At 41.3% G+C, this 210,981-nt stretch overlaps 1 protein-coding gene and 1 non-coding gene across 2 annotated transcripts; one reads left to right on the forward strand and one right to left on the reverse strand.

Annotated features, from left to right (window-relative positions):
• Window positions 1-462: 462 nt before the first annotated feature.
• On the reverse strand, window positions 463-184,113 carry SYNE2 (spectrin repeat containing nuclear envelope protein 2). The gene is made up of 118 exons (XM_035551299.1): window positions 184,008-184,113; window positions 170,126-170,241; window positions 159,352-159,413; window positions 158,306-158,401; window positions 157,962-158,039; window positions 157,778-157,870; window positions 156,328-156,509; window positions 155,173-155,369; window positions 154,597-154,694; window positions 153,716-153,817; window positions 152,842-152,979; window positions 151,783-151,947; window positions 150,051-150,163; window positions 149,217-149,373; window positions 147,095-147,191; window positions 146,708-146,895; window positions 146,374-146,538; window positions 145,551-145,724; window positions 143,616-143,774; window positions 143,174-143,347; window positions 142,102-142,236; window positions 141,791-141,946; window positions 140,398-140,609; window positions 140,066-140,141; window positions 138,813-138,931; window positions 138,090-138,213; window positions 137,066-137,223; window positions 136,460-136,607; window positions 134,432-135,030; window positions 133,396-133,575; window positions 132,706-132,856; window positions 130,453-130,611; window positions 129,598-129,759; window positions 127,002-127,103; window positions 125,466-125,666; window positions 124,463-124,628; window positions 123,737-123,849; window positions 122,450-122,652; window positions 121,926-122,045; window positions 121,550-121,838; window positions 120,533-120,702; window positions 117,691-118,000; window positions 116,767-116,931; window positions 115,672-116,028; window positions 115,021-115,155; window positions 114,230-114,391; window positions 112,789-112,941; window positions 109,606-109,761; window positions 108,945-109,210; window positions 105,631-107,746; window positions 104,045-104,367; window positions 102,910-103,054; window positions 102,009-102,224; window positions 101,353-101,618; window positions 100,389-100,545; window positions 98,191-98,346; window positions 95,717-95,857; window positions 95,184-95,366; window positions 94,642-94,779; window positions 93,042-93,227; window positions 91,465-91,587; window positions 89,342-89,524; window positions 85,393-85,518; window positions 82,802-82,996; window positions 82,127-82,201; window positions 80,943-81,062; window positions 80,394-80,501; window positions 76,978-77,208; window positions 73,016-73,183; window positions 71,876-72,001; window positions 71,252-71,364; window positions 70,680-70,821; window positions 69,605-69,736; window positions 68,862-69,014; window positions 68,385-68,594; window positions 67,125-67,226; window positions 65,932-66,051; window positions 65,571-65,771; window positions 63,874-64,047; window positions 63,140-63,271; window positions 60,923-61,119; window positions 59,746-59,878; window positions 58,626-58,808; window positions 58,038-58,181; window positions 56,166-56,342; window positions 54,265-54,420; window positions 52,490-52,639; window positions 49,970-50,140; window positions 48,539-48,672; window positions 48,011-48,215; window positions 45,452-45,631; window positions 44,655-44,783; window positions 44,160-44,314; window positions 43,672-43,819; window positions 42,353-42,447; window positions 40,751-40,985; window positions 39,162-39,356; window positions 38,290-38,415; window positions 36,158-36,313; window positions 32,342-32,500; window positions 31,193-31,359; window positions 19,155-19,317; window positions 15,366-15,553; window positions 15,065-15,215; window positions 14,384-14,566; window positions 13,615-13,752; window positions 12,527-12,721; window positions 11,395-11,677; window positions 10,965-11,033; window positions 10,026-10,162; window positions 8,905-9,034; window positions 7,452-7,663; window positions 4,495-4,695; window positions 3,984-4,112; window positions 3,159-3,350; window positions 2,393-2,482; window positions 2,136-2,182; window positions 463-1,353 (listed from the first exon to the last, which is right to left on the reverse strand). Exons 2-118 carry the CDS (start codon window positions 170,202-170,204, stop codon window positions 1,128-1,130), a joined length of 21,054 nt encoding a protein of 7,017 aa, XP_035407192.1. The 5' UTR covers window positions 170,205-170,241; window positions 184,008-184,113; the 3' UTR covers window positions 463-1,127.
• TRNAL-CAG (transfer RNA leucine (anticodon CAG)) lies at window positions 122,743-122,825 on the forward strand. Its single transcript has one exon. It is a non-coding gene; the product is annotated as a tRNA-Leu (tRNA).
• Window positions 184,114-210,981: the final 26,868 nt, after the last annotated feature.

Below are 210,981 nucleotides of genomic sequence, written 5' to 3' on the forward strand. Positions count from 1 at the left end.
TGGCTTATACGGGTGTAGAAGGGTCAGCACTGTTGAAACACACCGCTGGTTGACCCCACGCTAGACAGACCAATAGTCCCTGCAGACATTGGCAGAATTTTAATGAGTACTTGAACTGTACAACCAAGAAGTAATGGCAAAGCTGACTGTACACAATGTTTCTCTAGCCGTTGCCTAAAGTGTTAATTTCATTTGAAAGGTGGAGAATCTTACAGTGAATTTATAAAAATGCACAATTCTCTCTCAAGATACTGTACACTATTCAGCAGGTTAAAAACTGAAAAAAATCTTTCATTAAAAAAGTCATTACATTATTTGTATACATCAGGGATAGTCTACACAATCACGTTCATCTAGAAAATATGTGCATTATAAACCATTTCCATGCAATGTAACAATTTCTTATTTCAAAGGTGGTATAAAAAGACAACACAGCAGTCCTAATTACTAGAACACTACATGTAAAACAAAACAAATGTGCATCCTTTTATTGAATGTGTTAGATGAATAAAACACAATAACAAAGATTCATAAAGATGCAGAACTCTTCTTTCCACCACGTGACTACAGTACCGAAAGATACAGGTTTAATGTGAAGTGTGTGCAGTAATCATTTTAGGCAAAGTGCCTCTTCAACTGCTTGTTCATCATGCTAACCCAAGACAGACTGTTGTGTTTAAGATTATTGTGAAGTAGTTTCTGCATCTAATAACTCAGTATTTGATCACCCTGCAAGCTTAAGAGCACTGCAGCTATAAAATAGTGTATCTATTGCATCAAAGTATAAAGTGTGTTGCTTACAGTTTAAAAATCTATAGAAAAAGTTTGTTTTCCGTACAAAAATGTTGAAATTTTGTCAAGATATACATTTTGAGATGTGAAATTTAACACATTCCCTTCAACAAGGAAAGGAGCTTATAAATGTGAGGCATTATTTAGCTGCAGCAGAGACTTGGGCAGCGGTGCGTAGGACGTCAGGGTGCTGTAGTGGCTAGTTTAGGGAACTAACACAGCATAAAAGTTTGTGTATTTAATTACGTGATATTAGTGTTTCATTGATACCAGCAGCATAAAAACAAGCACCACAAAGAGTGTTTTGGTGTAACTGAAGATTCTTAGGCTTCTTTCTAAGTTGGTGGAGGCCCATTGGTATATCGCAGCATAGGATAGAAAGAACGGGCAAAGTTGTTTGCCTGGGTGCAGCTGTAGTCTTGCTCAGAAGATGGAATCATGCAAGCCAGAAGTAGAAGCAGTAGAAAGAACAACTGAAGGGGTAAAGCTGCTCGTAATACACGGTAAAAGAAGGAGGGGGACCGAGGAACTACTTTAGTAGGCTGTGGATGGCTTTCAGCTCTGAAAAGAAGACAAGAAAAAAAAATAATTCAAGCTCTGAAGTGCTTTTTTAAGTAAGTCATTTAAAACTGCTTCTCTAGGGTTCACACTACCCCTCCATGATGCAGGGCTGCATATCTACAATGCATATCTGCACTGCGCATGAAACACTTCAATTGTAACTTCAAAGCATGCAAGACTGCTCAGTAGGAAGCCAGCTGACATTCCTTCTCACTGAAAAAGAAACATCTTTAAAATAGGGTAAAAAGTTACTCCTTTAAGCTATTTTTGGGGTTGCAAAGTCAAGTTTTCCCAGCAGACAAACAAGCCACTCTAACTACTTGGAAATGCACAATGGAAAACCACCATTCCAAACTGTTTTGGCTCTGTTCTCCCTGCGCATCATTGCAAACAGTCCTTTGAACAGACCCTAATGTACCGGGGGTGACGTTTTAGCTTAGTCCTTCACATCTGTTTTTAAGAAGTGGCTCTAAGATGCAAGTTTCTTCGTCCAGATAGGCCGGTGGGATTAAACAAAGATTTAAAACACAAATATTCCCAAATTTGTTACAAAAAAAAATTTTCTCAAGTGCAAAGTTGAGTGAAGGCTGCACATCAATGCAGAGGTTTAGGAGCAGGGGTGTTAAAGGAAAGCAATTCACTGAAGTGCAGCCCACAGCTGGTACATAGAGGAGATACTGCACACTGAAAGAAATCCCCTCCAGTGTGTTAACTTATGAGGAACAGCTGCCCTCTCTCATTTTCACTATACTTCATGAGATTAGATGATTATAAAATAATACCTTGTGCTGCTGTTGTTTCTGCCACCTACAGTTCTCCTTACTGTGATCTGTTGAGAGAAATAGTTTTTATTATCCAGGATTCAGAAACTACAATTTCTCTTTCTCAGAAAAGACAGTTGTAGACTTTAAAGTTCTGTTGTAAATTCTGTAATGCGGAACATGCATTTAAAAGGTAAAATGATTACACTTGAGGAACCTTCAGGCTAAAAAAAGATACACTATATGCTGATAGCAAAATATTAGAAAAGAAGACTTGCCTTCTTCACAGGAGGGCTGGATTTCACTGTGACTGGATGATAGGCTCCTGAGTCCAGGTCATCTGGAACTGGCAGGAATGCTCTGGTATCCTAAAAGGTAACCACACCTTCCTATTTAAAATGCATGCTCAAAACTCTAAACAGACGAAGTGCAAAGACCCACCCTCCCATTGTCTCTCTACAGGTGCACAGCCACATTGCTTCTTTAGCTGTGAATAACTAGCAGTAAACAGGTGCTCCAGTGTAATAAAATATTCTACTATGCACAGTGAGAAGGAACTGTGACAGTGCAGGTGCAGGTATTATCTTGAAAACACCTCTATCTGCTATCTCTCAGTGATAAGCAGTGTATTGCTGCAGACTACGGAACTCCTGTGTGTTCATTACACATTCCTGGCTTGATATTTGGTATAGACCATAGGATAATTCAGGTTGGAAAGGCCCTTAGGAAGTTTACCTAGTCTGACCTCTTGCTCAGAGCAGGGTCAGCTATGAGATCAGGTCAGGTCATTCATGACTTCCTTCTGTCTTCTTGAAACTCATCAAGGATGGATACCGTACAATGTCACAGGGCAATCTATTTCAATACCTGACTAGCCTTGTGGTACTAAAGCTTTCTGTTATATCCAGAGTTAACTGTTCTTGTTTCAGCTTATGAAGGTGGAAGTACCTGAGTTTTAAGTTAGTATTTTATAAATACTTTTATTCTTAATCTGTTATTATATCTCAGTAAGACCCACAAACTAGTATTTAAACTCTGACTCACCAGATTTCCTTGTATCGTCTTTAAGTCATGTGAAACTTGCTCAATAAGCTGTTTCAGTTTCTTTCCAATTACATGGACCTTCTCTTCAGCTTCAATGTAATCCTCACCATCTGATTTAAGCAGCAGGTAAGCACAGAGTTCTTGAAGAGAGTTTACTTTAGGCTGTTGTTCCAGTAGCTCTTTCTCCAGTTGCTTAGAACAAACAAACAAAAACCAGTGCAATGAACTGCTACTTTCAACTTTGAGGATGTTCTTATAAACAGATGAGCTTTGGAAGGCTTTAAAGAACAACTCAGCCTGCCTATTAGTCCACAATACATAGGAATGGCTGTTACAGCTACACATGAAATGAACTTCGCTCTTTAAGAGACTGGTTGCACCTACTTGAACTAACATTTAGAAACAGTTGGATGTGGGCAGTCATATTTCAGCATAAAGACTGTCCATCAGGAACTTGTTGAATCATAGAATAGCCTGAGTTGGAAGGGACCCACAAGGATCATCAAGTCTAACTCCTGGCTCCACACAAGACCACCCAAAAATCAAACCATATGTCTGAGAGCATTGTCCAAACACTTCTTCAATTTTTTGCTGCTGTGACCACTTTCCTGGGGAGCATGAACTTATATCTGATGCATAATTATGGAAAAATGCCTCAGTCTCTTAGTCCATTCAGAAACTGATCCCATGCCTGACTGATTAATATAGCAGGTTCAAGGAAAGGCTATCAACATCCTGAGAAATAAACAAATTGCTCTTCATTTTGTGGTGAGAGCTATTAATTCATTGGAAGAACTGAGGTGCTGTAGTTACGTCCACACTTACCATTAGCTCCTTTTGGCATTCCAGTATTGTATGGGGATCAGCATTTGGATCTGTGATTTGTGCTTCATTCCTTCGGCTGTCAGCACTAGCTAACCACAGGATTAGTTTTTGGCTCTGATCATGGAATTCCTAGAGAAATAAGGGAAGGTTTGTACATAAGATAAAAAAACATTTTAGCAGTGCTTTCACCTGGCTTTGCCTACAAAAGAAACGAACAGCCCAGATTATTAGAAAGAGCTGACAACGTATTCATGATTAGTGAGGCTTTAGCAATCTTGTTGAACTATTGCATCTATATAATAAAAAAGTATTATCCAGTTCAGAGATATTTTTACCAAGCCTTTTAAAACCAACAAAGTCAAGATTATAATGAAAAGAGTACGCTTGCTTTGGATTCTGAGTAACCATTCTACCAACGGACAGGAATTACCCCTTTGCTCTCTCTCCTTATCCACCCCACAGAAGCATCCCAAAGAGGAGTTTTCCCATATAAGCTGCATATTGTACGCACCTGGCAATGCAGTAGGGCTTGTTGTAAACCTTTCCTCCAGTTGTCCAATGCATGAGTTGCTTTCTCCCAGCGCAAGTTCACTTTCCGAAGCCTGTTCTGAAGCTCTTTGAACTCTGTGCTCTCCGCTTTCTGGAATTCTTTGCTGCTCAGGTTAACTGAAAGCACCACTGCCTTGTAGTTATCAAATGCTTTAAGCATGTCCTGGTAGGAAAAGAAGATTAGGAGCTTGTATGAATGATGGTAAAACATATTGGTTATTTAAAATAAAACAATGTCCTCAAAAAAAAAAAAAAAAAGAAATCACAGTTATTAGGGAAAGCTGTTTGAATCTGGTGGCTTTTCAGACACTGCTGAGGAACATATTGAAGTAGGTAGCCTTTTTTTCATTAAACAAAAACAAACAAACAAAAAAAAAACCCACCATTCACTTAGAAGAAAACAAGTCTGGCTGGCCCTGCGCTTCTCCCTCAGTTATAAGCATTGTGTCTTAATTCACCTCTGCCATTCATTCCTGAGCTTAGCATTTCTGTATCTTTTCCTGACATTTGGACAAATATTCCCATATGTCATCACATGACATTTCTTCTTGATGTTAAAAGGCTTAGCCACCTCAGAATCTTAAAATAATGCTGAAGGTTTGTAGTCCATCCTCCTGTTCAAAGCAGGGCTAACTTCAAACTGAGAGCAGGCTGCTCAGGGCCTCAACCAATCAGATTTTGAGTATCTCACACGATGGAGATTCACTCTCCCCTCTGAGCCTCTGGTCCCATATCAGGCCACCCCAGTTATGAGAAATTCTTTTGTCTTCTCTCTAGTCAGAGTTTCAACCCATTTCTCTGACTTGTCACGGTCCCTCTGAATGGCAGCCCTGCTTGCGCTCCCTCTCTCCCTTAAAATTGCAGGGTGAAATAATGTGGAATTTGCCAAGTCATTGCTGTATCATATAACCACCTTATGTTAATGTAGAGCCCACATTTTTTATTTTCTTAAATGAATGCCAAACAACGTCTTGTACCCTCAATAAGTTTACAGATTGAATCAAGGGTATTCAGTCTTTTTCAAGTTGTGGGCTCTTGCACTAGAAAAGTAAGAACTGCAGGATGAGCACTGCTCTGATTGCTTTTCTTAGTAGCCTTTGTGAGTAAGAATCTCAATCTATGTATTCTCAAGGTCTGCAGCCCACTTGTTGAAAGCCACTGGTCTAAATTACATTTTGCCCAACAAAGAGTTCAGTCTCCCTCCAAGCAGCGAAATTTCTCTCAATATCAGACAATACAAATGGTCCAGCACAGACTTTTAACCACCTGTAAGCCGGCCTGCAGACAGACTGGCTTTATCATCATCTAGGGCAATTGGGATGTTCTGACATCACATGAAATTCATGGTCTTATACAGCATGCTGGCTCTTCTAGAGATCCATAGAGACCCAAGCTGTCTACAGAGAAGATTTTTAGCCATCTGGACTCCTATTTAGAAAATTCACAGGAGAAAAGCAGAAGTGAAGCTGTGTTCCTCAAAGAGGTGAGACACCCAGATCCAGCTTGAGGGAAAGCACCTCGTTCCACTCACAAGACATCCCTTGAATCTTTCCTAGAACTTGGTGCCTAAGCCAGGCTGGCACATAGGATCAGAGTTGTTCTTAGTGGAGTCACACACTGGAGCACAGAGTCATTCTCCTTGGCCTAATGACTGCTCAAGGCCTTGTTGACTTCTGTGTAGTCTTAAGCATCCTTTAAACATGCCTCATAAATCCCTCCCCTGGTCAGCAAAATGTCTCATTTGTGAGCATCACCCAGAGTGTGACACCAAGTTGATCAGTAGTCTTGCAATCTGGGTAACTCACACGAAACTGCTGGCAGGAGGCTAAGCATACAGGGATTTTGCACTCCTACCAGTGTTTGTAGCACTTGTTCTCTCAGGGTTCTACCAGAGTCTGAACGTAGCACTTAAAGGTACCCTGGTAACCTGCTGGTTCCACTTGCAGACTTTGCTTAGTTCTAATTAATTTATGGAAGCTGAGAGTCATAGCAGGCAACACAACATGACCTCACATGCTGATGAATGTTCACATTATCGTGTCTCTAACTGGTTTATTACTTGGCTGAAGATTAACAGAGACTGACTAATGAATTTATTTTGCTTTCTCATTTTAAATTAATATATACTATTCAATGAGAAGTCTACATTTGTTAATTGAAAAATACCACTGCATGTTTTGAAATTTTTGTATCCTTCAACTACCTGACTCCGGGTATGACAAAAGCACTATTTAGAGCTAAGATATTTTGCAAATACCATGTTGCTAAAAAACAGAGCTTTAGAGCAGATCTTTCTCAGTCACCCTTTTGGAGCTACAAAAAACAAAACAAAACAAAAAACCCATACTAATTCAATTAAAAATAAAAATCAGCCTAAATCAGCCTAGACTTTGCAGTCTGTAGACTTGGCTAATTTGCAATCCTTTTCTGGTTTGTGTAGAGGAGAAATAACACAGAACAGGGAAAAATGCCAGTATCATTGCTCAGAATACCCAACCACATCCCCCAAGACGAGGCCAGACACCTGACATCTGGGGAGTCTAAGCTTTCACTTTTTTAGCCTTTATCTGTGTTTATTTTCTAAAATATATGGCCTAAAAAGCCATGTTTGTGGTTGAATGTTTTTGTTTTGAGAGCATGAAGTTCCTTGGTAAGAAAACAGAAAGGGAGGGGTTTTTACTTCAGCCTGTCTGCCTGTTGTACCCAGGCATACTGACTGCAAATCTCTACAGATGAAGACAGAAGCACCTTGCTTAACCAGCCTCTTTAGTCCTATTAGCGGAAAACAGCTTAGCTCCTCCGTGACATACACACATTGTTATTAGAATTCATGCTGTTGACAAACCATAGGAGCACAAAAGACAACAACAAAGAGCATCAGCATTTTGAAATCCTGCTTCTCAATGTGCTACAACTTACTTTCAATTTCTTGACCCTTTGTTCCATCGCATGCATGCCGGTTGGAGGTTTCGCTTTTTGCAGCTCCTCCAGCTCTTCCTCAGTTTTATCCAGCCAAGCAGAGACGTCGCTGAGATCAGAGTTCAGCTGCTGCCACTGCTGCAAGTTCTGTTTCATCCTGAGTTTATTTCTGAGGTCTTGAGCTTGAATGAGCTCCCACCTACCAATAATGCCTACAAGTGACAGAACAAGAAATGTTTACATCTTCAGTAAGGTGAACAGTCCATAAAACAGATGCAAGGAGTTTCACAAGTAAATTACTCTCCAACCTACTTAAGGCCAAATAATTGCTACCATGTAATACTTAACATCTTTTTACTTGAGATTATGGAGTCTACACTTTCACGTTACTGGTCAAGTTATCCACAGTAATACTACACAGGATTTTAAGCATGTTAATCATAGAATCACAGAATAGCTCAGGTTGGAAGGGACCTCAAAGATCACCTATTTCCAACCCCCCCACCATAGACAGGGATGCCACCCACTAAATCAGGTTGCTCAGGGCCTCATCTAACCTGGCCTTGAACACCTCCGGGGTTTGGGCATCCACAGCCTCTCTGTGCAACCTGTTCCTCACCACCCTCTGAGTTAAGAATTTCCTCCTAATCTCTCAGTTTAATCTCCCCTCTTTTAGTTTAAAACCATTCTCCCTTGTCCTGTCATTATGACACATTATGATACTCTGATTGAACAAAGAGTTACTCTCCATCTTTATTAAGACTTTGCTTTTGTAGGTTTACCTATTCACCCCATGTACAGAAATCAACCCTGTGATATTAGAGGCGTAAGTTAGGTAAGCTGGTGTGTATAGCTGCATTCTTTTTTACCACTGATTCGCTTTTATGATTGCAGTATAGATGTGATCTTCTTACAACCTCAAGCGCGTGAAACCAGGATTGAGGTCTTAAAAGGTTACGAGAACCAGCTTGTTGGCCTACTTTGAAGACAGGACCACAGTGAAGACAGTAAAGAACGGAGTACACAACTAACTTTGACAAAACTATTTTGTAAATGGGAGCTGTAGCATTTTGTTATACAAAGTACCAACAACTAAGAGAATGAAGTATGGCAATCTTGGTTTAGACAAAGAAACACACTTCTTTGGTTTGAAATTTGTGAAGCATTCAGTATCCACACAAAAGTGTTTCCATTCATTCCAATCAGCAAAGAGATATATTATGAGTAATAAAAAAATCCAGATTCTGGCAGAAAAAGTAAAAGGTTTGAACAGAAAACTTGTGTTGGACAATGCCAAGTGAAAAGGCAGCTCAATGAATTTTGCCAAGATATATTGATTTAAGTTCCCAAGTCAAATGTGTTGTCTTTGTGCCATCTCTGCTTTGTTGCCCCAAGAACCACAGGTAAAACACCCCACCACCTAAGCCACTCCTAGTGCCTGAATGCTCTGTACCTGACTGCTTCTCTGCAGCTGCTATATTCACAAGCTCTTGGTCATCCTGGGGCTCTTCATCACTCATGTTAGCGGACACAATGTTCTCCTTGTTGACACTGGTGCTGCTTGCAGAGCTGAGCTGCTTCACCTGGAACGACATTTTGGTGCGTGAGCCCTGCACATTAACAAGCCATCAAAGGTCAAGCTTCATTTATGTTAAAGTGGGGTGTCTGAGCTGAGCTCCTGCATGTCAGATATCGCACTGGGCTTCTGCTTCTTTGCTAACAGTTTATGCTGGCTCTCCGTGCCTTCTCAGCAAACAAACAAACAAACAAATACCATAGTGATGCTAATTATCACAAGACTGGACCTGGTGGAGCAGTCTTGTAATGTCTACTGGACATTACATGACGGTACATTATGTGTACTGGACAAACTACATTTGCTGAAGCTCTTTGTGGGATTCTGGGTTTTGGCAATATTGACTCTAAGGCTCCAAGACTGTATTAGTGGTGACAAAAGCAGCCGGATACCAGTACCACCGTGCGCCTGGGAGAGTGCTGACAACAGGTCCAAATCCAGAGCCTGTAAGTTGCTGGTGAAGGCCACAGCTGGGACCGCTGGGAACCAGCCACCACGGCTGAACAATCAACAGACAACAAGCACTTTTTTCAGTGCTACTGCCACTGGGCCTTTTTTTGAATGCCCAGAAACAGATTAAATGGTGAGCTGCATGCTAGAAAAGGACGCTCCAGATCAGTTTGCTTAGCAAAGGGAGATATATAAATACATATCAAGGGAGGGTATTCACAACCCCTCCTTGTGGAGTTAAACTCTCCTAGAATCATCCCATGACAACAGAGGATGTATTTTCCTCCTGACACTGTCTCTGATCAAAAGCTTAACATACTGCTCTGAATTGCTTTAGAGAAGCTTTTCTAGTGAGTGAACAGATACTCTCACTGGCTTCCCGAGCCACCAGAAGTAATAGCCAAGTTTGCATACATTGAACAACCTCCCCCTCTCCCAACCAATCTTTTCCTTGATGCTGGAGAGAAGAAGATGGAGCTATACAGCTTCCTGCATAGCTGTACAGACAGCATAGTATAGGTTCAGTGCCCGCAAAGCCTTGAACTCACATAGCCTGGCTTATAGGGGGTACTCGTCTCTGGACCAGACAGCACATTGCCAACCATCTCTGCCTGGCTGTATCGGTGTTTCCTGCAGACAGGGCTATCTGGTGAATGCCAGGGATGAGCTTCTGAAACAGACTTTCCTGAAACAAATAAAACCAAAGCATATGACATAAGTGCAAAATCCCACCTCCACAAGGAAGCTGTTGCTTTGTATTAAGTTAGAAAGCGCTCTAAATAAAATGGCATCGTTATGGCATAAAAACAACAGTTTTGCAGCTTTCCTTGCAAAGCATGCACATTTGCAAAACGTCAACAGTGTTTCAAAGGTAATGAGATGACAGCCATGCAGTTATGAGACATTCTGTTTTCTTCTGGAAAATGCTTGAATACACAGATGAGTTAAAAAACAAAAGGCTGCACTGTGGTTTTGGAAAGTTTGCATCCCAACAATACTATCACATATCTGCAACACATTTCAGCAGGGACATGTCTAGACATGTCCTGATCTGGAGAACATTTGTTCTAGATTTAACAGACAGGACACACATGGTTCTGTCATGCACGATGCAAAATACAAAAAAAAAAAATACTTGCAGAGTTGGAACTATTTCTCCCAGTAATTACATAATTAAAATTAGAAACGACCAAAAAAGTGATACTACCCAGAGCAAACCACCAAGAAAGTACCAAAAGACTTTGGATCAATACAATGAAATGCACGTTAACCACCTCGGCATTTACCAGGCAAAATCTAAATGGCATGTTCTTGACTGCTTTGTAATGTAAATGTGAATACTGCAGCGTAAGAACACCATGGCAGGATGAGACATGGTGTCCACACAAGGCAGGAAGTCAGACATTACATATGAGAGAGGTTGAGGAATATAGCGTGCAGCACAGGGAGATTGCCATGTTCAGACACATGCATTAGCAGGTGCCTACCAGAAGATGCTTTCAAAGTTTTTGTGGTCATTTTAAGATATGCCTCAGGATTTTCAGTGATTTCTACATCTGAAAAAAGAATAATGTCATTTTCCTCACTATGCAATATTTTCCAGATATTAAAAACAACTGAAACAATAAGGGACAGCAAAGACAAAGAACAAAATAAAAAGTTGTTGGCACTGTTTTCATCAGTCTTTTTTTAAAAGTAAGGTTGCTAAAAACCTTGTGTTCTGCAAATATAAGCTACGTTTAGACAATACCATTCCCTTCATCAGGACACTTAAGAGATGAGACTGCTCACATCTATTAATAGTACTTGAAAACCAACCAACAACGTCGAAGCAAGACCTCAGTCCCCCTCCCTTCCCACACAGGGACATCCTGCAACTGTCCATCTCAAAACAAACAGCTAGCAATTGGTTCTCACCTGACAAAGCACTGTAGTATGTTGCTTCTTCTTCGTCCTCGTGAGAGGAAGAGCCCCCCACGTCACCTGTGTGATCCCACTCGAGTGGGATGGAATCAACACTGACAGGGGTCTCACAGCCTGATCTTTCGTGACCTTGAGTGGGTGGCATAAGGTGGCAAAGGGACTGTGGGGAAGACGGCCCGTCACCGATGGCCTTCTTATGCCAGAGATCATTCTGGATTTCTCGGGAGTCTTCTGGGTCCGTCTCATTTTCAGAGGTCTCTTTTTCATCATCCAAACCCTAAAAATAAATAACAATTATGGCATGTTAGTAAGAATTAACATACACTCATAATTAAGATCTACACTGCTAAATGAGCTAACGATTAAGTCACACAGTACTACTGGGAAGTTTTGTGGTCTGCTGCAGTAATCCAAGCCACATATCTAAAATTAAGGAGAAGCATTTCTTCCTCCTTCTCTTTTGCCAAAACAGTCCTCACATCAGCAGCTAACTCTTTTCTTTCAAGACACTCAACCACTACCATAACATCTCTCTGCAGTTTACAGAGAGGGGTACCCCGTTCCAAATGGACTACACAGGTCAGCAATGAAGTGATTGTTTTTATTCAGGGTGAACAGCTACACTTAGATGTTCATGTTACTTCTTCCACTTGGCTTTTTAATAAATGTTCTTTTTTTCAGAGCCAAAGTAAAATGAGAATCAGCTAAATGTTCCCAGTGAAAAGTAAAGAGCGTGCTGTTCCCCATCTAGGGTTGCCACAAGAAAGTGGACAGATGGAGCCTCACAAACAAATCCATAAAGAGAAATTCTAAGCACGTTATTGAAATTAAAGAAAACAAAGTGATATAAAAGGCTTTTGAAGCCCTCAAGCCACTACTATCTCAGTATTAACCCTGTGAATTACTTCTGTGCTATCATCCAGATTCTGCAGATAGAGACCCAACAGGAGAGACGTGTGGAGCCATGACTGATGACAAAAATTTAGCAAAGCTGGTACACCTACTGAGGGAGTTCCTGACCCCTCTGAGCTCAATCTACTCACTCAGGCAGCTAGGGTAAGCACTAAGCATTGCACTTCAAACACCACAGTCATGTCAAAGCACCAAAATAACTGTTGCTTCTTACGGGATGCCTTGAAGTCAGTCTTTGATGGAACCGGGCAACTCGCCCAAACACTTCCTGACAGTATCTATGAAGTTCTTCCAATTCATCTTCAATCAGGGTAGCATCCAAAGGCTCACTCTTCTGAATCAACTGCTCCCCAAAAACGATTAGCTGATCAATCTTATTGGTGTGTAGTGTTATTTCCTGCTGAAAACCCTATTTGGGACATACAAGAAAATAAGATCACTTCTTCAAATCCCCTTCCTAGCCTAAGGTTTGTTCTTCATTTCTTACAGCAGTAAAAGCAAAAGCAGCAAGTGACACTGCTGCCTAATTTCATTTGGCAAATATCTTTTTACTCAAGAGGTGCAGTAGGTAGCTTTATTATCAGGATTACAGTTCCAAATGAAGTGGTATTTTCCACACATGCGTACATCAGTATGACTGCAGTGTCCTGAGCCTGCAATGGTTCAGGACATGAGAGTTCAGATAATCAGAGTTTATTTTTCTACTGGGTACATGTGATTTTTTTCTCTGTAGGAAAGAAGTTTGGCTGGTTGGGCCTCCAGGCTACATAACAGCAAACCTACATCCCAAAACAATTCATAGCATAGGGGAAAAGGGGAAAGCAGCACATGAACAGGTTGCAAAGAACCAGGATGTTCTTTAGAATCACTTCACATGCATGCTGTCTTATTTCTGTTTGAAAGTCCCAGTTACAGCCAATGCATTCAGGGGAGAGATTCTACCTTAAAGCCAATTCAGAACAATTCTCCCTAGAAAAGAATGCCTGAATTGAGGAATGTAGCTTTTACTATTAACCCACATGTGCTCCTTTCCAGACCAGATATCACTGTTACTGACACTACAGTGTTTGAAGAAAATGGCAGGATAGAACTGAGTCTGAACACTGAATCTGAATACTGTGCAGTTTAAAATTGATTCAGAGTGGGACTTAATAAATTACTGATGTCTTATAACAAATACAGGCCTACAAAGATCTGTTAGCTGTTGTTAAGTTCCAGAAAAGCAGATGATTCTGTCAAGACAGAGCAGCCTGATAGAATCAGTTTGGTTCTATTAAACAACTGATTTAAAAGAATACATACATTTAGCTGGCGCATTTTGTCATCAAAGTTACTTTTTGAGAAGTGCTCCACATTTGTCAGCTGGAGGTCCATTTCTGTGAGCCAAACAAGGATGTTCTCCCTTGTCGCCTCAAACTCATCTCTCCGATTGGTGAAGTGCTGAAAAGGAAGAAGGGACCCCCTGTTTATAAGAATTTATCTACTGAAAAAGATATCGCAGAAGCCCCCTGAAAAAAAGTTTTGTTTCAAAGCTGCTGTTCACCTCAATGGCCTTCAGGACACAAATGACAGCATGTCAGGTGTAGAAAATGTCCCCTAGGGATGCTGGTTCAAAGTGTCCTACACTGATGAACTATTCTAACTGGAGTGGGAATAAAACTTCAGCAGTGCAAGTCCTTCTTATAAGAAAAAAAATCTTGCTTCCACGCTGCAAAACAAAAATACACTCTCTGCTAACACAATCTCTGATAACACAACACTGCTGATGGGAAGCAGTGAATGAATTCTTTGTTTTGTTTTGCTTGAACACATGGTTTTTGCTTTACCTAGTGAGCTGTCTTTATCTCAACCCATGAGTTCTCACACTTCTACCTTTCTGATTCTCTTCCTGATTCCACCTGGGGAGAGTGAGCAAGCAGCTGTGTAGCTCCCTGCTGGGGTTAAACCACAACTAGTAATTCAAGACACAAACCAACACAAGACAGTTGCTCCCAAGTGTGTGTTTTGCCCTTGGTAACTCCTAGAGGAACCTGTGAGTACTCCTTAGTCTCTCACTCCACTGTGCAATTACCTTCAGTCTCCTCAGAATGGCAGCGACTCTTTTCTGGAGATTATCCCAGCGCTGGTTGCCTTCATGTACCATCTGCTTCAACTTGCTGGCTGAGTCAGTGCGGTTCTCGCGGGCAAGGCGCCTGTACTGCTTATTGATCAGCTCCAACTGAGTGAGTCGTTCGTGAACTTGCCGTTGGAATGCCTGTAAGGCAAATCGAGAAACTCAGTTCCTTTGCTGGTAAGAGAAAGGATCAGTGTGATACAATCCATCAAGAGGAAGGATGATGCCCTCTCCCCTTAAAGAAAAACAAAACCAAAAACAGACCTTTCAGCTACAAAATTAAATCCAGAGAAAGATCCATATTTTAAATCATTTGCTCAGATTTTAGGAAGAAAAAAAATCAAAATAAAAATCAACCCACAAAGGCCTCTTGCCTATAGCAAGCAAATCTTTAACTTAAGCAGAATTATGTCAGTTCAGAGTACTGTATTCTCCACATTAAAAAAAATGGAGAAAAATAAACCTGCAAGATACCTGGCAGCCATATATGGCTATATTATTTATGGTCACTATACCATAACTTTGAACTGCAGAACATGTTTTTCAGTGATCCAGGCATTTCACACAGACAATAAGTATTCAGCAGTCTGAACATCCAGCCTGCTACTAAGCATAAAAAGATGAAGTTAAAAAATTCACCTCAAACTTCTTCAGCTCCTCCTTTGCATGTGTATACAAAACCTCTGAGGAATTGGGGCTAGCTGCTGTCCTTTCAGCTGATTTTAGCCAATCTTCAAAGCGAGAATAGTCATCCAAAAACCTCTGCCATAGGCGCCAGGTCTCCTCAATTCTGGCAGGGAGATGCAAATATAGAAGAGATTTATCATAAGCTTATCATTTTTTTTTCCTTTCTCAAAACTTGGTTTGTGGCAAAACCAAAAGCATTTCTTCAAAATGCTTCCACAGACTTCTTTAGGAGCTGTTGGATAAAGAGACTTACTTCATTCGCCTTTCCATAGACATGGCACAAATGTTTCTCCACCGTCTGTCCAAACTCCTGCTAGTCTGCTGGATGGAGTCACACTCTGTCTCATTAGCACATGCATCTGAATCGTGCAGCAGAACTTCACAAATATTAAATACGGACTCCACCCCTGCTGTGTGTTGCTCTATGTCTCGTTGCAGGTCCTGCATTGACAAAAGAAGAGTTTTAGTGGTAGGCAACGTGCTTGGCTAGATTTCAGACATACCCTTTCAAAATACTGCAGAAGATGGAGAAAGAGCGATTTGTGAGTCAGTAAAAGGTTACTTAGCTTTAGAAAACAGACTTGCAGGATGAGTTGTGCAGATGACAGACTGACAGGTTAGGACAGAACTGCCATGCAAAAAGGGGTTGTCCAGATTGGCTTCTCAATGAAAGCTCAATCTTTTCATTAACAGTCTGGACAATTTTAAAGTGCATTCAAAATCCAAACCTTACACACACTGTAAAGGCATACTTACTAATTTTGACTGTACCAAGTGACAGTATCTCCTGTCAGCTTACTACTCTACAGGACTTGACAGAGAGCTCATGGTACAGTTCCTGTACTTTGCTGATTGCATGATCACCGACTGGTATCACAAACTGCAGAAGCACAACAAAAGGGCAGCCCATGTTTTACTGTTTTTCTTATCCCCCCTTTCAGAGCTCCTGTTTTGACAGCCTGTTTTAAAGGGTCTGGCAAAGACCCTTTGCCTTATCTACATGTTTCTTCTCCAGAGCTTGCAGGTCCATCATATTCTGGCAGCTCCTTCTGTACCTGTAACTGTTCTTGAAGTCAATGCTACCTAGATATTTCTTGTTGAAAAAGCATCTCTGTACAATGCTACCAACTGTGACTATTAATGAAATGACAATGCCCACTACATTTCCATTTTTTCAACCCACTCCTGGCTCCCCCAATGAAGGGTACAGATACTGTAACCAGAATAACACAGCAACAACACCAAACACTAATGAGTATTTTACTGACAACAGCAAAAAGAACTCCCATTTAAAGAGTATTACTGATTTCAGTGAAAAGATGAAGCAGAATTGGTTTTGCCCTAACCTTAAAATAAACAAACAAAAAAAGACAGATGAAAAAATCCAGACATGGCTCGTAGGAAATCCAAGATGAGTTGAAGGAAGGTCTTCCCGGAAATCAACAAGGTGCAAAGAGTTGAGTATCACCCCATGGCAGTCTTCAATGGTGTTATATGAGTACCTGAAAGAAGGGCTAAGCCATAAATGGTAAAAATTTGACTTGCCGGATTTGTGATAACACAGCTTTAAAGAAAGTAGAAGCCAAAATCTTTGCATAGGTGAGAGACTGCCAGAAGCAGACCCAGCACCATTTCAATAGCTTATTAAGGATCCACAGATGTTTTCTGAGCAAGAGGCAGCTGTGTGTTCTTAACATGATCTCTGCTTCTCAAAGCAGGCTCTACCTTACTGCTGTTAGAGAGACCCTACCTGGAGAGACTCTCCTGAATTCATCAAATTATTCTCGATTTACAGCTGTATTGGTGAAAATGAGAATTTGGAACACAGGTTATAAAACCGTCTTACTTACACTATAGTAAGTTGCTGACACTGTTTCATTACTTTCGGTCATGCCTGGGTTCATATGCAATAACCCTAGGCAGAATTCTTGCTGTTTTCCCAGCTGTTATTCCAAATGACCTGACTGCATTATGGTGAGACAAATACAACAAACTGAATAATGGGGCCAAGAACATATACTGAGCCCAGAAAGGTACTTTTCCTTCAACTCTGCACAGCATTACCCAGCAAACTTAAAGAGACTACATGCTGCTAGAATTCTGTAGTGCTGAAATGACTTTGAAATCTTCAAATGAATATTATTCACATTTCAATCTTCATCCTTCAACTGAACAAACATGCCATAAAGCATCTCTGTAGATGCACTATGCTTTTAAATGTCATTATTCAAGACTGAGCAGGCAAAGTTTTTCCAGTCATGGATGTCAAATGAAAGACACCTGTAGGGCATATTTCTCACCATCACTATGCGCTTCCTGGAATAATTGTTCGGATAAAACCAGGAAAGATCTTTTTATTTGTTGTGTTTAGATAAAGGTTTCTCTACCGTGGAGTGAAAGAAGCTTTTTTTTTTTCCCTGTGGTCTTTTGGTCAGTACAGACTTCTCATATTCAGCCTGCTAAAAGGTTACAGTAGAAGGAGTCTAGAGGTGCCCACAGGTCTGCATTTGAAACAGAATTCAAACAACAAAGCAGTAAGTAGTTCTGAGCAGCAAAAGATGGCTCTTGCAGTGAGTTGAAGCTTGAACGCTCATAAAAATAAATGAATTTGGACACAAGTTCTTTGTGCCCCACATTCTTCTCTGCCTGGCAATTCATTACAGCCTTTGAGAAATGCAAAAGGTTTGGATGGGGAGAAAATATCTCCATGTTGTTTGTGTGACCATTCACAATGCAGATGGAACCATCAGAGGCACTAGACCAAAGCTTCTGATGTATGACCAGCTCCTGGAGTGCAGCTGGTAGGAGCTATCCCCACTCTTGTCACAGAGGTGGTGGACCTTCCCACTACATCTGGGACATGAGCAGATGGGGAGCCATACCAGCCAGCAGAGAACGCAGCCCTCAGGTCTGGGTCATTAAAGGATCTTTTCTTGGATAAGAAAGCAACAGCCAGAGAGACAAACGATGGGAAGGATGGGGAGAACACCTATATGTGTGGAATCTTTAAAGGCAGATGCCATAAAGTTTCCACAAATAACAGCTTTACTTTTGATCCTCAGTTTTAGGGTAAATATTCTTGTTTTACACAACGGCCAAAAGACAGCCTTGGTGATTCTCGGCCTTCCCAAGGAGGCACTTTGAACCTGGGCACAGAGGAAAAGGTGACACAGGTTATGCCACTCCACCTGCGAGTCTGCACTTAGGAAAAGCTCCTTTTCCTTCCCTGGCTGCTGCAAAGAGAAGTTTTATTCTAGGACTATCCAATTCATCCCACACTTCCATTTGGCTGGAATAGCTAGCACGATCAGTTATGCCCAATCCTTGCCATCTTCAGCAGTTTAACACAGATTCTCAGGATTCCCCTGCTAAGCCACTGTCTTGGGTAAATGCCTACTTGCACTCGACCAATGCCCAACAGTGCTAGATTGGTTCATACTTATGCCTCATCAGGATTTATGCACCATCTCACACTACCCTGAGGGGATCTTCAGAGCCTGCCTACTGGATCAGGACTCAGTCAAAGGTGTGTTTGCACAAGTCCATCCTTCAAAGCTCAAACATCCTTCTCTGCCAAGCTTGCTCTGCTGTTTGCAAGGAGGGGAAGAGTGAGCTAGTGAGGACAACACCTCGAATTACAGCACTCACATCTGACACAGCCAGTTCGCAGGAGACCCAGTGTTCCGACCTTGCAATGCTGAGCCTAGGTCATCTGTCTTCCTGGATTTTGTCCACTGTGCCCTGCCTAGCCTTTATGAAGTCTGTTGTACATAACTGGGCAAAAACTCTGAAATATAAAAAAACCTGTTGTCTGTACCTGGTGGGTATTTAGGGGTGGAGGGGAGAAGGGGGGCAAATCAACATTTACAATACTGAAATAGCAGCAAGCAAATAAAAGTTTTCCATGTAACACATCTTGGCAGGAACATGCAGTGAAAGTTAGAAGGCCTGGCTAAAGAAAAGAAACAGGTGATTTTAAACTAGGACCAATTGTAATCAGCAACTTTTTAGCTCATTCACTATGGCTGCTCCTATTTCCCACCTGCTGTTCCGCCAGTCTCTTCTGTATTTCTTGGTCATCACAGATGTCATAAACAACAGGTTTAGAAAGCTCTGACTCAATCCGGGCCAACCAGGTGCGAAGGTTACTCATGTTTTTGTCCAAAAGTTGTATAAAAGCAAATGTTTCCTTCAGTTTCTTCACCCTAAGCAAACCAGGAAGAACATTTTGTTACAAAGATCTGTAGTCACTGGAAATGAGGTTAGCAGAAGGTGACGACAGGCGTGGCTTTATATAGGACTTACTGTCACACCAACCTGTTGTCTGTAAATCAGAGCCATATTTTAGTCAAAAGCTACCTAAGCTGGCTCAGCAAGCCTCTGCTCTACAGCTGCAGGAAGGTCTTGTGTGAATTATTTAATGAAACTAAATGAGCAGCGTGAATTTTTTAGCTTCATTCATCTGCTGGTGAGCTCTTCAGTCAGTTCCTGGACTTTTTTCTAAGTGGATGTCTGCACTGTAACATTTCTCAGTTAAACTAAAACAGGTATCTATGACCTGATTTGCCTGCTGTGAATGACGTTCAAGGTTTTCTTCAACAACCACCAGGGCTACCAGGGAGGTACCGCTCCACCAACGGAGACATGACTGTGCCCACACAGCAGGTCAAACATTTTGGGAAACGGATGCTGACAGAAGAGGAGAAGGCCTGAGCAATAGCAGTTTCAGGCCTTGCAGTGCTGCAATGACATTAAAAGATCTTCTGAACAACAATCTGAAACGTGTGAAGAGGCGCCAGATTCTCCTGGTTGGTGAAAATAAAAAAAACAATGCTGAAAAGGGGGAATATCCAACAGCTAGAGAGAGGCATAACAGCAGACAAGCAAATGAACTGCAGAGACCATTCATTTTTTGTTTACAGCTGTTGTAGCACAGCTCTTGAAACACAAACTTTTCTATATTCACAGCCCTTACAGTATATTCCCACGTCAAAGTCCTTTATCAGTCCCTCATACTATCCAAGCAGCATGTTTGTACATTTTGGCAAATTTGTTCTCATGTGTTGGAGGAATAGCTGTTAAACCACCTCACTGCTCTTAAGTCTCTCCTTCAAATTCTCACTTATTCTCATTCCACCCCCCAAAACTACTAAAAAGCCCAACACTGGGGCTGACTTCAGATTGATACCAGAGCTTGCAATCTAGGTAGTTAATGCAGGAGAAATAAATACATCTAGATCATGATTTTTCATCAGACCTGTTTTAAACATTGAGATTACAAGATGGGAGCAACTGTACCAAAAAGCATTCATTTCTCTCCATGAACTATAGCGGTCTGTAATGCAGTACTATAAACATCAACACTTCAGACACTGAAATCAGGCGAAAAAATTCCACCCTGCCCTAAGGAGAACCCATCTCTTAGCCAGCATCATTTCCCTATGCCATCCTTCCCAGCCTCTTGCATCCATCTCTTTACTGTCTCCCTCTGTCCCCGTGCCCTGGGATGGATTTTTTGGACCTTGCATGGGATTTTTGGAATGCAAATTTCTGAATGAAACCTTAAGTGACTGTCTGGTTTAAAAACTGCTCAAATGAGCCTCATTGTCTAAACCAAGTGCAGTGCAAAAAGTTAAATATGAATTGTGAGAAGGCCAGAGCATTCTCGTTAGCTACTATGACCAATTTGTCAAATGTGGCAGGGAACTGTCACCAGCTAAACAAAACCAGCAGCTGGGACTGGAAGGGCAGCTTGTACAAGGGAATCGCTACACGTCCCAAATGCAGGGGACTGCTGGGAGGTCCGAGATGAACCCTAACTTATTTGGCTACAGCAGCATTGTGCAAGCTAGGAATGGGGGGGAGGACACATGCAGGGACAGATCACATCGAGGGAGAAGTGCCCTGACAGGGTACCTGGACGCTGGCTTCACACAAAGGAGCTGTCCCTCCTTGCAAGTAAAAGGAGGAGTTTCCTGGCCCACTGTCCTGCTGGGATGCTGGGCTGTCCTAGCAAGTCCTAGCAAGTTTTAGAGGAGAGGGGTCCAAACTGCCTGCAACTGAGTGGGTTTTGCAGCTACTTGTAGGATGATACAATAACAAGAGATATTTAGGACAGATAACCTACGAAGAATATACCACTCTGAGCAACAACTGATCTTATTAGCGATCTTAAGGTAATCAAAGAGGACACGTATGCCAGCTAGACACTGTATTTACAGAAAACGCTTATGAAGGGGATGTGGGAATGATCCTGCTGGATTTGTTCAGTCCTACTGATTATTGCAAAGATACAGAGTAAGGCCAGGAAATCTGAGGTCTCGTATGGATTAGCAGCCTGGGAAGCAGTTTCCCCTACCTCTTGTCCCAAGAGGGCTAGGCAGTACCTTCAGGTAGTTTTACAAGGTGGGTAAGAGAGTGATACTATGGTAGTTTTCTGGGCAAGTATTTAGCAACTCTGCACTTTCCAAAATGAAAAATTAGTCTTGTCTGGTTGATGTAACCCTACAAGCCCACCTGAAGGATCTGCCCCAAGACTGTGGTCCACCCACAAAGCCACCAATACTGGTGCAAAGTGCAAAGCAGCTGTCTCTGCCTTTTACTCTGATGGTGCTTTCCACTGCTGCAGCTGACAGAGAGGAAGCCAGTGGATGACAAAAGCATTTAGCTGGTCATGCTTTTGTTAACAAGATCTTTTCAGAGCTCTGTTCTCAAGTTCAGCTCTGTATGCAGAAGGCATCTGGCTCCCAAGCGAACAGCTGCTATATAAATCTTCCTGCTCCTAGTCCCCCTTCCATTAAGCAGTACTCAATGAAGATGTCATACTCCATACGGCACTTTCTTGTGCTATCACGAGCTGGCAGTAATTCACCCAGGAAGACCTAATTCTCCCTCCACCCTGTCCCTGCTCCTGTCCCACCAGCCGATGTTGATCCAGTTGGTTATAACACTCAGCAGGGCCTGTGGCTCACTGAAGGCAGGTAAGCGAGTTGGGAGCCCTTCTTGCTGGAAAGATGGGACAACACCAGCTCTGTGTTGACCACTGAAATGAGGAAGCACTAGAAGAGCCAGGCCTGAGGAAGAGTTTAAGCCAAACAACACTGTTGCACTGTTAATTCTGCATGACTTCAGAGTAGTTGGAAGGAAACAAAGAGCAACCACTGCACTGTCCACAGCTGATCCCAATGTTATTTATTCACTGCACATTCTGTGAAGCTCCCCAGGTTTGTAAGTATATCCCTCCCAACTGAGCCACCTGACCCAGCCTGCTTTCTAGAAGGAGTGTGGCCCCATGGACCGTCCCTGCTGCCAATGCCTGTCACATACAGATCTCTTTGACTTGGCAGTGCTAGGTTAAAGGCTGGACCAGATGATCTTAGGGGTCTTTTCCAATCTAAAAATTCTATAAACCCCTTAAAAATGAATGGCAGGTGAAACAAATAACATCATTCAGAAAACAGGAGTGTAAATACGCCAATGTACTGGCATAAACATGATGACAGGGACCTGTCTCAGCACTCATCCACCCTTGACTTCCACAAGGGACAGATCAAAGGACAAACTTACCAGCACAACCCTTCTGTTATCACTATGGTTATATCCAACTTTTGAGCAACTACTACTGTTCTTCTGCGAAGGTAACCACTGCTCTCTTGGACTAACGCTTTGGAAATGACTCTGTAAACTTGCAAGAGATGTACATGTTGGGAGCACCTAATACCACAGCTGACCTGCTGAGACCACAGCTTCCTGTGCTGCTCAGTGTTGTCCCTCTGCTTCCCTGTACTCCTTTCTCTGTCTGTATCCACCTGTGTTCTGCCTTGAAGTTGCATTACAGAAAAATTTATGTGTTACAGGCCAACTTTCTTCAACCTACATATTGGATAACAGGTAGGTGATATTAGATTATAATTAAACACCTTTATGAACGACAGCACATTCAATAAATAAGAAAAGGAACAGCTTTAGAATCCAACTGTTTTTTTATGTAAAAAAAAAATCAAGAATATTATTTTGGTTTAGGTATCACTCTAAAATTCAGGTTATCTATATTGCTCTAATATATGGGTCTGTAGCTACTATCAACAACAGTCTCAAAGAGGGCATTGCTGCAGTACCATGAGCTTGTATTTGTTTCCTAGCAGTTGCCATCACAGGCGCGCCAATGTAATTATCTAATTTAATTCGTACATATTGTGGGTAGAATATGGCATTTGTCAGTCATTTAACCACCCCTAATTCTCTAGGTCATTAATCTCAAGCTTCAGCTAAGCAGCCAGAGAAGAATAAAAAACCTAACAGAAGTTCACATTAGTGCAGTTTGTAAATAGAAAGGCAGCCTTCTCCAGATGTTCATGCTGGCTGATTTGTTCTTGTTGCAGTCAACAGGCGCCAAGTCCAAGATAAAGGGGAGGGATCTAAACTGAAGCAACAGGTGAAATGATGAGAAAGTCGAGCATCCTCATTAAGCACCTCAGCTTGCAGAGAAGTCAAAGGGAACTTCCATTTCTCTGGCTAATGCTCCAAGAAGGTGGTAAAAAAAAATTCTACTTACATCCGTAAAAGTCTTATACATGCAACAGCCACACTGCTGCATTTCTACACACTGCGAGTGTTCTTGCAAATTATCTGCTATTTGCATGAGAGAAACCTGATGACCTCTTTTGAGATGCATCCTGGAAGGACAATTGGTGCAGAAAGACAGGCCTCCTGGGAAATAGGAGGGGCTGTGCAGCCCCCAAGCCTGGGGGCAAAAGCTCCCCCCAGGTCCAGGTGAGAACCACAGATCACACAGTGAATTAACAGCAATAAAAGCTCAAATGCAGCAGAGGAAAGGAGCTCCTCCCAGATACCCAGAGGTGCCACTGCTGTTGACTGAATTATTTCTCTACAAAGTACCATTCTCAAGTGATATGGTCAAACAGGTAAAGCTTCCTGTTTACTGGAAAAAAGCCTAGTTATATGCAGCTCACTTCTCAATGAGAACTAACCTGCCACCTTTCAACATGCTCCCTGAAGCAAAAAATTATATATATATATATATAAATCCAACCAATATCACATCTAAAAGAAAAAAAAGAAAACAAGGCACAACAAACTCAAACATATCTTGTACTTTGCCATGGGACCAGCTTAAAAGGTATCCTGATTCAAAACACTGCTTAGAAACGTGCATTAGACACATGGGATAAGCCAAACAAAGCCAGCTTCTTGTGTCTTGATCTTTCCACCAAAATATCTGTGGCAGAAAAAGAACAAAAGTAGTCACTTATAACTAATAGCCAGCTGCAAAAGTGAACAGAAGGACTAACTGACCTGACTCGCGATTGGATTTGGCTCTTAATGCCCCTGCTGAAGCTGCCAGCACTGGGTTATGGGAGAAGTGCATAAGGGTCATTGCAGGCTGAAGCACTGCACAGCCCCAAGAAGCAGCAGAATATTTTGTAGTAACTGCTCAGGAATTATCTAACGTTATAAGGTTGACTGAAATGTGTTCATGCAGACATAAAGGATTACAAAATGCCTGCCAGCTGCATTACATTGGCTGTCAAAGTGCAGGAAAAGACACAGGAGAGCTCAAAAGGCAATAAATAACATTCAAATTTTAGCGTCTAACAGAATGAAAAACATCCTGATGTATGTTCCAAGCTCTCATTCACAAGCACAAATGTCATTCTAGCCAGGCAGGAGAAGATACTACAGACATTTATTTTTATCTGCAGAGGGGCTGAAATTGCCGTGCCAGCTGGCAGGATTGTTTACTACCCTGCACAGCAAATGAGATGCACAAAACCCGGAAACCTTTGTTCAGTAAGTTGCAGGCGAGCTTAGCCATGTGAGGGACAAAAGACCCGATTTGGAGAGGTGATGTCAGCCGCGAATTTTAGGCCTTGATATAAAATACGAGGAGATTTCTCTGTAGAGCAACCGGAGCTCGTAAAATGACAGGAAGCCCCTGTGTTTGTGGCTTGTGTTAGCACGGTGAGCAGAGCAAACAGGGGTGTGCTGCGGGAAGGCTTTCCTTGCATCCCCCCGCCAGCCAGACCAAAAGGTTGCTGCTGCAGATCTCCGCCACCTTGGGTGCAAGACCCCAAAAGCTGGCTGGTTTTAACCAAGAGGCCCTGAGCGCTGTTCCTCCTGCTAAAGCGCCGCGTCTCCTGCTCAGCACCACCGGCTCACTCATCCACTTGTCCGAGGCGAAGTGCGGTGAGGCGCTGGCGCATCCACGCTGCGGAGCCCTCCCCGCCGCCGCCCCAGGCCGTAACCCACCGCCACCACCGAGCCCGGCGCCGCTCACCCGGATGGCACTTACGGTTCGCAAGAATAAACCATTCCTCAGCTCGCAAAGCCCAAGCCGCGAGGGGACCGACCGCCTGGGCAACCACGGCACGCGTAGGATGAGGAAACCCCTCCTCCACAGATGCCCTATTTATTCGCCGCTTTAGCATCCCGCGTTGAGAGGGGGAGGCTCGCCCGTCCTCCTCCCCGACCCCCCGAAGCTGGGGGAGCCACCACGGTGGCTCTTCCCCTGTTTTAACCCCCCTGCGTTTTTGTGTTGGCATTTTACCTGGCAAATGGCCGCATCCCTCCTCAGAACAAAACCACGAGAGCTATATTCTGACACGAGAGAATTAGCACGCCAAGAAACGCACGCAGAGCGGCTGCCTGCGGCTGGCGACAAAAAGGTTGCAGGCTGGAGGCTTCGGCACTGAGAAAGGTGGATTCGGTGCTCATTTCGTCTCTGCTTGTTGGAAAGCAGGATTTGAGCCTCAGACCCGGATGATTTGCAGCAGAGTAAAATTGAAGCGAGCCCAAAAAATCAAGAAAATGTACATCCACACACAGGCACCACGCACACAGATGTATCCTTACTTCCACTGTGCTCTTCTTTCTCGCCTTTAGCATTATATCCCAGGTATTTAGTACGAATTAAATCTCCCACACACTGTCCTGTCCTCTCTTTAACCTTCCAGTGCAGGCAGAAGGCCTTCAGCGCAAGGAGCCTGTTATGCTGAGGACAAAACAACCCCTGATCTTCATTTATGATATCATTCATTTGTGGAAAAACACACTGTCGTAATTTCTGAGTGTTATGACTGCCAGAGATCATGGGGCGGGAGAATAAGGCAGAAGTCAGAGAACCTTGGATTAAAAGTCACTCCCTACCCAGCAAATACCAACAGGAAAAAAAAAAACAAACTGTGATAATCCCACCAAAAATGCAAGGAATGGGTTTCAAATCAAAGGCTTCTCAGTGTTCAGGTCTTCTGCAGACCTGTATTAGCTTGCCAATCGCTCGCATTCGATACAGGGCAGAATAAAAAGTGCCTGGGAAGACACCTCACACCTTGAGAGGCATTCAGACGTTTACACAGTTAAATCATATCCAGGCTCCAGTCACTGTGACAGTTTAACCTGATTCTGGCCCAGGTTTGAACACATTCAGGGCGGTAGAACTGAGACACAGACCCAGGACGTTGCCCTCCTGCCTGACAGGCGAACACAGGGAAGGGCGGCAGCACGCAGAAGACCCGGACTTTCCCAGCATGGCCAGCTCCCCCCCCGGCTCCCAGCACACCTCAGCATGCATTGCGTAACCAAAATAAGCCCAGCCATCCTGCCTGATACGATAATGAGTCCTGTCACAGCTCTTGTGCCAAACAGAAGCATAATCCCTAAAGGACAGGGAGCCCGGAGAGCACGGAAAGGAAGCAGGCACCTTGAGAGTGAGATTTCAACTGCGCTGATTTTTTTTTTTCCACCAAAATTATTATAAAGAATGAGATTTTACAGTGGTACTGCCACAAACCAGTATCATTCTCCTGTATTGTTTACCCGGAGGCCCGACTGCAGCACACTTTGCTTCGCTTGCTGTGCAAAACCCATCTGCAGCAATTTCGAAGACCTTTGAGCTCGGAGTGCACCCACACCGAAAGGCTGCACGACTGCAGCTGCAACGGGGTAGGACAGCACGCCAGCACGTGGTGCCTGACGGCCTGCCCTGCCAAAGGGCAAGCAACGTGGCAGAAAATAAACACAGAGAACAACTGAGAGGAGGCAGGAACTCGCTCGCCCCCTGTACCTACAAAGCCGGGGCCCACTGCCACTGGAGCAGCCATCGGGGCGGCCCAGCAGCGGTGAGGAAGAAGGGATAAAGGGAAAGCACAGAGCAGCAGCTCACTGGAGCTCCCCAACAAATCCTCTGTGGCATCTCGCACAGTACAAGGTTTGTCACTGGAGAGCTTCAATTCATTCCTGTTTTACTGCCAGCTGAGCTGTTGCAGACTGTTTGGGACTTTCAGCTGGTCTACTCAACAAAACTGTAAAACAACTTGTATCTCCTTGTTCAGTGTGGGAAAGAAGGGGCTGACTCTGGTCATTGCAATTTAAGGTTCTTGGAGCTGACAAGGAGGGCTGTCAGCTTGCAAACACAGGGAAAAGACCTAATTGCCAAGGATTCATATTTAAAATGATAAGGAGGCACTTAGCCCTGCTAGCTTCCCTGCATTTTCATGTTTGCAATAAAAGTCAGTCATTTTAACCTATTCCTGACACATACACAAAAAAAGTGCCTTTCTCCATGAACCAGAGCCACCGCGTAAGAAAACACACCACAGTGAGCCCATAGCCAGAGCAGCTTAGAAATGGCACCCCTCTTCCACAGCTTCACAGAAAGACGAAGAGCTGCAGGATGCTGGGAGGTACCGAAAGGCATATTTGATACTGTACAGACCAGTCTACAGACCCAAAACTGCCTGAGGCAGCCATGGATGAAGATGGTGGTGGCTTTCATGAAGGCTCAAGCACCACCCCAGACCATGCAGACACCCTCCTGTGACTCGTGGGTGCTCGTCCAGTCTGTCAGCAGGCACGGTGCACGGCAAACCTTTCCCCGCTGGGCTGGGAAGCAAAGCACGAAGTTCATATTGCTGGCAAACGGGCTAGGGAAGGATAACGAGGGACAGGACTGTGTCTGTACACAAAACAGCCTGGGAGCACTGCTCCAGAGCACGCTGGGGATGTAAATCCCACTCCATGGGTTTTTGGCTGTCTGCCACCCGCATGCAGCCCATGCACTCTCTCTCTCCTGCTGTTGCAGGCCTTCACTTGGGTGGATGTGCAAGCACGCGGTGGTTTCTCTCACAGGGAGCTGCTACGAGACCAGGGACCAAAGAAGAAAAGCAAAAGTTTTGATGCCCATTTTCAGTCAACACAAGGCCTTCTTTCTGCCTCTCAGTATGTTTATATTCCCCCTTTATCAACAGAGACTTTGACACGAGAACCTGCACTGATAAGAGGATCTTCGGAGCTGAACAGAAATTCATTTGCTCTCCTTCCCAGGCGTACCACCGTCTTAGTGGTTATTTTGTCCCAGTAAAATTAACTTTTTGAGGCCTTTCCAAGTTTGCACCAAGCCACCCCCTGGCTGCAATGTATGCAGCAAAGCTTTTGTGAGCACACAAGCTGAGCACACGCATACAATGAGCGCATTAAGTCCTACAAGTGCTGCCATATGGCAAATCTGAGCTTGTCACCATGAACTAAGAGAATCACTTCAAGGACTAAATGAAGAGCTCACCTAATTTGCCCATCTGTCCCAGGACATTTATTAGTTTAAAAAGGTGAAATAAGCTATCAGGTGGAATGTTCTGTACTGATAGATTAGCTTGAGACTTCTTTGCTTTCATTTGGTATCCCACAGACACACACACCTTGTAATAAAGGAAAGATAAACATTACCCAAGCTGCTGGGTCAGCCACGGAGATATCTGAAACCACAGAACTGAAACTGCCTGCAAATCCTAGTTGGACTTCCTTGTGGATATGGGCTGTTCTACACTCGCTAACCACAGTGCCATATAGTGCTTATCTACCAGAAAGATTCAGTGTCCATGATGGAGGGTCAACTTTCAACACAAAGCTATTCAATATACACCTTCTCCTCTTACTCAGTGCACGGCTCTGTACTTTACTTACTGCCCATGCCTTGGCCTGCCATGAAGACAGTATGAGATTTGGTCCTTGCCCCTGTGATGGCCAGGGAAGCAATGCAGCAGGCTGTTGCATGCCCACAAGGATAAATAAAGGCAGCAGCTGCTTATGTTTTTAATATAAAGTGCTGAAGTCATCATAATTGTCCAAAAAAAAAAAAAAAAAGAAAAACCAAGCAGTCACAGATTCAGCACCCAAAACCCCAGAAAATTTTCAATTCAGTTTGCTTTCAGCAGCTACTGACCTGAAAAGACTAAAGCAAAACCACCTCCTGATTTCACTTCAGCTCTTTCAGGAGCAAGACAAGATTGCCTCCCTGACACAGCAGAAATTAACAATATGCCTCCGGGCAGCATTCTCCTGTCTCAACAACAAGACCTTCAAGGCCCTCCAGTATTCCTGTCCTGGAACATTTGCTTCATCCCTTTTATCTTCCCCAAGAAATGAAGCAGTGCCCAAGACAAAAGGCTTTGTCCAGGTGTGCTGCCATGGGTGGTAGCTGTGCTGTGTTGCAGTTTCTCCTCCACTGTGCAGCCATGGGTGTACAACCCCCGTACCATGCCCTACAGCCTCCAATCTCCCCAAAGCCAACCCATCCCACGCAGTGAATGAAACTGGTGATGGCTGATATCTGAGATAGTGCAAGGACACATGGATTGTGATGTCTTCATGCAACAGGGCCCAACAGAACTTTTGCCACCACACTGTTTTCATCTGCTCTTTTAATACAGCTTCATTTTTATTTTTTTAAGGGATTTTGCAAAAGAAAACTTAAAAGAAAGGAGACAGACTACCAGCATGGGGCATCACAACCCTTGCTCACAGGTCATCTCACTTACAGCCCAAGGCTCCCTGCTCTGCTCCCTCACAGAGAGGCCCAGCTTGTGTGACATCCGTGATCAGTAGAAGCACTGCTTCCTCCCCAGCACCTGAGCTTAAGAGAGGCTACCCAAAAACACAGGAGGGGCCTCCTCTTTGGCTCCCCAGAGCATACCACAATGTTAAAAACAGGGCAAAATAAACTCAACCTGGTGCGAGCCTGGTGGGTACTTATAACCAAGACCAGCCTAGCTGCCAGCCCTGCTGCACACAGCAAGGCGAGGGAGGAGATGCACTACACATCCATGCTGCAAAACAAAGCCATACAATGAACCACCTCCATTACACGTTAAGTCCAAGAGGACCAGCAAAGCCCACTAGGCAGCCTGATAAACTTGGACCTGCTGCTTAAAACCACATTTTGCCAGTTCATTACCCTGGTCCTGAATGCAAAGTTGATAGATATCACAAGTAGAAGCTGGTATGCTCCAGACCTTTAGGGATAAGAACACGGGAACTGTCATAAAGCAACACACCAAGTCCCCAGTGGCTGCAATATCCTGGCATATTCCACATTGGGAGCTACACTCATGTTCTATGCTACACTAATGTAACTCTAAGCACCACCGTACACTTGTCTGAATGTAAAGCTCATCATAGTGTAAAGCCCATAAAGACATCCCAGGTAGAAAGACAAGTGCTCTGTTGGCAGAGACTACCTGAATGCCAGATCTCTCTCTATACATCCCATCAGTTCTTTAGCATGTTTTCCTAAACATTACTAGAAATGTGCCAGGTTTATCTCAGTTTTAAAATACTATGTAATTTAATCTGCATTTAAAAACTGCTACAATTCATAACTTACAGTAAAACTAATACTGCAAGACATAAATGATCATAAATGTGTTTTAGAAGTGGCATGTTACCGTAAAATGAGAACAGAAAAAGTGCTGTTATAAAAGAAAAATGTTCTTTCTTACACCATACCAAATACAAATATACCTTGAGATATATACCTTGAAAGACTTTATCTGCAGACTAAGTGTTAGATCTTAAGAAGGCAGCTTCTGCTTAATCATTCATGGCTCATGTGTCACCATTAATTCAGATCCCATTCCCAATTAAGCACTAGAACTATGTTTTCACAGCACAACCACCCGCTTTGTCAGACCCAAACATTAACCAAGCCAGAGACCTTCTGCAGGGAAGTCTTTTTAGCAAAGAGACTGACTTTTATCTCACGTAAAATAGTGAAAATCATTTTCTTACCGTGCTCCAATGACATCAAAGAGATGCTGCCAGCGATCATTGATTTTGTTGAGTTTATCATCTATTTCAGCAACTCGGGTCTTGTTGCTAGCTTTGATTAGCTGGTCACCCATTTGTTTCAAGTGAAGCTTATTTTCACTGAACAGGTTTATTTCTTCCATGCAATCCTGATAAATACATACAAACATTGCTCAATTTATGGGCAAAGCAAAACAAAGCTATCTGTTTCTTTCCCAGCATCTATGATGTGAGGGCAGGTTTGGCTTGTGATGGCTGAGGTTTCTGTATTAAAAACTTCTTTCACTTAAAAACAACAACAAAAAGGGAAAAAAAAAAAACTCAGTGGAAAAGCATTCTTAAAATGAAGTCACTATGAAAAAATAAGCAGCTTAAAGACTTGTAAGTGCCGGGACTAAGTACTCCTAAAAATAGCAGTGTAACCTTCTATATTTGCCTCTGCTTTCCCGATTTAATGTTTCAATCAACCTACCACAAAAGAACCCAAAATCAAGTCTAGGATGGCTTTATTTTGCTAGTATTCTTATCCAAAGGAGATCTGGGATTAGATATTGAGACCTTTAAGCCATGGTAAGAACAGTGCAGGAAAAAAAAAAAAAGAAAAAGATCCATTTAAAATCAAACTAATTCAAAAGTATTACAAACCACTAACTGATTTTTTTAGCTTTTATTTTTGGTTATGGTAACTTCTCATTTGGCTGGCATAAGACCTCTGACTCCCATCATTCAGTCTTTTCTTTGCCCTCTGTCCACCAATTTCATAAACGCTGGCATGGGAGAAAGGGCTGATGCTCCCCGGACATCACCGATCCGTAGACAGGGAAGCTGTAGGCAGTGCTGTAGATGTGTGTGTACCCAACATCCACAACAACCCAGTCCCTCACCACCTCTCTCACACATCACACTCACGCCTAAATGTAGTTAGGTGGCATTTCTGTTTTGCATTTTGTTCCAAGCCTGAACATCACAAAGATACGAGCTTAGAATAGAGCAGCTCATCTTCTCACAAAAGCCTGTACTTGCTGGTTTTGTATCATCCGTCACTTTTGGGAGGCAAAGAAGAGATGAGGAACAGCTGTTCTATAACCAGCTATCAGGCTACAATTGAAGCAAAGCAGTGTTGCTACTCACCTTCTGCAATTTGTCTATCATGTCTTCAATGCTAACATCTGCAGTCTGTAGCACTTTACTTTCCATTTGTACCAGCCAGGAACATAGCTCCTTATTCTTTTCATTGAACACAATCCAGGCATTGAGTCTGTCCTCGATCTCCTGTTTACGCAGAGACACCTATGGATAAGCACACACATTAACTGCTGGCAACATCTCTCTCAGGAAGGAAACCAGTGATTATAAACCCTCTAATTTCTAGCCTGCATTTGATCATGTTCCATTCTGCAGGAGCACTTATTAAATATCTCTAGCTTTTTTTTCAAAGCCAGCAAGCAGATTGTTATTACATGTTATTTTGGATGGCGGGGCCAAAAGGTGACTAGCAAACACCAGATTCTCTCCCTCAGAAGAATTAAACTGAGTGACAGCTTTATAAATAATGATTATATAACAATTTAAGTATTGCTCAGTGAAAACCTCAAAATGTCAAACAAAGAAGTAATATATATAATTACCTCGCACTATTTAATATGGCCCCAAATATAACACAAAAGAAGTTACACCCAGGTAAGCTCTTTTTTCTGTAAGAGAAACTTTGTAACTATTGACTGCAAAGTTTTTTTTTCTTAATCTCTATAAATACCTGTTTTCTTTCCATTTGTTCATCAGGTCTTGAAATAAACCAGCATCAAAAAGATCTAACTTTTCTCTTGAAAACTGTGGATTTTTTCCTCAAAGTTACATTTGCCACAATGGATAAACAAATTGTCTAGACAGGGAAATTAAGGCCTGATGCTACCTGAACCAGCAAAGTTAGTATTACTGCTCTACCATCTCAGAAAGGAGTAGGGTCAGTCTTCTACTAGCTAACAGCACTTATTTCTTGCCTAGGGGTTTGAAATATATATTTATATTCATTTATCCACTTTGGTGGATTCCTGTAATAAGACATACGGGAGAAAGAAAGTAAAAAGTGGTAAAAGTTCTATCAAAACAAACAGGAAACCTCTTGTCCTCACCAATACACTTTGTGTAAGTAGGACTGAACATAACAATTCGCTCATATTGGTTACAAATAGATACTACAAATACCATCCTACAGCAAGAAACATTTAGTGTGTATCCCCCTTCAGATTTAATGTGCACCTTATACAATATATGACTCCTGAAAATGCTGTTACTGATTCTCTTAGTCTAATCTCTAGCACTATTTTGTACCTCAGAGTGAAGTTTAAGTGTTTAGTGCAGAAGCACTAAAGACCAGCTCCAACTAACACTGGGATCGAAATGCGAGGCACCAAGTCATCTCCCATCATATTGCTCTTGTCCTTTCAATTCCGACTTTTATTTTTAAGGAGGGATGGGGAAGTGAATCAGATTACTAAGTCTTTCATGCTGAACTCAGTAAAGAGATGAGGGCACTGTCTTGGGGGGGGGGGGGGGGCAGGGAAACAGTCTCCAAAGTTCATATTTGGAAAAAGTCTCCTGGAGACCCCAGGTACCTAAGAAAGTCCCCCTAAGCCCTAGGAGTGCCTCTGCTTCTGGGGTGTCCACTTGTATCCTCAGCCTCAGAGGTATGAAGGGAAATCTCATCTTTCCTCCATGAGTTGCAGCATCCCCTGTGTGTGGAGGTTAGTTAACTTCATTAATAGAAGAGACTATGCATGTCAGCACAACCATCGCTAAAGCCTGAAATGACCCCAACTCTGTTTTTGCTTGCTAAGCCTGAGGCAATGCAGGATCTTCAAAGCAGAAAACACCTTTTGGTTGGTGAAACAATACAGATTGGGGGTAAAACAGGAATAAATCAAAAAATCCCAGACAAGCTTCTAGGAGCGTGAGCCCTTCAAGCCATGCCTTGCTTTGAGCACTTTCTCCTGAGACCAGCTGCGCCGGTACCAGCTCCAGTTTTGCATTCACGATGCGACGCAGGAGCTCTCTGGGCATTCCCAAGGGAGGCTAAAAGTATATCAGGGATCCGTCCCATATGCTAGCAGTTCGCTAGGACAGGATACTCACCCATATGAACAGTTAAGTCTTTGACCTACATGTACCTTGCAAGGGCAGCTATGTAAACACTAATCCCTTGAGTGCATCTGCTCATTAACCGTGTTTGTGTCCCAGCCCAGGCATCTGGCTGCCCTGCTCCCATGGCCGTGACAGCTGCAGTCCCGTCTAGCAGCACTTAAAGGCTTTCACATCTTTCCATTTATACTGCAGATTGTTTTCACACAATACATCTTGACTCCTTTAATTTGATAGCCAAAACAAAGCAGTTGTGCTAGCAGCAGGACCCATAAAGTCTGCTCTCTTACACTCATGACCAGTGCTGAGCATCGATGCAGGCTCTCCAGAGGCTCCTTAGAGCTGTGCAAACATTTCAGCATGTCTCTCTGCTGCAGCACTGAATAGATTTCCTCCCACTATAGATTTCTATGTATCTAAAACTTGAGTAATATTTATGTCACCCCTTTCTTCCCTCCAAGATAGACTGGCCAAAACATTGTTCCCTCAGGAAATCCAAGCAGAAATTTTGAATCTGAACTGAAATTACTACATCCAGAAGGATAGGCTGTCGTTGGGTACAGCTGAGGTAGCTCAGTTTTCAGGGCTGTTCACCAAACAGCAGGCATTTGCAGTTCAAAAAAAGAAAAAAAAAAGAAAAAGAAAAAAAAAGTTATCTCATTTATAAGCTTAACTACAGATTTCCATTAGGAAAATGGCTCAGGCATTACAATTTAAAACTAACAGCCTATACTTCTTGGGAGGGGGCGAGTGTCTGGCATTATTTTCAGAGCTCAGAAACAATACCAGAGAAAACGCTGGTTGTAGATTAACTGTCTAGTTTAAAGCAAAGAGTCTAAATTCTTCTTTCTCATTACAAGGCCAAAAAGAAACCCAAATAACTATTTCATCACACCAAAGTTTGTGAAATAAGTGTAGTTGTTCATTCCTTACTGTGGCTGTATTCCCACCAGCCTTGCTTTACCTTTGCCTGAGTAAGGGCTGGACATGAAATGCTGGGTCTAACTTGCTTCAATACTTCTTTGTAAACTGTGAAATAAAGCTATGGAGTTGTGAGTAACGAGAGGCAAGAATTTGGCTTGCTGACATGTAGAGCCATCCAGAGCAACTTAAGACCCTGAAGTATTTTGCTTCCAATCCTGTTAACAGGGCAAAGTAAACACACATTCAAAGTGCCTAATAACCTAATGAATCAAGTTCATGTGACTTTGCTGGTAAATTCTCCCCAGCAATTTTACATGGATCACTAAATTAAGTGTAATAAAAACAAGCCACAAAGAATGCAAATGTTTCACAGTCTTTTACTGCAACAGAAAAGACAAGCCAGTTCTTAACGTGTTTAATCCCAAGAAGTAAGCATTTAAACACATTTAAGTTTCCTTTATCAACTCTTCTGGCATTCTTTCACATCAGATTGCAGAGACCTCCCCTTCCTTTCCCTGTCTCACCCCCTCAGGCAATTCCTGTGTTTATCTCTGTCTCCCTCCCCCCAGCCCCTGTCCCTTTGGCAGCCCAGAACAAAGCCACCTATTCCAGTAAACAGCTGCATTTGGGCTCCATGCATTTCAGGCACTTACTAGTTACAAAGACTTTGCAAAAAAAAAATTTAAAAAATCACAGCACTGTGACTAGGAAACAAAGGGTAAAATTCAGCCCTGGTCAGCTGTGCCAGGAGAAGCCCCATCCCCACCCAATACTGCAAAAGTGAGCCAACCCCAAAAGAGATCCCATTTGCTAGCCTACTCCCCGTTTACATCCAGGCCCTCTGAATACCTTGCTATAAAAGCCCAGAGTACCCAGAAAACTTACTCGTAAGCAGAGTTCTTCCCACTGTCTGTGCAAGTGTTCAACTTGTTCCTTGAGCACCATCATGTCCTCGGTGAGGATGCAGTGCGCCAGCTCCACCTTCATGGCCCGCAGCTCCTTCATGTTGTGGGCCCAGTCCGCCAGCGACTGCTCCAGCTCCTGCATGGAAACACACCCAGAACAAGCCTTGGCACTAAGCTCCTCTGGTTTCCAAACCTGCTCGCTAATCCCCTGCCTGGCCTGTGGGGGAGGAGAGGAGGGGAATGTGCAATGCTTGTGCAGCACTCTCCGCCTGGACTGGACGGGGTCCCCATGTGTTTGGCTCCGGGCCTGACTCAGAGCCCACTGGAGCCCAGGGCAGAGCTGCTGCTGCTGAATTGCTGCAGCAGCAGCCTCTGCTGTGCTCGGAAGTGCCCAAGTGCTGCTTGACCCCAGCAGCTCCCCATGTTTCAGGACAGTGTTTGGGGTTTCACATCCAAGAAGAAATGTGACCACTTTTTTTTTTTTTTTTTTTTTTTGTCCATGCTGCTTCTACCTGCATTTGTTCTGGTTTCAGGTTATTTATTTAAATGCTAAGAAAATAAATTTGGTCCCCTTTGCTAATGAATGACTTCACAGCCACTTCATCAGATTTCTCCGAAATCCGGAGCTTTAATTGCTCATTTACAAAAACACACTTTCTCTCTTCTGCTTCCTTCCCCCAGCTCCCCTTTCCCTTTATAGCAGGGTTATGCACTTTCCCAGTCAGTGCGAAAACTGTCTCCTGAAAGAGACACCACTGCATACAGCTGGGAAACGGCATATTCCATGAGGCATTAGGTACCTTTTTGCAAGGTAGTCGCTGTCACTGGCTCCTCTAACATGAAGAGCTCTCACATAGAATCCAATTTATCTCATTGTAAAGGAAAAAAGTGTGAGTGTTTGCATCAGGAGAACTGTGCTGGGTCTAAGCCGTGTGAGTATTTTCACAGGTCTTTTGATCCAGTCTCTTATCTAAATCCTAAAAACAATTTCTGATCTGCTTCAATATTGGGGGAAATAAAAAATTGAGACTGAAACATTTACATGAGTTCACAAGAAATTACTGCTTACAGATGTGCATACATGCATTTATTTATCTTGAGAAGTGTTGAATCCCTGCATTAATGAAGCCAATGCCAGAATTTGATGGGATTTTGCTAGCCTCACATAAGGTCTAGCCCTGAAAGAAAAACAAGTTCATTCCATAAAACATGGAAATGCAGAGAGGGGAAAGGTGCTTTCTCCCTCATACCATTTTGGTCCTGTATTTTATTCTATTGTGATATCTAAGAGGAGCAGCTGCACTGGTACTGTCTCACCCTGATGCCTCTGTGGCCGAATTTCTCTTGCTGGAGTAGGAGGCAGGAGCTGTCCGCTGTCATTTCACAAATAGTTCAGGACTACAACAAGACTGCTGCTGTGGGAAATGCAGCCTGCACTCACAATGAAGATTTCAGACAGCTGATAATGAGTACAAAGCCTTGGCTCATTAATAAGCTTATTTGTTCCCACTACATAGGTCAACAATTCACTTCATAAAAGAATGATGAAAGACTGACCAGTCCAGACATAATGTCTCCTATCCCTTGGAAATGCTTTCCTTGCCATTTAATTTTCACGGTGTACTATGCACTGCAAGGGCTTTTGCCACTCCCTTACTCTAATTTTCTTTCTCTTTAATTATTCTTGGATCCCACAGGTGTGCATGGTGCTTTGCAGACTTACAAGGTCTCTTGCCTGAGGAGCTCCCTGTCCAAAATGAATTGGAAAACAAAAAGGAATATTCAGCCATTAGGATGGCAGCTGACTTGAGCTGGGACCAGGGAGTTTTAACATCTTGTTTGAGGAACAGCTTATTTTATAAATTCAGATGGTGGAAATGTAGCAGAAGGAGGAAAAAGTACTAAAACAACAATATTTTTTTCACAGCAATGATCTTCCTCATACACGCAGATTGATCAGATGGACTTTGCAGATTGGCAGCAATCAGGATGGTGTAAAGGAGAGAAATTCAGTGGCACTGAAAGAGCAGCTAAGATGGAAAATTTACTTTACAGGGATCAGGTGCTGTGCAAAGACTACATCTATATAAATCCAATATGCCTGTTCAATACCTTCATGTGTTCCTTAGCTTTGTAGAGTTCTTCATTTTCAACTGGAAGTGGATCTTTTATTTCATCCTTCAGCTCTCGCAGCCTGCTTTCTAATTCCTTCGTTTGCTTTTCACAGCAGTTCCAACTCTGCTCAAGGAGACCCAAAAAGTTACAAAAGGTTAAGATACTTTATCATGACATACTGTATTATATGGATAGGTGAATAGCATCTTCAACACACTGAAGTAAATAATGGTTATTTGGATTTTCTTTTTGATACATATCATGATCCACAAGAATTCTGTGCATGGATTTACAAAAAAACACCTTGCACCCTCTGTTATATTTATGGTTTGCCTTACAGAGTATTTTGTTATGTCCAACATGAAAGAGATTTTTAGCATAAATTTGAGGCTGGGGATCCTATCAATTGATGGTATTCAATTTTAAGACATACTTATATGCTGTCTAGCCATAGAAAGAAATGTATTGCTCTAAGGAAATAAATATCATCTATCCTTTTGTTTAGAGGAGGAGCAATGTGTCATGCTAACTCCATCTAGGGCTAAATATCAGGTCAGGCTTCATACCTCAAAGCAAGAGGTCTGTTCGGTTCAGGCCATGGGGAGCACGAAAGCAATCAAAGTGGAAACTTCTATCACAGAAACAAATAGATGTCAACCTTATTTGCTTTTGGAGAGTGGGAACCATACTTTTAGCTTCCCACAAGCCCTGATGGCACATGACAGGTGCTTGCCTCAGAAACCCTCTGCAGTGAGCAGCAGCTCAGTGCTTGCTGTGCTGCTACAGAGCTCAGCCCTGGGGATGGTGGGACAGGGAAGCTCTTGAGAGAAACATGGGTGCTGCTCCTCCCTGGGGAGGGCATTGTCTACCTGCAGGACGCTGCTGAGCTTCATTTTCATCTTCTCCAGCTGGACCTGGGTGTCCCCCCAGTCCTGCTGTAACTGGCTGAGCTCCTCCTGTATAACAGCGCTGGTCTCAGGATCGGAGTCAATGCGCAACTTCTCCCCAACATCAATGACTGAGGAGTACATGCCTTGCCACCTCTGAAGAATCACTGCCTTACTCTTTAAAAGGAAGAAAAAAAAGTTTACAAGCCGTTCTTAGCAAGCTTTAGAAACCCTTCTGGCATTTCACCTGAGAATACGTGAAGACTCAAAGACTCGCAAAAAATTACAAGGCAATACTTTGTTCACATTTATAAAAGAGTAAATACAGATCTTCTCCTATCTGCTTTTCTAATTTCAGAAAAATCAGAATCTGATCTACAAAATTCTACAACATTTTTTTACAGACTGAATCTATACAGTGAAACTACAGCAGTTAATAAAAGATGAAATTGTAGTTGTATGAGTTATTAAGAATAAAAAATTAAGTTCTATTAGCATTATATTAGCACCTCTAGCATCAATAACTAAAACAATTTTTTGAGAAACAACAGCCTTGTTAGTCATGATGTACTCCAAGTAAGGCATCAATTTTAATTTACCTACAACACAAATTAATCTATAACAGGAGCAGATAATGAGCATTGTTTCTTTCTGTAAAGCAACAGCGGGAGGGAAAGGCAATTTGGAGTAGGAGGGAGAAGACATTCTGGCTTTTCTCACTAAGGAAATGCATGGGTATTAACTTGTAAAATCTACTGAAAATAATCTTTACAGAGTAGGAAAAAATAAAGAAATAAATAGTGCGAGCACCAAATGGAATACTGGCAATGTGTTAATTCATCAACATTAGGTGTGTGGAAACGCGATAAACCTTGGACGGTACAAATAGAGGAGTTCAATAATACATTTGGAAAGGTTTTAGGTTGCCTTAAGCAACCACCAAATTCACTACTAGTTTTTATTTTCTTATAAAAGAAGGAGGTGCATAATTAAACGGTAAACCAAGACACCGAAAACAAAGGGAAATATATTTTCCACTGTACATAAAATGCGTAACAAGCTGCCCTGAAGAACTGCTTCCTGGATCTGTGCATCCTGGAGTGGTGGTTCCAAGGACAGACCCGCTTGCAAGTGCTCTATGTTCTGCTCCTGGCACCTCCTGTCCATCCATGCACGTGTGGGACCCCTTTGGACTGTCTTGCCACATATGCACCTGCTTCCTTCAGGAAAGCTGCAAGGCCTGCAGTCAGGACCCACGTCAGCAAGATGCATGCACACCTAGAGGATACCTGCTGACCATGTCTAATCTTCCGGATACCCTGGATTTCCATGTTCATATCAATATTTTTAAAGCATACCAATTACAACATTTATCATGAAGTTTGTTAGTATAATGAGCCTTTCACAATGTCACTGTTTTCTCATCCATGCTTAGCTTTAAGAAAAAAGACAGCAATTGGTTTTCCCTTCAAAAAAGAGGTGATTTTAAAGCTTTTTCCCTTACAGACAGAAGTTAATTCTATCTGAGAAAAAAATACAGATTTTAGATTTATCAAAAAGAGAGACAGTACCTTGAAATCCTGAATTAGGTTTCTGAGGTGGTAAAGGCTATAGCAGTCCTGGCTCTTCACAGCTAGGAGGAAGCTGTTTGTATCAGCAAGGAATCTGCTGAGACTCTGCAGGGAACTCCTGAAGATCTGCCACTGGCTCACAAGTCCATCGATATCTTTCTTCCTCTGCTGAACCAACCGGATAACATTCTGCCACTGCTCTTTCAGCAGTGTGAGCTTGGAAATGAACTCTGTCCTGAAGACAACAGGTGATAAGTGTTAAACTACTTTGACCTTAAAATACTTTGGCTGTGTTTTCCAGTAACTGTGATGGATTTACATTTGCAATATTGTAAAATTCCAATTATAATACCCAACTAAGCAAAAGGTGCTATGCATCCATAAGCTCAGCTCTGCTCTATGCATTCCATCTTTTAAGCAAAGCAAAAATTTTACATGACGCAAAAATTGACAATGCAAGTCATTCTTGCTATTGTGGTATAGCAACATACGCAGTACAGAAATCACAGAAACAACATGTACTAAACACTTATCCAAAGAACAAGAAGTGTGACAAGATCTCTCATTATATTGCAAAAATTGATTTGTGCTTTTAACAGGCTGTAATGGGAAGTTCAACCAGCACTGTATCCTACAGCAGTAGGACATAACTGCAAAGTGAAAGGGCTCTGTGTTGTTACTGAACCCATTTGAGCACTTTTTTTGCTTCTCCTACAACATGTTTAGATGATCCATCAGATCTGGATGGAATGGTTAAGACAGCCCCCCAACTATCCCTTCTGCTTCTCTGCAGGAGGCCATGGCTCCTAGATTAGCTCTTATACAAACAGATGTGTTTGTGGGGTTAGCTTCAACAAAAAATCTAGCAGCTTTGCTTAGTTTAGCCCTACCTTCCCTGGCATCTTTAAGCCAAGCTATGGACTTTACACTGAAGTGGCTGAGGTGAGGGCAGTTTTGTCCTGCCAACTCTGTGGAAGCAGCAAGCTCTAGCAGAGAGGAGTAATGTCTTCACAGCAGAAATGCCTGAGGCAGTTGTAGCTCTGCTCACAAACATTATATGCCTCTTCTTACTCTACATTGATTAAGAGAAAAGTATAAGATCATAATAATAAAAAACAGGTTTAGCTCTCATGTTTTGGATTGTATGGCCAATGACTTAATGCACTGTCATTTGAGCTAGCAGCAATGTAAATAGAGTCTCACACCTCTGCACTTCAAAAAGTGGAGAGGTCTGGGAAGAGAAAAAGGGACCTTTATATGCAGCATCCTCATTATTCTCCTGCAAGATGGTGGATTTTCAACCACGCTGTTTTAGCAAATGCAGGGAAGCAGCATACAAGGAAGCCTCATGGCCAGGACCAATTATTTTTTTTTGGCAGAACATCCAGTTACTATCCAAAATGGAGTTTGAGCACCTGTGTTTCTTTCTCTTTGCACCTCCTCACACTTTTGCAAAATGTGCCAGGGGGTAATTTAAAGAGCAAATCTGGTCAGGAATTTGGGTTTGCATTCTCTAGAGAGCAAATGTTCAATACCGACTCCAAGGAAGACAGCCTATTTACTGAATTAGTAAGATCTTAGGGAGAAAAACATGTGGAATACCTTTTTTCTGCTTCTCCAGATTCCAAGAAGAGTAGAACTTTTGCTATGATAGAATTAAATGTCTGCTGATTTATGGAAATCTCAGTTTGCAGCATCTGAAAATACCATGAGAACAACAGTTTTAACTATTCATTGAATAACCTTTGCTGTGAAAGCTGGTTCTGCTCCTCTAGAGTGACAAAACCTATAATTTTAAATGCTGTAAACTCAATTATTTTCAAGTGCTATCATCCAATGCATCCTAAAAGATTCCACACTTTCTTTTTACTTTTTGGGTAACCGAACCCAACAGAAGCTATATGTTACAGTTAGTTTGAAGCCTTAAGTTTGTTGGACTTGTTCATGAGAAATGCAGTCTAGACAGAAACCCACCGGAAAGGTATAAAAAAGCTACTATAAAGCTGTATTTACTCTTTACCACGCTTGTTTTATAACTAATTGTATTTCAATGACTGAATTGCTTTGGAGAAGTATAAGTAAGAGAGAGCACATAACTTTCTATGGATCCTAGTGAATGTCATTAACATGCAGAGCCTTAACATCCAGTGGAATTAGCAGCAGTACTTATGGTGTTGTGAAGCTCTGGTCCACTGCAGTAGCAAAAAGCTCACCCTAAGAATTCGTGATGTTAAGCATTTATATGACTTTTTTTACCTCTATTTTGGCTGCTTTTCCATCTTCCTTGCACTAGGACGAAGCCTGTAGGACACTTTACTTAGAATTGCATCCACATGCTATTGCTAGTATGCAATGTACCCATCCCCTCTGAATGGGCAGCCATACACGTGTGAAGCACTCCCTCTCAATAACAATAGCAAGTGCTTGGAAAAATGCCAGTGAAACAGATTTTCTGCACAAATCTACCAGCTGGTCAAAAAATAAATATTCTGTGAAAATGTTTTCTTTTAAATGTAGTCCTTCCAGAAACTGGTGAGGTTCCTGCCAGACCGCCAGTAAACTGCCTAAGCAAGTTGCCATTGACAACAGGTGTCTGCACTGTGGGACAGGCACACAGGCAACTAACCTAAGGATTGGAGAAGTGTTGGACTTCCACAATGCAACACTTGAGGATACACTCCTGAAGGCTTGATCCATACAGAAAGCGATCCTTTCATTTTGGAAAATGATTTTCAAATTTCAGAGTCTTTCTCTGAATAAGTACAAGGCCACATTTCAAAAGAATGAAATGCTCCGTAAAACTCTGCCCAGATCTGATTTCAAAGGGAATAGTATCTTCTAAGGATTTCCCATCACCATTTAAGCTATTTCCCATCCCATTTAAGATATTTCAATTTTTAGAGCTAGCTTTACCGCTTTACCTCATATACTCTCTGTTGCTCCTGCAGTTCTTCAAACCGTCCTGGAATATTTGTCTTCAAGGCCTCTTTCATTTTTTCTAGGAATTTTATCCAGTTTTCACATTTCTGAAAGAATTTCTTTTCGTCATTTTGAGTTCCCTCATGCATACTGTAAAACAAAAGAAACCATCAGAAACTATTTGGCTGGTGGTTGTTTTTGTTCATATGTTTGCATATAGTCTAATGTGGTAGTTAGTAATACAATAGTTGAACAGTAGGGTTTTGCTTGGCATTTTGCTACCTTCTTCACCTATGGCATTTCAAATGACTTGGAATAGAACTATCCACTAAATACTCTGGAGAAAACTGGAATGGCAGAAATCCAACTTGAAAAGTCCCTGAAAAAGCTGTGAACAGCTTGAAATACTTCCCGTGCTTTAATTTGATTTTCATTTTTTCCTCACAGGAAAGGAAACGTTTTGTAGTGATTTTTTGTTTACAATTCAGACCTGCAGAGTTCCAGAGCAGTTGCTGTTTTCTGACTCCACTGCCGAGTCAAGCTCTGCATTTTCTTTAGGGTGAAGTCACTGAGGGGCAGCTTAATGCTTGCTTCATTCAAACTCTCTATGCTTGGAGAAATGGCAGCAAGCTCCAGTGTATGATTCTGGAAGTAAAAAGGTAAATTAATTGCAACCAAAATGCTAACCCAAAGAAACAACATTTCTATGTTAACAAAGGGAATAAAAAAGTTACAGTTCCCTTACAGGGGGCCCCCTTTTCCAACAGTATTGAACAGATACTCAAGAGCTGGTATTTGCAGATTCACTTTGTACCCTACATTTAGGGTGACTAGGTAGCCGCGGAACAAAGCTGAGGAAAAGTATCTACTCATGAGGAAAAGTATCTCATGCAGTCTGTTTGGCCTGCAATGCACATCTAGAGTTTTTTATGTACTTAAATTCTATGGATAGCTAACTCCTGAGTACTTAGGAAACTGAACATACCATGACCAGTTCTGAGTTGTCTGTTTCTGCCTCTAGATGGAGGCTATCAAAGGCATCTGTGCAGTTCTTGACATGACCCTCCAGAGTTTCAAGACAGTTCTTAAAATCCTCCAGTTGTAAAAGATTGAACTAGGACAAATATTGCATATTTACATTAATTATGAGTCAGTTTAATCTACATATTTACTATAGAAAAAGGAGCAATAAATAATAACCTCAGGAAAACAAACAAATGTTAAATCCAAATTCCAATGTATTTGTAAATTACTTAATGAACTTTTTCACTGTTTGTACTGGACAAGGGCAACATTTAAGCCAAAGCAGATATCAAGAAGCAGAATCTCTAAATCTTGAGAGATTCATAGATATATGAATGTAAGAAATGTGGGCATCTGAGATACCTTTTTTGTAGATTTGGGTTGGTTTTAGATACATTGTGTTCATTCTTATCAAAGCAAACTGAAGCCCTTGGGTTTGTTCCAAAGCATACATGAGAAAGTTTATAACATACTTCAAAGCTCATAATAAAAAAAGTAATCATATAAGGATATCATACTGCTTGGCTGTAATAGGTCCACTTACAAGGGCTTGTTACAGCAACTGCCTGAAGTTAGGCAGGTAGGAAGGGTGAAACTCGTGTTCACCTGTCCTTTTGGCTTCATGTATTATTTTCTTTACATGATTGACCATACCATCAAATTTTATTTTATTGAAATTTCATTTCAATTCAAGAACTACAGGGCTCTAGTGAAGACGTTATCTCACATTGACAGCTAATTCACTATTCATAACAATACCTCAAATTCATCTAACTTCCTCTGCAACATCTTTTCCAAATAGGATGCTCTCTGGAGCGGTTGCAGCTTCTCCAGCAGAACGGTTTGTGCAGCTGTCCCAGCTTGCTGTTTTATCTGATCAGCCAACTCTGAAACCTGGGAACGGCATCCCACTATGTTTTGAAGGCCATGCTGTAAATTCTGATGAGAGAAGGAGAAATAAAAAAAAAATAATAAAAATAAAAAAAAAAAGTCAGCAAATGAATCAGATCTTCATTCATGTGCCACTTTCATTTAGCATCTTTTGTTGCTGTAACTAAGCTCTTTTTGTTGATCTCCTCTGCGAGCCAAATTCAGCTATGGTAAAAGCTTCAGTCTTTTACTCAGAGGATAAAGGGAATTGGGTCCATTGACTCTAGTGCTGGGAAAGGCACAGTTTGAAGTTCAACAGAACACCAGTGACTTCAGGCAGTGGGCTTTATTACTGCTACAGAAGAGATTAGGGAGAGAAATTAGAATATCCCTTTCTACAGACTTGATTTACACTAGCAGATGAAGAAACTAGCCCGTGCTGTAGATGAGAAATGGTATTTTGGTAAGAACATATCAGTACCTGAGATCCCTTAGTGACTAAGGACTATGTTTTTATTTGTACTACAGAAGTGACGCTATGAGATTAAATTCTAAAGGCAATACAAGGGAAAAAAAAGAAAAACAAACCATTTTATACTTGTTCAATGCGCTTCATTATTTCTTTTGACTTGGACAAAGAGGGGCAAGATGTCATCTTGAAATCTACTAATTTTTACAACTGTCATTTACTTTTAGTCATGTGACCCTAGATTTTGTCACTGTATATTGTCTTTTCTGTGAGTAACAAACAAAGGTTTCTGGTTGATAGCAAAGAGCAGACATGCTTCCCTAAAGACCAAACTGGCTCTTAGTTCCTGACCCTTGCCTTTGGAATCGATCACTCTGTAAACTACTGCTTTAGCAATTTAGCAAATCGTAGAATCATAGAATTATTTAGGTAGGAAAAGATGCTTAAGATCATCAAGTCCAACCATCACTCAACACTACCAAGTCCACCACTAAACTATGTCCCAAAGAACTACAACTACACATCTCTTAAATATTTCTAGGAATGGCGACTCCACCACTTCCCTGGCAGCCTGGTCCAATGCCTAACCACCCTTTCCATGAAGAAATTATTCCTGACATCTAATTTAAACCTCCCCTGGTGCAACTTGAGGATGTTTTCTCATGTCTACCACTTCTCACATAAGAAAACCCATTTTGATTTCTTACATTGTATATTGAACTTTATCTGTATTCATTGTGGTGACAAGTTCAATAAAACCATCTTTCCTAATTTATACTATAGGAAAAGATAAGAGATTTTAAAACATATTTATTTAAATAATATTTAAAATGCACATGTACTTTCAAATACATGTAAGGTACACCACATCACTGTTCCCCATTCTTCCAACCCACCACTTTCAAAAATATAATAAATTGTGTGTCCTATCCATGTGTGTCCTACCATAGTAGGACAGGATCTACAGTGCTAATGGCATAGTAGTGGTGATGCCATGCTTAGTAGCTGCAAAACTCTTTCAAAAAAGTCCAGAAATTGTGATGCCTCTTTACTGACATGTTTACAAATTTGTGTCACAGCCATTCATAGATCAGAAGAAAGTTGAAAGAAGTTCTGGTCTAAGTTTTGCTGCTGTTAGTTGTTTCTGATACAGAAAGAACTATACACGTTCTATTTCCCATAATGTATATTTTTTTAATTGGCCACATGCAAAATGGGATACTTTGGATTTCTTCCAATATGTGGCTAGAGATTCATAAAGCATGATGAATCATTGCTCTGTCCTGAAATAAGGATTATTGTATTTCTTTATTGCAGTCTGAAGAAACCAAAAATGTCAGAATCTAACGACAGCTTTCCTACCTAAAAGAGACAAATGTACCCTCTGGTCTCAGCATGAGTTCTCATTTACCTAAAGTCAGAACTGTCTGGAAGGATCTAATGAGCTCAGAAGTCTGTGCACTTATCTGACCAGGTCAAAAAAAGGACCGAAATCAAATAAAAACAATTTAAAGAAGTCTGTAGAAGACCTCAGGATGGTCCTATGCGCTGGAAAACTGGTCTTTTTTGTCAGATATTGTTCTAATGGATGTCATCTCTCCTCACAAGCAGCGCCCCATAGATTTAAATAATTTTTGGTTTAATGATACTTTCTAACATAGGAATGATTCTTCGTAAAGCAAAAAGGGACTAAGATGGTAATATTATTGCTCCCCTTTGCTCTCTTCTCATCCTATGCTAACACTGTAGTTTGGTTTGGCCTCGGAATCTGGTCAAAGTATTTAAAGGAAACACAAAGGTGTCTGTTAATGGAAAAAAGTCAGATTTTAGGTTTTCCATTGAGTGGACTTTGGAGGGGTCAGGGTGGGCAGGGGAAAAAGAAGAAGGTGTTCTTTTGATTTGTTGTTTTTGTTGTGGTTGTTTGTTTGCTTCTGTAAATACATACTGGCTTGTATAAGGCAGCAGAAACATTCATGCACCTTTATATCCTGTATCCTCAGCTTCAGGGTTTCTACCAGATTATCCTCAGGCATGTGAGCATCCAAGAGCTGAGTGCACTGCTCTTCGTGCTGTTGTAACTTGGCTGCAGCCTCAGTACATAAAATATCAAAGGGCTCCCAGAGCTGCAGGGTCACTTGTGCTGTCCGCAGTTGATCTGTGATGTCTTCATTTACTGAGCTCCACCTGCCAACATATCAAATTGTAATAAGAGTATTTTCCTTGTAGATTCCCTTCATGGATCAGAATGTGATCTGGTGTAAGGTTCCTGGGGGAGTTTCCTTGCATTCACAGTCATGTTACTGAAAGCCAGCTGACAGCACCATTTTGTGCTCTGTGATCCATCACAAAACAAGCAGTAGCATCAGCTACTCTTCACACAGGTACTCTTAGACAGCAAAGTATTGCTAACAGAGATACAGAGATTTAAAAATCTGACATACATTCAAGTCCTACTGAGCAACTCTTTTTTAAATACTAATAACTGGGGGTCTTTTTCTCAAGTGTACCTGGTGTTTGCCTCTGTGCACTTCTGGTCAATAATGTCTGCAAAGGACGGGGAGCAGTTCTTCTTCAGATTACTGGCAGCTACCTGGAACTTGCCCCAACTTTCTTCACTGTTCTCCAATTCATCTTGAAGAGACTGCAAAATGGATTATTGTAATTAGTTGTGGAGACGAATGACCTAAGCATAGCTTCCCCTTTAGATTGGAAGGGATAGGGTAGCAATAATGATACGCATTTGCAGCACAGACTAAAATGTCTGTGAAAAACTTAACACCTCATCCTAAAAATTAAAAAATTAAAAGAGAGGTGACATGGTCCAAAATAAAAAATTGTTCAAGCAGCCTATTTTAAACTCAGGTCATTTGTTGCTCTTGAGGAAACAGCTCAGTTAAAAAACACATCGACTTGAATTTATAAAACTAATTCACTAGAAATCAAGATGTCTTCTTTTAGGCTGCTGTTTCATGGAAATTTTTATTAGCAGTAAAGTTGGCTTGACAGCACCTGTTCCCACCTGACCAAAGCCACAGTTTTTGGGAAGTGCAGTCCTGGGTCCTGACCCCCAGCACTGTTTATATGAGGAAAAATGCTTTAATGCAAAATGTGCCAGCGATCGCTGGCACAGTGGTTGGGACAATAGTACACTGAGGGCAGCATTCAAGTCACAAATCTAGAGACATAGTCCCTTGTCCAACTTTCTCCCACATCCCTTTCATTTCCACATTGTGGCCCAGCATTGGTGCACGGGCATCTCCTTCCAGGTTATGCTACAGCCTGATGGCATGGCATTTCCTTGGGAAATGCAAGTGAAGGGGCAATTTTCCTTTCGGCCAACGAGCCGAGAACCAACATCTTTTACCTCCTTGGTGAATGGTGAGTAACCTTTAGGTAAACAAACACAATGACTGCATTACTTTTTCCTTTGCGTCTGCACTTTCAGCCAAACTTCCTGCTGTTCATGTGGGTAAGACAAGGACTAAACAGACTTTAGTCAGAGAGCTAGTGGAGGAGAGCACATGTCCCATCTGGACTCTGCAGCACAATGGAGCATTAGGACCCAGTGCTTCATATGGGGATGCCTCCTGGAACGTGCAAAACTGAATAAAAAAAATCAAGGGATCTTTGCAATCCAAAATGGAAGCTTTGCTAGACCACAGTAAGGAGTAACCTGTTCTTCTCTCTTAAACCTTGGTACCTAAATTGCACCACAGGTGAACTTATGGGCTAAATAAAGTTAGAAGTCTAAAAATAGGCCTCAGTGCCTCTGGAGGTAAAAATAAATAAATAAATAGATTTCCACCAACTTCAGTGGCACTACAATAAAGAGTAATTTCCTTGAGAGAAAAACGTGTGGTTCTTTTTCAGTGAATTTTGTTTGTTTGTTTAAAGACACAGAAGGAAGCACAGAACTAAGACAACTTTAACAGATTTACCTGCAGAGTTTTAACCTGCTTTTTCAAAGCTTCCAATGACAGCACAGAAGGTTTGCACTGGTCTATGCAGTACAAATATCTTGTCATCATCAGGCTGACTTCTGCATAAATTTCATCATACACTCTCCACTGTTCCAGTATTGACTGCATAGAGGTCTTTAGCTGTGCAACCTGCAAACAAACCATTTTTGTTACTGTCTCGCATATAAATCACCTTTAAACTGACTTAAATCTCAGCTCAATGCTCCATTTGTGACAATCCACAAGAATTTCACAACTTGAAGTATTCTTCTACTTGGTAATGAATTGTGCAGGCTTCAAACCAAGCAGTAAACGGTATTTAGAGAGAAGTAAAAGAATTTGCTGGAAATAAAAATTTTACCTGATTTCAAGGTAGCACTTTTCTGTCATCCACAATTCCGCGCACCCCCGCCCCCCCCCAAAAAAAGTAAGAAGTACCGAAACAATCTACTGCTTATTCTTTCCTGCCAAGATCAACCTAAAGTAGGAGGAAGTTGAGAGCCTTCATACTCTTAGGAAGCAGACAGTTTGATCCACAAATCAACTTTCATTTACTCAAAATTTGAACAGAAATCGTTTTATATGGAAGGAGATGCTACTAAAACACTCCACAGAGCTATCACCCCATGTATGCCATTGTGCTCTAAAAATATAGGCCCAACAGAACTACAATCTAGGAACTATAGCATTTTCTTACACAATAAAATGAGGGATATCCTCTTTGTTTCTTTCATCATTACAATCATTTAATCTGCATTGGGGCAAGCAAGTTTTCCATTTGCCACATACTGCTAGACGTTACAAGTACAAAACCACAGTTCTTCAGAGTGACTCGTCATTTTTACCTTTCTGTGTCAGGTAAGCACACAACACATGCCCTGGGTTAGACAAAACATTCATCTAGTTCAGTATTTGCTTTCAGTCATGCTAGTACCAGATGCTTTGAGAAAAACATGCAAACCAGGAAAGGAAAGAAGCATGTTTCCATGGGACCTGGCAGTCAGATGCCAGATTTCAGTTCTAACTATGCATCCACTCAATGGAAGATGAGGACTGTTCTAAACCATAGTGCGTGTTAAATAGACTGCATTAATCATCGTATCTTACTATCACAGTTCCAGGCACGCAGGAGTAGATGGATTAATCAACCTTATTCTCATTTGAATCATGGAGGTGGGAGGAAACTCTAATTGCTTTTTGTAGCCCGCAGCTAATTACTGCCCACACAAAGAAGATGGAAAGACATCATGCTCGTGAAATGTCTCTGGGCCACAGACTCACAGTCTCAAGATCAGCCTACAGACAGTACAAGCAAGGTATCACACCTCCTTAGACCTGTATTTGAAGTCACAGCCTGGCTCCTGCTGAGGCCAGTCAACCATGGGAAGAAAGCTACACTCTGCGTTTCATCACACATGCAGACAACTAGTTTGTAAGAACAATCTGCAATTTCTAATTTCAATACTTAAGTCACAAAAATACTAACATTGTGACTGTAATTAGAAAAAAAACACTAGGCTGCTTAATCCTGACAAATTCAAAACCCCAGCTCCTCAACAAAATGAAAAACTTTCCTTTTTCATCATATGCACACACAAAAATCTCTCCGTTTTCTAGCTGTGGAACAGCCACATCATCTCTGTTTAAACATAAAACAAAGAGTAACCTCATCCTGGACTGACACCTCGTGTGGAAGCGTTCAAGCGAAAGGGCTCATGTTTCACAAAGTTCTGAGGAGCAAAAGGAAAGTGTTCATAATAAAAAGTGTAAGGGAATCTTAACTACAAACACAATCACTGGATCACATATAATCCTCTCCAATATATGGCTATTTATTATTACAAATTTAAATCCATAACTGTAGTCATTATTATGTCTTCTGTGTCTGCCAATTATATCTAGATAGAAAAGATCAGTTCCAAATATAAAGCTAATATAACTATATATGCAGACTGCCGGGGAGCCAGTTTGCATGGAAAAACAATCTGCCTTGACTCTCCTTGAAGCCTCTGGGGACTACGTAGGGTTTGAGCTATGGAAAGCCATCCAGGTTTATAGAGGAAAGAGTAGTTGAGAGGTAGAAAAGCTCCAGTGAGAATGACAGAGGTGTAGGCAGCTTCCACTGGCATACTCCAGAGGAAGAAGGCCAGAGTATTTTTTCGAAAAGCAGATTGAGTCAGAAAGCTTAAGATGTCCATTTTTAACTTAACAGAAAAATACCAATGCAATTTCTTTATTTTCTTAAACTGCAGGTGCAGGTCTATCCTTTCTCCCCCTGTATTCAAACTGCTTTGAAAGCGGACTTTTTTCTCTCTCATCCTTGGAAACAGATTAACTTTTGGCATGGCAGAGGCTTTAGAGGAAGTTCTTAGGCAGGTTAAGTTCAAGAATACTTAGCAATTTTTTTGCACCAGCTCCTGCCATTTCATGAAGAAGATTAATAATACTGGTGGAAAGAATACATATGTGAGGAAACCTGAATGCAATCAAACCCTTTACCTGGCTGACAACGTTGTCCCTCATTTCACACAGCTCAGCTATCCTGAAAGGCGCAGCTTCTGGGGTTTGTTCTGCACTTCCATTTAAGGCTACAGTCTGTTTGAGCTCATCGAGCATTTTGGATTTAGTTGCAAGCTCATTTTCTAGGTCCTAAATGAAAAAAGAGAGAGAGAGAAAAAAAAAGGAAGATAAGATCTTCTAATGAGACTATAGAAAAACTCTTCTATGTGAGGAGTTTAGATAAACATGCCTTCTTTAAAACCAGCCCTGTGTAATTCTTCAGCCATACAACACCAACCACCACCATTTTAGCACTGATTCAGAATGACTTCTTTACAGGAATATAAAAGGACAGTGGCTGCTTTAGGCAGTCTACTACAGCTAGAGCTAGAACCAGTCCATTTAGTGTCAGCATAAGCACAGGACATCATGCCTGGGAAGGAAATCAGCAAGAGCTAATTCGTCAGCCACTATGCAGCCTCTCTGTACCTCTCTAGACACAGAAAGTTTTTACATTAATGCAGATGAACTTTGCCTCAGGTTGGTTAGCATTTGGGTCCTCCTCTGCTCCAGGAGACCCAGGCAGATATTGCAACTGACATTGCAATAGGAGCAAAGTACCCAACATCCTAACAACTTCTAGAAAGTTATCCTCTGCTTGCCTGCTTAGTCAGGGACTCTCTCTCATGGGAGAGAAGCCACTAAAATCAATGCTTGGGAGAATAACTTCCTCAACACAGTCAGCAAGATTCTTAGTCTTGACATGCTGGGTAAAGCTCATCAATGACTTTTTCACAACATGAATAAATACTCATACACACTACAGGCTATAGCATTTCCCTGTAATACAACACATTAAATTATGACCTTTTCCCCCCAACTACTGTCCCCAAAACATAATCAAATTTTGATCTCATTTTTATTGAGCAAAAAATTGTAATTAAACATTTTAGCCACCTGCATCTTAGCACTGTATCGTGCTGTGAGCAGGGTGGTATTTTAGTCAAAGATACCCTGTGCCTTTCTTCCATTTTCACCCCTTAGTGCATTTCAGAGTGCTTCAGAGAGACGAGTAACTCAGTGTATAACAGAACACTCCGGGGAATAATAGCAGCCTACTATGAGAGAGAGACATGTAACCATGGAAATGAAAGAACAAATATTCAGCGTAAAAAAACAGAAATGGAATACTGTACTGAATGAAAATAGCAGACTGCCAGAGTAATAGGATCCAGTTATTAGCTGGCTGCACCTGTTCTAATTTTGAGGGAGCTGGTGCCTAGAAAAATTCAACAAAACCGAAGTATACCTAGAGGCTGGTGCACAGAGATTACATTCTAGGGCTGGACCATAGACAGTTACTACTTTACCAAATGAGACTGTGCAGTTCCCACAACAAAACCACCACAGAGCTCTTCAAACTAATGGAACAATAGCTTTATCCATAGCTGTGCTGAATTGAGAGAACTATTTCTTTTGGAGGCATCTCAGAACATGTTCTATAATATTGCTGCACGTTCCAAACACCATGAAACAACAGTAGATGCGTCTTCAAATGGAGGAAAAAAACATAAAATGGCAATTCACATCATTGGTGGGTCTAGCTCTTTATTGCCAAAACTTACCATGCTTTGAAGTTACACCATAATACTCTTCTAGGAAACGGCAACTTCCTTTACATTTTTTTCTGTTAAAATCCGTGCAGTTCTTTAGGCTGGATTCAGCAAAGTGTTACATATGTTTTGTACAATAATATCCCACATATAATGCTTTACCTTGCAATCATCTAATGTGTTCTGTGCAGAGATCAGACTTTCTGGGGTTTGTAAAGATCTCAGTCGATCACTCTGAGCTTCCAGCCAGTTGCGTAGAGTCTGTGCTTTGTTCTCATTTTCAGTAATATCTTCCAAAAGGTGTTCCAGGTCTTGTATCTGAAAGTTACAGAAACATTTTAACTTACTTAAATCTAGAGGTGGGAAGAAACAGGGTTCCCCCTTCCATTACTAAATTTGAGATTACGGTATTTTGTCTAAATAATACCTTGAATGTAAACATGAAAAGTATTCAAAATATAAATGTTTTGAAAGGGAATAAGGCATTGTGGAATCTGGAGCTGGCAGCCTGTGGACGTGAGAAGCTGGGGGCTTTGTCTACCTGGGCACGTTCATACAGAGTATGAAAATCTCATTTGCCCTAAAACCCACTGCCAAAGTTACTGATAAGCAAGGGACCTTAAGTCTCATATCTTCAGTTTTAGCCCTGAGAATCCACTAAATACTAGAATGCAGTTTCTTGAAAACAGTTAGAGAAGATAAATTTTTTTCCCACAAAACTGAAATTTCATCATTGTGCAGGAACTGAATTTTCCACTTGGAAATGTTTCTGGAAGACTTTCAGAGTCAGAAAAAAATGGGAATTTTCTGTTTGAACAACAGCTTTTGCATCAGGGAGGGCAGCTTCTCCCAGTGTCCTGTAAGCCTGGGAGAGGAACAGATGAAAGAGGAACATGGTACAAGGATTCCATTTGCATTTTTGAATGCTGCCCTTCCCCTAGTCTTTTCCATGCTGCATGAGTCACACTGGCTTTTCTAGGCACTGGGGCACCCAAGCACTGGCATCTAATTCTGAATATATGGATTATTTCTAGCCTCACCAGAGCAAAGGCACTCCCAGAAATGTATTTTCTACAGAGAAACACAGAAGATGCACTGTTATAATTAGCCTGCACCTTGAGTTTGGCTATCAGCTGCTGATCTTCAAAGCACCCCACTGGGAAAGCGGTTTTCATTACTGCAGAAGGAGGACAAAGACACAGAGCAACCTGTTTCCACTGACCCCCGAAGGATGGAGCAGGGCTGGGAACAGACCCCCGGCTGTGCCTTTTCCAGCACTGCCATACATTTCCATCTGAACAGGGCTGTCAACATAACTTAATAATTACTTTTTAGGCAATTCCAACAGCTACAACAGGAAAACGGGTGGTAGCTTAACAGATCTGTATTTCTCATTCCCATCCTATGGCATGTGGAGGGGATGTTTGTTTTTTTGGTGCTGTGTTTGCTAAGCAGGGTCTGGCTGTTTGTACGAACCAGTGTAGTTTACTCTCCATTCTGCAAACCACCCAGTGTTTACTCTCCATTCCACAAACCACCCAGTGTTTTCTCCCATGAAGTTTTTAATGCCCCTACTTTAACAGCACCCCAAAGCTTCCATTTAATTTAACAGATTTCTCTAAGAGATTCCCCTGCAAACACTACTCTGAATTCTTCCTTCTTCATAATTTTATCATTCTATGTGTTGACACATCACTGATTGTATTTTCTTCATCTGAGAAACCTATTTTTCTCCACCTAATATAGACAACTGGGGTAAATCCCAGGCTGTCCTGAAGACCAGATTTTGTCTATTTTCCATTCTTTTAATTTACAGGGGAGTTTGCTCTCCCAGACCTTACAGAATTTTAGATACTCGGACACTACCTGGTAGCTGATGCACTAGACTACTCCACAGGCTTCCCATGAGACAGCAGGATGGCCAAACAGCAGAGAGCACAGGGAGCCTCACTGTGTTCAACAGTGCTTTCAGACTCAGGGAGAAATGCTACTTGCCAAATACAGAGCACTGGCACTGGCAAGATCAGAGTTGCAAGAGAGAAAGCAATGAAATACAATCAAACCTTTCTGCTCAGAGAAGCCTGCAGCCTGTGCCACCTCAAGTTCATCTCTCCGAGACACTCAGCAAATTCCGTCCTTTCGTACCGCTTACTTTCCACATCACAAGTGCTCATTTGCAGGAGTGACTGGTTAACAAAATCTACCATCCACTGTTTAAAGTTCATTTCCATCATATATTCCTGGAGGTATTTAAAAACAAACAAACAAACAAAACAAAACAAAAACATAAAACAATTAGTTCAGCAGTTTTAACCTGATCAGTTCCAATGATGCTTCGAGGCAAAGTTATGAGACACTCATAGCTTATTATTCTGATCCATGGCCTAAATTATTTTTCTGAAATGGATCTGACCAGACATGGCTGTAGGAATGATTCTCCATTTTTACCTTCTATATTTGTGTAGCTACTTCCATTCACTGAAACTTTTGCAGGAAATCACTACCATTACATGGGTAGCTCAAGATGAGAGGAAGCTAATGCCAGGGCGGGAATGAAACCTAGGAGTACCAGACCCAGTATTTTATCCATTAGACAATACCATCACACTGCCACGGGTCCAGATTAGGCTAACACCAAGGCCTTTCTATGCTCCTGAGACTCATAAAAGCATGGTGCAATAAGAGCTTGTGCTCCTTAATCAGAGTAACTGATATCAGAACAAAATATCAGAATACCTGGGAAGAAAGTGTCCTCCAGTAGCAGTGGCCTTGCCTGTAGAGACAAGCCAGAAACTATGCACACAGTGAAAACAACATAAAGGAATGCATTTTTATTTTTTTGAAGGTCTTTTAGGGCAGGGAGATAGGTGAAGGGAAGAGCTCTTCATTGTATCTAGTGGTACCCAAAAAATCCACCAGGCAAAACTGCAGTAGAGGTACAGCCTTAGCTGCTTGCTTGTGGGAATTTGTGACCCTGTACATCCCTACATTGCTGACAAGTACAGAAGTCGCATCTACAAACTGATCTCTAAATATCCAAACGGTTAAAAGCAGAACCTCAATATGTTCCAACTTCCAAAACTAACTGATAATGAAAAAAAAAAAAAAAAGCTAAATATCTGCTAAACTAAGGTACTTTGAAAGAAATGTATACTTTTTGTATATTATACACCTGCATTATGTGCAGTATAAAAGCATCTGAGAACCACAGCCATCACAGGCTGGGAACTGCTGTACAGTCTAAGTTCAGAGAATCATTTGGTAGCTCTGCAAGGCCAGAGCAAAACAGATCTCTGTAGGATTTGTGCCTTGAGGTCCGGCTCCTGGACATCTACAGAGGTACAAGAATGGCTTGAACCCTTCCTGTGGTTGGAGCAATAAGCCTCTGCCATTAGAGCTTTAGCATCTAAACAGAGCCAACAGCCTGCTTCAGCGTCTCTGCAGAGACATTCATCTGATTTCTCTTTCCTAGCAGATTATTTCTTTTGATGAAACATAATATTCAAAATCCTTGTTCTCTGGCTAAATAGATGCTGACTGTGTAGATCCAAAATTATGAGGTATTCCTTGTTGAAAACGCAGACTAAAACACAGCACAAATACAGAGACTAGCTTCTTAAGTAAGCAAAGTTTTCCTACTCAACACATCTAGTAACCTGAATGTAAGAGAGAGAATGAGTGAGACAGATGGGATGGAATGAGGAAACAGAGAATACAGCACAGCTGGCAGTAGCTATGTCATAGGGCAGACAGCATTTTGTGTGGCATGGAAACAAAAGGGTTTTATAATGGAAGATGTTAAAGCACCTTTGAGGCTGTTTGGGGAACCCTCCTGAGCGCAAGGGTAAGGATATAACAGTGCCTATAGGCTGCTTCCATGCTTGTGACAGCAAAAGAGTCACAAGCTAACCCTGGACTTTCAGCTTCCCATTTACCTTGTACTTCTGAAGGAGACTTCTGACATGGGCAGCACTGCTTTGTGAATTTACTGGTTCTTCGTGTCCCTTCTGTTCCACGTGGTCCAGCCAGGTCATTAGTTCAGTAATAGCTTCCCGCGAAGAAAGTTTTTCCATCTGAAGCTAGGGGTAAAGCATATAATGAATCCTCCACATTCTGCTTCTTAGAAATATCAAGGAAGATGACATCTGTATTTTTAGGAGGGCTCAGACATTATAATTGCAATTATCAGGGTATGAACTTGAAAGTGAGCTCTGTGCTCCAGAGGGGGATATGACTTAAATTTAAAAAAGTTAGAGAACTCAGAAATTTGAAATAAAACTATTTCTAATTATAATGGACTTTCATATAAAACTGTAGAGATGATAGATATGTGCATAACAGCATAGGAAGAACACTGCAATAATTAAACTGCAGTATAACGTTGGGGATATTCTGAAAGCAAGACAGCTAATTAAGAAAGAGGTGCTTTGCAGATCTTATACAGCAGCCAACTGAATGCTGGTAGCAACATTTTAAATAAATTATTTAGCTTGAACTCAGAGATGGCAGCAGTTTCTCCTCACCTGGTGAAGCTTTTCTTGGATAGCTGGGAGCTGCGTAATCAGTTCTCCCCATTTTTGCTCGAACTTTGCCAAAGATGACCTAAGTGCTGCAGTATCAGCTTGCTTCACATGAAAGAGCTGGTTGGCAGTGCTCACCACAGATGACTTCAGGGAAGATTTTTCATCAACTTCCTTAGAGAATGTCTGAGGTGCATGGGAGAATTTTAAGAGAGGATAAATATTTATACATCTATTTAAATAAAGAAGACAAACCAGGTTTTGAAGTCACGGGATGAACTGTTTCAACAAATGGATTTTAGCAAGTTTGTAAAGTTCAGAAAACCTAAACTCAACATGTTCTGTAAGGCCCTTTTCTGCTCATCTAGATACAATGATGAATACTACCTCTTGCTTGCTCCATGGGGATCGGGAATATCACCATCTCCACTTCACACAACCTCAGTCCTCAAATCTCTGTCCAGCTCACACCTACCTGTCCATCTTTCACAATGCTTTGCTTTCCCACTGTGCAAGACTCCCTCTGTCAGGTCTCACACTGGGGCTCAACCTCCTGGCTAGTCATACGAGGGGAGCACAGCACCAGGGAGCAGGCAAAGACATGAAATGCAATTCAGAATCTGCTTTTTTGTAGGGTTTCTCTTCCCTGACTTTGGCTGACCAACCCCACAGACCTATCCACTTCATTCCTGCTCCCTGAGTCTACCTCTGCTGGTAAATGGCCCATCAGCTGGGCTGAACTCCTGTATCCGATATTTGGTATCAGGAGCAAGAGGGAAACCATGCTATTATGCTACGCATGCATAAGAGATCCTGACTGGGCTGTGATATGTTGCAACTGGGAACTCTCTATGAGAGGATCCCATTCTGATTTATGCACTCTGGCTGGCCTAACTATCTGAAAGAAGTTTTTTTGTGGCCTCCCATCCTCCCGGTTCCCCACCCAGGTAATGGAGTGTCTTTGGGGCATGCAGCCATTTTGTGTCGTATTCTGCAGGCAGCTTCTAGGTAGGTCATGGCAAATACAAAAAAAATAAAAATAAAATAAAAACAAAAATAAAAATGGTCATTTTCGTTGGCAGTCATGCTATATCATCTCAACCTGGTAGGATAACAGACTTACAAACAAGCTGTTGATGTTATCCCTGATGGTGGTAAGGTCTTGTGACACACTGAGAGACTGTTCCTTCCAAAAATTCATTCTCTGCTGAGCAGAATCCAGCCATTTCATTAATTCCTCTGAGTCTCTGTTGTAGCTAAAAGGAGAAAATAAAACACACATTTATCTCCTATCTGAGTCTGGGATACCTTTCTCATCCTCCAAGTTGTCCTCTCTGTGACATTCTGACACCTGTGCAGCTACATAACTCTTACAGGAGCACAGCACCAGCATGGGCTGATGTGCAACACAGCAGTTCTTCTGCAGATACACAAGAGTCTGTCCCTAGCAGCACTTTTCAGTTGGTCTGCTCTTTCTGAAAACATCCTCTTTCCATATTCTTTCACCCAGCAGATGTTAGGACAAGCTCACGTGGGTGAAAACAGTTTTGCTGGTAGTCAAAATCACTTGCACATACTGCAAGATATAGTGCAGATAGAATACCCAGCAGGACCAATAAATCCAGGAATGCTCTATCTCCACTACTGATCCAGCCAGATTGAGCTCAGAGCACACAGATTGGGTGCAGGGAGAGCTGTGCTTGGTACATCGCCTGGTGGATGGGGTTGTAAAGCTCCAGACTGCCTCCACCTGAACTGCCAGGACTGCACCGACAGTTAGCTTGGGCCTTGTGAAAGCACAGAGCATACTTGGGTCTTTCCCCTTCAGGGAGCTCAAAACAGCAGGGTGAGGCAGCATTTCTACCAGGTCTTGAGAGTTTATAAGGGGAATAGTGTACATGCGGAGTGGCACACTATGCCTTTGTATGGGAATAAAGGCTCACTTGCATTCATAGCGAAAATGCTTAGGGCAGCATGGTCAGAGCTTCTGTTAACACTTTCAGTATAGGAACTGCAGCATGATGCAGCTAACTCACCTAGATACACTTACTTTGCAATGATAGCAATCAAAACAGCATTCCCACAAAACTAAATGGGAAGTGAAGCGAGTGCAAGATCAGCTATGTAATACAATACCTCTTTTCTGATCACTACCGCTTTTTTTTTTTTTTTTTGAGTTTTAAGTGAAAGGCAGTATAACATTTATTAATTTTATATCAATATTTAGAAAATGCAACTATAGAAGGTTACAAATCAATTTCTAGCTGATACCTCAAATTGCTTTCTGAGTTATAACCCACCTGACCAAGAGCTGGAGTAATGTTTGAAGTCTGTGTAGTTCATTGCCAATTTTTTTGGTTAAGGACAACCACTGCTCTTCCAGCTTCCGAATCTGACTTGTGATTTCTGGACAGCTCACTGCAATCAGCAATTTCTTCCCTTCTTTCACCATCTGGTATAGCCGGGCATGCTTTCCATCAACACTGCTTTTGATTTGCTATCAGAATATGGGAAGTTTGCAAAACAATAACATTTTAAAAATCAAAAACATGGCTAGCAGAATACATACCATTTGTTCTAACACCTTAACCTCACATTTCCTCTGCCATGTATTTTGTTTTCCATTATGAAGCAATCTGTACTTCATTACATGTAAAAGGGATATGGCTTATTTTTTTCAGTTCCCTCTCGATAGATCAAAAGAGATCTCAACATAATTTTATGCATTAATCAGAACGATTGATATGATTTTCTGTACCTTTTTGACACACGTAAACTTCAGGCTATGGATGAACTGTATCTATCAGACCTGGCTGCATTGTCTGAACATATGACTGTCCCCAGCAAACATTATTACCCTCCTGTTCTTAGTAGGGCTTCTGTCTCTATCCTATTTTTAAAACATTGCCAAAGTTTTGAAAGAAGTTGTTGGGGTAATTACTGAATAATGGTGGTAGGGAAGAATGAAGAGTGAACAGTGAAGACGTTAAGTCAAAGTCATAGGAGTGGCCTGGATTGCTCAGAGAGCTGAAAAAAAACAAAGCATCATTTTACCATTACTACACTTCACTGGAAAGTCGAAATAAGAAGAGGGAAAAAAAAAAACAAAAAAAAAACAGGAAGTAGATCAGTCCTAGGGAGAAGGCAGAAAGGAGCAATTGTATGATACGCAAGTTTCTCACTTCTTTCCAGACAGAAGTGGTTATACAATATTTATTATTAATAGGGACAATTGTCTCACACGAATTAAACCCCAGAGAATTTTATTCTGCTCTGTCCTTGAAACCGCAAAGCTCCACTGCTGGGAGTCATCCCAAAAGAATCTTCTAAAGCCTTACTACTTTGTTTCTGATGTCATTAAAGAAAAATAAAGACTTAAGAGTGAAGGGCTAGTTAAGAACTTAAGAAACAAAGGAAAGCAAACAACTTCACAATGAATGGCTATGCAAGTATCACGTCTCCCGTCTCACTGTGACAGGCATCTAAAGCACCAGAGGGCCACTGTGGTTGTCATTATCTACTGCTGGTTTATTTCAAAAGATAAACTGTAGCTCAGAATTCTCTGGGAACATCCAGCGATTTCTTTTATGCAGTCAGCTACATTAAATCACAGTAGTTCTCTTTGTCTTTAGAGTCTATAAATCTAAATATCAAACTGGACTTATTATAGACCCAAAGACTCAGTAATTCCAAAAATTCCAATAGACTAGGTCCTCTGAAGACATAAAAGGTCAAATCTCTGAAGAATGCAAATCACTCTGAGGATACATCACTTTATCAAATCCTATTTCTTCTTAATTTTATAAAACAACCATAAAGATTGTTTTTATATCTTTATATGTTTCAAAGGTAGATAAAATGTTTCAAACTGGACTTGATATTCTAAATAAAGATATAGCTCTGCCATCAGAGATGCAGCTGGGAACAAGCCAGTAGCCTATTTGCCATTCTCTGCAAAAGGAATTTATTCTCTTTGGTCAGAGGGAAAACAGGATATTTCATTTTGAATAGTCAGAATTTTAGAAGGAGCTGTTAAAATCAGTAGACCTTCTATTGCAACCGGGTGTACAAATATTTGAAGGCACTGGCTTGATTCTCCTCTTCCACAGGTTTTACATCATGGCAAGAAGATCATTCCTGAACTACAGAGAAGTGGCTCTGCGTTCACCCCAAAGCTCCTGGCTGTCCTTGTGACTCGTAGCCCGTGTGCCATCTTTTCACGCTGCTCTGCCTTTACGGACCATTCCCAAAGATTTGCATTTAAGACCAAGTTCTAAAGTAGCTATAGTCATTACTCCTACTTAGATGAACTTACAGACCCTGGCTGAAATTAGCTGCCCAATCCCTCACTACTTTTAAAAGGAATATGGAAATTTTTAGCATGCATCCACACACAGACGTGGACACCAAGGAAACAGTGCCCTGCAAACTGGCATCTCCTCATTTCTAATTAATCTTTCTTTCTAGGCCTAAAGATCCACTAAGAAAACCAGTCAGACAGGCAGACACATCAATACCTGGAGAAGTGCAATCCTTTCTATTAATCTTTCTTCTGTTTCTTCAACCAAGTTCACAGATGGCAATGTAGAGTTAACTGCCTCTAACTCCTTACTGAAAGCTAGGCATTCATCATCAAATTCTGTCCATTCCTAAAAAAATACATTGTATCATTAATATAATACATATCTATCTCTGCATTTTTCCTACATCAGACTGAGACCTTAATACTTATTCTAGCATCAGTAGCTCTTGTTTCAATGAAACAGAACATGTAAACTGATAAATGTGAAATAATATGGAAATATTAAAGTGAGACGTGATTTTACCACAATATTTAGAAAATGCAACTATGAAATAATTCAATGAATATCTTCAAGATTTCTAATTTTAAAGAGGTATACTTAATTTTTCATTCTTTAGGCGTTTTAAAATCATTTTTCAGATTTTATTTTTAAGCAGTACTTGTATTTTTACATCCTAAAAGGCTCTACTGTCAGCCCAGGCACTCCAAAATTACTGCAAGTCAAAGTCCCACCCACATCAGAGTAATGGATTGAAATGTCCGCTTTCAGAGTTTTTTAAAAGAAATAGCCAGTTTACTGATACACACAGAACAAGTTGTCATTCAATGGAGATACGAAAGGAGAACTACTTCCACCCAAAGAATCACAGGTATGGAAAGACTTCCCCTATATTCAATCTGTCTCCTCTTTCTCCCCAGCTTTTACCCTGGGTTTCTTTGGTTCGTTACCTTTAACAGGCTCTCTAAGTGTATACCATACTGACTGGCCTTCTGCTCCAACAATCTGACTTCATTCACCAGCTCTCCCCAGAATTTTTCTCTCTTCTGTAGGATGGAGGGAGACACTTTCTCGGAAAATGCTTGCATGAAAGCCATGTGGGTCATGAGGTTGTGGAAAAAGTCCTGAAAAAACAAGTTAAAGCTGGCTCTTTAAGAGAAATCATTCAGGAGTATGGAGAAGGTAGAGAAGACTCACTGAGAAGAGCAGCCAGCTTCAGGGCCTCTCAAAGCTGGGAACAGGAACCCTCTACTCAAACTCTGCATCAACGCAAGATGGGCAGTTACTGATGATTTTACAGTCAGTCAATAACCAGTGATGAGTTGCACAGATTACTTTCATTTATACATTTATAAAAAAAAAAAAAAAAAAAAAGATCTACATTTATACCTTCAGTTCATATGGAATACAGAGATGCTGGAGGAAAATGATGAAGGAAGTTTTAACTATACACAAGTTGAATGTAGTGTGAGGTAATTATCATCATCATCAGATAGCCGTTATTCAGTTTGTTTCAGTTAGATGGGAGATGACTCCAAGCATCAAGGGTTTGATCAGAAGTAGTAGGTAGGGCACATAAATATTTTGGGATAACTGCAAGGTAACAGTTTGATTTAGTTATGGCTCAGCTGAGCCCCCAGGAAAGGGATGAATCTCAGTAAGATACTTTCTTCCACAAAAAAATCTTTGAGTATGCAAGATCATACTCTTCAATCAAGACCTTAACTAAGAACTAATATCTAGTACACGAATTTCACTTAAGGACTGTAACCCTGTGAGCATCCTGGTAAGTCTTGATAACTAGGGCAGGAAAAATTACTCTTGCTATTTTCTTTTATTTTTGTAAATCAATGTGTGTAAATTTGGAGTGCAAATACATTCTATATATTTGATTTCCTTTGTAAATAAATTCCTAACATTTTACTCTGCTAAGGGCAATTTCTGAGTAAATGACAAAACATCATTCCTATGATTCCAGAGTAGTGATTTGCAGTGCTTGGCATCCTGAAGCAATTCTTTAAGGAGCTTGAGCTACGTGAAGCAGTTAAATCAAGACATTGACATGACAGAGACATCTCCCAGTGATTAGTATTGGCCAGGGCTTTTTGCCAAGCAGCAGAACAGTGAGGATGCAGGTGCATTCTTAGGATCTTCCATCAAACATGTAGCAGCTGGGTACAGGGGACACCAGACTGCCAAGGGCAGGATCTAAACTATCCTCCCTTCAGGAAAGAGCTGTTAGAGCTAAGTTTCCTCCATCAGATCATGAGGGCACAGAATGCTGGAAGCAAAGCCCCAGCTTTCAGTTGCTAGACAGCAGATTCAGCAATCTCATTACCAAAAGTCAGAAGGACATGCATTTTCATCACACATCAATATGTCCTGAGGTAAGCCACAACAGTAGTATTAAATAGACTGACACAACTGATATCCCAATCTTAATTTATTAAGAAAACTAATTGTAATAAACTGTCCTTCTTAGAGAGGTCCCATTTTGGTCAACTGAAAGCTTTTCATCGTTTTCTGCAGGTACTCCAGTCCCTCTCCTATGAGTTATTCTTCTCCATGACAGTTGTGAGAAACCAGTTGCAGAAAATAATGCTCCTGCTATGCTGATCTGAGCACTACTGTGATTAGCATCCCATACCTTGTGATTTTCCAGGTGAGACTGTAGAGCCACCCTGCTTTTCGTTAGCTGCTTTGCATCTTGTGCAACCTTCTCTTGTCCAATAGCAACTAACTCTGCAAACCCACGAAGTAAGTCCTCATACTGGTTCTCACTGATGGAAGGGGAATTCAGCTCCACATACTTTGCTTTCAGAATCCTCCACATGTCATCCAAAACATCCTACAACATGAACATAGTTTAGTTCAGACAGAAATGAATCTTACAAACCAAGCACTCATTCCCAGAATGCAAAATAACTATCAGTCTTTTGATGCTAAAAATACCTTGCACAGAAAGATCAAACCTTGCTGAATAAGTGGAAACTGTACTGTGTTTTTACCTCTAATTTATAAACTTCCTGGATTAAGGTGATAGGTAACTGAAATCTTTCCCCATAGCCTCTCAATTTTGCTACTTGGTTCTCAAAGTTTTGCAGCTCCAAAGCACAGGCATCAGTTTTCTGAAATTAAAGACAAAATGAGGTATTAGAAAGAGTTCTGTTCTAGACTTTACATTATCACTAGCTGTGCAGCAGATCCAGGGGATCTTCAGGATCTCTGCTGTGTGACCACTTCATAAATTGACAATGACATACAGTAATCTAACAAGTTTATGAGCTAAATAAGACAAGACTGTTCATGACACAGCTCATTGGGTTTACATGACACAACCAGGAAGAGAATTCAGGTCTTGTGTCTCAGTACAACATTCAACATGCATTACAGCAGTCATTAAAAGGAATCATGGCCTCAGAAAATACCATTTTCTTGCATGAATTGGAAAGATTCAGTCAGAGATGGACTGGCACAAGTTCTGTCTGAATGAAGGGAAGTTATGTACTGCTGGCATTCCTTTTCCAAGAGTGGTTATTTCACAGGATATACCTAAAGCAACAGCTCCTACCTGGGGCTTCAGAAGTTCTGGGCATAGCTTTCAGCCTGGCAGAAAGTCATGCCTGTAAACACAGTTATGAGCCTGTAACAAAAATGTTTTGGGAACCCCTCTTTGCTCCACCAGCAAGTAGATAGATGGCTCATGACCATTCTGGGAAGGATATGCAGTCTGCTCATTTTTAATTCTCTACTAACCCCTACAAATTTTGCAGAAAATCTTAACTGGTCAAATGCCATACTAAGATAAAGTGCTTGTAAGTGCTCTTAATGAGTGGACTTAAATACTCCAGTCCTATTCCCGTGACAAAAAGCTAGAGGTTTGCAAATAAAAAGGCATAACATGTTAAGTGCTGTATTTTGTGTAGCTTTTTCTCTTCCCTGCTATAGTGTGGGGTGTATTTGCTCCGAGAGGTTGTGGAGAGACTGGTTCCTCCACTCCAGCTGCCAGAAGGAGTGGAATTAGGTCCACCTATGGACTGGGATGTACTAAGAAAAAAAGGGGTAGCAAATACTGAACTCTCATTTCCCCATTCTTAAAACCTAAGTGAAACTCAAACTTTAGAAAATATGAAACTTAGTAAATTGTAGAAATCTGGAAACATTAGATAGTAAGTTTTTCTTTTCCTTTGAATGAAATTACCTGAAGCTGCTCAGAAACATTATGGCCACATATTGCATTCAAACATTGTTGTAGAGTAGCTTTTTTCTCAGTTAACTGATCATAGAGTAGTCTGACTTCATTCTGCAAAAGAAACATCAGAAGTATATCACACATCAGGAGTATAGTAATGAATAGACAAAATTACACAGTAAACAAAATGGCTACCTCTTACAGCAAAAGCACTTTTGCTCTTTAAAAAACAAACCAAAAAATATACATTAAGGACTCAAAGCAGTAATTTAGAGAGGGAAATTCTCTGGTCTGTGAAGTATAAGAAAGGAGATTACTCTGTCACAATGATCCTCTGTGACTGTAAAGATCTGTGAAACTAATAGAGAAACAAATTCTTCTCCTCTGAAAATGAGGAAATAAGCCCATTACCGCCAACTGATGGAACTCAATGGATTCTACATCGCAAGACCAGCCCTGCTCCTGTTTGGAGACAACATCCCAGTGCTCTTCAAAGGACTTATTTTATTATTCAACAGCACAGAGCTAGCCTGACTTGCAGATGATGAGCATACTGGAGTTCTGATGAACAGTGGAAACCGTATTTCAAAGACTAGGTTATTCTTCCCTTTCTTCAGAAAGAATACTTGATCTGAATATTTTTCAGCAATAGCTAGAAGATTTAGTCCATCACAAGAATCTATAGAAAACTTTTTCATTATCTGCTTTTCTGAAGAACGACAAAGGAAATGCACCTTTACAAAACTATGGCTACTGTTACTGTGGCACATAATCTCAAGGAACAGAAAATACCAAGAGTTAAATCAACCTCCAATGCAAAGCCATAAGCAGCTCAGTGCCAGACATTACACCAAGAGGGAAGAAGCTTGTCCCTCATAATAAATATTCTGTGAACAACAGAGTTTATGGCACCATACTAACTCTGATCAGTCCTGAGTCCACAAAGTAGCAGAAAGAATATACAAACCCCTCCCCGGCCTAATCCTTTCCCACAGAAACTTGCTTTAGCCTGTACATTAGCATACATAGGATCCCGAGTTACTTCTATCCTCTCTGCATGCAAATTTTCTACTGTGAACAAGGCCTCTAAGGCAGTCAGCACTGTAAACAGCAAAATAAATTTGCTTCTTAAGAGACCAAGTTTGTTTAGTACCAAAAAAGAAAAAAAAGAAAGAGCATTATAGATGGCTCATTTGTAACTCAAATGCATTAACACTGACATGTCTAACAGGTGCTGTGAAACAAGATGTGTATTTGGCAGTGGAGTACCTGATAATTGCTATTGTGATCCAGCCCAGCTTTCATTGAATTGCTCCTTAAAGCAGTGGCAGCTTGAGTTTGTTCCAGCCGTGCCTGCAAGTTGCTAAAGCACTCACAGAACACATCTGTGCTCCCACCAGCGCAGGTAATAGACTTTAAAAGGTCGTCCTTTTTATCACTCAAATCAGCGTGAAGTTTTTGCAGCTCGATAGAAAGAGTCTAAAGGGTTGGAATAAAGATAACATGAGTGAAAATGGTCTCTGTCCAAGGAGTCTTGTCTGTAAAATGCACTGGAATTCAAGCTGCTAATTGTTGTTAAAAGACAACAGGCCCAAATCTATGCACCAAAGAGCCCGGTTATATCAGTCCTGAGTAATACCAGTAAAACAGAAAGGAAATGTCAGGCCATATATATATATATATTTTTTTTTTTTTAACAGAAATCCACTGGGTTTCCTCCTTGCCCAGATGCTCTAGGGAAGTTACCTCATAAAGAACCTGCTGCATGGCCGCCTCTTCAGTGGAGAGGACTGAGGTGTTTAACATCTCCTCCATATTATTCAAACACCGGCTGATCGCCAGAAGCAGCTCAAACAATTTTCTGTCCAAATTGGAAGAGACTTCCTCTGCCACATTATCCTGTGTAAAGGCAAGTCAGAAGTTTTCAGTACTTTCACCCAAGACACAGCTAAGATTTGTTCACTTGTATAAAGTTAGACGTTTAGTCAGCTGATAATAATAAAACGGAATTCATGAAATACTGAGGGACAGTCTTGGATGAGACAGTTACATGCATGAAGTACTCAGAGCTGCTAAGGCCAAAGCTGAGAGTGACCCTCTGTGCATTAGGAGTGGTTACGGTTTTACAGAACTCTGATCTCAGGAACAGGCACAACACAATCTGCATTGTCAGTTCCAATACTGCAGATTTACTGAAATCAATTCACGGGCTCCTCACTTAACACAGTTTGAGGAATAATCATTACCCAAACTAGCATGTCTTTGCATTCAGGTAGCAGAAGTATCATAGTTGAAACTTGAAATGTTTCCTCTCAAAATGCTACGCTGATTGTACATAATACTCCATAACTGACACAAAAGCTATACTACTATATACTACTACTATGCCCCATTTGCAATAGTGATTGTCTTTATTTCTCAGTGCCCAAACAGTGTCTCGTGTCCAGAATCCCTTTGTTTTTTGCAATGCTAGAACATGCCATGTTTACCTGTGCATGCACCACATTTGCTTCTTGGCTTAGGTCTCCCAGCTGGACAGTGTAAGTTTTCAGTTCTTCGACAGTTGGGGTTCCTGCACTAGCAAACATGCCCCGGGGCAGCATGTTCAGTTTCGTTGTAATCTAACATTGGGAAAAAGAACATTGCAATTAGGTGAACAGCTCAAATGAAGATTGGGCTATGGGCAACTACATAACACTGCTTTTAAAAAGCATTAAAATAAAGGTTCCAAAGCATTAGTATAAAGCACTTGAATAGCAGGGTTCCCTTTTTGCTAGAAACAATGAATTGGTTAGGCTATGTCCTGATGGGAGTATGACTGAAAAAAGTGCCTCTGGTTCCCACGTTTAAGGGCTACAGGACGGGGTTTGCATTAAGGCAGCCCTGCTGCAGTGTAAGTCTTGCCTGAATAAAAGCAGATATTCATCCTTTTACGTGATCAATGTTCTTCCATGTAATGCAGTAATTTCTGAGAACAGAGAATCTAGACATTCTAATTGAATGTGAACAAAATCTCTAATAAAAGAAATTATACTTTGTCCAAACAGTAAAATTCTGCAGTGTGTTCTAAATAAATACATAGCACTTTCTTGTTGCAGTGCAAAACTTCTGATATGTCAAAGAGAATGTTATGGTGAATTGAAGAACAAAATTTAAGCCAGAGATTTGTTTTGACCAAAATGTTCTCACTTGCAAGAACTGGGACGTGATCCACATCCACAAAAATCAGCTGGGAGCTTGCTGGCTAACTCTCTTAGTTCCCTTGAAAAAATCAAGCAGGTAACATCAGGTCTGAAGGTTAACTACAATTCACCTACATGCTCCCACACTATACTTAATAGTCACAGCTCCAGAGTCATTATCTACCTCAAAGTAAAATTAAAAGACAACAATGAAAATAGTATGCATTAACAATTTCCTCTGGAGAGCACTTGCAGATTTCAGTTATCTGATGAAGAAGGGACATGAAATGATGATGCAGGAAGATATCTTAATTGCTATCTTCAACACAACCAACAGCCTGCAAAAAGAGTGTTAAGAGAGTTTTACTGAAGTTAAACAGACCTGAGGTTCTACAAGCTGGTAGAGAGGAGATTTCATCTTTGATGACAGCTCTTGTTGTAAATATTGCCATTTATTATCCGTTTGGTCCTTTGGAGATAAGGTGGGATCAGCCTGCTTGCTTTTTAGATCAGATTCTCCATTGCTGCATTCAGAAAACATTATTAGAATGGCAAATACTGAAGTAGAATAAACAAAACTAGATTTGTAAGACTTCTTGTGTAAAAGTAGTTTCTATTGCTCATGCCCCCAAACCAGAGTGCAACCAAGTGCATGTCGGAGAACAGAGATACCCAGCTTGCCTGATTGGGAATGCTTCAGTTTATGGCAGGTGTAAGTCCTGCCTGATATCAAGACTGACTGAACACTGAAGTCAGCCCAGTATCAAGGAGGTTGTCACATAAATGAGACTCCATTTCTCTAGACTGGTGACTGCAGAAATCTCCCAGCTCCCGCAAATTTTTCATCTAAAGGCACATGTCCCTTCAAAGAACCACTGGTGCCACTGCAAAGTTTCAGCTGGTTTGGGCAGTTTTACATAACTGAATCTGGGGAGTGATTTTGTTATTTTGTACCTTGGTTCTAATTTCTGAGTCATGCTGTCCTCAAACTGTAGCTGCATTTTTTCCACGCACGATTCAATGAAGTCAATAAGGTTTTTCTGCTCAGCTGCTTTTACTTTCAGATCCTGTGAACAGAGAACAGAATGAACAGTAAAATCAATTGTGTGCACTGTATTACTCTGAAATGACGATTGTGCTTTTCCAATCACATTTTACATGAATTCATTTAGCAAAGAAAATATGAATATGTCTATCAGAATAGCAAACAGGTTATATGTAAACATGAAGTTACCAAACAAACAGTTTTCTAAAAACGTGTATTTTTACAGAATATATTACAGCCTGAAATGAAGTTTCAGAACCAAAACCCCTCAGTCAGAAACAAATTATGCAAGGGTACCATCCAGCTTTTTAACATTAACAGACATTTTGGACAAAAAAATCTGTGATTTCAGGGGTTGGAAGCCTTTCTCCATTCTCATGAACTCTCCTAATACTGGAGGAGAGGGGTGTCTGTGACCTGCCCTTGAAAGATTTATCCCACATTGAAAATTGCAGCAAGTAATATATGTTGCTTTCCCCTAAAGCCACAGCAGATGTAGAGCAGGCTAACTATTGGCCAGACAGAAGAATTACCTGTGGGTACTGGAAACCATTGTGCTGGAGGAATGGCTGTTCAGCAAGGGCAAGCTGGGGCACACTGGAGTCATTTGAGTGCAGGACCTTGATGGACTCTGGATCAGTCCTTTCCCTGTTTTGAATCTGTAAAGAGAGACCCATTCTGGGAAGGCTTCCAGACTTGATGAGAGAGCAGAACCTGCCGGTGCAGTCCGGAGAAGTGGCCTGGACCACTTGTACACAGAATCTGCAGTGCAAACACGGTTGCTACTCTTGCAAAAAAATCTGTACAGTTCCATTTATTGAAAGTTTGCTACGTTCTAACCTGCTGCAAAAATCCTAATATTTCCCTTCCTGGCAGTGACAAGGCTTTGTTTTGTTTCTCCTGTTGGCAAATTAATTGATGCTAACTCTCCATTCTTATTGTACGACCAAATTATAGGGATGTGCAATTTATGCACCTCGATTTTCTGCCTGTGTTCATGGAGATATTTCAACACAAGCCTTTACCGGTGCTAACTCACTCATGGGCCCTGTCAGCTCCCTTTTAGATTGTTCTCTTCCAGCACTCCACGAGTGTGCAAATTAGCTCTAAAGCTGGGATTTACTGTCTCATTCATTAGGAAACTCAGCAAAGAGGTCAAGCACAGAAGGGGTTCACAGGACAACCTGTTTTGCCACCATTGCAGGAATCCTGTCTGGATCTATCTGGGGGGCTATGGCACTGGAAAGTTGGCTGAGTCACTGCCTGTGCCTCTTACTTTTTCTTCAAAGAGCGAGTTACTACTTTAAGGCCTCAGCTGTGATACTGTTACAAACAAACATCATGGCATTTCAAAGGCATTAAAAAAAAATAAAGGACAAAAAACCTACAAACTTTTTATCCTTTTCCTATATTCCTCACAAAATCTCAACCAACTGAGCACTTAAAGAAGAAAAGATGTTGCTCAAAGACTCGTTACAAATCCCACTACTTACTGCAAACTACAAATAATTATACAGCAGTGCAAACTGGAATAATAGCAAGTCTGACATTTCTGATTGACTCTTCTCCCTTCCTTGCTTCATGTGGTGAGCTCCAACTCTTCTTCTGTTACTATAGCACATTAAAACACCATGACTCTTATTCTTGCTCTGCATAGCATTCATATGCTTTACCTGCTCTTCATTGTATTTGTCTTGAAGCATCATCTGGACCTTTTCCAAATTGCACTTCACTTCCTTCAGCTTCAGAGAAAGAGCCTCTGTCTCTTGTTGGTGACCTGCACTGTTTCCACAATCTTCCAGTAAAGAAAGGACCTTTTGTTCAATCTCTGATAACATCACCTAGAAGGGACAGGAGTCAATTATTCGTTCTTAAAAGTACAACACTCCTTTCCTGATAATGTCCTGAAATCAGTGCTTACGTTTACCCTGTCTGAAATGAATAGACGCATACAGGCAGAAATAGAAATAGCTGCACCCCCCCTAGATTTTCTCTATATAGTCTCTCTTTATTTTGAACAATTAAGTATATTTTATACAATGTTAAAGACAAAACTGTTTCAAACAACAGCCTCTGCTGGAAGTTATACTAACTCAGACACTAAGTAATCAAAGAGGAAAGCAGAAATGATAGACTACATTTGACTGAACCAAGAAGACAACACACCCAAATGGTGAAGGAGGTAGTGCACAGACTGATTTCATCACCCTTGGAAGGGTCGAGTTGCATGGCTGAGTCTAAGGCACACCTAAAACTATGCAAAACTATGATAAGTGAGGAAGAAATCCTTGAGCTATTGTTCACAGTGGGGTCAGTTTAATTTATTCTAACCCCATCAACCAGAAGCAAGGTGGCAGTTCTCAAATTATGAGGCAATGTTACCAGTGTATGGAAGTGTAGTCTTGCAAAGGAGAACATCACCTGTTCTAAAAACAATTTTGGCTATTGACAGAAGGTTGACAGGTCATTAGCACTGAAAAACTACACACTAATCTTGCTTTGATGGTTTAAGGAATTAACTCTACCTTTCTATCCCCCTTTAGGGAGCTTGTTGCCTCCACAACAGAATGTAGTGGGTGTATGTGGCAAGGTTCTGGTAGCAGAGGGCTGCATGGGTGGCCTCTGTGAGAAGAATTCAGAAGCTGCCCCAAGCTAGATAAGGGTCAGTTTCAGCTGGCTCCAAAAAGGACCCGCTGCTGCCCAGAGCCAAGCCAATAAGCAATGTTTGCACCTCTGTGAGAGCAGATTTCAGAAAGGGAAAAAAACTGCTGTACCACAGCAGCTGGGAGAGTGAGAAGTGAGAAGCAGCCCTGCAGCCCCCAAGGTCAGTGCAGCAGGAGGGCAAGGGGTGCTCCAGGCACAAAGCAGCAGTTCCCCTGCAGCCTGTGGAGAGGCCCCTGGTGGAGCAGGCTGTCCCCCTGCACCCATGGGTCCCACATGGAGCAGATCTCCACGCTGCAGCCCGTGGAGGAGCCCCTGGTGGAGCAGGTGGATGTGGCCTGGAGGAGGCTGCGGCCCATGGAGAGCCCCCGCAGGAGCAGGCCCCGGGCCGGAGCTGCAGCCCGTGGAGAGGAGCCCATGCAGGAGCCGTGGAGAGGAGCCCACAGGCTCAGTTCAGGACGGATGGCATCCCGTGGGAGGGACACCACGGGGAGCAGGGGCAGGGAGTGACCATGGTGGAGATGAAGCATCAGGGACTGACCGCAGCCCCCATTGCCTGTTCCCCTGTGCCACTCGGAGGGAGAAGGTGGAAGAGGGTGGATGGGGGGAAGGTGACTTTAGTTTTTTTGTGTTTTGTTTTCTTTTTCTGTTTCTTACTCTCTAGTTTGTTAGTACTAGGTAATAAATTTCTCTAATCTCCCTACACTGGGTCTGTTTTGCCCATGACAATAATTGTTGAGTGATCTCCTTATCGCAACCCTTGAACCTTCTCCATCGTATTTTCTCCCCCTTTCCCTTTGAGGAGGGGGAGTGAGAGAGCAGCTGTGGTGGAGCTCAGCTGCTCAGCTGAGTAAAACCACCACACAGAGTCAGCAAAACGTCATGTCCATGTCTCAGCTGCATGAATTTATAACCTGTTAACCTAGTTTAAGAATACAACTACTTCTGTGACTATTTTACCTGAAATGCCACTGGGCTTTTAGTGAAGTGACTAAGAGGAGGAACATGCATTCCCTATTGCCAAATCAAGCTGAGGACAGTAGTCACCAGCACAGCAAGGACACAGTAGGTAACTTCTTTACCCACTTCAACATGATTTCTTACAGCTTCCCAGACAATAACTCAAGACACTCCATGCTCTAAGATTTAGCTTGGCTCCAAGGCTGATACTAATACACATCCCAAATGCCATAGCCAGCAGACAAACACTGTGCAGAGAAAACAACTTTTTCGTTTGAATTTATCACCATGTATTTTGGATCTGATATCATAAAAATCCTTGAATAGGCTGTGTCAGAGGAGCAGGACAAATCGAGTAAGCTCTTGCAAGATAATCATAGAACTGAGGTTGGAAAAGACCTTCAAGATCAAGTCTAATTCTCAACCTGACCTACTGTGCCCCATCAACAAATTGTGTACCTTAGTGCCATGTCCACACATCTCTTAAATACCTCCAAGTATGGGGACTCCACCACTTTCCCGAGCTGCCCATTCCAATGCTTGACTACCTGCTTTGTGAAGAAATTCTTTGTAACATCTAATCCAAATTACCAAAACACAGTAACATTACCATGTGTCAGCCAGACCACTGTAAAAAGTTGGGATCTGGCTGTTGATTCACCCTGCTGTGAAATCAGATTGAATCTCTGCATTACTTTAAACTCATGTTTTGAAGGTTGAATGAGGAGACAGGTACGGTGACTCAACTGCAACAAATTAACTGATTTACACCTTATGTTTATATCTAGAGATTGCTCCTGTTTTGTGCAATGGGCGTTTTTGTCTGTAGATCTTGACGAGGTTAGAAAAACATTTTTTCCTCCTTTCTCCCCCTACAAGTTCACAGCCAAACTGTTAAAACCCAGCAGGAATTCAGCAGGGCCTGCTGTTGCCTGAGGCATGCTTGTTTTTACTGGTTGCAACTGCCCTATCAAAACCTACACTCACATGAACCTTGAATGGGATCAAGATACAGCCAGCTACTTAGTGTACTCAGCATCCTAATTCCCAGAGTTCAGCAATCAAGCACCCGGCTGCCTAAACCCAGAGGCACTTCTTGGTGCGGACTCATTCCCCATTAAAACAAACAAAAATATATCTGAAAACATCTTCTAGTAATTTAAAATTTGCTACTGGCTCCTTTAGAGCGAGTGAATCTGGTTGCTTTAGGCAGGCTCAGATCTTGAAGCAGATCAGTATATCATCCTGGCACCACAGGGAACTCCAAATTGGCATGCCTGCACATTTTCTTTTAATCTGCATGCCAGAGAAAAACAGCTGTGCCAGGACTCCCACCCACTCCAGCCCCTCATTCCAGCTCTGTTTTGCTCCATCCGTTTCTACCAACAGGTAATTCTACTCCTTTCCTTCTGCGGCTACCTGGGGCAAGAGGCTGCCCTAGACCTATAGTAGTACTTCCTCATACCACTGCCACACAGAGTGGGCAAGGGAAAAATCTCTACCTTTCCCCCTACACTGGTAGCTTTGGGGGCCTAAAGTGTAAAATAAGGACTTAGCAGTTCAGAAGTTATTTTACATTGGTCTTTAAATCATTCGAACAGAAATCGAAAGTGAAAATGTCGAAACAAAACAAAACCCTTTATTCTAGCAGATTAATCATGATAGAGGGCAATGAAAACCTGCCTTTTGATCAAAGATTCAAACTGTTCTGAGTCGTATTTCCAAAAATAAACTAAATAAAAACAAAGATTTAAAAACTCTTGGAGCTCTACCTATATGCCCAAGATACATAAAGATCCCACTGTGTACAGCCCTAAAAACAGGTATTTTAACTAAGCTGTTGGAAAGCTGCACCTGAAACTAAAGCCAAGCAGTTACCTGTCTTGTGCACAGTGTAATGAAGCCGATTAAGCAGGGAAGGAAAAGCAGTAAACTGTCGCTTTTCTGCATTCACAAATCCCGGGGAAGGGTGACTCATTTGGATGGCAGCAGCAAACTGACTGCTCGGTCTTACCTGGCAATCACCAAGCTGCAGTTCCACCATCTGCTGCATTTTGGGGGTCTGGGGGTCTGACCCCAGGGACACCTTAGTTTTGTCTAGCCATTGTTCCAGCTCGGCAACCTGGGCCTGGCACACCTGGAGGATTGTTTCCGGCTCAGGCCTACTGCCATCCACCGCTTCCTCCGAGTCTCCTGTTTTCCCTGGAGAGCACCGGGTGGCGTTGAGGACAGGAGGCGTGTCACTCTGAAGCAAAGCACAAGAAAAAAAGCAGTTATCTATCTTTTTCTTTCTTTCTTTCCCCACCCCTTACCAGTGAGAAATGTTTAACTTTCACATTCACAGAGCTCAGAACCAGCTCTGTTACCGTCTTCCCAGTATTAAAAAAAAAAAAAAAAAAAAAAAGATAAAAGAAAAAGAAAGGGAAACTGGCAGCCAGGCGATCCTGGGATCTGGTGCAACAGGTTTCCAGGCAGCGATTTGCATTTGCCCAGGTATACCTGGGCGCACAGGAAGCGAGATGACTCACCATTAACCAGTTCTCCCCTGAGGAGAGATGTTTTTCTGAGGGAGTTAGATGTAAAAGCGCTGCAGTTTACAGCTGCAAAGCAAGCTGTTGTGCAACGCTTAGAAGTCACTTGTATGTATTTGGTTCCAACAGTCGAATGAATGTGCTTTATTTGGGCTCTAGGTCACACCAAAAAAGAAATCTGTATTTTAAGTATATGTTGTGTAATTCTTTCCTCTGATTTGCACTCCTTTAAGAAGCAGTAGTGTACACTCCCATAATAAGAAGTCTAAAGTGCTTGCAGATATTAGTTGCTTAGAAGGTTATACAGGTCTGTATATACCTCAACACATGCAAATACTTAGTAAGTCAGTGAAGAACAGCGCCTCTACTACAAAACCTGTAACACTCCCAAGGCTCTAGAGCATACACACAAGCAAATGAGATGGTCAGAAGTAGTGCATAACCTTCATGTTAAAATGAGATTTGACAGAAAATCAGAGAGCCAACATGAACTGTTTCAGCTATCAATGTCTTAATTTAATCATTACTTTTCTTATTTACCTCTCAGATATCTCATGACAGTGCCATTAAGCATAGTAAATCTGAATGTGCAGATCCTGGAAACAGCCTAGGTATGTCTGTTGAGGTATATGTGATTGAAGGTATAAAAAGAAGTACCAGTTTACTTCAACCTCCATCTGAAATTTCTGACTCTAGTTCCAAGCCTGTTTGTTTTAGATTGTCAATATTTTGCCAGTTAGAGCAGAATATTTTGTTTGTTTGTTTTATTTCAACAAGACATGTAAAACATGTTGGTTCACTAGAGTAAATGTGTTTTGATAATGCCAAAAAATAACCAAGCTTTAAACATTTGTAATACTGTTCATGACATACACATGTACATAAGCATTTAGTTTTCACTTACGGTATGCTCTGCCCCTCCCCAGGCAGACACTGTTACTGCAGTAAACTTTATCCCCTTCCTTTACAAAAATAGAGACTCAGATATACAGTCAAATCAGTTGAATAAAAAAATCAGTTAAATACACCTGTGCGGGTGTAACTATGTTCAGCTTCATGCACACATCATACATTCATGTTCCAAGACTGAGACCACAGAGGACATGCAGTAGACAGTCACCAAAGCTCAGCTGACACACAGTAATTCAAACATGTTTCTGAATCCTAAATTATGTTTTAGGCTGCTGTAACTGAATTTGCATAGGAAGGACAACATGCCAGAAGGGGGGAAATGGTATCGTTTAGCAATCACTGGGATAGTGGGAATTATTTAATTTTAGTGTGCACTTAAGTTCTAAATGGAGAACATAAATATAACCGTCTCCATATATCTACACTTAACCACATCTCTAGGGGAAACAAATGAATTTAGCATTTATAAAAATAAATGTCTTCCTGTCTCCAAGTAGTAATTGATCACACAAATAAATCATTTAACAACAACAAAAAAAATCACTCCCTATAGGGAGCTGTACAGCATATGGAAATAGCCCAGTGTACCAAAACATGGATGTGGTAAAGATGTTGCAGGCAAAAAAGCTGTGTGCCATGGTTTGAGGAAGGGAGCTCTTAACATTCTCTACAGGAGCAGAGAAGGACTCTGGTTCACAGCCTGACAGCACTCTCTCCACAGACCACAGAGCAGCCATGTCAATCTCAAGACACTGCTCTGCTCAGCTTTTGTATTACTGGGTTCAACGGGCTGTGAGTGTCCCTGAAAGACAAGAGGCTGACAAAATACAGTTGTGGCACACAGAGGTACCAGCAGGGCGTATGTTGTCTTGTAAAATGCCTGGGTACCCAAAAAGTTCACCTGAAGATTTAAGTCTCTTGAATACAGGTGTCTGAATACCCATTACACTCATCTGAGATTTACTCAGTGCAGCTCAGCCTAACACGTAGGAGCAGTGAGAGCTCAGCTGGACAACTTTCTGTGCTTGGGGACCGCAGTGACTACATCTCCTTTGCCTGCAAAGGGAGCTTACAGACATCCTGCACATGCAAAGACCAACACCACCGCAGCACAGCAGAGAGAAAGGACACAAAGAGGTCATGTGTACAGACAGGTCATATGTAATACACTCACTCACATGAGGCAGAATGCTATTGCTTATAATATTAATACAGAACTAATACCAATACCCAGCTTCTGACTGGTCTTAATAGTTAGCTATGTACCATTGCAGAAATGTGAAATGTTTTTTAACAAAGCACATCTCAGATTCTCCCTCCAGCTCTTTTTCTTTCCTTAACTATAAATTAAAGGATAAGTTTGATGGAAGCAGTTAAGGAACAACGGGAGGCAAAATAACCTGGGAGCCTGCTCCTGCCTCATGCAATGATGAATTCTGGCTTGTTCCATGCACTAAACCCAGCTAGAGCTGAGGCTGCTCTGCTACCAGTCTGCTGCTCCTGGTCTTGCTGGACTAATCAAAACTGTCCCCGTATGTTCTTTTGCATATAAGCTATAGGCTGCTGCCCATTGCTCCTTAAGCTAGTGCTTGCATTCCACAAAGCAACAACATATGGGAGTGTCATTCTCATTAATTTCTCCTTTATCTAACACTTAAAAATCCATAGTTGATCCAGACCTTTATCATTTAAACCCTTCCATTCATGGCTGTATGAATGCCAGCATCTTTACTCCTGAAAATACTCCAACTTATTCCCCAGTAAACTTTATTTTCAAGGAGCAAATCAAAATGTATTATTCATTTTCACCCCAAGCAGCAATATAGAGAGGCCCATAAAGGGTTGTAGGTATCCTACCATATCATTAATCCTGCCACAAACTCCAGTAGCATTATCATAACCAAACAGGGCCTCTGCCCAGTAGCTGGGTTATGCAGTGAGCCCCGAAGGTCACCTCATTCAGCCTACTTCAGGCTTTCAAACTCACCGTGGCTTGATTTCCTTGTCCTGTGCCAGGGTCTTCAGTGTTCTGCAGAGTTTGCAAAGACGTTTCCTCGCCATGTTTATTGCACGATCCCATTAGCTCAGCAGCATCCTGTAGAGTCAGAAGCAGCAGTGGAAATGTTGTTATCATTTATTGCCTTCTTGTGCTAGAGAAGCCTCAGAGGGCAGCAGCCATTCAACCCATGGTATATGAGACAATCTTTTCATGTACAAAGGGAACCTCTTCCACAAATCATCCCCTGACAAAATGCACTTTTGATTGCCTTTCCAGGAGTTAGTGAAATGAATTGCTGCTAACAAGTATGCCTTTCTATCTTTGGTGTTTTTGTCAGGCTTCATGAAATTCTTATGTACAATAGGAAAGAACACTTAAGGCAAAATTTAGTTTGGTGCAGAAGAAGGAATTATCTCAGTAAGGCTATCCTGAATTTCTACAGTCTCTTACTTCAAAGACTTCAACACCTAGGACTTGTGCAGATCCTTTCCACAACGATTAGTTCCTGCCCTGTGGAGATAAACCTGAGTGCGTTACCTGTGAAACGCCATCTGACAAGGTACCAGAAGACCAGGAGTTTGCGCTGTCTTCCTTATGCTTTTCACCGTCTTTTTCTGAAGGCCAAAAGCTCACATCTGTCTCTGCAGCTGTATTTCCCTTTGAAAGCAGCAAGAGCTCAGCATTAGCTTGTGAAAAGGAAGCTCAGATGTTTCTTCAGGCAATGTAAAGTACTGCAAATCTTTACTAACACTTGGCTCTATTTCTGCTTTGTTTATCTATCTTGTGTTTCCCTAATCCCACCTCTGCTTTGCTCTAAAGCTTTGCTTGAAGATGAATCGCAGCTGGGTGACACTGACAGATTTCTCCAGAGACCTTAAGTGTATTCTCAGTTTTTTCATGCTATTCCAAAACAAACAAGCAAACAAAACACCTCACCAGCAAATCAATCCTTCTCCTGTCCTGTCCCCTAAAAACAAAACAAAATATCTCCCAACTTTTGTATGCAAAGAAAACTTGCATCAATAACGAGCAGGTAGCTAGGCTACAATCTTGTCAGCATTTCTGCACATTCCTGATTTCACTTGAATGACTTGCACGGATTTGTCCCTCTTGGGAGGTTTGCAGAGTTTTGTGTTTTTTTTTTTTCCTTTTTCCAAAAGCTATTAATGTCAGCATGAAAATTTACTCCCAGCGTTGGTCCTCTCCAGTTCATCTGGGCATTCATACTCACCAGATTCACAGCAACCTGTTGAGCAGTATCACCCAGCTTCTCCCATTATCCCAGAAATCTCTCCTACCTTAACTTCTTCCCCAATAGTTTGATCATGCCTTTTTTTCTTAAGCTCAAACATACAAGACGTTTTGGTTATTTCTTTTTTAATTTTAGCACTTCAGAGGCTGTATAATTTTGTCTGAAAGGAAACCCACATATAAACATTGTTTTTTAGGCCCATGTCTTGCCATTAACACTTGCATAAAGGGGGTATTACTGTATAAGCAATCCCATCAAAAGCAGGATCACACATTGCAGAATGAGTTGCTATGTAATATTGGTAAGCTGACTCGACTGCAGTTTCTTAGTATATTTTCTTGGTGTGACAAACTTGGCTTCCATTTGTTCTAAATTATTTCAGATTTACACATTTTTCATAATCTGTCGTGTAACAAAATCTTGTACCACACATATACAACTGTATATATAAGATATATATTGAACTCACCTTGCTGTCGATAGAATAGTCTTCTGACTCTTCATCTAAACAAGGCAGAAGAAACACCATTCCTCTTTTTTTCAACTACAAAATACACAAAGAGACAGCCTAATTATTCATGACAAGAACAGTAAAAGCCTCTTCTCTTCTGCCTATACGCTAAAAGAAAGTTACCACTTGGGGTCCACTTTTGGAGAACCAGTGAGCATCTGCCACCCTACATTAAAGTAATTGAAAGCTGCAGGTACTAAGCACTTCTGAAAACTGGGACTTTTAACTATGTTTTAATGTTTCAATATCACAGCTATAGTGGGGCAAATTTCATTTTGCTCCATGAAAACAATTTACTGAAAATTCCAGAACAACTGCTTATCAATAAAACTATACACCTAGCATTTCGCTGTTGATTGCTTAATGTGAACTTCACGTTGGATCTGCTCATGCTAAAAAAAACCTAAGGCACACCTCTTTCCTGCCTTCTCATAGGCATGCATTATACCCAGTCCTTACAGACTCATTCAAAAGCACACCATTCAAAAGCACAAAGGAGAGGAGAAATAATACTGGTTCACAGCTGGAGGGATACACTTCTCTCACATGCTCATCTTTCTGGAAGAAGAAGGGCTATTTACCTTCCCTCTTCATCTCTTGGGTAACTGATCACAATATTGGTTCCCAACTTACCTGCAGATCAGAAACATTAGTCCCGATTGAATCCGTTTGTGCAAATACAGAGGTTGGGAGTTCATCTCCTAGGTCAGGCACTTCTTGCTGTAAGCATTGGTGAAGCTCAGACATTGAATTCTTCATCCCAGTAAGAATATCTTCCTTTCTCTGACACAGTTTGATGATTTCTTCTTTTACAGCTTCCATTTCTCCCTAAAGAGGAACAACATTTGTAATCAGACATTTCTCTTAGTTAACCAAATGGTAATGTAACAGATGACACTTGTGATACATCTTACTGGGACTGGGACTGGATCTGTTTGCCCTTTTTCCTTTCTCAGGGCTTTGGGACAGTTCCCCATCGTTACTGCAGGAGACGTCCAGACACATACAAAACAACAGCAACAGATTCAGCTCAGGACAGCACTTGATACCTATAATGCATAAGTTGGTAGTCTGGAAACAAATGTGAAAGGCTGGATAAATGAATTTAACTAGGTCTTGCATAGCCATGGGGATACGAGTTTCCCTCAGGACAGAGGGAATGCAGCTGAGTTACATTACTCTGAGTCAAAGCAGGTTATGTTACTTCCAACTACCTTCTCTGGCAACCTGACACAGAACAGTTGGGATAGCCTAGATGAGAGCAAATACAGCTAGGAGTAATTCAGGGCTAAGTCTTCTTTGCAGAAGCTGATCTAAAAGAAGCAAATATAAACCATTTGGAGGGTTTTAGTGACACAGCTAGGTACTAGAATTTTCCCATATCTTTGAGCGTGATACCAGAGCAATGGTCCTCAAGAAAGTACAAGGAAAATATTTAATGTTCTGCAGGGATTAAACAATAACTCAAGTAACTCAGCACTAACAAAGAGGGAAATAAATCTGTCTTGCTTTCCCCCTTGGCCATGACTATTGCTCTAGAGCCTTTTGCTAGGGGCCTTCCCTTACCATTTGGTCACCAGGTAAGCAAAGAAAGCACAAGCAGTAACAAACCAACACAGGACAAGGAATGAAATGACTCACCTCCTTCATTACTGAAAGTGCTAAAGCTCTTTGAAGCTTTATGGCTTTGAAGCACTATGGCTTGATCAGAAAACTGAGAAATGGCTAAAAATCCCAATGCAGACTGGGATCAGTCCATCAGAGCAAGCTTTGATGCTAGGCTTATAATAATAACAGCATTGATTCCAGAGTCTGCTCTATCATAGTGTGAATAAAGCTAAAGAAGTAATAAACTGTGACAGATGAAAGCAGTAAGACTGCTGGTTTTGTCTCAAATACAGCTTCCTTTGTCAACAATGCTAGCATGGCTGCATGACTAGGAAGGTGGAGGCAGGAAACCCAGAAGATTTTCAACAGTTGTGGAAAATCTACTCAGACAATGATGCTTTTTCCTTTTATACACTGGAAAACACAAGGTGAAATTTTCCAGAGGTAAAAGCAAGAAATAGTCACTGGAACAAGGAGATGGCCATCTATGAGAATTTACTATATATTTATAAACATTCACTAAGAATAGTATTTCTGTTGCTTTATTGCAGAAGCAGATCACACCATAAATTTACCAGCTACTGCTCTGCAAACTTAACTAGCCAAAAAAAACCTCCTCAGAAACCAAATCTTTATAGACATCACTTCCACATTTAAAGACCCCCCAGTAAGATGGGCAACTCCATTGCCAATCCTATCAATGAAATGCTACAACTGTGAAACAGATTTTCTTCTAAAACAAGAGATATTAAACAGAAAGACCTATACTCAAAGACAAAAACAAGTAATAATCAGGAAATGAGTCATGCTTAGTACTAGCATCAAGTCTCTAACATCCAACCTGAGAGCAGAGCAGCTATGTACTTAGGAGTTACCAAGTGATTATAGTTATTAAGCAAGTACAAGGTATGTTTATTAACTTTATTGTGACTGACTGTAAAAAGCTGAGCATTTCAGAGGCACTTTATGAACAGTTATTATACTTAATAAGTCATTTCCTGACTTCTGCAGGGCTGTCTTTAAAACACATCTCATTTTTGCATTAAATAAGCAATTCATCCATTACAGAAATCAGCCAACTGCAGGGAGAAAAACAGCGTGTTATCAGTTGATGAAAACACAGCATGTCAGCAAGGACAAGGAAAGGAGTTTAAAGAATCTAACCCTAGCTAGAATCACGTGAAGTACCATTGCACGGTCAGTGATCAGAAAGGGACACAGTGCTCTCTTCATGCACTACCCCAAGCTGCTACCTCAGTAATGTGAACTGCCACGTTAGCCGGATGAGGAGCACAGGCAAACAACAATGCTGCATATTGCTTCACCAAAATTTTCACTTTTCACTTTAGATTTTTACTGGAAGTTGATAAGGGTACAAATGCATATCAAAATCAACAAGGAATATAATATGAAAGACACGCTCAACTTGCAAACTAATAATAATTATATCTCCTCGTATATAGCAACTTATGCAAGTGAAGTCACACCACGGTATTCAGTTGCCTGCTTGATTGCATCAGGGAGGGGAAGCACACTCCTATTTCTCAGTGCTACGTGTTGTCACGAGTAGCCTCAGAACAAGTAACACACATAAGAGAGAAAACAATGAAACCTACCTCTGGATAAGAAGTCTTCTGAGCCAGTGGTTGATTTTCATGTGATATTTCAACCAAGTGGTTCTTTAAGAATTGTTTCCGCTTTTCAATTTCTTGCTCGCATTCTTCTGTTTTCTTTAAAGCTTCCTGTGACATTATAATCATCACAAATAATTTTGAATTTACTTGGATGTAAACAAACTAGTCAGTAATGCAACTAACTTGCATCAAATAGAACTCAATCCTCTTTTGCATCTGTAGTTACATGTAAAAAGAAACTGTGTTTGTCCTCCTAACTTTGCAGAACTCCATCCTCACAAAGTTTATTCACTTGCTAGAGACAAACAAACTCTGCTCTATTCATAAGCAGTATGGTGGAGAATTCTGCCTCGGAGCATACCTTTGCTTACTCTAGAGTAGGACTGAATCTAAAACGCAAAGTGGAACATATTTAATCACATTCACTACAATTTAGAAAAGGTTGAAAATAAAGAGAAATTACATGTTCGGTCCTTGTTCTCTGTTTCATATCGAGTTAGAAAGCCTACCTGTTTTTCACTGGTGCTCAAGTCTTTATTGCCAGCTAGTTCTGCACTGACCAAAATTGAACTGTGCTGTACGCCAGGCAAAAACTGCAGCTCAGAAGATAAGCCAACCACAGTTTCTAAAAATTTGAATACTTCCTATAAAATGATAAGTATTTCCACTATGTGTGAGCTTCCTCTTCTTACATTACTTACAGAAAGCCTACTATGTGTTATAAACAGCCAAATTTACTTTTATTCATTTGACAGTGACAGAAAAATCTCACCAATCCCCATGCTTCATTGTTCATGCAGAAATCAGCAATCTCCCCATACACCTTGCTAATGTTTGTCAGCCACAGCCTGACACAATCACTCAGGTAACTAAGAAACTATACATATAAGAATATTTTGTGAATACATTTCATTCACAAAACATTTGGTGGTTCTGTTTTCCAACCTCTGGGCTGCGAATCAAAGAATATATATGGAGTATTCCTCAGGTACAAAAGGTGAAGAAGAAAATGCAATTACCAACAGGCTTAAACTTACAGCCTGGGAGGCTGATAACCTTGTCTGCAAAGTGTTCACAGACTTGGCCTTTCAGAGCAAAGTGTCTCTCTGGCTATGAACAACAACAACAATCCCTCCCAATAAAACACATACTACTAAGATTCTGCATGATTTTATTTTTTTTTTAACTTACAGGTTTCAAAAGGAAGAAAGAAGTATTTTCCCTGCTTTAAAAAATGCCAAATTGAAGAGGAAGATATTTAATTGTAGACTAAAAAAAGTAGGTCTTCTCCTGCTCAATTTTGACAAGAAACTAACAGTCCTTCCAAAAGAGAGATTCCCTTACCCATTCCTACACTCTCACATTCACGTGACTGTTCAATAACAAGTAAAATGTGTAATATCTCAAATTTCCTTGACTAACTAAAAAATACTAATACTCTATATACAGACTCCTATTTCCTCTCTCAAAAAAGGCAAAAAAAAACCTTACATATCCTTTTTCTTAATTTAACATAAATCGTACCATATTTGTGGGACTGAATGTCTACATAGAAGTGATGCCTCTCTCTTGAGTTACTTCATGCTTAAGTTTTGCTCTTTACTTTTCATACTGAGTAGAAAACCTAACCATGGAAAAGAACCAGCTGCCAGTAGCATGAGGGCAGGCACTAAAAAAAAACACAGTAAAACTTCAAATACGCAAATACTGCCACTCCCTTGCACAGAAAACTGATAAAGCTGCTGTGACTTCCAGGTACTCTTCCTGATGTGCAGTGTGCTCTAGGTGATCCTGCTTGGCAGGGGTTTGGACTAGATGATCTTCAGAGGTCCCTTCCAACCTCGGCCAGTCTGTGATTCTGATGGTGTTATTTAGGTAGTGATAGGTGTGGTACTTGACTGGCCAATAAAAAAATGAAGGCAACATTCAACACACGTATAAGCCACCTAAAATCCCACTCCAAAGCATTTGCAGACCCTGTTACAGGTTTTGTTTCCGTTATACTTTTACAGGTGTTACACTACAACTTAATTACACAGAAGTTACTAGTGCAAGATCCTGTTGCATCATCGATAGCAAATATGTGCAAACACATCCAAACGCTAAAATGTCAAACTGATCCTCAGGAAAAAAAAAAAAAAAGAGATCTGCATGGGTAGCTTGTCTCCACTTTGGTTTCCTCTCGGAATACTTAGTACCTTTATAATGGAGCATTAAAAAATGCCATCCTTTAATAGGCTTATCCTTTGTTACGTCTTAGGTGGTGACAGACTTTTATTGTAGTACTGCTGCCTTCGACTCACTCAATAGGACTGGAAAGTCTTTTTTGCACAGTTTGATATCCCTGCTGCCAAGAATTGTAATTTTTCCAATCTGTTTTCTCACAAAGAAATTTCACTCAGCTACAGATTGTTGGATATGTGTAAGATAAAGGCAAATGCTGAGCAAAAATGATTACAGCTATTCCAAAAAGGCGAAAAATACAAACCTTGGCCTAATGCTCTATATAAATGATTTAAGAGTCTCATGATAATATTTTGTAATTGCAAAGCACCCTGATTCCAACAGCTTAAAAGTGTTTTGAAATTCTTGAATATTTAATCTGGTAACTCCTTCCCAGAAACATGTGTATTTAACTACATCTATTTTTCAGACATAAGTAGTTATGGACTAAAAACCCAAAATGTTTAATACAGATCCATGGAGTCATTACTTTTATTCAACTCCAGGTGTGCATGTCTGTAGCATGCATGCAAGCATGTAGCACGCCTGCGTTTTCCTCCTCGTTCTCATAGAATAGAAATAGAAATAGAAATAGAATAGCTTAATTGGAAGGGACCTTCAAAGATCATCTCTAGTTCAACAGCCTGACCTCTTCAGGGCTATCCAAAAGTTAAAGCATGTTACTGAGGTCATTATCCAAACGTCTCTCGAACACTGACAGGCATGGGGCATCAACAACTGCTCTAGGAAGCCTGTTGTGGTGTTTGAGCACTCTCATGGTAAAGAAGCTTTTCCTAATGTCCTGTCTGAACCTGCCTCGGTGCAGCTTTGTGCAGTTCCCTCACATTAGGTCTTTGGTTACCAGGGAGAAGACACCCGCACCTCCTTCTCCACTTCCCCACTCATTACAACCCTCTGAGCTCTGCCGTTCAGCCAGTTCATCACCCAGTGTACCGTGAACCTGCTGATCTCACAGTTGGACAGTTTGTGAGGAACAGTATTGAAGTCCTTACTAAAATCCAGAAAGGTTACATCCACTTCCTTCCCTTCAGCCACTAAGCAGGTGATCTTACTGTAGGAGATCAAATTATTGAGACAGGACTTTCCCTTCATGAACATGTTGACTCTGCCTGATAATACTTTTGCTCTTTGAATGCCTTAATTTCACAAACAAAGACAGAGATGGAGATTCACATTTTAGCTCCCACTTTTCTCTGCCTGGCCTCCAAAATGCTTAGTAAGAAGTTATGTGCTCTAAAGCAGTCTGCTTTAGGTCTGGAAAACCTAAAGCTTGCAAAAGACCTGAACATGATGTGAGCACCTGCAAGTAACACTGGATTTCAATCATCAGTAGTGCAAGACTGAGTTGTAAGACTTGTAAGACAGCAATGCCTTCATTTTTCTACAATATTGTAAAACAAATAGTATCAGTTGTGACTGAAATAGTCTTGAAATTCATTTGAGTTTTGTAACTAGCGTGGCTTGTTGTAGCAACAAATTACACAGGGAAGAAACAAACACAACAGAACAAAAAAAAAAAAAAAGCCCCAAACCATTACATAGAAGATACAGTAGGTGCATTATATGCCTGTAAAGATAAGATTATCTAGTGATCAAAATGATTATAAAGTAAAGGTGTTTCAGATGACAGCTTCAAAATAAATAAATAAATAAATGGAAATAAAATAAGTGGATGCAAATCAATTACCTCCAGCAGCTCATTTTTTTCCTTAGTAATTTTTTCTAATTTTTTCAATTCTCTCAAAAGTTGCCTTGCTTTTTGGAAGACTGAGAAAGGTTGTATTTTCACCCCTGGTAGCTGAAGTGCTTCTTCATAGGACTGTATATGAACAATGGTCTTCTGCATAGGACCAATGTGGTCAAGTATAACCTATTAGGATACAGGATAGATCATGGCTGTTAATAGTTGGAAAAATCAACACTGAAAATTTACACTTTTGTCATGATGTGCAAGAGTTTTCTTTGGTGATTTTCCCATATAAGAACAAAGAATATTTTAAACCTAGAACAAATAAGTAAGTGAAAATACATGGTGAGACTGTCAAAAGCAAGAAGAAGATATAATTTACATTTACATACACAAAGCTTGCTCAGTGACAAAAAAGGGTCACATTCAGAGTAGTTACTATTTTACTAACTGCATCATTTCAAATTAATGAATCTTTGGCAGTGAAGACAGTTTTAAAAATCGCCCAATCCTTCTGCTGTCACTCTAGGCAACTCAGGTTTTCCTTTTTGGCACTGCAAACCAGTCATGAAATGTCATATAATAAAGCTAACTATTTTCCAAAGGTCCTATAAAATGTCTTATCACAGCTGAGAAGCACTGCTGAGATGATGACGAACAGGAATGGAAGCCAGGAGAAACCTCTGAAGCCAGCTTTCCTGTCAGCTTCTCATATCACTACACTGAGTGGATGTATAGTTTAGAATCAACTTTATCAGTTTTGGATGATCAGAAACGTGCCTAAGTTGATACCACAATACATGTTTTATGGAAGACTCGGTGATCAACTTAGCAAAGACAGAATGGTAACTCCAACTCATAACTTCCTGGTTATCCTGAAGACATACCTAGGCCTTACTAATACTTTTGTTAAATTTCCTCTTGAAGAGATTTCATTTAAATAGCTACAATTGGAACATAGATGCTTATCCTCTCATTCATAAGCATCTGCATCAGGAATTTTTTATTATTTGCATACTATCCAGACTTCAATTTAAAATAAGGCAGTGGGTGAACATCATTTTACAGAAGAAATATTACTTTAGTTTTTCCATATAATGTAGTCATTACAAAACTGTTCGAAGAATAATAAAGCTTTGAGTGGTTTGATAACATTTTTATCTCTCCCCTGATGCTCAACCCATGCTTTTTTTTGCATTTCAGTCAGCTAACAATATGGACTGCAGCTGATATAAAAGATCAGATACCATAACGCTTTGCTTTATTTTACTCAAACAGAGAAAGAAAAACCATCTGGCCAAGATATCTTTGCAATGAAGTCTCTGCATGCGTGAAATGGATTTGTGGTGAGTCACTCCAGCCTACGTTTCTAGAAGCATCTGCTGCATTTTGCCTCAATTTTTGGAAAATAGGGCCTGATCTTCAGACCTTCAGATTACTTACTGTTTGATGGTAAGTGCAATGATGAGCAGTGAGTGTCTTTCTGAAAATCAAATCATAAATTTTCCAAAAATGGAAGTACTTAAATATGGCAAATATGTCTGAAATTGTATGATTTAGTTACATACTTGAGCTGTCTATTGGCATGTTCTTAACAGTGCTTTTGTTTCAAATATTTTATGTCAGACCAGGACTGTGCTTCTTGAAGGGATATCGCAACAGTCTTACCTTAGAGTTTACATTCCACACCTGTCTCGGAGCATGTAGATTCAATTCCTTTCAGCTGATACTAAAGCAGAAGACGCTCTCCAGAAGAGAGAACACTCCCAGCCATTAATGGATGTCTAGTCTACAGGACTAGACTGAGGGCTAGTCCAAAGTAAGCCCCCAAGACACATACAGCACAGACATCAGGTCCTCTGAACTGTTTTTCCTACCAATCTGCTCCTTTTGGATTTCACTACTTGCTACTGTAGTCATGCAGCTGAAATCATGACTGAAATAATACTTTCACCCTTTGACCTGAGAATTAGAATATGTGTAACACTAACATGTCAAAATCATACATTAAAAACTTACTCATTGTAGTATGCAGTCACAAAACAGTCTTATGCTTGTGAAAGCTAGTAATTTATGGATAAATATATAGGGGGAAAAAAGCTTTTATGGGAGTTTTCACTGACCTGTCCGTGTTTAAGTTGGTCTTTAGGAGAAAATTCCAACAGATCTTCTGATGACAGGATTGTCTTCATTTTCACAATATCCTTCTCAAACACTTTTACATGAGATTCAATGGCACCCAGTTCCTAGATTTGGGGAACAAAGAACATTTGTAGATAGCATAGTTTAGAAACTCCCTTCAAAAAACAAACTCAGCTTGAATTTCTGCCTTTAACTCTAAACTTAAAAAGAAGAATGAAAAACAGATGCAGCATATGCAGGTCATGTTCAATTGGGTGCTGCTGATTGAAAGGCTAATTATTATAAATTACACGCGATCGTAACTTCTAAATAATTAATTATCTGTGGTCACCTAGTCAGTTTTAAAAACGGAGTATGGAATTGAAATACCCTTGAAAAGTCACATTATAAATTACCAGTAGTGACAACGGTGGTATTTACCAGTGTAAGAAACTAGTCTAATTATACTTTCTATAGGAAGAGACTTACGTCAGATGGGAAAGGGAACCACATACAGTACAGCTCCTAGTTAACTCTCATGGAGACAAAGTCACAAAATAAATTACACTGGAAGGGACCTTGGAAGGTCTCTGGTGCCCCGCAGAGCAGGTCGCATGGGGCCTGATCCTGTTGAGATTTGGGTATTTCCTGAGATGGGGATTTCACCCCAACTTGGGACCCCTGATCTAACGTTTGACAAAAAAAAAATCTTCTTAATATGTGGATATATATTTCCCTTCTTATAATTTGGATCTGTTACTGCCCATCTCTTCTCTGTACACCCCTAAGAAGAGTCTGGCTCCATCTTGTTTATAGTCTTCCATTACGTAGCAGCAGAGAGTGGTAACATTTCCCTCAGACCCATATCTTATCCAGCCTGGACTGACCCAGCTCTCCCAGACTTTCCTCCTATGCCCTGTGCTACAGCCCCTCAACCACCCTTGTGCCTCTTCCTGGATTTGCTCCAGTATGTCTACGTCTTTCTTGCTCTAGAAAACCCAGACTGGGCACAGTACCCAGATGTGACCTCACAGGTGCCAAAAAGAAGGGCAGGATCATACTCTTGGACTTCCTGGCCACACTTGCTCAGGTAGCTCTGGATGGTGTTGGCCTTCTTGCTGCAAGGCCATAGTACTGCATCATGGTCAACTTGTTGTCCACCAGGACCCCCAGCCTTTTTGGGAAGGCTGCTTTCCAGCTGGTTGGCCTCCAGCTTATATTGGTATCTGGCACGGTGCATTTGCCTCTGTTAAACTTTGTGATGTTTCAGTCAGGCCATTTCTCCAGCCTGTCCAGGTGCCACTGAATTGGAGTCCTGTGCTCCAGCAAGATAAGCTTTTTTAATCTGTTGGTCAACAAGCCCTGCATTTCTTTTTCTAAAAAGAGGGTTCATCAATACTCTTGAACTTTATAGCTTCATTAGATACCAAACAGCTTCTGCAGGTTTGTTTCCAAACAATTCATTTACTCATTGGCAAACCTACTAAAATCCACACACCTTTTTTCTATGCAGACAATATAAGCTGTATTTCGTAACATATGGTGAAGCTAAATACACTTAGAGATCACTCAAACTTACATCAGCCACATGCTGGATCTGTGGAAGAATCTCTGCTATCTCATGTTGTAAAGTTGCTACTTGATCATCTGCTTCATTTAGCTGTTGAATTACACTGTCTGTTTCAAAAACTGGTGTTAGCTCCTCCAGCTCCAAGTAAACATTGTGCAGAAGATTTTGCTTTTGCTCTGAGTCTTCCAAAGCCATCTATAGAAAAAATAAGACATTAGTTTGCCTCCATCATGGGTGAACATCAAAGTTTTGCAGAGGTTTGGACCTGAAGGAATCAGGTTTAATTTCCTGTACATCACTGACCATTGCATATGTTCCCAAAAGCTTAGTTCAGATTAAAACAAAGGACTCTTAAGGGAACTAATCTGTTGCATCCTGCAGGCAGAAAAACAAGAGGCTGCCACCATGATTTTAAGGAAATCAATTACATAAAATGAGTCCACATGAGCATGACAAGAGTTGTGAAGAGAAAGGTTTCAAACTTGGCGAGAGATCCTAACCCCAAAATAGAAAAGTATGAGATTGTGGAGAAGATTCCTCCCCAGCTCTTGTGCAGTGGCCAGGCTGACCCCAAGTACATGAATAAGATGTGTCAGACAGACACATGTAAAGGGTTTTCTGCACACCAGCCAGCAGATGAAAAAAAATGCTGCAGAAAATATCTGGCCAATTGTACATGATGGAAAGATTCTTCCCATCTCCTGCAGATAACTGGATAATTTTCTGGATTAATTACAGCACATGTCTTCATGCAGAATTAGTGAGTGTTGCAAGCCATACTTGTGATCCATTCACCTCTGTAGCATGTGAAGGAAAGGACTGAATATAAGTCTGAACTCTAATATAACCCTTGGGTGCATTTCCAGATCCACAAGCTTCCCAGCCTAGAACACATAAAATGTTCCAAACCACAAATGCAAGAGGCAATTGTCAGGAAAATGTTTGATTTTGTTAATCACAATCTCCCCATTGTGGCTATGTGATCTGTAACATATCAGTCCAAAACAGTCAGCTACTTCTTGTAACACAGGAAAGGAATTCTTCAGACCATCAACTTTCTCTGTTGGCCTAAGTCAAGAAGTGGACAGAAAAACTATTTCATGTATGAAATTGCCAGAAACTCTTGGCATTTGCCTGACTCTGACCTTCCCTGTAACATTATGAATGTTTCATTCTTGAAACTATCAGTCAGAATTACCTTCAAGATACAGTAAGAACTGCCTTCCAAATCATAATTCACTCCAAAGTTTCCGTTAAACACACTGACATCAAATCACCGCTTTATCTGCTTTAGATCACACACACAACACAAAACAGAAAGAGCGGTATATATTCAAGCAGTAAAAACTTATTATAGCCACGCAGCAGGGTACCAGAAGATAGTCACACATTTTTGGAAGACAGTTGTACTACAGTTCAGCACTTTCGCAAGTCCAACACCAAAAACTACCTATCTGTATTTCATGCATATAAACCATAACTATTTTTCACTTAAATGATTTATTGAAAATAGGTAAGTTATTTATGTCAGTAAGACTTAAGAATGCAAAATCATGCCTTTAGAGAACATCTAGTTCTAACAAGACTATATATGGGCATTAACACTTACCTGAAGGTCATCACTGTATTTGTGTAGGCTTTTTGCAGAGTCATTTTGAGCATCTTCTCTTAGCAAGCAGTTGGTGTTCTCTATCCAAACCTTCATATTCTTCAAGAGTTCATCATATTCTTCCATCTTGCTGGCAGCCTAGAAAATTACAGGATTTTATAAAAGAGAACAAATACATTTCTATTCACTGTATAGCATAAATTCATATATGGGCAAGATTAAAAGAAAACTGGGTGCATTTTATCAAGGTCAGTTGGATTTTGCTATAGCAAAAATCACATCACTGATCCAGGGGCATGTACTTCCAATGTTAACTCCTGTCAACTCTGGTGCAGAGCTGGTCCTTTGGGATGGTAGCTGGAGGCAATTGTCAGTCCAGAATTTCTTAGCTACAAAAAGCCAACGCAGCTACAATAGGCTTTTGGCTCTTCATTAGCTTGAGAACCTTTGATGATGTTTTGTACAAAGCCTTTATTATTGATTTCTTTCTTAACAGGAAATGATTTTTTTCACATTTGGGTAACTGTTACATTTGCCTCTACCTTGTTTAAAATGGCAGTTCTCCGCTCGGCAAGTTGTGAGACCTGTTGGTACTGTTGAAGGGGGGTCACTAAGATATCCATCAACTCCTGTGCGTGGCAGGAATCCTGCTCTACTATATCATGCACTTCTGCATCCAGCTCATTGAGTTTATAATGCCAAAGGTCCAGCATATCCCAGATTTGCTGCATGTGAAAAGAGGAGAAATGAAATATAAGGTCAGACGCAAAGATAATAGCAGAATTATTTGTACTTTATGTGGGTCATTTGGAATTGCAAAGATTTCCGAACTGATACAACAAGAACAGAACACTCTGCATCTACCAGTGTGATTCATAGCTGAAAAAAAAATAAAAAAAAAATTATTTTTCTCTGAGAAAGAATAGGTAAATATTCATCAGGTAAATGCTTGCTGGTACTTTTTCTTTTACAGACAAAGAATGAATGGAGGGCCACTTTACATTCCTGCTAAACCAGGCTCTGTAGAAACAACCAAAAATCTTCTAACACTCACAAAAAATTTTGGCAAAATTACCTTCTGAACTTCTTTGGCTTTCGCAATGTTTTCGCTCTTCTGTTGTAACATCTTTTCAATTGCTTGAAGGCCATTGTTAATAGTCTCTGCTTTTCTTTTCAGCACATACTCAGGAGAGCTCTGCAAGATTTCAAAGCTAACCTGTCACAGTAAAGAGAAAACGACAGTGGAGATTACAAAGATCTGCCTGTTTCTGTGCACCCCTTCACCAAAAATATTAGAATTCTTTTTATGTTTCTCTTGATGAATCGCTTCAAAACACAGGAATAGGATTACATTTCCTGTGAGAAGCATTAATGTGACCAGGTTCAATGTTCACATCTTGTTCAATAATTTCCCCTTACCTGATAATAATTACCCTTACTACTGGTCAAAAAAGGCAATCCATGAATTAAAAAAACAACAATGCATTGCAACTCCCTGGGTATTTTGCTTCGGCTACCCCTTTTCTAATCTGTAATAGATGCTAATCATTACTGCATTGTGGAAAGGGTCACATTCTTGTAAGAACCCTAAAATGGCACCATTATCCTTCAACTATTTTTTCCATGTAAGAAATATGGAAATGCATCAGTATATAGTGAATTCCTAAATATAAATTTAGGAAATTTATAATCAACATAAAGAGCTTCAAGCCCCATAAAGCATGTGGAACTTAATTTTATTCTTCAGAACTCCTCAAAAATGAAAAAATCAAAATACTGAAGGGCCTGATTTCCTATGTAAAGAGAAAAACTCTCAAGTACGCTGAAGTTGAGTAATAGCCTAAGCAGAGAACACAGTGAGGTACCAAGTTACCATGAACAAAATAAACTGCAGGGAGAGAGAAAGTCCTTGCTTGCCCAAGGTGACAGCTTTTCTTACTGAACCCTGTTTGCCATTAGGGTCAGCCAACTACCAGTGAATTGTTAAATCATGGTAAATTGTTTGTGTGCTGCAGCCCTAGTATTTATGGGACTCAATTACACATGCACATTGCACAGCTTTATGCTGTGTTGATACAAAAGATTTCTGTTTTACGAGTTATTCTGGTTTGCAACTACATACACCAAAATACTTCATCCTTTTGTGGGGAGAGGAATGAAGAACATTATGTATTTAATAAATGTTGTATTATTTTTTTTTTAATTTCTTTATTTGTTAGTTTTATTCACGGTATTTATTTACAAATTCTGATGGGCACTGTCAGAACAACATAATAATACCCATGCTAAGGTACTTTATTGATAAAATTACATTAACTAAAATAAGTTTATAGCAAAAAGAACTATAGTCCTCCTCTCAAATACTCCTGCTTATAAAAAAAATGTTTTCTTTAGGCATTTAAAAAAAATCCAAGACAGTTTGTATTGTTTTCCACTACTCAAATATGAAAAGTTTCCAGGATCAGTTCTTTCACTCCAGCATGTAATATATGCATTGGGATAGTCTTTTATCTCAGAAATTGAATAAATACTGTTTTACTCCCCTTCTCCTTCTCTCTCCTAACCAGTTGTTGGTTCTGGAAAGAACGGTTCTATTTTGAAATAGAAACTATAAAGTTAACCTAATTAAAACTAATAAGCAGTAATGAATGTCTCTAAATATTTAATGGAACGTCAAATGAATAATTTGATAGACAGTAACAAGTAACTAGATTGAAAAATTGTTTTATTAAACTTTCAAGTTGCATCAAATTAACTGATATTTAGCCTTTAAAATTACCATTAAACATTATTATTTCTGCAGGAAGGTAACTGAAAGGTTTTTTTTTTCTTTTTAAAAATAACACAAAAGAAAAAATAAAAATGAAATTAATTATATCAGGCTAAAATTTCACTCCAAACTTACAGGATTACTCTATTTTCCTTTCATTTTGTTTTCAGTTAACTGTTTGTACTCCCTGTATACAAAAAACATTGCAAAATGCCAAGGCAATGTTATTTAGTTACCTAAATTCTCTGCCTGCTTTTAAAGGCATGCAACTATGTCCCGAGGAGTGATATAAAGAACCACACCATGATGCCCTACCATGTGTGAAAGTTAAACAAAAAGAAAAATTGTTTTCAAAGGTTTCATTTGACTCAGTTTTAAAATCTCTCAGTAAAGCTAAGCTAACTTCCCAATCAACTTTGACTACTAGTTCAGTTTAAGAATCAGAATGGACAGAAGAGAGCAACCATATCATACCCAAGACCATATTGCTAGCGACTCTGCCATGCCTTGTTTGAACAACAGCAAAAAAAAAAATAAAAAAAAAAATATATATATATATATATATATATATATTCACAGTGCTTACTTCAGATTATTCTAAAAGAGGACAGTTAACAAGACGATTTTTTTCTCCTGCGTAGCCTTTCACCAAGAGGAAGAACACAAATGAAAAATAACTGTTTCAAGTTTAAGTTCATAGTTATAACATTCATCAAATCTTGCACCAAATCTTTACTTCATTACAAAGAAGTATATACGAAAATCACATCAACAGTTACCTTGTCTTCTAGGTCTTGTAATGTTTTCTTGCAGTCCTCCAACTGTGCTTCAATTTCTGCAGGAACTATTGTATACTTTTCAGAATATTTGATCCGGAGTTTTTCCATGATATCCTTAAGAGTTTGACTCTCTTTACCAATCACACTCCGGACTTCCTACAAAATTAAGAGAATTTCAGCATTTTACCCAGTTTTTACTGAGTACATGTACATGCATGTATAGATTTATATGTGTATATATATATTTACATCCATATATGTTGTGGTTTGTATTTCCTACCATGACTATGATTTGGAAAAGTTGTTTTTGTGATATAAAACCTACTTTGACTACCTCTGCAAGCAGATTAGTCTTGAATAATACTCGCTCATTTAATCAAATGTTGCTTTTCACTCTGTAAGAATTAACTAAACTTGATACTACTCCTCCTCAGACAACTGACACATGGATGTTTATTGACTGGTATAACAATGAAATCGTATGAAGTGCTCCTATGACTAAATGTTAACCTTTGTGCTGTCCCTTTTGCCAAAAGCGCATTTCCTCTTTGAAAGATGTTTAATAGCCAATGTTCATTCCTTCATTATTATAAACAACACAAAAGCCACAGAAATCAACAGGTTTCAAGCTGAAGTGTCTGCTTTCAGGCAATTATGCACAGCAGCACAGCAGGCTCCGTTCAAAACAGTAGTTTCCAGTTCTGCATGAAGAATGTAGGTTTTATGAGATAAAAGAAACTTGAACAACTGTCTAGAGCCTGTGGCCTAGAAATAAAATCTGATCTAAGTCCTCTGAAAGAAGAAATTCATTTGTTCTGAAGGTTTTCTAGAATTTAAAGTTGGAATTTTCTGTTCTATGATTCCTTTTCCCAAAGTTTGAGAAACTCGAATGTTAGTCATGTTACTGGGGAAAAATCTCCTACCAGGCATTAAAATTAACATCCTTTTTTTCTTCAGTCAGGAGTAACGGTAATCCATTAACTCCCAGCCTTTGCTTGAGAATCTTTTCCCTCACACAAACACAATGCACAGAAGATGTATGTAAGAGCCTGAAATTGATTTGTTTCCTGTCATCCCATGATAATTGGCTCTGATACTAAAAAAAAAAAAAAGGGGGGGGGGGGGGGAAGGGGGAGGAAGAAGAAAACCAAAACCATGAAAAAGCTGCATGCCTAATTCTACCACAGAGAAAGTTGTTGTACAAATTAAGATTGTGCCAAGATTTATAGGAGTTTACAGATGCCCTAACTTGAATTCACAAGAATCAGTTACAGCATTAGTCTCCAAAGCAAAAGACTTTCTGTATATTAAAGTATGCTCACATTCCATAGAATATTTAGCCGTAAAGCACTTGCCCATCAAAACTGCCCAATTTTTTTTCCTAAGGGACTAGTTGATATCACTTTTCCATGTGCATATTCTTCTATGTTGTGAGCTGAAACTTTGCCAACCAACTAACTTAGATTTGTCATCTGGAAATGAAATAGGCATTTCCATTTACTAAACACACGGGAACCCCAGATAATACTATAGATTTTATAGAAACCAGATTTTCTGTGGAAGTAGGGATGAATTTGCCCTGCAGATTTTGGCTTGCTGGTGTTTGAATTAGGTAAAACTAAAAAATCTTTCAATATTTTCAGCTGAATGTTCCCCAAAGAAACAGGCCCGTTGTGACATACTGCTACTAAGAAATCATCTCATAGAGCCAACATTCTCTACAGACATTAGCAGGCTAGAATAAATAAATTAAAGTTGGTGCAGAGTTAAGGCTGGTGAGGACTATGTTCCTCATCACAATTTGATTTCTGAAAAGCATTTACCAGCATTATCTCTACAATGTCTGCAGAGAATCTGTGGAACATCAAATCCAGAGCATCTGAAGCTGCCCTGGCTAGGTAGGGGAGGAAGATGTGCGGGATGCATACTAGGCAGTCATTCCTAAAAGGCACACAACTGGCTGTGAATCTCTTTGCAATCTGAAAACGCTTCTGTGCCTGCTATCTGAACCACGCAGAAGGAGAAGAACACAAACCAACCACATGGCAGGGCCAATCATATCCTGCTGAGCTGGATTCATTCTCCTGTAAGTCAATGTGCATGTACTTTGCAATAAATTTCATTTGGAGCAAGTTCAAGCCCCAGCACAAAAGACAATATATTCCAAATGTCTCTACAGAATAAAAGACACTACCAACCTCCAGTTGTCCTGCCTTTCCGCCAGCATCTTGGTCTAACATAGATGCAGCATTCTGTAATGCATTTTTCACAGCACTTATTTCTTCACTTATCTTGCTCCTCTCTTGAATTTCAGATTGTACCAAATCCTTATGGTCTTGAGTCTTTTCATACAACCTATGAAAAATTTCCAGCAAGAATACATTGTGTTAGACTCTACACTGAGTAGAACTTATCAAATAACATGCTTAATACAGGAATTGTTATATATATCCAGAACCGCATTTGCCTGTATTTTGATATTATTTTGTGTAACTAAATCTCTGAGTTTCTGCCCTTCACTGCCTCAGTTTCTTCAAAAGGGAGTCTTCAGATATTGCTAACCAAAGTATGTTTAGTAAATCAAACCAGACAGCATGCACATTTAACCAGGAATGATGTTCCAGAAAACAAAAATCAAAATCTCAGGAGTCTGAAAACCCTGGCAGAGAAAAAGACATTAACAAAGATTTCCATGTCAAAAAATAGGCATGGAAAATGGCAAGTGCAGTCACAGATTTGCAAAAACCTTTTGAGGTAAATTTTAAACAGTAGCATTCAGTAAGGTAAAAGTTGCATTGGGCAAAATGTGCAAGGTCTGATTTTCAGAAGAGTAGAAGACCCACACATCTCATTCAAGTTCACAAGAGCTTGGAGCCTCCACAATGAATCATCAATCCTTCTGATTTCTGATATATTTGAACAACAGTTGCAGCCCACACATGACATGGCCAGGCTCAGGTCTTCTCCCCAACTAGTATCTCCTATTGCCCATGCTAGAGACAGCAGGTCAGTTAGATGGACCACTGGTCTGACCCATTAGGGCTTTTATTATTTTTTTTTACGTACACTACACCTTTCACATATTTTTCAATAACCAAAAAAAATGCTGTGCTCCTAAGTAGTCATATGTCATAACTTCCACAAAAATTTTCCATCACTTACTTTTTACAGCGGTCCTGCATTGTCTTTATCTCACATAAGGCAGGAAGGACAGCTTCTGCCTCAGTATTTTCAGATGTATTCAGGATGTTCTTTATTCGGTGAAGAAGTAAGAGTAAGAGGAGCTGTTGTCGGTTGATGTTTTCCTCAAATGAGTTCACAAAATCTAGTAATTCTACCAGTTCCTCTCTGGTGGCCTTTTCTTTCTCTTTAAGGCTTTCTGGCTGTTCTTCCTGGAGCTTATCAAGAATTATTGTTTCTCGTTCCAGCTAAGTAAACAGCATGGCAAAGAATGAGATAAAGTGCTTTTTTATTCCATCACCTTAAATCACATTATTCATTTACTCATACACATAACTAAATACTGGGAATTGCATAGCCAGAGAGCTTGAAACTCTGAAGTGTGCCACAACATTTGAGTTTGCTCTAACAAAGCACCTAACTACACACAAGAGTGATGCTGGGTTCAGGAATTTATTCTATAAACATCCCTGTCATATCTGACTCCAGGTTCAAGAAAGTCTGGAGGTTAACTGGCTGATCAGTGGCTAGGAAATGATGTTCTGTTTTGATCTCAGTCCCTTAACATGTAGTTTTACTATACGACAATCCCAGCTCTATAACATTCCCCCAAGCTTGCAGTTTGTTAATCAACTCACCTCTTCGTTGATGAATTTCCATTCCTGTTTCAGTTCTTCACAGTTAATTTCCAGCTCTTTCGCTGCCTCAAGCAAACCCAGCCAATTTTCCCACAGCGCTGTTACAATCCTGCCCAGGGCCTTGTCATTTCCCTTGTGTAATCTCATCAGCTCTCCTGAGATCTGCCTTAGCTTCACAAGATCACCTTCAGCCGAGTCAATGCTGGAGACTAAAATCTTGTATGAAAAATAAACAAGCAAATAAATAAAATACAGGATTCTCTACTAAAATGGCTATCCCTCCACGGAGCTGGCTAAATGAAGTTTTAATGAAGGAATTCTGTATTGGCTAAGACTGTGAAGAAAGTTAGGGTAAATAAAACAAGCAAAACAATCAGAACAGTGTGCACAATATACTAGGTTACTTTCACTTTATGGTTATTTGGAAGGGAAAGGAATGAGCTGGAGTTACAGTTACATAATATACAGAGTCTGTAATATGATGAGTACTACAAGAGCAGACAGCAGAGAGGTTCATTATAGCAGAGTTATCATAGGGAAGAAATAAGAGTCCTGGCTGGGGAAATAGGAAGTTCTCTGACTTTCCCATCTGAGGGAAAGCAACAGCAATGTGAGAAATCTGATCGGTCTTGGTCCTGCAAAGAAGAAGTGAGGGACCTGAACAGAAATGCAACGCTATCTTAAGCACAGGTAATGTTTGATTTCTACAGCAATAAGATGTACTCATTTTACTTGGCATATTATAATCTGGTCTTCTTATAGCTATATAAATATATTTTGTGGTTTTATATATACATAAATACAGGATAATTGCACTTCTTCCTACTCTGGTATCATATGCTGTGCATAACTGTACCACAGTTTTGCATGAGTTTCTCAAGTTCTTCAGAGCCTCTCTTACCTTGCTTTCTTCTAAGTTCTCCAAAGCTTCCTTATAAGACATTGGTATTTGGGACAAAGACTGAATAAGCATCTTTTCCAGTTTGTTAAGATCATCGCGCACCTTATCTTTGCTTTCTGTATATCTTTTGTATTTTTCAAAATACCTGTAGGAAACGATTATTACACCAACAAAAATTTGTGGTTACTTGTCTCTCCAATCATAATGCCTACTAGAATAAAAATAAATAAATAAACTTCTCAATTAGTAGCCATTACTAATTATTTTCCAATTTTTCTTCAATTAGCATTTTTTTACACACTTCAGGTCCAAAATCTGAGACACTATAGAGATTCAGGTACAAATGCTCCACAGTTAAAGAAATGTAGGTATGTATACCATATATGTGCCAAATAGCCACTCTAAAGAATTTTATGTCTTTAAGTTTCCATCTTCCTCAGAGATTCCCAAAACTGAGCTCTCAGTTTGTAACACACATCCTATTTGTCCCTACAGTGTGTGATGCGTACAACTGTAATTTCTTATTTCTATTGCTTCTCATCTCTTTCCTATTACCAAAGCCTTGAAAGTCATCCAACTCATTGATTATAAAAGATTTTAAGATTATGCTCAACAGAATCAGAAGCACTGGATCATCAGCAAGCAATTTAAAAATCCTTTCTATATCTCCCAAACTTGTTCTGTACATTTATCTGAAGGCTTTTCAGATCTCTTCTGTACCTATATTTGAAAGAAGGCTGTGGCTATGGCCTGTGTTGTTTGGTCTTGATTTTCTCAAGTCATATGAATAGTTCATGGAAGACATGGATATATGGGGCCCTCTGAAAACTGTTCTAACCTGCACCAGCACTGAACTAGAGACTGTGAAAATGTGCTTTCTTATTATTCTGGTACCATATAACATTCAGTCCAGCCCCATGCATATTTTCTGGAATATATTAAAAATGAATGCACTGTAAATTACTAGCAATATGATTATTATCTGGTAATTTTCTTTCCATCACAATCACACCTGGGGAAAACAGAGTTGCTTACAGCTCTTTCTGCTGAATTACCTGGTTCTATCAGAGAAAAAACAAGACTAGACTGCATTTAACATCATAGTAAGGAATATGATCTAGGAATATGAACCTACCTCCGTTCATCAGCCTCCTTTCTCTGAACCTTCTCCCTTAATGCTAAACTCTTATTGACAAGTTCTCTTAAAGTATTTTCCAGATTTATTTTGTCTTCTGGTTTCACTAGTTTTTTCAGCTTGGAGTTCAACTTTTCTATGTCAGCCATTGCAGAGTCAAACCCTTCTTGTTTCCACTGTGGGGTCTGACAGGCCTCATCTGAGCTACTGAGCTCTGCTGTGGCAGAGTATACTTGAGCTTCATAGTCCTCAAGGAACTTGGCAGCCTTCTGAACAGCCTCGGTATAAAGCTCACCAGTCTTACATGCATCCTGCAGAGCACTCTGAAAGTGTTAGAAAGAAAAAAAAAACAACAATCCAATCAAGAAAGATTGCTGTGTTCCTCTGAATGACCAGGTGGCTTTCTCAGAATTTCACACGTGGTTGGTTGTCTTCGAGACCAAAACTCCCAGAAGTGGCCTGAGGTGACAGAATGCATGGCAAATGCACTCTGCTACCCAGGTAGTCATACAGTGGTGCAATAACGTGTGGGTTGATTGCTCTCAAACACAGGGAGAGGGGGTATGAGGTAACTACCAATTCTGGAAAACTCTGGAGTGAAGGATGGTAGGACACAAGAGTCATAGGATACATTACAGAAATGGAAGTACATGTCCTGTACAAGGAAAACCCACATACTGATGATTATAATCTGCTCCAGAGGCTACCTCCCAACTATGACTTGCCAAACTGCTTCTCACTAAACCCTCTTCTTATATTTATTTATACACAGAATGATGTGTGACTTGGCCAGCTCTTGGGATTCCCACAAGGCAGACAATTTTTGGCATTATGCTTCAAACAAGATACCCAAGCAGTGAAGGAGAAGCACAGCAAATCATGAAATGTGGCAGCAGGATCACTACCTGTATCAGGGTCACTAAGTCCCTTCCCCTGTTATCAGCTGTTACATCATATTTCCTCATTTGTATCCACTGATGTCTTGGACACAGTCAGGACACAATTCCAGAACCTCTCTGCTATGAGGGTTACCACTCTTCTGGTTTCCAACATACTCATGTTAAAGCCTCAGATCCCAGTTGCCTTTCCTTTGCTCACCCTCCCTGAGGTGCAATCACATTTGTTCAACATGCACTTTATTCTCCATGAACGTTCCCAACTGGTAAGCTTTCTGTTTGTAGTAGAAACAGAAAAAAACAGTTCTGTTTTTTTCACCACTGTCACTACTAAAAATGTTAGATAAAATCAGTTCCACGATAGTTACAAGGCAACTGCACCCCGTCTCTTTTCAGCTTAGTATTTCAATACAAACTTTTCTCTCTTCCTCTTTACCTTTCCCTTCTTGTGCTAATCCCCACTAGTTGATTATAAATAAACTGAATACAACTAATTTTGTTTGTATCTTTAGTTTCTTATAATGATTCCCATCATACCCACCAATGCAGAGAAGATATTGGTCCAATTCAGTTATGAGAGTGAAAGGAAAATGTAAGTCAGGGAAATACAAACACTACAGTCTCAGACATCTAATCCAATTCTTGGGAGAAGACATACAGCCATACCTTACTTTTATTAAATATACTTACAACACGGGCAGCAATGTCTGTCTTCAGTTGTAGTTCATGATCTTGCAGTGTCTTCAATTTTGTTTCTATATCAGCAGCAAAAGATTTTTCTTCTTCATTTTCCCTCTCTTTTTCCGTTAGATATTTAATAGCAGAAAACTCTGCTGTCACCATATTCTGAATTGCTTCCCATCGCATCTTTTCAAATTGCATCATTTTCATGTCTACTAGAAGTGGCTGCTGGAGCTCTAACTGAATATGCTTTATGGTGTGGAATATATGCTCTACCTCATTCTGGATATCTTCCTTATTTACACACTGGAGACTAGAGATCAAGTTTTGAAGAAGCTGAATCAATTCCTCAACATCTTTCTCCAGGCTCTTTATTTCTTGCCTCTTCGATTCTTTGAATGGTGTATCAAAAACCTCATTTTTGTTTATTTGATTTTCTACCTCCTGTGTTAAGTACAAAATTTGTTGAACTGTCTGAAGCAGTATTTGTGCAGATATAAGATTTTCAGCAGCAGAAGAGCTAGAACTATCATTTAGCTTACTAGCTTCTTTTCTTACAGTGGATGTCATAGTCCAGATTTCATTTAGCAACGAATGAATATTATCCCATTCTCTAACAACATTATCAAAGTGCATTAGCTTCCCTTTAATTTTATTTTTAATCTTTAAAAATTGAGTTTGCAATTCATGCAATTCATCTAGCTGCTGTGAATCCCAGTTTAGACCTATGCATTCAAAGATTTCTCTGTACTTCATCATTTGTGACAAATTAGACTGAAAACATAATACTTTTTCTTTAAGTGCTTTGCATTTATTCTTCACTTCTTGTATGGCACCTAGTAATTTATCTTCCAGGTTGACTTCACCACACTGTAGGTCATTAAGATCTTGTTGCAATGAAGTTATTCCTTCAGCAAACTCTCTGTAAACTGCTATTTTTTTTCCCACTTCATGACATTTATTCTGAATTTGCCTCTGTGTCTTCCTTGCTCTATTCTTCAGACTTCTTAATTGGTCAATCAAAAATAATTGTTCAGATAGGCTCAGTTCCCCAGCTGTGATCTGACTCTCTTCACAATGGGATGAGATAAGCCCATCTATCTCTTGTATGTCCTTTAAAATCTCCTTTAAAATGGCTTGTTGATCAACTAATTCTGACCATGTGCTGGTTTGGTTCATGTCAAGCCTGGCAAGTGTCTCAGCATTTCGAAGCTGACAGTGAACTTTTTCTATTTCTGCAGTAAGTCTTTGCCTCTCCTCCAGCTGGAGCTCTAGGTGCTGTAATCTTTGAACTGATTTTAAAACCAGAGCCTTGTATGAATTCTGTAATGCTTGTAGGAGGAAGGTCATATCAGAGATCTCCTCTGGCTTCAAGTTGGGAATGATGTGCTGGAGCTCTTTATCCATTGATTCAATCACAGGCTCTCTGTCTAGAACTTCAGTCCTCATAAGCTGACAATTTCTGATCTGTGATTTAACATCACTGGGGAAAAGTGCTGCTTTCTGATCAAGAGAGGACAGTGAACCTTTTACCCATGAAATATTTTCTTTCAGCTTGTTCATCACTTCTTGTTTCTTCAAAGCAGGACCAGTGATCTGAACATCCTCTTCAGGCGTTCGTTGCTCTGATAATGCTTCCAGTTTGCTCTGCAAATCATGTATACAGTTCTCCAAAGCCAGCTTTTCTTGATCACTCCAAATTCTTTTCATTTGCAGTTCAATCCTTCTCTTTAACAGAGAAAGACCATGTTTAATGTCCTGTAGCTCTGTGGTCCAAACTACAGGGTAATTGGCTTTTTCTCCAGCTGAGGAATGTAACTCTGTTTGTAAATATTGTTCTTGTATCAGCCTCTGAATATCCTGTGCTTTATTCATAAGCATGTTAAATTCATTGATTTCTGCCACCACTTGATCATGCTTCTTTTGCACTGTTTGTTCCATGTGTTGCCACCACTGCTCCAGTTGCCTCATTTGGCTTGCTGTTAACACTTTATCCATGCATGTTAAGTGCTGAGATAAACTTTCTTGCTGAGCTTTCAGCTGGTTTAAAACATCTCTCTCTTTATGTAATGCCTGTACACATGCTTTAATTTTCTCCAGAAGAACTGTGTTATTCATAGGACCCCTGTCAAAATATGAACAGGTTTAAATAAACGACAATAACAAAAAAACACAACTTCTAAAACATGGACTGTACATACTTTAAGAGAATTTTGTCACACAGAAAATGATTCACTCACTTTATTCACTTAATCATATATATTAACATTCTCTCACAAACATCCTAACAATCACTGCAATATGACTTTCATGCTTTTCTGTAGTGTTAGTTATTTCTAGATATCTCTGCAGGTAAAGGTACATTCTAACGTATATTCTCTTAAACAGCAGTATGTACTAATACAGAATAGGCCATTTCCTATACATTTTTTTAAAAAATTGGCAATAGCGTTAAGTCATCTCTAAGTGAATAAACAACATTTTATAGTAATTTCTGATTTACAATGAAAATGAAAGTTAGAAGAAAAATTTCAAACATTCTCATTCATTCAGGATTAACCTGGAGGTGTGCACCTACCTCTCCTTTATTTCCAAGAGTATTCTGAAATTACCACCTAAAATACACTTAGCAGCTACATTTTTATTCAATCCTTTCCATCTCTTTGCCACAAATTAACAATTTCACAAATCATTTTAAAAGGTTTTCTAATTAATGTGATACATTATTGTGATAGATAGGCTAGCTCCATGTTTTTGAAGGCTAATTTATAAAAGGTACTAAACATTTTGTGTGCATTGGTTACCTTTGGACTGGTACTGCAGTTATTTATTGCTACAGAATGCTGCATTCTTACTATCAAATAAGCTGAATCATTGGAGTTATGACATATTTAACTTAGCAAAAAATTAGAATTGATGAGTCCTTAAAAAGAAACAGTGCTCCACTTTCATAGCTTATTCATCCTAAAGAAAAACTAATATTTCATATCTGACATATTTTTTCAAAAGTATTTTAATGCGGCATTCACGTAGGTATTTAGCACAGCAATCATTTCTTTGTATTGCCTAAAAAATAAAATGAGTAGATATTGCAACCACCACTAATACTTCTGTTAAAATGCTTTAGATGCAGTTTTAATACCACCTTACAAACCTATGAGAGTTCTGCTACCTAACATTAATGAGATGGGTAAAACACTGTAGGTCTCAGCATTATTGGAGCATGGTACAAAATTCAGTCTAGGCTACTTGCATCAGCACTATTAATTTAAGGATCATATTTGTTCTGCTACCTATTAACAGAACCCCTCAACTATACTTACATTTTTATGTTATCTTTTTCTGTTGACAAATTTTTCATTGAGGACTGAGCAGCAGAAAGGTTTTTCTGGTACTCATTAACTAAAGAGTACTGTTGTTGCTTTACTGTCTTAACAGCATCTAGTTCTTGAAGCAGCTTGTCCCAGCAGGGCACCACAGGCTCTGAGGTTTGCAGCTCTGCACTGTTCGATCCTGTTGCATTGGGACATGCTTCTTGACTCAGACACAAAGATTTTGCTTTCCACGTTTCCAGTTCAGTCTGTAAATTCTACAATCAAGCCCACCATAGAAATAGGATTAAAATAGGATTTTAACCACTTTCAGCACAAAATACAGTTAGATACTGATACATCCACATACATATGCTTGCTTGGTCACATGTAAAGAGCACACATGCTTGTGCATGTTACAGAGGCACATATGCAATCATAGGTGCACTATAATCACTAGTACAGTCTAAAAGAGCAGTACAGAAGATGGCATTCACATAGACATATCTGCATTAAGGCAGTGTTTGTAGATTACCTGTTATGCAAATCGTCTAACACAGAGTCAAACCTCAGTCAAGATAATATACAACAATTTTGTGTTGTCTGAGTGAATCACACTTCTGTGAGTGTATCACTACATTAACAATGAGGAATGGCTTTGCAATTTCCATACCTCCAGCTCTTTCAGTTGTTCATTTATGAGCACGATATCCAGTTCAGCCACTTCATTTTTCAGCTCATTGACCTTTTGTTCCTCCTCAAAATACTCTGTGTTTACTTGCACTCCAGGAAGTAGTTCCTTTTGGACAACCACTTCTGCACCTTCTTTCTGCAATGCAAAATAGTATTTTTATTCCTGAAGAATTTCTAAAACAGTAAGTTTTCTGACTGCAACACTTTGTCTCGTGTTTAAACCATGATTAAATCCTGCTGTTGCTTCCCCCATAGCCTCTGTGGATCACCCAGGACCCACAGGCTGGGCCCTCCATCACTACCGCAGAGTCATTCTGGCCTGCCAGCACTGTTCAGACAGTTGGGAAATCTCTGTTCATCACTGGGAGTTTGAAACTCTGACATCCCCACCTTTAAGTAACATCCTTCCTGTAGCCACCTCTGTTACTGATAACTCAAATTCACAGGTCTATCTTGTCTTGTCCCCCTCTGCTTCACACATTCATGGGCATTTAATCTCTCCTCAAACCCTGGTCAGCACCTGCATCAATATACTGCTGTGCCCCTCACTGGACCATATCTTTTACTTTTCTTCACGGGGCAACTCATGCATGAAGAAGCTTGGTTGGGACACAAAACCATTACTGTGCCTGCTGTGAGTTCTATTCAGAATTAGAGGTAAGATGAGAGGCATCAGGGAGCCGTCTCTCAAATGGAGTGAGAAGAAAGGGAATGGGGGCTCCAGAGCCATTCCCTGGCATTGCTATCAAGTCCCACAATGACAGAAGGAAATGCCACTGGGGGTATAGCCAAGTTTAACAGCCCATCAGCTGAGCTCAGGTTGCTGCCTAAGTGGATGCTCTTGGCTAGCCCCAGTTCAGATGCAAAACATAATCCTTTAAATCACCTTCAGCTATTGTGGAAAACAATATAAATAAAATTGCAAAGACTCATCTGGATCACACAGCAATACCTTAAAAATCTTTCTGTATGCCCATTTCCCAGTAACTGTCTGGTGTAAACTGTGATCTGTTCCAGATACAGACTTCATGTGAGTGAATGCATACAAACAGAGATATGACTACAGTGTGAGCTTCTTCATGGTACCAACATATAAAATGAGCAATAATAAATACTTCTGTATTGATGCTTTAAATACTGTTTTACTAGGAAGCAGCCAGCTGTCCCTGCTGCCATATCACTTCTTAGCGGTCACTGTTCTCTGTCTGTCTCTCTGTGGGTCATGAGTTATCCAGAATGTACCTGCTTCCAGGTGTGGAAAACACGCAGCACATTGCAGACATTACCCCAACAGAATAATTCTAATTATTTGAATTCTTCTGGTTACTTTCAGTCAAAACTGAAGGGGCTCACTCATGAAATAGTCAAACAACTTTTCCATTTCTCTGTGTACACATTTGTAATAGTTGTATCAATTCAAATGTAAGATTTCATCTTAAGAGACTTTGAAGTGCCATAGAATCGAAGCAGAAAAACTCAGCTAGCTATTACAGAGTGAGGAAGAAATCCACTTTACCAGACCAAAGTATAAACACATCAAAACACATAAAAAAGTAAGTGTCCTGACACTCAGGAAAAAAGATGTCCTGCAGGTACAAACTCAGGGCTCCTCTGCTGACTTTTCACAGTGCAGGCCTGTGGGAACCTGTCAATACTGCGGTATATGCCAAACATGACTTTGGCTTCAGGCTAGGGTGTAGGCCACAGTATATATCCCTTTTTCTTATCCAGACATGCATACCTTCCTCAGGAAAACAGCAGAACCTACTTCCTCTCCCTTTGCAATGTCCAAAGGGACACAGAGGTAGATCAAAAACTGGCTGAACGGCCAGGCCCAGCAGGTGGTGGTTGGTGGTGCAAAAGCAAAATCTAGTTGGAGACCAGTAACGAGCAGAGTAACCCAGGGGTAAATACTGGGTCCAGTCCTGTTTAACATCTTCATTAAAAAGAGACCTGGACATACTGGAAACGTCTCTCCAATTGGAGGCAAAGATAATTAAGGGACTGGAGCACCTCTCCCATGAGGAGAGGCTGAGAGCTGTGACTTTTTAGACTACAAAAGGGGAGTCTTAGGGAGGATCTCATTAATGCCTATAAATACCTGAAGGGAGGTTGCAGTGAAAATGGAGTGAGGCTCTTTTCAGTGGTGCCCAGTGGCAGGCCAAGAGGAAATGGGCACAAACAGGAAAACAGGATGTTCCATCTAAACGTCAGGAAGCAGGTCTTTACTGTGCAGGTGACAGAGCACTGGAACAGGTTGCCCAGGGAGGTTGTGGAGCTGCCATGCTTTGAGATCTTCAAAAGCCATCTGGATATGGTCCTGGGCAACCCACTCTAGGTGGCCCTGCTTAAGAAGGGAAGTTGGACCAAATGATCTCTAGAGGTCCCTTCCAACCTCAACCATTCTATGATTCTGAATACAAACACTGCCATCCTCCCACAGATCACTTTTAGAAGTGCAAATCAGTCAATTTGTTGGGATTTCCAGTGACAGCAGAAGTGTGAGTCCTAGGTAAGACCTGCCAATGAACAGGTCTGCTACAAACCTGCCTATACATTTAACTATGAAGACTAGAACTGATTTCACCTTGAATTTAGGGATGTAGTCACCAAAGATCAGCAATCACAGAGCAGAGAGAATTCTGAGGAACACCACTGGTGATGAAACAACTTTACTCTTAAAGGAGAATAGATTTAGTAATGTCATTTAGTAAAATACTTTGTTATTCATGCATCTTCAGGTAACTATTCCTTATTTTATTTAATTTATTTTCTTATGTTGGATCACCCTTGAATTTCAGTTTCCTGATTTCCCTTATGATGGCAAAGTCTATCACAGCTAACTACAGTAACATGGAAAGTTGTACTGATTAATGATTTAGAGAGAAACTCTAGATATCATTAAATAAAGCCTGATTACAATGATTCTGAAAACCAATATTGTCCTTTTGAACAGAACCACTGAAAAAAAATGTGTGGCGAGCACTTCAAAGAAAGTTCAAAACTACTGCGGACATAAAGCAGAACTCTGTACAATAGGCTTGATTTTGGTGTGACAGTAATTGCCTCTTCATTTATAACAGAACTTCAGCTGAAGCCCACGCTGTAACAAAAATTCAGTGACACTGACAAACGCCACTTGAAATACCAGAACATGGTTTACCTCACGTGCAGAAACTGGAGAGTTAGGTTCCAGACCCTCATTCCCAGCTGCTACAGATTTCAGGACTTCATTCTTCTGGCACACACTTTGTTGAACCTTCTCCATGTCTTCTCTTTCGGACTGAGTCTTGACATCATTAAGTTTCTCATTTTGCTGTAAAAAAAAAAAAAAGAAAAAAAAAGAAAGAAACAAGTAACCAAAAAGTCCTAATCAAACATGCTGAGTAGTAATTACAGTGCTTGACATGGCAAAGTTACAAAGCCCACGATTACACATAAATGAGGAAAACCATAATTATATCACAAACTTATTGTGGGCAAGGTTATGGCAAAGGAAACCATTTAGAAGGAGTAGTGCTATAATTTTGTTATAAGTTTTAGTAAAAATTGCAGATTGCAAGTGTTCTTCCTCTGACCTACACTGTTCACGCTTCATTATTCTAAGCATGGACTTTGAACTGTGTACCCCTGGATGCAGTCTTGAATGCATTTTTAAAAGGTTTAGCTTCCTCCTGAGGCTTCAATCTTGTACTTGCACTGTAGACAGAGTGCCTGCGGTTCGGCACCCAGCCAACAACCAGACAGGATATTCATAGCCAAAATAAGGAATGGCAAATACTTACAGCAAGTCCATGATTGAGAGCACAGAACTAGTGACTTGTTTGTGCTGCAGGGATACCTGAGCTATTGGCTGCAAGTCAGATAAGATACGTACTGAAAGTAGTCCACTCATAACCCAGAATGAGATACTTTACCCTGATTCTCAGCAAGTTCATGAGTGCACACTGTGTTCTGTCTTGTCATGACTATGCTGTCTTCAGTATCTCAGGCAGTTTGCTAAAACTAAATGTCTGAGAAGAGTCTGGCTCTGTCTTCTCTGTAACAACCCTTCAGAGAGATTATGATGGCAACTAGACCCCCAGATTAGCCTTTTATCTCCAGCAAGAACTCCCATACATCATGGCTCCAGCCCTTAACCACTGCTCCAGTTTGTCAAAATTGCACTTTTATCAGGGTGCACAAAACAGGACACAGCATTCCAAATGCAACCTCATACATGCAAAGTAAATATATAAGTAAGATATCTAAATAAATGAAAAAGATTCAAGGAAAATAACAGAATTCAAGGAAAATTGTTAAAAGGCATCACAAAATGCCCGGGTGATTTGGAATGCAATGTCCTCAGAAAACCACTTTGTGGCAGCCCACAGTAATAAAAAAAAATAATCCTCCCTACACATTTTAAAGGTACATGAAAGGATTCAGAGAGTTAATGCATACTAACTGTGTGTACACCACACATCAGTCAAGAATACCTCAGTGTAACTTATGTTTGTATAACTTTTATTATTAATTTATTGGTAGAATCATCACCATTCCAGCTAAACTGTACACATATATCCTCAAATTCAATCACTCACTGTCATTTCATGTCCACTTACTTCCACTGGACATGTTTCCTTTCTTGTTTCATCGCTATCAATACCAACACCATCCTGATGCCTTTCTAGTTCTGCTTCACCACCCTGAACCGCACTGTCCAGAAGGTCTTCTTGGACTCTATCACATTTGTCCATACTTGGGCTCTCTTTATCACCCTCCTCCTAGTTTGAAAAGTACAAAATGTTCACAACCAGTACAAATCACAGTCCAAAAATCTATGCTTATCAAAGAACAATGTACTCCACAAGCCTTTTACTTGTTCTTCAGTCTAGGTTAACGAATGGAGGTATCCCAAGCCCACAGTCTCCTTGGGACAGCCTCCTCAGATTTGTTTGCCAGATCAGGACCTTAAGTCGCTACAAAACAGTTTCAGGAGAAACCAAACAGGAGTTAAGTGTCCATGTGATTTTTAACACTGTTGTAATAGTTTCTCCTTAGACACATTTGGCAACCCTAACTACTAATCTTGCTCCTTCTCCAGAAATCTCTGTACAGGTGGATTCCGCTCTGATATTTTGATGGTCATCTCTGCATGCAATTGCTGTTGCTGCATGATTATATCAATGAGGGAGTTCTCCAAATCATCCCTTCAACTTTGCACGTGTGAAGTTATTTATGGTGTAAATGGCCTGAGATGGCCTTAACATCACCAGTTCCAGGTTAGTGATCTCAATCACTCATTACATATGTTAGGCCTGCCTAAAAATTTTGAGGAATTAAATACGTGTTTCTATTCAACAGACACACATATATATACACTGACATGAATTAAAATGTATTTGTCAGGCACCTGAGCAGTTTGCCCAAATTTGTCCTTTCCTTGATGGATACCCTGTAACGGGCTGTTCGACAATACACTGCTTTCCTCCAAAAGTGGATCATTTTTCGTTTCTTTCTCTGACACATTCCCATTTACATCTTGAGCCTAAGAGAAATAAAATAACATAAAACCTACTTGTGTGACTGTAAATATATTTTAATATCAAACCTCTAAATGGCAAAAAATTGAATATATGAAAACAAACAGGAAAAATATTGTTTTGCGGTCCTAAATATAAGTCTTACTGGTTTAAAAGAAGCTCTCAAAGTTCTGAAACTACTGCAAAAGAAAGGACTATGTTTTTTTTTGACAGAGGCCTATCTGTAATTTTCTTATCTACACACCTATTCCCTCTAAAGGACACCTGCTCTAATTACATTGCTTGAGAACGTTAATAAGCAATTTGTGCTTAAATTGAAAGTTGCAGTTTCCAATAGACTTATTATAACAAGCTTAGGGAGTTCTTCTCCACACCTTTGAATTATACACATGTACTTACAGAAGGATTAATTTCAATGAAGTTAAAAAAGCGATGTAGGATGCAATATACAAAAGGCATTTGAGAGACAGATGTCTCTTTAACAAGTCTTCTACTGTCATTACTGTCAGAACTATACTCACATTATGCATTTCCAAACACTCCTTAAACTCTACTGTTGTGAAGCTCTCTTCTGTAGCAACAGGAGTATCAGAAGTGACCTGAATCTCTCTCTCTAGCGTTGTATCTGTCTTATCCTCCATCTGTATTTCATCAGCAAGCTCATCTTTTAACTCAAGGGCTTCACTGAAAATATTTTCTTCCTTTTGCTTGACATTTTCAAGTCTTTCTTCCAGACTCCTATGTTCACTCTGAAGTGTTTCAATCTCATCCTTAATAAACTTCTGTCCTGGTGAAGAAGTGCTTTGTTTAACAGTTTCTGCTAAAACCAAAATCTTCTTTAACATGTCTTCAAATCGACTAAGAGGTGCTTGTTGTTCCTTTAAACAGGAAGAAAACATTTTATTGAAACATGTCTTTACTCAATATACCTAATGCTAAGATCTAAAGTCAATCATGAAAATCATAAATATTTGCTGTGAACAACAAACTGTGCTGAGAAGTACATGAAGACCTATTTGCTGCAGAAAGTCAAATACTAACAGAGAGCACCTGAAGCTACATGCATTAAGACGATAATCAGGTAGCATTCTGTGAGGTGCACGGTGATCTTCCCAAGTTTGAAAAAGATAATTGCTTAATCGCTTCCTCTCCTATTTCCTATTACTCTTTTTGTTTGTTTGTTTGTTTTTAGTTTGCTAGAAGTATAGCAAATTCTGGAGGAAGGGGAATTGCAGCAATCCGTATCTGAGTTACAGTTTCAGCTTTCAGTAGCTCCCTATACTCCCAGGTATAAGATTGTTCTCAGTTCTCCCAAACCGCAGGAAAATGCCTATCTATGCATTAAGGACACTTCTTAAAATTTGATGAAGTCTGTATGCTTGAGGTGAGGACATTTCTACCTTCAGTTCAATTAACAGCAAAGGTCCACTAAGTTCATTAAGAGTGGTTTCAGGCCTACAATTATCTTTATAAAAGGAACACAACATATACTTCATATAAGTGTTTCTTAGTTCTTCACTTTGACACAAGTAGCTCTTCTCTTATATATCTGATTATTTCTACAAGCCCCCAGGGCACAGACCCGGTTTCTCCATAATGCAAAACCTGCAACATACCTGTGATTTCAACTGCTTTTGCTCAGAGGATGGTTGTTCCATTGCTGGACTTCCACAATCAGCAAGCTTTTCAGAGAGAGTTTTTAGCTCAGTGCTCAAGCCTGTCACCATATCCTGAAACTGCTGGTGCTCTTGAACATGTCTTTCCAGTGTCTGCACTGTGGTCTAGAAACCAAGGAGTTAAAGGGATTAGTCCACTTTTAACTCACACAAATACAACTTATCCACAGACTGACAGATCTTTTCCAGGACATCATCAGTGCAAAACACTTGCTTGTTTCCCATAAAGTATCCAGTTAACCACAGCTGCACAGATGTCTTCCCTTCTTCCCAGCATACCATGGACTTCACCATGAACAAAATCCTCATTAGTAGCAAGAAATAGAGGAGTTCACATTCTGTAAGAATATACTTGTAAAAGGGACGTTTCCCATCCGAAACGGTTGAAAAATTAGATGCAGAATACCACAATGGGTGCAAAGGCAGTTTACTGGTACTAAACTGGGTGGAACCAATAAAAAACATGCAAGAAAAGTAATTCACCCTTCCAAAAGGAAAAAAAAATAAATCATGTGGCTTGGAGAACATAGGAACAAATGCTTCATATTAAAGATATCTAAATCTGTTTATACAGGTGCAAATTTTTATTCTTCACACTTACCTTGCTCTCATTTGATTTAAACATTTAGTCTTCTGCAAAGCACATGGCAGTGAAAAATATGAACTTCTGGTGCTCTTTTTCCCATGGTAGGGGGGAGAGAGAGATAGAGGAATTCCCATCCCTTTTACAAAGGAACTTTCACCACTCCTAGTTTTACCCATAAACTTGCCAGTTGAATGAGACTACAGGCAAACAGTGAGAACTGCAATCAAACAGACATTTTGCATGAACATTCTCATGAAAAAAGAGAGTGAGGTTCCAACCTGTAGCTGGCTGAGCAGATTTTCATGTTGGTGTTTTAATTCCAACCACGATTCCTCTGTGAAGTAGGGATTCTCAGTGCAGCTCTGTAGGTGATCCTGGCTTTCCAATTCATTAAATTGGGAAGTTAATTCTTCTGCTTTCTGTAGGAGATGGGCATAGCTTGTCAACTGAGCTTGCTTCTCCTGCAAACCAGGCTGAAGGGCAAAACCCATCTCTTGTTGCTCCTTCTTCAGTTCATTCAGAGCCAGTCTCAGACTTTCTTTGCTTTGCTCATATTGCTCCCTGGTGAGCTGAAGTTGCTCTTGAGGGCTAAGAAAACATATTGGTTTTAATAGTATTAAAAAATGTTGCATTCATTACCTAAAAAAATGTCAAATTGTGAGCAAGTCAACAATTAGAACAAACACCAGCATGCTGAATACTTTTCTTTCTGTTTTAAATTAATGACCTGCTTTAGACTGGAATTTTCAAGGGGATGAAAATGAAAGACACTTAAGTTAGTTCTGCTGAACTGAACTTAAATGCAGGACAAGTGACTAACTCTCTCAGATACTCCTTAAATCTCAACCTATAAACCTATAGTTTCTGGCATCTGAGATGTGATGCTAATGCATCAGAACGCTAATGTTTCAGAAATACAGTATGACTACAAATCTATTTCCCTGAAAAACTTCTTAAGACAGCCTCCTGAAAGGGAATGTTCTGGAGTGAAACTTTGATTTGGTATAAATGGGGGTAATGGGGGAGTGCTGGTGAGAGCCTTTCAAATATACAGAGAACAAAACCAGCATATGCAATATGGGTTGTATTATCACAGTCCAGTGCCTGCTTCGCTGATCTTGACATTAGATTTTGATTTGTTTGCTTTATAAACATGCCCGCTGATTCACTGAAGGTGAACAGGTTGCGTTTGTCCACAGGAAATATGCAACTATAATTAGTGAGACTAAAGGCCATTAAATAACATTTGTATGTTCACATTCAGTGATGATGTTCCAATACTTTCCAGATGGAACTTAAATGCCAACATTTGAAAATATGATCCCACACAAACAAATCCAAATAAATACAGTCTGGTTATAATTCTATGAAGTACAGCAGGGAAAAGAGGAGAAAAGTAAAGCTTAAATCTCCTCAAGATTTGTATTTTTGGCAAATGACAAATAAAACATAGCCTCACATATGTTAAGCACTCTTGCCATAAGCTCCCTATTCCAGCTTCACACTGCTGGATGCATCAGGTGTGGTGTATCACATCTGCTATTCACAGGTCTAATGCTGCAAGGTCCTGAGCATCTCTTCAGATGTCCTGAGCACATCATTTCCTGTCTTCAACATGCTGTGAAGAGGGTGCTCTGCATTCTGTTATGTTGGATCCAATGTAGCCACTGCTCTTTCTTTCTGAACACCGCTTGTACTGCTTGCGTTGAGTGCTCAGTAATAAGAGAAGGCAACTGAATATTCTCAGAAGTACTTATTTTTTAATAATTCCTTCCCTGGTCATTTTTAAAAAGTATACAGTAGGTCTACTCTAGCTTTCATTGATCCCAACAGCAAATTTCCCAGTGATTTTACTCAACTACGGTAACATTCAAGGAGACAAACATCTTGAAACTGTCCTCATCTGCACAATGAGAAGAACTTTAGGTTATGTTTTCACCACTCACCTGGAATCATCTGACGTGTTTTAGATAATCAATTTGGCTACCAGACACAGTCATGACAATGCCACAGACACTAAAGTGCCTTTTCTGACCAACCTATGAACAGACCTTGACAGAAAGTAATTTGTGCCATTGCCTCACCACCCTCACAGTAAAGAATTTCTTCCTTAAAAAACATGACAAAATTAATACGGAAAAAGCAGTTAGTTGCTTGCCTTCTCTAAGTCTAAATGCAATGGTTAATAGATGCATTTTAAATTTCCAAAGTACTCCCCTGAAAATAACTACATAATATGAGAGGTCTGTACTTATCTTAATTAAAGAGAACAAAGCTGTGCACTCCATGGTGGCCTGACATATACAATTAGTGCCTGAGTTCGATTAGTTTCCAACCGCTATAACCATCTCATCAGAGCTCATGATAGGACTGTCAGGGGTTTTTATTAGTATCTTGCATGACTGATGCATTTATACCATCTTGTAAGAGCCTGTTGTTCCTTTAGTATTCATTTCAGGTATAAGGTTACTTAGAACACTTGAAATTCACTGGTTCAGAAATCGACCAATTCTCAGTGGCTGAAAATTAATACCAGAGTTTTCAATGAAGGATCCACAAATGTGATGCTCAAAGCAGAGTTTATTTCATAACTTGAAGTTTACCATTGGCTTAAATTTTGTAAAGAGGCTTTTTCAAGTTAGAAATGTGAATGTGAAAGAGAACTTAAAAATAGCATTAACAAGTGTTTTAGCTCTGTAGCTATCTTCAGGAAATTTAAAAAAAAAAAAAGGAAGGGCCACTGCAGCAGTTAAATCAGTGCACCCTTGCTGCACAGTCTAAGAAAAACAAGAAGCACATACTTTTGTTTTTGTTTTTGTTTTTTTTTGTTTTTAAACAAGACTGGCAGAACTGCTGCAGTATCAAAAGGGAATCTGAGCCAAGCTGGGCAGACCTCATCAGCTGTCCTGCTACTCCTCTTACACATCTTGGCTAAACCCTATAAGACCGTTCAATCTGAACTGCGACCTGCTCCTCTAGAATACTAAAGCACAAGTACTTTTGTAGGTGTCTTGTTTTGCCCCCAAAGAACAGAAATTCAATGTAACTGGTGCAGGAAGAAGAGACGAAAATCAATATAGCAATGTGATCCATGCCACCCTTCGCCAAATTCCACATTACCTTCTATATTTGGTGGCTAACTGACAGGTGCTTTCCCACTGGTTCTTGAGCTCAGATATAGTCTGCTGAACCTCCGGCTTCTTAATTTTCTCATTTCTCATTAACGTTTCTCCTAGAGCTACCATGCTCTGTATTTTGACATCTCCTGCATTTTTGAGAGCTGTGATTTCCTGTATTAGACAAGAAGCAGAAGCAGTAACAGTACAAATAAAACTATTTTTGGTTACAGAATAAAAGGTATTACCAATGAAATCTTTCATTCTTTGTACACCGCTGTTCAAGAAAAAAGAATTCTCCTTCCAATATATCACATAGCCAATATACAAACGGATAGATCATCTAATTTTACAAAATTTGGGATAATGAAGCTGAGATTTAATAATTATTTTCTACTAGATTAGACAAAAGCACTATCGGGCTAACACAATAGAAGAATAGTTCCAAATCTTAAGAAAATATATTTGTCACAATATTACCCCTTCCACAGAAAGAAACATGTGAATCAGAGCAGCCTCATTTCTGGCTACACTGTTAGGAGACCTCCTAATTCATTGGAGGGAGGAGACAGCAGAGAGGATGTAGGGGCCTGAGAGACGCACCCAGACTGTGGAGGAGCCCAGCCCTAGGGCACTGCAACACACTCAAGAATCCACACATTCTGTGGAGGCTCTCCAGGTGTCCCACCTATACTACTGACCTCCCCCTCCACCTCTGGAGTAGTTTGTGCTGGGAAAATGCATGGCCACAAGCACCCTTCCCTGGGCTATGAGTTCAGTATTGCTCTACCCAGAGGTGCAGCAGAAAATCTCCTCATATGTGCTTAATTAACTATGCAAAACAAGCAAACAAACAAACAACAACAAAAAACAACAATCAAACATTTACCCCAGACACACACCGAACAAGCCACAAAACCACAAGCAATCGCAGTATCCTTCATAACGTACTGACTCATCAAGCATTACTCTGATAATGAGTGAGTTGTGAAGTGCAATAGGAACATATTTAACACAATACCTTTATCTGATTACTTCTTTCGTCTGGTGGCAACTCACTTTCCTGTGATCTCAGGTTATTAACGGCCTTCTCAAGCCTTTGGATCCAGCTAGACATATCCTGGGCAAGCTCTTCAAAATTTTGTCCTTCCGCTGGAAGTCCCTGAGAATTCCCTGCCATTTCACTTACATTGGTCACTAGTGTATGATATCTACTGATAAGACCACTGGTTTCTGAAATGGTTCCATCTTCTGTCAGCCCAGCCTCCCTCAAGGAATTTGCTAGCTGAGCCAAGGAGTCAAATTCTTCTCTGAAAAACACAACAAATGAACAAACATGTACTCCTTGTAACAACATCGAACAATCTTCTTTAGGTAGAGCCCAAAGACAATGGTACCTTTGCATTAACAATGTTTTATACAAGTCTTCAAGTTTAGTCTCATCTTTTTCGATCTCTTGTAGTTTTTCCTCCTGAGTGATGAGCCATTCTTCCAAGACAGTGCTGCTTTCTTCAAGGCTAAAGAGAGAAAAACACAAGTGCAGCTCAAAATGAGAGGCACTGCATGAGTAAAACCTGCTGACAACAGTATTTTGCTGAAAAAGTAACCTAAATATCAAGCACATGATCAGACTCCTACTTAAAACTTAGCTTATGGATAGTTTTAAGTATCCTGGTTCATGTCACTGAAACACATAAACACGTGCTCCTAGGAAACATATAAGCATATGATCCTATGTAATACTGATTCTGCTATGAAGAGAAATGACACTTGAAACATACAACAAAAAACTCACTGACCTTTATTAAAATATCACCTTTAATAAAAAGCAGGGTTGTTTGCTGTTCACTATGGCTGTTTAATAATGAATCATTTTATATCATTTGTGATTAAAATGCCAGAATTGACATTAGTTCCGTACCTACTGAGCTGCTGGAGAGATGCAACAACTTCCTTTTCCTGTTTCTGACATTTGGATATCAATCTCTGTAGTTCTGCTTCTTGATCTCTCACACGGCTGTTAAGCTGGTTAATGCTCGCTTTAGGCAAGTAATGCTTCACTTTATTCAATAAAGTCTTAACCTCTTGGATATCTCTGTCTTTGCCTTCGGAAGTTAAGAAGTGCTGAATAAGAGCACAAACATGCATTTGTGAATTTGTGAATGCATTTCACATGCATTTGTGAAATTTGCTGCTGTGCAACAGAACAGCACTGTCAGAATGGCCGAGCGGTCTAAGGCGCTGCGTTCAGGTCGCAGTCTCCCCTGGAGGCGTGGGTTCAAATCCCACTTCTGACAAGTAGCTATTTTGTCACTCAGAGGGTTGTGAGGCACTGGAAGAGGCTGCCCAGAGAAGCTGTGAATGCCCCATCCCTGGAGGCGTTCAAGGCCAGGTCGGATGGGGCTTTGGGCAACCCGATCTAGTGAAAGATGTCCCTGCAGGGGTGTTGGACTAGGTGATCTTTAACGGTCCCTTCTGACCCAAACCATTCTATGACTCTATGATATTTAAGAGATTTTGACCCATTATCTCCACCAACTTTTCTACAGCAATTCCAGTTTCTGGATATGAATGTATGTTAATTTATAGTTTGCTGATTATTCCACCTGCAAATGAAAAGTTGTTGTTTGCAAAATAAGGAGAAAGTAATGAAGACAATTTGATTTTTTTTTCTCTACAGCACAAAACCACAGAGAAATAGGCAAAAGCAGTGTTCCAATCTAGGACTGACATCACTGTCTTCTGCTAAACTGTGATTACTTCTTGCAGATGCTGTGGCCCTTCTATCTCTTGTCTGTTGATTCTGTTTGAGTTAAGAGTGAAAATCTGGCTACAACTAAGTGAATGCAAATTTTTCACATTTGAATCCAGTGGGGGGTCAGAATTGTATTTTAATCTCTACACATTTGACTTTCTGCATATTTGCACACTGAAGTATGTGGTCAGGGTCCATTTACTTTTACTAACTACCGCCCCATCTCTTACTTGCCCAAATATGCTCTGAACTTGAACACTGGTATTTAATTTTAACTCAGTTTTATTTTCATTCCACTTATTGTCCTAACGCTTTATGTTACATGAAACGCTCTTTCAGCCTCGAGTTACAAACTACAGTACATGAATTCACTCCCAAGAACAGTCTTCTGTATAAAAAAGTAAAATTTCAAGAAGAACCAGCTTTAGAGATCAGAACATTTTAATAGTTTACCTTTAGCCTCTGCTGTCTTTCTTCCAGCACCTGTTTTGTTTCTGAGGGTTCAAAGCAGTCCTTCAAAGACAGCTGAGTGCTGCTGAACCAGTCATTAAAATTCTTGCACTGACCTGGAAAAAGATACATTCCAATTTTCTTCATTAATTGTATTCTGTAAAAGAAAATCCCTATTTAACATGAACATTTCAGACAATTTGTAATTACATTTATTTATTTATTTCAGTAAATAAGGCCTGAAATAGCGTATTACCAATTTTTCTCATTTATACACACACACAAACACTATTCAAAAACCTATCTGAAGACGAGATTACCTTTGGGCCTGCTTCTAAACTGCCACAATACTGTGGCTGCATAAAACAAAAAGGAATTAATAATGCTATTCATTCTCATATCTAAAATTATATAAAAATAATTGGAAAAAATGAAGAAGTTTGATTTTTTGTATTTTTTAAACTGTTTTTCTATTAATTCCTGAATGATGTTTTATACTTCTTTTATCTGTTTTTAAAATGTAAAAATAAGAAACAAAATACTTTGGATTTAGATCAAGTGATTTGTTGGAAAAAAAAAAGCCATTTTTATCCAAATCTTTATCTTGTTTTTTAGCAATAAATTTGTTTGTGATACTAAATCAAAAATCAACCAATTTCATGACAAAACTGATTAAGACGGTACCCACAAACCTAGAAAGCTATATAAATGTGAAATGTGTTTGCTTACGATTCAAAACACCAATGAAATGGTCTTGAAACACATCTTTCTTCTTATTAAACAAATCAGTGACACATTTAAGCTGCTTATTTAATTCATCCACATCAGGACAATCTGTCTCTTCTTGGAGTAATGTCACATGGTGTTTTTGTTGTAGAATTTTCTGATGTATCTCCTAAAATTAAAAAAAAAAAAAAAAAGACATCTGTTAAAAGGAAAAATCTGAAGTGCAAGTAGAAGTTTACTATACAGGGCTGCTTTAGTACCAATCAGAGTTTTGTCCTGCCTATATGTCAAAATGATTTCTTACAAGAATATTGACATTAAGAAAGCAATCAATAGGTAGAAATAAGCACTCAACTCTCCTTAATCAGTGTGCATACAACTCTATGCATATGTAATCACCCATTCATATGTATTTTGACATCACACAGGATAGATATGCGAAGGGCACAATAATACCATATGTTCCAGTGAAGCTGGGAGAATTAATTAAAAAGTACTTCTTTCTTCCAGTACCTGTGATTTCACTTTCCCAAATATTAGCAGTCTGATACATTCGCTGCTCAATAGGACATTTAAATTTTGACAGCTGTGAACCTCCAAGCACAAAGCAGCTCTTTCTTCACCTCTCCCCTGGTGTAGAGGACGGAAAGTTGGCTTAAATTGCCTACTGGGAGCTCTCCTTGCAGGCAGACTCAGGTGGCACAAAGACATCTGTATATTACCCAGTCCTGGCAGACACACAACCCAGTACCCCATCATCTTGGGTGGTATACTGTTGTTGTGCATACCACTAACCACTTTCAGTAGCCGCAAAGATTAATTAACTACATATGATAACATCCATTGAAAACACGCTTTTCTTCTGGCAGCTTTACGAAATATTCAAGTGAAGCTCTTTACTTCAGTTATTCTAGAAGCTTACAAATGTACAGACACTTATGAAGACATGCCCAGGGTAGAAATAATTAACAAAATTATAAAAGATGCTTAATTTATGGTACACTACCTCTAATTTAGTAAAGATCTCTAAGGTGTCAGAAGGAGATAATGCTTTTAAAAGTGATTCAGTCATTCCAATCTGTGTCTTGGCCAGATCGAGGTCACCTTTTAGCTCTGCTGTATTCACAGCAAGTTCACTGGTATGCCGCTTCATTGACAAAAGGTCTTTTATTAACTCCATCTTTTGCACAACAGATGACCTGATAACCTTAAAATTGGAAATAAACAAATGTCAGAAATTATATTGGATTGATTTCCTATCATGCTGTAGAACTGCATGACAGACATAAAAAGCAATGAAATGATCTGAAGTCCAGACACTTCAATCACAGTTTATCCCAGTTTTTTTCCTTCCCACTCCACAAACTGAAAGGTAATAATATTTAAGCCCTTTTTTTCTGAGGAAGAATGATCTGTTCATTTTCATTAGTGATGCATTTACTGATGCTGCTTCACTAACAAATTTATTTGTCAGTCTACTATAGTGTCTACTCTCAGCTGGATAAAAACCTTTCATGCCCTTCAGCCACCAGGGGGAAGAGAGTTCAAGCTCCTCTCTACAACACGCCTTCCTGCAGAGATCCCACTGGGGCAAGTTCCCCACACTGACCCCAAAACCAAGGAAGGAGAGCAGAGAGGCGGGAACTTTGGCTCAAGACTAGTCACTAAGGAGCAACATAGCCTTAACCTTATCCTTAAGTCTTCTGCAGATTTGCATGAGACAGCAACTCAATGGGATTGTGGCCACATGCTGAAAAACCACCCTACGTGGCTGGGGGTGTCTGGTGCTCCCCAGAAGCATAGCATGCACAGCATGGGGTTGCTGAGTCTGTTTCTAAGCTATTTTGATCACTTTAATCAATCAAACTCCTCTGAATTCAATGGTTGTTGAGGATAAACACATAAATAGCCAAACCAGGTCAAGCTCAAGGTGCATCTGACAGACACCATGAGCAGAAGCTTGCAGAACTGGGATAGGATCAAGCAAGGTAGGCTCGTGGTCTCAAACAGTGGAGAAAGACTTTGGTTTGTGAAGTTAACACAAAAAGATAAAGATTTCCTTGTGATATCCCAAAGGAAAACACCATATTAAACACCACTCTGTGTAAATAGCTACATACTACCAAGCTACTTTAAGCCACGTCCAGGTAAAGGTACAGTTTAAAATAGACCAGCAGCACACTAAGTTGCTGGGATCCCCAAAGGGATGACAAAGTCCCTTTGTGCCTTGCTCTTTGTCAATAATGAAAGGCCAGACAGATATTGGCATCTTCAAGCAGGACTGCAAAACAGTTGGGTCAGGTCTGAGCCCTTATAAGGCACATGACAGAGGGAAGCCTTTGTGTTTAAAATGACAAGCTTGGTTCAAACAGCTTGAGAAAGACATCAAATGAAGTGCCAGTGCTAACAGCCAACAAAATATCTGCAATTATCTTTAGGTAGATTTAAGTCAAACAAAGAAATTATTGTGGCAAAGATGATGCTAGAAGCAGGGCTTTTAGTCATGAGTACCAGCATCTTGGCTGTAAAAGCTTCTTCCCACCTGTAGCTCCAGTGGAGGTTCATTACTATTCAGAAGTTCTTCTATCTCGGCCACTGTGTTGTCAAATTTCTGGAGTTTCTGCTCTTGGACTCGTAAGCATGCCTAATGGTGAAAAAAACACATCTGTAGCTATATTGCTTTCTCTCAAATTAAATTTCCATGCTTCTGTTGGAAAAAATATATTACTCCTTTTCTAATTCTTCATTTTGTCATATACAGCTCCTACAACCAGTCCATTTCCTCATTGTCATTCTAGCAATTTAGACAGACATTTTTGTCCTAGAGTCAGAAACATTCCAAGTTTCTCAGGCAAAAGCAGTAGTCAATGCAAATCTAGCACAAATTTAACAATCTTAACTATTTTACTTCTACATTAATCCATGCAAAGTTGGAGGAAAATAATCTTTGTTCTGTATTTATTTATTACTTCTTAAAAAGGTGTAACATATGTTAAAACATTCTCAGATATCATACACAAGTCACGAATTGGCATCCTGATGATACACTTTGGTAGTGATGTGACAAAACACAACACTTCCTCTACATGCTTTTTTAAAGTAAATCCCTTTGTATATGAAGACCTCTACTCATCAGAATGGATTTTGGAACAAGCTGATAACATGACAGTAAAATACCAGCTTCAACTTATGAAACAGGATACGTCAAAAACAGTCACATTGTCTCAGATTCCCAAGTCAAGTTTCCAAATTCCCTCAGGACAAAATATTTCTTTGCAATCTCTACACAAGGAATCCTCAACACCCATTCACCCACTGCAGCCCTTAAAAGAGCTCCCATTTCCAGACTGGCAACAGAGGAAAGCAGGACTTCTCTCATGTTATTTATACTGAAACTATCTCTAAATATACAGTCAAATAATTCATTACTCAGTTTTTTGTGATACATTTCTTGTAAGCACATGCACCTGTGCTCTGCTGAGTGGTCACAAAGGACCCTGGGTTTCAACCCTATGTAATGTGATACATATTGCAACAGTTGGGGTTGTAATTAACATTAATGTTATGTTTCAGGACCCACATTAATGTTTCAGATTAATGAACCTAACCCTGACTCCCACTGGAAACTTTAATCACTTTATGAAAATACAAATACACTGAATTCAGTTTTCTCTCCCATTCCACTTTTACAGCAGCTCATGGGAAACAGTTTCTCTCCTTTACCCTTTCCCTCCCTCTCTTTTGTGAATTATTCCCTTGCATAAGAACAGCAGAATAACTCTGTCCCAGTCAAAACCCCAAGCCACAACACCTCAGCACAGCCACCTCCAGCACAGCCTTTCCAGAGCACCGCTAGGAAGGGATGTCAGGGGCATGGTCACATCGCTATGGGCCTCAGCAGTTTCTAGGTAACAAAATGACTTTTAAGATACAGTCACCAGCTAGTGCATTTTTAGTGTAGCCCTCAGGGACCTGAACTACCCCAGGTCAGCTCTAACAATACAGTGGTAAAGAAAGTAACAATGTGATAAAATATCCACCTCTACACAGCTCGTATGCTGCTGTTTCACTGGGAAGATCTATATAAAAAGAACACCTTGCCTTTCTATTGCTCTGCAAATTAAAACAAATGAACAAATAGGAGTAGCAGTAGTGCTGCAAATAAGCGTAAGGAAAAACAGGGCATTTGTAGCATGTAAACACTGAGAAAAAGCTGCCTGCATAATTTCAAGCTAGTGGATAGGGTATTTATTTATGTTTCAACCCCACTTAAGCTGGAAATTATTTCTGTTTAGTAGAGAATGGCTGTAACTACAACAGAGCAGTGCAGCTGTTTGATTATGGCCTTAGAGTCAGAAGTTAAAATATTCACCCCTGTATACGAAGTTCTTCAATGGCACAGAGCTAGTGCATGTATTTCTACACCCTACTGCACCCCTGCTTGTACAGTTAATGCTGTAACCTGTGTGGAAGAGGCATGGGCAGGTCTTGCCCAGGCTTCGCTGATGTCTGCCTGTATGCAGCCCCTGGTGACCCGTAGCAGCCAGCCGCTACTATTAGGATCACACTAAGTTACACTGGGAAGCATACCACTACAAGGATCCCAGAAGCAAATAAGCCACATCTGCAAACTCTTCTTGAACTGTGCATTGCCCAGCCATTTCTGAGGCTCCACAATCTTCACTGACAGATAATTTCTAGCTAGAAAACTAATCATTAACCTATATACACTCTCTTTTCTTTCTTCTCTACGTACAAGGAAATATGTGCACCACTATATTTAGACTACAAGCTTTCCAGGCCTTCTCTTTGCCTTATGTTTGTACAGCACAAAGGGGTGAGGGTGCATTTGTAGCATAAAGCAGCATTTGTAGTGCTGCATTAATTTAAAATAATTTTGTATATCCACAGAGCCTGTACACACATATACACATCTCTATTTTTTAGTTTCCAAGACCTGTATCCCCTGCACATTATGCAATATCTTCAGTGAAACTGTCCAGGCAGATACAATTGCAAATGCTATGACTTCCTCTGCTTTTGCAGTGCTGATATTTCTTTGTGATGTGCATGCTTATAGTCAGAAGTCCATACCACTATAACATGAGCTTAGGCTAAAGAATTTCCATTCAAATTACCTTTAACTGTGTAAGGTCCTCTTCAGTCAGACAATGGTCTTCGATGTTCTTAAGTTCTGCATTTGCCCAAGCGTCGATTGTGCCAGATAAATTAAGAAGTTTGTCCCACAGAGCCTGAGCTCTTCCCAAATTATCACAGTAGTTTTCAGTCTTTTCATTGATCTACCAAGAGATTTATATACAGAAAATGCACACAGATTTCAAAAATGTTAAGTTATATTCTAAAAACAAAAGCAGCGTAATACAATCTGAGCGAGATGAAACCACCCGCATAAACAACAAGTGCAGCAAGGGAAAAAATCTCATGTGTCTTCACAGCAAACTGGTCATGGAGAAGATATTTAAATCCCTGCTACACGTGTCGCTAAACACACCAATCACAACGGCAGCTTGCCAGTTTTAAGGCAGGTTTAGGAAGGAGCCTTGATCATTAATGTTTATCTACTTTCAGTAAATACCATCTAATCTCAGTACTGATGCACCACTTATATCAACTATGGCAAACATTTCTCACCAACAGCATCAGCATTGTAATTCTCTTGATTGTCTCCAAAGTCTAAATACACTGAAGTTATTATGGAAGCTTACAGATTCATGCAGAAAGCAAAATATTGCCTTTCTGCATCACCCAGAATTACTTACTGTTAAGAGCACCAATGATATAAACTACCTGACACATCAAAAGCATTACACCAATAGCCACTTGTAAGCTTTGCTCTAGTAAACACTTGGATTTCTCTCTTAAGAATCTACCATATTGCACTTAATTTATTCCAAATATTACACATGAGTCAGAATCAATTACTATAACGCATAACAGATATGACCACCCTGATAACTTGCTTTTTTACGTACATCCAGCCATCTGTCCACAATAATGTTAGCCTCATTCTCAAACGGAGGCTCCTCAAAGCTTCTCATTTTATTGAGCTGGAATTGAAGGTTTTTGCAGATCTGATTTATTTTGTCTACATCTTCAGAGTGATCATGAAATTCCTCTTTTGCCTCTTCAATCTGTGAAAAAGACCAAGTGGATATTTACAAGCATGTTTACTTAAAACGGTTTCTTCAATAAAACATTGTAAAGTGATGTGCTATTCTTTTTAGTTTAGAGAAATAACAGCATTACACAAAATAATCATTTTAATGTAATATGATGAGACTAGGAATGTATCCTCTGCCATTATATCCCTGTCATGCTGATAGGAACAATTCCCTGTTAGAAATCTGTATTGTTCTGTTACTGGCTGAAAAACAGCTGAGTGGGAACTACGGACAATATACTTCTGACTACAAGATTCAAAACCACAGTTTGATTTAAAAATAATAATCACAAGATCCAAGGGGACTGTATATCCCCATACACAGTACCTCAGTTACAAAAACAAACAATGCACAAAGTAATAAACTCTAAAAAAATATAACCTGGAACTTTTGAGGTTTTGAACTACTTAAAGAAAAGTGCTTAGATCCTACTTAAACATAGCCATTGTCAAATATGCTACTAACAGAAACAGAAATGTCCTTTTTTTCTATTTTCTCGTTAAGCACTAGACTGCTTCTTTGTGCTTGTTTGCAACGTCAGTGTTTACAAACATGGAAGTGTACTGGAAATGAAACGCTGACCTCTAGCGTTAAGCAGTTTGATACTAAAAGCTCCTATTTCCCAGAGCCGACAAGCGTCTTCTCATACAGACACTGTCAACTGCTGAGATAAGGGGAGGGATGGCAGTTACAAACCAGAACAAGGCAGACAATCTTCTGTTACTATTATATATAATTATAAATAACAAATCATCGGTACTCCAGGACAAGTCTGTGCTATGCAGCTGCTCTTGCAGACTGCAATTCTGAGAGTAGTAGTTGCAAAACTCAGGGTGGGGTGGAGGGCAAATGATGCACATGGACACCCATCCCATTGCCTGAGTATTACATTTATGCTCCTTAAATTTAACCATCCATGCACCAGTTGAGAACAAATGTTCCTGAATAGTATGGTTGATGCCTCATCAGATAGCCTAAAAATGGCATCTGAACAACTTGTCACACAACCCAGCCAGGGAAGGTGAGAACTGTGCAGTAGAATGGCCACAACGGAAATGCTGCTGTTCCCTAATCCATTAGCTGCGGACACCTATGTCCAGTGGTTGTATTCATATGGCTAAGAAGAATGTAGCTAGCAGTCAACTTTTTGTCTGACCAAGAAGTAACTTTTGAAAACAGGGGAGTGTTCAGCAGTACTTGCTCGTTCAGTCTCATCACCTAATGTATAAGCTACTGTAAATGTTTAACTGCTATCAAAGACAGCATGGAGTAGATGTTGTTTAGCGAGGCCAAACCTCTTATACAGAAGGTCTGTCTTTTAGGTAGGATTTTAGCAGAGGAGAGGAGGGAAATATGTTACTATGGCTTCTAACCGCAGCACAGTTTGGTCAGCAGTCACAGTAACATCAGAGATTCATATTGCAAACAGAGCCAGCTCAAGGAAGTACTGTATTGTCAGCCCACTCAAAACTGTTTTGGCCTCCAGAAGCCCACATTCCAGTGCAGCAGCATGCTGGCAATCCTGCTGGCTCTAAGCAAGGTGGCAATGACATGCAGCAACATACACACGTTCCAGCCCGGGAAGCATTAGAGTTGCATTATATACTATTTTTGCTTGAAGTGGTACAATGTTTTAAACTATCCCTTTAGGAGTGAATGAATTTCCTGCTTTTGTATATTTGCAAACTACCTACTAGAAGTAGAAGAAGGAAGAATGTTTCTAACTTGGTAGAAAATAAAGAACTATTCTACTGGGTATGTCTGAAATAAGTCTTGCTGAGTTCAACGTGTGTTTTCGGTAGGACAGGATTTCATCTTATTTTGGTATTAGATCAAAACAGTTTTTCTATTTTAGATCAAAACCCCCTTAACAAGTCCTTGATTCACTAACTTAGACATGAACTTAAAACCAGAGTATGGACCCTAAACATAGTTTGGAAGCCAAAGTGAAAGCAAGGACTTCACATTTATCCTGAAGCTCAGGCATACAAGGTCAGCCCTGCACCTGAACACTTTTTTGTTTGTTGTTTTTTTTAAACTTTTCATTAAGTTTCTTTTACTCACCTTTGTTATCAGTCTGTTCAAATTCTCCTTCCCCATGTAAGAATTTTGCTGTGAAAGGACAATCTCCAGTTTCTGGATGATGCTGGTCAGACTACTTTTGCAGCTTTGATACTGCTTCAGGAGCTCCAGAGCCCTTGCACACTGCTCCTGGCTATTAAAAAAAAAAAAGAGATATACTATTTATTGGCTATGCATAAAGGAGCAGCCTAAGCTTCCTGTCCACTTCCTTCTCCTATATTCAGACATGTGGGGAGTTTGACTATTATGTTCAGAAGAAATTAAATGGGAGGGATAAATTACACTGGCACAAACTCTGTAACACTGTGTGACACCTGCTGTGGTAAATGGACAGTTTTTTGGAAACAGAAATGCCAGTCACCATTCTATGCCTCTGATTCATATTTAACCATTCTTCTGGATACCAGTTATGTTCAACATTACACTGCATACCTGCTAAATGCTAGGATTGTGATTTCTTAAAAATAAATACAATTAATGAGCTTTGGCTGCAAAATTCTAGGTGCAATTCTTGGCATTATGATCATTTATAGCATCATAATAGTAGCATTTCGTACTGTACCAGAATTTCACTTACTTCAAAGTATGGTCTAAGGCTTTTTTGATGTTTCATTTTACAAGCAAACTTCTTACTTGTACGATACTATTTTAAAACATAGCTTTTCTTCTTACCATTCAGCAAGCAAGAGTTTTGTATCCTCCCATAACCTCTCGGTAACTCTGCACTGCTCATTTGCTTCCTCTGCTTTTTCCTCTTTCATCTGCAGGAGCTTATTAGTGATTTCTTGCATAGATTTCATTTCAACAGCAGCACAATCTAATTCCTTTTCCAATTCCGTTAATGATTTTACCCTTTATTAGAAAAAAATGAAATATAGACTTATATTAAAGCAAGTCTTTGATATTTTTTCACCAATGTAATTACTAAGTTCTCCAGAAATTCATCCTGAGCTGCACATACTTACTATATTAAATGACACCATAAAAAATGTAATTTGACACAGTCCTTTAGATGAGTTACACTGACCTCTGAGCTGTTTGAGAAAGTAATCCAAAATCCTAAAGGCCAATTGGATTTGTATGAATATAGTGTATTAGTTTTTATTAAAATGTTAAGCACATTCTGGCTATCTTAAAATAAAGTCTAAGAAAGGAAGTTATGCCATGGTGTGTGGGATTTGACCACACAAATAAATAAATAAATAAATCACAGCTTAAAAACTCCTCTCCCTTCCCATTTTCCCCACACACAGTTTATTCATCCTTTGCATGGCTGCAAAGAGCTCCTCTGAAACAGTATCAGAGTGATACAAATTATGTTAGTGACTTTCTCAGGGTATGGTAAAATAACACAAAGCTTCTACAGCTCAGGGGTTTAGATCACGTGTCACTGCTCACCGAGAAGATCTGTCTCCCTGTTTGAGAATTATCTTACTGAAAACTAAGGTCATAACAATCAACTTCCTTCTATTTCATCAGTGCTGCTTCAAACGAGCACCTACATAGTATTTTAAAAGAAAAAAAATCAGAGAAGGCTTCCTTATTTAGGTTATAAGGCAGAGAATAAAAGACAAACTCACAATTTTCTTCACTGCTACAAAGATGCTTTAAGACACATTCAGGTTTCAGTGCTCTACCACAAAGGGGCCATAAGCCCTCTGAGTTCACTGAAATTATGAAATTACAAGAGTTTTGAAAAAGAATTCACCTTTGTTGTATAGCTGGAATCGTTGGATCCTTCAAGCCTATTTTGTTAATTCTATCACGTAGATCCTGAATGTTTTTAAGGAGTTCACAATTTCTTGTGGAAAATATCTTGTATAAATCATTTTCCTCTGTAAGCATCTGATCACTTGAGTGACCACAAGTCACAGTTAGCTCTTCAGATAAATTCAGAACTAGTTTTTCACACCAGGTCTCTCCCCCACATTCAGCATCTTCCAGGCAAATATCAACTGCTTTCAAGCGTTCATCCAAATATTTAGCTTCTTTTGCCATATGAGAAACTTCTTGTGCAGCCTCTCTCAATGCTTTTCCCTGTATTTCAGGTTGGCCCGAGGAATCTGTGAGATGTCTTATGGAACTCTGAATCTTCCTCAATGAGGCCATAAAAGCTTCCAGATCTTTAAGGACCGTCTCTCGGATCTGCATTTTATGGCTCATTTCTTCAAGCTGGTTTTGATAATAAAACATAATTTTACTTGCAGCTTGCAGATCTATTGGATTAAATTCATCTCTTGCTGAACTGTCTAGATGCTCCAATTGTTTGCACACTTCAATCTGATTTAATATGGACCTCTGTAGCTCCTGAAATTGAGAGAACCACCAACAGTGTTAGCAAGTGAAAGAAAATCTTTATCCTATATTCAAGCTGAACCTATGACTGAAAAACAAATTATACTGAGACAAATAGAATATATGTATATATTGTTAAAAGAGTGGAGGAGATCGTTTTTAAGATTTGGGTGTTTGGAATTTTCATTGCAATTTAGGACTGCTATGAAAACAACATTAAATGCAATTGAGTTTACTAAATCTGAATCATTACGCCTATACATTCAATTAGCCATTTGCTAAGAGATAATATCATATTACGAACAGACATAAGCCACTACAAGGCAATCAGATTAAGGCAGAATGACTTCGTCATGGAAATACAGTAAATATGCTAAATAGGGTGGTTGAGAAAGAAAAACATTTTTCCTAGTCTGGATATCGGTGGAGAAGGGGGGATAAAAAAGAAAAATCAAATAAAATGGTATTTCACAGACAAGGAATATGATCTGCACTATAAAAAAACACAATTCTCTTGCCAGCAACCTCAAAAATAGGAGAAAAAGATTATGAGAGTCCTGGGATTGAAACCAGCAAGCCCCCACAGTGGACTGCTACTTCTGCCACCTCTTAAGTTCTTTTTTGTGATATTCTTGGAGGAGACTTACACACATGTAAAAATCTCTCAGTGAAGCCTGCACACTATCTGGTTAAAGGATTACGCAGCCCTCAGGCAAACAGCAGCACATCAGTGTTGTGAAACTTAGAAGTGCAGTGCTAGGAAAAAATGCAGGACGCTTCCAGACAAAAAGAGTCATTTCAGACAAAGAGTGCACATGCACTCTGCCCAAGAGCTTAAAAGACCTAAACCCTATTCAGCTTGAGAGCCAAGGGCAGACAAACACAAACTTTCAGTGCTGTGTAGCAGTCCACATGTTCAGTGGGGACACAGTATCAGGAAAAAAACAACATCCACTCTGCCTAATAGACAGACCAGAGTCTAGGCACAAGATACTGATAACAGCAGAATAAATTATTGCATACATGCAGACCTTCCAAAGCCATCCTGGGGCATGCTCAGATCCCTTAACAGATGTGACGCAAGGCAGCTTAGTTTTGCTCAGTAATTAACACTGCATTATTTATATCACTCCACAAAGTGACATAAAGCCAGGTGGGAACAGCATAAATCTGTAACGAAGAAAAGTCCTAAACTAAGATGAAATATTCACAGCTATGCTTTTTACAGTGGAGACTATCAAGGGCGCACACTTGACTCTACAGGTGCAATGGCATTTGAAGTGAATGGATTAAAATGCTGTTAGATGTCAGAAGTTTTGGGAAGTCTTGTGAATTGTCCTAAGTCCTAAGAGAGAAATCCCATGAAGTTCACTAGTTCCTACAGATATTAAGAACTATTCTGGTTAGGGTGTTGCCTCTGCCTCTCTGCCTTTTCCCTTACCTTTAGCTCCCTGTAAGCAAGATCACTATTCATCAGATTAAACTGCTGGATGTCCTTTTTGTTCAGCCGCTGATCTAATTCGCATAGAAGAATGGATTCATTTTCTATTGGCAAAACGATTTCCAAAGCAGTTCTTAAAGAGTTCGTTCTACAAGAAACAAAGAAACACAAACTAGGAAAGCCAGCAAGAAAAGACACTTGACATTTTACAGCACAGAAAGCCACAGAGATATTGTAATTGACTGCCTAATTGATCTAATCCTCCTCCTCTGGGGTCAAAGGAGTTTTTCTATTGATTAGTAATAAAAGCAGTGTGAATCCCGGTGCATTTAACCAGAAGGTTGAAGGAAATAAAAATAAGCTTGGGAATACTGCACAACAATGTTACAAAGATCTGGCTCTGAGCTTCTTGGAGAGATCCACACTATCCGCAAGGTATATATGAACCATGTATAATTAAGAAAAAGAATAATTTTATGCAATTAAAAAAAAAAGGGAATTTAAAATACACAGATACTTTCACTAAATTACACTATTTCCTCCACAAGTATCCTTTACTTACAATGAACTATTCCTTTGCCAATATCATGAAATACTGTTTTATACCTGGTATTTATAATATCCTGAAGTTCTTTCCATTCTCCTTCTAGCTTGCTTCTTGTCTCAGAGATAGCAGCCCTCTCCACTTCATCCACAAGGTTTTCTAAGGCAGATGAGATGTTTCCCAATTGTGTCCAACCAGAAGTGATATCATTCTCTATCACCTAAAAGATATGAATAGTTAATTGAATTAATACGATTCTGCATTTTACAACAGACTGGCCAGTTCATAAAATGACAATCACAAGAGTTTCTGCAGAAAAAGTTGAAAATGTCAGCTTTAGTTAAGAGTTTCTTTTTTTTAAAGACCCAATTCAGCTGTGTGTAAATCTCCATCAGCTTTTTATAATGAAATTTTTTATGTCAGATATATGCCTGGGCTACATTTTATAAAGGTTCAATAAATATGGTTCGGCCATTTTTACCCAAGAATGAATGTAAAATATCTCATTTTAGCTGTGTTCAAAAGAACAAAAAACAAACTTAGAACTAAACCAAGATCTAATGTGCTAGATAACCTTTGTGCTCCATTCTATGGAAGACTTGGAAATTTTAAAATAAAAGTTCCAACATCAATTATGTGCCTTTTAACACCCCCTTAAGTTTCTCACAAACCTAATTAAATTGTAAGTCCTGGAAGAGTTTCATTCTGCACATGAACCATTGGCATTTGATGGTTCAACTTTGAAGACTTCTCCAGCCCCGGGTTTGCTCCATCACTTAACCATTCCCACTGACAACAGAGCTGTTTTCCACAGTTATTTTTTCCATTAGATCCATTTCAGCCTGCAGATCATGAACTGATAGCCACCAATTTCTTCTTTCAGCAATACTGGCAAAACTCCACTGCTAAGTTGCAATTCAGTTCTGCTAAATGCTGAACCTTTCATTTCCCTCTACTTGTAATAAATCTGTTTGTAAGGATGCTCCTTACCCCTTGGCAACACTCATAAGACATAGACGGTGATGGCTCCACATGAAAAAATAACAACTTAGGCACCAAATATGTTTTTAAAAGATGAAGACTTACTTGTAGTTCATGCAGTTTATTCTGAAGACATGAAGTATCTTTAATTTCATCAGCAAAGACAGATGCTACTTTCTCTCTGCTTATTTGTAAAAGTTCCTCCAGGTTACTTCTTTTTGTGTTATAGCTAAAGAAAGATGCAATCACTTTCAGATAGAGTATTACTTCTAATTTAAAGGAACATGGCAGAGGTTGGGACTTGCTAGCCAAGACTGCCATATAAAATTAGCAGATTCTATTGAAAACGCTTATCATTACTTAAGTCCCAACTGAATGGGCATAAATGAGCAATATATATAAGCGCTGAGAAGTTGCTCACCTGGCTAATTTTCATGTGGGAATGCCTACTGGCATTCTCCAAATTCAGTTTTATGAATGTAAAGATGTCAGTTCTTTAAAAACTTGCCACATCTTTTATTTTACACTATTTGCAGTTATCAGTAAGGCAGATTTTTGATGATCCAGATTTTTCTGTCCCAATAAAAGAGCAGAAAATTCTTTTTTTATAGATTTTTTTCTTCCTACAACGCCCTGATGTTTGAAATTTTTACCTACTACAGTGTTTCCTTATTAATCGCAAAGCAATATTAAGTAAACTGTAGTAGAACAAGAACAGATTTTTGCACAATTAAAGTGTGCCTTATGTTTGACACATTCAACTAATTTATGAATGTCTAGCACTGTATCATCTCTAAATACACATACATTTTATCTTTGAAAAATTACCTCTCTAATAAATCTGGTGAGGGCAAACCACCGTCTTCCTCAAACATCTTTTCACAGGTTTCTCCATTGTGATGTTCCACATCTGTCTCCAAAACTGTTTCTGCAGCAGGTATTGATGTCTAAATAAATATTAAAAAGGTAACAATGACATTTGCATCATGCTATGTCAATACAGACCAACAGGCAACTGTGAGCTTCTGAAAGAAGTAATCACTTCATGTGTGCCAAAGATGAGAGATAACCATTCATGAATACAAGATGTGTTTTAACTCAATGATGAACCAAAAGAGCAGATTTTGGAAGACTTGCTGCTGTTCATTCCTTCCACACTAATGTTGGGTCTCTGCACTCACAACCACCCCATCATAACTTTGGCAATCACAAGCTACGTGTGTGAATTTTTGCTGCAGCTCCATGGATATCCTTGGGCAACCACAAGGCACTGCCTTTTACAGCTTTGTCAGGCTGCTTACACCAGGTAGCTTCACATGTCCCTTGTCCTTGATTCCAGGATAGACTCTCCTCAGTTTGAGACCAGCTGATGTTACGTTACACACTTCATACTTCGATAATCCGTGAGGGAACAGATTTATTGTTGAATCAGGGACCAATATCAGTAGCCTAGCAAGAAATCTCCCTTGATAACAGACACTTCCTCTGTATCTTCTAACATAACGTAAATGCAAAGGGTCCCTTCCAATAAACTACCAGTCTGGATGCTGTCTGATGAACTATCTGCAGCCATACTTCCATGAATGTTTATCCCAAATGAGACATCTTCTGTGGCATCCAAATGATAAAGAGTAATATTTTCCCTCTCTGAAATTTGATCTAAGAAATTACATGTATTCTGTTTTTCCCCATATTTTTCTAAAGTAAATGCCTCCAACTCTTCATTATTTTTCCTCTCTGTGTCATTTAAAACTTGTTCAAATTACTGGGCCACTACATGGCCCATGCTACGCACTTGAACAAAGCTTCACATATGGCTCTTTCCAGATGAAAAGCATTCTTTAGCAAAATATAGTGCAAGGTTGGAAATTCACATCTTTTCAGGATGCCTAGGGCTGTTCCCTGCGTGTTACTTTTAATATTTACTTAGTCTAAGTTCCCAAATAGAATGGGTTTTTGCTCTGTGACCAGAGGCCTGAAGTCCTGCCACAGTAAGAGTAGAAACGGAAATAATCAGTTTTTCCTTTTACCAATGATCTCTCTAGACAGAGCGGTGTTTCTTAACAGTATTGACTTCTTACCTCCTGTACTGAAAGTCTATCAGTTTGTTGAGAAGAACTGGGCTCTTCTCCATTCTCAGAAGCAACAATAGAGTCCCTATAGTTTAAAAGAAATTTTGGCTTAAGAACAAAATATGAAATACAAAGGGAAGAAAAGAAACTTAAGCTAATGATTAAAAACTAATAGCACAGCTGTGCAGGAAAGTTATCAAACATGCTAGTTTATGAAACTTAATATTAAATGTTTAGAAAGTACAGTTGCCCGTAGTAATGTACTTGTTAGTACCTTTACATGTCACAACACCTACCGATACATCTGATTTCTATGAGTCTACAACACATCATGCACTCACCGTTTCTTAGACAGCTCTCTTTTTCCAGCACGAGACAGTAAGGCTGTGTGAGTATCTGACACAATTTGTTGAAGCTTTTCTAGCTTTTGTTCACAGTCTGCACAGTCTGCCTGTATGTCTGGGACAGTTTCTTTTGCTAGTCTTCCCAATATTTTAAGGTCTTCTAATGACTTGCTAAGTTCTCTCAGGCTGCCTTCATGTGAAAAAAAGGCCTAAATAAAGAAAAACAATAGAATAAACTTATGTTAAGGCATAAGGATATGCAATTCTAATTATTTACATATTTTTTTTTCTTTTTCTATTGTCTTCTTGGATGAATGCACTTAAAGTGTAAGCTGTCAAACCAAGAGAGAAACATTTACTTTCCTTGAATCTTTTTCAAATAAAGCCAGGAAAGAAACTGAGATTTCTGGGAATGTGTTCCCCAGCTGCATTCCCAAGACTATACTGACTCCTGCTTGATTTTGAAACTCCTTTTATTACTACAATTCTATCTACTTTTGATCCCAAGTCCTCTGCACACTTATATTGAAAATACATGTTCTATTGACTACAGAAAAAATAGAACTGGAAAATGTATTTAAAGTATTCCCCATCAGTAATTCTACTTTTGAGTGTGAAATTAATATATTAAAAAATGTATCAAACATATGAGCAGAAGGAATGCACCTAAGGTTGCTTACTTCTCTTTTCTCTTGCATATGTAATATTTGTTCAGAACGTACCCATGAGAAGCAAATACAAAAACTACACTTAATTCAGCAAAGACCAGAATTTCAACAAGAGCATTTTCTTACCCTTATAAGTGGTAAACTGGCTGCATCAATGCGTATCAAAGAGGGTGGAGGAAAATACTAATAGCAATGAAGTAGAAAAAACATTGCTTACGGAATATGTAAGATTCGCTATGGCTCACCCCAGTAAGTAAAGAATGAAAGTCTTATGTCTAATTGGATAATTTGTATGTGGCACAAACACAGAGGTAAAGTGGGACTACTGCACTGTGAGAAGTTACTCTCACTTGAAGGCACCTAAACCAGCTATACAACTGTAACAAAATAACTGTAACAAATCAAGAACACAGAAACATTTCTTATTTTTACACTTTGCAGAGATAAATCTATTTTATGCTCCAAGGCTGTACTAAAAAAGAAATGAAAAAGATACCACGCATGCAACAAGGAGATAACTCTAACAAAGAAGCTAATATCTGCAGTCAGAAAGGCAATGAAATAATTTGGGTGGCCTCTTTGTTCTGTGTTTACATAACACCAAGCACAAACTTCCACAAACACAGGCTGCAACACTGTATATTAAGGAAGCAGGAGCAGGAAGGACAGACAATGCATTCAGAAAGAGAGGTAGGTGAGCAGAAAAGGAATGGGTCAGGTACCTCATGTTCCTTGATAAGCCCTTTAGTTTTATCCATACTTAGGAGTTTCTTCTCTTTACCTAGTTGCTTATTGATTTTTTTTAAGGTTGCGTTAAACTTCTTTTTTTCCCTTTCTAACATGAGCTGGACACAGGACATAATTTCATGATGAACTGCCTGCAAAATTCAGAACACATTATCACTATAAGATGGGCAGACAGTATTATAAAGCAAACAAAAGCCTCAGAACATACTGTGGCAGAAAATTGTTTTTCCAAGATGCCAGGCCTAATGAGAACAGACAGTGGATTCTCCTTCCTGTATTATCTCACCTCCCATCTTTTACGAACATCTTTACTCTTTTCTTCTACTACCAGCTTTTCATGATCAGATGAAATATTTTTCAGTTGTTCAGCTGCTTTCAAAAATTTGTCAAGAACTTTATTGTCCAGCGCATTAAAAGCTTCCTGCAAAAAAGCACCATAAAGAAAAATAAAAAGAACCAAACGTAGCTTATGTATCTAATAAAATGACTTGACATAACATATAAAAAACATGTATAAAGCACATATGAATGGCATGTGTGGGCTACGATCACCCTTGCATGGATGAATACAAGGGCATTCTCCACTCTAATATATATGCCAAAAAGTTGCAGATGACAACATCAGTGTATGCTTTTTGGAGAAAAGCAGATGCTGTTTCTGTAATAACTTCTTTAAGGGCAAATTTGGTAGCAAACAAGAACGATTAAGGTTCCTGAACTCTGATTCATTTCCAGGGAACATACGTGGCCATGTCCCACATCTGCCCAGAGGCAAGTGAAAGGTCTGCACAGCTGCAACAGGACCCCATGAGCAGTCCCAGAAGCTCTGCACTGCCCCGGCCTACAGCTGCCCAGGACTCACTGTGCAATGTAAGGCAGTACAGATTTTGGGCACTTCAATTTTTCCTGCCTCAATAAGGACCTCTTTAAGAGATCTGAATTCTGAGATCAGACACTTTCTTTACAATTTACTCTCTGGAGAAAAAAAAATGGAGATTCAGCATTTATAGTCACACTTCCATGACTTGACCAAGAATTCAGACATATGATTCAAGATGGGAATTTTATTTATTAATCAGGCAAAAAAATGGCTGTAGCTCGGAACAGGAATCTGTGGATGATGCAATAATTTAAGTTAAGACAGGGCACTGACTATACTGGTAAACAGCTTTATATTTCCTCATTCAAATAGTCTGCCAAGTCAGCATAGGTTAAAATACTAAACCAAAAAGTTGAGAATAAAACATTAATAGCTACCAAAAAAATCTCTCTTTTCTCATTGTGGTACCTTAGCTTTTCAGATGCCAAATAACACAAAAAGAAATACTCCATTCAGCTTGTTCAGAAAAGGAACCTACCTCGTATCTTGAAATATGCTCTTCAGGACTTAATTTTTGACTGACAAGTTGCACAGCCTTTGAAATGGAGGCCTCAAGATCTATCTGTGATTCTTCAAAATTGAGCAAAGCTTCCTTTTCTGAGGGACTCTTCTCAGATTTGGGCAGGATGTTGTTCATGTCACCCATGACAGCCTTGGAAGAAAGAGATTTTTCAGAATACGCACAAGTTTCATTAATTACATAATGTGATTGCTTCATTACATCACTCAAGTTTTTCAAGTTGAGATACTGATCTTTCAAATGATCTAATTTTTGCCCCTGGCAAGAGTCTGGGAGCCTGATTCCAATAGTCTAAAACCTTTTTGTCTTACACGAAAGAAAAGGACTCTTCCTAATCAAATAATGCTAAAATTAGAGATGTCTGTGTATACAAAGTCTAATAACAATAAAGAAGGAGTACCTCTATTTTGTCTCTGGCTTCTTTAATTCGTGTCTGCAACCCGGTGGTGTGAGAATGCTGTTGGGACACCTGATCCGAAGCATTTTGCATCAGGGATTGCAATATTTCTTCTGCTGCTGCAATTTGTTCTTGGCACGAGGTTCCCCTTGCAGCCAAGCTCTGGTTAAATGAAAAGCATTAGAGTCTGCACAGTATTTATGTTAAAAGAAACTGAATGAAAAAGCCAGTATTGATCACAGACAGTCAATATTTGGTCAAAGAAAAATCTTATATTTCAATTCTGGTCAGTGTATCCCACCGCAAAATTTCGATGTGGAATAAAAGAAGTCTGCTGCCATCCACAGGGGATTCTGACTGCTGACACATTCTTTCTGTCAACACGATATCTTCAGTACTTTGCCTCAGAGTCAATTAGAAGTATTTTTTAAACATGCTCTCTCACCTGAACAGCTTTCCAAATGAATGTACAAACCACACATTTGGATATGCATCATCTGATTTGCAGACACCCAAAATTAAGTGCATATCAAGACTCAGATTTTCTAGTGGTATATTGAATCCTAACAGGCAGGAAGCAGCTGGGTATTTTGCATGCAAAAGTAGTGTGCCATATTTGAATATTTATCATGAGAGTCCCTATTAGGGCTGTTTTGATCTATGAATATTCAACATGTTTTCCTGTTAGAAGTTGTCAGTTAGCATTCTTTAAATTAAAATCAGTGCTTTGTTCTGGATCTTGACCTATTGTAATGCAGGCAACAAGGAACCTGATCTCTTCTGCTCACAGACACAAAGACACATTACCACTCACATTTTGGAGGCTATATTTCAGGGTGTCTTTTGTTACGCCTTTGTTTTTAAGGAACTATTGTCATACTGCAAAAGAGGCTTAATTTATAAACATATGCTCACAAAAAGATGAATATATTCTTTTCATAACCTCATACTTCCTAATTTTGTAAACTAAACACAGTGCAAGAAGGCACAACTCAAAGTAAACTAGCACAAGGACTGGTTTGCAGTTACTGTACGTGGATTTAATGTACTGAAGAACCTCTGTGTTTAATCTTAGCACTTGGACAGAGGAACTCCAACAAAACCTGCTTCTGATGGTCACCTTCCTACCATTAGACTATCTGCCACTGTTGCAGAAACAGCAAAAGGGAACATAAGACAGTGCTTCAGCTTCTCCAGCGCAAAGCCTGGTATCTCTGTTCAATCTCACCTTCACTGGCTAGTGAAGAAAATAAATCAGACTTTGCACTGAAGCTGCTGAGTTAGATGTATATATTTCAACCTGCCATTTGCTGGGAAGGAACAATAATCTGTGTAAGAGAGACACAGGAGACAACATAATGGAAGTAACAAAAAAAATTCATCACTGCTCATTGTGGATCTTTAGAACAACTGCCTATAAGCTGAGATACACAAATTACCTAGCATGCTGCTGAAAATACTTCCAAGTATTCTGTTTTTTTGACACGTAAGCCTTGACTACAGCCAAGCCATTCCAAATCTCCTGCTCGAATGGGAAAATACATGATAGAAAGTACTGTATGACGAGGGGAAATTCTAGTCTCAGCACCTTGCAAACTTTTAGTCTGCTGTGAGTGCTGTGTGGACAGGAGCAATTAACACCACTAGAGAGCACGCTGCTGATCAACAGTACCAGTGGCACTTCATTGGCACTTGCTTGTCATCTGGATACACTGATTCTGGAAGAGTCACCTGTAGCTAGCTCGTATGGGACTGATCCGGGGAAATAACATCAAAATACTGAAACTGGCTGACTTTTTACCACCTTGTGTTACAGCACGAAATCCACATTCATTTCTGCTTCACCAATGAACATGTGTTTTACTCCTGCAACAAATCTGGGCCAAAAGATGAGAATCTGATAAATGAGTAGTTCAGGCTGTGTATTTCCATTTTCACCTGCAAATATTCCTCTGTCTGAGGTTCCACGGGCGCCTTGCGACCGATCTCACCAAGCAGGCATCCAACCTCTTCTGCCCAGCTGTCCACCCCTCCAAGGAGCTCTTCAATTTTCTCCACGCTCCCTGGAAGCTCCCTGGCCTTTTCCACAGTATCTGTGCTCTCTTCACCAAGCTATGATCAAAGAGAAAAATGCTGCATTTTTTTGCCACCATTTATCATCACAGCAGTAGCGTTACTAAATGTCACTGAAAGGCCCAACTTATAAAATTAAGAGCTCTAATAGTCCCAAGCAGATAGGCAATGTTGTTCTTGTGTAAGCATTCTAGGAAATGTAATATATGTAACATTAAGCAGATTGTATAAGAATTTACAGCCAGCTAAAAACCTGTCAAGTGAACTGGTGTGAAGTTGCATAATCCTAGAAATACCTATGCAGCATTAACTACTTTCTTCTAGCTGAGGCAGAGATTATACAATTTAGCAAAGGCTCACAAGCTCTCAATATATTGAGTACATCCACCTCTAGAACTAAATAAAGAGTTTTATCCTGCAATAAAGGATCCCTTTGTAGGCGGTTTTAAAATTTCGATTTAAAAAATTGAGTATTTTCCAGAGTGTTGTAAAGAGCATTTAACTGAGTTGCAAAGACTTATGAGTGGGATGGGATGTCCCCATGTATTCTCTGTTCCTCCTGTTTTAAAACTGGCAATACTGAGTTGACTGAAAGATTTATTGACATGTGATTAACAAGCTGGTAACTTTAGAAAAGATAATTTTGAAGGCTGCTTGTTGAAAGAGTAGTATGAAACTGGTGACTTACAAAGTGTGTCCTCTTGATAAACTTAGCCCACCTCCTGTTCAGTTTCTTGAGCTCTTTGGCAATATTTGATCTGACTTGCTCTTTGCCGACTTCAATGAGATAGTTTCCAGCTTCATTTAAGGAACTATGCACTGAATTCCAGCTTGCCAGGATCTCAGCAGGGGTCTAGAGAGAGGCATTGAAATAATTTCAAGCAGAACCCTGCCACGACTTTACTTCCAAAACGAGGAATGGAAAAACAACAACAACCACAACTGTCACGTATAATGCTTTCCTTCCAGGAGGCTTCCAAGTACCTCTGTCTGCCATGACAAAAACAAATCCGATGGCGTACCTCTTTTGGATGCTCATTTCGTTTTTCTTCCAGCCACGTCTTTAGTAAGTGGAGATTTTCTGTATAATTACTCCAGGAAGACAGGACTTTCTGTAGGGTAGTATTTACATTGGAAATATAATCTCTGCACATAGAAATCTTTGACTCCACCATCTTAAAAAGTTTGCTAATTTCTTGAGGATCACCAGCTAGGACATCAAAAAAGAGACACCATTATACATTTGGAAATATATATATATATATATATATAGCCAGTATTTTACACAACACTTAAATGGGAATTAAAACTGGTTATGGCACATCAGTTCAAAATAGAGTTTTTTTTATCAATTTATCAATAAAAATTTTTTATCAATAAAAATTATCAATTTTTGAGGAGGAACTTACCTAAGCCAGGACTGCTTATGTTTTTATTTTTCAAATCTTCACAGATGTGAGTAGCAGTTTCTAGCTGTGTTTCAAGTCTCTTTTCTTCAACGAAATTCTGCCCAAAGTGAAAAGGAATTGGCATGGGTAACACTGACCCACATAAAATTTCATGGTAGGAAATACAGCTTGGGACATATTTTTTTTTTGATATGTGCCTACAGCCTGTAGGTTAAATGTAAACTGAACCAAGCCCATCCAGCAGCTCATCTGTACCTTTTAGTCTGAATTTGACCCATTTGTTTTCTGCTCATGCAGAGAGTATCTTAAATGGGAAATATTAACTCCTGAATAGCATTGACTGAGTCACAGTCCTGCATGAGTCAGAACTACTTATTTCAAAACATTAAGGATGTAGGGCAGTACTGAGAAATGACACCTAGAACAATTCTGGCACAATTTAGTCCCATAAGTCAAAAAAGTAATGGAAGTAAAAGGTGGGTTTTCTTGCATACACAGAAATATCATTGTGCATAGCTCCTGACTCAGATTAAGTAAAATCCAAACTGGGGACAGAAAGGGTCAGGAAGAAAGAAATGGGAGCAGAGGAAGAGACTTGTGGTTTGAACATTCACTCAGGGAATGAGAGGGTTGGTCCTCAGCCCCTATTAATCTAAGGTGCGTAGCTTCTCACTCCTATAAATGTCTTATCTAGCAGGCTATAAACCAACCTATTCTGCTGTAGTGACAAAAACTGGGCCACCACTTAGAAAGGACTGCACATCATGGGGCCAGTAGAGCCAGCAGCAAACCTTACATTCCTTGGGAAAGTTCCCTATATTTTATCAGCTTGAGAAAGACCATAAAATACGCCCATAGAAATAACATGATAATAAGCATTTATGAAACCAACTGAATCAAGAAACTCAGCGCAGATTAATGCTGTACTCCCACCTCACCACAGAGTAAAGTTAATACTACTCAAGAAAACTGAGATTTTATGTAACTTCTTATTGCCTCCTTCTACAGTTCTGATGCCGGTGAAATTCCACTAGAGATTTTCCAGCTTGAAAAGTTCTCAAGCAACTTTTTAGAAACTCCACACTTTAAAAGGATGTTAAAGAGGTGCAGGTCTCTTCTCCCTGGTAACCAAAGACTGAATGCAAGGGAACTGCACAAAGCTGCACCAGGGCAGGTTCAGACAGGACATTAGGAAAAGCTTCTTTACCATGAAAGTGCTCAAACACCGGAACAGGCTTCCTAGAGAGGTTGTTGATGCCCCATGCCTGTCAGCATTCAAGAGACGTTTGGATAATGACCTCAGTTACATGCTTTAACTTTTGGATAGCTCTGAAATAGTCAGGCGGTTGGACTAGAGGTGATCTCTGAAGGCCCCTTCCAACTGAGCTATTCTTTTCTATTCTATTCACTAAGATGGAATTCTCAAAGAGTCCTGTTAACTGGAGATGGGGCAAATTTTTTAATCTCTCAGCCTCTTGATGCATCTTTGGCAGTACTTGGGGTATGGTAATTCATCCCCATCTATAGCCTCTATAGGCCTACATGTGGCATCATTTTGCCATATTTTTGCACCCCAGAAGCTGGGCTAAGCATAAAATATAACTAAACAAAATAACTTATATTCACCAGGAAGCATAAGGAGGTAAGGAAGCTGGGAAAAGGAAGAGGCAACAGCTACAGCAGAATTAGCTAGCACTGCCAGTAATAGTTGTGTTTGAAAACAGTAACTACTGAACTACTCCAGAGCGGTTTGTACGGATTTGAGCTAGGAAAGAGCTGCTACTGCTGGCTCTATAAAAAATCCAGAAAGAAAGAAATCTCCCCAGTAAAGAATTGAAAAGGGCAGTGAGAAAATTACAGTCACAGTTGTATCCATTCCTCTAAACTGAAGAAAGAATGTTCATTCAGAACATAACTGGAGGACACAAGGCGAAAGAAAGCTTCTATGGAATCTATGCGCCCTCCTTTGTCTAAGTCCCAGAACTCAGAAACCTACCATGTTTCTACCAACTTTCACGGTACCTTCATATGAGGACAGACACATGTTTAAATCAAAAAGAATGGACAGAAGAGGAAATATTGTCAGGGTGTGATTATGAAATATGTATTATTTTAAACTTACATTCCAATTTTCTAGCAGTGATTCCACGGACTCTTTTGTCCCATATTTCATGTTCCATATATTTAGCTTTAACATCACCTCATTGGCAATGGCTGAGCACAGTCCATAGTGATAATCAAGAAGGGTGTTGGAGTTTGTGAAACACGTATTGCTGAGTCTGCAAACAGTGAAATGTTCCAAAAGTTGACTCAAATCATTAGATGTAGAAGGCATTAATGTATAGGGGTTTTAGCCTAAAAACTCTGATTTACATATATGTAAACATCTATTTTGTTATGGTGGGAGTAAAATTTTAAGATAACTGTTCACTTTTTTTAAGTAATAGCAATTTTGAGTCAATATTGACTGCTAAATTTATGGAAAACCTTAAATGGTCAGAAAAGGGGCATCTGCTATTTGTATGTCAGTGGATCTCAGACTACAGACACAGATTCACTAGTAATTTTTTTAAAAATCCCCCAACAGCTTAATACGGTTGTACAACCTGTAAATCTTGGTGATTGCAAAAAGTGGAAATTTAAAATTGGACAGAGAATCTCCACCCACAGAAAAATCTTTACATTCAAAATATTTGTGTTTCCTCCCCACACTTGCATAGGGCACCTGAAAAGCTCCCGCTAATGAGCTCCATTTTGCACACATAATTAAGACTTTCATTGGACCAATGACTGGACCTGTCTGCTCTGCATGACAGTCAATCTGTGCTTAAATGGAAAATGCTCTTTTTCTTCAAGGCATGGATAAATTATGTGCTTTGTTCACAAGAAAAGAGGAAGTCATTTGCAGAACTAGACCACAATATAGTCAAAGTAGAAGGAATTTGAGGCTCATAACCTTCTTTTCATTTCCTCTAGCTTTTCAGGAACTACTAGCGGCATATTCTTCTCATCTTTATTCTCAAATGATTGAAGGGTGTCCAAGTGAGAATCAAAACAATCCATCAAGCCCTGGGGAGAAAGGGAAATAGTAAGTCATTCATTTCAATGCTAGAGTCACCTAGCATTGAACCTTGTTTGACTCTGCAAGCCACCTGCCATTAGAGTAAGAGCTATTAAGAACCAGTCAGCACAAGGCAATCTTTCAGTGTCGTTATCCATTAAAGTGCAATGAAAGTATTTATCTCATCCCCTTCTAAAGTGGATATTTACAGCAAAGCATAATCTCGCCTATCCCTGGGCCTCTAGTTAAATATAAGAAACATGGAACTATTCTACCTAAGCTATCGTTTCTTTTCCCCACTTTTACTACCATCTTTAGAACAAAAATGAGTCATTTTAACAGTTTCAGGATATTGTTATTCTTTGCTATGTGATAGCAAATAATGACAGCAAAAACTGCTGAATAAATTTATTATGTCACAACTGCTGAATCCTTTATTTGAATGTCCAATAAATTCCATTTAATAGCATGCTGATAACATGTCACATTAATTAGTTGTGAGCATTGGTGGGTAATATCCTGAATCTTGAGAGAATGTACAATTTCCATCATGAAACACCACTGTAGCCACAAGACCTATATACAAGCCATATAAATAAGACTGGTTTAAAGGAAGGAGGAGGAAAAAACTCTCGGCAGAATGTCTTCCCATTCCATCAAAACAGATTTGACTGGAATTAAGTATCTTGGGCTTCTTCTTCTTAAAAAAAAAAAACACAAACGATTTTATGTACATGTTCAATAGGGAAAAAAAAAGAAAATCCTAAACCCACATCTTCCTCTGTCTCATTCTTACAAATGCTTTAGCTGCTTATTCTGAAAACAAAAATCATAGATCAAACGGCTAACGTTTGGCAAAGCCATTATCAGTAAAAAAAAGCCAGCTCTCATACCAGGAACTAAATAGCAACAGTACAAAAGAGTGGTGTTATCGAGCCACTCACAAGACCCTCTAGATCCCATTCTTTCAAAATCATATCAATGACATGTCACAAAAACATCCAACTTACCCTTGTTCATACAAAAAGAAGTACAGAACCACGATGATCAACCCGGCATTGACACACCTATGCTTTTTAAAGTTTTCAAACTCAAAAGGACATTTAAAATATTATCAGTGTAAAGATTTCAAGATCAGAATAAATAACTTGCACGGTACTGAGGTATCAGAATACCTCCCACTGCTTTGAATGGAGTAACAGAGTGATTCAGCAAATACTTAACTTTAAATACATAAGCTGTGTGAACTCAATGGAATGTAACCCTCAGCCCAAGTGCTTTTCTGAATAGATATGTATTAGGCATAGATTTAAAGATAAGGATGCAATTACCCTGTGTTATTACTTAACAAACAAGTTGCAGGAGCCACATAAAAAAGAATGCCATAATTTATTCATTCAGATAGTATTCAATTTTAATCTCACTCCAGTGAAGTCAGAAAACTTCCTTATAGACGCATGTAATTATTTAAATAAACTCATCAAAATCAAAGATATCTTCAGAAGGGCTTTTCATCTTCAGAAGATAAACATATCTATACTACCTCCTAAAATGTCAAACAGCAATTCCATAACAAGTGCTTTGCTAGGTCAGACTGAAGCAGAATACTCCTTTGTGAGCTGCTTACCTTAAATATCACAATTATTTCTCTGAAGAGAGACATTGCTTTAAATGGGTCCTGCAAATCAGGCAAATCTTCTGCTTGCAGATGTTCTACCTCCTGAAGCCAGGCCTCAATGCCATCCAGAGGTGGAGGCAACATCTGGTCCAGCTCTGCTTTCCATTCATTAATCTTTAAAAGGAAAACAAGTGATTAAATTTGTCACCATTATTTTCTTCCCCATCCCCAATATACAGGCATACGTTCTGTAAGCTGATGCTTTAGACACCCCAGAAAATAAAAACAAAAAAATCTGTCACCAATCAGAAAAGGACCTTCCAGCTGAGTCAGCTGCAAATCGGCTATGTTCACCTGAGACCCACGTTTTCTCAGCAGCCTGTAATCTCTTTAACACTACAGAGAACTTAGTTATTATCCTCAGCTGGTGGCCAGCTCAAGGCCTGGCAACAGAGATGCTTGCAAAGTGAAGGAGAACAACGGATGCTCTGGACAGCTTTCTACCCTGGGAACTGACAGATGAACATCTCTTCCATAAAGAGCTATTACCAGCAAGACCCAATGCATCCCCATTTGCAACAGATGGAGGCAACACTGCCAACCTCACTGAAAAGCACTGACCAACCAGATCTAACTGTATCACTACCTGTGCCATGGGGAAGAGGGTATTATCACACTTCTCCTGGCTGCACATTATCTAAGCCATAATTATGTCCCAAAAGACATCTTTTTTTATCTTATCATTATCTTTTAAGCATAAATAGGCCCAAACCTTTGATGTGAAGACTGAAATAATCAGAAATAATCGGATGCCATTTTTTGCAGACCTCTCACAGTCCTGATGCTCAGGAGGCAGAAGGGTAATACACAGCCTCCTTCTTACTCCTCTTGGGCACCATACATCAATCAGCTTGTCAGAGCTTCAGGTTCAGGGTCAATGTTGTTTTTTTCAATACAAATAAAGTATCACCTCCCCACTTCTCCTTGTGCATATTCCTGGGGTAAACTTAGGCTTCTTCACCAAACACGTTCACATTGGTAACAAGGTGAGCTAGAAATGCCTCTGACCTGAGCGACCAGTTTACTCCACTCTTCTCTCATCTGCTGCTGGCCTTCACTCAGCTCAGCTTCACTTCTTTTTGATGACAACAGGGGCAGGAACACTTTTTTTTCTTGGTTAAATGCTTCCATAAATGACATCATTTCCTAGGGATAAAAAGGAACAGTAATTCATAGAAGACTTAGATGGAAACTCATGAAGCCAAGAACTGGCTTTGAACGTATTAGTATAAATTCCATTAACATCAAAGGTCGTGATGCATGGAAAGGCAAGAGAGTAGGTCTGAAAGTATAGGTGCCATTCACTAGCAAAATTTGTGTTTAACATAATGTCAGTGCCATCAGGACCTGGGTCTCCTCTCCCACCAAGAGAAAGAGAAAATTCCTCCCTTAATGGTCTTCTGCAGACCATTTTATTACAAACTCTGACTACAGTATAAACCAAAGGACATTTTACTTCAGGTACAATCTATAGCCAGCATTTCTAGTAATCCTCTATTTCATTAGCTGGGAAAAACCTATCATTATTGTTATCACAGGAATAGAGAAGCTGACTCTGAAAAGGGCCTAGGAGTTTGAATCGTGTCCAAGTCTCAAACTATGTCTTTTAACTAATAAGACATTACTGTACTCTCTTCAAAAACCCTGTCTTTGCTCAAAAACCAAACAGCATACATCTGTTTTCTAAGAGAAATAACTTTATCCTATCCTTCCCTCAATCATTTGAGAGCATTTACCAAATTCATTGTCAGATTTCCAACTCTTGTTAAAAAGTTTATTTAAAATTTAGGTTTAGGCAATGAATGATAAAAGAGTTTATGTTTCTGGGAATATTTTTATAATTTATTTTTGCAAAAGCAGTTAAATACAAAATGCAACTTACTTTGTACTTCTGGTAATGTGTTTCATTCTGTGTGTCCATCAGCAACTTCGCTAACTTCTTCCCTTGTGCAGCCAACCAGCTCATAGCCTCTGTTAATTTTCCCTAGTAATTAGAGCAGAAAATTTAATGTTTCCATTTTGCAAGCCTTGTTTTTTAATTCACATTGTGCCATAAAATAACACATATTGAGTATTCAAAGCTACTGAGAAACAAATAATATTTCCTGGGGACTGTAACAAGTTTTGGGTCAGCCACTATTATAAAACATGACCAAATTTTTAAACTTGGCTCCTGGATATATGAACACATCTTAAATAAAAGAAGAGACTGATTGCAGCCCTGTCGAAAGGAGATTATCAGTATGAAAATATGTCAATAGGCAATTAGTATATAAATTCTAATAGGAATATACAGAGAACAGGCACCTTGTTTTTCCAACCAGCACAGTCTGTGAGTGATGACTTCTGTCTGCTCTCAGCTATTAAATTTAAAGCTGGTTGTTCTGTACATTTGCAAATCTGTCTTTGTCCTCCCCAATACTTACATACACACTTGAGAGCGCACACAAAGACAGGCTTAAAATGTCCTCTTCAATAATTAAATGAAAAAACAAACAAACAAACAAACAAACCCAACAGCCTGCACAGCATTTCCATCAGTATCGTCAAAAATCTATCACACCGAGTGATAGCTACCATACAGGAGCATCAGAAGGTTCAAGCCAGTTCAGCCCTGTCAGTGGCTGAATCAGAGGGTCCAGCCATGAAGGACAACTGTTACTGAGTCGTGTTAGAAACCGGGCAACAAAAAGTACCATTATTCTTAGCATTCATGATGCACATTAATTAAAAAATGCCCCAGTGATAAACCTCACGACATACCTGCATGTCTTCAGTCTCCGGCATATTTCTGGAGTACTGCAAAAACTGAGCCACGTATGTCATAATTGATTTTTCATCCGGATTCGTAATGTCAATATCTATGAGAGTCAATATGCCATTTACATAATTATGCAGCCCTCTAGACTTGATCACATAATTACACACTATATTGCAGTTATTAAAACACATTACCATAAACATGTTTATTTTGCAGTAGCTCAGTTAACATACCACTGACAGAAATTAATATGTAATGAACATTTTTTCCTTGGGAATACTTCAGTATAACACGATGAGCTAATGAACAAGTTTCTCATATGAATGGGAAAGTTTTATATTCTCTCTTCAACATATTATTCCAGTGTAGGCTGCCAATTCAAATATCCTAAAAATCCTAAGTACACTCTAAATTATATAATAAAGAACCACATTAGAGTTAGAGCATTACGGTAATGATCAATGTTTCATTTCAAACTTGAACACAGGCTTACTTTTTCCTGTATTACAAGTCAACACATGCAGGATTATATTAACCTCACTCCTTAGAGCAAAGACATAAAAAAGCAGATCACTTACCTTCAGGTTCAAGAAGCCGTGGAATATTGAGCTCCAATTCTGCAATTCTGAAAGCCTCATCCAGGTTTTCCTTATTACTTCTAGCTTTTGCCTTCTCCAAATCAACTAGGCCTGGTCTTAAAGCATTGATGATAGCTAAAAAAGGCAGTCCGCTTCTCCAGCTTGACTTGAAATCAGTCACACTGATAGAACCATGCCTATCCCAAAAACGATTACAAACAAAATGTCACAGCGAGTTTACTCAGATGTCCTAAGTACAAATTTAGAAATACAAGATAAATTTGGTAAAATGGGGTAGAAACAAATCGAAGGAGTTACAGAGAATCTTGCCACTAAATTTCCGCAGAAGTTGGGTCAGAAAACAATACAGACAGTACTACCAATCACTGCAACCATATATATATGTGTGTGTGTATAGTTTTATATATATATAGTATACAAAAAAGAAAATATATACATTACTTTTTTGAAAAATTAGAGTGTTTCTATCCTACATTGCATTCTGAACCTACAGCCTTAGTGTTCCAATATCCTTTCTGAATATCACCTTTGCTCTCACTTTTCTACACATTCTATAATCTACAACATATTCTACACAATGGAAAAATAAGCAAAGCACTGAAGTTGCTGCAATAGATGTTATGCTGTTATGTTCACTAGAATCCTTCTTGGCAGTCGTGCACTGTTTTGACAGAATGTTTGTAATTCTGTTTGTCTCAAGTTCCACATGAGATGTAGGAATCCTAGAAATGCTACAATTTCCATTTTTAAAAAATATAAATAATTATTGAAAGTTTGTTAACCAATGCCAACCATAAGGATTAAAACTAACAAATCATGTAAGCATTCTACTAGACTTATCGCACAGGAAGCTGTAAGTCCCTGAAAGAGAAAAGCGAAACAAACCAATTTACATTGTGGTGTTTTATTAGTAGGATTAGCCTCACTTCATTACATTTAAAGGGCTCTTGTCAAAACATTTAGGGCCTGATTGATGCTAAAAGTTCTGATAACATCATACAAATTTGAAAGCACTTTCTGCTAAGCTGTCATTAAGTAATGTTAAAAAAAAAGGGAAGGAAAAATACCACATCTAGAGAAAAGTAGTAAACACAAAACGTAACACACTATTTGTGAGACTTGGACGGAACTTACAGTGAACACTGATCTTTTGCCCACAACAAAAGAGCCTTTGTAGCAGAGATCTTCCACCGTTCCTTAATTTTAGCACTTTTTTTAGCTGATCTGCTTGCCTTTGGAGAAGAGTCAACAGTACTTGAACAATCAAGAGAAGGCTGATTGTAAGTGCAAGCAAGTGTCCTGGCAAGTTCTTCAATCTATCAGGAATGATGGGAGAGTTTAATCAGGTTTCAGTGAAAACTTACCAAGACAGCAATGGCAGTAAACCCCAGAGAATTAGAAAGGACTCAATTACAGCTGTAATAGCAGTCCTCTGCACCCAAAGCTCAGATCAGGTTTCCCAACCATTGCCAAATTTTATCTGTTCAAGATGAATTATTTCATGCTTGATCATTAGTTGATTTTTTGGCAGTAAATATTCACCCAAGATATCCATGGGATACTGTGGGTACCAGCACTGGCATCAAGGCACCTCCTCAGTCAGTGCACTTTCCTACTTCTACCAGTAAAAGTAGCCCTTGGCAGCTGTGTTTTGTGCTGTCATGCCTTGTACTAGGCATGTTAAGGCCTGCTCACTCAGAGTGCAGGAAAACCTAATCAATTGGCCTCAGAGATCTACAGTTGGTTAGAGAGGCTTGGCTTAGGTAAAAAGATAATGTATACAGCCATGTGCAGCACAAGAACCATCAGCACCAAAGCACCCTTACCAAGAAAAATACGGGCTACATCTACTACAGTCAAATAACTTTGCTTCTTGACTCCTTCCTTAGCCCCTGTCACCAGCTCATCCCCAGTGCACCTATGTTAATTCACTGTGGGGCTCTTGCTAGAAGACAGTTTAGCTCCATCATTCTCTGCAGTTCTACAACAGGATTCCAGCAAGGCCTTGTGCTTTTAAACTCCCTCCCCTTCCGCCCCATAACTTCATGCCATACAAGATGCACGTGCAGTATCTTGTATAAGAAACATCACTACAACAGTTTTCATATTATTTCAGGTACCTGGTACTAAAAAAAAAAACAAATAGCAAGAATTACAATAGCAAGAATTGTGAGCACAGTCAATACTGAATGAAGAGGGGTCTGCCCCTGAGGGAGATGGATGTGAACCACTTTTCACTACTTGCTCTATTTGGTGCTCTATTTAGAGCTTAATCGTTACAGGCCTTAGACATATTAGGCAAAGTTTAGCCCATTTTTTAACTAGTTATTGAAAAAAATCTCAGTATGCTATCATTTTCAATTAGATGCTGTTCATCAAGCTGTAATGGTATCAGTGCATTGGAGAAGCCACTCAGAGACACAGGCAAGATGCACTGGTGCATCTCTTCTCTGAGTTGTCACTTCAAGATGTCAGAAAATTATCTGCTTTGTACTAATTCATCTTTGGGCAACCACGTATGTCAACACATTTTTGTGCTCTTTCCCTCTACTGAAATACTCCCTTACATTGCTGAAATACTTACATGAAAATGAAATATAATTGTCCAAATTAGACCAAGCACAATGGAAGGTTTTCCTTCAATAATGTCAGCAACATGAATATTTATGAGCTTGAGCTAGTGGGGAAAAAAAAGGACCATTGTTAACAAAGAAAATGTTCCACCAGCTAAGCGGGCTTTACTTGTGAATTTTTAAGTTAATACTCACTGATTTGCTCCTTAAAAATGTCAAGGCATTTTCTATGTTGCTTCTGCACTGAAAGGTATTAAATCCTTTTTCCCGTGGCTGTGAAGCAAAAAGAATTTGTTACAATCTCAGCTGTAAAAATTCATTTTATTTTCATTTTGATAAGGAAAGTCTTGCAATGATTTATGAATGGCTAGAGTAACTTCTTTCAGTGTGTTTCAGTGTCAATGATGTAAGATTAAGTTACTTGCAAATAGTTCTGTGACTCCAGAGGGATTGCTCATGATCTCACAACTTAGCATATCCAAAATTCTCTACTGGGTTTGACAAAGTATTGAGTTCATATTTTTATTGTTCTGCCTTACCAGATGTTGGCCTGAAAGCACTTCCAACAGATCCAAAAGCATATGTCCTTGCTGTATGTCTGTATACAGGTCTGAGATAACAGAAGGAGGTGTGTGCTGCAAAATAAATTTCAGAGCTGGTCACACCATCTTTAGCCATTTTGAATTCACCACACTATAGAACATGTCAGATTGTTCTACTTTATTGTTAAAAAAAAATGTTTAGCATCTTTTTGTTCACAATAAGCTGAAATATAAATCCTGCATCTAATCAGCTATATCCTGCTCATTGTAACCCACTATTACATTTGTTTCTTACTCTCTCCTGCCCTGTCTCTGAGTTTTCTAAGAGTTATATTAGGCCTTATTTTCCAGTATATATTGTATTTTTGAGGAGGTATGTTGCAAAAAACAGTAACTTTTACAAAAGGAAAGTTATGAGCAGCAGTTAATTCATTTTTTGACTTCCTAATCAATGTACCCTGAGTACAAGTTTGACTATAGTGCTTAATAACTAAATCCTCACTCTTTTCACACACTTGCAAACAACATAAACCTATCACGAGCTCAATGGCTTCCGCTCAAGTATAGACCAAACCAGGATTTTTTACCTGAGCAAGTCAGAGCCCCAGCATATGCTGCTCAAACTGCTTTGTGAATACAGAATATCAGGCTGCCTGTATTAATAGATACTAGTCCCCCAGGTCATCCCATTAAACTCATGTTCTTGGATTGTATAAGAGAAAAATAATTCTCTAAACACAGTAAAACTAATCATAAATATAGAACCTCATAAAACCCTGAGACATGTGCCACAACCTAGCAAAAGGATGTTTCTACACAGTGAGAAAGATACTGTCATCTACTTACAATCTCTCTTAAAAATGTCTTTGGACTACTACCAATGTAACACCTATTAAACAAATACTTTCCAGGAGATTCTTTTTCCAGACACTACCTAAAATCTTTAATTAATTTTGTTTATTCCAAAAAATGTTAATCTCCACAAAGCACATCCGAAACAAAAAAGCAAAAAGCATGTCTTTCCTGAAGAATACCATTCTTACCTTTGACAATATTGAATTTATCCAGGTAGTGAAGGTTTTCTTCTGAGTACACTCTCGTTGCACTGTGGAAAAAAAGAAAAGAAAAAATAGTTTAAAAAAAATTATTTGTTTTTCTTTTCCAAAAATCTAAGATCTCTTCTTCCAGATATGACACTAGATACAGTTTAGTATTAGTTTTCCTCAACTCGTATTTTAGTGGTGATATTTGCTTGTTTGCAGAGACGACAACACAAGGATCTCTGCAACCATCAGCATCTACTGGATGCAGCAAAAATCTCAGCAAATAACAGTGGTGTGAACACATCATCCTACAGAGCAATCCATCTAGAATAACTCCATTCATTCCTAACTGTTCCTTAAAAAACTCAGAACAATCAGTACAACAACCATTCTTGAAACTCAAGAAAATCTGTGCATGGGGCTGGGTAATGAGACCAGGAGGGATTCTAGGGTTAGGTGATACATGCACATCTGTAGGTGAAGCCATACAATGAGATGTCTTGGCTAACTGAAGGGATGGAGAGAGATATTAGGATGTCGTAGGGAAAAATACCCTCTAACAGCATTTCTTTCACTGATGGGCCCTCGCTTGAGTACAGAGATCATTAATCTGGCCAAACAGGAGCACCTGGGACCTTAAAATAGGAGGGAGTAGGAAGGAAGTGCTTGAACTTGTGCTTTGGTGAAGAACAATGAAATGGGACACAGAGTGTGACCAGGCCACTCAGGGATCCAGCTCATCACCCAGGTCCTGTAGGATGTTATGCAGTGAAAAACTACCAGCAGTTGTGAAGGGAGATAAAAATTGTTAAAGCCCTAGTTTCAAAAACTGGAATATTTAAACCATTTCTCACACAAAGCTAGAATTCAGAAGTAGGGGAAGCCTTTCTCTGTGGTTTGTGGGTGACAGAGATAAAGAAAAGGGATTTCTTTGCCTGGTTTCACTTCGCTGCAGATATCAAGCTGCTCATCCCATTCCCCAGATAACACAAAGGCTGAGCAGCACACAACCAGGCAAGCCCCCTGTGGTGGATTTACTCAGGTGGGCAGCCGAGTTCCACCACGGCCGCTCTCACTCCCCCTTCTCAAAGAGGAAGGGGGAGAAAATACAACTCAAGGTTTGAGATACAAAATACAAGCTCAAGGTTTGAGATAAGGATGATTTAATTAAAGGGAAAAGGGAGGGGAAAAAAAAAAAAAAAGCAAAGGCCAGTATTGTGCAGCAGTAGACACAACACTGGAGTGATACCAGTGCTGTTCTAGCTACAAGTGCAGAGCACCACACTGTATGGGCTGCTGCAGGGAAAGTTAACTCCATCCCAGTCAGACCCAGCACACCCCCCTATCTGCCTCCAGTCACATCCTGACCATCACACAATTCCCTCCCAAGAAAGACGTCCTTCCCCATCGCCACGAAAAGCATAAGTCCCTGCTGTCAGTGTGCACACAAGCCTGAGGTAAGGGCAGGTGTTGGCCACAGAGCTGACAGCCTTTTGACCCTCACTGCTAAGCCAGGAGCTGCACAGGCCCTGCTGCCTGCACAACCCACAGCGCGTCAGCACCAGCCATCCCAGTGGCTCTGCGCGTGAACACAACCTCCTTTTTCTCTCCCCTTCCGCATCAGCTTTGACTGTAAGCATTAGGGTTGGCTGCTCAAAAAGCAGGCCAAAAAGCACTGCCTGCCCCAGGGACCTGCCTGGAGCTGCAGAAGGGCGGTCGTCTCCTCCCTCTTCCCTTCCCCCTTACCATTTGAATAAACACCCAGAAGGCTGCACTGGTTTCACATAGACACTACAAAGCACATCAAATAGACTGTTAACTGAGGGAGGGCAAGCTTACACTGGTACAGGAGTTGATGTTTAGGTCGCTTAAGCCACCACCTTCAGCCTGTGCCAGCCACGCAGCCCACCCATGTGTCCCCTTCCCCTGCAGCTGAGGCAGACGCCTGGCCTGACCCCTCTGTGCATGGCTACACAGCTGCCCCACGCATGGCTCCTGCCCCTCCTGTCTGCTTGCCTCTAGCCTTCCCCTCAGGCAGCAAGGAACCAAGGAGTAACTGGTAGGAGAGATGTAAAGCAGAGAGAAAGTGCGAGGCCTCTCCCTGCTGCTCTGGGCAGCCAGGAACAGAGGATGGGGCTTTGGGAGCTGCAGTCAGCACAGTGCTGATGGGTGGTGGGATGCCAGTCCACTGCCCAGCCGGGGAGACATGAGAGGACATTATGTGTCTCACCATGGTGAGAAACCAGGCCTGGGTGCAGCTCTAGCCTCACCTTATAGCTCCCTGAGGACTGGCGAGTGGTGGGGAATGCTGAGGTAAATCCTCCCGCTGGGGCGGACAGGCGACAAGAGACTCTGGACAGGGAGTCAGCTTGCAAAAGAAACTAATCTGGGGGGATCAAGTGAGGTTGAATAGCCTCTTCTACCCCCAAAACCATGCCCTTGCACAAAATATTAATGTGAAGGGATGTTTAACGCTCTAAGAGAAGTGCAAAACTGCTCAGCAATAGATACGTGTATTTGTGTAGGCCGGGATGGACGAAAGATACAAAATACATCAAGCACCTTGTGGGAAAAATAAAAAACCCATCACTGCTCCGACCATAAAAATGAAATGCCACTTACAGGGAAGCACCACACGTTTAATTAGGCTCAGGGAATTTGGCAAAGACAAACCCAAGTCCTGGGTGGCTTCGCATCAGCCGAGACAGCCTGTATGGCTGCGTGCAAACTCACAGTTTCATCGGCTGGCAGAGCAGAGAGAGCTGCTGAAGAAGATGGCAGCATCCCGCTCCTAACCTTCCAGCTGACCCAAAGACCTCCTGGCTCACCAGGTGGGTGAACAGCAAGAAAAACATTCATGCATCGCACACATCAAGTGCTGTTGTGCATCTCAGAGCTGACATGTCTTTTAACACTTCTCCTTTAATCTATAATACCACAGTCCTGAGGGAGCATGAAGCAGTCGATTTCCCCTGCTTGCTCAACTGTTTTATGCTTCTTTCTAAATGACACGGAGATGGTGGTGAACAATTAGATCAGGGTAGTCTTAAAGACATGGACAAAAATGCGATCTCAAAATTCAGTGTTGTTTGGAAAACAGAAAGTTATTGCAAAAGTGCCACACAGGCCAGTCATCATCACAATGCTAGCCTACAGGACATAAATAGCATGGAGTTAGTGCATTCGTGTTAGCACAGGACCCAACCACACCCTCTGGTTGAATACCCATGCGGGAGCCATTCCAATTACCTAATGAGTGATTATTGAGTAGCTGCGCTCAGTTTTTATCAGGAAGGCAAGACTGGTATTTCTGGCACTTGAAAAGGGGCAGAAAGCAAATATTAAGTACTTTGCCTGACGTCAGTGACTCTCCAGCTGTAGCTCTTGCCAAAGGCTGCTACTGATCTGGAGAACTTGCTTTTGGGGTTGGTAATAGAAAGACCATCAGGATGAGGATATTTGGTCTTGTTTTGGTTGAATCTCTCCATATTAGCATGCAGACACGTTACAAAACGTGGGCCAGATACTGCAAGTGTTGATTCACACGGGCGGCTCTCAGGCAAACGTCTCATGTGGTGAAAGTATAAAGCGATTATTTTGCTGCACACACCTAAGCACAACTTACACCCCCATAAACTACAGTCGCTGCTTAATGCAAACACCAAGCTGTCTTTCTGGCAGCCTCAGCTGAAGCCTGGCTTATTTCACTACCAAAATAAAAATATATATCCACATGAATCAATAACAAAAATCAATGCCTGCCAATACCTCCCCAGACTGCAGTGCAGCAGTCCTTCTCTTTCCATCTAGCCCACACAACACAGCTCATTACAGATGTGTTTCTGGCACGGCGGCAGGCGGTTTTATTTCAATTTTCAGGCTGCGTGTATTTTCCCCTCCCAGCTCCCCCGACTTTACTCCCCAGAGGCTCTAATGATTTAATCAAGGTCTCAAATTCTTATCTCTACCACGTGGTTAATTAATACGGATTTTTATTTTTATGAGGATGAATGGATTCTTTGTCAGGCCTTTTTATAGGACTCTAAGTGACCTTGGTTTTATCTTGTCCTAGTTTACAAGATATCATTGACCCAGAATAGAAAAGCTATCAAAAAATCCTGATCATTTACTTCACTTTGGGCCAAAACTCACCAAGACACAAAGTAGATCTGAGAGAACAAAATAAGAACCTGCTAATCTGGAAACATCCAAAATCTATCACATTTCACTCCACATTTTAAAGCTAATCTTCAGAACAACTCTTCAGAAAGGAATGACATAGAAGAAGTGTGTCACACAGACTAGCTGAAAATCAATAGGTTCTGCTGGACAATGACTGTTTTATCCCGTAACAAGCTATCAGCCAGCGCTACAAAATAGGCTAATCGTTAAGAGCTGGAGCACGGGACATGACAGGGACTGCAGCAGGGACCACAGCGGTGCTGAGTTCTCCCAGGAGGAAGAAGAAGAGAAGGCAGAAATGTCGCCAGCCATGGTTTCGCTCTCAGCCTTCCTCTAAGAGTGATACAGAAATGCCAGAGTTAAAATTAACCTCCTCTCCACAGCTGCCCTTCAAGCCTTCTTTCCCGACCTGGGAGATGACTCCAAGGAAAGTGCTACCTCTCCCTCAGCAGCAAGCTGGGGGAAGCAAACCATGGCACCACAGATGTAGCCTGTCCATCCACACCTGTTAAAAAACATCAACAAACAGCAAAGAGGTTTTCTTCTATCACGAGGACTGGTACCTCCCTGCCAGTGAACCATTTACAACTGCATGGCCTTATTTCTTTTAAACTCAAGCAATTATTTGAAATTAATGAACACAATTCTGTCACCCTCCCATCTCTGTTTTGAGGGATGGAATTACCACTTGTGTATGCTATTTTTGCATCTTCCTTCCACCCTTCAGGTCACCCAAGGCTGCATCCATAGGATCAAGCGATACAGCTCAATGGGAGCAGGAGATTAGAAGGTGGTCAGAAGCTGGAGTACCCATGTGTGTCAGTGTAAGAAAGTTTGTGCTCAACCAGCTCTAGCTTGAATGCCCATGGATAGCCGGGGTATCTTTTTGGAGCATATATTTCAGTTTCATCCAAAATAACCATTTCCACACTCTGACGATTCAGCAAAATAAGCTAGAGGATGGCCAGCAGGAATAACTTGGAGAGCTCCTTCCAAACACCACTCCTACTATGATCTAGAACACCCAGCAGGTACATGAGTAAATGGTAGGAACTATCAGAAGGATTGTTATGTATTTGCCAGCCTGGAGAGAGGGTGAGGAATTCACCCCCAGCCCATTACATTGTTTCTTCCCTTCCACCCCGTAACACAGCTTCATTTACAGCAGACAGGAAAGCAGGGGAAAAAAGAGTTATTTCCAGCATTTATGTTCTGTGACATGGTGTTAAGCAATTAAAAACAAACATGGTATTTTTTTTCCTCAGGATTTAGTGGTTTATCCAAAGTCCAATGAACGGGATGAAAATACCTTTACAGAAAAGGATCTTTTCAAATCCAAATATTGTATAAGCTAATTAACTACTACGTGTCTGTGCAGCAAGTGGGACCTTTCCTTTCTATGCTATCTCCTTTCAACCTCCTTTTTCTTTTGAAAGCAAGTTACCCAGTTTATCGAAAGTGTTACTAACTCAGGAAGCCTGTTCGAACTGAATATCGCCCTCCTGGATTTCTTAAATATTTTTGTTCCTCTCATTGCCAGGATCCTGGAGCAGCTCTGAGTCACCGCTGTGTTTACTACCACAACAGCCCCTGGAGTGAGGCACTGCAGTACTCGGGGACACAGGCGGAGGCTGTAGGTGAAATTCTTCAAGAAAATAAGTCACATCATTTGGATATCAACACACCTTTACAGATAAGGGCTTAAGTGGCTTTTCTAACATTTTTTTAAGCAATTCAAGGTGGAGCAGAGACTTGAACATAAGTGACCTTCAGCATCCTATAGTGGTGCCTCAGAAGCGACCCACTCCTTAGTCACTGCAATGCCAGTTTTTAACCAGTTATGCACCTGATAATGCCTTTAACAAACTGAAATTTATCCAACAGGGAACACATTTACCCAACAACGCCATCTATTTTTTTCATTAGGCATGATAAACAGACAAAAATAATACCCATGAGTGATGTTTTTTTTCAAGCCAGTCTCATGTGTTGGCTGCCTCTCCAGTCCCATCAGCCCTGTCACATGCCATGACGCCACGCAGCTACGGGAACTGCAGACCAGCTCCTCACCCAGGCAGCATAAACAGGGCGTAAATTGCAGTGCAGCTCCTATGGGAGGTTTCTGATTTGTAAAAACCCTTGAAAAACCGTAAGCATGGACTTTTTTGATCATTCTGGTTTAAAAAACAACAAGAAGCAACAAACAAATGTGTTCACCAGCCTCAACAGATGAAGCATAAAGCTGGAATGAAATTAAAAAAGAAAAGGTTGGGTAAGAATTATTAGTATCCCTGACCTCTGGAAGAATTAAGCATGCCTCAGAGAGATATCCTCCTTTAAGTCAATTACTTGGAGATAAGTGAAATCTACTACAAGTTCCACAGTAAAATCCATACATAACATATCACCGCATTTAATTTCAGTTGAAGAGAAAATGGATTTTTGATCATTCATAACGGTATGACCTAACTGCATGAGAATAGCATAATTTACTTATCTCATTAAACATTCTTCAAAAACAGTCTCACCGGCCACTTTCTTATGTTATCCTTTGGGTTACAAACAGTAACATGCACACAGGTCAATAAGCAGAGCCAAAAATTAAGACCCCTGCAATTAATCAAACAGTCAAGCAAGTACATGCCCCAGACTCTGAGAGCTAAAACACACGCTCTTGTGTCTGAATTAGCTCAGCAAGTATGGAGAGAAAATGGAAAACATTCTGCACAGGCTCGGTGGAAAAGGCCACACCTAGGGTCTGTTTGCTGTCCCAGGCAGGAAAGGGAAAGGATTTGTGCATGGGGGGGAAGGTGAAGGTTGCATCGTCCCCCAGGTAAACAGATTTAAATCCTGAAAGCAAAAATATCTCCTGCTCCAGAGCAGGACAAACCTGCTCAGTTTCTGATGTAGCCACTCAGTGGCTGCACAGTCCCCTCGCTGCAGCCCCATGATCACACTTGTCAACAAAGCAGTCATCACATCTCCAACAGCTCTCAAAATGCCAAAAGCCTTTGTCTTAGCAAAGGAGAGGTTTCTCCTCGTTTCAGGTAGCTGAAAACAATTTTGGACCCCAACTGTGCCTTTTCCATTTAGAGAAGGCTAACCACCAGGCTGGACGTGTCTTTGGGGGAAGCTATGGGAGGAGGAGAGACAGGACAGGACTCTTGCACTACTCCTGTGCTCATGGCCAGCCAGCCCCTGAGCTCCTGCCTGCTCCCTCGGTATCCGCAGAAAAAGTGGCTTCGGGTTCCAAAGACATGCCACAAAGGAGGAAAGCATCCTCTGTTCACCAAAACATTTGCAGCCTCCCTGGCAGGAGCAACCCTTCCCTTAAATATTTCCCCACAGAAGGCACCCAGAGCGGATCCCGCTCCAAGCTTTTTGCCTGCACCGTTAGGTGGCTGTGAAAGGACACGAAACAGCTTTGCAGCAGCCCTAAGTTCTGCTGCATCAGAAAACTGGGAGAAAGCAGAAAGGTGCTGGAGGAAAGGGCACAAATAATGTTGATCTTATTCTAATTTCATTTTATTATCTAGGAAAAAGGGAAGGAAAAAAAGAACAGAAAAAAGGAGCTCAAGTCCTGACATCATGCAATTTCAGTTTTCTTGGCAGGGAGGAAGGAGGGTAACTGTTTCTCTTCTGGCTGCTGAGATCATCTTGAAAAGTGGAAAAAAGTTAAAGAGCTATACATAAATCTTTAAAGATACATATATAAAGGTTTATACTCTTGCTGCTCTTACTTCAGCCTCATGATTTTGCAACTACCATCATCATTTGGAAATGTCTGGAGTTGGGAACATTAGAAACCGTATTGTTTTCATTTCTTCACCTATTTTCCTCATGTTTTTAAAGCTTCATTACACCTCCTTAAATATTTAGCTGGAAAGAAAGATGCAGTAAGAACAAAATTTGCATTTTTACTTCTATTCCAGTGACTGTCTTTATTGTGTTTTTTAGGCTGAACACTATTAAGAAAAGTGAATGTTCATCCTTGAACGCTCTTCTACCTGAAAACCCACTAACAGAAATCCCACTAAAGCAGGTTTGTACAATTTTAAGCCACTGGCATTAATTTAATAGGCTTTGTATAATAATTAGATCTACTAAGAAGTAACCTCTTTATTAGTTATTTTAAGGTGGTGGTTCTTCCCTGCTTCCCTTCCTTTTCTTCCCAAAAGTGCACAGGTCTCCTCACAGAAGTTTTTGACCTAAATCACAGTCAGATCTTACCTAAACAAAGTGTTTGGTTTTACATACAGTAGAAAAAAAAACTAACCATTTTGTTACATTTTTAGGCGTGTAACTTCACAATTACAAAACTGAATGGTTGATTAGGACAAGATCCACTGAATGTGCCAGACAAGCATGGTAACACCCCTAGATGCCATTTAGAAATAATAGAAGATTGAAGAATTCAAATATGGAATAAAATATGAACAATCCAGACTAAAACTCATGCCTACTTTTTTCTCCTGTGTCAATTATTACACATAACTCCAGTTATGCTATTATACAACAATGAATATACTCTCAAGTTATAACCTAACAACTTGAGAAGCAGATCATAACCAGTATTACAAAAACCTTTAGTCACCCACTAAGTGAGCTGCTTTTCAAGATAAGAGCAGCCTTCTCATGAATCCGACATTTCTCTGACATCTGTCCTGGTGAACCTGACGATTTACAGTAATCAAAGTCTGTCTGCTTTACAAATCTAATCCCAAGATTCTTATCGTGTAAAATAACAAACAAAAAAACACAGCTTTTCATTGAGCGACCCTATTATTATTTGATCTTTTCTACCATCGATCTGCAGGTAAGTTTACTAATGGTTTCTGTATGTCATGTCAGGGAACATGTTTTCTGTGCTTCATCACAGCTGCATTTCCATTTGCCTATTTGACCCAGACACATGCTGCAGTATCACTGCTCCATACATCAGATGTGTCTGCACCATTTGTTGCATCTTCAGTCATTAGAAAAATTGCTTATGCCACTTATAAGGGAACTCTCCAGCATCCAAGCACACACAGCTTGGCTCCAGATTTGCACTGTGTTCATGTCAGCATAGTCTAGGAGCTCAAATTATTACAGCATAGAAGTATTACTTAGTCATTTCAATTTTAATAAGCAGGGCTCTTTTAATTTAGATTTTGATCAAAAAAACACTACGACATATTTGACTTTTCAGAAAATAGCATTATAATCTCAAAATAAAACTTTTGTCTAAAATCCCAAGTAACTAATTTGTTATCTACTGCCTTAAAACTAGACAGTGTTTTCCAAATGCATTTCTTGACTACCAAAAACCGAGTTTGACAGGCACACGAAATGTGCATCTGTCTGTGCTTGGTGCTACAGCCAGACTTGCTCCTGCTAGGAGTTTTTGCTTGCTCTCCTGAAAACATAACACTGAAACAAATGGAAGAAAATTCACCATTAAAGACATTTGGCTTTAGAGCACTGTTAACACTCACTCATCAAAACACATGGCTTCAATGACAATATTAGTGCAAATATGGATTGTAAGGGAGTTGTAAGAATATTCTTTTGCACCATCTGTCTTAAACATTTACTCTCAACTAAGCACCATAGTCATTTCATTGAAAGTGATCTAAAAGGAAATAGTTCTGTGGAAACATGACTTGGCCCATCCATCTTAAAACCACCAGGCTTTAAACACGTTCAAAACAGGCTTTCCAGCAGTGCTCATCCTGCTGCCTAGACTTGACTCCCCGATAAAACCTCCATGAATATTTTCATGAGTACATTCAGAGCAAAATCAGTCTTCCCAGGAAATTCTTATAGAATAAAATTAAACAGGAGATTAAGGAAAATGCAGAAAGACTCTCCGATAGGCCAGTTCTGATGCACTGATTAGCTCTTAACTGTACCGGTAGCTGCCATTAAAATAGAACAATTAAAAATCACTTTGTGAGTGCTTGCTTCACTCAGTCAGTAAGTGAAAGCAAGCAAAAACAAGATACAGCTCGTTGCAGATAAGGATGAATGATGAAAGACTTTGACCTGTAGGAAATTTGTTTAGAAGCCACAAAAATTTTCTGCTTGTTTTGGCCACATGCTATCTTTCTACACATGCATGTGATAAAGTAATAAGGCTGAAAAATAAATAAAACGAAAAAAAATGAAACGAATTGTACCGTAGTTAATAGCCTCATTAAGACAGCTCAGTGCAACCAACTAATTGTCAGCTAATTGAAAACAAGGAAACTAATCAAATACCACAAATGTTTTCATGCTGGCAATTCCCTTGAAAACAGTTTACAGTAACATATATTCTGAGTAACAAAGCATAAGAACCAGTGAGAACATCTGCACCAAAAAAGGCAACAGCTCTGAAAGTACCATGAGAAAGTACTACGAGAGCTGTAATCTTTCATTTCTGAGCTGAAATGTTTTTCACCAAACAGGAACATCAGAAAAAAAAACGGTGCCAAGAACAAACTACACTGATCATAACACTAGTTTTGTATTTTAACAGGTTTCTCAGAATTTCCTTCAACCTGTGCATGGTCACAGGTTTTACCAAAACTCCACATTATAAAAGGCACAGAAAACTACAGTCACCTACCTTGCAGCGATAGATGGAGATCATCTATTTCGGAGGAAGCCTGCTCCTCTGTTGAGGGAGATGACTGCATTGATGCCATATTAAATCCTATGGAGATTCCTCACTCAATTTCCAAACTGAAATTATAAAGAATAAATAAATAAACAAACAAATAAACCAGTAGAGTTTTACATTAAAATTGCTGATATCAAAGATAAGGCATACACAGAGACATGGGTTTTGTTTGGGGTTTTCTTCCCTTGGTTTCTGTAGCTCACACGTAATAAAGTGTGGTAACGTTCCTACTGCATGAATCAAAGTTTTTGTCCCTTGGCTTGCTCGCTTTATTTTTAATGGGGGCCAGCAATACTCCACAGTACAAATCACGGACGTAAGTTCACCTAGCCATCAAAACAAAAGCACTATGATCAGGAGAATTTAAACTTTGTCACTTTCTTTAAGAAAGCCCGATTGGCAAAGGTGCACAGTGCCTTCAGCAGATTTGCTACTGACAAACCTTCAAGGTTTTCTTTAAATCTTTGTACTTTTCTTCCTGCCCAGATGATTGTTGTAGAATGTAAGCAATGAATGCAGAATCTGCAAAGATTCAGTTGAAATGAAGAAGCAGCAGTTAACAAAAGCGGATAATCACAACTGCTGACTCTACCTGGTACTTTTGTTACTTCTCATCCTCTATGAGGGAGTCTTTTTCTAGCTCCTCTATTTTCCTCTTCCTGGATACGTTCCCTATCTCCAATGTAATTTCTGTGAATGATATGCTCTGTCTTTCTTAAAAGTATAACACCATTTCTGCTACTGCAGTAGTAATATTGCTCAATTTGCCACTGTAGGATACTGAACTAGAGGCTCTTTTTTTTTTTAATGAAGAACTCAAAAATTAATAAAGATGAAAATTAAATAAGGGCTCAACTTAAACAAGCTTTGTTACCTAAAAACCTATACCCTTTCCATCAGAAGTACTAGGATTAATACACCAGATGCTAGCAATTCATTCATACATCAAAATACAGGGTGTGAATAGATGAGTAAAGAAATACAACGTTAAAGAATGCCAGTGAAATTTTCATTCAGTCCCTTGTGCGTATGATTCATGATGCAGTCTCTGGTTACTCCACTGTATACTATTTTTCCTCACTCCCTGCACAGAAGGAACACCACTCATTTAATGAGGAGCTATTCAATGCTTTGTCTTCCTCTTCCTGAACAATGCACATCCTTGTGCTTTATTCAAGAGCTGCTTTGATGACAGGATTGTTAAGTTCCTCACAAGATTCTCTGTGGCATTCATCACCACAGTACCTGCACACTTCACAAACATCAGTCAATTCACATTTACAGCACCTACCGAATCAGGGGTTATTGCCCACATTTTATCAATGACAAGCAAAGGTACAGAGAGAATAAAGGGGAAAAATTTGCTAATTTGACTCTGGTTTTCCAGTGAAATAGATGCTATTTCATATGTACAAAGTACTGATTCCAACTGTGGATACACACTGTTTCTGCAAGTCACCGCTAACTTAAGAGTAAAATTCAAGCCACCAGATACCAGAAAAGGGAAATCTAGCTGGGGTAGGTAAAGATAGGAGCTACCTAGATTATCAGAGAAAAAAGAAAAAATAGTTTAGAAGAGTTCAGCTTGCTTAGCCTAGCAAGAAGGGGAGGAAAAGGACTTCTTAATTTCTGGCAGGCACAAGAACAAAACAGTATAAATAAATCATGCCTTGAGGTTAGGATGGAAATCGGAAGAAGATTACTACATACTGGGTTCTAACAAAGGCTCCCAACACATGCAACTGCCACAAACGCCTTACGTGATTTTAAAATTGGAATAGTTCAGAAATGGACAACATAATGTGATTGCTTTTATTAAAGGACACTGGTACTTGCAGTCATGGAGATCTCTTAGAAGTCTTCTGTTCCCAAGCTATGAGTCTCAAGTCAGACAACCAGAAAAAAAGCACAGTTAGCTGCCACTGATAAAAGTTGGGGTTTAAGTGCCAGAGCTAGCATCTCACACGAACTCAAGGGTAGGTGTTGGACAAGAATCCAGTTCTCCCAGCAGCACTGCCTATGCCCAAGGCTATGCAATCTTTCCTGGGAAACTCCTTCCTTTGCCTCTCAAGATCAAGCAACACAAAACCAAATCCTAAAAATGCAAAATGTCAGGCAGCCCTATTATTTTGTGGTTATCGCTGTATGTCTTGAATTTGATTTTGTGATTAGCCACCTGGAAGGCTACTAAGTAAGCAGAAAGAGCCAAACTGGGGGGTATGTAAACGAAATCCAAACCGCACCATCAGACCTGTTGCTGTTTGCTCCCAGGGCACAGGCAGTTACCCGCATTCCTTCTGCCTTAAATTTTCCAGTGACAAAGTGTAGACCTTCAGAGATATGTAAGAAATAGAAAAGCTGGGCAACAATGAATCCACAAGTGAAAGCAATGAGCCTGACTGAATTTGGACCTAGGGTGTTTCGGGTTTATTTGGCAAGGTTTTGGTAGCAGGGGGCTGCAGGGTGGCCTTTGTGAGAAGAATCCAGAAGCTGCCCCAAGTTAGATAAGGGTCAGTTTCAGCCGGCTCCAAAATGGACCTGCTGCTGGCCAGAGCCAAGCCAATAAGTGATGCTGTTTGAGGCTCTGTGAGAGCAGATTTAAGAAAGGGAAAAAAAAAAAAAAAAAAAAAAAAAAGAGTGAGGAGTGAGAAGCAGCCCTGCAGCCCCCAAGGTCAGTGCAGCAGGAGGGTAGGGGGTGCTCCAGGCACGCAGCAGCAGTTCCCCTGCGGCCTGTGGAGAGGCCCCTGGTGGAGCAGGCTGTCCCCCTGCACCCATGGGTCGCACATGGAGCAGATCTCCACGCTGCAGCCCGTGGAGGAGCCCCCGGCGGAGCAGGTGGATGTGGCCTGGAGGAGGCTGCGGCCCATGGAGAGCCCCCGCAGGAGCAGGCCCCGGGCCGGAGCTGCAGCCCGTGGAGAGAAGCCCACGCAGGAGCAGGGGTCTGGGGGGAGCTGCCGCCTGTGGGGGACCCGTGCTGGAGCAGTTTGCTCCTGGGGGATGGACCCCGTGGTACGGAGCCACGTGGGAGCAGTTCTTGAAGAGCTCCATGAGGGAGCAGCGGAGATGAAGTGTCAGGGACTGGCCGCAGCCCCCATTCCCTGCTCCCCTGCATCGCTTTGGGGAGAGGAGGTAGAAGGTAGATGGGAGGAAGGCGTCTTTAGTTTGTTTTTAGTTTCTCACTGCTCTAGCTTGTTAGTAATAGGCAATAAATTACATTAATCTCCCTATGCTGAGTCTGTTTTGCCTGTGACAAGAGCTGGTGATCAATCTCCCTTGTCCTTATCTCAACCCTTGAACCTTTTCCATCGTATTTTCTCCCCCTTTCCCTTTGAGGAGGGGGAGTGAGAGAGTGGTTGTGGTGGAGCTCGGCTGCCCCGCTGGGTAAAACCGCCACGTAAGGTTATAACTCGGATTGGGTGCCCATGTAAAGGAAGAGTGATAGGACTAGAAGCACAAATACTGACACATCAGCATAAACTAGAATTAAGTCCCAAAACCATGAATCAGCCCCTGCAGCTCTGGAGCATGCACTCAATACCAGTTACAATGCATGTTCTCTTTCTCTTTAACATAAGTTTATTCCCATTTTTAACCTTATTTTCAAGTAAACACTGCTTAAGGGTTTTCTTTTAAAGGCATGCAATGCAGCACAAAATCACCAACGGCGAAAACACACATATGTTTAATGCATCCAGATCTGAGATAGTGACATAGGCAGAGCCAAATCATGTTCACCTGCCTTGCATAATACTAAAGTCATTGGGAGAATAGTCCAGAGAAAAGGAATGGGATCTGGCATGAAAATTCCTCTATGATAATAGGAAAAGATGCAAGAGCCATGAACAGCATCGATGGAAGTTTCAGGGAAAAGAAATAATGCAATTTTAACCTTACTGTGACCATTCCTCCTCTGTCCTCATCCCTTGCCAGCTACAGCAACCACATAGTTGATTTTACATCCTTTTATGTCCTCATATGGAACTTAATGTGATAGGACCCCAATATTAGTTCAGATCTCTGGACATTAAATTGGTAAAAGGTAATAAGGTTTTCAGGTTTTAAAGAAGAAAATATTTTAAATTTAAAGCATTAATGCTTTGAGCAGGGAATGTCAGACCAGATGACTTCCAGAGGTTCCTTTCAAGTAAATTATGGCACATGATCATAGAATACACATAAATGGGAAAAAAAAAAAAAAGCATATGCTCCCATTCTGTTTTACGGACAAATAAAGGCCTCCCTCTTTATCCAGAGAACGGAATACACTTATACATCATCTTTTTTTTAAACACAAAAATCCACTCAACAAATCCTCAGTGCAGGTTATAAAACTGCAGAGTTTTCACTGCCCTGAAACCATCCTTTCACCATCTAAAACAGCACACACATTTTACCCTACCTCCGATTCCTGCCCTGCCCCAGCAGAAGACTCCACAGCTGCTTTGAAAGGGAAATGCACACACTGCTAGAGGACATACCTGCAAGGATTAGTATTCTTTAAGAGGTACACGGGGCAGATTGTCTGAGACGGGATTACATGGGGACAATACGCTAGTCCCTTTGCCCTCCCCCCCAGTAACTCATTCAAATAGAGCATGTTAAATGTAACTATATCATATCCACCTCCAAAGAGTTTAAAACTGTCAAGATATTGGTAAAAATGCCTAGGAACATTTTTCATAGGCTTTACAAACTACCACCTTCTCTACTTCATATTTCAGTTGATTATATTGTTTTATAACAACTCGATGAACCTGAAGAGCTAAACCAAATCCTTCAGTCCCATGAAATACCAAGTAACTCTGAAATATGTATATCTGTAGTGCTGAAAACAAAGTGCATGCTTTCAAACGAAAACATGCCCTTTCAGGGAGATAAAACCAAAGGTGAAGAGAATGCCCTCGTCTTTCCATCTTTCTGAAGAGTCTGGCATTAATACAGGAAAGCGTTTAAGTGCTTACACCTTGGGATAGTCCATGAAATAACCTGTGAAGAGCACAGAGCCAAACAGACAGCTCCAGGAATGCTGGGACCTTGTTTCCAATGGGTTTGTTTCTCGTTGATTAACTTTAAGTGAATTGCTCCTTAGCTGTTGCGTGAGCTCCTTCTGTCTTGGACATACGAGTAGTCACGCAAGAAAGGACCATTACACATGTCCTACTCAGAGGAAAAGCTTTTAACTGGTGTTTTCCAAAGGAGCAATTTCTTGACCACCTGAGCTCAACCTGCAGTTCAAACGGTTCAATCGCCAACAAAAGCCTTCCCCGTGACAAGGACACTTGCAAGATTCAAACCCAGGCTTTCCTCTAGTGGGTATGGGTAGGGAACTTCTTCCCCTACCTCCCTAGCTGCTCTCACAATAGACATCTATGAACATTGGTGGAAATTGGATCAGCACAGTCATATCGCATAATTTCAACCTAACTTCCTTGGAATCTCTCTTCATTTCTCATATTCAGCTGAAATTATTCAGACAATTAAAAAAATATAATGGGTATTAACACACAGACATAGGCACACTGACAGAGAGACAAAGAAACCTATGAGGAGGGACCAGACTGGAAATCTCAAGAAACTAACCTAAAAATAATCATACCTCAGCCTTAAATTCCAGAGAGATCATCATGAGAATAGACAATACTGATTTAAATACCACATCTCCAGTAAGACTTAAGTCCCAATGAGACTTAAGCAATGCTCTTCTTAATCAGTCTTTTTAAAACCATGCTTGTCTCAGAAGAAAGAGGGGAAAAAGCTTCAGATGGATTTTGGTAGATTCACTAGCAAGGATTTCATAGCCTTAATGTTTCAGTTTGGATCAGTGTGGATTACAGATTTCATCCTTCAGTTACTCCAATCACAGAATATAGTAGGATTTCACCATATTAAAAAATAAAATAGCAGTTTAAGAGAATGCTCCTCTACAGTGAAACTACTTCTGTTTTCAAAAGAATGTGTACATCTGCAGTTAAAATATAAATGCACATTTCATTAATTCTGAAAACACAAAAAACAGTAGTGCACCCTAACAAGGAAGCAAGATAAACTAGCTGGCGTGATTTCCACACTGCCCCATGTCCACAGAGAGTTACAGCCACATCCTGCACGTCCCTGTACGCGCTGCAGCCTGCTGCACAGCTGTACCCTCAGAGTCCTCCTTACAAGCCAAACTCGGAATCCCCTTGCATGACTTAGCTCACAAGCGCACTCCTTAGAGCTGAAAGCAGCAGCTACTCTGCAAACAAGCCTGTCTAGAGGCTGGTGAGCATTATAGCCCACTGCCGGTAAGTCCCTACTTCGATATTTTTGCCTTTGCAGACACATGCCCTATATTTCCCCAGTTATGTTGGCTACACATTCTCCATCGGTGTTGCAAGAGGAATTCCAGTCGTCTTTGCATGGCATCTCAAACCGCTTGTTTTTACTTTTCCTTCTTTGAAGTGCCACTGGTTATTTATGACCTACTCTGGGACTCCAAAGCCTTTCCCTCCATAGAGGCCTCCAGATGTAAACTGGAGGCTGCTCCTAGCAACAGATTATTATTACTCATGTCTCCAGTCGAGCCAACATCATGACTCAAACAGCAGATTTTTATCTTTGGTGAACGGGCCCAAAGGAAGCAGAGCTCCACAATGCAGGCTGACTGAAGACCCTTTTCCTTATTAACTAAGACCTTAGTTTATTTGGCATTCAGGGAGAAGCAGTAACATTCAAAACTGCAAGTCCCAAGCCTTGCAAAGTACTGCTGGACCTTCTTTTGGCAAGCAATCCTTCTGTAAGTCTGTCACTGTCTCCTTAAAGGCAAATTGCTGGGATCCAACTCATGATAATATGAGCTGAAGAATTATCAAAGAAAACCTCTTTGATCAAGTCTGGGTTTGGGTTGTGTTTTTGTGTGTGTGTGTGTGGTTGCTTTTTTTTTTTTTCCCCCATTTGTTTGGTTGTTTTGTTTTCACAATGTTTGTTATTTTCCCCTCACTTCCAAAGTGCTCATACTGCTCTTAAGTCAGAGCACTTCCCACAGCACTGAAGTTCGACAGCCACACTTCCTACCCAACCTCCTCAACGGTTTCACCATTTTTAAGTACCAGGTTTGGGGCTGTGGGTGCCTGCATTTTCCAGTATCTTTCCACTAAGACATTCTCTCTGCTGAAAGTCCGAAGTGAAGTTCATCCCTTTCACATTTAAATTGCTTGCAAATGTTGCTCTTGTGGGTGGCCTCAGATTGCATTCACGTCCACAGCTGGAACAGGATCACCCTGCAAGCACATTGATCCCCTTCTCTTCAAAGACAGATCCCCAGGTAGGAAAAACCAGAACACCATTGATAGATCCGTCCTGATTTCCACTACTCGAGGAGCTGACTACTCTCTCATAGAAAAAAATAAATAAATTCACAGAATCACTGAATGAGGGAATGGCTGAGGTTGGAAGGGACCTCTGGAGATCACCTAGTCCAACCCCCCTGCCAAGCTGGGTCACCTAGAGCATGTCGCACAAGGTGGCATCCAGGTGGGTTTTGAATATCTCCAGGGAAGGAGACTCCACAGCCTCTCTGGGCAACCTGTCCCAGTGCTCTGTCACCCTCACAGTAATGAAGTGCCCCCTCGTATTGAGCCGGGACCTCCTGTGCTCCAGTTTGTGCCTGTTGCCTCTCGTCCTGTCGCTGGGCACCACTGAAAAGATTTGTCATCATCCAGTAAGTGGCACATTCTCTGGGCTTTTCTGGAGGAAAAAGGTGGTCTTCCATTAGGTTTCCATGACTTTCAAGGCGATAGGGAAAAGAGGCTATAGCTTTCTGATCCCACATAATACCCTACTCCCATCAGACGGGTATCAGCCAGTCCTTTAAGAAGTGGCATTAGAGACACGCTGGACTGCCTGGGACAACGCTGAAACCAGTCCGGTCATGGGTGTTGCTAAACTATCAGTAGCAGGAGATGAAGGAATCAAAAAAGAAAAAGTTTGGAAAAGGCTGAACAACTCTGCTCAGAAAAAAAAAAAAAAACAAGCCCAGAGAACATTGGATCTGCAAGAAATACAGAGATAGACACAAAACTACACCCCATTGCCATAGAAATAGTCTTAACTCATGTGAACCGACACGCTGAAATTATATGCACAAGTAAGGACTCCTCCAAACAGTAAGAGCTGAAAGACCAAGACATTTCTTATTAGTTTATTTATGACAACCAGCAACAGCGCATTTTTCTTATCCAGGGACTTCCAGTGATCTATTTATAATCTTGAAAATGTGCCAGGACAAGCGCATGAGTATACAAAAGCAACACCACTTTTTAAGGCCAGCAAATGTTGCTGGTTTGTCTTTGATTTACACATCTGTAATACTTCCTGCTACAGAAGCACAATGGATCTTCTCATTGCATTAATCAATTCCCAAACGCGGTTAGAAAAGTGTCTTTCCTGACCTTTTCTGTCTTTTGTGGGTGGCAATATATCAGTCATCCTGGTACAATTACACAGTTTGAAAATGGCAATAACTCCATGCTGTTGTTAACACACACACAAATGCTTTTATTAACAGAGCTAAGCCTTGTTCACACATGCATCATGCACCTCCATGGGTCAAATTTTACAAATTTGCTTGCACTCAGAACAAGAGCCTGTCTCACATTTATCTGTTCCCAAGTGGAAATGCAATGCTGAAGCATACTTTAAAAAGTTGACGAAAACGTGAATTTTTAACTGGTTTCCAAGATTTCTGCATCATTAATAAAAACAAGAACTGCTTAGAACTCAAAGTCACAACTGTTCGTGCAAAAAGAGAGATTGATAGGGCTCGGAAAGGGCTCAGAAGGCCAATGCCATGCCCAGCACACTGCTACTACGTAGGAAGCCAAAAATACCATGGTGACTTCATGCCTTCACTAAAGTCACGGGCTAGGATGACAATTCAATCCCTAAGTCACAGCCCAAAAGCACTCCCCAGCCCAAACCTAGCTGTGCACTGCCCCAAAGTCTCCAACTAGGTGCAAAAAACCCATGCCAGCCATATGGTGCGTTGCTGCTGCTGCCACACAGCCCGAAGGAAAAAGCTTTTCTAAAGCAGGGCATGGTCGCACGCTTCCCTGCCGCTCCACGGGCTGCCCGTGCCGAAGCTCCAAGGCCACCTCCCGCAGATAAGAGTGCTGTGGGGAAGAATTATTGTAAAAATAACGTGAGAAACACAATGTGGCCTCAGATCTGGACCTGGGAAGCACATCCAGTGCATACACGCCTCTTCCTACCCATGCCGTTCGCTACCCTGGCGGGCACGCTCCATCCTGCACTTGCCATGGGACCTGCTGAGGCTTACAACCGCAGGAGGCCTCGATGTGACTGTTCCTTGGCCATGACCACGAACAAAGGATGGTGCTGCCTTAAAGCAGCTACGCACTGTAATCTCTCATGGGGAAATGATGGATCACATCAGAGTCCAAGAACAGCATGGTAAGGAATCCGAGTTTGACTACAAGTCAATCATTTTAGCTTACAAATACAATGGCCGAAGAAAAAAATGTTGTGGAGTAGCTTTTCCCCAGCTCAGCTATGGTTCAAGATCAACTAATGTTACATCAGCCCTCCTTTGTCAGCGGGCAGCAGGCAGAATGGGTGAGCACCAACGGGCACTCCCTGATTGTGCCTTGGACCCTGCAGCCTGGGCTCCGGGCAGCACCAGAAGTGTCCGTGCCAGGAGGGACCAGAAGGGCAGGCTTGGCGGAAGATCCCTGAGGGGATGTGCATCTCAGGGCTGACCCTTTGAAGAACAAGCTCGCCCTTGGGCAAATGCCAACGAGGGAGTAGGGTGAGTAATTTACTGTAGGGGGTAATTTGGAAGCCCACAAGTGGATTTAGACACCTACCAGGACCCTGCAGGAAGTTTCAGGTGAACCTTGGCCATTCTCGCATCTTCACTGTTCCTATTGTAGCAAATTCTGTTGAAATCACTGTGTTAAATTTGCTGCTGATCAAACGCAGATTAAGTGCTGTTAAAACCATGCAATCTAACCTTGCTATTTACAAAATAAATCCTAAACTGCTGCTACATTCAAGTTGTGTAAAATCTTTTCCGCGCCCCACAAGATGAGAAGCATCGTCGTTTTGCTCCTAGAAGCCCCTCTCCAACCGCAGATGAAAGCTGTCCCTGCGTGACGGCAGCGAGGAGCAATCCCTGGGCTCCTTTTGGCAGTGGGTGCACCGCAGCCACCGCAGTCCCAGCGCCGTGGGGCACAGGCAGACCTCTGACCTTCGGGCGTGCTGCTCCCACCCTGCCAGTGAACGGCTCCGCAAGCAGCTCATCGCAGCCCTTCCTCGGCGCTTCCTGGACCCGGGTCGCTTCTCACAATTGGAAGGGAAGGGGCAGGGCATCGGCTGCCATCACAGCAAGTTTAACTCTCACCGAGGGGACTGCCTGGTTTCACCAAGCGCACTGCAATAATTTTGTTCTTTTATTTATTTTACTCATCTTTCTTTCCTTCAGATTGCAACTGAAATTCTTTGCTTGGTGTCTTTGTAGAGACTCATAACCAGCCTCCCATTAACGCTGAAACCACTTTACATGGTGTAAAAGGTATTTAAAATAGCACTAAGTAGTAATTACACCCACTTTGTATGAATGACATTATATTAATGGGAATCGGGCTCCTAGTAATATTCTGCCTTTGAAGGAACACAAATGTTTCCTTCCCACTGCCTTCCTAATTCCCTTCTTCCCTGAATAAAGGAAACAGTCAGATGGTTAACAAGCAGATTATGCTGTTGAGTGAACCTCGCCTAAGCAATAAAGGCCTGGAGTTTCCCAATTAAATCATAAAGCTGTTCTCAGTCAGGAGGATCTTTCTGAAAAGCAGTAAGCTGCTTTTTCAGGACACTAAGAGAAGGGAAAGGTGGGGATAGCGGTGATCTAAATGCAGGAGTTTTCGCTGGGGCAGGGCTTGCTCTTACAGCAAGATCACTGGAAATGGCAGCGCAATGTTTGCACAACAGACCTCGGCAGACAGATCCATTGACGGTGTCAGGAGAGGGAAGGAAAGCGAAATGCAATGTGTGTTTGGGAGCCAAATGAGACAGGGCTTGTCTCATGCGAGTCCTATCTGCTTTGGCAGTATTCCTGTAAAGATCACGGACTTGTTTTGATCACTAAATATAGCAGAGAAGAGGAATCCTGCTGCAAGTAGCTCTCCGCCAGCGCTTGCTGCTTTATGCAGACGGAAGGGGAACACAAAAGAGAGGTTTGTCCAGCAAACGGCAACTGAAGCTTGCCAGCATCTGAAGGGCAAATTACAATTTTAATGATTGGTCCTAGCCTGGCAGCTGTGAATTCATCAGATTCTCTCTCAAGCACGTCCAGCCCGGGCTGCAACAAGGCAAATTGCTGTTTTTCCCCACGCACCTCTGTTCTGACCCGAAGGGGCTGCCTCTCCAAAGAGCGAGCTTCTCACTTCCACGTAATTCTTTCAGCTGAAATTTCCCTCAGAAATGCTACTGGGGGTCTTTTTAGGCACCTGCCTGTCAAAACCTGCATGCTCACATGCCTGTGTGGGTTTGGGACATGTGAAAAGAGCCCTTCGACCACACTTTCTCCCGCACTGGATGTTCAGGGACCCTCCGTGGTAGGAGAAAATCAGCACTTCGCTCCGCGAAATGGAGCACTTTTGTTTTCTGCTTACGACAAAATGTCTTTTGCTTTGCTTTCAAAGAATTAGTTGCTTTAGGAAAAAAGAAAAAATCCACACACAAGGCCAAATCTCTAATTTATAGCATAGTTCCAACCTTCAGAATAACTTTTTGTGTGCAGTGAAAACCAAGCCAAACACCCGTATTCCTACCAGTGCTGCTGCCAAAGAGGACCAAACAGCCAAACTGTGCAGAGAAAACCCAGGAGAAAGAACTTGGTGCTATACGCTAACCTGCTAGAATAAATCACAATACCAACAAAACACAGTTGCAACTGCAAAACCAAGGACTCCAAACTGGAAATAGCTCAGAATGAAGGATGCCTTACTTGTTTCGTGCACTCCCCCTCTGCATGTGCAGGATGAGAAGTCTTCTCGCCAGGGCCCGAACCACGGAGCTGCCCAGCTCGCTTTCTTTTAGAATCAGGATTTCTTACACCGGAGACAAAACAGGATGAACGCCTGCGAGCCCTGCGCATCTCCCTCGCTGAAAGGCAGCAAGGTTACTAACACCGAGTTACTTATGGACAAGTTCAGTCAAGCAACAGAGAACGTGCATTGCGCAAGCACTGCCGCTGCGCCACGGCCAAGCAGGTGAGGTAAGCCACGAGCCACGTCTGGCATCCCTGGCCAACCCCAGCACACCAGCACGTGTTTCGGTACAGTTTTCTCCCGGAGACACCATCCCAGATGAAAGTCCAGTAAGGAGCTGGCATGTGACCACGAACACGCGTCCTTGGCACGGGATGTGCCTCGGTTTCCTTATAATCCCTGCACAGCTTTCAGTACAGTGAAATGGTGGGCTGGCTTTTCTGAGAACCTTTCCAAGAAGAAACGCATTAACAGTCCCTTCCAAACCATTCAAAGGGGAAGCCTTCGCCTGCAAAGGATACCTACAAAGCCTGCCTGCAGCACCAGAAAGGCACAGCCGCCCTGCAGGAACACCGTCCGCTCACACCTTCGTTGCGCAAGTATCTGCTTCCTGCCCCTCAGAAACTGCTGGGGTGCCCCTGGCACATAAATTGGAAGAAGATTCAAGTTTTTCCCTACTCCAACATGCAGCCAGCTGTGCTCTTACTTCCCTCTTACAATAACAAGCTCTGCCTCCTCCATCCCAGGGGTATTTCATCACCAAGATCCCACCCAGATCTGCGTAAGAAATAGTTTTGCAAACAATCTATCAGAAACCTTTCTTTCCCTCCCCTTTTTTTAAAAGAAAAACCTGTCAGTCTGCTATCTTTGAAACCACTTGTTACAGTCCAAGTGGTTGATGAAGCAGGATGACAATACCAGGAAATACCTGGAATTGATCTTCAACGTTTATTTTTGGAGACTGGCTTTTCTCCCAGCTCTTATTTAATAGGTTGCTCCTTCCCTCCTCTTCCTTTTTGTGCTCCCTGGAATCAGATTGCAATTCGCTTCACCTCTTGGAGCTCAAGCACGGACCCCCTACGCAGAACTTTAGGATTTAGATCCAGGCTCACACAATATGCTCTTTCTATTCCCCTGCTATCATATTCTTTCTCTCTTATCAAAAAGGATAAGGGAACGCTCTGGTATTTGTCTGAAACTGGAGATGCAGCCGATCCATTTAACGCTCAGTACTTGCCTGTACTCCCTCTCTCCGTTACACCAGCAAATTCCTTCAGCAAATTCCCCTCCAGACACTCAGCTCATTTGGCAAAGGAAGTCTTTCTGCTGCAAATTAGTTCTCCACACAGGAGATAGTTCATCCTTACCCTACGTGGTTCACCTGTGCAGGTAAGTTAAGCTTTCTCCAGAAGAGCTAGTGCTTTTTTTTATCATGCCACTAAATAACACAGCAGCAGCAACCACGCTTCAGAGCGGACCAGGTCACAGCTCCCTGTGAGCCTCCAAAGCTCTCCAAGGTCCAACAGTATGTTTAATTGCAAGTTTCATATAGGTCAGTTTCAAGAGTCTCCACAGATCATTAAATAATCCTACAGGCTGCCTTAGGCTGCTGCAAGCCTGAAGTGAAGCAAATTTAACCCTGAAGGTTAAACCCTAAGGTTTCACCATTTAAAAGCACGCACGCAATCATTCACACCAGCCCAGCGGACACACGATAATTCAGCTGTATTAACACCTATGACATTTTGCTAGCTCCTTTTACAAAAGGGATGGGTACCTACCGGGTGCCATCCGCCACCAAGAGCCGAGCAGCCGGTGTCCCCCCCAGGACAGTGGCAGGTCGCGAGGCAGCCGCAGGGCGCACCTCTGGGAGCCTGCCGTCATCGCCACTGCCTCCACCTCTGCCGCCAGCCTGCTGGGCGACCTTGAAAAAGCGCAAATCCCCCTTGGCCCCTTATTTATAGCAGAAGATTGTCTCTTTCTGAATCCGCTGAGTGGCCAGGGGGGGAGGACGGCGCCGTGTGGGACATCGCTGCCCGCTCCCTGCTCCCAGGTACAGCCTTCCAGGCTCCACCGCCCCAGTCCACGCAGAGGCTGGGTCTGGCAGAAACGAGGACACGAGCAGCCCTCCCAGAACCTGCGCTGTGGTACGAGGCACTCTGGCTGAGGATCAGCCCTCCTGACATTAAACAGCTACAACAGAGATGCCTCCGTGTGCCTCCATTGTTTGGACAGTGGAGAAACAATGGAGAGAAACAGGCACTTTTAGGGCAGTTTGTCCGGTGTATTTTTAGACGTCCAATTCAGCGCGGATGAATCATGGCCCAGAAGTGTTTGTTCCTCTCTGGTGACTATGAAAGGAGTCTGGACAACTGTCTCCCATGCGGACAGCTATGCTGTAGTTCGGTGAGACGAATCTCACACTTAAGTTGGGGGAAAGGACATAAACAAAGAAGCACGCCTGGCTTTCCACAGGGGTGAGAAATATCGCCTCCACTGGAGACACAAGGTGCAAGTGCCCCATGCTTCCCTCCCTCGTAAGCTTCTTGCAACTCAACAAGATGCGGCCGCCTTTGCTGAGAGAGCTTAGCATTGCTGGAAGAGTCTCGTTTAATCGCTGAACTTCAAGCTTTCATGGAATACTCCCACAAGCAAAGCTCCACGTTGCTCACTGCACGAGAGTTTCCCAGAAGCAGGGCACGTTGCTCGTGGGGCAGCTTTCATTTCCCTCCCTGTATCAGTGGTTATTAGGTGGTTATTACCAGCACAAACCAACCCAACCCAAAACAGAGCTCTCACTAACACAAACCAACACAAAGCCATTTCTGAAGCTGTCCAGTTCCAGCATCTTTACAACCTCTTTGTGGTCAGTTGTACATCAGCCGCTAGCCACAGACCCACAAGGCACAGTCAGCCGTGCGTTCTCCTCTCTGCCTCCACCTTTTACCTCATCATTCACCAGCTTCTTGTGTTTCTCCTGGCAACCAACAAGTCAAATGACCCAGAAAGTAAAACTTCTTCCTGTACAACCCACATTTCTGCCTCCTCCCTACACTTTCATGAAAGTAATTACAAGTGCTTTGTTTTCCATCTTAATTGTCATTTCCTTCGATAGAACTCGCAGCCTGAGCCTTAAAGCTCCAACACTTCATACTATTCTTTCCTCTTTTTCCCCATCCCCAGCCACAAACAGTACTGCTTGTATCAGGGTCAGCAATTCCTTCAAATCATCTCGAGCCAATCTGCACGGCTGCATTGTGTGGGGAGTTATCAGCAGGCTGCAGGAAGGCAAGAAAGCAAACATGCCTCCCTGCGAGACACCAGAGGCATGGAGTGGAGCTCTGCCCCATTTCCCCTCCTGTGGGGAGATAACAGCCTACCAGCCCTTTCCCCAGCACAGATTTCTTTTCCCTTCCAGCGTGCTCAGCTAAGCGAAACACAGGTTTTTCCCCACTCCCGCTTCTGCCCCTGTCCTGGCCCTGTAGCATATCCATAGAAGCAGCTTTCTTCATCTCCTGCTGTGAAAACGGTGAGCTAGGTGATCCGTAGAGGCTGTCTTCTTCACAGCGTCACCAGCACCAGGACTTGTGTCCTGCGATCCATGAGGACCCCAGGAAGCTGGCCAGAATTCGCAGACCCTCTTTAGCCTTCCCATCGCCACTCTGCAATCCTTTTGCAAACAAAATGCCCCAGACATCTTCCCCCTCCTGGCATTACCCCAAGCCAAAACGTGTTCATCCTTCACAGCAGCAACTCGCTGCTGACACCCTTCACGCTCCACGGGACACAAGTCAGTCCAGGAAGGGTAGGCAGTCAAATCCATGTTCTGTGGGGTAATATACACTATCAGTTTATGATCCATGGTCCAGCAGCTGCAGGTGCTGCTGTAATTGTAATTTCCTCCTCCTCCTGGGCAAGCAGCAGGTCTGCACAGGAGGGAGCAGGGTGAACATGGCCTGGACATGCCACTTGTACTCTCAGACATGTATTTGTGATCCAGACCAATTCAGCCTTAGCTGAAGTAATAACCTACCCCAGACCTAATCCCAGTATCGACCCTCTCCACAGAGCACAGCTGACAAAACCCAGATAAACCTGATCTCCCAGCAGCTGCGTGGCCACCTCTGTCTCAGTTACAGGAGTCTCCCACCCACACTGGTCAGGGATGAAACTCAGGCGAAGGAAGATTAGGTGAGAGGTATATGAAATGTCACCTTCCCTTTAATCACGGCTTATAGATCCAGTCCCAAAGCGTTACTCATACTGCTCCACACTCCACACATATAATCCCACCGACTAATCCGACTGCTTGTTCAAACAGGCACGTTGCTGGGAGTGTTCCCTTGCGATCGCTGGCTCCCTTTCCAGTGTTTCTCCAAGTTCGCAAGCAGAGACTACATCCTCTCCCACATCTAAAGCCCCGTGACAGTTCAAAACAAACTGCAGGAAAGCTAGGGAAAGTGCGGTGGCACACATGGCACACTTTCAAAACGAGAAACTTCGCAACCAATTGGTAGGTTCTCTCTCCACTGCTGCCAGGTAATGCTGGGGAAACACTTCAGTTGTGGTAAGCAGCAGATAAGCATCTCTTTGCGCATATACATATAAGCATCCCAGCTGCTAGACTTTTAAAACCAGTATTCACCGTGCCCCAGGGAGGAAAAGGAATGGGGTAGACTGGCTGAAAGGCACAGCTTCACTAGTAAGAGTCTGGATCATCCCTTCGCATCTCCCTATACAAAACCGGCCATTGAGAGTCCAGATCTAAAACAGAGTCGCAGTTGCTAAGAAAACAGCGCTGCAAACAGATGTCAGGAGATGATTCATGAAGTAAGGGCATATCCCTGTACTACAGATAAACCCAGATGAATGGGGCTCTTTATACCTGATCTTTCAAGCTGTGCCTCTTCTTGCCCTCTTTGGGATTTCTTCTTTCATTCATTTCTATATTCAGATGGCGAGGAAACTAAACAGAGCTGAACTCGCTGTTTATGGAATTAATTACTGGTAAAGGGGAGTTAAAACGCTTACAATGAACTTCGTAAAAGGACTAAACTGTGCCCATTTTTCCACCCAAACAAAGACTTATCAACACAAGAATCAACTGTGCCTAAAACCTACCAAAAGAAGTAACATAAAATCCCCAGTAAAACACTGCAAAGGAGGGAACAGTAGCAATTTTCCTTTTGCTACTTTCATTTTTAATACGAAACTAACAGCCAGGGAGATAAAGCATTTTAAACCTATTAGATCATTAAGGCATGCTGCTTCTTGAATTACTTTATTGTGTCTATGCTTAAAATCTTTGCCTGACAAATAAACAAAAAATAGCTAGCACACTCCGGGACCGGCTGTGTGCTGACACCAACAAAGTTCTCATTTACTTTAATGAACTTTTGATGAGATTTAATTAGAGGAGAGAAGTTCCTTTGCTCCTCTTAAACTGTCCTGCTCAGTTCTTACTAAGGTCTGGTAGCAATGGCACTTAAAAAGCAGTTTTCCGATGTTATTTGCAAACAGCCGTTTAAATAAAGGAGCTTTGATACAGATAGCTGTATAGCTTTGCTTAGATAGCTACAGTAAAAAGCCAGTTATCATTCGTCACCCTTCGTGATGAGGAAGAGAAGAACAACCACCATTTATACACTTCTGAATACGTATTTGTACAGCATCTAGCACAAGGGGAACCCAAACATTGCCACAGTACGAATCGGCACAGTGCTCACTGCAGTCACTGCTAGTTTTTCCCTCCAAGCTCCCGTGTGCCACTGCCTATCCCCCTGGTCCTTGCAACCCATCCCCATCCTCGCTGGCAGGTGCCGGGGCCTCCGCTCCCCTTCCACAGCAGGTCCAAGTGGCCCCACAGCACCCCTCCGCTCCCACCACAACGTGCCCTGCTTTGTCCTGGCAATCTGTTACTTCAGCTGCCCTGATTTGGACATGAGGTGGCTGTGTGAGTGCCCGTGGCGTGGCGGGTACCGTTACTGTGTGCAGAGTTAGCAGCTGCCAGCGTGCTCCTTCCCAAGCTGTAAAACAGCCGCAGAGGGGGCAGGAGCCCATGGCTCAGCTCACCAGGCGCCAGAGGTCACGAGCGTCCCTTTTTCAGGTATCGCGTTTCGACCAGAGGCATAAACAGAGGTTTTGTTAGCTTGGCCAACAAACAGTCACAATAACTAGCCAAGGTCCTGCACATGGCACTTCCGTCTTTGCTTGTCCTGTGATGGGAAAGTGCTCCTGACAGCAGAGATGGAGAAAAACAAGCGAATGATGGAAAGAGGGGGCAGAGGATAGGTGGGACACGGGGCACCCTGAAAGGGGAAAGCAGAAGCACAAGGAACACGCAGCCACTGAGCTGACAAAGGATGGAGAGGCGGTGAGAAGCCCTCAAACAAACTCGCCCAAAGTTTTCTGTCTGGGTGTTTCGAGGAAGTCGAGAAGCACACACCTGCTCTGCCTCCCTGCTCCTGTGGCAGCTCTCAGGCAAAGAGAGGGGACAGAAGAGTGTTTGGCGGGACAGGGAGGGGACCGAGCCCTGGGTTTCTCACAGAGGAGTCTTCCCTCGGAGCCCTGAGCCTGACACAAGTCAGTGCCAAGCCTGGGACCACCATCCCCACATACTGCACCCCGGGTGCAGCGGGGCAGTAATTAGTGACTCCTGCAAGAGCAAGCAGGGGGTGCCCGGGAGCAGGGATGGAGGCGAGGACGGAGAAGAGAAAGGAGCCCACGAGCAGCGCGGGAAGTGCAGACAGGGCTCGGCGCCTCACCCAGGAGAGCAGCACAGCCCCGGCGCCAACAACACAGAACCCCTCACAGCACATCGCTACTTTTCGCTCTGGAGACAACTTCGCCCCAACGAGCACCCACAGGGTCTCTCCGCACCGACTTCAGGCGGGACGCCCCCCGCCGCCCCCCGTCCTCCCCCCGCTCCCCGCCGCCTCACGGCGTCCCGGGACCCGCCCCCCCCCCGGCTGTCGGGAGCCGAGCTTTTGGGCGACAAAACCCTCCCGCGGCCCTCCGAGGGAACAAAGGCGGCGGGGAACAAAGGCGGGCAGGTACGGCCGCGGCGGAGCCCAACCGAGCCGAGCCGACCGAGCCCAGCCGCCGCTCCCCACACAAAGGCGCGGCCGCGCCGCAACTCGGGGTGCCCGGCGGGGCAGACTCACCGCGGCGGCGGATCCGGGTGGCGGCGCTGAGGGCTGGGCGGCGGGACGAGGAGAAGGAGGAGGAGGAGGAGGAAGGGGAGGAGGAGGGCCCAGGCACCGGCCGCTCCCCGCCCGCGGCCGGGAAGGCGGCGAGGCCGCAGCCCCCGCACCCCCGGGGCGGTGCGGCCCGGCCCCTGCTCCGCCTCCACAGCCGCGGCCGGTCGAAGGAGGAGCGGGGCCCCGCTGGGCTGGCCGGCCCCTCAGGGGGTCTCCTGCCCTCCTGCCAGGCAGCGGGAGCTGTTTTCGTTTCACGCGGGTTTGTTTTTGCCTCCCATCCCGGCCCGAGCAAGCTTGCTCCCTCAGCAGCACTTGCACCCCTCAGCTTGCTCCCTCACCTCGCTTGCACCCCTCGCCAGCCCCAGCTGTGGGACTTGCCCGTGTTTTGTCCCCCGAGCTGAGCAGGGCACCGCTGTTCCCCCTGCCCCAGCCGCTGGAAGCAGGCAAGCAAGGCCACAGTGTGTGTGTGTCTGTGTGTTTGGGGCGAAGGGTCGCGGTGGAGGTAAACAAGGGCATGGAAGACGTGTCTGTAATGATAAGAACCGTTCTCTGGTCTGGGATGGTCTGGGTTCGCAGATGATACAAAGAAGTAAAACACTTTTGCATTGCCACAAACGTGCAGCACCCTCAGATCGTGTTTAGAAGATCAGAAACCTAAGCAGGCAGAAATTGGAGACCTCTCCAGCTCCTACTCCATCCTATGTGGCCGCAGCATCCTTCCCCGCACTCAGCTCCCTGCAGCCGCACACGGACATCCAGCCTGGTCTCAGGGGCACACCACCTGCCTTTGCCTAGCCAGAGCTCTCAAAGTGTAAATGGGGACCACTTATGTGAACATGGAGCAACTTAGGTGTTTTTTTACAAACTTCAAGGAATGGGTTTTGTTTTGTGGGGGTCGGAAGGAATTCCTTATTCCCTTTGGGACTGGGTAGCTTTTGGCTATAGACTTTACAAAGTGAGAAGATACAGCTAGTGAGAACATTAGCTTTATGCACTCGGAGTTCAGCTAGCTATCCACAGAAAAATGTAACCCACTTCCTGCCAGTGCCAATGCATCAGTTTTCTCATGAATCTGTGCTGATAAAACACCAACCAACTTAAATAAGTGGAAACAAGCAAGGTCCTGTATTGAAAGGCTACAAAGCCAAATGTTCCACTCCTTCCTGCCCTCCTCCTTATAACTGCAGATGCATCTAAAGAAGCTCTGCCAGATTTGGACTCCTGATTTTCCATAAGATTTTTAATTATTTTTTTTTCCTCCAGGCAGAAATGAATCTTGCACCTTTCTGAGTGCTATTTTAGTTGGAGTCAAAGAACGCAACGTGTTGCAGGAGCACCAGTCAAAGCTGGTTACAACCTGACTGCCCTGCCTTGGCAAAGACCTGCTCTGATTCATGCTGCCTTTGTGACAAATCAACCCACAAGTGCTTTTTGTGAGGTTGCTGGGGTTTCTATAGCGTTTGCATAACGGTGGTGTTGACTTTGATATTCCACGGACACCGATGAAGGCAGAGGGATACATTCAGGCTGTCTGCCGCAGTTTCCTAACTTCTGTGTTATGGCTACTGTAGCGCATTGCTCGGAGTGAAAAAAGCATTTCCAACTTATTTACTACCCTTGACTGCCAAATTTCAGTCTGGTGTTTAAGTAAAGGAGAGAAGAAGATGGAACATCAAAACTAAGCTCTGTTCCTTCAAGAATTATTCCAAAACTCCTCTTGCTCACTCGGAGACTCCTCCCCACCCCATGAAATTCAGCAGAAAATGTCTCATGGAGTCTCGACCTTTTGTGCCATGGAGCATTATCGCTCCATGCTTTTCCCACTGGCTTAACCCTGCCATGAATCACACAGTTCCTCATTCCAGCTTACACAGTGCTGCAGCTATCTGTCATGCTTTGTCAAACACAAGCACAGGTCCCAGCCCAAGGTGCTTGTTTTCACTTAAATTATTCATTTCATAATTAGCTTGTAAAGCACTTTGAAGACACTACACAAAGTATTATTAATGCTAAGTGGTATTATTGGACAGGCATAATGCAGGCAATTAAATAATAATACTGTCAGAAAAATGGTGTGAGACACAAAGGTAAAATTAAGTCGTAGATGCCTACTTTATATCCAAATCTTCCGGCTGTAGATTACTTGGTACAACCTGAAACTCTGAAAATAAGCTTTCATCTCTCTTTTTATACCCAGCCCTCCAGCTAGGAACTGGAAGAGCCCTGTGCTCAGACTAATGCTCTGACAGGTGTATGGGTGCTACCAGTGACACTAGCAAGCTGCTGCTGTGGATCAGTCTTTGTGGAAGATGAGCAACAGCTGGAAGCTGTGTGATCAGAGCTCTCAGCTACCGCCCACAGGTGTCCAACATGAGCTGACAGGTTCCTAGGGCACTGGAGAAAAGACCCACAGAGCAGCATTGCAGGCTACAACCAGCAATGGTGAAGCTAACCACAGTAGGCACGATAAGCTCTTGCAACTCCTGTGTGCCTTCTGGGTGAGCGTACGATCGGTTCTGCAGTGTGTCCTGCCTCAGTGTTTCCATACCACTCTGCCCAGCAAACTCACGGAGCTGGGTGCTGCAGGATATGTCTCACACAAGGCATCCAGGTATCTCACGCTTGCAGGTTCCACGTGGGAGAAGGGCACGAGCTCCGTGGCAGGACATCCCTTCTGCAGTGGAGAATTTGCATGACTGGAATCTAGCATTGGAGGGAGATCAAATTCCCCGAGTCCACTGGATAAAGTGTTAACTCTGAAGGATAGCGATGGCTGTGTAAACTAAGTTTGTTTGGATACTACAAGTCATGTTTACCCTCTGGCGTGCCAGAACAAACCTTTGGCCTGGGGACCCTCCTCTTTCCCCTGCATGCAGCCCCTCGTGCTGTGCTAACGCTGTGTGTGCTGGAGCTGGGAGATAGATGAAAACTAGCCCAGAAGAAGAACATTTTGTTTTTATCTGGATCACGCCTAGGATTTGATGGTGGTAAATGCACACAAACAGGTACAGCTGAGGAGGTAGCAGGGTGCAGCAGAGAGATGGGTACGAACTGCACGAGCTGGAGCTGGGAACACACCGGTACAGCAAGAGAACAAGGGACCAGCACCGCGCCAGAAACCTCTGCCTCCACGCCTGGCTGCACTCCTCTTACCCCATCCCTTGCAGGAGAGAGGAGAAATGGGAAAGGGGAAGGAGAGGTGAGAGTAGAAACTCTTGGACTTTCCAACCCTCCTCCCTGCTGATGCAGCAACACGGAGGAAACAGGGCGGATTTTCAGGTGTCATTTTTGGTGGCAGTGCTCTGATGGAGCGGTTGGCTTACGCTCCCTCCGTTGTGCTGGTGCAGCTCTTTGTGCGCTTGTGTAGTCAACCAGATCTGGAGACAGCTTAAAAAAAGCAGCACTCTCCCCATCCCAATTAATTTCACCCTGGCTCAGTGCCCAGGTACTATTCACCTCCTCTCTGCGGAGGTACAGCTGGAGCAACAACGCTGAAGGGGGAAAGGAGCTGGCAAGCAGGGGTCAGCCTAAATCCACAGTGCCCCCCCCAAAATGGCCCATGGCACAACCCCTGGAGGAAGGTTTCTCTCACTCAGCAATCACGGGCAATGTGTTTGTCAGAACTGGGGAGATCAAAAAAGAGGAAAGAAAGGTTGAATCCACGCAGGCACGTGCAGCATTTGCATACTTTTTTCCTCTGCAAAACATAGAAGGAAGCGTGAATGTAATCGTGTTAGAAATGCTCCCTTTCCCCCTCCCATTTAATCTGAACATTATGTATGACAGAGTATAAACCCAGCAGACCGCTTAGGCAGGGACGTTGCCTTTAACACCTGACTGTTCCTGATGAAGTCACTGACAACACTTGCATGTTTAAAGTTGCACATGCTTCGTGAGGTCAGCAGCTAATTTAAGGACGGAGAAGTGCAGCTCCAGAAAAGAAAAATAGGTTAATAAACTCATGGCAAATCTGTAGGAAAACTGGAGTAGGTTCATAATTATTAAATCTACACTCTTCAAGGTAAATACCTTCACTTTTTCTTTAGTTCCCTTTTCCCTCTGATTTTGCCCATGTTTCCTAACTAAATGTTTCCTAACTAAAGACAAGACTGTTCTACACCTACAAATGAGCATCTGAGCCTTATAGCAGCCTCCAGAAATCTGCACCACACACTTACATCTTCCTGTACAGTATCCTGTGTGAGATGTTTCAAAGGGGAAAATATCTTAATGTATCCAAGAGGAAATGCTGAGCACACCGGTCGGTGTGAACTCCCACATTTCTCATATTGGAGGTACCAGTGTCTGCTCATACGAAACACAGCCCAGGCTACTCTCATGAAGACAGGCACCTGCAATATGAACTGATCAGGGCTCATGTTGTTCCACTTACGATGCATATCCTGTGCATGAATAAAGGTTTCCAGTCCACATTTTCCCATCTCTCAAATTGCATCAGCTCCTTGGTTGCAGGCAAGGTGGATTTGTTAGGCAAAGCGGCACAATTTTAGGTTCCACCCTGAAAATTAGAAAATCAAAGCCAAGCACTTCCAGCCCTCAGTGCCAGGTGAGTGGAGTTTCACGAGTTTTTACAGAGGTACCTCCAACCTCTCTGAGTTGTGCTTCAGGTACTCAAGTGCCTTTTTGGATCCCGCTAAAAGCCTTGCATTCCTGATGGTCTTTGTGGGCTGTGTTTTAGCAGCCTGTTAGACTGACTGTAAGACCTTGACCTTGTCTTATCAGTAAACTCAGGCAAGGTTTTGGGCTCAGAATCCCCTTATCTCAAACTCTAAAGTTTATCCACTTTTTTTTTCACTTAAGTTAGCCTAATAAAAATTATTGCCTCTTCTGCCCTCAGCCTGTCACTGCTGCAGTACCTGTACTGCGATGTGTTTGCCTCCGCTTCCTTTGCAGCACCTACAGCCCTGGGCAGGCTGCAGCCCACTTTCCAATATGACTCGATGGAGCACAAAAAAACCCTCAATGGAAGGAAGTGGGGTTAAGGCTTCTTTGGAAGCAGGATTCAGTAATCCCAATCACCACCTTTAAAAATTTGTGCCCTTGGGCCCCGGCCAGCCGTCCGCTCTGTCAACATCTTCACTGCCAACTTCACTAACAGAGGCGCACAAATGTAAGTCTAGTGTGAGAAGAGGATTAAGCCCATTCTGTTTTTATGGCCTATGAAATGTCTGCTGCCCTGCTGTCACTACGCGGTGGTAAATGATACAGAAAAAGGGAATTCTGGTTGATATGGCATCTTCAGGATTGTAGAGGAAAAAATGTAATCCCAGAAACTACCAGCCACTAAAGTATACATGCATACAAGGTTTCTTCTAAGTCAGAGGCTAAAAGCCTGTGTCGTGCCAGATGCTGGTTGAGGTACATTAATTTTTTCCTGCAAAATAAGATTAGAAACACCAATTTTCCATGCATTCAAGTTTGGGATTTCATCTGCAAGGGGATTAAATCTCATGCAAACATGACTGTGCCTGGATACTGCACTACCCCGTGTATGGCTCTCTTGGGATGAGACCTGTGCTATTTAGGAATCCCACTACAAAGATTATTTCTTCACTAATAACTCAGTTAGCTGAGATTTGCAAGAAGGACTGAGGGAATTAGTTGCCTGGTTTTTTAAATTTCAGTAGGATGTATCTATCAGACTCCGTTAGGCTGACACTTTTATACATGTGTAAAGACTAGAAAGGTTTTTGTTTTGTTTTGTTTTGTTTTACTATAACATTTATGATTGGATTTCAGGCAATATCTTTTGATTCCAGGTTTCTATAATCTTAGCGTATGGCTCAGATCTCATAGTAGGACCTCAATGTAAATACCACTAAATAATTGTTACGATTATTAATAGTGTAACTCCATAGAGTTGTCAGCAGAAAAGCAGCCAAGCTATGTACTTGTTCAATGAAAGGCGCAGAATTATGACTATTTATGCACAAACCTGGAAAGCAGACAATATTTAAAATGTACTCCAGGGCAGAACATACAATTAACTTTTCATTACCTTTATTATTTTCCAATTTATACTGGTCTAGCTCAAAAGTCTCATTCAGTCCTTAAGTGTGTGCAGTCGCCATTGCCTTCAGTGTAACATTTTCTGTAGGACCGTGGCTTTTTTGGTCGCAGAGGATAAGTAGGGACTCTGATGAGATATTACACTGACACTTAAAGGCACAAATGATGGCATTTGCAAAAGTGAAAATCCAGCTTCCTGGCAGACATTCATGCACATTCTACCTCTTTGCTTCATTTTTCGATCCTCACAGCTAAAATTTTGTGCAGACCAGACAGAAAAATGATAGACTGCAGTGACCCCTTGTTTTGGTAGTTAGTGCTGTTTGTTTTGGCATCAGGGCTATATTTAGTAAACTGTCATCTGTTATAATTTGTATGGGGCAGCTCTGATGTTTTGAGAAGCGTTCACTCTTCGGCATCACACGGAGTCTTTAAATTGCTCCTTCGTTTACGCACCCGTCTATTTTAAAAGCAGCTTTAGGGGCTGTGTCATCTCCCTTGAACCCTCTACAAGGATCCCGAGCTGCTGAACCCTTCTGCAGCAGTACAGCAAGCCGTTAGCTCCCGAGTAAACAGCTTTGTGTTTATTTGTAATTGTAAATGGTTTTCCTGAAACCAGGGGAAAAGTGTACAAAATAAGTCACCGTCATGTTTTCTGACTGTGACAGGCTCTCCCTGCAGCGTGGCCCAGTCTCCCCAGTGGTGTCACCCTCCTCATGACAAACCCAGCTATTTTTGGCCATCGAGGCCCTGGTGCTGGGCACGGGGGGACTGTCTGCTCCTCTTGGCCCCGCTCTGCCGAGGGCAGCCACCAGCGATGTGCCAATACCCATCACATGCCTGCTTTCTCCAGCCCTCCCAGCGGTTGTGTACATGCCAGGGCCTCGCTTGGAACTGGAGGGGAAAACAAACAAACGTGTTATTTTGTGTTTTGCCTTAACGTCAGGCTGTCGGCAAGCAGCATCTCGAAGGGAGGGAAGGAAAATGACAACAAGAGCCCACAGCAGCACAAAGCTTGGGTTAAACCAGCTGCATCCACGGGCAGGCCCCCACAGCCCCTGCTCCCCACATGCCTCCTCACCCCATCCTGCACCTCAGGTGCAGTTTGCCCCCTGTGTGGCTGCCAGCCACTGGCTCAGGGGGAGCCCATCGCCCCTTCTGAAGCCAGCTTTGGGCTTTCTCAGCCTGGTGGGGCAGCAGCAGCCCCTTACCCCTCTCACTTCATCCCTAATTGCTCCTCACACTGACTCTTCCTGCAGCACGGCCCAGGCCTCTCACTCAGAGGCATACGACCAAGGCTGTGGCATGTAGCCAAGCCACCCCCTCCAGTTTTGGACACCATCTCCCATCTGCTGTACAGTCAATCTCTGGTCCTCGTTTTGCAGAAATAAATATTTTTTCCAAATTTCAATTTCTGGAGAGTATCTAGGGATGTGCAGGCCAGCATGATACACTACTATGTATCACATACACTGCTGGTGTGTGAAAAAACAAGGTTGAAGAGGCAGACCTTGCGGGCACGGGGGAAATTCTGTGATGATTGCAGTTCTGGAAGTTATTATTATTAGGGTTTGTAGTGTCGGGTGTAACGGAGTTGTTCAGGGTGCCTGTGCAGGAGCTCATTGCTGCTGGAGGTGGGCAGGGGTGGAACCAGCTCCAGCCGTTGTGGGTTAAAGCAATGCCTGAGCCTTGACGGGGTTTGGTGGTTAAAACATTCCCAGGGAGCAGCCCGAGGAAGAGGGGACAGGTGTCCCTGGCAGAGCAGAAGCTCACACATGAGAACAAGCAGCAGAACAGGGAGAAAATGTGGGTGTGCAGAGCAATGAAGTCCTGGCAGAGTTAGGATTTGGATGTGGCATGGTTGACATAGGACCTCACCGCTGCTCCAGGAAGCATTTCTGTCCTTCCCCACCACCTCCAGCTTGGGTGGTCTTCATACCTACTTGACACTGGGACTGGCACTTGTGGGAGCCATAAATCCCAGCCTGAATGAGCCAACACAGCTGAAAAATGTCCCCGAGGAGGGCATGTAGGTGGTTTTCAATTGGGTGACCAGATACAACACATGGGTGCATGGCTGATGGATCAGAAAAGGGGGAACAGGCTGCCGCACCTAGCAGCTCTATCCATGTAGGTGAGTATGAGCCACTTTAGTTCAAGCTGATCTAAGCAGGGTGGTCGCAGAGGGGGAATACCATGCCAAGCTGCCCCGTCTGTGCCCCCTGCTTCCTTCTTACACCAGGTCTAGTGATGAGAGGCCCCTGAGTGGGTCAGCTCAACCAGCAGATCCAACAGAAAACAACTCTTGTATAGAGGTAGTTTCTGGGATGTTTTCTGATCAATCTGACGGCACATGTGGCTGGGCAGGACTCACGGACCACGCTGTGATCTCACCACCCACAGAGCTAAAACAGCCAACAGCTCCTTGCAAAGAATAGAATCAGCTTCTGGCTAGGCTGGTTTAGCTCCCTGCCTCACCGTGCCGGTGTGCACCAAAGCAAGGTGGGGATCAGGAGAACTGGATTCACCGGTGGTTCGATGAGCTGAGCCGTACCCTAAAGTCACCCCTCCAGCATGGCTGGGCTCAGGCACAGCAGAGTGGGGCCACAGTAAGAGCTGCAATGCCAGCCAGCGGGAGGACACCAGTGGTGACAATTAGGCGTGCAGCGAAACAGATGTGTCACTGACCTGGGGTGAGGAGCCAGGTCAAAGTCTCTCCAGGTGATACAAAACAAGCTGCAGGCAGACATGCACACTGTATTTCTATAAACAGTACCTGATAAAAGAAAATATCTCAGGATGAAGCTCAACTCTTGCCTGTCTAAGCAAAGGTAAGCTGGATGTGGGGGAACGTGCTTCTTGGAGCAATGAGATCGGTCACTTGCATGTGCCACCAAGAAAGCCCTGTGTGACACAGAGATGCTTTTAGTCCACTGCTACCACGGATCAAAACAAAATGTAAATATCAAGTATTTCAACTTCAAAGTATTATTCCACACTGTTTTAATAACAAAGTTCACTGCATAATTTGGCTCCGTGCTCCTTGTTCACTTCAGGTGAGTCCAGAAGTGAAATGGGAATGGGGTGAAAAGCCAGAAGTGCAAAGAGAAGTTGTGCACAGCTGATATTTAGTTCATGCCATTAAACCTTCATTTTCAGTGCTGCTAATCCTTCATTTTGATGGCAACTTTGAAGATTGCTTATAATTACAATTTAATGAAAAGGCTGAATCCAGATATGTAGACGCAAAAGGGTAATTGCCTACTGTGCATTGTGTTTAGAAGAGGCAATTAACTGTATATTCCAGGGACAGATTGAAAAGATGATTTTGCAAAGACAGAGTTCAACAATCAGGAAACCTTGGTTAAAATAAAGATAAAAATCTGTCTGGTATATTTATTTTCATTTTATGTTGAGTCTCCATGGTTATTTCAATTGTTAAAGAAGGGTGGATTTCAGTGACAGCTAGCGTTAATTAGGTGTGACTAACCAGGAGGGTAACTGTAGCCTTTACTTATTCAAGAGAGTCTGCATTTTATATGCATTTATTCAGATTCCTAATTATCTTTTAAATAAAACTATTACAAATGATGAATGATGCTTTTTTTTAAGGAAGATTAGTTTCCACGTGGGTCAGACTGGATGGAGGTTGAGTTACGATTTAAAATGAGTAAATATCTGCTTTAAAATTTATTTTTACTGAACAAGGTATCTTAAATGTCTTGAAAATACACAAAGAAGTTACCCTTTTAAAATATTAAAATGAATGGATTAATTAAGTAAAGGAACATTTTCTGTAATTGTATTTGGACTTTCTTTGTGGATTTCAGTACTTCAGAAATGATAACTCTCAGCCTCATCTGTCTTCCTTCCTTTCTTAGGTCAAGAGGAGGAAAACAAATTTTATTTCTTTTTCCATTTTCAATCATTTTTCTTAACCAGGTATTGATCAAACACAATAACGGACAGACTCTGTCAGTTCCTGCCGAGCAGGCTCTTGCAGAAGGCAGGACCCCCCTCCTCCAGGACACAGGGACTGCAGACGTCGGGATATTACGGCGGGGTTAAACCGAGGCGGCTGAGGCTCCTGTTTAGTTACAATCAGCCCCATTTCCAAAAGACCAAATCCAATTAAGAGCCGCAAGGATCCCGGTGTTTGTGCCGGGTCCCGCAGTTCGCAGAAGCAACGCTGACACCTAGCGGGGCCGCGCCGAGGAATCACCACCGCTGTTGCCAGCTGATGGAAAGGCACCTACCAAAACGATGTAGGTGTAAACCCAGCTGGTTTATAAGTGGTGCCTGGCCCTGGGTTCCTCCACGCAGTAAGGGAAGAAGGGCTGGAGGGTCGGTTCCCAGCACTGAGACCCGTCACACTGCTTTTTGCTATGTCTGAAACATCACGGGATCAAACTTTCATTTCCTGGCTTGAAATCTGCCAGGTTAAAACAGCAGAAGGAAGCGGTCCTGTTGTTGAGCTGAAACCTATCTTTTGCCCATTTCATGACTCCATGGCTCGTGTAAACATGGACCAGTGGCACACACTAAGCATCACTCCCCTGCAGTCATGTCTGGCGTTAGCTGAGAAAAGCTGAGACGGGATTTTTATGAATGTGCTCCGTGCCTCCCTGGGTGCCTTTGAAGGATGATTTGCCAAGAAGTTGGATCAGAAGAGAAATTAAAGAGGAAGTGTTTCCCTAGAAATCTGTAAAAGCAATAGGCAGATTTATAGCCCTGATAAAGGGAACGATGTGGAAGGGAATGGCGAGCCTCCTGTGGCTCAGAAACGTGTGTGAGACTAAGGTGGGAAAGCCCACGGTGGGGTACCAGGAAAACCTGCTCCTCTCTGCTGTCCGTCATGCCAGGACACAGACAAACCCCCACCATCATCAAGGGAAGCTGGAAAACTGTGACAGATAGCAATAGCAGTTCCCAGTGTCCCATGTCCTTGCAACCATACATGATTTTACTTGTTACATCTCCATGTCTTTTTTTTCTTCAACTTTTGTTTGCCTTTGCTGTTGGATGCTTTGTTAAGGCTTTGTTGGGACACAAACCTGATACTCCGTCAGCAAAACCTCACACATGCAGCTGCTGAAAGAAGCCAAAAGTATCCCCTGCCCACAGCAAGTTTGGTTTGCTTGGAGCAGAGCAGAGTGAACTGCATGGAAATAGAGATGCGTATCAAACAGGCAATCATGCCTGCATTTGAGTGCCTTATAGTATTCACTTCTGGTCTCAAATACCAGATCTGGAGACTGAACACCAACTCCCAGCATTGTCTCTGGGCAGAAGGGTGTCAGTGTTTCAGACTTACCATATGTGTGATTTCTATATGTGCTTTCAGTTTGCAGAAGCCCGTGCTGGCACACCAGCACCCACCCCAGGCGCACAGCAGACATACACGCACTGGCACTGCGTTCTGCCCAGCACAAACAGGGAGGCTGGAAGAGGTTCTGCCACCCTACGAGTGCTGGCTGGTGCCTCACAGCTCCCCGCAGCCTGCAGGCAGCCTGAGCATTACTGAGCGAACGCCTCTCGGTCCCACCCCTCTTTTCCATCGCTGTTATCGCTCAGCTCACAAATGCAGAGCTCCCCTTGCCTCTACACGGCTGCTCACGCTGATAACTGAGTTGGCTGCCGAGAGTCAGGAAATCTCTCACATTTCCCGCTAGAGGTGGCCAAGAAGCAGAGCTCCTTTTTGCTTATTTTCATCCCCACCTTGTACCCGTAAAGCACAATCAATACGGAGTCCCCATGTCAGCGAGGGGATCTGCAGACAAGAACACCGCTTAGTGTAATGCTTGTGGGCTACCTGCAGCGTGTGAGGTTTTCTTCATGCCTCTGGTGCCCATGTGGGTGAGATTTGATAATAAATCCCCCGTTTTGGGGATGGGAATGAAGCAGTTGTACTGAATGTGCAGCCAGGGCCCGAGGGGTTGTGGAGAGCAGAGGACCCACTGCACGTATCCTGCGGTCATGCAGGGATCTGGGCACGTGGGAAGTGTTCGTGGGGACAGTTCACCGAGATTTCAGCTGCTGCACCTCTGGAAATACTCAGTGAACAGAAAGGTTGAGTCGGTGTACCACAGCCAGAGCTTCCAGGCACTCTGACACACAGACACCCATACCCATCCCCTAAATTAGCCTCCCATTCTAATTAACTTTAATGAGCACAGAAAGCCAAAGGTGAGTGTCCTGGGAGGCTCGTGTGTGCGTTCTCACTCTCACATAAGTTTCTCTTCACCTTCACCTGGAAAGCAGACTAACTTACTCCAAGCAATGTTACAAAGCTTTTGCACACAGGCTGGGAATGCTGCTCCTCACTACCCTACAAACAGGGCACATTTCCAGAATTTTCAGCCCTGGTCCCTTTTATTTTTTGCCACAAATTTCCATCCCACTGGTTTAGGTTTCTCCTCACCCACATTGTTCCTGCCTCGGGACGCCTGAAGGGCTTTCTGTGGCCAAGTACTTCAGGAAGAAGAAAGAAACGAGATGTCTTCAGAGCAACACCCCATGATCCTGAGCAGGTCGCAGTGTGCACAAGCCAGATGTCGGGTTAGTTTTCCTTGCTCCCCACTCCCGTATCCCGACCTCCCAGCCCCATGCTGGCCGGGGCAATGCCTGTGCTGCTGGCTATTTCCCTACATGTTTCCCCTCCTCCTTGAGCTCCACAGATGCAATTCTGTCAGCGTGATTTCATAAATGCTGTGATTTATTTGACACCAGGATCAGCACATTTTATGCAGTTACTACCTGTAGCGACCATCAGGCCTGGGGTGTCTGTACAGACGTATTTAAAAAACTGAACATTTATGGGTAATTACTCTAATTGCCTAGCTTGACTTGTTAAGCCTCCCGTTCTGAAGATGAAATTCATTTGCCTAAAGAGGTTCCACCTTCAGAGTCTCTCTTTCTGTGCTGCGATGTTCGAGGCAGGTGGCAGTGAGGTTTGCTGAGTCCCCAGAGCTGGATTCACATCTCACAGGGGGCCTGCAGGAAGGTTGCTTGCATGATCCCACAATTTCTAGTAGACATACATCCCAGATGCAGCTTGCATGGTGTCCCCCTTCTCCCTCCCTCTGTCCCCACTAAATCCCCAGAACAGGCTGAAGGATCCTGCAAGGTCTGTCTGTGTAATTCAGGTATTTGCATACATATGTGAACTAATCCCCCCGTGTTTACAAAACCCCCTGATCTGGGTGTTCACCCACAGTTTTTGAGCCTGTAAATGGCTCAATGGGATTTAGGGTAATGGGAATGGGTAAATGGGAAAAAAATGGGTAAATGGGAAAACAATACAGTTTGAGCACATAGCTACAAAGACCTTGACGTTATGAAAACCAAGCCTCCAGCATATGGGTTGCAACTTCACATTTTGATGATTATACGCCATTTAGATAAGAACACACCACCTACTCTGTTACTCTTTACAAAGGCTTGGGTTTAATCATTGATATACTGAGAGGAGCTGCGCCTTCACCCCGGCCCTTGCAATGACTCTCCGTTGCTTGCACAAATGTGAAGAGTCCCCAAAAAATTGAGCTGTTCTGATAATTTGCTGGCTCTTCTCAGCCTTTCTTGAGAGGTAGACTTTCTTGTGTTGTCCTGATCCATCTCACCCCCCAGCCTTCTGCTAGGAGGGTGAATTTGTTTTGTTTTCCCAAATTGGATGGCTTTCCCAATTCTTTTTAAGAGATGTAGAAAATAGCTTCAAGAAAATAATCAGTGGTATCCAGAGCTGGGATACAGCTTTCAGACAGTGCTTTTCCTGAGCTGATCTGGCAAGAAAAATAACACAGACTCATTTCATGCTCTTTTAATTCTCTGAAATAGATCTAAACAATTTTATTGTTTACACAACATATATAAGACAGGCAGCGAGCCAACACATAGTTTTGTAGTGCTGTCCTTTGGATGATTTATTTAACATGTTTGTGGGTTTCCTGTTTGTGTATAATATGCATTCCAGACTCCAACGACTAACAGCAAATAGCCCTCATGGCATGCCACAGCATGGTGCCCCTGTGTGAGACCCAACCTGTCCCTGTAGCTCAGACGCACGCCCTCCTGCTGGGCACCACGTCCCTGTACCACCAGATTCAGCTTTTCTACCCAGGGTTTTACACCGCCTTCTTCAAAGTCCCTGCTCTCACACGCAACCAGCAAACTGCTGGAAAGCAGACAAGGAAACTGAGACATCATTCAGCATGTAAATTCTTAAACTCTCCATATGCTTACAGTGAAATCTTTTCATATCCCTTGTCTGTCCCTCTGATGTTCTGTTTCGTTAGTTAATAGCTAGCTAGCTATAGCTCTAGATTTTGAGTAGCACAAGGTATCTGCTCAGACATATTTGAATAGAACTATGAAAATTTGCAAAGTATTTTATAATAATTTGAAAAAAAAAAAAAGAATAAATCTAGGCTTCATATTTCAGAGATTTTACTTTGCTGCAGATATCTTTTTAACTACAGAACTTCACTCACTTATAAACCCTGAAAATGTCTGGTTACTGATAGTATCTTTTTTCCAGTTATATCTTTTCTAATTGATGTCTCATTATTTTTCCAAAAAGAAAAGCCCCGATGAGCTTATTGGTAAGAGGTGAGGAGTACACAACAGGTCTGGGGGAAGGAGAAGAGCCACAAATCCACATTTGCATAAAAACTAAAACAAAACAAAACAAATACATATTTTTTTCTGTAGGTTTGGCCATGTCAAGTAGCAAGTATTTTACTGGAAGCACAACCCTGCTGAGTTGTTCAGAGAGAGACCAGAGAGACATCAAAAGTTTGGCAGATGAGCTCAGAATTTACCTTGCTCATAAACTCCAGACATATATATATTTTTCCTTTCACATATTTGACTCCTTTTCTATTACAAAAATGGCCACATATTGGCAGAAGAGAAGCTCGGAGCTCTCTCCTGACAAGTACACTTCAGTGGCATGAAAATCTGCATCAATAACCCTTCGAGGCAGAACTCAATGACACACATGGGATTCACACGTAGATTTTAAGGGGGGCTAAGCCTGCAACTGATTTTACACACATCAGGTAAGATTTCAAAGAGGAAAGCAAGCTTCTGCTGGAAAGGCTGGAAAGCCCCTGTTTTAGAAAATAGAAAAGAGAGCATTGTTTGGATCTGATTACCCATTTAATAGATGGCTCCCACCTCCAGATAATCAGCAGAGATGGACTTAGCCTGGCAAGAGAATGTGAAAATCCAACTGACAACTTCTTTGCCTTGATGCAATGCTGCTTGTGCGTGCTGCCGTGTGCAAGCTGTAACCAAAACTCTAACCAAAAGACCTCGGCAGCTTTCATTTATCGTGCTGGGGTCCCTGCTCCACATCGGGTGCCCTCGCTCTGCCCCCGTGCAGTTCCAGCACCTGCCCAGCGTGGAGCTCCTGGCTGCTGGGGGTGCTGCAGCGCCTGGTTTCACCAGGGGAAGGGCACTGGCCGACTGGTGACAACCTCTGATCTCTTGGCTGTTTCTCCAGCTGTATTATCTCTGCAAACATGCCCTTCCCTTCATCTCTATATATTTTCCCAGCCAGAATAATTAAAAACACATTCTGTGACTTTTCACTGCCACCTTTTAGCTAAGCATTTTGCAGCCACCCCCCCTTGTGCCCACATCTGCAAATGTTGTCCTGTGATTTTTGTTTTTTTAAACCAGACTTTGCACTCCTCTGTCAGCTGGGCTCTTTATACCATTTTTTTTTTTCAGGTGAAATGCCATCTTTTCCCTTCTCTACCTCACGGAGCTTTGCTCATGTGCCTGAAGCCTCCTTTGGAAGGGTGCCGTGCTTAAAAACTCCTTAAGCGAGCTCCTTAAAACCCAGTTGTGCCTGGTTTTTAAACACTTCAAGAAATTTTGCCCTCTCTTCTGAGCTGGTCGTGGCCACAGGCCAGAGCAGATAGTGCAGGGTGAAGTGGGGCCTGCATGCCAAGGGCTGGCTCCTGACCCGCAGCAAATCTGGGTGTGAAGAGTTCGGTAGAGGGCTGTGGGGAAGTGTAAGCCCTGGGAGATGGACACTTCTCCAGAGGGACACCTCTCCAGAGGGACACCTCTCCCAGTGCGGCCTGGGCCACCTCCTGCACCCAGGGCCTGCCCTACTCCCAGCCCTCAGAGTTGCCCACCACAGACTCTGTGGTTCTTGGCCATGAGAAAATGGGGTACGCTGCTGGGGGTTTGGTGTTTCTGACAGCAGGTGTTCCCCTTGAAACCTCCCCTCCTGTCACCTTCAGAATGACCTGCTCCGGTTGTGTGCCTCTGTGAAGGACTCTGATGCCAAGCACGGGATGGGTGCATGCTCTGGTGCACTGGTTTTTATGGTTTTGGCATAGTTAGCTGGCGTGAATAGGAGTTTGACAGCAATGTTCCAGCACAAGGAACAAACGTTATAATCTTGTACCCTCTACACTTCTCCTTCAAGCGTTTTCAGAGCATATGGGGAAGAGTTTGAAAACCACTCTTACCGAGTACCCATTTTGTTTTATCAAGGGCTGTGTGGCAATTTGTACTTCAGATTTCAGTTGTTGATGGCAAGGATACATCAGAGGTTTCAGTGAAATCATGTTTTTGTATAGGGGTATGAAGGCTCCTGTGTCTGAAAGGCTATGTGGAAATTATTCACAAATGCAGCTGAGAAATTGATTGAAAACAGCTCTTCTGGCACTCCTCATCGGCTGATCTACGAAGGAAATTGTGTCCTCATTTCCCTGTTGTTGTCACAGAAGCACAGAGAGGAGAAAGCACTTGATAACGTTTTCACCTCCTGGTAACAACATAACGCCTTTCGGAGGCGTTAAAGACTTCTGGCTCCTCTAAGCTTTATTTAGAGCTAGGACTGCCCCAGAGGCCCATTAAGCAACTCTCAACCTGGGCCTAAATAATTTCTTTATATCTCAACCTATTTATAGTTCTTACCTTTACCGTCTTTGCAGAGAGCATTTCAACACTAAGAAAGGAAACTGCATCTTCATTCTTGCAGCAGGAGTCCCATGGGCTTCCCAAAGCTCATTTCAAACATTTTATGCCCTTGCCAAGGTTCAGATGTGTTCAGCCCTCTGGACTTCAAGGGGACCTGTGAACCTGATGCATAAAGATAACTCCTTGCAGAGTCAGAGCACTGGTCAGTATCTGCACTGGATATTAAGTATTTCATGACAAAGAGTTACAAAGAGGTGGTAATTTTTTATTTTATTTTTTTTTGTAATTATGTATGTGGGAGCTCAATGTGCCTGCTTAACTTCAGAGATCACTTTGTACTGAAAACCTACAGAGAGTGCCCCAAACTTTCAAAAAAAACACCTTAAAGTAAAAGGTGATTTTCTAAGTTTATATTTTTATTTTTCCTAAGGTTCATGCATACAGGCTTCCTCCATCTCTGCTTGAAAAGAGCGTTTGTATTAGTAATTGTATGTGGCCAAAAATGCAGCCGAAGCCAGAAGGCAATAAATGACTATTTATATAAACGTTCTAAACTTGTGTTTTTAATCCAGTTAAGCCAAAAGCTGTAAGTCATGCCAGATTTTTTGAAGACATGGCCCAGGTTCAGGGATACAGATAATAAAACTTAGGCAGACTTACAGAGAATCTGATCTGAATTTTGGATTTGTGATTTACTCTGGTTTCAGGCTGTCCTGCAATTATTTTGCATGCCCTGGCAAATACACCTGCATTTTAGTTTCGGGGCTGATCTGCTCAGGTTGTTGGGTTGCTGTAAGACTGCGCCCTGGCAGACACCAAGCTCATGTTAAGAGAGCCTGACATCTGGTAGAGTAACTTTTCCAAGCACTTGTTTCAAAAAATCAAACCAGCTTGTTAAGATATAGAAAAAATACTGCATTTTTTTTAAAACGAGAAAGGTAGAGTCAGCCACTTGGGCGAAGGGCTGTTTGCCAGGATTTCACTGAAGGTGGTGTGCAATAGCTGCATGATGAATGGCCTCTTGCACCATCTAGATGCCATTTCTTTCTGGGTACAAAAGTCCTGGTTCTGCTCTAGTGAGCATTCTGTGGGAGGGCAGTGATTTTGCTGAGCTAAGAAGGTGTTCCAAGGTGTTCTTACTAAATCTGCACTTAAAAGAGTGCTGCTAGTCATCGCCGCGCTGGGCTTTTCTTGTTCTCTCCATTATTCTCTGGATGTAACAGAGAGCAAGCTGGCGTTACGGTGACCACAAAGCTTGTGGACTCAGAGGCTGCAAGTTTCTCTAGGACAGAAGGGTCAGCTCTATTTTCATACTGTATAACGTGCACAAACCTGTGATTCTATCTACAAAGCCTTATCATTTTAGTTAAGCTTTGTTTACAATTTGGTTTTGTAAATGATATTGGATAATTATTGTCATGCTCATCCAAGGACTCATGATTGTCCTCAAGCAACGAGGTCACTCTGTGTCTCCTGCATCTTAACAAAGTCCAAGTTAACTAGAAATACATGAGGAAGATCCTGCCCTAGGCAGAACTTACAAGCCATAGCCTGCAAAGAAACAACACTATTAAGAGTGATTCTGCCTGGATTTTTATTTTATTTTTTCCAGAACAAACTAAATTTTGCTCTTGGTACCACCTTGGTACCACCATCACATTTCTTGGTACCTTGGTACCACCCTGTGACCAGGAAATTGAGTGCTCCACTTGTCCTGGTAGGATTAAAGAGTAGCACAGAAGCGGTTGTACAGTTTGTGTGCAAAACCAGATAGTGTTTTAGGAGTTCTCCTGACTGCACGCTTGGGTTAAGTTTCCACCAAACAAAAGCAGGTGAGAAAGCAGATGGAGCCAATGATAATAAAACACATTAAAAGAGGTGTACATGTGTATGTATACATCTATATCTAGATATAAAGAGGTGGACAGCAGGACAGCCATACAAGGCAAAAACACATTACAGAAAGTAAGCATTTTCAAACTGCAAGAAATAAGGAGAAAAACATGAGTTTAGCCATAAAAATGGCAAAAATGAATATGAGGTGAGTGTGATAACTCCAGCCCTTTCATGAATAGCATTTTGTCTTCCCTTGTTGTCAGCTAAGCTGCTTTTAAAAGCTCCTTCTTCAACAGTATGCAGTTTCTAGCACAGTAAAGGTGCAAAACCAAACAATCCCAAAAACGCTCAGCCTCTCATCTGTTGAACCTATATTCCAAGCTCCTCCAGTCACGGTTTGTTATTAACAATTCATTTCTAAATACAGAGATCAAACAGATACACAGTCTCACACTCCCTCCAAAATGAATAACTGCTTCAAAATATGCTTCCCTTACTGTACATCACATTTTACTGCTTGCTTCTCAGCAGCCACAGCAGATCACAAGGGGAGCATCAGAAGATGTGCAGGCAAATTAACGCAGAGCTCCCGCATCCTGGTTGTGCTTTAAGCATGGTTGCATCACAGCTCTGTGAATCAGCAGCCCTTTGTTCTTGTCCAGTTCCAACCACTCACATACCCCGACTCCAAACCTACGGCTGCTTAACTTTCTTTGCATGACTAATCCCAGTGAGGTCCAAGGGCAGGATTTAGGAAGGCTCCAACACAAGTATTGCAACTCCCAGTACCTGTTGATTCAGATCACCTAATCGAGAGTCTCTGCCCCCTTTTCAGCCAAAGGAGTTAAGCTCCATCAAATAAGAAGCTCCTACATCCCCGACTGCCAAACTGCAAATCATGCACTGTCTTGCTAGATCTCCTAGCCCTCTGCATTTTACAGCAAACAGTCTGAATTCAGGCGGAGGCATGCAAGATGCAATGCCCTGGATTATGCCATAGCCTGGTGGCTACAGCACTCTGAGCCCTGAGTAGGTTGCATCCCATCAGGCTCAGCTGAAACTAAATTTAGATTTCCCACTCCCTAGGTGACGACTCTCACTAAGCTGTTATGGGAATGACGATCCCTGCTGCTTCTCTTCTCATGGTTTCTCTGCAAACCATGCTGAACTATGCCATGAGGCTCCGAGCTGCCCAGCCAAGGGGGATTCCCCAGGGTTTCAGGCAAAACATGGACACGTCTTTGCTTTGTGCCTGGCCCTACCTGTCACTGCTGCCTGGGCAGTCCAAGGCACTACGGTTTAGTGACCTGGGCACTCTGGTTTAGAGACCTGGGCAGCTGCCAGGACAAACAAGTAGGTAGTGGGAATTCTCACTACCCCTGGGGTCAGGCAGCTGCCCCAGCAGGAGGTTTACAGGTAGTTTTCTTGAACCTGGCCCAGTGGATTCAGCCGAGTCCCATTTCTGGTATGCAAAGCGGTATTGTGGAAGTCATCCATCGTGACAGTGCACTTACTTACTTAAGAACTAGGATGTCTGAGGGCAAGTCGTAGAACTCTCCTATGTATTTTAACTCAGCTACCCCTAAAATTGTAATTACTCATCTCGTTATTATATTTTTAGGGCTTAATTTACATTTGAGGAAATATCACAGACACCCACATAATTCTAAGCACTTTCTGTGTAATTAAGAAAAACAGCGATGATCATGCTACCTGGAGAGCTCAAGCCTGCAGAACTACTGGTTACATTCAAGATACTCGTTACACAGGTTCTGAATTGCCCTGGGATGCATGGGTTGCATTATCTGGAAACGGGTGCAGTGGTAAGGCAAGTACATTGTTGTGAGCAGCCTCATGTGTGTTGAGAGCACCTGGCCTTTTCCTGAGGCCCTCCCCAGGACAGGGAGCGTGTAATATCCCAAAGATGGGAGATCAAGAGAGGTGGCTCGCTGGTGTTTTCAGCAGATTGAAAGGAGAAGGCTCTTGGTGATGTTGTAGATGTTCTCAATTCACCTGCAATGCACAGAACCATAGTGAGAATGAATTAATATTGGCAATCACATTTTAGAAAAGGCTTAGAAATGTCCTTCCCAGGCAAGAGCTCTAACCACTAAGCAGTTACACTAAAAGTGGGCATCCTACCCTGCAAAACAGTGAGCTCTACCCAATTATTTATAATACTACTAACTAACTACCATCAGTAGTTGTCCTAGATCCAGTGTGGCACATAACTCAAGTTATCTCATCTGTAGCCCTGTGTGGGTGTGGGACAGGGTTTCAGAGCCGTCCTCATATCTGGTTTGCTATCAGCTGGCTCCCGACAGCTCCCTCATCAGCCTGTAGACTTCCTGGACTGCCTGTCAAGGGACCTGCCTTCCCCATGGCATTGCAGAGGGAGTCTACAGGCTTAACTTTGGCCTCTAGATTGTGGTTTGAAGGTTAAATTGAAAATACTACAGTGCTTCATGTGCTCACACACTTTTTTTTGGCTGCAGATCAGATCTTTGTTATAATATGGATGACCTCATTTGTAATAACATCTATGGTTACAAATAGTGCTTCTGAAACCCAAGAGAATTCATAATTCCCATGATTTATGACCATATTCCACAAATTGTGGCTTCTTTTCCACCTCTGGATAGAAAATGAGCAAACGTTGTCAGAAAGAACCCTAGGGAAGCTTTCACTCCTACTCTGATGATGAGTAACTTGACACACCCTTAAACATGAATCCATTTCATAATCTGAG

Source organism: Cygnus atratus, chromosome 5, assembly GCF_013377495.2.
Source record: "Cygnus atratus isolate AKBS03 ecotype Queensland, Australia chromosome 5, CAtr_DNAZoo_HiC_assembly, whole genome shotgun sequence".
NCBI lineage: Eukaryota > Metazoa > Chordata > Aves > Anseriformes > Anatidae > Cygnus > Cygnus atratus.

Excerpts from the sequence above, each read along its gene's own strand:
- SYNE2 (XM_035551299.1), bottom strand. The coding sequence starts at position 170,204 with ATGGCATCAATGCAGTCATCTCCCTCAACAGAGGAGCAGGCTTCCTCC. Across the intron at positions 145,725-146,373 it reads TTATCAAGAGGACACACTTT|CTTGGTGAAGAGAGCACAGA; the intron begins GTAAGTCACCAG and ends CTTTGATCATAG. Across the intron at positions 133,576-134,431 it reads ATTCCAGCTATACAACAAAG|GGTAAAATCATTAACGGAAT; the intron begins GTGAATTCTTTT and ends TTTCTAATAAAG.